Source organism: Chrysoperla carnea, chromosome 4, assembly GCF_905475395.1.
Source record: "Chrysoperla carnea chromosome 4, inChrCarn1.1, whole genome shotgun sequence".
Classification (NCBI taxonomy): domain Eukaryota; kingdom Metazoa; phylum Arthropoda; class Insecta; order Neuroptera; family Chrysopidae; genus Chrysoperla; species Chrysoperla carnea.
In genome coordinates, this window is record NC_058340.1 from 39,013,994 (window position 1) to 39,253,155 (window position 239,162).

Genomic DNA, 239,162 nt, shown 5'->3' on the forward strand with positions numbered 1-239,162 from the left:
TGTGGAAAGACAATTCATAGTTTTTACATCACGGTAATGCGCCATCCCATACTGCACTCATAATTCATGATTATTTCGCCAAGAAACAAACCCATATCGTTCCGCAACAGTATTCACCTGATCTGGCGCCGTGCGACTTTTGGCTGTTCAGCAAGCTCAAAAGAACGCTCCGGGGACACCGTTTTTATACGATAGAGGAAATTCAATCCCAGAAAGTGACTACAACCAGTGTTTCGAAGATTGGAAAATCCATTGGCATAAGTGCATTGCATCGGGAGGGAATTATTTTGAAGGGAATGAAATTGATTTGGAAGAATAAATAAAGGATTTTCAAAATAAATACAATGTCTCCTTATTTTTTGGGCATTGTATATTTCTTATAATAATTCCAAAATTTTGAGACACCTTTCTCTTATACATTATTTTGTTACGGAATACCTATTAAGCGTCTCATAAAAACTGAAATCTAAACATATGTTAATATTTGTGGAGACAATCATAAGATCGTAAAAATGTCAAGAGAAAATTGTAACTAGATAGTAGACTGTCTACAAATTTTGTAGTTATAAGATTAAAAAACGTAAAATAATCATCGTCAGCTCATTAGATCTAATATACAGGCAGCAATATAAACTCTTATCTTAAAAACTAGAAGGTCACTAATCTTTTTTTTTTTATATTAGGCAAACAATTATCATAAAATTAATTTAAATTACTGAATGGTATGTTATAACACAATATTGATAAATATTTTTTTTACATACTTAAAAAGTTTGTTTTTTAACTAATTTTGTATAAATGATCTTTTTAATAAGAATTTTTATTCGTACGGAGTTCTCTAAAAATTCCATACAGTGTTCTATTACTTATAAAAGGGCTCGATTAAAGTCGATTTAACTCGCTTAGGGGATAAAATTCTAGTTTAGTGATCACTATGGTTTTGATCGTCACCTCGGAAGCGACATACATACCACGTGATACACATAACACCGTTTCTCTAAACTTTTATATTAATTCGAAGCTCTGCACGGGTCGACTAGTTATGATTATTATTAATCCATTGTTGGTAATTAAACGTCCATATTCATTGAGAAATGGAAGTAAGAGGCTTTAAATAACATTTACATCTTAATAACATCGTCATAGACTGGCGATTTACATAAATAAACAGAATAATTCACAGAAAATTAGCCATTGTTGTGAGATCTCACAACTTGAGAAAATTTTCAGGATATTTAAGCGTTATTCTGGCGCAAATATCTGTGCATGGTAAAAAGGCAAAAAATACTGTGTGCAAATCAAATTAAATCAACTTGCAAATTGACTGTCACTAAAACAGTGTTGTCATAGATCGTTTTGGCACCACGCGTAGCCTACGCTTCATTCAAGATTCATGTCCAAAATCATTTTTTAAAATACTAGTGAGTGGGATCAGAATTCTGCACAACACAGAAGTACGTTAAAAATGCGTTATCACACAGTAATTAAAATTTAAAATTTGTCATGTGTATTTGCGAAAACTAGAACTTAAAAAAGCTGCTATAGTTACTTCTTATTAGTTTAGATTTTGACAGTAATTTGGCTAGTTTGAGTGGAAAAAGCTTGTGGTAATGAGATAATAATTTATCCCACGCAAAATGAGTGGAATAAGTAGTTCTTATCTCTCGGGCGTAATTAAAATAATATTTTCAGTGAAACCAATGCTAAGGTCAATTAACATTATTTTTATCATTTTAAAATTGTAGAGGTACCTCTAAAAACCACTCGGTATTGTTGAATATGACGATAGTGGACAGATAACCTTAAATGTTGAATAGTGTAACACATACATAGAAAATAATGTATACACTTCTGATGTGCCCTATTTTGATACAAATGTATTTTTACGAATATTTTAAAGTATATATGAAATATTTTATTTAAACTTATTGATCATTCTTTACGTGACTTTTGAGAGAGGAAAATGTGCTCGGTAAACGTTGTATGTTATGTATACACAATTCAATAAATAGGTATATACCGAAATACCACTGTTTCTCAAAGATATTACTAATCAACACATTTCAGGTAAAATGTTACCACTGTATCGGAAAACATAGAATGCGGTAAATATTAAGTGTATATATACATATACACATTCTCTACCCTTTTCTAACATTTGGCAAAACAAATTTTCTTTTTACAAATACAATTGTAAATAACAAAATGAAACGGTCAATAAATTTTACGATTGAAGATATAATACAGATAAAAATTTTTATTGAATAAATTTGACAGTTGATGTTAAATTTTATTAAACGAAACAATCGAATAAATAAAAAACAATTCTTACTTTATTACATCGAGTGACAAGCTGCAATAAAAATCACAAATTTCATTTAAAAATCGTTAGACTCAAATCACAACAAAAACACTCAAAAATTTTGGTTAACACCATACAAAAAATTTTTTTTTTATTTCAATAAATCACTAACTATGAACTACAAAAAAGTCAAATTTGGGACATTATTATTTTCGTTAAAAGTTTCTAATCTATTTTCCATTAATTGTTAATTTTTTTTAATCATTTTTGTTTGTGTCTAGAATTCTCACGATATGTTGAAACGATTTCGACTAAAACTGATTGCACTAAATATGAAATTCATGTATGTATGCTGTTTATAGAGTTAAACATATAGCGGTATTTCAGATTTTATAACGACGCTTGGGCGTCACTGTCAGCTGTGCGTCGCGGTGCTGGGGGTTTTTAACGCATGCGTATCATAATATTATTATATTGTTATTATTCAATGTAATACACCGGCCAAATTCTATACAGAGCATTGTCACGGTCGTTGAATGTTTTGTGTGCAAGCGTTTTTTTTCAATGTCTGCGTTTGTATATCAATATTTTGTAATTTTTTTAACAATAAATTATTTGTTGGCAGTCATTTTTTCATTGTTATTAATTGAATTTTGTTTTTTAAATTAAAACATTTAGAAAACTAATTTATTATCATTAATAAAACATTCAATGTTTATTAAAGTAATAATTCTTTAAAATGTCAAAACATTCCATTTTTGAGAATATTTATTGGAATTTTTTATGTTTTATAAATGAATCATTCATCGTCTTACAAAAACTTCATTGATTTATCAAACAAACAATGCCATACCATTCAAAATAATTATTACTTTCGTCTTGAAATTATGTTTGTTGATTCTATTTTATAAATTTCATGCAACAAAGCTTTATACATAGTTCTCCATCTACAAAGCGGATTTGTAATTTAAGAATTCGGAAATTTTCTATGAATGAAAATACCAGAAAAATATAGTGTCTTTACTACTATTTCAACAATTAAGTTATTTATTGTTTTCATCAAAATATGTTTACTATAAGTATGGTGGTTTGTCTCTGAACTAAATGTTATAATTCTCAATGAAAGATGGCACTACATACTTTAAAATTGTAGATCGTACATTTACTAGCTTCGAATATTATGAATTTTTTCAAAAGGAATGGATGAAGAATGATTTAATGTTTTTTGTTCTAGCTTCAGCGTCTACACTTTTATAGAAACGCAATCTAAAAACGCTTCGATAGTTTCAAAATCATTCATCCGTTTTTTATCCATTGAAGAAAATTGAAGAACAGGCGAAAATCATTCCATTGCCTAAAAGTCGGTCTGAAATATGCTTTTTGAAATATCAGCTTCGAAATATTTAAAATTTAAAATTCAATGAGCTAATAACGTGATATCTCGAAATAGGCAGATAGGAAATCCGTTCAAAAAAGCCGATTCTTGTAATTTTTGAGTCAAAATAACAAAAGTAAATGATTTCTATTAAGTTTAAAAATAAAATTTGTACACCTTAAGAAATCAGCGAAAAATTGTGTCATCCAATCTTATGATAACATAGTCTTAGGCTAATCTGAATTTGATCTCCGCGAAAACGATACCAATGATTACAATCTCTTCCGAAATAAGGTTTTCGAATTTTTAGCTTCCCAACATTTAAATTTCCATTGAAAATCAATGAACTGGCAAGAAGATATCCTTAAATAGACAGACAATTCGCTCAACTGAGAAGATTTTTGCAATTTTTGAGTCGAAATTATTACATAAATAATTATCCAAATTTGAAAACAATTTTTTTATTACTTTTTTACATTTTTTCTAAGAGGTACGATCCCTTGAAAAAAATCACAAAAATTTGATACAAAATCTTGTTTCATTTCTTCCAAATTTTGCCAAAATTTACAAGGGTTCAGGGAGATTATTAAATTTAAAATTGCCTTGGAATCTCACTGCATGGCAGATAAAACTCGTTTTATTTAATTTCGGAGCTACTATTAGTCTCTGATAACTAATAACTAACTTGATTAGGAACTCTTTAAATCTGTTGAAAATTGAACCTGAATCATTGATTATGAATTTATTAATCGACTTGCGATCTATGAAAAATGATCACGGATATATTTTTAATTGCTTATTTTCAACCAACAACAAACAATGCTAAATTAATTAACAATAAGGCGTTAAATTAAAACAATTAAATTACAATAAATATCAATAGGTTTTTCAAACGTTAGTCATCAGAAATTTTTAAACCGAAAACATGGGTGGAGGTGTTGTATTTGTGGTTTGTGTTCCAACATCAAATTACGAACATATTCTATTACATGGTACTCCGATCGATTCTTTACATCCAGGTTCACCGATCAGTAAATTTGGGCCAACAACACCACCACTTATAAGTGATGAAAATTTAAAATTAAATGTTGAATTACGTAATAAAAATGCTCCAAAACCAAAAAGTCCTAAGAAGTATGGCGCACCAATGATACCAGTGAAACGTGACGAGAATTTGGTTCATGTTCCGATGGAAAAGGTAATTTTATCTCATGTTTTTTTACGTTAGCCATAATTTACGAGGTTAATATTTTTTTGACTCCCGATTTATCTCTGTTGTCAATTACGACACATTAATTATATCTAACTCTTTTCGTTCCCGAAAAGAAGCACAATACAGGTAATCGAAATTAAAATATCAGAGCTGGCAAGCTTCGAAACCAGAAATATTACTTATTTTTGAGATATTAGCCATTCTAATTTATAATTATGAATACGCACGAAGATCAATTTCAATTATCACAGTAAGTCAGTTTTTAAAAAATCTACTGACAGCTATTCAAAAAGTTTTTGAATAAAGCCAACGGGTTCAAATAATGCAAAACTTTTTCATAACGCTCTTTTCAGGGTTCCACATAACTAATTTTAAATAAAATTTTAAATTCCTTTTTTTTTATGATCGTTGTGCGACAGAATCTCTTTTTCCCAATTATCTATATTATTTTTGCTTAGCTTTCAGTAACCATTCAATGAAAGTCACATTCCGTCTTCAAATAATTCAAACCATAATGTAAATTTTTTGAAAATCTGTGTAATTCTTGTTTTGAAATATCAATGATTTTCAGATTTTGGACGAATTGTTAACAAAATTAGAAATTGAACATGCTGTATGGTGTGCTGATAAAAATGGAAATTATTACGAGGTCATATTTCCTGTACCATCAGGAGATCCTTGCGAAAATTGTATACACTGTTTGACAGAGTTGGGTATTGGGATTAAACTAAATTCTATTGTGAGGTAGAGATGATAATTTTAATATTTTCCAATTCCTTTAATAATAAATTCATGTTTTCGTTTAAAGTGTTCTACCATGCAGTGTGACTTTCAACAGCTTAGATGAAAGAGATTCTATTGAAGAAGAAATGTAAGTAATCGCAGGAAGTCAACTCATGTTTATGTTTTTTTATCAATTATAAAAATTAATGCAATTTATAAAGTTTTTTTTTTTTTCAATTAAGTATTAATTGAATCAATGCGTAAAATAGGTTGCATAAAAAGTCATGGCATGTAACGGGATGATCAGATAAGAGTTACAAATTTACCATTATCCACAAAAATTAACAGTTTAGTGTGGTTTGTGATACGGGAGTGTAAACGAATCATCTTTTTTTGCAAAGGAAATAGCTATTTTCCATTTTGAACTTTAATTTGTGGAACTCCATAATATTAAATAAATAAAACAAATTAATTTGCAAAATTCTACTTATGTTAATAAACAATTAATATACCAATTAAATATTATTATTATCTTGGTTTATTATTATAAGTTAGCCGTTCATTTACATGAAATCATTTTTAAATAAAATTACTAATGACCCAAAATTAAAAAGAAATCTGTATTGAAATTTCATAACGTTCCGTTTTTATTTCAAATTAAAAATGTATAAGTCCAAATAATTGGTCATCCAACAGCTAAATGACTCTTCTTCAAAGTTTAAAAAATTTTATCACAATATAAATTCAAATTCGACTTACCTAGATAAAATTTTTTTTTGTAGTGAAAACGTAGAACAGAAGAAAACGTGGGACAATTTTGTGAGTTCAGTTCGTTCCAAATTAACTGTAAAACAAGTTGTCGATGGGGTACGCAGCGGAGGTGATTTAACATTCGATTATATCATGCTGGTCTTAACTGCAGAGTACGCACACTTTTTAATCGAATTCTAACATAGATTTTAACTCGAAATTTATTTTAGTTGTTTGGCTGCATTGGGTCTTGTAGAAAATAACGCTTCAAATATTGTAGCAGCCATGTTGGTATCACCATTGATGGGTCCAGTAATGTCGTTAACATTTGGTACAATTATTGCTGATCGTCAATTACAATTGGTTGGATTCAAAAGTTTATTCATAGGAATGTTATTATCGTGCATATTTGGCTTAATTTTTGGATTAATTTTGGGTACTACAGAAATGCCGTGGGGTTTTGGTGATTTTCCAACCGAGGAAATGAAAGGAAGGTAAAAGTTTTCAAAAAATAATTATATTAACTTTAAACAATTATATTGCTTTCAGAGGGAATGTCAGAGCATTATGGATGGGTGTTTTGTGGGCTTTACCGTCTGGAACCGGTGTTGCATTAGCGTTATTGCAAGGAAGTGCTGGTCCTTTAATTGGTGTGGCTATTTCTGCTTCATTATTACCACCTGTAGTTAATTGTGTAAGTTTTCTTAATAGCTAGCTAGGTTCTTAATTTAATTTTTCTTTCATTTCTGATTTTTATCGATATCTCGAAACTTCCAAGGTTTAAGAACCCTAGGGAATTTTACATACAAATACGTTCTTTAAAAAAATATACCTCGCATAACTCAAGAATTATTAGAAATGGAGCCTTGAAATTTTGAAATAAGAGATGTTGTACTTGTAATTTCTAATCCTTATCTGGTAGGTCACCTTTTTCTTAAATTGTCTTCTATATATCGATATCACAAAATATTGGATTTTTAGCTTTTGATACAAATATTCTTTCTCATGATTTCAAGGATGTCAACTGACAACCATTTCTCCCACATAAGATTTCTTATAATAAAATTTTAAACAATTATTATAGGGATTATTTTGGGCATTGGGATGTATATGGTTGCTATATCCTGGTATTAAAATTCCACATATTAATGGTGAAGCATACCATGGTAATACCTCATATCAGCCATTGTACACGGATTATATTCCAGTGGAATTTTTTATAAATGGAATTGTTAGCTGTTGTTTAACGGTGGTAAATGTTATTTGTATATTTATCACAGCAATAATTGTTCTTAAAATCAAAGAAGTTGCTGCACCTTATACTTCTACACCAGACTTACAACGATTTTGGGAACATGATATACGAGTAGTGCGTAAAACTAATCGTTCAACTTTACACAAAGCTGAGGATGATGAAAGACAAGCGTAAGACATTAATTTTTCTTGAAATTTTCACTGAAATTTTATTAAGATATACTTTTCTAGATATATGCAAAGTTTGAATAAGAAAACGCAAGAAGATGTAGATAACGCTATGGAGCAAGCGTTGAAAGAGGCAACTGATGATGATACCTATCGTAAAATTCAAAGAGTCAGTTATTCGTTACACGCTCCAGATGATGTAAGTGCTTCGAACATATGAAATATTTTTGGGCAAAAATTTCCTGAATGTTGCTTTACGCGAAGAAAATCGGAACAAAAGTATTTGACAAACAAATATTCAGGGAAACACTGATTTTGTGTTTGTTTCTTTTTTATAGCAATCTCATCGAAAAACACGCTATTCGACGCCTTGGTAAATTAATTTTTTGGCATACAATTCGTAGATAAAAATTCCTGTTTCCTATAACGCAGCATGCAATAAACCACAAAAATATCGAATTCAAATTTTATTGGCGTTTCAAGGATGTTTTTTAAATGATTTTTATTTGTAGGTACCCCGTCAACTTGGAATAGGTGAAAGAATAGAAACATCTGGTCAAAGATCAAATCGTAATTCAGCTCTAACTGATTTGGCCGCTTTAGATAAATTAATCACCTCATTACTTGGTACCCAACCACAATCTTCACCAATTTTAAATCGTTTACATCCATTATCAAGTTCTTTACGACGTAGTAAACGTGGCCGAAGCTCATCCAGTAGTTCACCAATGCCAACAATACTAGAGAGGAAATCAAACAATGATCATTTAAGAAATGGTAATAATGCCAGACCACAATCTTCATCTGGTATACGTGGATTAATTCAAAATTTACCGCATCGATTTTCAGTTGAGGCGACCGATGAGGAGAGTGTAAATTTAACTAAAAATTCAAATTGAATCGGGAGGAATTGTAAGAATAAAGATATTAAAATATTTATACAATCTTCAGATGGAAAATTGTGGAATATGGATTTAAGTTTTCCAGAAACAAAATTTTAACAATGTATATTACTAATAAGAAAAAACATTTTTTAGAAAATTGTAACAAATTATTCAAATTTAAAATATTAATTTTCGATAGGTTAATCTTACATGCAAGATATAACTTTGTCGTTATATTTTGCATATTAAATCACCTTTTCTATTCACAATTAAAATAGAAATTAGATGCAGCATTTCAAAATGCTTATGCACGCTATTCAAATGACTAGCCAGTGATTGAATTCCCAGAAATGTGTAATAATATGTACGCATTATGCTACGTGTAGGTACAAATAACTTTTGGGGATTTCATTTTACGAAAAATTGATTTACTGCTGTCTCGTATTGGTGATTAAACTGAGATGACTTTTAAAAATCCTGGAAGTCAAGTTCAAGATTATCATAATATTCACATCTTGAGAAGCCAACTTAATACAATAATTATCATTTCACGTTTTCACGTAGACCTTAAATCGGACCAATCTTATCAGGTTTGGCAATCAAATGTCAAGCATTTTACTTTTTGCGGCGAAGAGTTTTTAGCTATACATTTAATAATCGCTGCGTTTTGCCCACATATACTTTATCTATTTTCTTCTTAAAGAAAGAAAATTGGTTCTCAATATATGGGCTATTTTATAAACTGGAGGTCCCTCAGTTTGTTTACTGAACGGTTTATCAACCAAAATGTAACAAATGTGCAAGGTAAAAAAATTAAAGAAATAGGGAATTTAATAGAAAAAATCGACTTTTAAAATTTAGTTATTTATATTATCGAATTATTATAATTAATAATAACATTGTGTAAGATTATTTTTATTTAGTAAATAATAAAGTCGCAGTAGATTTTTGTTCTTTGATTTTCTTGTAGGAAAGAGAGTATAGTATTCGATAGTAACAATATAATCATCATAATTTTTTTAGTGTGCATCACAATATAGTTTTTCTTAATACTTAATTTTCTTTTTCACTTATCTAAAATATTTATAATTTCATTATATTTAATTACAAAAATGCAAGTAGTACTTTTTGAATTGCTTTATGAAATTTTTTTAAACATATTTATTGTTCGGTGCATAAAATCTGATCTAGAAAGAAAAATAATAAATTGTTTGACTTTGTGATATGTTCGGACTATCAAAATTTAAACAAAATGAAAAAATACTTATTGGTCCGTTGCATCATAAGAAATAGTCGTTTATTTTATTTTGAAATAAAATTAAAATTTTTTTATATTTTCGGTAAATAAATCTATTTGAATTGTTGGATTTTAATAGTTTGGATTTGCGTTCGTCCCAGTATCCAGTTTGGGAATATTCTCAATCAGAAGACAATGATTTTGCACAATTCGGTATAGTGATTTTGAAAATTGGAAAGAATGCCTTTAATGCCATTTCTATAATTATTGTGATTGTATCTTTCATTGACATTTTTTCTAAGCGCAATCCGGAAGCATAAACTCTTTGCTTTCAAGTTGTGAATATTCTCAGCCTGGAGGCTTTAGCGAACGCAACTTAGGTCAATCTATCATTCAACGTTTACGGAAATTCAAAACTAAATAAATTCAGATTATAAAGACTGTACATAAATATTGTTGACATCGACATTTAATAAATTTCGATGAATAGAATACGCAAGCTCACAGATTACGGTAGCTGAATATTTTAACTTATTTTTTTGTTATTACCAGTTCGTTAATTGGATTTTGGAGCATAATTTTCTTAATTTATTACATGGAGGGGGACAATTGACAAAATTTGTCAACTTAATGGTAGAAATTATTTGTACCACTAGCGTCACTAGTTTTCCTTAAAGGAGTGAAGTATGCAAGTAACCAATTTTATTTTGAAGTGAATAAATTTATGAACTTCTACATAAAGAAATAAATACGTACCTTACACTTTCTCCGCTATCTCGGTGCAAAAGAAACACTACTGACATCTTATTTGTGACAGCCATTTGTTTACATCGAGTCATAAATAAAATATAGCAGTGGAAACATGGAGTTCCTCTGCTTGGTAGGTCTCCTTGTGTAGTCTCCATGATTTATTAGTTTTTATCAGATGCTTACACTTGTTATTTGTGGAAAACGAAATAATTTTTTTATTTATAACTATGCCAAATTTTCAGATGAAATAACAACAATTATCTGCACAACGTTGCATATATTATTGCTTCTTCAGGTATTTCACAATCGATAACGAATAAATTGTAAAAGTTTTATTTTTTAGCGGACCAGAGTTTGATACGACGAATATACCTTCTTATCATTTTCTAAGCTTAATTTTACTCGGATCTATGAATAGGTAATATTTTTCAATGTCGGATCATTTTTTTCCATTTATCAATTCAATTATTTTATAAATTTTCTAAATTTCGTTGTATTCAATTACAGTAAATTCAATAAGCGTAGTAAAATATAATGAAATTATAAATTGTTGTTACTTTTTTATTTTATCTTACATTAATTAAATTGCTCAGAATATTTAGATACTGTGCTGAACACATTTATTAATAGTTAATTAATATAATTATTAGAATGCATGTATTGTACAATGTAATTTGTATAAATAATCATTTTATTATTTACAATATTTTATTTATTTTATTTATTACTAACCATATCTTTTGTTGTTTTTTTTTTTGTAAATTATTTATTCTTCATAATTTTTTTTAAGTTTATTAAGTTTTTTTATTAAATTATCCTTTTGATTCCCATGCTTATATAAATATTGCTATTATCATGATTGCATGCCGATTTTTCTATCAATAATATTTAAAAAAAAAATTACAGTTCATTATTTTTATATTTTCTTGCCAGATTTTTTTAAGTTAACATAATTTGCATTAATAAAAATAAAATTTTGAGAATTATGTTATTTGAAAGTTCTGAAAATACATTTGTTTAAGGATTCATTTCGACAAAAAAAAAAACACTTTTAAATATTAACAACTCGGAGAATATTTCGTACTTGTGTTTCCCATATAGTCTGTTTGTACTAAAAATTGATAAACTTGCAAAAAAAATATCAAAAATTTCGCATGTAGTTTGAATTTACTGAACCAAGTTATTGAAATTTTTTTCTTTATAAACAATAAAAAGTCGACCCACATTGGTGATATGAGCCAATGAAAAATGATGTACACGGTAAGTAACTGAAACTGCAGAACCCTTATTTTGAGAAAAATATCAATAATTTGCATGCATTTTAACATTGAATGTAATGTTGTACGATTTTCCCAATATTTATTACACCGTGATGTCCTCTGCGGTTTATATTTGGCTGGAATCATATATCACACAAATTTTCCTAAAATATGAAAATTAAATTTTTTTAATAATATCTATTTTTTTTTATTAAACCTGTCTTCAGCAACTGCTATGCTGCCATTAACAAAAATTGACTCATTCACGAGTTTTTTAAATTTCTGCCATTTTAAGAGTAAAACCCGTTATAAATGACACTTCGTAATTTTATGTTGATTTCAGTGCAAATTTTTCTCATATTTAATTTTTAGTAAAATTTTATCATAAATTTCAAATAACATAATTTTATAAAATATAAAATTATAACAATTTGATTGTTGAAACTTTGGCGAAAAAATATTTTCTATATTTTATTTTTGAAATTTTTTTTTTTATTTTTAAAGAGTTATAAGATACGACACATAAATTACAACAGATGAAAGTTTTTCCTTTTTTTTTTGCTTAGGAAGATAAAAATATCAAAAATATTAATTACAATACACATATTACGAAGAGAATAATGAAGTTTAAAAAATATTGCTTGGGCCTCTACAATGCACATTTTTAATGCATAAATATTTAATCTTTTGCTTGTGCATTTATCACAGATCTTTACTCAATATTTTTTTAAATATATTTTTATAATATAAATAAAAATTAAATTAGATTTTCAATATATTTATAATATATATATATGAACCCGTATTATAGATAAAATAACAATTTTTTTTCCGTTTTGCGAAGATAATATTTGCTTTTAATATTTGACGTTAGCGGATTCTACTATGTTACAAAAAGTAAGAGATATCTACAAAGATAAAAACTACATTAGTGATTTTTTTAATGAAGTAAGAATTCGTTATTTGATTGTATTTTTTTAAGAAAAATTTCATATATTGAAAAAAATTGAATTTTAGAATTTGTCTACTTAAGGCGTTTCAAAATTTAATATATGGCAAGAGTTAACAGCGCAGTCTTGTGAATGGGATAAACACTTTTTACGTTATTAAAACTTCTAATTTTATGATACTGTTCAATCAATTAATTATTAGTTTGTATAATTTTTTTCAAAGATTTACGAAATATTAATTTCTTTGACAGTTGTTCCGATGTAGCTAATTACAATTTTTGTCACAAGATTGGGTATCAACAATAACCAGATACAAATATATTCCACATAGAGTTAATATTCTCGACTAGGCAAGTGAAACAAAACCGAAAATAAGGCTTTCTTTGCATTTTGAATTCACCAAAGGTAAAAATGGATACGCTTTTCTTCAAATAAAATAAGGACGTTTAGAAATCAGCGTTAGCGGCCTACTCTAGTGCAATCTCCACGATATTTTCAATTCTTGTTGTTAGTTTTAAATAAATAACGAATTCTAACTAATATTTTTAGAATAAAATTTATTTATTTTTTGGTATTTTATAGCAATGCTAAAAACAGTACTTACAAGTGTGAATTATTGATATATTATACACTTTTGTTTTTAAGTTGGTAAAACAGTTTTTAAACTGTGTGGGTGCGAACATTTAGTAAGTGCAAACATTATTTCATTTTTCAATATTTATCATTTTTAATACTTATTATTTAAGTGCTGTGGTGCACACAGTAGAAAATCAGTCTTTTACAGGCCGTATTTTGTAGTACGAAACTATGAAATATTTATTAATAGATCAGTCATTCCTACCATTCGAAATTTTATTTGCGCATGAGTACGCAACTAAATTAAAAATTTTTTAATTCACTTAAAACGCAGTAGAACATGGCCCTGAATCAAGAAGCTGTTATTTTTCTCAATATTCGGCTTTGTACTGTGAAAACTTTCCAATGACTGTTCTATAAAAATTACTCACTTAGAATGTTTGATAAATATTTGATAGTCCGTATTAAAAAAGTTTGCATAGAAAGATTGTTTTTAAGTAATGTTTAAAAGGCCATTAATTAAAAAGTAAAATTCATAAAAAGAGTTTACAACAGTATTTTTGGCCTGTAATAAGTAGTTTAATATCTATTTTTTAAACAATTATTTATTTACTTAACAATAAAGTACTTATCAAATATTTGTTTTTTTTTTCTTTTTTATAATCGCTGTTCACAAAGTAGAATTTAAAAATTATTTTATTTTTTTTTGTTTGAGCACCTCAAAATTTTTTCAATTCTAAAAATATACATTCGCCTTTTTTCGTAAATATAACTCTAACGATATTTTATAATTGAAATATTTTCGAGACATGAAGAAAATAATTTTTCGTTGTTTTAGTAAATTTGAAAATATCGTTATTGTTCTTAAACTATGTATTTGCTATTTTTAAGTTCACGCGTAGAAATTAAGCATTAATTTTTTCCTAATATTTTTTTCTCTAATCTAATCCGATTTTTAAGGCTTTCTCATTTTTCTATAATTTACGTATAGCTAAATTTTATTTTAAAGCTTTGATTTTTGACTGTTTTTTTTTTTATTATTTTTTTTTAATTTTAATTAAAGCAGTTCTTGTCTGATTCCTTAATGTATCGCTTTTTTTCCAGAATAAGGATACATAAATTACTGTTTTTAATCAGAAAATCCGTTTCCACTTATTGGAACTTTTGACCATGTTCTATCATCTTGTGGTATCAGTAATTGGCTACCACCTCGCCTATGAGCTCGTTGCTTATATTGTCGACCTCTCGCAGATACTGATGACGTATTTGATGTATGCAGTTTACCAATACTGCTACTTTTTCTAATTTTAGGACGTGAGCCTTTTGGTGAATGTAATAATGGTGACGTCACTTGATCGTCATCATCATCATCTCCACCACTGTCAGATAAACTTACTAAGCGTTCACGACGCTTCAAACTTTGCTCTAAACGGCGAAGAAATCTAAAATTGACAAAAATATTAATTTCCATAAAAAATCCTTGTTAATTACAATGTATTTTACCTTATTTGATGGCTAATTGTACGTAAGCGACTAATTTTTCGATTACTTTTTGGAAATTCATCAGCAATTTCTTTCGTTAACATTGAACTTCGAGCATCCTAGAAAAAACTATACTTAGAACTATAGTTATAATAGAACTATAGATATAATTAAAACCGTTATTTAAAATATAAAATCTAGCATTATCTAAATTACAGCTCATATCCAAAAACCCCAAATAATAGAAACCGACGACTTATCTACGACCTAATTAAGACTAATTTCTACTAAATATGTGCTAGACTTTCGTACGATATGATACTAAAATTAATTTGGGTTCTAGATATTAAATAAGCCAATTAAATAACTCTTCTAACTAGTTTTTGTAAAATAAGGATCTTCCTAGAATTATGCATTGATTTTTGAACTTAACATTTTTGATGAAAAAATACAAAAGTTAAAGTAAAACGACTTGGTATTCTGGAAGACCCCATTTAAACAGGAAACAACAACAATCGAGAACATAGACAATAATTACAAATACTCGCGATATTGAAGTATTTCTTTTGTAAACAAATATGTTCTCCAAACATAGATGGTAGATTGGCTCAACCCCAAGCCATAACTGGCATCTAAAAATATCAAAGTATCGATTCCCATAGTGATCATTATATTATAATCAAAAGATCGAATAATTTTAATTCCTGAAAAACTATTTGAATGTAAATCTTACCTCGGCTGTTTCTTCTCCTGAAGCCTCGTTCGATACAGTCTTTTTCTCTGACGGCCATTCGCCAAGCGATGGCCAACGAATTGTGTCTGGACTCGGGCTGGATGATGAAACCTTTAATTCTCTAGCTGAATGCAAGCTCTCTGATGATGATGAAGAACTGACATGTTGCTGCGTACGAATGCGTCGTTTGGGACTCAATTTCCTTGGTGCTGGTATACGACAATGAGATGTTGACGAAGGATCTTTTCCAGGAATGTCTAATAAATGTGATAATGATGATGAGACTTGTGCACGTGTTGGAGATGGCGTTTTTAACAGCGTTGGTTTTGTTTGTTTCTTTTCTCGCCTCCGACCAGTTGATTTTCGATGTTGTTGACCTGTGGCACTTATATTTAATTTACTGTTTTGTAAGTCAGAACTGGGGAAATCATAAAGACCATCACTGTCTGTAAACGGTAACTGATAATCTTTATGTCGACAATAATTATGTGGTGAAAAACGTCCTAAACCTACAGTTTTATCACTAAGCGGACTTTCACTACGTGAACTTACTGGACTCAAGTGAGTTTTATCACCTTGAACAACAATTGATGGCAACTGTAATGATTTATTTGGAGATGAACTGATTGGAGGTATTACTAATTTATCTAGTTCGAGAGATTCTACTGTACAATTTGTTACACTTAACGAGGGGGGTGTACTTATCACAGGTAAATTTAAAATTGTTTTTCCAGTTTCATCACCAAGTTCATTACTAATAAATACTTCTAACTCTTTTGCACTTTTTAATTCACCCTCTTCAATTTTCTCATCAATGTGATCCGTTCCAATACCTTCGTCATTTGATTCTAGTAATTGATCATCTGATAATGTTTCTGAATCAGATCTTCCTCTACAACGATTTCCCTGATTATTATCTTCTCCATCTCCTGAATTAGAATTGTTAATACTCGTTGATGTTTTTAATAAAGGTGACGGTCGTCTAGGTGTTATTGAACTTAAATGTGAACCGGGGCCTGATGATCCAGGATCCTCCATCTCTGATGGGCATAAAGGATTATTTGAACCACATCGAGATGGACCGGGGCTTGCCATTGAACTATATCCAGATGAACTTAAATTTGATTCAGATGCTGTGCGATCGTTGTTTCGTGAACACATTGAAAATGGACTTAAGTAACACATGCCAACATTGCCTATACTACTCGGACCTACATTTAAATGAGTTCCAGTGGATTTTGTTGCAGGTGATATACTTTCTGCATCGGACTCAGCTTCGCTTAGGTTACAAGTTATAGTAATCATTGGAGGGGGACATGGTAAATCTAATGATGTTGGTTTATCAAACTCTTTTAATAAACCCCGTTTTTGTTGTCTACTACCGGAAAATCCAAATGTGTTTTCTTCAGTATCTATTGCGCGCTGAGGTGGTGGTGAACCTGGGAATAATAATGAAGGTGGACTTCGATGTGTAGGAGAAGGTTGTTGGATCGTTAAAGTTGGAATTATTAATGGCGGCGGAGGATTTGTTGCTTTTTGACTATTATTTGCTTCTCCTTTTGGATTGATTGTAACGGCTGTCACTCCTTGTGTAATTGGAGTAGGTCGTGCCTGCAAATCATAAAAATTATGATTATAAATAAATTTAAAGAAATAAAAAATATCGTTAATATGAAAATAAGTTATAACCTTTAATTTGGTTGTGGTTGCTTGAGAAGAAGCAGCCATCGCTGCAGCTTCTTCTTGCAGTAATCCATCTTCCGCTTGTGGATCAATGGCTATATCTTGTGGTAAATCTTCATCTTCGTCATCACTAATACTCACTGACATACCAGATATTTCTATTGAAATATGATCCTCTGAACAATCCATTCCAACATCTTCAGCGGATGAATATATTGGTGATCTTTGACGCATTGGCGTTGGAGCTGGTGAAGGCTTTGGTGTCGGTAGTGGCGTTGCAACTTCATGAATTGGCGATAAACATTTATTTATAGTACTTGGAATTTCTAGTAATATAGTTGGTGGCTGCAATAAATTATTATTTGTGGATGATCGTTGTGAGTTATGTGGATTTAAAACTGAAACCTCAATGTTATGAGAACTGTGCTTTTGCATAATAGGCGAGTCTGGTGGACCACTTGAAAATGATATTGGAGTTGGAATTGATGACGAAGATGAGTCATCATCCCCTGCCACATCATCTTGAGGGCTAGATGCTGTAGGTGTTGTTGATGGTGAAGCCAGTAACGAAGGAGGCAAATTTGCTGCAGCCGATGTAGAAGAAAAGTTTCGAAACATTGCTAGAATGGAATCAGCACTAGCTGGTTTCACACGACCTCCCATTCTTGAATTACGTCGGCTATTTAAGAAATCCGTAATACTACCTGACGTGCCTGGCATAGATACTTCTAAGCTGGAAAACGAATCACTACCCTGATTACTCGATGTACTGTGTGGAGATCGAGTATCAGCAGCTGGAGATGGTGGTGTACTCGAACATTTTGTAACCGGTTTCATTTGTGCAAGTTCAATTTCAGACCCAGAGCTCATTTCTGCAGAAACTTTACTGAGTAGTCTAGCAAAAGTTACTTTCTTTTCTAATTTCGGATCGTCAATGGTCGCAGTCAGCGTAGATTTAGGTGTTGTACTAAAATTTGTTTCAGTACATTCATCCTCATTTTCTTTACTGCCATTTTGTGCTTTCTCTTCCGCATCTTTTACTTTCCGTTCACTTAACTGTATTAATTCACCTAAACTGACTTTCCGTGATCTATTTTGACCACCTGCTGGAGAAATTAACTGTTGTAATATTTGTTTTTTCTCTGCTGCATTTTTCTTAGTTGGTGTAGAATTATTGCGTTTTTTTCTTGGCGAGGGCGTACCTAAAACCATACCAAATGTATTAACACAGTTTTAAAATTTTCCAAATTGTTGTTTTTGTATGTGTGTGGAACCTTTATTATGGCATGAAGTCATGCGAATTATTTCAATGATTCTACATTTACTAAAGTTAAAGCAGAGATTAGAGTAGAAAGTAGAGATATTAGAAGCAATAAAGAGAGAAAAATATATTACGAATAATACGGGGAAATTTCAAAATCTAAAAGGTAGGTATTAATTATTGTCGAGCCACTTCGAAAACAAAATATATATTATTAGTTCATTAAATATAAATAAGTGCAAAAGCAATATTTCAACTGTGCATAAAGCTGTTTTGATGGAGCTAATTGTTTATGGTTCTACTTTTAATAAGTGTTAATTTTTTATAGCTGAATCAATTTTTTTTAAATTTTATTATAATCAATCAAAGCGAAGTGAACATTTACCAAAATTACGATTTTTTGTAGAGATACCGATTTAATAAACTCGGTACAAATCTATTGGGAAAATCATTTTTATTGTCTTAAAATAAAACTACAATAACGGACAAAAACTGGGTTTCAGCTGAATAAATAGTTGAATATTATAAGAAACCACTGTAATTTAAAACAATACTGTTCTAAGGCATGGTACTCTTTTAAGGGTCTAATCGTTCCATAGAGCACGTTGTCTATTTTATGTTTTAAGCCTGCTTTTGACTGCTATGTTGACTGCTTGAGGTAGTGATTTTGTTATTTTCCCAATACTTATTTTGATAGGTCCATGATTAATAGCAAATGTTATAGAGTTTCAAAACGGGTATCTCTACAAAATACATAGGTGAAGAAAATAGGTAAGACAGAGAAAGGCACATAGAATAAAAGACATAAAAGTTTATAGTAGACAGATACAGAAGCTGCAAACAAGGCTGCATTCGATTCTGTGTATGTTGGTAAAAAATTTTTTTGGTGCCGTGCTCTTATCTTACGTCGCGGAAGTGGTTTTAATAAATCGTCCAAACTAAATGTTCTGGCTGTAGCTGCAGCGGAGGGATGGCCTTGACCGCCACCAGGGCAGCCATGTGGGCTCGTTAGACTCAGGAGGGAAGGTTTGCGAATACCCAAGCGGCCGAAGAGAGAACGTGGACAACCTCCTTGTTGTGGACTTGGCATCACCATTACAGCTGCTGGAGTTCCACCAGCACCAGCTGTACATGCTAGTTGTTCACGAAGTGATGATCCACGTATTGATGAACCTGTTGAAATTGACCAATCTGTAACATAGACTAACACATTCCAAAATGGGCTAAATTTTCAGGATTAACTTTTAAGAAGATAGTTTAGAAAAAATAGACCAAGATTTAAATTATCAGGGTTTTTTAAATTTCTCATTATACACGCTGTTCAAAAAGTTCGAGATCCACTCCCCCTTCGCCCTCTGAATTTTAGAAAATAATGACTGAAACAAACGACTAAGTTCGTACAATCCAACTTGGCCTTGGATTTGACTTAACGTTGACCACGAAGGTCATATCAAGGTAAAGTCGATTTTTGTCCTAACAATATCCTATAAATTTTGTATTGTTTTTGTCATTTTTTTCGAAAATTCAGGGGGTCTGAACTTTTTGAACGCAGTGTATGTTTGTTACTTCTCCTTATCAGATGAAAATATGATACGTCATTAAAAACGATTAGCTAAATGTTTCTTCAAAACATTTCTAACTTTTTCATATAAATTGTATTGAAAAACATTTTAGTTTTAAAACACGCCTTTCTTTCTTGAAATTTTTGGGAGGACAGACAACAAAACTTGATGTGATTTGCTTTGTAGCCTGTAAGATTGTCAGAACACCCCATTTCCTTGCTTCTGCTTCGAAGGGAACTGAAAAGTATTTCAGTTTTACTAAAATAGAATGAGAGGTTACCGCACGGCTATTCAATCGAAAATATTGTACGGCTATTTATTGAGAGAACCATGAAAATATTGCACGGCTATTTATTGAGAGAACCATGATTTTCTCAGCCCAGTCTTGCAAAAATGACAAAAGGACTTTTGAAGTACATGCTTTTGTAACAAACATGGCGTGATAATTACACGAATCGAAAATGTGAATATGGATATCATGATGTCAACAAAAATATTAGTATAAGAATTCGTTAATTTAGTAAGAATATGGAACCAAATTATAGAAAGTTAATTTTTCGATGATTTATTCTCGCTACTTGTGTTTGTTTTCCTCATTTTCATCAACTCTAAAATACTTTTCAGGTTTCTACGAAGAAAAAGCGAGAAAAAGAGGCACACAAATGTATCTCAATCGTATGGTCTTTTATAATGATTCGAATATACGTTGAAAATTACTGAAAACAAAATTAAATATTTTTGAACAAAAGCTGAAATTTTAAGCAAAAGCACATTCGAATAAAAAATTCTTTAAAGAATGAAATTAGAACTTTAATTATCAAGTGATAAACAATTATTTGGTGCTGCTTGCAAAAATTCATAACGAGAAATTTGAAAACATTTTTGAAAAGAAATTTGAACCAGTAAGTTAAATTAATAATAAAATACATACCACCACGATTTCGATCTGCTTCCTCAGCTAATAATTTTTCTAATTTTTCTGGAAAGTGTCTTTTCGCACACCAAACCAGTCCAATCACTCCTAATACCACGGTGACTGTTATCAAACCTAGCCAAAATGGTTCGTGAAGCATTCGCTCTGATAATGGTTTGAATGGAATGTTCATCATACGTTTATCGCAACGTGGACCTTCCCACCTAAAATTAAGGACCATAATTAAAAAAAAAACATGAAATATACATTTATTTTTTAGATTGATGATTATTTGATTTTGTATATATGGAAATATAGCTTTGCGTCATAAAAAATTTAGTGAAAATGCATTATTCTGACTACTAAGATAAATGTTAAAATAGACTTACCATGCATGACATCTACAGTGAAATGTATCACCACGATCTATACAATCACCTCGAGATTCGCAAGGATTACTTTCACATGGTCTTTGTTTTTGTTCGCATGTTTCACCAGTATAACCACTTTGGCAATGACAACGATATCCTTTCTGAGTTAATTCACATCGTCCAAATACACATGGCTCTAATTCGCATACAGTTAGTGCACAAAATAATCCTGGAATAAAAGTAACATAAGCTATAAAGAACATCTTTAAATTGAAATTTGATAAGAATTACCTGTAAAATGACCATCACATTGACAAATTTTCCGTTTTCCTTTTGATATACATTTTCCATTATGTTGGCATGGATTGGGCTTACAACTTTCCACAGTGTTTGTGTCCTCGAATCGTAACAATTTGATTTTATAATTAATGTCAGGTTGAACTCGAACAGTTCCATTCAAAATGATACCTCCAATTTCGGTGTTTATTTGTCTTATGTGTAGCGTATTTAAATACGATGTAATCGAAATAGGAGACGGTGGTAAAAGTAAATCCTCATTTGGATTCATACAAACGTACCATTTAGTACCATCTTGATCTGCATAATTATCGTAAATTTCAATAATTCCTTCATTATTTGGACAAAATCCATCATCACTAAATTTTACATGAAATAATTCAATTAATATAACATTTCCTAATGGAGCGACTAAATGCTGGGTAAAATCAATGTTGGCCGGTGTTGTCATTGGATAATTTAAATGTAATAAAGTTCCATAAGTAATATTAGAAATTTCAATGAATCGATCTTCTTTAATTGTCGATAACATTTTGTAAATGGCACGAAATCCCGATCCAATCGGTGGATTTGATGAAGTTTGTAATCGAATTTCAATTTTTTCACCCATTGAAACAAACGCTCCTTCATTTAAATGATTGCTTAACTTATAAGGTCGAAATAAGTTGTTATCACCCAAATTAATTTCTAAAGTTGCATCATTTGTTTCATTTATATCATAATTTGTAATTTCCAACCAAATTCGTCGACCACTTGGAGCTAATATTTGTAAAGAACAGTCTAGTTTTGCTAATAAAAAATATGGATAATTTGGAGATGTAATCACACCTTCTTGTGCAGTAAGCGTTTGTTTCGGGCATCCAGAAACGTCAATTGCATGCCAAGTAACTGAAAAACCATTGCCAGATATACTATAATCAGTGTGAAATCGCAGCATAGCAACATTTGTATCTGACACAAAATTAAAACGTTCCATATCTGTGTCATACGTTCCACACCATCGTACTACATCACCACTTTTTGGAATACTATGTAATTCCACATAATCGTATAAACATTGTGGTTGATATTCAACATCCAGACGAGAAAATTGTATAACTAATCGTGTACGTTCGGGACCGATTATTTTAACCCAATAATCTAAATTATTGTAATAATTGTTTGGGTAATTCGGTGATGTTAATCTTCCTTCAGATCCATTTAAGGTTTTATTAAAATTTACATTATTTATTGAAATTAAATTACGCCGTTTACATATGTATCCGCCATAATTCGAACACTTTTGTGTTTGCCAATATAAACCACTTGGTAAAATTGGCGTAGATGATGTGGTCCATTGAATTCCCAAACATATTGATGTTGAATTTAAATGGAACATTTCAGGTAGAACATTTTTTTGTCCCGGTAGCCATCCGGTGTATGTGGATTGTGAACCATCGATCCATTGATGCTTTTTACTATTTGTTAATTTAGCACCTAACCAGTAAATAGCGTTTGGATTATATTCACTTGTTTTACGTATATTTGTTGTTACAAAATGTTCTTCTTCAGGTGATAAAATCGATGCTAATTGTGCTTTCATACCTTTACATATTTGCTGAGCTGTAAACCATGTTACTTCCGGATAACTGACGAATAAATAACATGAATTGTTATATAAATGTAGACGTTCATCCGAACAAGCCATAGCTACAATAAAAAAAAGAATGTTTTGTATATTATACCAAGAGTAGGTGTATATTATTAAATGTCTTTGAATAAATAATTAACTTTTTCGTATCTTTTTTTATATACAGAGTGGCCTAAAAGTCATAATTTCTGCATATAAATCAGTTACAAAATTCGTAGAGCCGCCCGATTTAAGAAGCTACACATTCGCAACCAAAACGTGGGATCACAATGCCGTCAACAATGAGTCAATAATTTACTTCTGTAGATTCATTAACGTAGCTACAGCTATATTTGCTGAAAGTTCGAGTAAAATATTTTTGATCCGCTACAAATTACTTAAAAAAGGAATGTGTTCAGCATCCTTGTTCCCAGCAGCTTGACCGATTTTTAATCTCGTAGTTCCTAAAGTCCCTAATAATGTTTGGTGAAAATTTGCTTAGACGTTTCGAGAAACACAAGCTGTTAATTTACTTGCCTACATCTGTTTATGGCCATTACTTTTCATTGCGCAAGAAATGGGGTTGTCTTTGAAAGTTTGAATATTGCATAAGTTTTATTTCTGGCTGTTTCCATGGTAACCATAAACTAATTTATTAATATAATTGTATGAATGGACATATAAGTCTATGGTTTGTATATATGGATTACATTGAAAATTTATAATGTTATTTTGTTACAAATTTAATTCGTAAATTTATTAATTTACATTTAATAAATTTTATTTAATCAATTTCGTCTTTTTTTTCACAATTTCTAATGCAAGAAATTTAATTAATTGATATTATTTCAAAAATTTCAATTTGGCATTTACCGTAGCTATTTCATTTACATGTAAAGAATTGAAGGAAGTACATGTGAATAATTAAAAGTTAGTCATATTTTAAATAAAACGTGTGGTTGATTGAAAATTTCGTAAGAGCAACGTTGTGATCGATTCAGTTGTCCCCTCTACCTACTTTACACAACACGAATATGCAATAAACAGGTTTTTTCCTATCTGAATTCTTTCCAGGAGGGCTAAGTGATTTAGCCATCCTGTCATTAATGTGAAACCATTGGCGTTAGAGTTACATAGACTAAGTGTCAAACGATTGTAAGCGTGCTAACATCTGAGATAATTGCTTAGGTAAAATCCATTGTAGAATCGTAAGAAAAAAGTGTGAAGTGATTCGTGATAAGTATTTAATTAAAAAGCGAAAAAGTTCACTGATATCGCAATATTTTATGTAAAACATTTTGCGATATGAAAATTTAACTTTCAATGTATGTTTTTTTTGATAAATGTCCCTATACTCTTTAGATAAATGTATTTTTATAATAAATATCCCTAAGCTGACCTAAGCAATTACCTCAGATGTTGGCACGCCTCTCACTGTGTGGAAAGATAGGCGATGCTTAGTCTATGTATAATTGTAAAACTCTAAAGTCAATATGTGAAACCCTGTATACATGTATTCACAATGAAATTAAATTTGCCTCTCAATAAAAGATACTTTAAAATCATTGTTGATAATACACCACAGTTTTATCAATACAATATACCCCCATATATACTTGTCACGTATATTCGTTCAGAATAGTAGGCCTTTATTTGTAGGAAAAAGGATGGAAAACATTATAATTTTTTAGTGTATTCTTTTATAAACACAAAAAACAAGGTTTAGAGGTTTTTCTTTATTTTCTTTGAATAAAGAATATATTAAACATCAGTAGACATAGTTTAAAGGCTGTATGGTAATAATCAGAGAGAATAAAAGAGCTTGTCGTAAAAAAAGCTCTTGACAATTTAAAGAATTATCTTGTTTGTTTACATTTGGAATTAAATTAAAAAAAAATATTATTTATGTATGAAACGTCGCGTCTAGTTGACTCATTTAAATATATAACTTTAAGTCTTATTAAATAAAATATACAAAAATTTATATTTCCTGGCACTTAAAAAGTTTATTTTTCTCTAAATTATTAATAATATTTTTGTTATTTTATTAAATATAAAAAAAAAGTTTTTATTTAAATTTAAATCTACATTTAGTTTATTAATATTAATTGTTCAATATATTATAAATATTCAATACTAGCTGACCCGGCGAACTTCAAATCGCCTAACAGTCGATTCTTTTTTTTTTTAACGATACTAACGTCATTCGATTGTTTTGCTTTCCCGGAACTCCTCTACTAACACTTAAACTTTATGGTATGGTATTAAAGTTCAAATTGACTTTTAATTATTATTACGAATCTTCTGTATGGGAACATAGAAAAGTGTTGTTTTTAGTCTTTTTCAGGCCATTTTTTAAATTTTTCTCTCCGTAAGAATCATCCTCATACTTCAAGTAATATCATAAAAGAAGAATTAGCGAAATCGGTTCAACTGCTCTCGAGATTTGCGCTTAGCAACACATTCAGCGATTCATTTTTATATTATAGATATTCATTAGAAGTATCAAGCGTGGATGCAGAGGGAAGCAACCAGGGAAATTTCTACCTAAAGTAAGGATGTAATTACGTAATAATTATCTAATAAATTGCATGCCCTAGCTACAACACAAAATACAGTCCAATATTTTGTAGCTAGAATGGGATATAAAATTTTTTTTAATCGATTTTCTTGCTGTTTACAAAGGATTGTTGTATGAAAATCATATAGCCGAGATCATATTCCGTTGTAATTAATTAAGTCGATCTTTTTAAAACTAGTCGTTAAATCGCAAAATCAAGATTACTGTGCCTCACCAGATTATCGTTTTTTTAGAAGGAAAATATCTTCAGTAGCGTTGCGTGATTTTAATATAATAGTTTTTTAGTAGGAGGTATAAATTTTATTTTGGTGGCCACCAAAATATACTCCATCACGTGGTGTATACCACATGACTTGCTTATCACATTGAAAAACCGATTCACGAACGATCACTGAAATTCATTGGATTTAGTCTGAATCGGAGATTGCTTGAGAAAATTGTTTGTTGTTGCCTTTTCATTACTTATAATAGTTTTTCCATTATATATCTTATAAATAAAAATTTTGCTTCCGTATGTTTATGGCCACAAAATTCGAAAAAAGTAACACTTTTTTTTTCTTGATTGTATTGATTCTTTAATTTTTGGTAGAAAATTACAGGTCGCTTAAAAACGTAAAATAGAGAAGATGCATTTTTTTTTATTTGAGAAATGTGCTTTTTTGCTGGTACCCACACTGACTTAGGTAGTTAATTTCTCATAAACCGTACACAGAATCGATGTGAATTTTTCCCAAGGGACGTATATTAGGATGATTAATTGATAAATAAAATTTCAAATTTTTAGTATCATTTTCATTTTTACGCTATCGAAATACTTTAATTATAAAAACCTACATTTATAAATTTTATATTTTATAAATTTAATGGTTCAATTTAACGTGCATATATGGATGGTTTGCCGTTTTTGTTTTTAAAACAATGCATATGCCTTTCATTAACGTACAGTTTCAATTAAATTCAAATTTATATGCAAAAAAAAAAATATATTAATTTAAAAAATATGGAAAAAGCGAACAAACATTTATTTAAATTAAATAACCACAACAATGTGAAATTTTACATTTTTTATATAAAACAACAAATATCAATAAAAACAACACACATTTTGGTATCGAAACATATTGGATGCAAATGAAAAGCGGAATTACAAAATTTTGTTTGATAACTTCCTGGTGAGTTCACACTTCATAAATTATGCACACTTAGAAGAATTGATCTATACAAGCAAAATTTATTTTAATCTTTGTAGCGTGGATTCAGCTCACCCACTATTGTGAGGTAGGTAATAGGCTTTCATTTTTTAAAGAATTACGCCATTATGTCCGATTTAAGTAGATATTATTGACAAAAACAGTCGACTAATATTTTTTACTTGTATCAAAAGTTTGACGGTATGAGTCAACATAATGTGCAGCTCAATAAGAATGCCGGGTTTTTTTCCTACAATTAGTTATAGCCTTAATAATTCATAGAGACGTTAAAATGAATCTGTTTTCAACAGAACATAGTATTGTTGTTGCTCAAAAAGAATAAATTTGTTTTGCAAAATGAAAATTTTATAAAAATAGCCAAGGTATTCCATCACAGTTACGGGAATTTAGAAAACATTTAAAATATCAAAAATCAAATCCGGCCTTCTCGTGGACCACACTTTAGTATTTAGTACCTACTTAGGGGTTATATCCAGTTGCGAGCACAAAAAAACACGTTCTTTTATGAGCTTTTTTTTGGGAAGACCATTTATTTTACCTAAATATAAAAAACGAATACTTATAGGATATTTCTTTAATTTAGGGCCATCTCCAGGAGGTCTTCCAAAAAAGGTGTCCTGCGGTGAGCACCATATCACTGGTTTGGATTATAATACTATCAATAGCCGATAGTATTAATTATCGACGAAATAGTCAAAATTATGATTATTGACAAAATGACAACTTCCAAAAAAAAAAAAAAAAATCAAAATTCTTCAAAAAATTTCCAACTTTTAAAAGGTCTAAAATATCGAAATAATTTCCAGAAATTTTATTCCTTCGACTAATATCTGGAGAAACCGTTCAGTCGTGTAATTTCGGAGAAATCATGCTTACCTACTTTGAAAACACTGTTCCAGAAAAACGCGTTTAAGCTTTCAAAAGATGTTTACACTAAGTTAAAAAAATTATGCGTTTATCTTCGTGAATATTTGTCGGGCCAAATTTTCAGAGAATATACTTAAAAATATGAAAATTCCAAAAATGCAAAAAAAAATCCATTCTTTGTAAATTCTAACTGGATATAACCCCTTAATGCATGTTGATGAACATGCGATAGATAAGTGTCGGTTTTGGGTTTGGTGTGTCCCCGGCTTTAGGGTTTAAATTTGTAACATTGATCACAATTACATACCTGTACGCCTGATGTTTGATGTATTTGTTGTAAAAACAGCGACTGTCAGAAGAATATTGTGCACAAACAAATACAAAAACAAACAAAAAAACACAAAAAAAATTAAAATATTTACATTTATATACAACAAACATATTTCACCCTCATGAAGTTGGCAGTTTTTATTTTTGAAGTGACATATTTCAAATGTTTTTAATTACCAAGTTCTTGGAGGTGTATTTTAAATCATATACATTCCATTAAAAAAAATTTAAAAAAATCAAATGAAAATGAACAGTGTTCTAAATAAATTATGTGTGCCATATGAATTGAAACATTCTGTAGTAAAGAAAAATAAATTTGAAAATTAGAAAGCATTGTTTTTCATGTTTAGAATATAAATTTAATAATCTATGAATGTTTGGAGACGAAATCGTACGACGAGCCAAAAATATACAAAACTAGTATATAAAACTAGTAAAACCTAAGAAAATCAGAACCAGACCATTATAAATATGTCTTATTTACGAAAATTTTTCGTGAAATATATACTCTTGTAATTTGTTATTTAAAATATGACGTGAACATTTTTTTGTTCAATGAAAAGAGGTGTTTAAATATTTAAAATATATTTTAATTTGTTAATTAATAAAGTTATTTGAAATACATTCAATATTGAAATTAACGAAGCATTTTAAATTTATTATCAAAATTTATAAATACGTGTGTTCATTCACAGTTCAGTAAACTATAATGAAAAAGTAACTTTTTCGGTGACTTAAAAGGGAAATTATTAATATTAATAATTATGTTTTGTTTTATTATATCCAATTTAATATGTTAACAAATTGTATGTGCAAAAAAAAAAACAATTTATTTTAAATTTTGCTCGTACGAATGAGAGTTTTTTTGGATTGATAACGACTCCAGGTTATTTGTCATTAGTTTGTCTGGTTTTTTGTGTTTTTCTAAGGACTGAAAGGTAGACCCAATTGTTTACGGCTCAAAAATTGAAGCCAGAATGAGCCAATAAGATACTAAGCTTTATTTTTTTAAATAAAATTAAACTATAGATAATGGAATATCATTTTCTGCCTACGTCGAAGTTGCTTCATAATTTAAAATTTTATTTAAATTTATCTCGTTTATTTTGGTACGAGAACTGACAACATTTTCAAGAGTTCATTTAATGACTTTCTGACTCTTATGGCTGAGCTTCGGATATTTCCCTACTTATTGATGTAGAGGATGAAGTACGTTTTGCATCTGAGAATGGTTGTGTTAAAACAACGACATTTCTAAATAAAAATTATATTTTTTTATTATAAAACTAATATAAATATTATAACAGGCCAAAAATAGAAATATTCAAAATGTAGCCGACTTCAAATCACATTTCTTTTGAGGTTGTGAGACCTTACAGCATTTAGATTTCATCGGAAGTTAAGTTGTAAAAGAAAAATATATTTGCATCGTCCCGGAATCGAACCCGGGCCGCCCGCGTGGCAGGCGAGCATTCTACCACTGAACCAACGATGCTATTTTTAAATTAAATATCTAAAATATTTAAATAGAGTTAAAAAATTTAATTTTATAAATTTTTTGAGTTAATAATTTTATTATAGACTGATATAAGTTCATTCTGAATAAATTATTGGATTAATTATCTAATAGCATCATTATTATATTCTATAATATGATATTAGATACCTATACTTGTATAATTGCCAATAATTGCTTTAATGATTGTCAGAATCATTAATATCAATAATTATTTTAATGGCATTATAATCTATTCAATATTCTATTATATTATTATTATTATTATTATTATTATTATTATTATTATTATTATTAAATATTGATATTATCTTTGTCTTATCATATATTAGGGCCATTATAGATAAAAGTAATTGGTAATAACTATACTAAAACTCATATTGAAATATGCAATAAATATCAGCTCACATTATCAAAGATTTATTTGATCAAAGAGGATAGATAATTCAATGTAATAAAATTATTTAATTAATTTTAATAATATAATTATTAATTTTAATAATATTTTCTTGTAGGTATAGTACATACTAGCAGATATCCGCTCGTTTTACTGGGCAATTTCTTCTTTAAAAACAAAGACTATCACGTTATAACCCTTATCATTCCTTTTGTTCGCAATTGTATAAATTTTAATTTATATGTATATAATATTTTTTTGAAAATGAAGTTTTGTCCATGATACTCGCTGGCATTGTAACTTTCTATTGATCCAATCATTAAATTAAACTGAATTTTTATACTTTTTGGATCAAAATTACATTAAATTTTTTGTTGTTGCAATTTTCTCTATTTTTTCAAAAGGGTACAAAAAAATTGCAAAAAATCAAAAATTTTTTTTAATCTTCAATTTCGATAAAACTCAGAATATACGCTAAATTTGACCCAAAAAGTACAAAATCGGGTGAATTTGATGACTGGTCGAATAGGTTTCGTTAAAGAAGCCAAAATCTTACCTAATTTGTTTGTGATTGTTACAAGTTAATATCCTACATATTTTCGCGAAATAAATTTAAGCGACATTTTTATGTACAATTTTAGTCGAATAAAATACATGAAAAATTTATAATATAGTAGAAAATAACACGAACCGATTATCATGTTTACAATTACTATTAACGTAAAAAGCTTCTAAAAAAGAATACAAATATCACGTGTTTCAAGATCTTACATTGTATTAATGAATAATGAGAAAGTAATCTTTCCATAACAAGCTTTCCGTAGTCGTAAGTTAGTTTTGTGCCCAGAAATAATGTGCATTTTTTTAACCTGTCTTTCCGGAAAAACTTTTGAAAAAACATTGTTTATATGAAAACTGACAAGTTAAAATAAAATATAAAAGTGTACTGTAATTATCGCATTAGGACGGAAGAAGTAACGAAATTACGGAATGAAGTAATGAAAACTGAAAAGAATTAACTTAAAAATAAATTCAGTTTTTTGATTCGATAGTCCTCCACAGAAATGGAATGTGATCTCATAATGAGCCACCTACACTTATGGCATTATTATTTCAATTAATAGTGAACATTCTTGCAATTCACCAAAATGGATGAAATCATATTTCATTACTAGCTAAAAATACTAATAAATTTTTGCTTAATTTATTCTTGAAAGCGGTACATTATTTTCTCGTCGGCTTTTTTTACAATCCGCTGACTTTTATGCAGGCTATACATGTATTATGTATGTAAGTATTTACGTATGGACTGACAGAGTACATAAATAAATAGACGGACATAGAAAAACGAATGGTGTTAGTAGATTAAATTGCTTTTAGGCATTTCCATTTATCAAGTTTATTCATGTTATACATATACCTATATTCTTCATTCTCGTGTTAATTGCTTAATGTCGAAATATATTCTACCTCTCTGCTATGTACAGCTTACATGGATTGGGTAACAAAAAAATTTTCAGCTTTATAGTTAGAATTTTCGTAAATAATATGATTGCCGAAGTTGTGGGGATTGCCTCAGTCAAGTGATTGGTATTACGTTTTTGAAAAAAGAGCTTTGCCAGTAATTTGAAAAAAACGATTTTATGATAAAAAATTTTTCCTTTTATATTTAAAACTCTAATAGTTTACAAAATAAAAATCAGTGTTCGAGGTGAATATTTTAATAATTAGCTAAAAGAAGAAAAATGCCAATTTTTACGGATGGAAAATATATTAAAATTAAAGTGGTAGGGTAGGGTAAGAATTTTTTTATTCAACGCCTTTATGTCCAGAATCGATCATCTTTGAAACTTTGAAGACAACTAGAAGCGGAACTCATCGAAGGTAGCAAAGCTCCTTTTAGTGTTTTTGGGCTAAATCTAGTGGGATTTCAAAAAAATGTTTCTAACAAAACCTTTTAGTTTTTTTTGCTGTAATGTATATGTAATATATATCAAGGTATACTAAGTTTAGTCCCAAGTTTGTAACGCTTAAAGTTATTGATGCTACGAACAAAATTTTGGTATTGGTGTTCATAAAATCTCCTTATTTGTTCATTTCCAGTTACCCGTCTGTCCGGCTACCCGTCTTGATAGAACAGAAGAGGGATAGAGATAAAACAGAAATTTAAATGTAAAAATGTCCCTTACAAAAAAATAAACATCTTTTGTTTGAAAAATTTTTTGTAATCGTGGCTGTTTATCGCGAATTAGGACAAAATTTTGGTGTCCATTTTCTCCAAAACTATAAAAGATATAGAGTTGAAAAAAAAAAGATATAGAGCTGCAGGTAGTTTCAGCTAGCTTCTTCTTGTGGAACATTCTCTAAAAATGCTAGAAAATACTTTCGAAAATATTTCTACAATTAAGTCAATTGTTTGTTTTCACTTGTTTTCTTTAGCTTATATGGAGGAAGTTTTGCCCTATTTATAAAACTTTTTTAGAGATATCCGATTGAAAATATTATATACTCTGGATATAGAAAATTATTGGAAGCATTCACTATGTTGGGTACGCAATGGGTACAACCATTGGCTAAAGCATTCACATTTTAGTTCCAGTTGAAATGCAAACGTATGTATAGTAATAATTTATTTCTATATTGTTTAGTACGATACATAATTATTTAACATGGCCTATCTTTTTTGTTGTGTTTTTTTATAATAAAATTAATAGTACAACCATTTTGGAAAATGCAAATATGGGAAAATTAATGGAAACATATATTGTTTGATGAGTAGAATCAAGTGTGTAAATACGTGTTCCCATTTAGAATAAAAACTGGGTTGGAACATAAAATTTCGAGAATTCATATTTAAAAATATTTTGTTTTCAGTATTAAAAAAAGTTTTTATTACAAAAAAATCAAAGTTTATAATGGTAAAATAAAAATTAATAGTTTTAAATCGATAAATGTTTCTTATATATCTTATATGAAAAGGTATATTAAATTTAGTCCCAAGTATGTAACGTTTAGAAAAATGGATTCTACAATGAAAATTTTGGTATAGGTGTTCATAAAATTACCTAATTTATCCGTTCGACTGTTCGTCGCAAGTTAAAAAAAAGTATCAAGTTGAAGTTTTTAGTGTGTTCAAGACGTAAAAAGTGACGGTCGTAAGAAATTATATTACACTCAATTGGGCCATTGGTTTGTAAAGCCATCTTTTAAACCGAAACCGATAGAACAAAAATTTATGCAAAAAATGTTAATTATCTAAAAATAAACATCCGTTGCCGTTTTTCGCACTTTTGTGAAAAAATCTGTTTTAAATGACTGTATTTATAATACCTCCATCAATTCAAGAAATAAGGATGTATGTAACTGAATGAACGAATCATTATTATATTTACTTTTATATTTTATATTATTTACTATCATTTCAGTTCATATTTCATCATTAGGGAGCAACAATTGTTTTAAATAATAAACGAATCATGAAATTTCATACCATTGTTTTTGTTTTTTTTGTTTTGTTGCGATGTATAGGAATATAATTATTATATCCTTGACTAATTAAATAATACCAGGCTGGTAACGAGATTATTATCATATTTAAAGGGTGAATGAAATAGGGAACGAAATTTTTTTCATTTTTTATGGATTATTCCAATAAAAATAAAATTATACGATAATTGATCAGATTATTTATTAACACCAAAAAGCACTCTGATAGTAAAAAATTGGATACAATTTTTTACTTCAGGGTTAGAGGAGGAGGTGGAGATACATTCTAGCTGATAATATTTCCGCCAATGCATCATAAAACAAGTGAAAACAAACAATTGATTGAATTAATTGTTGAAATACCATGCATAGTTCAGTTTGATCAATTCAAGTATGGTACATACTATAAAATTTCCGCCTAATTGGCGCCCTCACGGGTAAACAGTGATGTTTACGAAAAAATGTTTCAAGCAAAAGTTGTTTATTTTTTGGTAAAGAACATTTTTTACATTTAAACTTTTGTTCTATCTCTAACGGTTTACAAGATGGATCCTACGGACCCAAGACCGAATTGACCTATGATGCCCATTTACGAACTCGACCTCACTTTTTACGTCCTGAGTACGCTGTAAAAATTTCAGCTCGATATATTTTTTCGTTTTTGAGTTATCGTGTCCACAGACGGACGGACGGACAGACGGACAACCGGAAATGGACTAATTAGGTGATTCTATGAACACCTATAGCAAAATTTTGTGCGTGGTATCAATATTTTTAAGCGTTACAAACTTAGGACTAAACTTAGTATACCTTGCATATTACATATATGCATGGTATAAAAACGGAAACTATAAATTTATTATATAAATTAACATATAAATTAAAAGTTTAAAGAAACCTGCGGCACAAAATTAGGTCTAATCGATTCGTTTGTGGCATCGTCAAGTAAGGGTAAGTGGGTGAACCTATTTTGATTATTCTTTTGTTTAAAAGAAAACTTGATCGAGGGTGTTCTTAGGTATGATTCGAAAATATCTGCTCATTCATTTGAAGATCATCATCTTTTTTCTAGTGGCCGGAGCTTTAAACTCCGTACTAATAAACTTAAAAAAAAAAAAAACTACAACAACAATTTTGGTTCATCCGTTTAGGAATTACGATCCAAGGTTCACAGATTCACACGCACACAGACATACATTGAACGATAAATTAATAACACTCTCTGTTTAACCGATGGTTAAAAACCGTACTAGTTATAAGAAAACTACTAATATGGTAGAAAGTATATATTTTCTCGATTCAATAAAATGAATCAATGATTGGCGAAATTAATAACCCTGTTATTAAGAGCATTAACAACCCTGTTATAAGAGCATTAACAAGTCTGTAAACGTGCTTACTTCAATCGAATAATTTTTTTTATCAGTTTAGTATAATAGGTAAAAATTTTTAAAACCTCCGGATGGCAAATCTGATACTTTTACCGGAAAAGTTTTTTGGAATATGTTAAAATAAAAAGTCGACATTCTGTTATAAAATCCAATTAATTTGTAAGCAATGTCAGAAATATTTCGTTGAAGAGGTAGAAGAATTTTTGTCATCGAGCAACACTACAATTTTGTTACTTCAGGATACGTGCCTGATTTTGTAATAGGTATTGTAAAATCTATCAGATTATTATTTGTTCTTATACCCACAAAAAATGGGTGGAGTAGCTACTAAAGGTTTTGGAAATATGTTGTTCTAGTGTTCTCATCAAATAAAAATAAAAATAAAATTGTAATGAATAATTTAGACGTTGTGAAGTCCTAGATTGTCACATATGTTAGCTAAAACATATATGTTGACGTCATAAGAAACCTTCAAACTTCTCAATAATTTCTCATGAAATATTCAAAATGTCACAACCATTTTTAAGAAAATGATATTTTATACATTTTAATGTTCATAACACATTTAGATTTAGAATATCTAGTTAGAATATATACAAGGAAATAAACAAATTACCATTTTATCCACCTGGATCAAAATTCTGTTATACGTCAATCCGTCGCTGTTTAAGAGACGAAAATGCCCCTTTCATCTTTTAGCTGAAAGTGACCCTTTCAGATAAATAGGGACAGAGAGAGAATTTTCGATCCAGTTGGGGTGAATATCTTATATGTGCACGGAAGGAGCATAGAACGCCATAGCCCACGTTTTTTCCACCCTCGTATTACGCTCGTGATACACTATACAATATAAGTTTATGAATTTGCAGCTTTTGTTTTGGATTCCAAATAAAAATCACTTGCCATGACTGGTGTTCTGTCTCGCCCAGGGGCGTAGTTACCGCCGTATCAATGATATGGGGGCCCCGAATTTAAGAGGCCCCTTATGTATGCAAGTAAAAATTAGTAAAATGTAATCCACAATGTCACTTAAGAGGCCATTCATTAATTACGTAAACATTTCAGAAAAACCGAAATCATCTTAAGCTATACATTATTCAATAAATCAATTTGCCGAAAAAAGGCAAGAAAAGTGTATATTTAATTTGAATTGTTTGGTTCAATTTCTAGGAGGAAGTGATAACTTAATAATCAATAAATATTTATTTTAATTTAATGCAAGCAATTTTGATTCTTTTGTGAGACATCTTCACCCTTCATTTGGGTCCCCCAAATAATTTTGATACGGGGCCCCTCCAAGGCAAGCTACGCCAGTGGTCTCGCCGCTTCACCTTGTAATCGTAAAATCGTTACATTTTATGGATTTCGTTCTAACATGCTAAAAACTTTTCCTGCACAGAAGAGAAATCATAATTTTCAGAAGTCACCTAATTTAGAAACTGGTCTTGGTCAATTTTATTTTATGGGTTTGTGTATAGAAGCTATGAATTGTTATGACATCGAAGTATATGTAAACATGTAGACATTTTGCTGCTGTGTGTAAATAATATGTAAAAACTGTACACATAATCCGCTATGTTAAGTCAATACGTCGGCTCAACAAGCTTATAGTTGTTATTTTCCACTTTTGTAAATAAGTGACGAACATGTCTCGACATACTGGATCGTGTAGTTACGGCTTTAAGATTGTAATTAGAATGGGTGAGAACAATAGATATTCTTTATAATCCCTCCCCTTTGCGCCAGCTCTTTTAAATGAATCAATGTCTCCATTAGCTTTTAAAAGGTTATGTATGTAAATTATCATTTTGTATAAATATTTTGTATTGAATCTGAAGTGTAAGAAATAAGAAAATTACACAAGAAAAAATTAAGAATTGTGAAAAAAATTCGAAAAATTTCAATGCAAATTTTTTTAAATCATTAAAATTAAATCAAATTTAAAATACAAAACATACCATTTTCCATTGAAACTCGAGCCTTAAAACCACCAAAATGATGTGAATAGTCTGATACAAAACGTAATTTGATGTGTGATCCACGACTTATGTGACGTAACAATTTTAACTTTTCACTCCAATCACCACAAAATCGCCTTGGTGTTGTCTGTTGAGATGTTAATGTTGACGCAAGTGGACGAATATTCTCCAATTCTGATGGAAACATTGGTGCTCGTGTACTTGCTGTTTGAAAATGATTGGTTGTTTGATTTAATAAATCCGGTGTTATTTCTAGTATTTCTAAGTAGTCATAGCTGCAACTAAAGTAAAAAATTAATTGTGATTAGGAAAGCCCAGCAAAATATTAGCCTTAATTAACATAGAAGTAAATAAAGCATATCTCCTATTGCGCTGTTAAAGCTGCAATTGCATTGGCTGTACTGCGTACAGTACAAAAAGTACAAAATTTAGAAGTTTTTCAAAATAAATTTTTGTATTTTTTGGTCAGTTTTTAGCAAAAAGTACTCTTCTGATTTTTTCTCAAGACACTTAATTTTCGAAATAAAAATTCCTGAAAAATTAAAAATACAATATTCGAGTTTTTAAGTATATCTAACTAGCTGTAACCCGCCAAATTCGCTGTTGGAAATTTTCATTGCACGGCAATAGATGAGAAATATCTAGTTTGATAAACTCTCGATAAAAGAGTTCACAATTTTTACACGGCTGAACTGATTTTCATGTAACTTTTCGATATATCCTGGCGAGGTGTTCATCTGTATCCATACTATATTGGGACATAGATTTAAAGAAAGTGGGTTGTAACGTTTTGACACAGTGAACGTTGATCTAAAGTCATGCTTGTCATTAATTCATCTCTGAATTTAAACATTTTCAGAGCATGAATAAAATTTTATTATTTTAATAATAAAAGCCTTAAAAAGGGATTCATTTCATTAATGTGTTTAATTTAAGAAAATACTACTATCTCATATATTAAGTTTATTTTAATGTTTAAAATATATACCGAGTGTGATTTTAAGCTGTTTAAGCCCAACAAATTAAGCAAAATTTACTGAAGTTTTGGATGCAGTAATGCCTCATATGCCAAATTTTAAGTTTTTATCTGTAGAATAAACATTTGTATGTGCGCGGTAAATTAACGATTTTCCACAATTTCCCAATTTTTTGCATTTCACACGAAAAGTATGTGTTTTAGAAAAAAAATCAGTCAAAAGTTATCAGAAATTCTCATCTGCAAGTATGTTAAAATTTTGCTTCTCTTTCATATTAAATTATTCTGAAAAATCGACATCAATGTTCAATTTTTCCTGTTTTTGAGGGTGTTTTAAATTTTCTTAAAACTGTGTATTTTAAGCATAAAATACTTTTGATAATAGTTGTTAAGCATAAAATTGCCTACCGATTAGTATATTTTGATTGTTCCCAATCTTTTTCATTTTCGGAAAAATCGATATATTAATAAATATACAATACGAGGAATACATACAAATCATTTTTGACAAATACATAATAAAAATAAATAAATAAAAATCCAGATAAATTTATAATTAGATGAATCTCTTTCAAAATTTCTACAGAATCGCATCGAAGTGAAGGCTTTTCGTACAGGATTGACGGTCATATATAAAAAATTACTAATCTAATCTTTATATGAATACGATTTTTGCATTTTTTCCAGTACTAATCCAGTACCAATACCAAGTTTTATCAAATTCTAGTTCAAAAATTTTGTTGTATTTTTCTCGGTATTCTCTAAACGAATAACATTTTCTATAAAATTTTCTAGACGAATATTGACCATAACGACTAAAATCGTATACGATGACATAACCCAGAGCAATTTTGTCAATTGAAAATTCCGAAATTTTTGTACAATTCCAAAATCAACAAGATTTTAGAGTTGCTTTCTTGTAGATCATTAAAGGTCTAGTTTTAAAGTTCAAAAAAATTAAAATGTGAGGGAGCAAAATTACAAGTGAAATTTACTTTACACAGTGATCAAACTATGTAAAGTAAACATCAATTTTTTTAATTCGGGGGTTAAAAATGTCAATAATTACGCAATAGTGCTCATATAAAATTCTTACTGGCCCCTCCAAGATAAATATTTGATCTGGTGAGATATAGATATCTTTGTTTTCAAAATATTTAAATGTTTTTAATTGAACAATATGTACACAGAATTAAGTAGATATACTTATTGTAATACATTTTGTATTTCTACAAATCTTCGTTTTTCTTATACAAGTTTATAATAATATTGTCTAGACAATTTTATACTAATGAAGTAGGCAAGTTTTAAATGTCATTTGATATAATCATTTTTTCTGAAATTGTTAAACAATAGCGGTTTTAAAGTTTGACGCCAGAAAAAATTTTTTCTAGCACCAGAAAAGTAATTTTTCCGTAACGTTTCACTACATTTGGATGTTAATTTTTATATTTATTGCAAATTATAATTATCAATGTATAGGAAAAAAATGAGCTTAGTATGAACTTTTGAACATAGAAAATTACGCAAAAAATAAACGAAATTACTTACAATGGTTCATTTTCCAATACTAATTCATCAAAATCTAATAATATTCGATATCCAGGTGGTGAAATAATATTAATTTCACAATGTGCATTATCAGGGTATTGTTTTGGAAATCCAGGACTTGTTATTGAAGTACGCGATAGCTGTCGAGATAGATTGATGGTCCGATTACATTCAAATGGCCATGCTTCTTCTACAGGTTCTGAAAACAATAAAAAAAATTATTAAATAGTGTTTTAACTACCCCTGGTGGGACTCGAACCCACAATCCTCGGCTTAGGAGGCCGATGCCTTATCCATTAGGCCACAGGGGCCGTGATAATTACCAGTAAATGTAACAAACATGATAGATTAGTTGTGTGATTCAATTTTGCATGAACTTTATTAATCCATATGAATCCAAAAAACAGATAAACTCAATAGAAGCTCAAATGATTCGAAATTATCTTTATAGAGTAAATAGAAAAGAATCAAATTTAAACCAACCATTTTTTAATTCTGTTCTAAAATTAGTTTTGTTATTGAATTGAAAATTTAATTAGAAAACCAAACTATAAAAACTTGTAAAAAATGTAAATTACGTGAAATATAAAATTGAAAAATTTATCAAGCGTGTATGGAACTTGACGGTATATGGTCTGTAAGTATATTTAATGCACGCAAAATTTTGTATCAAAAATAAAATCTTAAGTCGAATTATGAAATTAAAGAACGATACATATTAGGCTTAAAAGTGTCCATATAGTTGTTCTACAATTAAATTTTTTTTCGATGAACATATAAAAATTCTTGGAATGGTTATGGTTAAGACTGTCTTTAATTATATAATTTTTTATTTAAATCTACGAACATAGTAACTAAAGGACAAAGTTGGTTTTTATGTTCAGAGCTTGCAGCAACCAAAGTCCGAATTTAATTGATAAAACACATAAGAGTTTCACGCATCATCGTTACTTTTTGTTATTATTTGAAAAAATGCAAATAACGCTGTAGTAAATATTAAACCTACAAAAAGAGAAATGATGCCAAGTTGACTATAGTACCTAAAGTTTATTCTCTACAACTTTGCCTTCTATTGAAATTTCAATTTTACTAGTATTTAAGAAATTCTCAACATGAAAACATACTAGCTCGGTCAGTGCGGAATTCTGCAGTGCGGTATCCGTGGCTAAAAACAGACTAGAGAATTAATATATTAGCGATAAATATCAACAACAATTTACTTTCGATTTATTCATAGGCAATTTTATTACAGATATGATATACAAATTACAGAGTGAACAAAATAATCTTAATATTATTTATCTAGCCTATTTTTTCCTAATCAGAATATTTTTAGACCGTAAGTCTATTTTTCGTTATTAGCCAGCACGGTATGCTTTAAAATGAGGGGTAAATAATGGAAATTGATAAACGGATAAGGAAGATAAGGAAGTCCTGTGTAGTTAATGGTACATTAGATAAAAAAACGGCAATGTAAAGTAAGTTATTTCGTCCATTTATTACAATGTTTTTCGAATGCGATATTTTTACGAGAGACACCATATTAGCCCATGGGTAATAACTAAAAATATGGTTGCATGATGCACCTAATATATCTTAGACGTGTGGCTAAGAACTACACTGTGCTTATTAAAACCGTGCCAGGGCATCAATTTCAAGGCAAGTGAAAACTATATTTTCTCGTTATCCTTTCTCGTTATGTAATACTGACAAACGTGTGTTGCAAATAAGCATGCATTCAAATCGATATTCGTGAGTCCTTATTTCGGACTTGAGATGTAAAACGAATTACATTAATTCGGAACAACAATGTTTAGAATAGTTTTATATAAAACGAAATGGAAATATATTGTAAAGAGTTTTGGAATAGTAATATACCTCAAAATGTCTTCTTTTAATACTTTTTTTTTATTCAAATTTTATTATTAAACACGAAATAACTGGAAGTTAACAATAATATTATGATATTACGTTATATAACAATAACATTTAAGTGGACTGAGTCTCCCTTGCAGTGTACAATGTTGTTCAAAAATTACCCTCCTTACATGTAGTATGTTAAAAACTACAGTTTAAAAAAACATGCTTTATTGTATTAAAAAGTGGATAAGAAATTTAATTGTAATGTAAAATTACTATCCGATTAGTTTGTAGCGCTTAGAAATATTGATAGGGTGTAAAAACAAAATTTGGTTACAGGTGTTCATAAAATTGAATTTCATCGCCGTGTGCTTATCTACTTCCAATTCAATAATGATAAGGAATATCCTTTATGAGAAGACCTTTATTCTCATACAAGATACTACAAGCTTGAATTTAGTCGTTTCAATTAGATGACCAATATTCACTTTAATAACTCATGTCAGGTTCACTAAGCTCGTGTGGATCTTTATTGGTAGCTAAATTAGGAAAATTTATTTAAATTTACTTTTGCTCCAGGATCCTTGATAACAGCTAGGATCTTACATACTAGGATCCAGAGCTTTAATCAAGTTATTGAATTATAACTAAAATATACCGCCAAGACATCTATCTAATCTCTGCACCCACTTAGGACGTCTAAATATAGTCTGTCGGGACAACTTAAATAAAATAAATAATATCACGATAAAAAAAAAAAAAAAAAAAAACAGTCTATTTTATTATTTGAAACTGTTCAACGCATTGAAATTTTAAAGGTTTTTGCATGTAACATTTAAATATGATCAACTATGAATTACCTCAGACTAGAGAGACATTTTTTCTGTATTAAATTACAGGAGTAATTTTTTTTAAAATAGGTTCAGTGTCACGGACTGAAATTAAATGCACAAAATCCTTACAAAAGAACGTGGGGGAAGCGCCTCCATTTTAAGGGAGACCTTATAGGCTATATTTCCATGCACTTAAGACAAAAAATGGTTAGTGATAAAACATAAATTAGTTAAAAAAAAGGTAGGTAATTTAATTATCTGCAATGAAAGTTATTACCATTTTTGTCTAAAGTGCACGGTTATGGAGATATAGCCTAAAACGGTTTTTTCCTCAAAATGGAGGCACTTCCCTCGTCTATATTTGTAAGGATTTTGTGCATTTACATTCAGTAGGTGATACGGAACCTATTTAAATAATAAAATAACTCCTGTAATTTAGTGTATTATGGACAAGAGTAACTAGCTTCTACAAAACCTGTATTAAATGGCTATTTTCAGGAATCGAGTTGCATAATACCTAAATTTTTGATCAACATTATAATAGAACAAACAAAACCAGCTAGCTGTACATAATATTTAAATTACTCTTAAAACAATATCTTTGTCTTGTATATTATTACCTATACATATAGTTACAAATGAAATAAACTGGGGAAAACTTGCATGCATTTTAATTTTTGCATGTAGATATGCATTTTTAAAATTATTCCAATAAAATCATTCGGTTTATACCAGCAGTATAAAAGAATGTATAGTGAGTCTAATGGTTTGCAAGTGTTAGTAATTATTCATGAAAATTTATTGAAGAAAATTACTTTAAAAACTTTTTGTAAAGCTGATAATAATTTTGTAATGTATATACCATACATACTTTATGGAAATTTGAAAAAGTTTTTTCGTTGAATTTATATAAAACTAACTTGTATGGTGAAAAATTTGTTATCTTTATGTTATGTTATAATTTATGTTTGTTGAAATATTTTCAAATATAAGAATAACATGGGATTACTAAAGATTAGAAATTAATTTTATAGTTAGGAATAAATATTCATACATATTGTATAAAATGCTGTCTATCTATTTATTGCATATACAACGTGTTCTGTTGTTGACTGCAGAAACCTAGCTTCCGAAACTCTAGCTTCAAAAAAACCTAGCTTCAAAAAAACTATTTTCGAAATTTGGATCTAAGGCCTAGATTGGGAGGTACGGGTATGGCAAAAATTGATACATTTGTTCATTCACTGACTATCATTCGATAACCAGTAGTCAATACTCAGTCAATAGTTTGTTTTAACTTATTTTTATATGAATTTGTTCCAAAAAAATTCCTATTTCGAGAAATTTTCCACCCCAACACCGAAATTTTGTTATTACAAAATTAAATTATCCCAATTTTTATCTGGTAATTTTAGATTAGTAATAAAAGTCGAAATGTTTTTGAAAATTGGAAAGACAAGTTTTTATTTAGAACTTTTGGAACTATGTTCCTTATCGCGCGTTCGACAAATAGGGACTAGACAAAATAAAGTGTCCACACCGAACGACCGAAACCTTTTTATAGTTTACTATTTTGGAATATAATATTAATATTACATGTGAAAGATCGGCAGATCAAAACCTATCGACGGGTGGAATACATTTAAATTATTAAAAAATGAAAAATTAAAAAAAAAAAATACAAATATATAAGTTATAGCGAAAAGAACATGGCTCCTACCGGGTATCACACGTCACTACTCACTCATTTTGTTTCTACTCATACTTGTTTTATATTACCCTATAGGTCAATCCGCCTATGGTACAGGAGTTAAAATAGTGAATATTGATTGAAAAAAGTGTAGGAGGCATTTAGCGAGCAATTAAATAAAATGAACGCTTAATATTTCATTATTGAACATATACACTTGATCGTTCAATGACCAATGTGCGATGTCCCATGTTAAAGTGAAGTAATAATAAAGTCTTAGAGTGTTTTAACACAGAAAAATAATAAAACTCAAAATTTACAACTATTAGAATAAGAATTATAGTCAAAAATTTGATAGAAAATGATGCATGTGAGAAGAAACTTTATATTTTCTTAAATAGGTATATTTTCCACAGGTAGTTTGCCTTACGAGAAAATAATTGCGTAGGTATTTTCTCTTTTATTTTTTCCATAATAAATGAAAACACAGGTGTAAAATGTGTTTTAATTAATATTTTTAATTACACTTCCTTTTATATAGTTAATTAGTATTCTCTTTACGATGATAAAATTATAGAATTCAAAATTTTCTTTAATTTATCTTTATATAAGTTGCAGTATTCAGTGTCAGTGTCAGTGTGACAATAATTGTTGGTTAGAATTCATTTTCAGTGAGACCATAATTGTTGGTTAATTAAGAGATGCGAATATTCGCACCGTGCGTGAATTTTTTTGGAGGCGTTTCCATGGTAACGATACACTTCTTTAATTATATAATTTTATGGATGCATATATAATTGTATGGGTTGCATTTATGACTTACATTGAAAACTTAATATTATTGTATCACAAATTTAAATAAATAATTATGATAATTTACATTTAAAAAATTATATTTGTGCAATTCAATTTCTTATTTTCACAATTTTTAATGGATTAAGTTTAATAAATTCGTGTTTTTTAATAAATTTAATTTGACACTTTCTATAACATTAACATGTAAAGAATTGCAAATTAGTCATAACAGCCTCCTTTAACGCAAAAATTTTTCACTGGAAGCGCAGGCATCGATTTTATTGTCCCTACCATGACTACGCACACAACGAATAAGTTGTTCAATTTGCATGGTTAAAGTTATAATTCGTTCGAAAACCCTATTGTTTTCGTCAATTAATTCCTGATTAATCAATTTTAAAAGATGCAATGGATTTTGCAGTGGCTTCATATACCATAAGGAAAATGCCCAAAGAGAATTATATTTAAATGCAATTTTCAATTAAGTTTGGAACTTTATCGTGCGATCACAGAAATATCTTTCTTCTTGGATAGTGTGAAAAATATTTTCATATAAAAATAAACGTTTGTTTTGGATAAAATGTCCTGCTTGTAATTTTATTTCTATACACACATTGTAAAATGAAATCATATGGCTATAATTTCACTACATTTTCACGAATGTAGAACATGAACTTTTTTGGCATAATACATATTAATGTTTTCAAAAAATGTAAACGTTTTGATTGTTGAATACAAATGACAGTGACGGACAGGTTTTTTTTCCATACACGCGTATAGAGATTATCATTTTTCTAACATCTACAGAGTATACCAAAAAAAAAAGTAGGGCTATTATAAGATTAAAGCAATTGCCCGGTTGCGACAAGACAACGGTATCGTAGCTACCAAAAGTATAGACTTCAAGGAGGTTTAAGTGAAAACTTGTTTAAGCGAAATGGATACGGGTATTAAAATTTCTGTATGATGTTTTTTTTGTTATAATTGTACTTTCCTGCCGTTCCACAATAATAACAGTTATTTGAAAACTGTAAGAGATTTTTTACCGTTTAGGATCTAAATTGGCTATTAGCCACTATAGATTAAAATTAAAATTATTTAAAGTTACGGAAATTTTGGGTTTGGCGGCCGTCATATTGGTTATTTTGTAAATTCAACAATCCCATATCGCTTGGATTGTCACTAAAGCTCTAACAATACCAATCAGTTGTCGCCTCTTTGATTTACAGTGGAACAACTAAATGGCCACACATATATTCTCTATTTACCGGATAAGAACTGGACAAACCCAGCTTCGCCATACATTCACTATACAGAATCGTAAAAGCTTGGTTCACAATCTATTAGGTCCCATCATATATTTATGATTGTACCAACATTTTATATTCAGGAAGTAAATTAAAATTTTTTTTTTTTGCAAATTGTAGTATAATATAAATATTTATTATCTATGGATATACGTGCATTTGATAATGTAGGTGCTTTGTTGATACCTATGAGTTTAATATACCATTCACAATGAGTGACAAGGGACGATTTGCTACAATTTTGTTCAACAACGTTTAGAAATATCTATTTATCATTTAGAGTGATCTGTGACAGAATAGTTAAAAATATCTTTTAGGAAACGTTCCACACAAAGTTTTTTATGTAACGGGTATCGGAGAGAGAATATATACAAATAATAATTATCTTTTTTCTTTTTAGAAGTATGTTCCTTATCGCACGTTATGATTTGTTTGCTGGTTGGGAGGTAAAATCACAAAAAGTGCAACAGACCCCAAAATCCGACAAGTAGGTTACCTAGGAAACTAAACTTTTTTTAATCGACTCAGCTTGCCATGAATTTTGAGAATATGTAAAAACATTTTACAATCTGTCAATTTGTAATTTTTGTCCAAAATTTAAGTTTTTCCATTAACAAAAAAAAAAAAACGAGTTTTGAGTTATCTACTAAATCCGAAATATGTCTTTTTTAAACTAATATTACAATTAATTCATGAAGTACAGAGTTGTAAAGTACATAAAGTAGCTATAATATTCAATTTTTTAAACAATAAAACAAGTATTTACACAGATATGCCAACAAAAAAGAAAAAGGATAAACAAAAAAAAAATATCTGACATCAACCGATCGACCGACCGACACCTTTTTTTTAGTTTATTAACTAATAAATATTAATTGTATTCTCAATAAGGTCTGATACGAAAGTTTCTAAGGTACATAAATTATAGAGAAAAGAACATAGTTCCTACCGGGTGTCTCACGACACCTCTGGCTCTTTTTATTTTGTTTTTTTGTTCGACTACGTGCCAGGCCACTCAGAGAAACTTGTGTAACGAAGTATCGAAGGACAGCTTACAACTAATGAAACTTTTACTTGGTACTCTCCTTATGTTTAAACTTACTGTCATCCTAATTCTACAAAAAGGTCACTAAAAGAAATAATATAATCAAAATTCAAATGCCAAAATGCTATATGATATATAACATTGAACTCACCATCAGATAACAAACGTTCACAAATAAAATAATTTGGCGTTGAACAATCTCGATCATTCCAATGAAATGACGCAGCTAAGCGGGACAATGAACTGGGTAAATGATATGCTTGACGTAATTCAACACAATCTTGATCACTTAAACCATCATCGTTCGGTTGTCGATTATAATGCCCATGTTGGCTCCAACCAGGAAACCAATCTGTAAGTGAAAACAATTTGTAATTAAAGCCTTATGCGTGTGGCACTAGATAAAATAGATTTACTTTTACAGAAATTTATGGGAAATTATATCATATCACATTGAAAATCTAAACCATTCATGGAGTTACCCAAAGACACATACTCAGAAACTTGAAATTTTTACTAATTTTTTTTTTCAAAATCAAAACATTATGATTTATACAGTGAAGTTTTTCAGTCAAGATTTAACCTTACTATTCGACCTCTAATTATTATTATTCCATTAGTGATATGATAGTTTATTTTTGTCCATATTAGTTTCAACGAAAATTTTTTCTATGGAAATTATTTTCTATGAATAAAATTACATTCGATGAAAAACATTAATGTTATAAATAAATTATTTTCAAAAAAAAAAAATGAATTTAAAATTTTGTGTTAAACATACACAACATATCTATGTACAAGTGTAATGACATACTGTTATTTTAAGCAAAATTTCTTGCGTGACATTCAATATTGACAATAAATTTTGAGCTCTGTGAAATGATTGACAATCTTATTCTATGATAGTCTTCTTTGATAGACAAGGAACCTCTACTCTAACAAGTATAGTGTGTTGATGTATATATTGTCAAAAAATAATGATTAAAAAGTGTGAGATAATATATTTATTTATCATATTGAGAAAATTTTATGGAAAAAATGTATTGATCAAGATGCTATACACATTTTGTGAAAAAGTGATATTTTACGGAAAAACTGTCACATTTTCAGTAAGAAATTTTTCAAAATTGCAGAAAATTAAAATCAAAATTTTTTAATCAAAATAGAAACCAATTACGTCTTTATTTCTTGAATGGTTCTCCAGGGCCCGATCTAGCTATTTAGCCGCTCCGGAAAAAAATAATATTGCCCGCCTTTTACACATACCATATTCCAGAGGAAAATGCTTCGAAATCAAAGATATTAGTTTCAAAGGGACACTTCTCATTCTGGCACCGAATTCGATTTAAATTTTCTTAAAACCGCACTACATTTTATATTGATTAATAACTGTCAAACATTAAATGAACGATTCAAATTATAAAGATGTTCATTTTTTGTTTGAAACAGTCATTTGTAAACCGAATCGTTCAGAAAGTAATTGATAGTCTTTATAGAAAAACGAACGACATTTATTGGATTTATTGGAATTTTTTTTTTCGAAGAGCGAAGATTTAGCAAAAGCAATTAAACGAAAGAACAATTTTGATATGAAAAAATGTTTCGAACAAAAAATGTTCATTCTTTTTTTAATCAATAACAACTTGTTATTGAGTGAGCTTTTCATTTAATTTGAAAACCAAGGTCACTTTTAATGTCTGCGTAATATAAGCACCTACACACTCAATATTTTTAGCTTGAAGCATTTATATCAATAAAAGTTCTTTTTCGAGTTTCAAGCATATGTCAATTTAAAAAAGATGATTCGTATACAGGGTGTGTGTATTATTTGCACAGATTCGCTTAAATACACAGATTCCAATGGTGTTTTTTCAGTGTTTTATTTTATATATGAATTATAATGAATTTTTCTATACAATTCCAGTTTTCGGAATAACCCTGGCTTTATTTACCTACGATTATCGAGATAAGTGTAAATCATATTTTAACGATTTGCCGTCCCATATTTATGCCGCTCCGGGAGATTGTCGGGCTAGTCGTTCCTGGATCCGGCTCTGTGGTTCTCGAGTTGCAACAAATGCATTCTATTCTACCATACTCAACATACGTTTTTTCTTCTACACTCTCTGCCAACAATCTACGAACTACTCTGGCATATTTTAATTGGATACATCACATAGTCTTTAAGAGAAGTACATCGAGGAAATGAAATCCAAGTTTTAACCAGAACCACAAAAAAATCTTCATTTTCGTCAATAACGAATTTTTGACAAAAATACGTAATTTTTACTTTTCAAAAGCTTATATATCAAAAAGGATGAAGTTTTTTGAAAATTGTCAAGAGTACAAAAATGCTAAGAATAGTCCAGTATATAATATCTTATGACTTTCAAATTAAATTTTTTACCGTAACCACGAAATAATCTTTATTTTCCTCAACAACGAATTTATATCTCGAAAACGGTGACGTAAAGTAAAAAATATCTCAGATACAAAAATATTTAGAATTGTATAAAATCGAACATTCAATAGTTTTTTTTAAATGTTTAATAAATAAAGATATTATGGTGTCCGGGAGTAGGGAACTTCTGCCCCGCCGCATGTGCGTAAATCGAAAAAGCACAAGCACTCATGTATATGACATTCTTGAGTACACTCAGACAAACATTTTCCACCGGCTCCCATAAAAATATACTGACGAGGAGACAATTCCTGAGTCAAATGCTTCATTTCCTACAGTAAGAGGGCAATAACTATTGAGTTATGTTATGTATATAGAGGTAAAAATGTACATGAAAAAAAACCAATTATTGTTTTTTTTTTTCATTTTATCAAAATATTTTTTCAATATAAAGAATACATATTACAACTAATACCTACTGATACAAAAAAAATTAAATTAATATTTATCCATTGTGTTTACATTATATACAAATATTTATTATAAAATAAATTTTCATTTTCTCTCTTCCGAACAAGATTTTCATTTGATATTTTTATTCATTTTCCCCAGCTTTTTTTTTCATGAATACATGATATGGTGATATTATTACTATGATGATGGCAGAGATTGTTTGCAAATAAAAAAACAGCACAAATGTTGTTACACGGATTTGAGTATTTTTTATACCATGTATATATGAAATATACATAGTATATTAAGTGTTAGTCCCAAGTTTGTAACGCTTAAAAATAATGATCCTACGAAAAAAATTTTGGTATAGGTGTTCATAGAATCACCCAATTCGTCCATTTCCAATTGTCTGTCCGTCTGTCCGTTAGTCCATCTGTCCGTCTGTCTGTCAACACGATAACTTAAAAATAAAAAGAGATATAAAGCTGAAATTTTTATAGTGTACTCAGGACGTAAAAAGTGAGATCGAGTTCGTAAATCAGCAATATAGGTCAATTGGGTCTTGGGTGCGTAGGACCCATTTTGTAAACCGTTAGAGATAGAACAAAAGTTTAAATGTAAAAAAATGTTCCTTATTAAAAAATAAACAACTTTTGTTCAGAACATTTTTTTGTAAACCTCACTGTTTACCCACGAGGGCGCTAATTATGTACAAATTTTATAGTATGTTTTAATATGGGCATATCAGTTATGTGTGTGTGGCTATTTAAAAGTGGATATCTTTTTTTATTTACGTGACATCTATACATAGTATTTCAACAATTAACTCAGTCAATTGTTTGTTTTCACTTGTTTTATTTAACATAATACACGCGTCCAACTTCATAACACTCAAGCGGTTGACATGAAATGTGCACTTTACAAAGCTGTAATAATATGCAGAAAAATATTTTTTTATATTCAAAATTTGGCTTTTTTTATTTTAGAATTCAGGAAACAAAAGAAGGTATGATGTATTTTTGAAATTAACTATATAATTTTAGTAACTCGCTAAAAACTTGGTTATAGGTATTTGAAATGATGTAAAAAAATCAATAAAAAATACTTTTTAAGAGACAAGCTTATATTGTACTAAAAACTCGAAAATAATGTTTTCTATGAGTCACTCATACTCGACTATTTGTAAGAGCTTGAGACGCTAAATTTAAAAATGAACCGAAACTTTTACAAATAATCGTCAATTTTTTTGTTTTTTTTCGGGTACGGATCACACGCACTCGCACTTGGAACACTCTCCGTTAAATTACCTTTCAAACGCTACGATGCCACAAACACACACAGGCATATAGCGGTGAAACTCAATAATAACACCCCTTTTTAGTTCGGGGGGTTAAAAATGCATTTTTAATGCACAAACGAGTAAAATTATCTTCCCATAATTTGCAATGTTCTGCACAGAATTTATAAATATCTTGTAGAACCTAATGCAAAAAATCGCATCATGATCCATCTTATTTAAGAAATTTTCGCGGTATAATGTAAAATTTCCTCGTCTATAGGGAACAATTGTACTATTTGTTAGTATTCATTATAAACCAAGTTTGTCTATCAAAAAAACTACTGTACATAAATTTTTATCAGTATTTAAGTACGGTCAATATGGTTTAAATGGTCTATTGCGGTCGGTATTACACTTCAAACAAAAATGGACTTCATAGAAAAACAAACCACTTTTATTGGGAAATTGTTTTCGAAGAGTGCCTAGATTTGGGGTATAACTTCTCAGTCCGTGTTTGTTTAAACTGTACTGTTTGCGGAAAATGTCTTGAGCAAAAAATTTTACCTTTTTAATCGATAACAAGTTTGGTTGGGTTAGGTTAGGTTAGGTTAGGTTGTATTGGCTGTCCACGAAAGTCAAACTTAGACTATCGAGCCCATTGTATAATATATATGTTTACCACCATTTTTGCTGATATTTTCATATATCAGCTCCTCAATTATTTTGAGAGGCTGAGTGCATTTCCTTCATGCATATACCATGCCCTACACCAACCTACCAAAATTATTAATTAAATTAATTTTTGTTGTGACGATGGGAATGGAACCCGCTACCCTAGGCATATCGGGAACGGGATTGTTTACGTTTTAACCAACTGAGCTCTTCTAGGGTTTGGCTAACTTGATAGACTTTTTAAATTTATCTATGTAGCTAGTTCGGAATACCTATAGATAAATCCTATAATGTTATTATTAAATTTATACTCTATATTGTTTAATACCTTTTAGGTAAATCCTAGAAGCTATTATTATAATTAACTATTTTCATATTTCATTTGTTATTAGCTTTATTTTGTAGTGATATGGTGCATATACGCTTTTATTCATATTATTTATATCAAAACGATTCCAATAATCGAATTCAACGTTACTTTTTGAAGAGAACGTTAAGAAGAAACATGTTTTTACAACAAGTTCCCAGGATTCGACCCGCCCTAAAACCAACCTTTCTTTGCAGTCATCGTTCCATTATATATGCGATTTAACTACAAAATAATTCATTTGTAATGAATTTTCCAAGTTTCTTAAAGACTCAGGCTTATAAAGTACTTTTCCAACATGAAGGTGGGTCATATCATCCAAAAAATGTTAACATGGCATTTTAGCCGAAACGGTAATAATATGTTGTATTTTGCTTATTTCTTTCTGTATGTCAGTAATGACGTAACTATTCACATAGAAAATGAAGTGTGTTCTCGATCTTACGTGATTTACGTGCTACTTATGTGCTTTAAAGGTTAAAGGTGGCGCTAAATGCCAGGCGTTATCTAATAGTAATACACCTCTCTTTATTTGTGGGGTGCTATCCTTAGCAAAGTTGTTAAACATAATGATTATGTTCACCCAATTTATATTTTTTATTCTAGGAAAATTTACAAAAACGTTCTTGACAATAAGCTATAAAAACAAAGTAAATTAAGCACACAAATAAGAAATTTATTCTGTTGCTTGCTACCATTATTTAAGTCAACCAAGGAATCTGTCTGATAATGAAATGTGGTTTTATATATCACACACAGTCGACATTTCAGTGACAAACAATTAGATTAGATTTCGGTTACAAAATTGTTCTCTTATATTATTCTCTAAGATTTGTTGTCTTTATGTCTGCTTCTATATATGACATGCCACTATGCAATATGGATTGTCATTTGTTTCATTTCATGGTAGATAATGTACAAGAATAATTGTTTCTTAATAGTACAATAATAAGAAGATGAAGAAATGCTATTCGGTTAAAAACGAAAAAGGAATTTAAGTAGGTCAGCTTATCATTCGATTTTTATACACATTGGTTTCTAGCAATAAATTTAAGCTATCAATTTTTTATAGCAGCCGTTTTAAAATATAAGTATACTAGCTGATCCGGCGAACTTCGTATCGCCTAACAGTCCGGGTCAGTAAAGAGACGTTTACACTTCAATTGACATTTTACCACAGATAATTTACATTTTACCATAGACAATTTGTTTTTCAGTAATGACAATAGTATAAATATTGATAAATATTGACATTAATTTTTATACGATAATAACGTCACTCAATGCCCTCTACTAAAACTTAAACTTTATGGTATGGTATTAAAGCTCAAATTGACTTTTAATTATTATTACGAATCTTCTGTATGGGAATATAGAAAAGTGTTGTTTTTAGACTTGTTCAGGCAATTTTTTAATTTTTCTCTCCGTATATCCATCAGAAAAAATAGTGGTTTTGGCTAGTAAAGAAATGTTTTAGTAAAATGGTTTTTTAAAATAATTTTAACGACAATAATATTTCTATAAATTCATGCCATTTATCTTCAACTTTATATACAAAGTTGTAATAATAAATTACTGCAATGGTGCTTTTATACTAGAAAATTTCAGCTAAACCTACTGTGCAGTCAAATCATTTCGTGTTATTAGAGATATGGTTCAAAGACTGCTTGCTGTTATAGTGTTAAATGTGAGCATTACTATAATGAATATTGAAGTAAATTTTATTCATATTTGAATATAATGCGAAATTGATGTTATTTATGGGAATTTGTATTAGCATACATGATATCTAAAAACACATAAGGAGTGTTTACTGTTTATTTTACTATCCACCTTGTCAGTGATTGAAATATGAGCTTAAATGTCAGTTTTGTTAGTCTAAAAACTTTAAACTCTCTGTGAGCTAGATAGAAAGAAAAGTTTTTACGAGTTTGTGGTAAAAGGATTGAATTATAGCCTGTAAAAAATGAGAAATTCTTAGTTGATTAGTTGCAAGAGCAATTTGTTATGTCTTACAAAAGAAAAATTTCTAACAAGACTCCAAGACTCTATGAACAGAAAATTTGATGAATTAGTCATATCTGCCGTTGAAAGACGGCAGCAAAATCAGCGAGAAAACCTGAAATCAAGTCCACCTATGGAAATCTTTAATGGATAATTCTGATGCTGATTAAGTTTAGGTCAGGGTGAAAGGGTTGGGTGACAATGCCAACATTCACATGGAGGGTTGAGAGTCATTCAGTTTATATATTCTAAACCTGGTAACCTCTCTTAAATATTTCTCTTTAAGCATTTTCAGCTTTAGGCAAAACACTTTTATCTCTTTTTATCTACCTGTAGTAGATCAACGTGTAGCTGCACTACTCCTCCAAAAAATTAAAATTTCTTGAGGGTCCTTGTTGAATGAAATTTCATATCTGTGAATCCTTAGTTTTGAAAAGCTTAAGTTACCAGGTAAACTAGGAGTGTGTACAAAGGGGATCAAGAGGGAATGTAAGATACATACAATTTTTTAAATTTTTTTATTTTATTTTTCATCTTATTATATTATTCTCCAAAAGAACGATTGGCGTTGCTGCCTCTATTTAAATTCCGTAGGGGTAACTGCGGATTTCTTATCATGCACCAGGAATTTTGAATGGGTACCTGTACGTTTCAGGTACAGATATGAATGAATCAACCGATGGCGTTCCTTATCTCTGGATACTCAAATATCTCCAGAATATCTACTCTAACAATTTTCTTTATTCTTAAAAGGCTAATTTTGTATACATATAAATTTCCAGTTGCTCTAAAGCTAAACGTAATTTATATGAAACACGTAATTTTATAAATTTCCAGATTATATACAGTGTATATTTTATTTTATATTTATTTGATAATAATGGATGTTTTGTTGTTGTTTTTCAAAACTTTTCAAACAGAATTAAATATTCACAATTCGTGCTTGTTGATGGCTCACTGCATTTATTTATATAGGAGAAAGGTATCTAGGTTGAGCTATTACAATTGAGTTTTCATAAAAAAAACCAATTTGTATACCTATATGTACCTTTGTGCAGGGTCAATATTTATAAATATAAGGTTTGCTTATAAATATTGAAACTGCACTGAGGTACGTATAGCTGAGCGATCCATTTACTGCACGCTCTATATTTTAAAAATGATTCCACATTTAAAAAAAAGTTTCAGACAAAAATTGTAGAAAATTTTATCATATGTGACTTTGGATACAACATTTGTACTAAAAAAGTAAAGGTTGGTACAAATATTCAGCTTATTCGATTCCGAGGTTAACCCCTTTTCATGACTTAAATAATCGGGTTAATAAGGATCAGACCATTTGTATAGCCAAGTGGATGTGATTAAGACAATCAAGTACATTAGAAGTCACGAATAATTCGTTGAAATATCGTAGTGAGCTTTTTATTTTATCGAATTGTAGATCCGAAGAATGAAGTAAAAAATTTCAATGAATTTGGCTTTATATTTAATTTACCTAAACTTCCATATCGATCGAAAATGTTTGTAGCTATGTTTCAAGTGCGAATTTAGAATTCTGTGTCCCAAACAACTAGAAAAGATGCGATGATATTCAAACGGCTGAATAGATTCTCTGCGAACATTATCAGTCAAATTACCTTTGAAGAAATCAAAATCAATTCATTCGTAAAGGAGTTGCAATGTCACAAGCGGATCGATCAGATCTGATTTTATATCGAGGGTTTCTTGTTAATTTAATATTATTATCCAATCAATTTCTGATAGAAAAATAATTTATTTTCTAAGACTTTTGCCACAATAGGGTTGGATTTTCTAAATTTGACCTAAAGTCAAAAGATGCCGATGCCGACTTTGCTGACCTTCTCATACATGTGTGGTATTATTTGTGTACCATCTGGTCAGTGCTTTTATAATGAAATCAAAAGTTTTTAATAGTTATTTATATAGAAATTTCAATACCTTCATACAGGAAATTAAATTTAATAAAATTTTAGTTTTATGTAGAATACGAATAAAATGTTTTAAATTATGAAATTGTTTTTGAATTTGCCTGAAGTGATATTATATAACGACGAAAAACCGCAAATAGAAGCACCCACACTTTTTTGCAAAAACTTTATCCGCGTACGTCGCTGAACAATTTCAACTTTAAAAACAAAGACTACCGCGTTATAGCTATCACTTTCCTTACCAATTCTACCAATATTAAAATTAGCTAAAAAAAATTCATCAACTACTATTAGGTACCCTGTTGTCTGACTATCCATCATTAAACATTGTAATTGCCACCGATATACATAGATAACCTAAGAAGTTATTACTGAGCCTAACAGTGTCTTTTACTAAATTTTTGTCAATAGGAAGTTCTATTTCAATTAATTAATGGAAATGGAAATGACGAACTTGAAAAAATGCAAAATTAATTTTGCCTACTTCGTAAAATGGGTAGTCCTTTGCTGGACACCTTTAACATAGAAATTTTTTATTTTTCAGATATCAGTTTGAAATTATATATAAATGGAATTTTCCCTTTTATTGTTCGATTATGTTCCTGTTAAAATAACAAATCTCTCAACTTTAGTCTTGCACTCGTGACCAAATTTTTCGTAGCAAATCTTGAATGTCTTGAAGTGTTTTTTACGTATTTATTTGTGTATTTATCAATGCCAACCTATGCTTACGGGTAACTTGACTTCAATGTTTGTTTATTTTACAAAACTTGTTTTGAAAATAAATAAATATCGTTAAATCCGCTTAAAAAAATTTAGTGATTCTCTAAATTCCATGTTCAATAAAATTTTTTGTAGGGTGGGAGTTTTTGATATTACTCTGTGAAATGACACGTGACAATTGTCATTTCAAAGAGTTAAATCATCACACGCAGTTCGTCATCAAATACAATCGCATATTGTAACTGTAATATGCCTTTCAAAATCACTTCTCTTCAATATATTAAAAAAAAGCTTCCCACTTTTACTATTTCAAACATAATAAAATTTGTAGCCCTTTTTTTCTAACAATAAAAACATTTACTCTTTTTATTATGTTTTTTTTTCTTACTTTACTATTTTTCGTATAATAAATTTTGTCATAGAAAAATAAAATAAAAGATGAAATATGTAGAACAAATTTTTTATTTATTGAATTTTTTCTTTTTACGATTTATGGAAAAGGGAAATAGTTTTTTTTTCTACACATATTTGGATTTATATAGAAAAAGGTTTTTGTTCTTCCCATGAAGTGTAGAAAGAAAAACTTAATATTTTATGATTTAAGAGAAAATACTTTGTTTGTGTAAGTTTGTTTTGATTGCAGTGATTTTTCTTATAAATAATCTAAATTTATTGTTCATACATAATATATATCGTTAGACAGTAAGCTTAAAAATATGATTATACCTTTTACAATATCGTACAATCAAAGTTATAAGCACAAAGACACATTACACTTACGAGCTTGTGGCTTACGAGACACAAAAGCACATATTGAAAAAAACAAACTCTTCATGTTTCTTTCTCAGAATTGGTGGTCTCTAAGCCCAATTTTGCAAATAATTATTGAACTAAAATAGCACTGATTTGAAAAATTAGGTGTCAAAAAAGTATTTAGTTAAGTTATTAATTAAATTCTTATTACTTGCCCAATCTATTAGTGACTCTAATTCTATGGCATGAAAAGTCGACTCACGATGCGATTCAACTTTTATATGAGCGTTTTAAATCGTATGGTTATTATTTAATAATACACTGAAGAACTCCGGAAGAACATACAACGCGTAACTTCTTGCTGTTATTTCATGTTGATAAACCAAAGCGCTTATCTGTAGGTTTGAGACGCCACAAATTTTTTTCGCTGAACAAATGCAGTTTTAAGCAAGTTAACCAAGTCTACGAGGATAAGGGAAAAGTTTGAGCAGTGATTATTAAAATTTACAATTGGACTTTAAGCTACACGTGAATGTATTCAATTTGTGATGTATTAAACGAAAATGGAAAAAGGAAGACTTTTGCATCCACAAAGCCAAACCGAATAAAAAAAAAGGATGTTTTAGAGTCACATCACCTTTCGTTTAGAATTTCCGATAAAAGTATTTGCGGCAGTTTCTGTCAAAGGTATAAGATATGACGAATAAATTTTAATATAATATTTACATATGTAAAGTATGTCTGCCTGTATGATAATATTTTTAGGCTAACGGTAAACGTAACAATTATTAAGAATTCAACTAGAATTTCTAACAAACTACCAAATATTCTTTTTTTGTTACAAGTAAACATTTTGTATATAGATAAGTTGAATAATTTTTTTATGGCGATAAAATCATTTGTATATGGGTGCGAAGCAATGAGACGTGAAGTTATTGAATAATTTTGTAGTTTGAATTTTATTTTAGAAAATCATAAATCAATTTATTTTTATAAAAAATGGTAGTTTTTATGACTTGCTGTAGAAATTGGTTTGGAATAAAAATAAAACTTTCACAACTAAAAATTTAATACAATTTGCAATATGCCGTTTGTAAAAACCAAGATCCAAGTTTTTTTTTTTTTATTTTATGTGTGGAAATACAATTTTATCGAATAATTGGATCAAAATTATTATACAACTAATTTATCTTATTTGTAAAGTAGAAGAAATGATTTCGTTTGCTTCGTAAGGCAGTCAGCAGTCCCTAGAAAATATAAAGATGAGATAAGTTCCTTTAACAAATGAGGGGAATTTTTTTGCGTCCCACTTAATTTTCTCAAAATACGTAATTATATTAGCAAAAAAAGAAAAATATCTCAAGGTCAATTAAAATATTTCAAACAAAGGTTGATTAAAATGACGATTTTAATCAACCTTTTTACAAACTCAATAAATTTTTCTGCTACGGAACCCGAAACTCGTATTTGATATCTAAGAACACTCTCATTAAATTGTCTTTTTCCTTGCAGCCTTTTCCAAACTGTCGGTTTGGAAGATCATCGCCAATTTTTAGTTTTTTCGGGTACGGAACCCTAAATTAGCACTTGAAACATGGCTAAGAACACTCTCCATTAGATTATCTTCAAAAAAAACCAAAAAAATCTAAATCGGTTCAGCCAGACAGACAGACAGATAGACTCTTATTTTATGAAGTTTGTATTGGAATTTCTCTTGCTCTATAAAAATAAGTACTTTCAGTTTTATTTGGACAAATGTTTTGCTTCTCTGTAATGAAATATTTAAACAAAAGAACTTTTATTCGAAAGTGAAAATTCAACATTATTTTTTAACAAACGAACAAGGTCTAAGTAAGGCATACATTTCTTCATTTTATATGGAATTTGTTTTCATAATTTAAATGTAAGCATTAAAAAAGGACAATGTGCTTTCAAATTGAAATTTTCCTACACTCTCAAAAAAAAAAAAAGTTTTTTATTTACCAAATATTTGGGTATAAAAAATTAAAATAGAATAAATGTTAACTGAAATATGCATGTTATGAAAATCAACTTAATAAATTTACTTTTCTGACAATGTATGTTGGCATACATAAAAATAACTGTAGCGAAAAATTATTTTAAAAATATTCATTGACCGTCAACATGGTTGTACGAGGGAAAAGGTTGGTTCAATAAATTAGATTAAGATAATTTCATACAGTGTTAGATATTTATAATGTTCAAATAATTGTAAGATTTAAGATACTTACTTGTAAAAGAAAATGGCAACCCGTCTGACCACCGAAAATCTCCTTCATAAGTTCGATCAGTTGCACCAATCCAGTACGCATTAGCATCATGATAACCCGGACTGCAAAATTAAAAAAAAAATAGTTACACACAAAATTATTTAAATATGAGAAAAATAAGGAGGTGTCAATCTTTAATCATCACCGACAAAATACGAACTCTCTAATGTACTGGTTTCCAAGCTTTTTTGTCTCGTAGACCGTTTGCCAGTTTTTCATTATTTAGATAGATCCGCAGCTATGCAATGTCAGATTAAGACTGCGTGGGGTCCGAACGAAAAACAAACTATCCGTTCTTTTCCCGTTTATGGGCCGGCGTATGATGTGAATGCTCGTGGAATATTTATTCTTACAGACACCATATTATGATTTTCACTACCGTTCGCCTTTAAACGACCCCCAGGGGTTGTTATAGACTAGTTTGGGATTGAATAACTGCTCAAATGTTTCTTTTGCAATCGATTCTCTACGCCTCTCTAGCACCGAAACTTCCAAGCTGATCGATGTCTTACTAAGGATTGCAAGCTTAACTAGTTACTCTGGGATTGTCCATATCGACAGGTGCGCAGGTCATTATTTTAGAAATATATATTTTTTACAAATATTTGAATATTATTTAATTATAGTTCTTTATAAATAATATAAAATTAAATATGATTAGATGTTTAATGTTTTTATTAAACTCGAGGACTTAAAATTTTGCAAAATTTGACTGTTCTATTTAATTTATTGTTTCATTTTTGATTTATATTTGATTTTTCAACTAGCAGAAGATATAAGCTTTAACCTGGTCAAAATTTTCGCTCCCTGGTTAAGCCTTTTGTAAAGACTTACAATCAAGTTATAATATTTCGTGATGCTCACAACAACTTGAACCTTGAATACAGCCATAGAGAACATTATTTTTGCTCAAAATGCTAAATGAGCCTGCAAAAGTCAGTACAAAGAAATGAGTTGGCGTTCTATTAAAGTATGACTGAATTATATAACTTTCTTTTAATGTTATTTAATCCATAGACATAGAATATGAACTGAACGTTCCATATCTAGCTGTACAGTAAATCCAGCTGAAAATAAAATTTTGATTAAAAGTTCTTAAATTATATTAAAACTAAATAATTATTTTAAAATTTGATTAAAAGCTAACAAATACTTGTGCTCATGATTGAATTAATTCAGTTCGTAAATAGTTTAACAGGTTGTTTAAAAATAATATTGTCTTTTAATTATGTTCTTAATACAAAGTTTTAATGCATTTTAAAGTCAATATAGAGATGATTTTTTAAGATGGTCCCACTTTATATTTCGAAAATAGAATGGTGGTGTTATGGGGAAAATTTTCAAACAAAGAACCAGAAAATGTAGCAACAAATATGTAGTCCTATTGAAAAGGAAACTTGACAGCTGTTTAATCATAAAGCCATCGTTATATAAAGAAACTAAATACTGTCTTCGAAATACGAGGATAACAATTTTTTTAAAAGGTCACCTGTAGATGGAATATTCAAGAGTTATTTGTTACTATTTTTTGATTAAGAAATAAGTTTTTATAGACACATCATAGAATTATACAAATAACAACAGTAAACTAAATATTGTTGTAAACTTCTATCTCACAAAAATGTTCAATGTATTAACGAAAATAGTGTACAGATATTCATAAAATCACCTCCATTTCTGTGGGTCTAATAAAGCGTGTTTTCTTAAGTTAAAAAAAATTTTGTTATTTAATTCTTAATCTAAAAAAATTCTTACATTTTTTTAAAACGACGAAGGAATATTCATAAAATTAAATATAATTTCAAAGAATTTTGATATTCATTTTTTTTATAAAAAAAATTTACGCTTCATAAATTTATTTATAACAGTAATTTATAAAAATGAATCGTATAATTTCCTATTAAAATAATTTCATTAATATTTGAAATAAATGTCTCTTAAAAATATTTTTAGGGGTATGCATAAAGTGGCTCGTTAAAAGAAAACTATGGATTTAAGTTGAAAATTGATGTATAAATTAAAAATATAGAATTCGAAGAACACGACATAAATAGCATTTTGTAAACAAACTACCGCCCAGTTAACTTTAGAGAAATTAAATTTTGAAAGAAACTAGTTTTATTAAACAAGAATCTATTTATTACAATGAATTAGAAGGGCCTATGTTGTAACGAACTTCAAATTCGAGTGACTTATTGGGCCTATAAGGCCTTGAAAAGCTTAGCGAAATTCAAAGATAATTCACAATTTCTAATCATTTCAAGGAATGTAAAAAGAATATGTGGTCTGGTTAAAACTCAAATTCGTGAACATAAACTAAGAAAATCTTAGCATTGAGTTATTTAAAAAGTTTGATATAAATGACAAAAGTCGGCACTTGGCTATAAATTTTTGAATTCTGTTTGTTCAATCAAACCTTTTAAAACCATTTTTAATTCGGTATAAAGCAAACTCTAAATTGAAATATAATTGTCATTTTGGCTACCATGAGTAAACAAATTACGAAATTATTACAAATTAGAAGCATCTTCTATTAACAAATGGAAATCAATTGATGAGACACTCTGTAAAAAGTCTTACATATAGTATAAATATGATAAAAAAACACATTAACGAACATAAATAAATATTATCGTTTAATGTTACATTTGAACGATTCTTAAAGCGATATTCAATCATATGAACAGCATACAAGTGGCCAAAATTATCTTATTTCTTTCGATTCTTTATTTTTTTTCTGTTAGATGGTAAAGTATTGATACTCTTGAAAATGTAATGAAAGACAAATATAAGACAAATATCAATGATGGAAACCATAGTGTGATCAAATTGGGTTTATACTCTATTAATTTGAAAAAAAAGATACGATATCAAAATGATTCCTATTTAACACGCTTTTATTAGCTTCGTATGTATCCATGTAAAGGAAATTTTGAACGCGATTTCCATCCACTTCAAAACGTCGGATTGAATGGAAACTTCGCACACTTATTAAGGTCGATGACAATACAATAACTAAATAAGTTTGTGTGATTATCATGACCAGGATCTTCAGGATTAACGATTAACTAAAATAAAAAAACACTGATGGTAGAAGCGCAGATAACATTTCATAATATTTATATATAATAGTATAAAAAACTGAAGTAAAAAAAACTGAATTAATAAATAATAGCTGAACTTAAACGCAGAAAATAAATAATAGTTTAAAAAAACTAAAAAAACACGGTCTTGTAACCAGCTAAAGTGAAAAGTAGAAAATAATTTCTGTAAGTTAAAAGAAAAAATAGAGTGATTGGGAAAAGAATCATTTCACCGTAAAAAAACGTGACGTACTTTTTAAAATATTTTATAATGACTTTACTATTACCAAATTGGCAAAATAAAGTTTATAATTGAAATCTAGCACTCCACACTTTTTTACGATAAAATGATTTTTTTCTTAATCACTTAATTTTTTTTTTGAGCTCCTAGATATTATTTTCAACATTTTACTTCAGCTAGTTACAAAAGCGGGTTTTTTTAGTTTTTTATTTTGGCTATTATTTATTACACCTTTATAGGCGCTTATCTATATTTAAATACATGTGGTTATAATTTTCCTTTGAGCTATCAGTATCAATTTATCATTGCCATCGACCTTGATAGGTAATTACCTACAATGAAATTATTGATAAATACTTATTTACTTATTTCTTGTGTTTCCTTACTACAGTGCCAAAAATCTTTTGGAATTTTGCTTTTAAGATTTGTTTATTTGTTTCAATTTTTGAAAAGACTCAATAAAGGTCACTTATTTTCTAATTGAATAATAAAAAACAATGGAATTTTAACATAATTAATTAAAGAATATAAAAAAATATTCATAAACAACATAATAAAAGTTTTCTGTTTTCGCACGTTATAAGTGGAATAAGAGAGCCAATTTTTTTTCTGTCCATACATTCATGTTGAAAAGACGTCGAAGAAAATTTGATATAAGTTAAGCATTTGTTGACAGAAACAACAAATGATAAAAATAATGAAAAGCAATTTGCAAGTGTGTGATAAATTCAGTCAATAAATTTATGGTTTCGTATCACACGATATGTGTATGTGAAATTGAATTCAAAAACAAGATTTTTCTTTCAATTTGCCCTAAATTTATTAAGTTTACGAAAAACGATTACCAACGAAAGTGTTTTGTTTTTAATACAAAAGTAAAAGTATTTTTTGACCAGCAAAAACAATAGCTATGTGTTCCCACCTGCGTGTAATAGCTCAGATGGGAATTGAAAATTACCACCAATCATTATATTTTAAAACTAGATTAATACCCGCCGGCTTCACTGGGCCTAAAAGTAAAAACCACCGCTTTATAGCCTCCATCCTCTCTTGATATACACAGTTTTCAATTTTAATATATGTAAAATAATCATAATTTATTGAATATATCAAAAAGTTGGCCATGATATGTTTGACATTGACTATTTTAAATTTTTACAGAATTCTTTAATTTATGGTTCAAAATAATAATCATAGATCTCCTCCATCAATAATCATCATTTTGAACCATAAATTAAAAATTTTTGTAAAAATTTAAAAAATGGTAAATGTCAAATTAATTAAAATTTTTTATTTTCTTTTACTATATCTTTATAAATTATAGCTCATGTGTTCTGATATATCAGCTATATTGCTGTACAGTTTCATTAAAAACCATTCGCTAGTTTTAGCGTAAAGCGTAACAAACAAACAAACAAACAAACATGCTTACTTTCACATTTATAATATATAGGGATAGGAATAAATAAATGCCTGACTCAAAATATAATTAGATACTGGTTCAATTCCAACATCTCGCCGAAATGCTCTATCTCGACCTCCGTTGAATATTTTGACAGCATTTGTTCCTGGTCATGTTTTGTCTACAAACTTTCTGAATTATTAGTTTGAATTATAATATATCTGGTAACCAAATGCTATAGCACTTAAAGACATAAAATTTCCTGGTATTTTGTTACTGTGTGACAATCCGTAATTACGTCAAATAATGGAATTATTGAAAGAAGATTTTCGTTTAAATAACTTCATAATTCGAAATTTTAACAGGTCCAAAACTGTAACAAGTGAGCCAGAACTTTTGTATCAGTTTCTCTAAGTAGTAATGATAATAATATTTATGAACTACGGAATCTATAATACATCGATTTTTCATTATAAAACTTTTATATCTTACAATACTTATAAGGAATTTGTGAAGAATGTTTTTCCTTCTCATAATCCGACTTAAAGTTTGTGATGACGAAGAATCGTATAAGTGTATAATATGAAAAAAGAAATAAATATATATATAAAAGACCGTAGATTTACTTTGTAAGACATAATTGTTTTAAAAATTCTACGTGTATTTTGTGTGCTTTTTAACTTTCATTACAAAAGAAAAAAAATATTTTGTAAACAATATACTGGAAAAGATAAATATCGGGATAACATTATTAACTAAATACAAGCTTTTTTTAAGGTGCTTTGTATGAAAGTAAATATATTATTTAAAAGTAATATGTTCCAAGCCACAAAGGCATACATGCAAATGTGGAAATTGAACAAGTTGCTATGGAAGTACATTACTCGAGGATCCATTTCCCAACAACAGACGCCAGAGATATTTTTAATCACATATAAAAACTGCAGCTTTAAATAAAAAAAATTTTAACAAAAAGAAATCCGACTTGAAAAGAAAAACTTTTCTGAAACAAATTAATATGCACTAAAAAGAAAAAAAATAACGATAATATAATGTAGTTAAAATTATTGTTATTTTTGAAATTCGTGTCAGCTATGGAAACAACTCTGACAGAACAGATTGCTACATTAGCTTGGTTGATACCGACTCCAAAAATAACAATAATTGAACTACATTATATTATCGTTATTTTTTTTTACTTTTTAGTGCATATTAATTTGTTGGAAAAGTTTTTCTTTTGAAGTCGATTTTCTTTTTTTGAATTTTTTATTTTATTTTGTGATTTTTAAGTGAATCTGAAGTACACTAACTAATTTGTCACTAAAAAAAGAATCATCGCAATCGGTTGGCGTGATATTGAGTTATTTGTCCTCTTGTCGTGCATACTTAATGCAAATTTAAGACTTTTATGGTTTTCTCATGGATGCCGTTGTGAGAACCAGACCAAAAAAAAATGAAACCACATGAGAAGCATTAGCTTTCAAATAGATAAAGAATCATCAAAATCGGTTCACCGAGTCGAAAGTTCTGAGGTTTCAGACATTAAAAAAAATATATAATCGAATTGATAACCTCGATCTTTTTTGTTTGAAGTCAGTTAAAAACTATTAAAAATGGTTAACATCAAATCTACATACCCTTCTTTCATCATTCTTTTTAAATTGTAAACTTGTAAACTGCAAACTAGACTTGTAAAATTCACGTCCAGTTTGAAAAGGTCTTTCATCTATTTCATAATTTGAAAGCCAAACTACATTTATAGTGTTCAATTTTAATTTTTTTCATGTTTACTTGTACCTTTTATACTGAATGATGAAACAAAAAACGTCAATACATTTATAAAACTGCTTAAAAAGTTTGTTGTAATGCTTATAACTTGATTGTTTTATTATGTATATATAGATTGATAAAAAAAACAAATAAACAAACTTTACGAACGAAAAGGAAATTAGGTTTTAAGAAAAAAATAAAAAAATCATATAAAAAAATCATGTATTTTCTATATAATATGTTTACTCAAAGCAGTAAATTAATTATATACATTATCTTCTTCATTTTTATTTCATATAATAAGAAAGTCTGCCATTTCATAAAACACGTTAACTTTTATGATTTATATCTTTTATTATTTTTGAAGTTTATTCTTTTGGCACGTTAAACACTTTTTGGACGAACAAAAATAATGAAAATCTCATCATTGGTGTTTAAAATTGAACTTCCTCTTAATGGATGGAGCGATTTGGATTTTTGGACCGAATTTTTGTGTGTTTTCAAGTGGATGCGAGGATGTTTTTGATTCACAATTCAGTCTACTAAAAAATGTTTTTGAGGGGTCCGCACCAAAAAAATTAAAACCCATGGAATAAATGGAGGAAGCGCATATAAATTATGTATTACATTCATATATGTAATACTAAAGGTATATGGGCAGTTCCTATAAGTGGAAGGCGTTCGGACTAAGTGAAACAGATAGTGTATCGTTCTCTCACTCTTCCGATCGCATTTGTCAGCTCTGCGCATTTTTCGTGCGCACTATTTAAAATTTTTAAATGGTAACCATGGTTACCATATTTTAGAGAATTCTCAAGCATGCGCAGTATAGATAAAATGTCTCGAACGAGAGAGAAAACAAATATTGTCGGCACCGTAAAGTTTGGACATTCTTTCCCGTACCACTGCCCATATACCTTTAGTATTACATATATGATTACATTACATCTTGCTATTCAAATCTATTTTTTTGCGCTTCCACCATATTTTTCCTAAAATTGCAAACAGGTTATTTAATTAGTATTGAGGTATTATTTGTTATTTAGGTATTGTGAATAGGTATTTATTAGACCTACATGCGAGCGCAGCGAGCTTCACTGTCGAGGATCCAGCCAGCCAAAGTTTTAAGTTTTCACTTCTGTCGACAGTCCCCATGATTGACTATCTATTTTATTTTTCTAGCTTTGTTTGATGATATTTTATCCTGAAAAATTACGTGTATTGGAAAGCCAAAAAAAAAAAAAAAAACGGGATGAATAAAATTTTTGTTTTTTTCAAAGGCAAAGAAGAGTGCAGTATCTTATATATTTAAACGAGCAATTCTTGTATATATATATATATATATATATATATATATATATCAAGGATCTTGGAAATGGCTCCAACGATTTTCATGAAAATGAGTATGTAGGGGTTTTTTGGGGCGATAAGTCGATCTAGCTAGGTTTCATTAATCAGAAATGTCGTTTTATCCGTCTTTTCATGAAAAATTCATCAGACATCTATTGGTGTATAACGTAGTTAATGAAATTTATCAGAAATGTCGTTTTATACGTCTTTTTATGAAAAATTCATCAGACATCTATTGGTGTATAACGTAGTTAATGAAATACAATGCAAATTATAACATAACAAAAAGGAGGCGTTTGAGTAGTCTAAAGTGAAAAATATGACTCTTGCTGACATCTATTGGCGAATAACCGAGCGAAGCTCGGTCATCCAGATACTTAATTATTGAACACAATACTTTATTTTCAATGAAGCTAACCAGAGCTTACAAACAAGATGGTTTGAACACTGATCGCCAATAATAGTAACTGTTACAACTATGTTACAACATAATATTGTCCACAATACTCATCCATCGTGTCCCATTATTGACATAAAGCTTGCTATAGATTAATTTGTAAATAACAACAATATCTACACTCGGAACAAACATATTGAATATTTTGAACTGAAACAGTGATGTTATTTCAAACACTTCTCGGAGGGTACAATTAAAGTAGTGAAGTGGCTATGGTGTCTATTCGTCAACCCAACCTATCACGACAAAACTCATCCACGACAATATATTTTTTTTATTCTACTTTGTTACCCAAAGAGTTCAATATCTTTGACAAAGCGAGACTAAAATATAAGAAAATAAACTATAGTTTAAAAAACTAAAAAAGCTCGCATTATTGTACTAAAAAGAGTATAATAATTTAATTTTAAAGTAGAATTCAAAGTATGAGGTGGTCGGTATCTGTCAAATTAACTACTTGAAAAAATATATGTAGGGATCATCCCACGCTTTGAATTTTATATTACAATTTAATGTTTATTCAATTTTTAGAACAATAAAGCGTTCCTAGATTAAACTAGATAATTTGAATTAATTAACCATCACTAAGATATAGTAGTACATTTATTTGATTAGTTCAGATGACCAATCGTTTATTAATCAGTTAAGCTAGTCATTCAATTCACTCAACATGCATGCTTACAGGAAACATACATGAATTCATAAATGTTATACAAACACCACTATATGGATGGGTATCATCTATTTAGAAGCATGTCATAACATGATTAACAAAATGTCTATCAATCAAAATGTTAAATAATATCAATCAATATTATTACAAACAATAATATACGTTATTAATACTTTATATATCAAATGTTTTAAAACATTTTTATTGTTTAAATCAATCTATGAACAATTTTATTATTATTACCGTACGCTTTATAAAAAAAGTAGCTGTTTGCCTGGCAGCTTCATCGGTCTTATTCTTTTTATTTTTGCTCAACCTTTTCTCCGGACTCACCTTTAGCAAATCTAGGTGCATTGCTTTAATTTCCTAGTTTCGGAATTCTGAAGTAACAGAGAATCAAAATGGTTAACAGCATGCACTAGGTAAAAACATTGTTTTGATGGAAATATTATTTAAAAAATTAGAAAGTCAGTTCATCAGTTTTAATTTGCGCTTTCAAACATTCCCGTACTACCTTTTTTGATTTAGTTTTTTAAAAACTGTTCTCTTTTAGCTAAAATGCTTCTCCAGATTTTTTTCTGTTAGAAGTTTATATCATGCTTCTACGCCTAACAAAGAGCTTGTACCTGGCAATTGAAAATGCTTTGATTGTACCCTCCGAAAAGTGTTTAAAATAACATCACTGGTTCCGTTCAAAATGTTCAATTACCAGTACTGAGTAATACAAGAGCTTGCCGTGACTTAAAACACCAAATTAGTACTTAACAGTATTGACAAATTAATAATATATCACCTCCAATTGGAAGTCGGGACATAAACTAAAAAGTCGGGCGATACTAAGATTAATCTAATTATATCACCGAAATGTTAAAAAAAAAAGTAATGTTAAATTATAATCATCTGTCAACGATTTCGACTGCATAATTGGACTCGCAGGTGCACACGTTTATATATTTCGGTAAACTTTGAAATTTTGTAAAATCTGCTTTTGTTTTATAAGTTCCACGTTACGTAGGACAAAACACTTATGAAATATGAATACTTTGACCTAATTGTGCGTGAAGAAGAATTTACGAAAATAATCTGAAAATCGTCGAAAATTTGTATTGATGTCACGAAATTATTGATGTCAAGATAAGTAGTTTCTTCATTTCAATCATCAATACTTAAAGCTGTCATAAGGATTGAAAATACAAAATATACACATTCTCTGCTAACAAAACCCATTACAGATTTTATGTACTTTAATTTATCCTTGAAATTGATATTTAAATGACATCTAGATGTCAATTCTATATCAATATAAAAATAAAAATTTAAATAAACATTTATTCGTATTCAAACATTTTATTTAAAAAAAAAGAAAACAAAATTGACGTGGCCATCACATGACTTCCTTGAACTCCTATAAGTCAAAACGGATTCAGAGCTGGTTAAAAAGATATTAGAAAATCCAAAATTTTCGATATTTGTAAGACATTTTATATGAGGCCGTCTCCTAAATAATACAAGAGTCTTAAATCTAAAATTTGCATACTCTATATCTAATGCACTTTGAGTTATGCAAGCAAACGAAAGATAAAGCAGATAAAGGCTTGTAACTGTTGGGAAATATATTATTTTTTTTTTTTTTTGAATGTGATGAAAGTTTATAACGTGAGAAAATCTTAAATTTCAACATTCAATGGTTTTGAAGCTATGAGAAATACGCACGTATCTACATACGTCACACCGAAGTAAGTCAAAATGGATGTTTTCGTTGAAAATTCGACTACAAACATTTTTGTAATTACCAAAAATTTTTTTACACTATACAAGGGAGTAAAAATATTTCGAAAGGCTGAATCAATAAAATACAATTTTGTTTTTTTATAAAAAATAAATGAACATGAATTTTTCAAAATGGATGTGATAACATTTATTTGAAACGGTTTTTGTACAAAAAAATATTAAAAAAACTATTCGATCAGAAATAAGTTTATATTTGTTTTATGATGTAATCAATTGGGGTATGACTGACTGGGCACTGAAAGACATTTATATGTAAAAAATCTACCCGCTTGCTAGTTGCCTAAGTCGGTAGTTGTAATAACATAATTATTTTGTTTTTTACTTTTTATTTGGCTGGTAACTCAATTAGATGTAGAACCTTAAAATTAATTTTACTTTATTATATTGTAAATATAATAAAGTATTGTGATCGAAAAAAAAACGATATCGGTGTTCCTACGATTGGTATAAGGCCCATATCATTAAGAAAAACTTATTTTTTTGAGGTTTTCTGGGGTTTTCGAAAAACTAAAAAATTGGCGATAATAATCAAAATCGGCTAAAATTGAAAAATACTTAAAGGAAAAAGGTAATTTAAAGGAAAGTAGATAGATATGTTTCAGTAGATAGAAAGGATGATAGATATGTCGGGGGTTTTTTAAATTTTTTAAATTTCACTTGAACATTTTTTATACTTCATCAAAATAAAAAATTCAGTACTTTTCATTATGATTATTAATTTGTTGATAACATTTTCGTTGAAGCATTGGGTACATGGCTTTTGGTACGTACATACTTTGTAATATAATATATCGTGCTGTTCGAATGTGCGTTATGTGTGAAAACGTATATAACAAAATCTTCTAACTCTAACTTTTTCCCTAAACACACGTAATGCTTTATCGTAAATCAAAAGGTGTTTTTTGTGTGTGTAACAATATCACCTTTTTTTTTTTATTACTTAACAATGCCTTATTTTATTTGTGAAAATGTTATTGATGTTATACTTAAGAAGTTTGTATACCTAAAAGGATAACTATCTGATTTAATCGGGGAATTGCAATTCTTATCCTCCTATCCACACTCTCGCGGAGTATACTCGCCAAACTAAGCCAAAGTGAAGTACTTACCACCACACTGTCATCTTATTCACAAGTATCTATCTCATTACTATGACTAACGCTGAAGAACAGCTGCTGCGGTCAATCTTTGTGTAATTACAAAAACTTTGAATTAAATTGCATAAATAATTACGATAATGTAGAGATGATACTTGCCTGTATTCACGTGGATGCCTCGTGTTGTCTTTGATTTGGTTACAAAAAACTGCTTTTTGTCTCTTCTTTTTATCAACAAAGGACTTAATTGTATTTAAAAGAAACAGCAAAAATAAATACAAGTTTACCATAAATTTTCCGTAATTGAATTAAAGTTAGTGCTTCGTTTCCAAGATAAACGAAGGTTGAAGTTGTCCAATACTGGGTTTACTACGTTTTTATCCAAAAAGGTGGTGCCAGTTTAGAATCATAAACTTGTTGCTTATAAAGAAAATGTTTTTGGATCAATCTCTACATAATTAAAGTAAATAAGTTGTTTTGATAGAAGGTATGAGTTAAAGCTTTGATTAACGCTGGTGCTAACGATTCTGTAAACCGGACGCCCATAATGTTTTTTTTATTTTTATAAATACTAATAATCAATTAGTATTTCATATTATTTAGTAATTATGTGAAAATCAAACAATTCCTATTAATTATAAGTAATATTAAATATATTATTTTATCGATTGAAATATCACAATGTGAAAATGTTGCTAATTAATTAAACATTAGGGAATAATTATTCAAACATTAAACATTTATACTATGACGTCTAAAAACTAATATTTAGTTAAGTTTAATAGTTTATGAATTATTTATTTACAATATTTGAAAACCTAGTAATTACACTTTTGTACAGGTGGTTTTAAAGACTCTGCATTTCATTTCAGAAATTACACCTTGTGCTCAAAAACTTACAACAAAACTACGTTATGAAAAAAGCATAAAACTAGGAAAGTACCAATATATCTAAGCGATTTTACTCACATGTATATAGACAAAATGCATGTGTGCAAGTGCTATCCAATCATAATAAGAATCCCATTTAAATGTTCAATAGTCATCAATCTCTAGACCGAAAAATAAGTGGGAAGTCTGATATGGATCCCAGTCACATAAATTGTCAGATTCCTCTCGAAGCCAATTTTAAATGTCAATTTTATCAAGTGGGCAGTTACTTTTAAATATAAGCATAAAAAGGCTTATATTTCCGGTGATGAATATAGTATATAAGTCTTTATTTTCGGAAAAAATATTAATATAAAAGCCCAAAAAATTAAAATGATTTATTTATTAATAATTCCGCCTGTATATAATTTTAAAATCTAGGAAGTTTTCCATGGATATATTTTCTACAAATTATTAAGCCGTTTTGGCATGAAAGAAGGGTAATAAATAAACTGACCTTGATAAATAGTAATATAGAGATTATTTTTAAACTTTTAAATTGATAGATTTTTTAAATGTCAATGCAAAATTAATTTTTGTCAAATTCAAAATGATTGGTGGCCATGTTGATTTTTATGTAGTTTTAAAATATCCATTAATCTTTTATGGTGCAAATACACCACACCACAGATACTTTCCTATGACAAACAACATAAAATTTTCGAAGAAAAAAATGTATTCATAAACTAGAAACAAGTTTTCATTCTACATTTTATTTGATTTATTAAAATTTTTTCAAAAAAAATGTCTAGAAAAGAAAAAAGAAAAACATAGAAAACTTTTTATAACATCTTGATATACATAATTGGAAATGAGATAAGAAAAATATTTAAATCTAATTTTTTTTTGTTACTTTTGTTGAAAATAATAGAGTCTTACTATACGAATATAAAGGTTGGCCCATTTAACTTGAGATTGAACTGTAACTTTAAAAAAATAAGTTTTTCAAATGAAAATTGTACACAATGTACTGAGTGAACATAACTCTTGCTCATAACTGGTAAAAGATAGAGGCATTATTTATGTTCAAGTGGTACAATTTTTGTTCGAAACATTTTTTTCGAAAAACGGATACATTTGACATAAATCTAAAAAAATTGGTAATTGATTTTTTGCATTGAATGGTATTTAAGATCATTTAGGACACATTTTCTCATTTTATTCGGGATACTTTCTTATTTTTGTAAAATTTTTGAGGCGAAAACATTATCCATGGGCCAAGGCCATCTAAACCATGCCTTTGTCTATTATTAATAATGCGTCCGAGTTGTCATTTAAAAGACTATGCTAGTTCAGATCAACCTCATAGTGCTCAGTGAGCTTATTAATTATTAATAACAAATTTTTAAGCTCAATAATTTTGATTAAGAACTTATTTTAAAACCTTCTTGTTTTAGTAGCTCAGTCTCTAGCTAAATAGAGCACCCTAGGGAGATGAAAAAAAACTTCATAGAAAATGGAAATTTCGTTCCAACTCGATTATCTAACATTTGAAGTCGATTAAATTGATGAAAATGAAAGTATATACAATAATTATACAAAAATTAATTTCTTTCCCCCGCACGAGTTTCACATTCGATACTTTTTAAAGTTTTTTTAGAAATGCGAGAAAATTTTGAATTATTTGTTTAGTATTTGAAGTAAAATTTGTAAATGAACACTACAACTCCGTTTCAAAGCTATGGATTGAATCGATTAAACTTTATTTTCTGATTAACTTTTGACTTTAGGCTGAAGCTGTTTTTTTAATTCACATAATAAAATCAGTCGCTAGATACTATAGGCTTTTATTTACAAAATTTGTATGTCTCAGCCCCTGCGAGGGAGCTTCGGTAGAACAATTTTCAAAGTTAATTCCAGTGTTCACATGGAGTGAAATAACCAACGCAGCATACTAAGCAATCATTATAACTAATAACGCACACAATTAATTAGACTCACACTTTATCTTAATGCTTACTTGATTTAGTTAATTATTAATAAAAACCTAACAATTTTAATATTTGTGTCGTTTTTAGCATTTGTTTGTTTAGTATCTACTTTTTTTAAATTTTTTTAAAGAACAATCTGTATATATTATGCAGAAGGGTATCGTTGGAAATATCTAACGACAGTTGATAAACTTTTTTTTCCGGTGTATATTTTTTTTTCTAAAATCAAATGAACTTTATAACACTGAAATAAAACTTTTCCGTTGCCGGGGAATTTTTTTCTCTCTACTGTCTGTACAACAAACAAGTTTACAAAGTTTTTAAACAACTCTATATGGTTCTTTTTTTCATTGTAGGTACATATCATTTTCATTGTGTTATTGAAGTTTATATTAATAAATATATTTTAATATAATAACTTGATTGTTGTCGTAGGAATTAATTTGGTATAAATTGCATTTCAATACACGTATAGCATATCGGAGTGTTAATTATCAGAAAATTCGAAGATTGGAAACGATCAGATTCTAGTCAGACATCTAGTTATAAGATGGTTGCATTCTCAATTATAATTCAAAATCAGGCCAATAAAACTAATAAAAGTTGAAATCGGTTAAACAATTAGGAAATGACAATTAATCAAAAATTAAATTACAGTCTTGATAATTGGAACTCAATAAAAATAAAGCATTGCGAACTACAACTATTGTTAATATGAAAATCAATAAAATAAGATCGATACTTATAGGCCGCAACTACGATTATATATACCACATTAATCAGTATCTTTAAAATTATAAAAATTCCGAGAAGCACAAGAAATTCGATTTACACCAAATTTCCCTTAGAATCTGCCGGAAGTAGTCGTTTTGTTGCCTTTTATTCTAATTTCTGATTTTCGAATTATTTTTCGTTCTCAATTCACATATTGACGGATGGAAAATGAAAATGACTTCTGCTGTTTGGGTTTATTCTGTTAAGATCTATTTTTTTCGTTCCTGAAGCTATATTTTTCGAATATTATTAATCAGTTTTTTGTGTATATCTCGTTTGCCTTCAATCGTATTAACATTTTTTATAAACCGTATGATAGACTAGATCAGTCGTGAATCCCAGTCTATTTTGCGGTTTTTTTCCTTAATTATTGATTAAATACTACTTAAATATATTATATAATACCTAATATTTATATATATTGACCCAGAACTGAAGTACGTTAAGCTGAGCGCTCCATCGTTAATAAGATTGAAGGCAAACTTTGACCTTGAATATCTAAGAAAGCGCACACGTGACCATATGTGACTTTTGAGACAACATTTGTACTATGAAAACAAAGCTTATTCCGTTAGATTCCGAGGTGAAACCCTAATAAACGATCGGAGTATATAAATTTCAGTTAGTCTTATTGTTCAAATATTTTATATCACTCAATTTCAATAAATGAAATACAAGAAAAACCAAATTACTTATCTGACAATGACAATTGGTAGGAAAAACGAAAAACAGTTGCCACAATATTGGAATAGTCATTCATCAATTTATTAAACATTAATATAATTTTCATTATATTTACATAGGGTTTTCCCATCAATAGGTATAATCCATTTAAAATCAAATTTATTTAAGTGTGATCTGTCAATTATCCTTTAGTAGTGACCTACATAAACTGCTTACTGTTAAAGTATATAACTATCTACCTTTTAAATCGACCAAAAAGCTTTTTTTTTTCATATATATATACAAGATGCGACATTTTAATCGATAAATCAAAAAATCTGACACAGTAAGGACAACACGAGTGGCTACTGACGTTCTTATAACAAGTAAATATTGCTTGAGAGAACGAGCTCAATACTTAATTAAAAAAAAAAAATGTAATGTACTTGTTGAAAAAATGTAATTTTTCATTTTGTTGTAGTAAAGGAAAATAAGTGGCTATCAATGTTTAAAATCTCAGAAATATTTTATTTTTAAGTTTGATGACATTATTTTAAAGCGAAATTTCAAATTTGGACCTTATTACCATCTGGACTTTATTTGACTGCTTAAAAATAAAGAATAACAAGCCGTGGGTAGAGTCTGGTGCGCCTCTTGAGGACCACACAAATACCTCTCCAGCATAATAAAAAGTTATTAAAAAAAATAATAATAAAAATTCGACCGACTCGAGACGATTTGATCGAATGTTATGAAATTATTTTCGGGTCATATAAGCCGTTAAAATGCTTCGATCGGCACCTCAATGAAGTTGATATCAATTTTTAGTTAAAAATGTCTGCGTATAATTCAAGATTAAAATAAAATTTGTCCTTTAAACTTTAAGTTTTGTCAGTACCATACTTTTATAACTGGTGTATATTAAAAGATTTTTTTAATTATTTATTTTTAACATATCGATTAAAATAGCACACCTTGTATGTGATAGAGAATATATTTTCTAGCATCGAGATACAATTTTCTAAGTAGGTAACATTCAAACCTACACATACTCATGCACACTTATATGAATGTGTGATACACAAGAAGAACGATTATGTGAATGATTTTGCAAAGCCATAGAAGTCATAAAGTACACGAAAAACAAGTCGTACATTTGTTCATTCGGTGTGGATTCTGGAAACACAGATAACTAATAGTATTAATGGGTAATACCAAAGTGTTCCATAAAAATATTCCTATCCCTAAGATAACTATAGATAGATGTTCACAAGTTTCCCTGAAAATTTTTTAGAAAGTTCAGTTTATAGTTACAGTAGAATCACGATAATCGGAACACTTGATAATTAGAATGGTCCAGGAATCTAAGTCCAGGAAGTATGCAATCAAATAGGAAGTCCAGGCAATGTGTGGGCCAAAAATTTTTTTCTGGGTCTTTAATAGTTAGGACAGTGTATTTTTGGGTAATCGGAAAAAATAGACCCCCAAAAAATTGATCGAAAGTTTTATAGTTTCGAAGTATTGTTGTAATTACGAGTTGGGTTGAGTTTGTCGACTAGAAACGAGTTGGTTGGGTTGTAAAGTTTTTAGCCCTTGTGTTCAAAACTGGGAAACTATTACCGAAATTTTTTTCGGTCTATTTTTTTCTAGATCCGTATTTTTGAAGTGGAATATTTTGTTTGGTATACTCAGCACTAATTCATTTTATTCTAAAACTGAATAGGTTTAAACACTGAATTCACTACACTATTTCAACAAATACAAAAAAAAAAAAAAAAAAAAAAAAGAAAACTTTTTCATTTTGACAATTCGATCTATGTCATTTATATACAGTGTATAATTTATGTCTGAAATAAACGCCATTATAAATCCTGTAGAGATTTTTGTATAAATCTTAATATTATTTGGTTTTTTTGTATGAGTATAGGGAAACGAATCCATAAATAATGTTTGATAAAAAATAAAATGAAAGTTTCTTTTGTTGTTGTTAGTCCTTCGATTTATTAAAAATTTAATAAAAATTATTTTTTTTATGTAAATTGAATTAAAATTAATATTTTTTTAATTTTTTTTTTCATAAAAATGTTCCATTTTTCTTGTAGTTTTATTTTAAGCATCTATTTGCACTTATCTTATTTTCTCTCAAGAAATTGCATCCATCTGTTGTTTTTGTACTACAGAATTGAATTGAATTTTGGAAGCATTTAAGTGAATTTTTTGAATTCTTCTTGGGCCCCGTCTAACGTTTTTTTATTATCATTTCTAATTGGGGAGTAAAAATTCTAGATTGGTGGCCATCATGACACATACTACGTAACATACAAACCACGTTGAAAGGACCGGTTCACGACCGAAAGGAAAGGTTCACGACCGATAACTGAAGTTAAGCAACAATGGGTAGCTTCCGTTAGTCCCAAAATTTGAAAAGTAGTCTATGGATTGACTTTTGAAATTTTGACACAAAAATTTCAAAGTAGTGGATACAAAAATGTCAGATTTTCATACACAAACTTTGCCTTGGTTTTCACGCCCTTTAGGGTACAATTTTGGAAAATTATTTCTTATCGATTGCCTGCTTCATACAAAGAAGACATCCCCAAGTTTAATCAGGTCCCTACAATCAAAGGGTTTAGGGTGTGCGTTGATCCGTCAGTCAGTCAGTCAATCAGTTTAGGACAAAGCATTTTATATGTACCTATAATAAATAAGTTAATAATATTTTCATAAAATATCATCTTTGCGACTTTTAATGTTGACTATCTCCTGCATATGATTGTATGTGTCCTTTAAGCCAGTTCTTAGCATAATTAGAGAATAACGTCTGAAAATTTTCAGTTTGTTACCTCTCACTAAAAGGGTAGATAAATTTTTCATCAAATTTGATTGCATTACTAAATATCTGAAATTATTTTGATTAGGTAAAAATTAAAAATGGATTATTTAAGTTTGCCGAAAATTATCTTGGTACAATAATAACGGTTTAAATTATTCAATTGATTACGTTTATTATTTATTTTAAAACATTACTATATAATGTTATATATGCAAAGAAATTTATTACAAAAATTAATTTATTTATGAATATAAATTTAATATAATAATTTTATTATTATTTATATGATGTAAACGTAATTACGTTTTATAAAGATACATTGGAACGTAATATGTAGTGAAGTCGTACGGTGGTGAGAGAGGAAGCTTGATGATAATATTGTTCCGTTGATTGCATGATAGATAGAAATATATTTATTTGAAATGATAAAATTTATGATAATTTCATTATTTGATTATTTATAGTTGATTGTTTTTGTTATATTTTTAATAAAAACTTGAAAGATTCATTTTGCATCATTGTCCTCTGTTTGATGTAAGTATAAAAGGATTTTAAATTTTAAGGCTTGAAACATAAATTCACATTTTTTACACTGCAACGTTCTGACCCCGTAGGTATATTAATAGAGAGCCATCTACAGCAGTAAGTTATAAATATCTTAAAATTTCGGAATCCAGGGAATGAAGTTAAAAACAAAAATTTGTCTGATATTGCCTAGAGGTTGGGAGCTCCCCTTTTTCGGTGGTGGAAAATATTATGCTAAAAATGACAATGGAAATCGATGTAGGAATGAATTCTAAGCAAAAAGTGAGGTACTTTTTAAAGTACTATAAAAAAATTTGAAAATGAAAAAAGATTCAAGTTATTTGCATAAAAATTGACGGAGTTGTGATGAAAACAAAGTTTATCAGACCTTTCTTTTTATGTTTTATTCAGTACAAAAACTGATGAATTTATCACGGGAACTAAAATAAATGCAATTAACCATTAATATTTCCAATTAACTTTATTTAGGTACTGGCAACATGTTCAAGAAGTTCAAGCAGATTCGGATCATTTCATATTTCATTTTTATCGAAAGAAAATACAAATACATTATTGCATTAATATCGAAAGAAAATACTATTGGCGTTGACAATTTTTGGCTTAAGCATTTTTCCGTAGTTAGTTTTCTTTCGATTAAATGCAATAAATACTAGTTGAAAAATACTAGTTTTTTTATAAGGATCAACTTTCTAATATAAAGTGTTGCCGTTTAGGATATAAATTGGCTATTAAAGAAACCCGCAGAACTAGTCAAACCTGATGTCAGAACATGATATCCTTCATCAAACTCAGCAAACTTTTGTTAAGTTACTATTGATTGGTAAACAACGAAACATACTTTTAGCTTGGTAAACAATGAAAAATGATTGGTAAAATGACCCAACCTGTATATTCCTGAGAGACTTTTGTTTAACTTTCGTTTTTTTTCTATCTTCATTATTGGTTTTATCAACGGGTTTCATTCAATAATATAAAAAAAAAAATTATTGTTAAAATTATGATGATATTTATAAATTATTTAAATGACTTCGAACTCATTTACATTTATAAGTCATACGTCATGTAGATAATTCTGGGAACGAAAATTGTTAAATTTTTTTTATTTCACATACAACTGCCATGTTTATTGAACAGACATAAAGCTCATGATTGTTATCATTATGTTTTTAAATTAGATTTGTTATCACTTTTAATAGGTAGGTATTTGTTACTTCATTTTAATATTGCAAATTTGTATGATTAATTTTTCTGGGAATGATAAAATAATACTAAAAAAAAAAAAAAAAAAAAAAACAAAAACAAAAACAAAAAATGAACATTATCCTTTTAATCCTGAAATTTGTAATAATTATGATAGTGCATTTATCTTAATCTTCGATTTAGGTAATTCTTAGACTGAATAATTTTATTATTAAACTGCTTAAACTTCCATTAAATATCTGACAAAAATAATGTCATGATTTACTCTTGTAAACCTTCATTTACATCTCATGAACCTCCACTTACATCTCATGAACCTCGTATTATTTTTGCTGCTGCTAAAGATTCTTTGAGCATTCATGGGTTGATATAGACCACTCTAAGAATGGTTGTTTTAAATAAATACATTGCATATACATATAAAATACTCCGGGGTAAATCAGATACATCCGGCTTACATTTATAAAAAACCTCCGTTCGTGGAAATAATGATTTTTAATATTAGATAACGATGAAAATAACGTACTGCAATGTTGTAGAAAATATTATTTTTTAAGGAATATTTTACAAGATGGTAAGAAATTAATCTTTTAAGAAGCATACTAAAAAATATCAAATTACCGTGTATTAAAAATATATGAGATAGACTTATCTTTTGAAACTATAATAACGGGTTTTCCATTTAAAATGATATCATTTGAAATGATTTCCATTTAAAGTAAACAATTTATGTATGAGATAGCTTTGTTGTGTTTATTTGAAAGGGTTAAAGGGCAATGTGTGAATAATGATACTATGCATGTGCCCTCAAATTTGCGGAGGTGCAAATATGCGAAAAATATTGTTTGTGGATATAGTCTACGGAACAGCATCCTTTTTAATAAATGATCAATAAATACTTGAAACTTTGTGAGTGATTTCCTTTTTTTGAGTTTACTTAACTAAAAAGCTATCGGTCTCAAAGGAGGCAGCACTTTATTATGTATGTATTGAAAAACAAAAATACTTAAGCACGACATTTTTATCGTACACAAGCTCATCAGTGCAGTATTTTTGAGGGACAAAATATCTTATCGTTTAATAATTGTGAATTTTATTTAAGTTATACCATCCGATTAATTCCTACTGCGTTTTTTTTCAGCCGATAGCTTAAATATGACGTTATAATCCCCATTTGAAAACGCAGAACTTTCAAAAAAAATATCAGAAAGTTTGATTGACTCACCAAAAAAGAGCCACTCACGTAGTTTCAAGTGAGTATTAATCATTTATATAATTTCGTTCATATAATTTTTAATTATTTTAGTGAATGGATTAATTTAAATTTTTAAACAAATTATAAATAGGCAACTTATATTGGCCACACGAATTAATAAAAATCACTCCCGAATACCTCTCTAACTGAATAATCATTGAATAATTTTCATGTGTTGCTCAACATTGTATAATTTTCTCAATATTAGTTATATCGAGTTGCCAGATATAAAGTTAAGATTGCATTTATTTCACGTATTACATACCACAAGAATTGCCATAAAAGTATCTTTCAAATAAAGAAATTTATAAGTTTAAATTCTATCACGTTAAATAGAAAACTCCTTGTATGTTTGAAGCCCTAATATGAGAATGTTGGTTATAAATCGTCATGTAATAATAAACTAGATACATACTAATTTTGGCAACCAAATACCATGTTAGAATTTATATTTATTTATCATAATAAATCATCAAACACTATATGTCATTTAAAACCATTTTCATTAAAATATACATCTTTATCCAAAGATAAGCTGAGATGTGAATATACGGAAAAGCAAAAAATGGCTCAATCTAACAAAGTTAAAATGAATGTTGTAAAATCTGTTTTAACTTTATGATACCTATTTATTTTATACATCATGTGGATAGTGAGTACTTGTCGTTAACAAATTGTAAAGGAAAGTTTTAATGACCGAATGAATTATGTTGAGTGTTTTTTTTAATGATAAATAACTGAAGGTTTTATAAATTTTGAATAAGAATTTAATAGAATAACTTTACAAAAAAATTTATTTGATTATGCAAGTCAAGTTTAACAAGTGAAAACAAACAATTGACTGAGTTAATTGTTTTAATATCTTATGTAGAAAGTGTTGGATGCCAGTACCGACATTCTTTTTTATAAATTAGAATAATTCATAAAAAAACTTTTGACAAAATCGAGAATATCGCAGAAAAATCTTTGTTTTGTAATTTGATGAAACTCAGTGGATGGAGTAATTTGGATCCAAAAAGTATAAAAATAAGGTTAATTAAATGATTGGACCTATAGAAAGTTGCAATATCAGCGAGTATCATGGGCAAAACTTCATTTTCAAAAAAGTTAGAGTTCCCCACCAAAAAATTAATATCCATGAAATTGTGAACAAAAGGGAGGATAAGTGAGAGGTATAACGTGATAGTCTTTGTTTTTAAAAGACAATTTGCCCCGCAAAGTGGGCGAATATCTGCTAGTAATAAATAAGTTTAATACGTATCAACTATCATCTTTTAAAAAAAAACTCAATATAACATTTTGCTTTTTTTCGTACAATTTATAGATACCTACCTAAAAATAAAATATATCTGATTATGACTGACTATAAATCGTTTCAATCGAAATAAATATTTTTGACATTTCTTAAAGAGGTCACGTTTCATGGATTTCGGAGTCGAAAATTTATTATATAAATTAATTTTAAAGAAATTGCATTATATATACTGGAATTAAAGCTGAAGTGAGCAGAATTATATATTAGGAAAAAATAGTTTGATTTAACTTGATGATGTTATATTTAAAATCTCCGCTTGAACTTTAAAAAAGTAATAACAACTTTAAAATTATCTTTTTAGTTTTAAATTTTAGCTTTTGTGTGTGGTTCTATAAATGGATATTACTTAGTTCAAGTTTAATCTTGTTATAGGAATGCCCAAAATCATCGGAACAAATGGAATCTTTGAATTCATAACGAAATTTTAGACAAAAAATCATCTGCCTTTTTGGCATTGACTAGAAACACCGCTTCGTTCATGTTTAAAGCTACGTTAAATACGATAAATTTCAGAGATCTTTTTAAAAATTTCATTATGACTTCTTAACATGTTTAAAAACCATTTTTCAAAATTTTAAGTTTATATTGTTTTGTCCTGTGGCACCTTCTGTAATAACCTTAACTAAATAAAACTCATCGCACAATCTACGCGAAAGGGTAAAGCAACGCCTGCCGAGACACCAAGAATAAAATAATTTCGAATAAAGGAAATTTCATTAAAAGTTTTGATTAGTAAATGTTAACATTATTTTTCTTTATATACAATACTATAATATTTTTATGACAAACTTTCTGATCGAAGAAAGTTCATTTCGAAAATTCACATTAAATTTTATTTAAAACATTTTTTAACTTAGGGTATCTAAAATGCGTATCTTAAGGTGTTCATATTCTTTTTTAATCAGAAAATATGCAATATAATGAATTTGATCTTTTAGCTGATTACGAAGTGCTTTGAAATTTCGCTTTCATTAGATTTGCGGTCAAAAGAGAACTGGCTTTGAAGAGTTGAATTTGGTGAGCACAAAATTTAAGATTTCTTATTGAAATAGCCAAATAGATATAATGTATAGCTCAGTTGAATAATACGTACTTATCTAGCATTTATCATCGTATATTTTCAGAATTTATTATATTATATTTTGCATGTGCAGTTTAAGAAGAAAAAACAAAATTTAGCAATAATTCACGTAATTAGATATTTATGGATGTGATTTCTAAAGGCTGTATTCAACGCGATTTCTCATATAATAATGTTTTATTATATAATACAATTATATTATATCTTATTGTAATATTTTTATATTAAAAATTTTATTAGAAATTAAATTACGATGTTATCAAAATTTTGAAAGAAAACTTCTGTGTTATAAGCTAAAATTACAAAGTTTTTCTTCGTTATGATAAAAGTAGAATGACCTCATTAAAAACCTAACTGCTCGGCAGATTTCTGAATATTCAGTTTGGAGAAAATAAGTTATAATACATAATGATATTCAATATAGTGTATTAAAAAGTTTTCGAGGTATGCTTTTTATATTCATTTGTTCAATTACACCTTGTTAACTTTCAGGTTTCATTTATAACAAGTGAAAACAAACAATTGACTGAGTTAATTGTTGAAATACCATGTATAGACAGTGTTGATTACTCTGTCATATTACACTAAACATACATGTCACACACATACAACTGATATACCCATATAATACTACAATTTGCGCACAATATGCGCTCTCGCGGGTAAACAGTGATGTTAACGAAAAAATTTTTCAAACAAAAGTTGTTTATTTTTGTATAAGAAATATTTTTTATAAATAAACATTTGTTCTATCTCTAGCGGTTTACAAGATGGGTCCTATGGACCCAAGACCCAATTGACCTATGTTGCTCATTTACGAACTCAACCTCACTTTTTACGTCCTCAGCACGCTATAAAAATTTCAGGACGATAGACGACAGACGAATGACAGCCGGAAATGGACTAATAAGTTGATTTTATGAACACCTATATCAAAACTTTGTTCATAGCATCAATATTATTAAGCGTTACAAACTTGGGGCTAAACTTAGTATACCTTGGTATATTTTGTATAAATGGTATAAAAATACCGAATTGTTGGGTAATTCCAGTTTCATATATTGGGGCTAACATTTTAAAGTGAAAATTAATCATTAATTATCATTATTATATCTCTACAAATTTTCAACATGAAGCTTCATTTATTCTGAAGACCTTTAGCTCACTCCGTATTTTTAATTCAATTATAACGAAACATGGATATTTATATTTAAAAAGTAATTCATTAAATCGTCATTTTACTTTTGATCGTACAACTTTTCTTTTATTTTCACAAACAATGCACAAAGAAATAAACATTAGTATAATAAGCACTTATGTGTAGTTACTTTTTAATGGTTTACAAAAAAAAAAAAAAAAAAAAAAAACGTTGGTAACATTGCACAACTTTGTACAAAATACATTCTTATTTTTATTTTCAATATAAAATTGTTATTATAATTATGATTATGATTATATATGTAGGGTAAAGCTTAATACCTAGAGTTAAATGTACCTTGAAGCATTCTGTGTTTCTCGATAGATATTTATGTTAAATGAACAGTTTTTGTATTGAAATGAGGGTGTTTTATCTGAATGCAGCTAAGCTGAAGATTGGTTGACTGTGTTTTTGTTTTCGAATAAACTAAAAATAAAATTTATTGGCGAATAAAAATGTTTTTTTAACCGACTTCAAACAAAAAGAAAGAAGTTCTCAATTCGAGGGTATTTTTTTTTTAGTATGTTTGTTACTTCAGAACTTTTGGCAGGGTGAAACGATTTTGATGATTCTTTATCTATTTAAAAGCTCGTGCTTTCTGTGTGGTTCTATTTAAATTTGGTCAAGTTCTGACAATGGTATCCATGTGAAAACCATATAAGTATGTGCACGTCAAATGGACGAATAACTCAGTATCACGCCACCCGATTTCGATGATTCTTTTTTTAATGACAAATTAGTTAGTGTACTTCAGATTCACTAAAAATCATAAAATAAAAAAACTTTTAACAAAACAAAAACCGACTTCAAAAACAAATTAATATGCACTAAAAAGTAAAAAATAACGAGAATATAATGTAGTTACAATTATTGTTATTTTTGGAGTCGTTGTCAGCCAAGTTAATGTAGCAAACTGTTCTGTCTCAGTTGTTTCCTTGGCTGACATCGACTCCAAAAATAACAATAATTGTAACTACATTACATAATTTTTTACTTTTTAATGCATATTAATTTGTTTTTTAATTTTTTTTAAGCCGTTTTGTTTTTGTTAAAAGTTTTTTTATGTTTTTTTATTATTCTGATTGTCGAAATATACAAGATGACAATTTTATATTGTTTTATAAATAATAAACAACGAAAACATTGGTTATTGATGAGTAAGGTTTTATACCAAATTCGAGTTTTAAACACAATAAATTTGGGGTTAAAGGGTTAAAGTTTAAAATACTGAAAGTGATGTACCTTGAATTTAACAACATGATAAATTTTAAATGAAGTTCATCCTGACGCTGACTCTCAAAGTACCGGAAGTCAGAACTGTTCCCTAGAGTGAACTGCAACGATTGCAAGTTGAAGAGAGCGCCAAGGGTACAATTGGTAGAGGTGATGTTAGGTACATTTGGTTGCGAGTATAGTGTTATATAAACGTAACTTTTGATTCTAGATACTACATCTTCCCCTATTATTATTTTTATGATTATCATTATATAGGTAGTATGTACATAATAATAATATACAAATGAATATGGAAAACTTTTCTTCTGTTATTTTCAAGTAATTTAACTATTTTTTAATGTACCTGCAATTTATTTGCATTTTTAATAAATGTAACAAGTGATTTCTAACGATTGATAGTAAAAAACTATAAATTTCGTGGCGTATATAATTTAAAGTACCTATAGTACGAAGCGTAAGTATTGTGATTAGGTTGAAAGCTTAGAGTCTTTGCTGTCGATTAAAATAAAGCTAATACTATTAATCAAATGACTTCGTTTTTCAACTATAATCACAATCCGTTCATTTGTATTTTAAACAAATGGGAAAAATTAAGATAGATCGGAAAAACTGTGGGTATCAATATCATAAAATGTTTCTCAATCTTACAAAATCTGGACAACTATAACGTTAATGTTCGCCTTTTCATATTTTGCAGTGATTCATATCTTGCAGTGTCTTTGTTGGTTTATTGCATATACCATATCCAATGAGGAAGTGAGAAGAAAGATTTTCTTATTACTTTGTGTGTAAGACTGGCTATCTTTATTTACTTATATGACGTAAGAAAACGAGCGATTGTGTAAAAAAAACACTCTCTATACACGGTATTTCAACAATTAACTCTGTCATTTGTTTGTTTTCACTGTTCATATTACCTTCAATTATACGATCTTTTTAATATTCTCGTTGAATACAATGTAGGTAGTACATATATATTTTTATAATGTAACTATTTAAATTACCTTTTTATTACCAAAAAAAAAAAAAAATGTATATAATATTTTGTAGACAAATAATGGAAAAACGTACCTAAGCTATTACAGCTGATTATAGTAAGCTCTCCATAATAACTAATAATAAAACTTTTAAATAACTATAAAGCTGCTCACAGCTGGCTTCAGCTTTTTCGTTTGTTATCTCTTTAATCAATATTTCAACCAAAAATTATGATAATTATTAGAATTATTTATCCAAAAAAACTTGCCATGCTTTGTTACTTTGAGAGAGACATTAACAAAGAATTCAGTTGATTAAGAAGAGTTCGTGCATTATAATTAAATTGTCGCTGGAGGAATTCAGTACATAATATTTTTGTTTTCACTGTACACTATAAATCACAGGAACCGTTATCAATTTCGACATATTTTTGAAACTCCCATAATCGAGGAATAATTTTAAAATATTCTATTCATTAATTGTATATAATTTGCACATAAAGTATTCACAAAGAAAAAAGCACATTTGTTCTAAGTAATGTTTTTCCTCAAATTGTATTTAAGTATTTTACAACAAAAAAAATGAAGAAAAAGTGAAACTTTCGAACCAAAGTAATTAACATAAGTTTATGAAAAAAAAAAACTGAAAACTTTGGTGTACGCTCGATTTAACGTTTAGCAAGTAAATTTTTACTTATAATTCAGCTCTGTGAAGTAGCTTTTAGGTATAGAAATTTTATTTGAAAATTATATACCATTATTTATTGTAATTAACTTCTTTGAGTAAACAATAGAAACTCGGAAAGCAATATGCTATTCAAATGAATGTATTTAAATTATTTAATTTTGATATAAATACTTACATAATTTTGTGTGCACAGAATGTGTAAGGGTGTTTGTACTTTTGAGCGACGTCTTTGTACTTTTTCGTATTCTAATTTACAATTAAAAAATTTTAAAAACTCCGACATAAAATTTAGATTTAATTGATTCGTTTGTGGCATCGTAGCTCTTAAACAGATTAACCAATTTTGATTTTGTTTTTGTTTGACAGGTAGTCTTTTCGAGAGTGTTCTTGGCTGCGTTTCAAGAAAATCTGCTCATCGTTTATAATATTATTATATATTTTCTAGCTTTTATCGGGTGCGGAAACCTTAACTTGCCCTGTAAACAAAGCTGAGAACACTCTCGATGAAATTACCTTTGATACACAGATACGAAGACATGCTAAGCTTATAACACCCTTATTTTCCTGGAAAAAATACGGTTACCAAGCAGCATAGCATCTTCGGGGGGATAATTAAATTCATAAACATTCATCATTAATCAATTTGAAGTGATTATTTAGTATGGCATGACATACTGCCATGTATTACTTTACTTATTACTGCCATGAATTATAGTAGAGGTCATGGATTGAAGAAAATAACGTACGTAAAAAAGCAGATTACTAATTTTTTGTAAGCGATCTTAAATAGCAATCTACTAGATTGACATGAATAAATTCACTTAAGATTCCATTAAAAATTATACTCATTCACTGTACTTGTGATCACAGATTATAATTTAGTACATAATAAAACTATTATCTGTGCTTGTGATCAATTATTTGAATTTCAGAAAAAATAATCTATTTCTTCTTTCTTTCTTCTACTCTCACCCAATGAGATACTTACGGGGATGGTAATTAATAAATTTATAAAAATGGGGAATTTTATTAACTTATTAAGATTCATTTCAAAAAACTTTAATCGTACCTACCATTTTAGTGGTAGAGAGATCCTACTTAACCTTTTGTTCGATTTATTATGATTTATGTCCAAAATTCTGGAAAAGTTGCAAAAGAGAATTAAAAACCATGACCAGTTCAGTTTTCAACGTGTTGTAAAATATTAACAATCCCAGTTAGTTAAATTGCAAGCGCCAACTCTTTTTAAAGGAGAACACAAATATGATATACTTATAAGTATACATAATAATGTAATTTATTTAAATGATTCATTATTTACATTTATGCTAGAGATCTTATTCGTGGAATTGTGTAACTTATAGGTATAATGTTTTTGTTTACAAAATTCATTAAAGCATATACGTTTTGAAATATAGTAAAAACAAAGACTAACATAAGAAAATATGTAAAACTTTATCTGGCATCATTTTGTTCCAAGTACTCATAACCGTTCAATTACGTCGTTACATCGAAAATATGAAAATGATAATTTTAAAGCAAAATAGGAATATGATAAAACTAGTAAATTAATAAAATAATCTGTAAAGTAAAAATATATTTCTGAAATATAAATTATTTATTCTACAAAAGAAGAGCAAAAAAGTCCATCGAGATAAAATGAAACCCATTTGTTTTCAGTGAGATAAAAGTGCTCTCTTTTATGCTTAGCGAAAAATATTCCGCACATGATACGATCACTCATTAGTTGGCTAATACTTATACTTTACTATATTTTGGTTCACATCGTTTTTATAAGCTCGCTTTATTATCTTTTATAATAATTTGAGGAACCCGGTAAGGAATTAAAATACCGCCTAACGTATTTTTAATATACGCTTTTTAATCGCCAATTAAAATTTTTTTGTAAAATATACTCTGCTTTGACGTTTTATGACTTATTTCTTACGGCTACGGGAGTTTGGATTATTTGTTATTTATAATATTATATATTTTATAATATTCTATATATTATTTATTCATATGAAAATATGTACATAATAATTTAACTTCCTTTAAAAAAAAAGTTTTGAATAACATATTTCTTGATATTTACGAAATTTTAAGAAGGTTATAAGTAACTTTTTCAAAACATTAATTCATGAATGGATTTGACGAAAGAAATTCTTGTAAAGAATTATAAAATTTTATGACGCTGAATTATAATGATGAATTATATTCATGATTATTCTGTACTGTGTTATAAATAAGAGTCAGCCAAATTTTTGTGAAACTCTGTTCTGAAAACAAAATTTTTAGTTTCAAAAAAACTTTTCTCCGTCGTTTGACAATAAACTTTCCATCTAATACTTACTTACAGGCGAATATTTAAAATGGGTTTTTCTATAATCAAGGAATATTAAAATACAAATATTAAGCAAATAAGATGGACCTTATCCTGCAACCATAAACACTATTTGTTGGAATGACTTGAAAATACATTTCTAAGTTACTTCGATGATTCTGCTCTATACTTACTTCGAAAAAGAGATTTTACATTAACGTTGTTGTCTTGCTATGGGCATATCAACAGAAAATTCTTAATTTGTGTATACTTATTAGAAATATAATGATACACTAACCAAAAAAATTTGAAGTCGATTGACCGTCTCTTACTCGAGTTAAATACAATGAAAGTTACGGATAGTTAACATGGAGAGCATACGAAAGGTTGCGTTTTGTTGTGTTTTTAACAAGTTTTTTAATTCCAGAAAAAAACTAGATTTAAGATATTTTCAAAAAACTAACTGAACATTCATGAATTTGTGCATGTGAGTTTAAAAAAAAACCCAAAACTATTGACAGTTTCATTCTTGAGATATAATTACTCAAAGTTTTGAAAAGTTTTGTTGACCGAAAAAATTATATTTAGAGTATAAGTAGTGTTAGAGAGATTATATTACATGCTATTATCATACGTAATACGTGATAAATGGACAGTTGAATTTAAAGCATGTTAAAATTAATACTTATTTGAGTGTGCTAAGCATATATATACGTACATACCACTGCTGTATGATATAGTACACTATTTTTACAATATTGTGCAAAAGACAACCAACTTAACATTCGTAAAAAATTAGATTCGATTTTTCGTTTGGAAAATATTTGATTTATATGAATATGTGTGTCGGGGTGAAAACTATAGGAAATGCATGGAATGAATCATCTTTTACATTTCGACATTTTCTATTCATTACACGTATAAAACCGTTTCCCAACAACTCACAATAATTATTGATTGTTTTAACTAACTAGCCTAACAAAAACATTCAAGGTCAATGAGTACACAACCATATACACCTACATAAACATATTTTATATATCGGGTGTGCCAAAATAAATGGTCAATAATATAGAGGGCGATAAATATGTAAAATGCTCTCCTACGTGTCGAATTTCTGCCTAATCCGTTGGGTTTTAGAAAAATTGTTTTACACATAAGTTATTGGTATTTGTAATGGTTTGATAAATTCAAAACTTTTTCTTCATTGTGACATTGTTGTGAATGTGACATTTCTCACAAAGTGTTAAATATATACTAAATTTTTAAATAGCAAAATGTTTCTAATGAACACGGTATGCAAAATTTCTTGTTTGTAGCTCCAAAGTGGCGCGTTTGTGAACACCTGTTCCACATAGCAAAATGCTTGTTATGGTGTTCCATATCATTCCCTTGATTATCGATCATTTTTCTGATACACCCGGTATATAACTTATATTATATTCCACACACTTGTTCCGGTACCAAGAAGCACCAGGAAAATTACAAATTCTACCCACAAACAAGAATAATATAGATATTGGAACTCAAAATGCTTTAAACATGTTATCGCCTCTATGTTCTTTATTTTTGAGTTTATATATACAGGATAATTTTTATATAATATCCCGTTCTCCAAAATACTTATTTTTAACAGAAACATCTATTTTATTATTACAGAATCTTATTTTTATTTCTATATTTAAATAATTTTTTTTTTTTGTACAACTAATAACTTTTTGAAATTTTTTGTCTTTTTATTTTTCATTCTGTTTTCAAAATGTTATGGTGAAAGCTTCCTAAAAAATCGGCCTGTGTATAAACTTTGAAAAAGTTTTTAACTGTATCAATGGGATTTAAAGCCTGCCTGTTAGTTCGTCAACTATTAGCATCATTTTGTAAAATTAACTTTTAACGAAGAATATTAATTTTAGTGTTTAGTTTGAATTTCGTTATTCAACTTATGGTTTACTGTGTTTCTTAAATTATTATACTCAAACGTTTCTTATCGATTATACTCAAACGAAATACAATTCTGCACAGCCATTAAGACAGAGACGGACTTAGTCCCTGCGCCAAGCATGACATTTTCCGAACTTTCTTTTCTGCTTCGGTATTTTTTAATGAAATAAAAGCTGGTAACATCACGAACAGTAGATCTCAAGACAGCTAGATTTTGTATATTTTAACCCTTTTTGAAAGAAATATCCGATATTCAAAACTTGAAACAAAATTCTCAAAAACGTTACCAGCTCTTGTAATATTACCCACGATATTTATGGTTTACCATCGCTTAGAATCCTGCTTGTACGTGTGAACAGACTGTAACAGTGTTTTAAAAGACTATCTATATAAAATACTTATTTTGCATACAAAAACTGACATGCTCATGCTCATTTAACAAACTTTTTTGCATTAATTAAAAATGTAAAGTGCAATTTTAGGATGAGTTTTTTTTTAATAATATTAAAAAAACATTAAAAATTTTTAATCTTACACAGTTTAATCTTTAAAGCATGGTTCTATATAATTTGAATACACTCAGAAGCAAAAAAAAAAAAAAAAAAAAAAAAAAAAAAAAAATGAAATGGTTTTGTTTTTAGTAATCTTTTGAGTAAATATTGAATCAACACAAATTCAGTGAGAGCCCGATTATTACCGCACTTTTAGAGATTGATCCGAATTGGACACAAAAATAAATTTTTTAAATAATTGTATCAATGAATATTCACGCTGAAATCTCCATTTTGAGATTACAAAAGAAATGTATAGTACTTCGACTATGCCCGAATTAATTAGGCTAGTTTATAAGCGCCCAAAGAGAAAGAACTACCAGATCTCTTGGTTCAAAGGTACATCCCTGTCTCTAGCGCTTTGAACACCATATAATTTGATCGACTAAACGTCAAATGATCTATTTTTTTATTTTTGGGTAAAAGTTCCTCTATATACCAAGTTGTATCAAATTCCAAAAATATGCTAGTTGTTTATGATTTTTTTGATTTGCTGGTATGTATGTAAAGTGGCTGAAAAATCTGAAGTGGACCCAAAAAAATGTCCTATCGTAAAAAGTACCCGTAAAACCTTATGAAGTGACTATTATCAAATTTCAGTGGAAACACTATTTATAAAGAAACATTGACCTGGTTTATTTGACGATTAAATGTATAGTTTCTGAGATATCGTTTAAAATCACATACGAGAATTGCGATTTCAGGCAATTCTAAGGAAATACTAGTCTAGTAGACCAATAATCCAAGTTTTGATTAGTTTGTGGTTCTTATGACCAAAAAAAAATCCATAGAATGACGCAAAAACTTTTTTAAATTTTATTTTAGTTTAGTTTATTCTAAGGTACGAATTATCTATAAAAAGCGGGTGAAATTTTTATCGTAAAAATCACAAAACATATTTTCATTTAATTAATTAATAATTTCAGTGATGATATTAATAGATAACATTTTGTTTGTTTAAAAAAATTTTAAATAAAAATGTGAATCTATCACATCTGCTTCTTATTATATGTTATGCCCATTTTTGTTATCCATGACAATATTATTATGTTGATCATAATAGTAGCATGTTAATGGGCAGCTTCGGCAAATTGTGGATGATGTTTTGGTGACGTTGATACCACAAAGTATAGAAATTCATGGTTCTGGTATATAGTAAACGGTATTGTATAACAAGCCAAATGATTATTATCGTACTGCAATTTGGTTGAACAAAACCAATAGATTATGCACATATGTTTGTATCTTATGCCAATATGAATTCTACATACTAAAATGTATAGGTTGGTAATAGAAAAAAAATGCAATTTTAACCCTGAATAAACTTTAGAAACATTTATTTCATTTTTAACCCCCGAACTAAACAAAAGGGGTGTCATAAGTTTGACCACTATGTGTGTGGGTATCCGTGTTTTTGTCTGTCTGTGGCATCGTAGCGCCTAAGCAGATGAAATGATTTTAATTTTTTTGGTTGGTCGTTTGAAAGGTAATTTAACGGAGAGTGTTCTTAGCCTTGTTTCAAGTGCAAGCTTAGGGTTCCGTAACAAAAAAAAAAATTAGCGACGATCTTCAAAATGTTTCAAGGAAAAAGGTAATTTAATGGACAGTGTACTTATATATATTTCAAGTGCAAGTTTAGGGTTTGATATCAGAAAAATTATCGGGGGTTTTTTAAATTTTGTTTTCACTTGTAGTTTGAAATGTAATCAAAATACATTTAAACAAGTTTGTATTTTTCAGACAAGATGTTCATGTGTTTTTCGTCAGTAACATTTTAAGGATTTAGTCGGATGAACGTCTACATAAAAAACTGACCTTTAGAAGATCAAAAAGAAAAGAAAAAATTTGAGTGAATCCAACATAAGAGTGTTGGCTATTTGAAAGGACTTTACGCCAGTACTATATAAGAAATTGAAATTTATATGTATACTAGCTGGAAACTACCCGCTTTGCTGGGCAACATCCCCACTTGCACCCCTCCCTCCACATTTCCTTGCGTTGGATAACAGTTTTGTAATGTACACGTCATGCTCTTTTATTTGATACCCCACTCAGGTATATTTGTAAATATTCGATATTTCCTTCCCACTTTCTCGCTACACCTTTCTACCCTCCGAAGGTTAAAAAAATTTCTAAATGTAATTTAAAACATTCTGACCAAGTTTTGAACTATTAAAAGCCATAATTGAAAAATATGAATTTTTTATTCATGAACACACCCGCAACCCCACCTTGTGGGTGCAATTTCGTAAAATCCGTTCTTAGCTGACCTCTACTTGGCAAAAGGAATATTCCTGCCAAATTTCAAGTCTCTAGGTCTTATAGTTCCAGAGATATCGTGATGAGTGACTATCTATCTATATCTATAGAAAGTCTCCTATATATATAAGATTATGAAATACCATACTACCAATTTTAGATGTGATTGTTGACTGAATATTTGAGATTTTCGATTGAGGTTCAACCGAGAATATTGGTTAGAACTTTCACAGTTTTGAACTTTTAGAAAATGATTCTTATGGTATAACTGTTATGGTGTAACTGCAACTACTAATTATATTGCATAAATTCTTTGTAAGCCATATTTATCTTACAATATTGGAATTAATAAAATCTTAGAAATTTTTTAAATAATTAAAATATTAAATATTTTTGGTATGATTTAGCAAGCAACGTATTTTACTCGAAATATTAAGCACATAACTTTATTTGAATGAAATTTTACATTACTTTGAAAAGTCATTAAACATCATTCCAAAATCCATCGATTAAAAAAACTGTCTCTATGGGAGGTTATACATGGTGGGCCATTTTAATCTATAATGGTTAATAGCTCTATTTTTATAGTTAATAAATAAATAAATAACTTAAACAAAGTTTGCAGAGCTTGATAGAGAACATCATGTTTTGACATCAATTTAAATTCTAAACGATAAGAGATAGAATAACACTTTAAATTAGAGAGTTGATACTTTCCATCTAAACCATTTTTTCGAAAATCGTCAACAATTATTCGAAAGAAAACACGCTAACTACAGTAAAATGTTTAAACTAAAAGTTGGCAAGGGTAATAAAGGACATTTGCCCATGCCAAAGACTTTTCCTACAATTCCTCTGAAAGCTAACGTTTATCGAAAAAATGTTTGAAACAAAAATTGTTAGGTTTTTATGAGGATCCACTTTCTTATTTAAAGTGTATCTCTTACCGTTTAGAATCTACATTGCCTATTAAAGCAACCCGAAGAACTAGGTCCAGTCTGATGTCAGAACATGATGTCCCCCATCAAACTCAAAATTTTTTGTTGAGTTATTTTTTGATTGATTCACTACAAAACGATTTATTAGCCTTTATAGATTAAAATGACCCACCTTGTATATTTTTCATTCTGATTGTCTCACATCTCAAAGTTTCAGATTTTGTATTTTAAAAGAGTAGAATGAATTGAGTAACGTCGATCAACCAGTATAATCGTCTAGATTCCAGCCATTTCAGAAATTCGAATTTAAACTACGTATAGGGTTGTTTAAAATGGTGTGCTGTGCTCTTGTAAATGATCTAGACGGTTCATTAGTTAAACGGTTTTATGAAAGAAGCAATTTTCAAAATATTTTTCGGGAAACATTCTATATAAATTTTATTTTAATTTCACAAGAATTTCACCAAGTTTTTAGAAATAGAGAGAAAACAAAGAGTATAATAAATTATTCATAGGGCTTTAACCAATGTTACGAATAAAATGGTAGCCATTGTCCGTTAAATTATTCTAGCCACTGCTTTATAACTATATAACTCTGTCATGTGTATGTTTGCTGTTTAAAAAAAAATTAGGTTGAGCGTCAAGGGACAATAGGAGTTAGGTATGTTTTATATGCTTAATCAAAGCATCCTTGCATTGTATCCTCGGACAGAGGATTCTTGAATTTCCATTGCCAACTTTATACATTTATACATAGATACAGCCAAACGTATATGCTTCGGAATGGGCGGTTGCAAGTTTGGTACCGTAAATTTTGTCAAAACGAATATCGGTCTTCGATTCAGATTATCTATGTCTAATATTCAAGAAGTGTTATTAATTAAACGTAATCATTAGAATTAAGTGACTACTTGTATTCGTATGGACCAAAAAAGAACATTTTCGATACAAAAAATTCATTTTTGCCATTTTCTTCGTTGAGACTTGTTTGATTGTGAAATGATCAACAGATTTGCTGACAATAGAGGAGACAATGTGAGTAGAAAAATATTTAAAAATTTCTATTCAAGAAAATAATTTACTCTTCCATACAAATAAAATTAAGGTGATCAGTCAACTCGTTTTTAACTACACATTTCAATGGTAACCGTTTCTGTATATAACAAAAGTATTTCTAGAAATTCGAACGATCCATTCATTCAAATACACCCACATCTTCATTATTCTTTTGTAATGTTTTTATCTTATATAATTTTTTTTCCCGAAAAACTCTTTCGTATTAAATTCTCATATTACTTTCAGATATGTCTCAAGTTTCATTTCATTCAAGAAAAATATATAACGTGCAGACATGTATGAAAATAATTTGTATGAAGTTTTTTTAATTTGTTTTGTGTGCTACGGAAGGAGTGAGTAAAATTAAAATGAAAGTACTATTTATTATTTTCTTATATAATATAATCAATATTATAAAGGTCAATAACCAAACGTGTAAGTGATAATGATGAGGTTACATGTAACTCGAGTAAGTAACCGTGTGTTCTTAACTTATTTGCACACTTATCACGGAACGGATTTTTAGGATTAACGATTTTATAGTATTAATAACTCATGCAATTCTGGCGGAAGCGCAGACAACACTCCATAACAATAATAAATAATATTTAAAAAAAAAAAACTAAAAAACATGCTTTTGTAGATAGCTTAACTAAAAAGTAGAAAATAAATGGTAAGTGAAAATAAATGGTGAGTGATTAGGAAAAAATACTTAATAATTGAAATCTTGCACCCGACCCTTTTTTACGATACAATGATTTTTTTCTTACTCTATTTTTTTTCTCCCGAACAAAAAAAAGAGGTGTTATAAGTTTGCCGCTATGTATATGTGTCTGTCCGTCTGTGGTATCGAAAATCCAAACGGATGAAATGATTTCAATTTTTTTTTGTTTCGTTTGAAAGGTAATTTAATGGAGATTGTTTTTAGCTACGTTTCAAATGCGAGTTTAGGGTTTCGGGTGCGAAACAACTAAAAAATATTCAATGATCGATCAAAATCGATTCAATTTGGAGGAGGCTCTAAAGAAAAAGGTAATTTAATGGAGAGCGGTCAAAGATATGTTTCAAGAACGAGTTAAGACTTCCGTACTCGAAAAATTTGTCGGGGGTTTTTTTAATTTTATTAATTTCACATGTGATTTATTTTCTACTTTTAAATTCAATTAGTTACAAAAGCGTCTTTCTTTAGTTTGTAAAATTATTATTTATTTTAAATTTATATTACGCAATTTTAGAAAGTTATTTGGAACTGCTGTTAAAGTATGGCAATCGTGAATCTCAGAAAGGAAATGATTAGCTAATGGAAAATGAGCGTTGTGACCAATATTTTATTTTCAAAAATTCGACTTATTTATGGTTCGTCAATTAAAATCGACTGTACACAATAATTATGATTGGCTGAATATTAAGGACACGAAACAGTTTACTATTTATTTATTTATAATTTTACAATCATCTCAAAAGCATCTTTTTGGGTACAATTACAATGTCAAAATACACGAAAATGGTCAATATTTTTGTTTTTTAAGAAATTTATTTAAGTTACAGATATTTCTATTTGAGGAAAATTTTTACTGAACAAGAAAAACTTTCTGAATTTGAAAGATATAAGCGATAATTTCAAAAATATTTTTACACCTAAAATCGTCTAATGATAATTTTTTCGTACTAGCTTTGCTGCGACATTTAGCATATGAAAGTAACAAATGCTTAAATAAACATAGCTTTGAATTTTTTACCACTTTTGTCTTGTTTTTTGTTATAAGCACCAAAATAGCAGAATATTAGCATTTCGACGCTTCGATCTCGTCATCAAACAACATTTTCAAGTACTATATCTACCACAATATTTAACCGATATATACTATCAACAAATAACTATCTACAACAGACTATTACCTACTACTCATTCAACTACCTCTTTATCATCTCTCTATAGAAGAACTTGTTTTATCGTTATTATCACCATCAGGTTTTTAGCAGAAGTGTAGTAGATAATAATGTCGTGTTGATACGACCGACGTACATTAAGTATTGTGACAATACATATAGACTGTATTTTTGAATAATACTTTTTACCCAAACACAATAATTTTTTTTGAGGGTAAAAGTGATTTTCACGATGATAAGTTTTTCTCCATCGTTTTTATTTCTGTATAAAACTCTATCATTACTAATTAATAATAAAATTCGTAGTGCAGTAGCTGCGTTAGCTAAGCGAATTCCATCAGAGATTGAAAAAAAATAAAATAATTTTCTAAAAATCGAAAATTGCATTTTTATTTTTCAATAATTTTTTTATTTCAAAAACTAGACGTTTAAAGAGAAAGTCACAAAAGTACTTTTTTGCTCAAAACTGATAAAAAAATACAAAAATATTTTTTTTTTTTTTTGAAAAAAATATTTTTGTTATCTTCAATAATATTTTGAAGTGCGCTTATTATAAAAAAAATTAATTTTCTTTTAACTAAGAATATCGTACATTATTGCAAAAAAATTAGATATCTTTGATAGAAATATCAACAGGTGTGTATAAAGTTTACATTGAAACAACATAATATTCCTGATATCTGATAGTCTAAGAGACAGTATAACGTCATAATAGCGATTATAACATACCAATAGCGATTGGTTAACAGATCGGTGTAGTTACCTATATTGACTATATTGACTATATTGACTATATTGACTATATTGACTATATTGATCTGCCCATAAGGCATGGACAGATCTACACCGATCTGGAATAATGGTATAGACTTGCCTGCAAAAAACCATTATGGAAAAAACATTGATTAAAATTAATTGAATTAAAAATAATCATGAACACTTTTCGAATGACAAATTGTGTTTATCAATCCATAAAATTTCGTAAAAAATATGTCTCATCCAGTTATTTCATGGGTGAAGTTCGATCATTTACGGTCTCCTGTACTATAGAAAAATATGAAAAAATTGGCCAATAAAATCAATTTGACTTAGTATATCAAGTATTCTAATGAAACGAATTTGCTTTAATAATCATTATTTCCTATTAAATTTTTTTAATATAATTTCTCACTTCGAGCTCAAAATCTCAATGATATACTGCCATAAAAGACAAGTTATGATTATTATATTTTTCAGACGAATCGAAACGATAATTATTCTTTCTTATTTGCTTGGCTCCTTTTTGAAATCAAAAAATATAATAAAGTGCATAAATCTCCATTGGGGGTAAAAAACAAAAAAAAATTATAAAAAAAAAATTTGAATAATTAATGAGGTCAAAATAACCACATGCCAACTTATAAAATTGTAGCTACAGTAAAACCACAGAACACAGAAATACATATAGGTACAATTGTCGTGTGCTTTTAATGATATTGGGTGCCATAGTATAGAAGAAAGGCACAAGTTTCAAATACCATACCAACCCAAATCCTCAACCCCTTCAAATACACCAAAGATACATTATATGTTCATATTTTGTTTTCGGTATAATCTACATTTAGTATTAAAAGAAAATACAAACTATAATTTATTCAAGAGGTAGGATAACATAAAGAAAAGTTCATATACCCGCTGCTTTACTGCTTTTCTCCCTGTCAGTCCGCATTGTGTTAAAAAGTGGTGGGTATGAGTGCACTCATTTTTGTACATACAATAATAAAACTGAGAGAAGTTAGCACACTTATCCGAACGTGAAATTTACATAGACTTTCGAATTACCACATTTCCACTACTCAATTCTTAATTTGGTTAGCTCTTGCTATGATAAATCCGTTTGAGTAGGTAATATATTTTCCTATAATACGCCTGTTATCACAATCGTTATTTTATAAAAAAAATCTTCATTTCGACGAAAACTCGAGCATAATTTTTTGATGACAGCACTTTCTTATCTAACAAAAATCATTGTGTATCGATAACTACTATGTTAAAGCGGAGATAATTCTGGGGGTTTTCTTTGACCCCGGTGCTTCTAAATGGTCGCAACACATTTCGCACGTTATTTTTCCCTAGCTACTTAAGTTATAATATTGTAGCATGCTTCTTCTCGTATGTTTGATACAATAACACACCACTTGGTGAATTCTTTGAAAACTTTGGGATATTTTAATGTTTAATATATTTACAGTATATTTAACAATTGTTCAACAACTACTTTTACCACTGCACTGTAACAGAATTCACAATGGCTGCCTTTTTTATTCATATAGTCTGTTCATACTCAATTCTCCCTACTGGCTGGCTTTTTTACAGTCCTAGTAGCTAAATTTTTACATAAAAACCGTTTCCATGAAACCATAAACTGTTTTTGTTGTCACACAGCCATCTTAGAGTTAACACTTAACTGTATTCTTCTAGAAACGAGTTTTACAGATACATTTACGATACCAAACTTGTTACAATATTTAATTTCCGGAAAAGTCGTAAAAGGAAGGAGTAACTTCTCACAGTATAATAATAATAATATACTCTTGGTCTATGGCATGTTCATAATAGAGGTAAGCACTGAACTAAAACGCCAACATTCTTGACATTCTGTTTACGATTTTTTTTTTTAAACATCTTATTCCTTATTTATATACAAAACGGGAAAAAAATATGTCTTTCTTTTATTTTCAAATACAGATATCGTGTGAATACAATACAACAGTGAAAAATAAATGGAGAGGTTTTTATTCATTTACAGACACCTTCTTTTGCCAAAATAATAAAGAAAAAATACTCTTTCAAAGAAAGATTATTTTTTGAAAATATCTTAACGTGTATGAGAAATTTAACTGCGATTGTTTTTGTAAATGAAATTTTCAAGAATTTAAACACTTTCTTTTTACTTAAGTTTTAAATCAAGGTAAAAAATTATTCAAGAGGTAAAGTTTTTGACTTATATGAGATACTTTATTTTATTATTTGACTTATATAATATTTTAAGATTGTTAATGTATTTTTTTCATCTGCTCATATAGAAAATAGAATAATCGGTTCAATATTGATCCCAGCTTGACTGGAAATTGTTCACCATTGAGTCAAGCTTGGAAAACTAACCTTTTTCAAAATTGTATCAGCATCGAATGCTCATACGAGATCAACATTGGGGGGCTATAATTACGACTATAATATTATTAGCTAATAATTATATTAGCTTTGGCTATGACTATAATATCAAGGCTTAAGAGAGGACTAGCATATCAAGATTTGGTAAGCCAATCCAGGCCAAACCATAGGCAAAGGCTGGCGAGCCAAGTGTTCATTTATTAGCTTTCGTCAAGGGTTAGCAAACCAAGCAAATGCTGGCCTAGTATCAATTCAATCGGCAGATACAATATGGGTGCTTGTAATTATATTTTCCTATCTTTCCAAAAAGTTATTTGAATGATTTTAAAGATTGAATAATAAAGACTAAACTTTATTCTCACAATCCATTATCAAAATTTCACTTAATTATACATACACCTTCTCGCAATATTGCAATTCTTTTCACCTTGTCTCTACTTGGCAAAGCCATCTGCGGTGACATTATGGAAATATTCTATCATTTTTATTTAAATAATTTTTTTCTTAAGGTATTTCGATACCAAAAAAATGAAAATGATCCAAAAAATTTGAAATTTTTTAATCAATAAATCCTTTCATGCCTCTTTTGTGAAAAATTCATATCGATTCTCTGAACGAATTAGGAGAATTTAACTAACAAAGTCAGTTTTTATAACAAAAAAAGGGCACATTTCTCATAAACTGTATGGAGAATCGATATGGATTGTTCACAAAAGACCTATACAAGTGTGATTAATTGATAAAAAAAATTTTGATTTTTTTTTTTTTTTTGTAAATGGTAAAACATTTTTACATTTCATATACCACAAACTTCTTCATATACCACTTCGTAAAAAGATCTGTTTTAATAATTAATTTATCGTATAGGATAAATATAACTGTACAGAGAATCGATCTGAAATTTAAACAGAAGGTGTATTAAATACCCTTTAATTGACACCCAATGTTTTTTGTTTGTAGTTACACTTTAGTTTTGGTATCGATCAAGACCTTAAAAAGGTTGATTATTAATTTTGGTTTAACGCATTCAATTTAGCATGTAATAATCTTCTAAGAAATTTTATTGTGCCCAATTTTATAAATTTATTTTTCTGCATTTTGATTAATTATTTTTGGTACTTAAGAATACTATTAAGAATACTTTCGACCAAGTAGTTATATTTGGGATGCGAAATATAAAACCTCGTTTTTGCAAATATTTACCACTTGCAACATTTTAAAAATTAAATAATTTTGAGTATTTTTAAAATAAATTGTACTTCTTTCTTTTGCTAAACACATCTTAAAAATTGTAAGAAAAGCTCTTGAAATTTTTCTCAAATTCATACAACACATCCATGCTTGAAGTGTTGCCGCTATAAGTGAATAGCCCCTCGTTAGTAAGACATTAAATTATTATTATACTTTTTACAGCAAGAGTTTTTGTATGTTCTTAACATAAATAACATTTTAGAATGCTGTTTCATGAAACTTATTAAGCTACGAACACATAATTTTAAGTTTATGTGGTTGTTCTAATTTATATCTGTTCCCAAAAAAATACAGTGCTTTTCAGCGAGTGAAAAGCCAGTCATATTCTACATTAAAATCGCAAAACGCAATGTCAAGCTAATTTTTTGGTATGTTATTTGGACCCCTTAGAAAGTGTGAAACTGCATTACTTACCCTTTAGAAAAAATCGGGAAAAAATTTTTGTTTCCGATTTCAGTTAAACTATATACGTAAGGTAATTTTGACCCAAAAATACAAAAATCGGATTAATGTATCGAAAAGCCACGCATCCAATCATTAAATAAAATTCTCCATTTTTTGCAATTTTCTTAAGGGATACGAAAGTAAAAGTCAGGTTTATAAATTGATTAGATGTATAGTTTCTAAAAAGATCGCTGTTCGTGTCTAGTTTTTGGACTATATCTAAAAAACCTGGATTGCTTATAAAAAAATAAACAACTTTCGTTTGAAACATTTTTTCGTAAACATCACTGTTTATGCTTGTGGGCGAAAATCAGAATCAGCAAATTATATAGTATATATTATATGGGAATATCAGTGCTATGTGGCTATCTACTTACATGGCGTAAAAAATTTAACGATTTCATAATCAACACTGTCTTTACATGGTATTTCAGCAATTAACTCAGTCCATTGTTTGATTTCATTTGTTTATTTTAAATTATATTAGTTAAATTTGTTAGTTTCTGATATGAAAAGCTTAAAAGAAATAAATAAATATTAAAACGAATTATTTTACCTGATAAACAAAGTATCTAATTACGAATGATATTTTTAAATTCTTCTAAATTCAAGGTTATAATATCGAAAGTAGTAAAAAAATAGTGTAGCGGCTTAAAAAGGGCACTTAATACAAGTTTCGTGGGAATACTTGTTACAGCACCGTGTCTTACTAAAGATTCAAGTTTATACGTATTACCTAAGTTACATGTATTATTTCAAACTTAACTACTTTTTTCTAATGAGTTCTTTTTTTAACACTCTTGTGACATACAGAAGCACATACTAAAAATTTCTAGTTCTCTGTACCGTGTTCAACACATTATGTGTTTCACCATTATGTGTACATACAGGTTCAATAAATTGAGCTGGTTTCTCAAACTATATTTGAAACAAGTTAGGCACAATCTTAGTGGTATAGTTAGTTAAAGCGTAACCAAATCTGTATGCAGTATGTCTTGGGTAATGGGTTAGATTTCCGCCGTCACAACGATAAAATTAATTATATTAATAGTTGTGTGAGTCTACTAAGTGCGCTATGGCCTAAGTGAGTAATTTCTTAAAACTGAAGTTTTAGGGTTCTAAGGTAACATTTCTCGACATAAATGCTCTATTTCAGAATCCAAAAGACGTATTAATTCATAATCTTTAAAATATGAGTGTAAGCGTTTAGAATGAACTTCTTCCAAAATGTTTTAGCATCTATAATTCTAAATCCGAACGGTATAAAACACTAACGAGAGTACTAAAAATAGTGTTCGACAATATATGGTTTGTTCTTATATTATTCAGAATTTTTCTCTATCAGTTTCCTTTTCTTGATCATGACTGTACACCCTTTTCTCCAATTTCTTTTTCGTTTCTCTTATGTCTTCTATTTTATAATCACCATCAAGGAACCAACGAACCAACACCAACGATTTCTGTTCTATCTCTCTTATGTCTCGTTAAAAAACTTTCTTGAATAATCATAATAATCATAATCATAAAATAATCATAATGTAATACCATGTTGCTGCATACAAGGAAAATGCTGATATGCCTGAGAAAATGATTAAAAGTTTCATTCACAATTTTTCTTGAAAATCGAAATCAGTAATTTTATAATATCAACATATTTTGAAATGCTACAAAGCTATTTATGTGCATCGAAGTCTCTGTGTCGGCATCAAATATTTGTCAAGTGATATCTCCCAAAAATCTTATTGGACAAATTTTAAATTTTACCAGCTGATGTAGGGTGGTATGAGTTTTATCATGGAACTTACATAAACAAGATTCTTGTAAGTATAATATTTATATTTAGAAACTCCTACCTTCTGTTTCATTCCAATCAAATTTGCAAGAAACAAATCATTAGGGCCATTACGGTGAATACCTTCCAAATGGAAATTGAATCCCATATACACCGTGGGGCAGAAAGAGTGCTTTGTGAAATGATTAATATATACTTTAAATTTCGTGAGTTACTTCCTTTTGCTTTTGCTAGTCTACCAAACTTCTCTTTTTTCGAAAGTGCTGCAACTGAACGTCATATTTAAGTTATGGAACTGAAAAAACACAGCTAGGAATTCGTCGGACACCATGACCACTTGACAACATTAATAATAATTATTAAACAATAAAATATATTGTTCGTCAAAAATACTGCCGCGATGAACTTGTCTACGGACTCGAACACGTCATACTTAAGTATTTTTGCCTTTCAGTACATACCTAGTTAATTTTTGCTGAATTCATAAATTATTATCAATGTTAACATAGTGTCCAAAAAATTGCTGCGTTTTTTAGACCGATAGCTAAAATAGGGCGTCATTTGAGCACGCAGCGCTTTTTTCGAAAAAAGTCGTTAAGAGAAGTTTGGTAGACTCGCCAAAAGAAAGCAACTCACGAAATTTAAATTATGTATCAATCGTTTGACAAATCACCCTGTCTTATATTCTTCTTTAACATTTAAAATTAAAAATTTTGAAGGACCAAGCTAAACTTTTTTAAGTCTTGGTCTTGCTCATCACAACTAATTGCAGAATAAAGTAGTGATGAAATTCACGGAAGCTATGTTCAATCATATTCTCAGTTTTTAATAACATTATTTAATGTATTATTATAATAATGATAAAACATACAAATTTTTATCCAAGATTTTACTCACTATAAATATTATAATCATATTTTGTGTTATGTTTATTTTATATTCAAACAAGAAAAAAAAACGGATTATTACGTACTTGGTTTGTTTTTGTATTATGATGTATTTTTGTATTGTTCTACATTACTATATTTACTATATGTATATAATATCTACAATATCTACTTTGTGATTGTCATTTGTTATTTTATTACATGACATTTTTTAAATTTTTTAATAAAATATAATGAGTACTTTGAGTTTTGATCTTTTAAAACTTTTTTTTATAAAATTTTAATACAATAATATAGTGCTTTCTCATGTTTATAGAATAGAAGAAGAATAGAAGCCCCCTTCATATACTGATGAGGTGGACTCGTGCATAATTGGATTTTGCATGTATATATACCTGGATCATTAAAATATGGAATGATTTAATAAAATATGGGTCAATATGACATAATGTTATTATGCTACATATACATATATGTAGATTATTATATACGAAGTATTCTATAATTGACTGTAGTATCTTCACTTCCTGAATAAGCCGAACGAAAAAGCTTATTACTAAATTTCAATCTAATTCTTGAGATAATTAACCAAATTAATTATCAAAAAATAAGTACATTTTTTGCAATGAAGAAGCACTAAGAAATAGATGGTGCTGTTGAATAAAAGTTTAAAAAAGTGAGATAGGTAACATGATAATTAAATGCAACTATTCTAAGTACTCTGTCATTGGATAAATTAATAAATATTTTATTTACTGATTTGGTTAATTATCTCGAAAATTAGGCTTCAGATCAAAATTTGGTAGAGAGCTTTTTCGGTCGTCTCTATAAGATTATTCAGGCAGTGAAGAGTTCTGCAGTCAATTATGGAACACCTTGTATATAAAAAACAGAGAACCTTTTTTATGCACATTTAGCATTATTTTCAGTCCTTCTGAGCTCAGTAGGATGCATTTTCAACATAAAAAGTGAACTTAATATGGAAAATATTCTTTTGGGCAAGAAGTGTCTGAAAAGCGAACTATCGAAGTCTAAAATCATTATAGTATTATCAGAAAGGACTATTGTATTTAATGGCGAATCAAACGTTTTAGGCTCGATAATTGAAAACTGTTGTATGTTTTGGGAAGCTCTATTTTCTTCCTGTAATTTGATGTAATTCTAATCCCATCAATGGCATTTGGGGGAGGGGAGGGAGGTGAGCCTATTTAAGTAATAGCCATACAATTTAAGTAAAAGTATACATAAGAAAAAAAAACATATAAACTTTAATTCCATTTTATTCAGTTACTGTAAACAATTTCCTAAAATTTAAAAAACAATCATTTTTGCAGAGAATGTTACGTTCTTAAATTTAATTTTAGGAGATATTTCAAGATATTCAAATTAGAGAAAATAATCTGTTAATACACAAATCTAGAAAGTCCGCATTCAATTTGATGCTTTTGGTTTCCAGTGGCTGATAAAATTAGTCAATTAATAAAAGAAAACGAATTTTTTTTTTTTTTCGTGTCGTTTCTAAATTAAAAATTATTACGACAATTATTTTTTTATTGGACACGATTATATTTGAAGTCACGCATAAACATGAAAAGCAAAAATTTCGTAAATTTAGTTAAAATATAAACTATTATTAAATGTTATGAACGCACAAAAATATGCTTCGTGTAGAGGTGTATCTATATGTGTTATCAAAACCGTAATTTAAAACTATATTCACCTCAGTAAACTGTTCAAAATGCGATATTACATGTTCGTATTTCGACACTTCTCTGCCATAACTTCGTGGTGAATGGTAAGTGTTTAAATATTTTCACGTTAGAGAAAATATTTGCGACCTTATATTCTCATACGTTATGCTATTCACTAGTGTAAATACTAGCTTTTTACTCTCAGAAACAGAAATGCCCTGTAAAAGACATTAAATTATAATAAAACAACGCAGTATTCAATTAAAAATCATAATTTCATATAGAAGTTCATAGGCCATTTTGTATCCCAGCCTTTAATACTGTCTTGTATAAAACTCTTGTATTTAATTTAAATTTCCACATTTTTAAAATGAAGCTACAAGGAAATTATTATTGTTTTTATTTTCGTAATTCAAAATCGATTCTCTGGATGAAAAATGAAAATCCAGGCTGGTTACAATATTAACTTAAATCAATCGGACTGAAAATGTATTCTTACATTTCTGTTTCAAAGAAAACTAGAAACCAGCCAATTTTTTATACATACCATATATGTAAAGCAAACAATACAAATTATCTAAATGTAAAAATGCGACCGACCTTAAATAAAGTAATAAAATTTAATAAAATTATGTAAAAATAGATTTTTGGATAACACAGACCATATTTGAAGGACTGAGAAAACTATGAAATCCTCAGAGTGTTTAAGAACGTCTTGAAAATTATGATGTTATCATAAATCATTTTTCCACTGATTTATAATATGCGTCTGGTATTTAGAAAAAAAAGTTATATAGCATCATAAATTCTAAATAATTTACAGAACAAAACAGTGATTTAATCTACTATTTTATAAAAACAAATTACTCAAGTGGTTTTTAGTATGCAAGCGTAATAAAGATAAATGACTTTTTTTTTGTGAATAAAATATTCTAAATTGTGATAGTTTGTAATAAGTAATTATAATTTATGTATGATTATCATACTTTAAAAACATTTTACTCTAATACCGTGTGTTTATTTTTATTTTCATGTAATTTTGACACGTTTCGCAAATTAATTTTTCTTTAGAAACCTCTATACAAATGTATGTAATTGGACCATTTGTTACCCATGTAAATATATATAATTTGACCAGGTGAAGCATCTATTAAAAGCGGTGGGAACAAAAGAACACGTTTCCAACTGGTTAAATGTGCCTTTTAATACTTCTCTATAGCAGTAAGTAAAAAAATAAGTTTTCTGCGAAAATAAATTCGAAAAAATTTACAAAAATATTAATTCTAAATAAGTAAAAGATTTCATTGCAATTACAAGACTTTTCGAAATATATTTTATGTTTATTTATTTAGTGTCTATGGGCATTATAGACGTGATTCTATTATGATACTGTGATTCAGTCGCGTTATGTTCGTTAGTTTTTGAATCGAATTTTACTTTATTATATGACCCTTGCTTCAGATATTTCAGGTTTTTATTTGTATTAAATATTTTTCCATTTAACAACCCGTAACCATTTAACATTTTTCAAAACAGAAGCAAGAAAATCTGCCTCTTAGCTTGACTTACGATCATCTTACCTTATAATCTTTGGTATATGACCCGATTCAACATTATTATTAATTGACACACTGTATATATATCATAAATTTTAATTAAAGTTATGAAAATTATTATTATTATAATACACAAACGCTGTTGTTTATAATATACGTATCATAGTAATATGTACTACTAGACCGGGAGACGATGACAGAAAACGTTCTACCATTTTCTATTGCATGCCTTTTAAAGAATTAATAATTAACCATAAAACGTGAAAGACAGAGAAGTTATTGGCAGCTGCACGCTTGCACGTCATAAGGAAAATGGCTTTTCTTTTGGCAAGAAATTTAGTGGTTTTCGTGATATTATATTGCCTGCCTTTGTAACATAAAGTAGTGCAAACAAAGTCAAGCTATAATAATTAATAGCATGCAATTTACAACAGCCAGGTGGGATTTTGGTGTTAACAAATAACACACTTATACAGTACAATATTATAAACAAATGTAATCCAGACAATTCCAAAAAGAAACAAACAATATCGTTTTATAGTTAAATATATGCAATAGAACATACGTGAAAGTTATAGCATTTGCTAGACTGTTCAATTATGCATATAATTATGTGTATAATTATTTGAGTATAGACGAGATTGATTACGTTAAGCCCGCTATAGATTCAAAGGGTTACCTAAAAATGAGGAAAAAAAATAGGACATTTTCGTGTTTTCAAGAGGCATGCAGATGTAAAACATTAAAGTTTCCATCATAAAAACACATCAAAATTGGCATGCACTCCGTCTCGTATGACTAAGGGTGGAAAATTTTGGGTAAATGTTGAATTATCACAAAAAGGCCTTATGACGTGCTGGCATGCAGCTGCCAATAACCCTTCTATTTTTCATATTTTAGGGTTAATTATTAATTCTTAAAAGGCATACAGTAGAAAATGGGAGAACGTTTTCTGTCATTTTCTCCCGGTCTATATATAATATTGTAAATAGTTACATATTTAGTACATATATTAATAAGCATATGTACGTAATACAACAACAAATATTGTACCATTTAAATAAGTATAGAAAAAAGCACACAGTTGCGCGCAATTTTCAATTTGAAATATATTTAAAAAAATATTATTTAAGCAAAAAAAAATTACTAAAATAAAAACGTTTACAGGATGTCGTTATAGATTAGTAGTAACTTTATATGTAGAAGTATGAATTTCACGATCAAAAACAACTTGACAAAGCTTAAAAAAATTAGGCGAATGTGAGCGACACTATTTAAATCGTACCACTTTTCTTTTTATTATATTTAATAATGGGGTTTAACCTCCGTTTCTCAGACCACGTATATAACAGAGGCCACCACATCATTATTTCTAATCTTTATTTCTTAAACTACATCCGAATATGCAATTGATTTTATGATGTGGGTGGAGTCGGATACTTCGAGCTTATCCAATCAACGACAGTGTAACCAATTTGCCTTCCCTTTAACTTTGTTGTTCGCAACCTCCCTTTTTTATATAATAATCCCACTGAACAATGCTTCCAGTGCCAAAATTCCTTATTGCTACCTTAGTCGAAAAAAATTCAATCGATGATATCACAAGAGAGAGTTGTAAAGCTTCCGTAGAGAAAAATGTTCTCACAGATATAATGAGAGAGAAAGAGGTGATCTTAAGTACATGGGTTTATGCTCCAAGATAAAATATAACCTCGTCTCATTATATTTTGTTTAATTCAAGCTAGAAGTTATTCTTAGAATGCAACTAGTTTAACCTGGTGTATCTGCATAGCTCTCAAAAGTTCAAAGGAGCTATTTAGTAGAATACAAGCATATCCATTTAACTATTTTGCCTGCATGCAGTTTTTCATCTATTCCCAAATGTTAAGGCACCCACAAAATAATGATTAATATATTTTTATAATGGATCACACATCAATAAAATCTGAAGCTTTGCATCAAACTAATGACAATTTACAGCACTATACAGCACTATATATGTTAAAAAATATTAATAAAAATTATGAATCAATGTATAGATAGTAAATATGCAGCTTTAACTCCCACTTATGAAAAGCTTGCCGGAGGCAATAAGATTAAATAAATTACCAATAATTTTTCTGAATTTGCTAAAATAAATATATTTATTGTCAATAAAAAAAGTATTATATACTACAATTTATTTGACGCCCATACGATTTATCCCAAACTTGACGTTCATACGTATTAATATCATCGGATGCATATGGATTTGGAATATGATGTTCATCGCAAAATATTAATTTATCCCATAAATTCACATAATAATCGATTGCCTCTAAAAATGGAAAATGCTGCTTATTTAACACCGAAGATCTGTCTTTTGATATATCAAGGTCACGAACAACTTTTCTAATTGGTTCTTCATATGGTCCAAGTAAAAATTGATCATCTTTATAATAAAATTTTTGTGAAAATTTCCACGGTGTGCTTTTTTGTGTTTGTAAAAAATTACATTTACGATCTACGTTGTATGTAATTTTTGATTCATTAGATGATGTATATTCATTTTTTAAACTCCAATATTCTTCAAAATGTTTTAAACGGCTACCTAAGATTAATTTTCGCGGTTGCTGATTTAGTTTTAATGAAATATATTGTTTACGGGTTTCTTTCATATAGCTGGAATATTTTAATGATCTTATCATTGCTTCAATGGCATTGAATTGTTTTTGATATTTGACGACTTTTCGGTTTTTTGAGTACACACCTTAAAAAAAATTTATTCTAAGATTCATTTTAATCCTTACTCCGCATAACCCCTTTCAATAGACAAAAATTTTATTAATTTTGCGTTTGAAAGGTTTTAGAAGTATCGACTTCAGAAATGGTTCTAGAATATTACCTCTCGTATGTGATTTAAGTCGATATCTCGGCAATTTTCATGATAAAATTCGCATTTTTAATTTTTCATATGGGCATAAAAAATATTCTAAGCAACTTTTTCTGATAATTTTTTTTCGATATCTCTAACCATCATGGGCGCTAGACAAAATTTTAAGATTTTGTCCTACTGGTCAATTTTTAGTAGACTGAGTTTAAGGTTCAGGTTTTGGTTATATATTTTAAAAAATTTGACCCATTCCTCTGTATGACTGTGCAGATTTCCAAATCGATATTCCTATGAGTGACGACATAGTGAGGGTGTCTTCATCTTAAATGCGACACACTGTATAATATTAAAATAAATACATACCATCAATATGACTTGTACTCAATAAATGATGAAGCTTAAAGAGAATGAACATAACCCATTGTTGAGACTTCTCATACAATTTATACAATTTGTCATAACCTAAATTAACACAATAATCAATTGCTTTATATGATAATTCTCTACTTTTCACTTCTACCGATATCATCCAATTCTTTAACTTCGTATAGTTAAATATTCGTGTACGTATATAATAACCACGCCATGTTTTCTGTATAACAATTGCCATACCATTGTAATATTCAGCGCACATTTCACGACAACGAGATTTTAATTGTCGATTAAATCTTAGCTTTGCAAGAAATGCTCGAATCATTTTTTGTGTTATTATTACTTTACGATTGATTTGTGCCAAATGTTTTCGTTGAAGATAACCACGAAACAATGATTGTATACGTACGGCATGTTTATAATGAATAAAATTTTCTTCTTCGGCAATAATTTGATTCTGTTTAATTTCATTTAAAAATTGTTCAGCATCGATAACATATTGATTAACAGATGCCATAATCTATTTATAGATAAATAATTAATTTTAACAATAAATTAAGCGCTAAATAGTTTTTTTTTATTAAAGTAGTTTAAGGTGTTTATACACATGTCAAATTATTTTTCGAAAAAAAAAATTACGAGCACACTTGATCAAAATAACCTCAAATAAGAAGTGCGCAATACAATATGTCCCAAAAGCTACCCTTAAATGATAAATATATTGTTGAATAAATTAGGAACAGTCTTTCAAATAGTGGTCAAAGGTTGAATTCAAGCTAGAGTAAAGCCGAAAACCAAGGTCAAGTTTGAATGCAGATACCATTTTACCAAATAATATAGCTTTATAGGTGTAAATTCCATATTGTGAGCTCTGCTAAATCTCCAAACAGGCCAAAGATCTTCATGATTTCTTCTACCCTTTATTTACCTCCCTTCTAAGGTATAATGCCAAATGTCTATTTCATAAGCCATATTGCAAGGATATTTAATGTCTTACGAAAGAGGCACAAAAACACACTTTGCAAGATGTGCCATTTAACTTGAGACTGAACTGAAAATTAGATATAAAAATTTAAACGAAATTCTTGTAGCATAAAAAATTGTACTCATATTAAGTCAGCATGAATTTGACCTGCACTTAATAGATATTTTAAAAATCAACAGTTGCTCAATACTTGTAATACAAAGAAGTATCGTTTAGATTGGAAAGTTTTTCGTCTTAACAAGCTCTACCATTTTGTTTAAACTAATTTTTTCGAAAAAATGAAGAAAAATTAATTTTTTTATTAAAGGATGGTTAAGAATTTTCGGATATAAGTATATTTTGTGTAAATTATTCTACACAAACGAAAACCTAAATGTTCGCGAAATTTAATTTGACATTTTTAAGTTTTATATGAAAATAAAAGTTTACAAAAGTTAATGTTATTTTCATAAATAAAAATGATTAACTCAAGCAGCAGTAACAGAACCCATCCTTTTTTCAACTAATGAATTTCCTCCACTACCTTGAGCTATTTATAATTTTCATTATGTAATATGAAAGTTTTGCTAATATGTCAGCACGTCAAACAAGTTTTGTGCTATTTATAATTACTGTCGACTCATTGAATACTATGAATTTTATAGTTATCCTGTAAACATATTACTACATATGGGTGGTACCTTATGTAAAACTTGGCTTCATAAATTATGGTATTTTTCAAATAAAATGAATAATATGAGTTTTATTTTTTTCTAATTTCTATTTTTCAAATATTGAGTTTATTTCGAAAAGAACAAATAAAAAGAGAAACTAAACAATTAACTAAGTGAATTGTTGAAATAACTATAAAGACAATGTTTACAAACTTGGGACTAAAACTAGTATAGTAGGTACTTCATATACAAAGGGAATAAAAACGGTAAATAGCAAAGCTATCTCGTTAATGGTTGCAAAAACTTCTTAAGAATGTTTTGATTGGATTTGATTTGGCGAATTTGTTTTCTAAAGAGCAATAAGGCATTAATTATGAGCTAGCTACACATTTTTAGGGAAAAAAATGAGTGATAATCGACGAAAATCTTTATTTAAATTTACTCAATTAATAGTTCATTCATAATTGTTTTCAGTCACATTTAAAAAAAATATACGAACTTCTATCTTTTGAGTAGTTTCGAAAATGGTCCCAACCGTTTTTGTTCTCATAACATAAACTTTTTACAGTTTTTGATATCAAGAATATTCCGGGAGGCTTTCTTAATATGCCGATCATTTATTCGAATACACACTGGAGTATTAGTTAAATGGTGACACATTTGTATGTACTTTTTTCTGGCTTCAACCTGTAAGACTCCTCCGAGTGCGAGATAAGTTATATGGTCTAATGTATAAACCCATAATTTTTGTTTCCTAAGATGAAAATTTAAACCGTAACCTCCAACCTATTATTATAGTTTTAACAATAGTTTTAATGTATTAAATTTATAACAGCCATATGTTTATTTAATGATTATTGTTATTATAATTGTCACAAAGCTAACATTTTAGATAACAAATGGGCACTTGACTTCAAATAATAATTAATGTAGTTTTATAATACATGTAATATAAACATTTAAACAAACTTATATTATCGTCAAACACTATAAGTTCCATATCATATTTTAACTTCAACTAAACTATAACCATTTAGTTTAGTGAATATTAATAATAATTACGAAACCCAAAAACAGGAGTAGCTAGCTGGTTGCATTTACAATAATCATGCCATTTATCATCATCGATTTATTTACAATAATAAATAACTTCCCATAGGGAAGTTCGAACAAGATATGTTGAAAAAATTGACAGAAGCGGCGCATAAAACACGTGGCGTTGGGTGATGTGAAAATTTTAATAATTTTATCCTTTGACCATAATAATTATAGAAATATCTACGAATATTCAATTTTATGAATTTATATAATTTTATCAAAAAATATTTTTGCAGAATTTCTTGTATACAAAGCGCATATTTAACCTCTAAGCTCCTTATCTTTGTTATAAAAAATTAGTAATTAAGTCTCCAGAAATTTGATGATGTGAACCATAAGGGTCATATTTAAAGTTTCCTTTACTAGTTCTAGGCTCACTTTAATCTTAACTTTTCATGATTCGCAAATTTTCAAACTGAAATTTAGTACTCTATTAAATCTATAAATTGTTTAGCCGTTAGTTTTAAAAACACCAATTCTTCGTTTTGATTTAGTGATTAATACGATGAAATTTGTTCAAAATTAGCTTTTCTAAAAGTAAAAAACAATATTACTGACTAAAACTACAGTTACCTGGCTAAAATCCATCATAATTTTCGTAATATTTAGATAAAATCATCCTACTTTATGATTTTCATAAAAAAAACAAAATATTTTTCCAACCAACTCAAATTTTTCCGCAGGGGCTTCATTTCATTCCAAGTTAATAAAATAGTAAAAAATATGTGGAAAAATTGCTTACAATTTTCACAAAATATCTTTTTTTAGACCAATCTGAACTTACTTCGTAATCTGCAGTTACTTTTTTCTCTTAAGACTAATTCAAACGTTTCCCCTAGGTAATATACGTTCGGAATCTTATCAACAGTCTTAATACGAGGAAGATAAAATGAAATGGTGGAATTGAAGAAAAGTCATATAGTTTATGGTTTTTGTGAATTGGTGAACATTTTTTCTTCCTCATTATTTCTTAGTTCATGCATTTGCTTCATTAATTAAAACTCACAAAAACATAGTTTTTTATTGAATGAACTAGATAATCCGGTGAACTTCGTTTCACCTACAATTTATTTGATTATAACTTTTGATCAGCGATTATTAAATAGCCGGCAGCTCCAATTAATTAATAGCTAAACTATGCTTAGCCTACTCGCTTAGTCCGGTTATCCCACAAAATTTAAAGCATAAACCGGAACTAATCACATATCAGAAAAACATTAATGAGAAGATTTTTTTCTTTCGGGCTGTTCTTTTGAGTTTTCCCTAACATTATGATTTTTATACCTTTCTGTTACTATTACGAACATATAAAATAAAAATTATTCGAATCGGCCAATCCGTTTTTGCTCCAAAGGCATTATACTGTTACCTGTTGAATATATATGGTGGGAGCGCAAATAAATAAATGTTATGTGTTTTATATTAATATACTCCGCTATTTAACACCGCTTCCACCATTTATTCATTTTATTTTAAATTCAAATAAACGTTGGCCCCTATGAAAGTATCAAATACATAAAATATAAAAATTAATATGATATTAATTTTATTTTTTCGATGTTCCCCCATCGAAAAGTAACGAAAGAAGTCAACAAAGAATAAAATATAAATTTTTACACTTAAAACTCACCTATTTAACAACAACTTATTAACAATTTGTTGTATATAATCATTTCGCACACTAATTAAATGACCACCACGTCTCACACATTCCATTTCCGCTTGTGCCCATGGCATTTTTATATTTTCCACAACACTAACACAAAATTGTGGTATCGCAATCCAGCCATACGCGGTACACTGTTGTATAATATCATGTATTGGTTCCGCATGATAACGTACACTTAATTTAAAATCACCTTTTGTTAATATTATTGATTTTAACACATTGATTTTAATTTCAATTTGATTACTATGCGTAAGAATTTGTTGCTGATGACGTAATAACATCTCTTCATCACTATTATTACTTATAATAACACAATGTTGCCATGTTTGAAAATTATCATTTAGCGTAACAAATAAATTGATATTTGATTGATTTGAACAATAATTTGAATTATCATTAATTTGAATTGCATTGTTTGAAGATGTTGTTGTTGTTGTTGTTGGTCCCGTTTCTAAATTTAATGATATTCGATAACCGTATGCAATATGTATTTTAAATGTACATTCTAACTGTTTGGTTGTATTTATTTCGAATGTACCATTCGATTGATTTAAGGTTATGTTATAACAATAATCAACTAAACGATAGTGTATAGTAAATTTTGGATCACCATGTAAATGTAATAATGGTAAATCAGTTGATGGGAAATAGATTTTACGTTCTGTTTCTGTTAATTCTTCTAATTTACCACATAAACGATTTTTGTAAGGTCTATAAACACTAGCTACCTTTGGTTGTGATCCTCCTGAATATGTTAGTAATTGTTGTATTGTATTATTATTATTATTATTTATATTATTTATATTATTATTATTAGTGGCTGAAAATACTTTTGTAGAGAATTGTAAGTAGCCACCATTCAAACAAGGCACATTCAAACGTTTTAATTCAATAACAAGTCCAAAATTTGTTGTCTGTTTTGTAAAATGTATGTAACAATCATAATATCGAGCTGGTAAATCGGTCCAGGATAATGTATTTGTGTCCTCGGGACGTAGAAATAAATCACAATCTGAAAATAAAGAAAATTTAAAAGGAGTATTAATTTAAGAAGATATAATTCTTCGAAGATATCAATTCGGAAGCTTATTTATTTGGGATGCGATGAGAAAGGTGATTGATATCAATATTATTTGGTCCGACTGTTATAAGAGTCTTGCAGACAGAAAACAATCCCCAAATGTGCATTCATGGCTTTTTGTATTTTAAAAAGAAATAGGTTGGTAAAATAAAAGTAATGTCACAATTTTAAGATATTCTCCCCGAAAATAAACTTAAATAAAACAAAATTCAGTCAGTTAAGGATGTAGACGCGCCGGTGCAATTTTGGATAAAAGGCTTGTTATTGTTTTTATTTGAAGTTGGTTGTATTTTAAAAAGAAATGGGTTGGTAAACACCACCCTCCTTCTTCAACATGCTGCAAGACATTTTTTTAAACCCCTCTGTTATTTTAATGTCACAATTTTAAGATCTTCTCCCAAAAAAAAAACAAAAATAAAAAAAAAACAGTTAAAGATATAGACGCGCCGGTGCAATTTTGGATAAAAGGCTTGTTATTGTTTTTATATGAAGTTGGACAAAAATTTGACTCTTATTTTTCATCTACATTAAGTTATAATAAATTCATAGTGATCAAAAAATTCATCATCAAAGTTGAAAATAAGGTGCCTACAAATAATTTCAAGCACAAGTCTAAACTTGCCTCGGCGTTCGGTTCGCACTAACTTAAGACAAAAATTTAAATACAATTTTAAAAGAACTGCAAGCATCACCCAACTTTTGGAAGTACTAAAAAGAGGGGAAAAAACGTTATTTCGATTGAAATAAAATTTAACCACCTTCTTGTATTTAATCGACAGTTAAATCCTTAAGCAATTTATCAATTTGGATAAGAAAAAGCAAGTGTTTAATCAATATTTTCGACGTAAACGTGAAGGAACTTTCGGAGTAGGCTGGAAATGTTTTTGAAGGAATTCAAGCAATTGACGTGAGTATTCAGATCAGACTCTCCGCCTTTTTTCGAGCTAGAGACTGTTCTATAATCTAATACCCCCGAGCATACAATGTAACTTGAATAATATTTCAAGTTTTAATTAATTACACTTATATTAATAATTCAAAAATATAACTCTTATGAAAATAAATTAAAATTAAAAAATATAATTTATTTAAATGTCAAGTATAATATTTACGAAATAAAATGAAATAATATATTTTATAAATATAAATTTATTTATTAACACTTACCTCGTCTTACTCTAAAATGGTATAGCACTTCAAATGTTGATGTAATACCCTCTTTACGATACCATAATCTGTAAAAGAAAAATATGAATGCAATAAATCATACTATGTAAGTTAATTTGAACTTTATATAATTATATAAGATAAATATTATTTTAACATGTAATTATAAACTAAAAGCATTAAGTATATACATCGTCTATGTTAAGATCAAGCATTTGCTTGAAGTTTCAAACCGAGTTTACATCATTATATAAGCTGATACGATATTGATGCTCAAATACTATTTTTTATTTTTTTTCAAACGAAAATTTTTAACCGGTTTATTAATACGCTTCTTGAGCAAAGTAAGCCAGATACTATTGTAAGTTCTTCGAATATTCACTGGTCTTATTATGTAATAAGATATTGATATACTAGTATGACTTTCTACGTAATAATTGTAAAACTTTTTCGACGAAATTCGCATAAATAATGCATCTCTGTTGAAGAAAGTTGTGAAAGTTCTTCCAACGTTATAAAAACTGGTAGATTGGAATGTGTTAGCCCTGGCTACGAGTTTTCTATTTATTCCTTTACATGCGCATTCTAATTACATCTGTTACTCTAAATTTTGAGTCAAGAATGCACAATATAGTACTTCAGTTGCACATAAAGTACAAATTGAGAAAATATAAATAAAAGACAAGCGAAAAAATATTTTCTTTTTCAAAATATTGCTTGAAAGAAAAACGATTTTTTTATTGCGGAAAACTAATAATCAAAAATAATAATCAAAAATCAATATGGCTGTCATAAACATACTTAACTAACAAATAAAGCAATGTCAAAACTTGAAGCACTTGAAGCATATTAAAGAACACTTTCAATTAAATTACCTTTTTTCTTAAAGCCTATTTTTAGTTTTTTTGGGTGCGGAACTCTAAATTCGCACTTGAAACATAGCTAAGGACACTCTCCATTAAACTTCCTTTCAATCGAAACAAAAAAATCAAAATCGGTTATTCCCCTTAGGCGCTACGATGCCACAGACAGACAGACAGATAGACAGAGACACACATACACACATAGCGTTCAAACTTTTAACACCCCTTTTTTTTTAATTCGTGGGTTAAAAATTGTGGTTAAACATTTAACCAGTATGGTTAGAAGTTTCATATAATTTATCAATAATTCAATGATATTCATCATGGTTTATCAATAATATTTAATTATTCAACGGATAACCAGGTTTAGCGTGCTGTCGTAGGTATCTTTCAAATTACCGGTTGCCTTCTTTTAGTGTGCCTTCTATCAAGTAAATATCTAAAAGCTAGTACTATCAGTTATTCGACCATAGGGTAGAGAGTTTTAGTGAACAGCTTTTTTATAGTTCAAAAGTAATGAACATTTAATAAAAAAAGGCGGACATTTCTACACACATTGTAAATATTGTTTTTTGAATAATGACTATAATCAAAATGAAAATAATATGGCCTTCGTTCTTGTTGCTGGTGATATAATAAATATGTATTAGAAGTTCGAAAGTATGTATTTATATTTATGTAATTTAATAAAAAGAAAATTTAATGATATGTTTGTATAATAACCATATAATACTATTAACTACTCAGTTTGTGTATTATTGAATATAATATTAGGTATATCTTCTATTTTCTGCCTGATATACATGATAATTGTATAATAACTGCTTTATCATGTACATAAATATGGAAATTATAGTATTATTAATTAATAAAATATATAAAACCTATTGAAAAATCAATTGTAAAATCACATTCTATTTTTAAACCCCGAACAAAAATAAAGTGCCTAAACGGAATAACCGATTTTGATTTTTTTGTGGCGTTTGAAAGACAATTTAATGGAGAGTGTTTTTAGCTATACTACGTGACAGTTTAGGGTTTCTTACTCGAAAAAACTAAAAAATTAGTGATGATCATCAAAATCGGTTTAGTTTGGAAAAGGCATTAAGGAAAAAGGTAATTTAGTGGAGAGTGTTTTTAGATATGTATCAAGTGCAAGTTTATGGTTCCTACCAAAAAATTAAGAGATAGAATAGCTCATCCTTTTTTGATTAGAAACTCATCCTCATAAAATAATAGTAACATTTTTTATTAAATTTTTTTTTTTTTTTGAAAATTGTTAGCTTTTGGAGGAAATGCGACTTAAAAGTATATCATTATTCCTCAATGATTCTTTTTTATAGAGAAAAATTCCGTTCAAATCTTGAAAACGAAAAAACAAATTGAACGGGAATGAAGTATAATCCAAATTCAAAGAGAAAATCAATGCTTTCTATTGATAATAATTTATTTACGAGCAAAATCATTAACTTCTTGCTGCAAAAAAATTTACTTTTCGTGTTACCGAATTGTATTTTACTATGCATAAGCTATGCATATGAATTGCATAAACTATGATTTGTGCACAAAGAAAACTGTTTTTAATGTTGAAGAGAAAAACAATTTAATATTAATTTTTATAATTTTATAATTCAATTTACGTTATAAAAAAAAAATCGATATTTTTTATATAGTATAAAAAAGAATGACGTCCATTACATTTAAAATAAAAATTAATTTTTAAAGTAAAAATTATATTTCTCTCTTTACTCTCTGTATACCAATAATAAATAACAACAATTTTATCAAGAGTAAAAAATTTCATTTCTAAACAAAACTAAGTGGCACATCTTTCATTGTACGCCGTATGCGTTAAAAGGTTAAAAGAGAGTCATTACCAAAACAATAGCGAATCCTTATAAAAAAAAATTGGAAAAACTGCAGCCGATCAAAGGGTTGAAAATGGTTGTTTCAGGCTTTTACTTGACATATTTTCGACAACTAGGTTCTTAGTGTAATAAATATCAGGCTTTAAACCAGCATGCACATTCAACATGTAAGACATATTCCGTAAATTAAGAAACATAGTAGATAATACACTAAAGGTCATACATATAATACAGAATATGAAGATTGAACATTATTATTGTGAGATCATATTATAAGAGTACTTATAAGATGATAATTATCACAGCTTGATAAGTATAATTTAATTCTATGATTGATATAACGGAAATTCAATAATGAAATTATTGTACAAGGTATACATCAACCAACCGAGAAGCTTTATTTTATAAATTTATAAATAGACGGAAGGATTTGTATCAAATATTAATTATATACCGGAGGACCATTTTTAAATACGAATTTTTGGGAAAAATGTCACAAGTTTGTTCTATACAGTTATACAGTGTAAAAACGCTATAGCACATAGTGTTAGCAAGTGGCATCCCATTCAAGTACTGATTGGACCATATATTGCATTGCTTCAGTGATCGAACGTGAACTAGTGTTTTCATGTATTGATGTCGGTAACGATGACGTCAAAAGCAAAAGTTTTTAGCCTACATCAGAAATTTTTATAATGAAAATCGTCCAACGTAGCTAAAAAGGTTTTTACTTCAAAGCCTTTCTCAAATAATTTTTGTATGAATGCAACTTTTATATGATTACTAGCGCGAATTTAGTGTAAGTTATTATTATCATCTTACTAGCATGTGAAGAGACAAGCTGTATATTGAATGAATGGTATTATATTGTCTATGTTCGTGCTATAACGTCTAATTATAATGATTACTCTATATAATTAATAGAACAGGTAGATATTAATTAATGTAGGTATGACAAAATAAATGCGATGCGATTTGAATAAATCCTTTGAATACTTCAAAACAAATTAAGTACCTAGGTACGTACCTCTTAAATAATTACAAATAGTATCATAAAATCCTAATTAAAATTTATTTTATATAGACTTGGCAGCCTTGACATAAATTTCATCGACGAGGCGTAATTGTAGAATGTTTAAACAAAATTGCTACCGGCTTCATTATTACATATGTTTATTTAACAACCAATTTTGGTATGCATGATTATTCGATATCTGGGTATGGTTAAATGTTACAACTTCATTTAGTTTTAAAGCAGTTATCTTCAACCGACTGAGCTGAAATTTTGTAAGTGATGCCATTTTACGTCTAAAGACAAATTTCTGAGGATCATAGGCTCTTACTGAATTAAGGGAGATCATATAATATTGACATCTACCATAAAAAAATTCATAGTGACATCTACCATCAAAACATTTTTTGACCTTTTTTTTAAAACTCTTTCATCTCAAATAAATAAAGTAAATTAATTTTTTGATGTAACTCTTATCTGTACTTTTTTCCGTTTTCTTCAGCAAAAAACCGATTATGAGATAACTTAATTTACTGATGAACTCGTAAAGGGTTAATGGACTTACTAACATCTTATCTTATTCCATTTGGCTTCATTCGACAAAATGTTTCCCAACATTTATAAAACCACTTAAAACAATCCCAAAAGATATATAATCATCAATCTAAATTTTCAAGTTTTACAATTATTTCATATTTCCCACTCCAAGTAACAATGTTGTATGTATGGTTTGTTAATTACTTACAAAAAGAAGATACCATCTATAAATGGGTGCAGCATTGTTATAATGTTGTTGTAGACAATATTTATTTAACTAATGTAAACAATTTAAGTTTTATGATTGCAATGCAAACGAGCTTTCGAGCTTTAAAGAGACATATACAATGTTATGTATTGTGTGTTGATGTTTTATAAATACAATATAGAAGATCGTTATAACTAATAATAACGACAGTTCAATTAATTTAATAGAATAGACATTAAATGTTTTTTTTTTTTTTTGTAATACATTTTATGTTTGTATGTTGGTCATAAAATATTGCAAATTATTCCACAGAAATTTTCACTCTCACCTTTTTTACATTATTGGATGAGATTCGTTTTAATTTAGAATCAATATACCTATGTTTTAAAGCTACCTCAAATCTATCAACCACCTGTTATTATTTCTTAAAAATCCTCCAAAAAATCAACTCGGAAATTCACCCCTTTATATTGTCAAGTAAAACTCTATAAAACAAAATATTTTGAAGCTTTTTATCAAAATAATAATAAATGTTTTATGATTTCGGAGAAAACCTCTGGAAACTAGATTATACGTAATGGAACCAGTGATTCCATTAATTGAATCATTGAAATTAAGTATTCAATGACTATTTAATTTTATATTTCTTTGGTTTGTAGACAAAAGTATTGTAGACAAAAATGCAACCCAACCTGTACACAAATACGACGCTATTTTCATGTTAGATTTTAGTTATCAGTGACATAGCTAATTGAATGCATATTTTATTACTTGTGAATGTGAAATAATTTTAAAAAAAAATAGCTAAAATAGCTAAAGCTCTGGAAGCATTTTTTCATACGCCGTACTTCAAACAGATTGTTATTTGCGTTTTTGAAAAATTTGAGATGTGTGGGGTTATAATATTTTCTTTGGCCAAATTACAAGATTTTCTATTTATTCACTTTTTGAAAAAAAGAATACAAGTTAAAACAATAGAGATGCTAGAGCTAGCTAATTCGTGTTTATATGTTTGTGTAGACAGATCATAGACATGTCAAAGTATTAATTAATATGTACACATTTATTTATAAAATATTGTTCCAACCTAGTAACGTGAATGCCAATTTGCACACAAATACCCTACTATAACCGGGTACTAAACTAGGGTGTTTCAAAGTCAGTGAGCAATATCATCTTAGATAGTTTCCCCAGGTATTATTATTATTCATCTATCGACTTATGAAACTAGATTTTCTTACTTTAGATTATTTAAACCAAAGAAATAGTGGTCACCGCCGGATATCTTTTTTGAAGAAGCTCCTTGAAACAATGAAAAATTTAAGAACAGCCTAAGTAAAACTAGACTTGGAGAGAGTACCTTATAATTTATCCTAATGCAAGAAGTCTTGTGATACATGCTTGACACTTTGCATAGTAATGATTTGACATAATTTAATTATATAAAAATCCACTTAGTATTTTCCACATTACATGTATACAAAATCCGATCTTTTTAAATTTTGCATTGCATGCAAAAGTTTTTATTTTTTCTAAAAAAATATTCAATTTATTGAAGTGTAAAAATTTTACTTAATGATTCTCATGCACTAAATTCAAACGTATCGAATGAAATTACGTATGCAATGAGCAACGTTGCTTGTTAGATGATTTTAAACTATTATTTACGATATAACTCGTCCGTATAGGAACTAAGGTAATGTGTTGTTCCACAGAAAAAGATTATCTTGATCCCGTTATTTGAAAAGCTTTGCCATATCTTTGAGAAGCAACTATACAAAGATAAAATTTACTTATCAGAAGAGTAACAACCGAGAATCAACAAGTTCCAAGCTCTTAACAAAGTCAGCTTTATTACCTATACAGCCTGAAAATTCTGTTGTGTGATTTCAATTTTTTCTGATCTAAATTATTGCTCATTGTTAAGCATTTGTTATTTAATTTTTCGGTTTTAAATAAAGCAATCCAACCCAACATGTGACTTAGACCAGAAATCAATGAAGTATATGATCAGGTATCTTTGTCACAGATGAGTATTTTATTTAAGTACAAGTAGAGAAACGAAACAATAGTGTTGTTTACTTCGTTTTGGTGTTTTTTGATCGTTTTAACCACATACCTCAAATAACCATCAATGTGATTCAAAGTACATCAAGGTGTGATCGATGATGCATTATAGTTTTATACCATGAATCACATCTTAAATAAATGTAATTGTAGTTTTATCGAAAGCTTTTATTTAAATTCTCAAAAAAACTTCAGTGTGTGGGAATTTTGAATTTGTTTGTTGTTAAAGATGACTTTGAAAACATATCACTATAAATTTTGATCCAAGGCATAACACTTTACCCTGAGTAGTAAGTGCATGATGTTATGGCTTTAACTAGTTAGAAACACCATATCCATTTTCTTAACATGCTCTTTACATATAAATTTACAAGTCTGGTTGACTGCGCTTTCACTGCTAATCGAGGAAATAAGGCATTTAACAACGGAATTGAATTCTATAGAAGCGTTTGGACAAACCAATTTTCAGGCTAAAATTTTGTCAACAACAACGACGATTTTCGTATGATTGAGATCGAATGTTTGATTTAAGAACCATTCAAATTTACTAAAACCATTAAAATTAATTAATTTATTTTGAACTATTCTTACCACTTTTTGTGTTTTGACATTTTTCACCATGTATCTTAATGTTTTCAAAATTTAAGCTTTCGTGATCGATGCGCTTTATGGTTTTTTACCCTTTTTATTTTACACACGTCTCTGTGAAGAAGGTGAAAAATAACAAGGCACAATTTTCAAGAGTAAAATAGTGCTTAGAATCGTTTCAAGTATAGTTTAAATTTAACTAATTTTTGAACGGAACCACAAAATACTCTTTATATCTTTAATAAGGAGTTTTCAGTGAAAATAGTTTCTTTCAAATGTCCCACTTTATGTAAATGGAAAAAACTTTAGTTGACATGATTTTGTTAAGTAAACCCAGACAAACATTTTCCGGCGACTCTTATAAAAATCTACTGTCGCGAAGGTAGCCATGAAGTCATGCGCGAAGTCGGATTCCCGAGTCAGACTTTTTTTTCGGGTTTATTCCCTCGATTAACTGTGCGTGGTCTTTGTCTTAGTTTATCTTCTCTATGAAAAACTTAACAAGTATATAAACTATTAAATAAAGGTTATGAAATATATTTTAAAATAGGTCACTTAAAATTTTTTCTCTATACCATGTACTTACAATACAAGTAACTGCAATATACAATTTCCTATATTTTATATATTTTTTTTTATTCTTTTAAATATTTTTTGATTTAATTGTGTTAAATTTTATATGAACTGAACTTTATTATACAGTTTTAACTAGCTGCGAATTTGTTCAACAGTCTAAGTCACATTCGCGCGAAGCAAGCCTGCAGTATACTCACTTAGACTGTATGCAAGCGGGCAACAAATCAAGATGGGAAAATTTTCTGCTGCGTTTTTCAGCCTGATAACTCAAATAAAAATATGACACATTTACATGAAAACAAGTATTGTGTAATATATATTTCTTCACGTTGAAAATGTGAGCAATTTAAAATGAATTAAGAAGATTCATGTTCACAACTTTGCTTTTAACATTTTCAAAAAAAAAGATACTATTTTATTCTTACACTTAAAATGATTTGTTTGAAAAGTTTTAAGTGAACGAACTAATTTATGTCTTATAGTACGCCTTAGAAAATTGGCGTCGAGCATAATTTTCTAAAATTATTTTGATAACCATACAGTAATCTAAATAATATGACTCATGGATAAACGCAAGGAATAATTTAACAAGAAATTGAGTAGATTTCTTTAGTGGCAATGAAATCATGACAAGGGCAAAAGAGTCAAAGAGACAGTCGTATTTCAATAGTACAACAAGTTTACAATGCGCTCGTTACACAAACAAGATGATTGATGTTCGCTTCCGGTGTTTATGTAGTTTGTTCATTTCCTTCTTAAAATCAGCAAAATTGTATTGGAATACTAAAATTAATGGGTAATTTTTACGAAAACCATTTTGTACAATGTATGTTATACAGAGTGTTTCAAAACTACTCGGCACTAGATTGCGATTTATCTAGCTGCAAATAAGGGAAAAAAAAATATATATCGAAGTCATTGTATCAAATAACCGCCATTTTGTTACATAAAGCAATTATTACGACGATTTCATGCTTCTTTGAAACTTACAGCTGAAACAAAAGTACATCTGAAGACGATTGTTAGGTAGTACTTGTTGCGCCTTACACAATGGTATTGTTCAAATTTTTTCGTTTTCTTCGAATATCCGCACTATTTTATGGGTTTTTTGATACCCTCATAGTTAAACTTTTTTCTTTTTTGGCCCTGTAAAAGTGAAAAAGTTTAGTATTCTACGATTATAAAATATTGAACACTCAAGCGGTGTTTACAATGACTTCGAATATTGTACTGTAGTTAAACAATTGTCTTTTTATTCCAATACCTGAGTAATAAATTATGTTGGGCCAAATTTTTATAAGCACTTTTTACATGTTTTTTGAGGTCACACACCAAAAATGGTGCAGTGTAATTTTGAAACATCTTGTATAAATACTGTATTAAACAAAATGCATAATGTATGTTATTTAAACTTCACTAGAGAATTGGGTGGACTATTGACTATACAATAGATCTATTGTAAATGCATAGCCACTACCCATAATTTAATGTGGAGCAGATATACGTACACTATCAATAAATTTGGTAAATAATAGCAAGTCCCTTAACGGTTTCATTCATCTATATTAAAAAAATTTACCAGTTAAGCCATTTCATTTTACATACATAAATCCTTAGTGGGAGATTGAAAAAAAAAAACGGTTTTACACCGAGGGATTTTAAAATTTTACAAATTTCAGTTTATTTACTATAGTTAATTTGCTTTCAAAAGAAAAAAAATATTTATGTAAATAGACTTTACACTTTATGTTCTACAAATACCTTAAAAGTGTGGAATTTTGTTTGCACAGGTAAGATTAAAATTGGTGGATAGTCATTTATAGGCAAATGACTATCCACAAATTTTACAAATTGAAAAAATCTTGCCAGTCGATAATAAGAAATGTTCATCGTTCCTCAGTTACAAACACTCTGAAAACAAATTTTCGAGGAAGCAGACACACAATTTTACGGAGAATTATCTATACTATTTTTTTGAATTAAAATATTACCTTTACAACAAATTGAAAATTAAAATTGTTTTATTCAGAACTTTTCTGTATTGTAACATTTTCTATATAATACAAAATCTATTAAAATTAATTAATGATCATTTTTAATAAATTGAAAAATCATTTTCAGTTCAGAACAAAAAACAATATTCCAATTAAAATGGACATGTATTTGAAAATTATTTTTATTATATTAAAAATATAAGCTCTTATTGGTTGTCTAGTCAACAAGTTCAAATTAGTGAACTATAGAAATAATGGCCGTAAAATACGTGCGATAGCTCGTTGGATTCGGAATGATGCCTAGAAAAAATGTGCAGGAAGCGTTTTTCAGAACATAAAAACTGTAAAAGTTATAAACAATTAAAGATGAAAAAAAAGGTATTTCTCTTTTCGCCAATATTTTATTTTTATTTTATGAAATATCAGCTCCTCAATTATTTTTAGAGGCTGATATACCATGCACGACACCAGCCCATCATAACTATTGATTGTGAGTTCGTTTGATTGTGATCGAAAAAAAGTTTAGTAATACGCATAATAAAGATAAAAAAAACAAGCTCTCGAATACATTTATTGTAATTCTTGCAAAATTATTTGACCATTCCATATAGCTTCTCAAAATTTTGAATTTTTAGGAGTAAGAAAAAATATGCTTTTTTAATGTAAGTGATTTAGATTCGGTCAATTTTTCTCAAAAAATAGCTGTTTGAAATTACTTTTAGATGTTTTGTGGTTTTTTTTTTTTTGCAGATCCATATTCGTAATTCATATTATACCATGAATATGAAATATACATGGTATAATAAGTTTAGTTATACCATGTATATGAAATATACCATAATGTATACTAAGTTTAATCGCAAATTTGTAAGGCTTTAAAATATTAATGCTATTAACAAAATTTTGGTATAGATGGTCATAAAATCACCTAATTAGTGCATTTCCGGTTGTCTGTCTGTCTGTCTGTCTTCTGTCCGCCAGTCATCACGATAACTCAAAAACATAACATAATTAGTAATAACTACTTACAACTATTTATATGATTTATATTAATTAAACAATTTAAATTAAACATATTAATTAAATAAAATACTATATATAAAAACATTTCTAATTACGTGCATAAAATCAAACGTTAATTATAAAATATGAAAATCAAGCATTACCTATTCATTTTCATATTTAAATATTTAATTGAATACACATAAATTAAACCCTGCAGTTTTTTAATAAAAAGAAAAAAGTGAAAACAAACAATTGGCTGAGTTAATTGTTGAAATACCATGTATAGCCAGTGTTGATTACGGAATAGTTTGTTTTTTCAGGTCAGGTTAGGTTTTTTCATGTATGTAAAAAGAGATAACCAGCACACACACACACATTACTGATATTCCCATATAATACATACTATGCAATATTCGAATCTAATTTGCGCCCCACGGGTAGACATTGATGTTTTCGTAAAAACGTTTCAAATAAAAGTTGGTTATATTTTTATACCTGAGTTACACTTGCATTAGAAACAAGACTTGTTAATTTTAGAATGATGTAAACTGTAAAGTAATTATATTGTGAAATTGGTTTAAAGCATAAAGTTTATGTTAAAATGATAACATTTAATTATAAAATAATACATTGGTCGTGCATATTAAACATGAACTTTGTCATCGAATTTTATTATCTATCGAACAATACCATCTTTAATATACTATCTATCAGGAAACTGCATTACTATTGAACTAAGAGCCAGTGAAGTATGGGGTTTGAAATTCCTATCTATTATAAATGTGAAAGTAAGGATATTTGTTAGTTTGTTTGTTACGCTTTCACGCAAAAACTTGCAAATGGATTTGAATGAAACTGTACAACAATATAGCTCGTACATCAGAATAACATATGGACCTTAACTTATAACTGTATATTTAAAAAAAAAATTAAAATTATTCTGAAATTTAACTGCTTTAAGAGTTTTATCGAAATCGGAAACAAAAACTTTTTCCCGATTTTTTCTAAGTGGTACCCCTTAAGAAAATTGCAAAAAATCGAAAATTTTTTTTTTGCCTTCGATATCGATAAAATTTATTATATAGGGTAATTTTGAGCCAAAAAATTCAAAAAACCGGGTTTATTTAATGATTGAATGCGTGGATTTTGAGATATAATCCAAACTTAGACCCAAAGAGCGATTTTCTAAGAAACTATGCATTCAACCGATGCATTAACCCGATTTTTGTATTTTTTGGTTCAAAATTACCTTATATACAGAGTTTTATCGAAATTATATTATTATAGTATTACTTATATTGTATTAGACCCAAAGAGTCTAAGTTTGGATTATAAACCCAGAGTTTTATCGAAATCCCGAACTAACATTTTTTCCCGATTACCCCTTAAAAAATTGCAAAAAATCGAGACCCAGTTGACCTACTTTGCTCATTTTTTACGTCCTGAGCACGTTGTGAAAATTTCAGCTTTATATTTATAATGTGAATCTTGGAAATAAATGACAGTTTTTGAATAAACACTTGTGTTGCTCTGAAAATAGAGTTTATTTTTATAAATCAATTACATGAATAATCTTAATACTAATTACATAAAGGAATTAATTATTTAATTACCTGAAAATAGAGAAACGACAATAATGTCAATTCTCACAATGACATTTATTCCCTCTCGAGTTATCAAACTATATCTAGTTTTTATTATGATTTATACAAAAGCTATTTATACAAAATCTATAGTAACAACAATTAACATACGAACATACCAACCCGCGGTCAAGTGAGCGCTGGGGTAATTAATTAAAGAAATGCATTTCTTTACATCTCCCCCCTTTGGGTAAAATTTTATGTATTTAGTAAAATTTTAAGATATTTCAATATGTAATACTATCTTCTATTGATTCTTAATTTTTCTTTTCATCTTCTTCAGATTCTACATCTTTTGGTATTAGTTTAGTTATGTGAAAAAAATTAGATTCTAATTTTCCACGCCCTGTGTTTATTTTGTAAATAGAATCAGATATTTTTTCCAGTATTTGGAATGGTCCTATTTTCAGTTCATCTAATTTTTTTCTGTTTAGTTTGTTTCCATTTTCTATGTAGACCAAATCTCCTTTTTCAAATACATGTTGCTTTCTATGTTTATCAAATTGTTGTTTGTTATATTTATGTGACCGAATTGTATTTTTTAATGCTATCAATCTATCTGATATCCACTCTTGTTTTGATTTATTATGTTTAAGTTCATCTGGTAATATCGATACATCTGTGCCATTCAACAGGTATTTGGGGGCAAATCCTGTAACTGTATGCTCTGTTTCATTGTACCTTTTTACGCATTCATGTGCGATTGATGTCCATGCTAATTTTTTTCCTTTCTCATTTATTTTACATCTTATTTTGTTTACTAATGTTTGATTTAATCTTTCGTTTAATCCGTTTGAAAATGGTGAGTTTACTGCCGTAAATATTATAGTTGTATTGTTTTCTTTTAAGAATTTCTTAAATTCTTTTGAATTTATTCCTGGATATTGATCCGTAAGGAGTGTTTCTATTTTTTCGGTTTCATTAGTATTTTTAATTAGTTTTATAAAGTCATTTGACATTTGGGTTTTTGATGTCACTATAAATGCATACCTTGTAAAGTGATCCACTAAAAGATGCAAGTATTTCTTTGTTGATCTAGATCCACCAAAACCCCCTATTGTATCAATTGATACTATTTCAAAAGGTCTGGTTGCCGGTCCCAGATGTGACATTAAACCATACTTTTTTGCGCCTCTTGACTTATTTTTTATACAGATCTCGCAGTTGTTTATTATTTTTTTAATATTTGTTGTCAAATTCCTTGCTGTATATGTTGTACCAATTTTTCTTTGGGTTTGTTTAATGCCTATGTGACACATCTCTTCATGGATCTGTTTTATTAATTTCTTACTAAAGTCTTCCGATATTATTATTTTTTCTGATTTGCTATTTATCTTGTAATATACATTATTTCTTAATATTAATTTTTCTTTTTTTTGTTGTAGATCGCCATTTCGTTCTTGATCTATTATTATTTCATTTAATGTTATTAAATTTACAACTTTAAGTTGTTCATCTTCATTCGCATTAGCTTCTAATACTGGGTTTCTGCTAAGGCAATCAGCTTCTACGTTACTTTTTCCAGGTGCATATTTTATTTTGAAATCATACTGTGATAAATAGTACGTCATATCTCCCAGTTCTTCGTCTGGTCTTGATCTTATGTTTAGATCCTCTAGAGGTTTATGGTCTGTGATTACCAAAAACTGTTTTCCGATCAACCAGTATTGCCAGTAACGCAAAGCTTCTTTTATGGCTAAACATTCCAAATAGATAGCTTTTTTTTTCTTTTGAGCTTCATTTAATTTCTTTGAGAAGTAGGCTACAGGCTTTTCTTCACCATTCTGTTGTATCTGTTTAAGTGTTGCTCCAACACCAAGTAGACTTGCATCTGTGTAGATTTTTATTGGCAGTTCATTATCAAAGATTTCCACAATTGGTTGCGAGCATAACATTTCCTTTACCTTATCAAATGTTTCTTGACATTTATCTGACCAGATAAATTTTATGTTTTTCCTGAATAAATTATGCAATGGATCCAGAAGAATTGCGCTCTTCGGTATGTATTTGTTGTAGAAATTTATTTTCCCCAAAAATTGTCTTACATTTTTTTGCGTTTTTGGTATTGGAAAATTCTTTATCGCTATTAGGTTATCTTTTAATGGTCTTACTGTATTATTTTCTATTATGTGACCAAGATATTTTGCCCAGCTTGCTGCAAAATGGCATTTTACGAATTTTAGTCTAAACCCTTCTATTTTAATTGCATTAAACAATTTCTCTAAATGTTGCTTATGGTCATTAAAGGATTTTGAAAACACCAAAATATCATCTATATAGTTAACTGCAAATTCTGTCAGCTTGTATTTCCTTAAAATATTACTTAGTATCCTTTGGAAGATAGCTGGAGAAGTCTTTAGACCGAATGGCATCACTGTCCATTGATAATGTCCTTCTTGAGTCACAAATCCCGTTTTTTTTTTATCCCCAACTCGTAATGGTATAGACCAAAAAGCAGAGTTTATGTCTAAACTTGAGAAATATTTGCAATTTCTTGTCTTTACCATAAGATCTTCTATTATCGGAAACGGTTGTGCTTGAGGAACAATTATTTTATTTAAATCCCTGAAATCTATGCACATTCTTGTTTTACCTTCACCTTTTTTTTCTGCTAGTGTTACCGGAGCCGCAAATGGACTGTACGATTCTTCTATTAGTCCTCTCTCTAGCAATCTTGATATCTGTGTTTCAATTTCTTTTCTATCTTCAATCGAACATCTGTAGGGTCTTTTGCTGCAATATTTTTCTACCGTTAGGTCAATTCTGGCTTCGTATTCTTTTACTGTGCCTATATCATATTTATCTTTTGCAAACAAACTTTTATTTTTATCGATTAGAAGTTTTATTTCTCTTTCTTCATCTTCTGATAAATTTTTGTCAATATTATATTCTGTATTTTCTATGTGCTCGTTAAAGTTCACTGAACTTTTTTTAAAACACTCTTTTTCTATTTTCTCAAAATTTGATGTAATATCTTTATTATCAATTTTCTTTACATCATCTTTTTCTCTTCCTTGTTTTATTTCAAGGTTTTCATCTTGAGTTAAATGAAACTCTTTTATTAAATCTAATCCGATTAAAAAATCGTATTTGAAATCTTCATTATCAATAATATGACAACAAACTAATTTTTCTATGTTAAATATTTTAATTTTTAATTTAGTCAAACCACAAGTTTTTTGATTACCATTAATTGTCTTTAAATTAATCTGATTATTATTATTTTTATTTTCTTTTATTTTTAATAATTTTGAATTAATTAATGAAATATTGGCACCTGAATCATATACTCCTAGCACCTCTGTTATATCATTAATTAGTAGTTTGACTGCAATTAATGGCATTATTCGTTTTTTTGTTCTTCTTCAATTAATTCTGCATCAATAGCATTGTTTACTGTTTGAACTCTTTTTGTATAATCATTTTCTTTGTAGTAACATTTATTCTCTGGGTGATAACGTACTCCTTTTTTTAATCTATTGCATACAGAGCACGGAGTTCTCTGACCTGGTTCTTTATAATCTGATTTTGTTGTTTTTTGTTTCTCTGTTTCTTTCTTCCTTGCTAAGAACTCATACTGGCTAATCTCTTTAAATAAATCTGTGGTTGTCTTTAGTGATTCTTTTTTTATTTTATTCATAATATTGTCCGGTAATCCCATTACTATTAAGTATATCATTGTAGAATCATCTATGTTTCTATTCACTTCAAGAATCAACCTCTCCTTCTTTGTTGCATATTCTAATATTGGGCCCGTCTGGTATCTAAAATTAAAGGTATATTTAACTTGTGACCAACCTTTAATTTCATAAGTTTCAAGAAATTTTGCAGTCCATGTGTTCCAATTGGACTCTACGGTATATTTTATTAGCATGCTGCTATACCAATCGTGACATTGTTTTTCTAATAAGAACTTCAAGATTTCTATTTTTTTTTCTTCTTGATTTATACCAAACCTTGTGCATTCTTGTTCAAACTCCTTCAACCACTGTGAGGCGTTTGATGTTCTGTTAGAAAATTTATTAATTGTGAATCTCTCAGCTACTTTAGCTAAATTTTTTAATTTGCTTTCATTATCACCACCATTATTGGTTGAAATGTTTTGCACTGAATTTTCTATGATTGTCTCTTCCAAGTAGGTATTTCCAAATTGAATATTTTCTTCATCATCTAAATAGGTACTCCTTAAATTTTCATCTAATGCAATCCATACCTTTCTGTATTGATTTCTTCTTTTTAAAGAGTTTTTGACTTTCTCAAAAGTATTTGTTGCATTAACATAAGTGTGATTTTTTGCTGGTTTTAAGTCATCAGGCACTTCGAAATTCCGCCCATCTGGAGTCGCAATTGAAGTTACACATATAATATTTGACTTATTATCTGAGCTCGGTAAAAGCTTGAAAGTGAATTGTAATTTTTCCATTGTTTTAATGTATATATATAAATATATTTCTTTCTTCTTGTTTATCTATTTTTTTCTTGACGAAATTGTCGTTTTATAATGTGAATCTTGGAAATAAATGACAGTTTTTGAATAAACACTTGTGTTGCTCTGAAAATAGAGTTTATTTTTATAAATCAATTACATGAATAATCTTAATACTAATTACATAAAGGAATTAATTATTTAATTACCTGAAAATAGAGAAACGACAATAATGTCAATTCTCACAATGACATTTATTCCCTCTCGAGTTATCAAACTATATCTAGTTTTTATTATGATTTATACAAAAGCTATTTATACAAAATCTATAGTAACAACAATTAACATACGAACATACCAACCCGCGGTCAAGTGAGCGCTGGGGTAATTAATTAAAGAAATGCATTTCTTTACATATTTTTTTTCGTTTTTGAGTTATCGTGTTAACAGACAGACGGATTTTGTTCGTAGCATCAATATTTTTAAACGTTACAAACATGGGACTAAACCTAGTGTACCTTGATTTATTTCATATATACATGATGTAAAAATTGAAAACTGCATATATTTTAGCTGTGTAAAACAATCCCTTCGAGTGTTATGGATGGGGGATAAGTGAGATGAAGAGATGTTGAATCTATAGAGCTGTAGTTTTTACTTTTAAGCTCAGTGAAACGGGCTGTTATCAAGCTAAAGTAAAATTTCCCGCACATTTCTTATGAGTTTTACATTCCGGACAAGTTTGTTGAAACTTGATATAAATGTTCTATATGATGTCCTGCTTAAAATTTTTTCAAGGACTCTAGAATAGTTCAGAAAATGTATTTATGTATTTGTCAAGTTTTTCCAATCATCGTTATGGTCACCTGAGGATGATTCTATTTTCGGCCTTTAAAAATTATAAAGCTCCAAAGTTCACTGGGTCTCAGGCTATACAATCATTATTATTAGTATCAACATGGTTCGAGTTACTTATTAACAATGTGATGTGATGATAGTGGTCGTGCATATGTCATGCTCACGGTCTTGTGTGCTTACACGCTTCCATTCACTGATAATAATGTAGACCATATACATACAAGTGATTCAAATAAGCTGAGGTTGCTATCGAAAAGTTTTGAAATAGTATACGACTATACTCTATGTTACAGACCACCCGCATCACTCATTTCAAAGGTGGAGAAATGATTATTTAAATAAAACTAAAAAACCCGCTTTTGTAACTTTCTGAACTAAAAGGTAGAAAATAGTTTCTTTAAATTCAAAAAAATCATTTTATTGCGTGAAGTGTGTGACTGGACAGATGCAATAAATCGTGGTCACTTAAAACATCCTAGTGAAGCAGAATACCAACTTCTGAAAAAAGCAGAAGTTTTCAGTAGCTATGGAAAATCATTATTGCATCTGCAGAATGTTCATGAGCTTTTAACAAGAAGTATTCAGGAAGCTGTTAAACACTCACTTATCTTTCCTGAATGCCACCAAATACGTGATAAAGTTTTGGAAATTTCATTTCCTTTCGGCTTCACATTCTTGTTAAAGATAATATAACGGTCCAACAGGAGTACCAAAATCTTGTTGTTTTTAGTTCTCGAAGAGCATATATGCTTGCTTCTACAAAGACTGTTCGCAAATAAATTGTTTATATTATTGCAATAATATTATAACAACCTGTTTTATAAATGATATTACTAATTTACTTGTTCTCAGTATTAAGAGTACTTTCGATACTTATAAATTATTAGAGTTAGCGTGAAAGTACTTCAGTTGACAGTTAATATGTCAAACGCTGGACACATTTATCATCATGTATTGCAGGATTAAAATAACTCCTTTTATATTACTTTAACCACCATGAGCACCTATACCGAAATTTAATTTTTACGGCCAATAATTTTAACTATCTTTAAATGCACAATTAGATGTTTATCATTTAATCCAATGGACCCAATGCAGTCATCCTATTACTTCAGTTGGTTAATAAGTAACCAATTCCGTCCGCGGTATACTTAGGGTAGCGGGTTCGATTCCCGCCGTCGCAACAAAATTTATTTAGTTAATAGTTGTGATGGGCTGGTGTAGTGCATGAAGGAGGTGCACTCAGCTTCTGAAATTGAGGAGCTGATAAATGAAATTATCAGCGGAAAGGTGTTAAAACACATATATGGTATCACAATGGGCTCTATAGCCTAAGTGCGTCCTTTGTGGACAGCCAATATAACCCAACCTAACCAAACCCAATGGACGATACAATTTTTTAGAAAAATCCTTTACATAAACGGAATATGTAACATATTATATTCCTTTGGTGATATTTTACAATGCATGTTCAGTTTTAATACCTAATAATTATAATAATACTATAGTTTTTGAAATTATATTTATAATATTATTATAGAGCCTTACGTTTTGTACATACATACAAACATACATACATGCATACATATGTACATACCAACAACCAATACATATGGGAATATTCTTGTTGAATATGGGTTTTCAAATGTGTCATAGGTAGTGTAAACCATATGTACAATGTATCTTGTCCATGTATTTTAGATTACCTACATTTTAGAGCAGCACATAAGTTCAAATTCACCGGAAATAATATTGGTGTCAATTTTTTTGCTTATTCATATTCGGAGAATGTCCCTGAATAAAGCCCGTTTTCCACTAACCGGATAAACAAAAAAAAAAAAAAAAAAAAAACTGAAACTCGAGTCGAAAAAAATAAAACTGCAACTTTTTACAAGCTTATTGGAAACTGGAGATGTATAAGCTAATGGCTTTTGCCTGTTAAAAACCAGCATAAGAATCAATAGTATGTAGATGTAGGGAGAAAACGTGGTCCAAATTATTCTAAATTATTTTCTTTTTTTAATATCTGCCAAATAAAATCTGCCTCTATTATAAATTAGGCAGAAGTAAATATTTCTGTTTGTTTGAGCAATTGTCCATAAAAAAGTTAATTTTTTCGTAAAACTTCCTGTTTAAAAGTTATTTCATATTTATTTTACATAGCGTACGAGGTAATAAAGTTTTTTAGCATAAACCAATACTTAACCAACCAAATGAAAGGAAGTTCTGGTTCAAGAGAGAGAGGGAAATTCAAATCTTGACATCCCACTTCAGTAATTCGATGATGTTTAATTTTTGGAAGGATTCAAAAATACCTACTCAATTTTAAAGCTAAAAACATTGCTTTAATAAAATGCCAAAAAGTTTCAGATTTATTTATTTTAAAACCTAATCTTTTAGTTTTTAAAATCCATCAATTATTAATAAATTCCATATTTACGTTAAAGGGTAACGTTTTAAAATGAAGCAATCTGTAATTGGCAATTATTTAAGGATATTGGTAAATTAAAAATTATGTTTTTATCCCCCAAACTAAAAAAGGGGTGTTATAAGTTTGACCGCTATGTATGTGTGTCTGTCTGTGGCATCGCAGCGCCTAAACGGATGAACCGACTAAATTTTTTGTTTTCGTATGAAAGGCAATTTAACGGAGAGTGTTCTTAGCTATGTTTCAAGCTATGTACGAGTTTAGGGTTCCGTACCCGAATACGAAAAAGTGGCTATGATTTTAAAAATACTTAAAGGAAGTAAGTAATTTATTGTAGATTGTTCTTATATATGTTTCAAGTGCGAGTTTAGGGCTCCGTAACCGAAAAATTTGTCGGGGGTTTTTTTAAATTTTGTAAATTTCACTTGTAAAGCATTATTTTCAGTCTTGCAAATATTGTCATTTGAGTTTTTGCAAACAGAAAACAATGTATAGCAAGAAAACTCAACTTGATTATTTGTAAAATTTTTCTCGACGTGTGTGAACTAATGTACTTCTCTATTGGGATTTACCTACTATCTATCGTATTATGTATATATAAAACAGTTATTAATTTTGTTGAGGTTAAGCATGTTTATGTGCAATATGAATTCGTACCAGACACCATGTTATAAATACATATATACACATTTAATTAAAAGATGCCAGCCAACAATAGTTTATAGAACTAGATGCGTTTACCATAAAACAAGCAATATAATTTATAGTGTGGTTGTTACAAACTGTCTCTAAAATTTAATATTCACATATTTGGTCGATTTCAGAGTCCATATCGAACTTAATAAACAGTTTGAGTATTATGGTAGTACCGTTTTACCATTATTTCAATAAAGTATTGCCGGATACCCGGTAGACACGAAGTTCTTTTTACATATATTATGCCTTTAAAAGTAGACAGAGATTTAGCAAATAAATTTTATAATTGTAATTCTATTTTAAAAGTTATGAAAAATAGAATAAAAACTGGTTAATTTTGGATTACAACGCAGTGGATGTAAACTCAGTGGATTTACGAGTAGTGTAAAACTACGTTTTGCAAACAAACAAAAACTGTGCTCCAAATTTCCGGACTTTTTCTAGTCTTTCACTTATATAGCAGGTAGAACAACTTGTTTTATTTGAAAAACGTAGCTACACACTACCCTAAGGGGTCCAAATAACATACTAAAAAGGCAACTTTACCTCACCTTCCGGTCATTATTTGTACTAGTTTTCAAAAATTTTCGATGTATTTTCTTGAAAACTTTTTTAACGTTTTTTTTTTTTTTTTCAAAAAATATTTATAAGACTTTCTACATATTTTCATTTCTGTATTTTTTATATTTTTGGAGAAATGATATTTAAAAAAAAATTTTCTTAAACAAAACTTTATTTTTTTATAACGAACACTTTTTACCTTTAAACTTTTGTTCTATCTCTAACGGTTTAACATAAACAAAACTCAAAAGTTTAACATTTCTGAAAACCGAACTATTTGAGTATTTTTTTATGTAAGAATATACTGGCGTAATTCAAATTCGTATTCAGATTAACTAATATTAAAATTTTAAATAAAAATAATAAATTTTTTTTAAATCGTTTAAAAGTTACATTTTTTTCAATCGAGCCCTCTTTCTTTGTGTGTACTAACGATATAGAACTTAGTTCCAAAGAAATAAATAGCAGAGTTTTGATTTAAAGAAGAAAATAATAGAGCTATTATTAGAAAAAAAGATAATTTGCATTTAAAACATATATTATTTTTTACTATATAATCTGTTTACTTACTTAATCTGTATGAAAAGGCAGTAAATTTTGAATAAATCATGCTTCACAATTTTTAATACTTAGCCCAAATAGCATTGTTTGTACTTTTTCTTGAAAAATTCCGTTATAACTCAAATTGACATTATATGTACCAAAATGTAATATTATTTAAGTTTGTGAGAATGCAAAATATATAATATTATAATAATGAAAATTTTTAATATAATAAAACCACAATGTTATTATTCATATAATACGTATTATTAGTATGTATTATATCATATAATATCGTTTAATCATAGCCATAATTCTAACTGAAACCGTTCATTTACAGTTACATATGTAAATTTTAAAAATTCATACAAGTGGGTTTTTTAATCAGTTTGTGTGACTAGTGACCAGACATAAGAAGACAAGACTCATTTACTGGCCACTCATAGTGGCGTTATGGAAAAACATAAAATTTGGTACAAATGTTTTTTAGAAGGTATAGAAGTCGTTATTTTATCCGGGTTTACTCAAGGAAAACAATGTATTTCCTGAGCCTTTCTCTTAGATCCGATGATTTTATAAGTAGAACAGAAGTAAATTTTTGTGAAAATTTTGTTTCTCCCACAGCAAGTTTGATTACAAATTTATTGTAATCATGGATTGTTTCATGTAGCCTTTTAATTTTTAATGTTTAGTTTAAAATAATATGTGAAGAAAGTATAATAAAGTTTAATAAAATAATCTTATTTTGGAATTTTCATTTTCATATCAATTTCATTTGGAATTTCGGATTCGTTCTTTATTGAACTAAAGTAGAGACTGAGAAAACCTTGAACCTGACCGCGGGTCACTAATACTGGATGCGCGCTCTTAAAGAATCTGAATTTCTGGATGGAAAATTAAAATAACTTAAAATTAAAACTAAATCTTATTAAAATTGTAGCCAAAATAAAATGATTTGAAAACGTAATTTATTTTTTAACACGCTTATATTAGCTACATTTGTATATATGTATGAATGTTTATATGTAACCCTTTATAATCATACCCATTCATAGGACATCATCAGTTATATACATTTATTATACTACCGATAACCATACCATACATATATACTTAGAACATGCAACAAGCGTGTCTTTTAGTTTTTTAAACTATATTCTTTTTATAATTAGATTAATATCTGGTGCGGTTTTATCAAAGTAAGGACTGGCTAATATAGTTTATATAGTCTTATCTATAAATATATAGGAGACTTTCTATAGATATAGATAGATAGATAGATAGATAGTCACTCATCACGATATCTCTGGAACTATAAGACCTAGAGACTTGAAATTTGGGAGGAATATTCCTTTTGCCAAGTAGAGGTCAGCTAAGAACGGATTTTACGAACCTCCACCCACAAGGGGGGTTGCGGGGGTGTTCATGAATAAAAAATTCATATTTTTCAATTATGGCTTTTAATAGTTCAAAACTTGGTCAGAATGTTTTAAATTACATTTAGAAATTTTTTTAACCTTCGGAGGGTAGAAAGGTGTAGCGAGAAAGTGGGAAGGAAATATCGAATATTCACAAATATACCTAAGTGGGGTATCAAATAAAAGAGCATGACGTGTACATTACAAAAATGTTATCCAACGCAAGGAAATGTGGAGGGAGGGGTGCAAGTGGGGATATAGCCCAGCAAAGCGGGCGGGTAACAGCTAGTAGTTTATAAGACAACATGAAGAATGATTTATAAAAATCACCTTAGTATCAATGTTTTCGTGACATTGATACTAAGGTGATTGATACCATCTTGATACATTGATACCATCTCGAAAAATAAAAAACAATTAGTAAAATTCCTTAATTTTGTCAATTTTTTAAACTATTTTGGTATGAACTTTACAATATGCTTGCAAAATTTATTTATATGCTTCACCAGGCATAACGTTAATATTTATAATACGTATAAAAATTTTGTGTTTTTTCTCATTTTTACAACCTTTTTTTTTCTAAAGTTAGAGCTAACTTTATATTTATTTATTTATAATTTGTAGTATATATTCAGGATTTTTTTTTTTGGTAAATTATACGTCAGAGAAAATTGTAAAAAATTGTACAAATAAAATAAAAATAAATTGTCAAGCATTACATATATGTAAAATTTACTGAGTAAAATATTCATTGGGTAAAGTGTACGGTACAAACGACGACGATACATAAATCACACTCATAAATAGCAATTTTATTATGGCATTAAAAATTTTTTTACCTTATTTTTTTAATGATTATTTAAAAAATTAATTCGTATATAAAAAATTAATTTTTCTAATAAAAAATAAGCTTCTTTTTAAATGTTATGACTCAAAGATTTAGTCATTAAAATATTGCCAGTCAAAAAAAAATGATACAGACTATTTTATTGATATTATGTAACGTTCTACTCCACGTAGGCTCGATACCAACACCAATTGGTGAATTCTTAGAAAATTTATCTATAATGTTCAACACAACCAATATATTTAACAATAATTTAATAACTACTTTTCGTATCGCACTTTAATATCACCCTATCACAATAACTGTTGATAGAGGATGGCACTTTCATTATCGAAGCATCCATAATTACACATTTTCGCATGTGGTTTCCATGGAATCCACATTCTACTTTTGCTAGTCGCACAGCTACCATAAATGTTGGACTTAATTGCAATCTACTAGAAATGACCCTCACGATTATCCACGATATAATTTTTCGTTATAATATATTTTGTAAAATTATCTGAGATTTTATTTCAAACGTAAGCTATATACATTCATTTTAATGGTTTATGTCTACGAATGAAACTCATACCACGTATGGAATTGAATACGCCTTAACCAACTGAGCAACTAGGGTCGACCACCAATTGATATGATTTAACATTACTCAGCCAGAAAAATATCTGCTGGTCTTGAAGAGGTTTTCAGTTTTTCCTTTATTTCATTATTTGATCTACAACATAGCTTTTTTCTTGCCATATTTTTTAACGCCATATATCACTTAGGAAAATATTGATTTAAAAAGTCAGGCGTGAAAATCAAATACAAAAAATTATTTTATTTGCAAGCAAAAAAGTGAAGTGTTAAACAAGTTAGCGCTTGCTTACAAATCCTTGTAACGACTTTTTTGAGGATTCTCTATAGATATTCTGTATACAAGATTCCAAAATGATATCAACTATATTTTTCATATATAGTTGGATATAAAATATTTTTTTACAATTCCGTTTCTTTGAATTTTTATGGCAAAAAAAAACTGTTTTTTGTTTTTTGAGGGTATTTTTATATCATCAGATACTCATCTCTCATAGAGGATCATAAACAACGAACTCTCGTAGAGGTTATATGAGGTTACGCTACGACCAATAACTTAACAGAAGATATTTTTTATTGAAGATTTTTAGAAACAAAATTAGTAATAACGTTAAATCTGGAATAACAAATGAAGATAAAATCAATTTTATTCATTCTTTCTAAATATTTCATTAGTTAATTCAACTCAATATTATTCGTTTTGTTATTCCAAAACATCATAAAAACATATATACATACATAGCTACTTTTGTACATAAGTGAGCATTATCTAGATCATGGTAGAATAAGACAAGATATGCTCTTGCACAGATGGGGGTAGGGTGAGGGCATTATCTCGGTCATCTCTCGCACACGGTACCTAGTCACCGCCATATTAATTATTTGTTTTCATTCGATCTGTCATGTTATCTTTTACATGTCTTATGCCAAAAAAACGAAAATCATTATTAGGAACGATTTTTTCATTACTAAAATCAAGGATTAATCACACAAACGTATTAATGTTATTTACAACATATGAATCAAGAAGCGGGAACACGCTAAGGTGGCATCGACTGAGTACGTGCGCGAACTAAATCAAAACTCGCTCTCCGTCAAACATATCTTGTCTAATTCTACCATGATCTATACAGCGGTCACCAGTCACATCTCAATCATGATGATGAAAATACACTAGTTTCAAGTGAATACTGGATTTTATTTTGAAAATTGGACAACAAGGATGGCGCAAGGAGACAAAATTACATAAAATAATTTGGAAAAAAATTAACATTTATTCGTATATCCTATTTTAAAGTCATACCACTTTTCAAAAATAAATTTTCCAAGCCAGATATTTTGCAGATTTATTTATCTATGTGATATAACAGAATTGGAAAAAACGCTATGAAATAGAAATTGGAAGTGCAGAAAACACATATTTTTGGCTGGCATAAGCTGTGGTGTAAAATAGTTTTACAAACTCATAAAACATGCTTTATTAATGACCTTGTGGATTCAAAACTAAAATTGAATACTAAAAATTGAGGGGTGCTTGATAGCTTGATATCTGTTATAGATTGGTTATAAGAATATAGAAAAGTTCTTCTGGCTTTTTAACATTGATTTTTAGACTATTATAAAATTTATTTTATACCTTTTACTTCACTTGCTGAAATTGCTTGCTTATAATTATTATATTATAGCATTGTTAAATTTAAAACAATGCTTGTAGAAAATGAATATCGGTAACTAAGTTGTTTGTGGAATGGCTAAATGAAAAGAAGAACCCAACGATTTTAAACAAGTTTTTATCTTATTATTGATATATTTTGAAAATAAATATGACATTTGACATTTAAAAAGAGAAGACACATCTTTTGAAGTTTATTTTTGGTATTAAAATATTATTGAAGATGTAACTTTTTATTTACGTAAAACCTTCAGTGTACGAACAAAAGAAAAATTTAAAATCCTCTACGGTATATAAAATAGAGATGATTATTTTTTTCATATTTAAAAAAAAAATAATAATAATAGAAATACCAATTTTTGATATAGGAATATTTCCTGATTTAAAATACAACAGTATAACAAAGATTTTAAAAAAAAAATAAGGAATTTCAATTTTCTTGCCAATTTACGTGAAATTACGTAATTTAAGTTTTCAGAAAAGAAAAACACTAATGGATAATAATCGGAATCTGAATGAATTTTCTAAAAATACATGAAGTTTGTCAGGTAAAACTCATTGGCTGTTTTGCATGGAAAATTTAAACGTAACTTTTTAATCTAAAACAATATATTTTCAAGCTAAAACCATTTTTTTTAAAACCAAACCAAAGTAATTAGGGAATTACTTCATCATAGTAATGAAGTCTATTTGGCAAAATGAATACATATTTTGCAAATATATATATATATATATATATATCTATATACTACAGAGTAAAAATTATTAATTAAAAAAAATTTTACCAATCCGCGAACTAACAAAGGTTGCGAAACACTGCTATATGTCCAAATAAATTTCCACCCAAAATAGTGCTTACAGTCATAAAATATTCTCGTAAAGTAGAAATAGAAATTATCAGATAGTAAATTTCAATTTATGTGCGACTTGTTATAGATCCAAAGTGTAAAGCTGGAAAGCATGCACCGACCGCATCATCTGTTTACCCATGATGCTAATGTATACATATACATACATACATATGTGTGTACAGGAATTTGGAATGGTGTGAATAATTGTATCATTTATACAGTTTACCTGTATGTTTTATATATGTATCGGGTGTCATAAAAGTAACGATACGGCTCAATTAAACTATACATATTATGATTTCTTTTTTAAATCGTTTGAAATTAAAGTTTCAAGTTTCAATAAAACCCATTTACTGGGTATGTATATCCATTTAAAGTATCATCTATATATCCTGTGAAATCGTGTAAAAAAAGTATTTTGATTTAAAATTATTTAATTCGACAATTAAGTCGATAATAGTCAGATTTAGAACAAAACTATAAAACAGAACAAAACACTTCTTCCTAAACGACTAAATTACACAGAATTTCAATGTTAAAAATCGTCCCTTAATATTTCGATCTTTAACAGGTCGTGTGGACAAAGTTGGAAATGAGAGAAAAAAGTTACTTTTGCTTGAATTGTTTTTGCGAGAGAATTAGTAGCAAAATTCGCAAAATGAACTCTTAAAGAGTTAAGGATGTACGAGCACCAAGACAATTTTAAATAAAAAGCTTGATTTGTTTATATGAAGTTCTAAGAAGGAGGGAGGGACTAAGTCTCAATCGATTCTTAATATTTTAGGGGGGGGGGGTTTCCCGATTATTTAAATAAATAAATATCTTCAAAATTAGGCATATTTAACATTGGTTTTATGGTAAAACGGTAGATGGATGATATGTTTTCATAGATTTCTCCAAAAATAGACGATGTAAAATAAAAATAAAACTATTTAACCCGTTGTATCCGACTAATTAAGGATGTATGAGCACGGTAGTAGGGATACGAATTTTAAAAAAAATGCATATTTTCAATTTTGATGGTGAATTATGTTATAACTTGACAATATAAGACGAAAAGTAAGAATAAAACTTGTCGATATCAAGAGCAATAGTCAAAATATCGAAGGTTGAAAATTTTGTTTAATTATTTAGCAATCGATATTTCGAAAATCAAGGTAGATATCGAAAAATCGTATGCTTATTTTCTGTCTATATGCATAAAGTTATAACAAAATTCATCGCCAAAGTTGAAAATAAGGTAAAAATAATTTCAACCCTAAATCACACAAATAAAATAATTTTTTGATCCTCCTCCTTTCTTTTGCTTCTCTCTGTACAATCTTTAAGCTGAAATGTTACTTCTGTGTCACCTGTGGATGTAAATACATAAATAATCCGGTATTTACCCATATGATGTCATATGTGTAAATGACAAACCTACATATTTATGCATCACTGAATCTTGACTACAATCTATATATTTTGTTTGTTTATAAACGTATATAATATTTCTACACTCATACAGTTCAATTGTTATGCAAAATAGAAGTTATTTGTTTGGGTAATTTCGAATAACATTTATCAAACAGTATTGATATTTAAAGTACTATATCATTCATTGATCGTTCAAACTCAAAACAGTTGTATAGATATGTTAAAAGAGTATTGATAGTAGATATTGATCTTAAAACAATCATATTACTGATCATTCCGTAGTTATTTCTTTGCAAAAATGGTGATGCGGAATGTGAATTCACGTATTAGATTAAGAACTGTGCCCAAAAAATGGCCTTTATAAAATGATTAGCCAAATGAAAATTTGATTTTAGGCAGTTTTTAGTGTGTAGAATTTCATTCTTAAACTTCCTCGGTATATTTAATTAATTTTTCTGCTAATATATTTTTAAATACTGGCTATTCGGTTTTTAGTGCCATTTAAAAAACATAGTTGATGAAATTTTTTAGAAACTTATTTCTTACAAATTTTGTGTGGGATCAACGTTTTTACTCCAAATTACGAAATTGTGTTTAGTACTTATTTGATTTACTCACAAAACTGAAAAACGCTACCGTCTCGAACATTTTGTTAGTTTGTTTATCAGTTTTTTTTTAATAATTCTTTGCCACCAAAATTCTGTTTTCACAACAAAAAAAATTACTTTTAGGTTATTCATGAGCAATTCCACAATGAAAATGTGTCTTCACCCTTCACTCGTAAAAATATTCTCATTTCAACACAAATGCTATCAACTAATTAGCCAAGAAACTACATAATGATTCAAGGTACATTGTAATCCAGTTAAGACATCTTACCCCACCAAATTAAACATATTTTGCATTAATTTATACATGATATTTGATACAAATATAATATAATTTAACAAATTGGTGTTAGAACTTTCTAATTATTATTTAGTTTCTCGAAACATTTACATAGGGTATCCCAAAACTACCGCATTTGAAGAGCAGAATGATGCAAACGTAAAATCTTGAAAAGAAAGTTCGTTTGTATTTTAAGTCCAATGTAATCCAAGTCCAATTTAAGTCCAATATGTATTCGTTTTTCATCGTTTGTTATTTTAACAAGTGAAATTTACAAAATTTAAAAAACCCCCAACAAATGCGATTTATTCCTTGTAAACCGATTTTTGGAAACTTAGCTATAAAATATTCTCAAACGTTGCCACTGAGAAGCACACAGAAGCACAGACAAACACTTTAAACTTACGACACTCCTTCTTAAATCAATATCAAAGTGATGGTCAAGGACATCAGATGAGATGAAAAGGATCCTTGGAGAGCATTCATTTTTTGGGACAAATTTTGGAAACATTTTTATTGAAATTAAAATATTGGAGTTGAGTTTGTTCTTTTGAATTATTGTTTTGAATTAAATAATTATCTTACCATTTCACTTTTCAAAACGACTTGCGCCAGGTTTATTTGACCATTCAATTCCATAGTAATTATTTATATGTTAAAGTTATACGTCATGCCTTTTCCAAACTGAATCAATTTTAAAGATCATCACCAATTTTTTAGTTTTTTCGTTTACTAAACTCTAAGCTCGCACTTGAAACATAGCTAAGAACACTCTCCGTTAAATTACATTTCAAATGAAACCAAAAAAAATTAAAATCAGTTTATCCGTTTAGGCGCTACCATGCCACAGACAGACCACCACACAGACACACTCACACATAGCGGTCAAACTTATAATACCCCATTTTTTTAGTTTGGGGGTTAAAGGTAAAAAAGAACGCTTGATTACACTTAGAAGTCGATAATAACTTTAGTTGTAATGTAAAATTCAAAGCGTGGCGTGGGGAGCTTGATATTTGTCAAATCAGCTTATTTATAGAATTGTATCTTCTCTACATCACTCTGCTCTTGTAATACGGTAGTTTTGGAACACCCCAAAGTTACATAGGTACTCATAGCCTTAAAACATACTTCTCCAATTATTTCACATTATGAGTAAGTAGATTGGATATGATTATTCATGTAATTCCATAAATACATTTTCCAACAAATAGGTCATAATATTGCTTCTATATCCAAACAATATAATAGCAATTACCTTTGGTATACAAGGCCTTTTAGTTCGTATATACATGAAATTGGAAACAATACAATTAGAACAAGAATTATAGATTAAATGGAGATTATATTATAATTAAAAGCATTATTATTGACGAGACAAATTTTGGACTGATTACGAAATAGTAGAAGAAGCCTTTTCTAACATATGACGTCAAAGTTTCAGATTGGCATAATAATACCGTACGCACATTGTACAAGATTCTAATTACCGGGAAAGGTGTAGAATTGAAATAGGTTTTCGAGTTATTGACGAAGAACTGTTCAAATTTAGAGTTTCACGATAATTATGATCAATTTTAAAAGTTAATTGTTGAAATACCATGTAAAGACTGTGTTGATTGTGTTGCACTGTCATATTAGATACATGTCACAGATACATAACTGATATTTCCATATAATACATACTATATAATTTGCGCCTCTCACGGGTAAACAGTGATGTTAACGAAAAAATGTTCCAAAGAAAAGTTGTTTATTTTTTTAATAAGGAACATTTTTTATATTTAAACTTTTGTTCTATCTCTAACGGCTTACAAGATGAGTCCTAAAGACCCAAGACCCAATGGACCTATGTTGCCCATTTACGAACTCGATCTCACTTTTTATGTACTGAGTAAAAAAAATTTCAGTTTGATATCATTTTTCGTTTTTGAGTTATCGTGTTGACAGATAGACGGACAGACAACCGAAAATGGACTAATTAGGTGATTTTAAGAAGACCTATACCAAAACTTTGTAGGTAGCATCAATATTTTTAAGCGTTACAAACTTAGGACTAAAGTTAGTATACCTTGTATATTACATATATACATGGTATAAAAATGTGCCTATCGGAAAAAGTAGCATATTTCAGCATATGTTTATAGCTAAAAATTGGTAAAAAGTCAAAATATACGTAAAACGACAGATACAACTTTTCAATTTTTTTTTTTCAGTTAATGTATTTTGAAAGAAAAAAAAAGTGTTTTCTTCAATCTCCACGTGACATAAATGTTGACATGTTATATAACAATCTTTCAACTACCTATAACAAAATTTAGTGGGTTGCTAAAACTTTTGAGATAATATAGTTAATTAATTTCTCTATTGCTTGTGCTAATAAATATAAAACAAAAATAAAACCATAATTAAAAAATACATTAAAAATGAATAAATTAATCATTGTTCCTTTATGTTAAAAAAAGAATTTTGTTTATTATTTTTTAATTTTAAATGGATATTCTTTGTATTTTTATTTTCATTTTTTTTCCTACATTACCATATTTCGACACTTTAATAACAAAATTTGAATAGAAAAAATAAAATTGAGAGAAATTGTGTTGTTAGGATTAAAGGATTTATGACATGTACCACCTATACATTAAAACAAAAAAAATTAAATTAACGGCTGTCATTTTTCATTAAAATATACTCTGACTGAATAATTATCATTTATTATTTAATTAATTTTATCGATTCGACTTTTTACAAGACTTTTCGTTATATGTCTGTTGCAGCTAACTACTTGAATAAGCCGTTCAGTTAGCAGCCTCGCCTTTTTACAAAACGGTGCCGTGCATTAGCGGCATGAATGATACTCAGGCGTGGCACCTAATACCACAGTCGTTATCTCAGAGATTCCGCGCTTGAATAATTGAGTTGTCGAACAAAATTTTGTTATCAAAAATGTAAAGATAGCTTATAAGTTTTAAAATAAAATTGTTTTTCTTTTTTCGTTATAATTTCAAAGTGTCATACAGTTTTAAAAAAATTTGCGAAAGAGTAACGAAAGCACACGAAGAAAAAAGTTTCGTAACACATCGTTTACGTGTTTAAAAAATTTAAGGTTAAGCTTTGTTAAGCTTTAAAGCTTTGTCCATTCAGTTAAAATAAACAGTTCAATTAATTATTCAGCAGATGGAGTTACAGTAAAATGGTGATTTTTTATACCAGAAACATTTCTATTTTTGAATAAAAATAAGTATTATCAGTGTTATTAATTCTTTTTTAATATATTGTCGAACATAATACCTAAAGCAAAATCGATGGGAAAAATTTTTCAAGTTATATGTATTTAAATATAAATCAGCAAAAACTAATACAAAGAAAGAGTTACAGTAACTCTTTAGGAATATCAATTAACAAACATGTGCATATATTTTTATTGGCTTTTATATTTTAACATTCAGTACGTCACGAACATAATAACTGATCGCAAAGAACGTTTTAATTCTGTGAATTCAAGTTTTTAATTTGTGAAGTTCAATTTTATTTTATTGAAATAAAATTAAAAAACTTATTATATTTTTCAACAACCCAATAGTAATGTTGATTTTTAGAGTGTCAACAATTTTTTTTATATAGTGGACCATTTTAAATTCAATTCGAGGTGAACAAACTTCTATCCGTGTATTCTTTTATTCTTTACTATAAATTGTTTTTATTTTCAATGCTGAGAAAAATGGGTGTGTTATAAAATAAGAAAAATAGGAAACCATTTTAAGTGTTTTCTACAAAAAACTAATGCATTTTAGTCAAACATAAATCAAAAAAAGACACTTAGTGTGTATTATAAAAAAAAGCAATTCATATGTTGGAAATTTACAGAAAGAATTTATCTCGCGTTTACAATTGACTGGTATTATACACGAAATAACAGACAATAAATGTGTACCTATAATTGTACATTGATGATTTATTGCTAATAAATAATATTATCAAAAACTATTGATACCTTTTGCTTAGATTTTCGACAGTTTCATAGCCTAAAAAATAGCTGGGAACTCTGATCTGGATGCCATTCGAACCAATTACTAGAATCCTTCTTAAAAACATTTCTACGCTGTTAATAAACTAATCTAAAATTTTTTTCTTCCTACTAAAAACTATTATAATAAAATCACTCAACGTACTTGAAAAGTTTCAAAAATCCTTAAATTTTTAAGTAACCGTGACAGAGAAACTAAAAACGTACATTTTTTTATGAAGTTCTTTGAGCTATGTTCATTTTGATTGGTTGCTAAGCAGTTTGCAATCGTAGATCATTTTTTATCTTTTTCAGGCTACAGCGGTGGCTTATTATGATAGCTTCACCTTTCAAGCAACACTTTCTCTTGAGTCCCAATGAGAAAATATTTATCCATTCAGAATCTTATTTTTGAATTAATTTGTTGTGGTGTTTTTTCTTACGTCATCATGTTGAATTAGATTCAAAAATAAGATGATATCAGTTCAATTAAATTAAGGAAATAAATTTTATTGTTTTTAATTAAACTTTCTGAACGTTAATTATGTAGTGGAAATAAATTTTTCTATTTTTATTAGTTTCAAAATAATAAATTTACTGAATGACGCCAGATCATCGCGTCATAGTAAAAATAAAAATAAAAATAAGGAAACATAAGATATATGTCCTTTTAACAATAAATTGTTTCGTAAACAAAAAGATAATTAAAAAAACGAGGTAGAAAAATTTTTTTCGCCTCAAAATACTAATGTAATAAATATAAAATATTTTATGTGGTATTTTTTGCGTGCAGAATCAAATTCAGCGTCGCTAGCGGAAATAATGAATAGTGATATATAATTCATATGTGCTTCTTGTATTCAGAATAATACCTTCTAGTTTTCAAAATTATTAAATAACAACCGACAAAATAATTGTTATTTTTATTATTTTTGTTCATCGATCACAGATAACGGACATTTTTTTTATTCAAGGTAAATGACGATATGTCTTTTCAAATTTTTACCTCCTAAACACTCTCTTTGGGTATTGTTTTAAACTGGAATAAGACACATGAACTTATATTTTATTCGAAAACAAAAAGAATAATGATTTTTGTCCTTATTCTTGGTTTTCTCTCGGTTACCTGCCTTTTGATAAATTTTGCCTCCATATGTCGACCAACTGCCTTATGAAGCTACAATATTCAAGCTACATTTCTTTCCATCCATCTCTTTCAAACAAAGAACAAATGTATATATCTCCAGAAGAAAATACTGAATCTTTTCGTGAAAATCTTTTCGAAAATGGACTAAACAATTTCGAAATAATCATTAAACAAAATCCAGACACACTCAGTTTATACTATTATCTCTTTCAAATGCTATATAAAGTGAATTAAAACAAATACTTGGTCTTCTTTATTATATTATAAGATACTATTAGAGACAACAGATAACTTTTCTTGTTAAAAGATGATATTTTTATGAAATATTAATTTTCTAAAGTGTAGAAAAATATAAAACTGGAAAGTTTTATTCAATTTTTTAAACAATAAACCACAATGGATGGAATACATTAACAAAACCATATTATTCTTATAAAAGGAAAAAATGTAAAAATTGCATGCACTTTTTTACTAAAAAAATTATATCGACATTAAGTTTTTATTATTTAAATTATATTCAATTTTTAGGATTAAAAATTTAATAATGGATGTGCAACTCAAATCTAAACACATTGCTAAAAATATTTCAAAAAAACCTTAGCATAATACTAAATATTGAACATTTTTATTTAAATGTAGTTGACATAAAAAAACTTTGGACGTAAGTAAGAAGTGAGATCTCTTAAAAAGCTTTTCTATAAATTTTTTCTATATCTATTTCTGTTTCTATATTTATTTTGCTGGATTATTTCTTCACGATATTTTTTTAACAAAGTTTCTTTTTGAGTTTTTTTTTTACGTACATTTTTGGTTATCTTTTTGTTGAAAAGTAAGGGAAAGAGTCCACCTAATGAAAACAATATTCAAAATTTTTTTTAAATCATAGTGATGTCTCTTATACCTTTTTGTTTTTATCCCAATTTAAAACTGTATAGCCCTTACCTAATCAGCTTTACATAGATTAATTTCACAAGTGAAATTTACAAAATTTAAAGAAACCCCCGACAAATTCGATTAAACCGGTTTTTGGAAACTTAGCTATAAAATGTTCTCAATCAAGGTGGTTCGACCGTGTAGGGGCTACGATGCCACTGAGAAAGACACAGACGCACAGATAAACAATCTAAACTTATAATACTCCTCTTTAAATCATTATCAAAGTGATGGTCAAGGACATTAGATGAGATGAAAAGTATACTCAGAGAGCTGCCATTTTTTGGGACAAATTTTTGGAAATATTTTAATTCAAATTGAATGATTTGAGCTGAGTTTTTGAATTATTGTTTTGAATTACCTAAATAATTATTTTACCATTTCACTTTTCAAAATGAATTGAGCCAGGTTTATTTTACCATTCATTTCCATAGTAATTATTTATATGTTAAAATTATACGTCATGCTTTTTCCAAACTGAATCGATTTTAAAGTTCATCGTCAATTTTTTAGTTTTTTCGAGAACGGAACTCTAAGCTCGCACTTGAAATGTAGGTAAGAACACTCTCCGTTAAATTATCATTCAAATGAAACAAAAAAATCAAATCGATTCATCCGTTTAGCCGCTACGATGCCACAGACAGACAAACACACAGACACACACATAGAGGTCAAACTTATAACACCCTTTTTTTAATTCGAGGGTAAAAAAATAAAGTTAGACATATAATATTAAAATGGAAAATTTTATTAATAATTTTTATACCAAAAATCGCATGAATATTTCAAGAAGCAATTTACAAGTGAACACAACAAGCAAAAATTTTTTATATATTATACAGACAATGAAAATAAAGATGAAAATATATCTACTACATTCAATTGTTTTGTAAAAAAAAAAAAACAATCAACAAAAACTCAAAGTAAATACAAAGTATCTATCTTTTACATGAAATTCTCTCTAACTTTTTCTCGTCTTTTTTTTCAAAACAAATGAAAATTACATGTCACTTGAAGATATATTATTATATATACATTTTTGTTTTATTTGTTGTGGCCAGAATCACACCTTTCGTTCTTTTGATGAAACTGGAAACATTTTCATTATTATTTTCAGAGTGAGTAGAATACAACATGTGTCACACCAGTGTGGTATACACTTTTGTTGTCATTTAGAATATACAGTAGAATCTCGATAACTTAAACCTCTGTAACATAAAAACCTCTGTTACTTCAAAAAATACTATGTTCCCTTCCCATCAGAGCCCAAAACCTCTATATCTTAAAAGACGCAACCTCTATAACTTAAATAAATAATCTCTGTATAGGCCCTCAGTAACTACATAGAAACATGTACATACCTCTATATTAACTAGGGTACATAGAAACATGTACATACCTCTATATTAACCTTTACCTAACATAGACACTTGATAACTTAAAACCTCTATAACTTAAAATATTTTGTGTTTCCCTTGGACTTTAACTTATCGAGATTCTACTGTAATATAATATTGTGAAACAAACCAATTATTTTATTTCTTCATTGTAATTATTGTTGTTTGTTTGTATAATATTATGGGTTGTAATTGCGTTCCCGAAAGTGCACGGCAGTGCTAAACACATGGTCATGCACAGCTATTGCTGTTATTCCAACTTAACATGGACTATTTTGAGGATTTAAATATTCAACAACTTACGAAAAGAAAACGAAGTTCACAACCCAATATTCTGTGGATCATCACTACCGAATCTGGAAACGCTCTGTTCAATATATCTTTACAGTTCACTATAGAGTACCTACAGCATCAGTAGGAGCGTGCAAGTGTGATTAATACATTGCAAATTCTACAACTTTTATCGAATATCCGAAGGAAATGGAGCTATTGCTTTTGTACTGATGATGGAATTTTGAAAAACTTTCTTCAAATGTTCAACGTTTATGTGTCTGTAATCTCTCTAGGCAATTTCAGTCCTATTTGAATAAAATTTGGTATCAAGAAGGTTAATGGTACTTGAAAGGTCAAGTTTGCTAATTCAAAGTTCCAAATTTTGAAATTTTTCAAAATTAAAAATATTTTTGTATTTATTGATCAGTCTTAAGCGAAAAAAAACACAAGACGCTTAGTTTTCGAAATAAAAATTCTTAAAAAATTCAAAATATACAACATTCGATTTTAAGAAAAATGTGATATTTTTTTTAATCTCTGAGGGAATTCCCTCAGCTAAGCGTGGCTTCTGCGCTACGAATTTTTATTTATTGTGAGTATGTTCTTCTCTAAGCGTCTAGTAACAGCTTGATCTTCTTTTGTAACACACAGAGAGTGAATAAATGGCTATTTTTCTGCTTGTACTTTTCTAGTATGTACATAGAATAGAAAAAAGTGTTTCATTAAGTATCTATCTAATATCATTGATCAGCCGTACAAGACGTTGTATTGATATATGATACATGATGCTGCGTCTTTTCTTCTATATAGTTTACGTTATGTTTGTAACTGAAAAACAGCGACAAATTACTCACCAATAAGCAATAATTTATACAGTGCTTCGCTCATAAAGTATTGTACGTTGTCTCCAAAATTACAAAACTTTTTCCGAATAATCAAGAACTTGAACCTTTTTTTTATTAACATGATGTTTTTAATTCGATAAAGAAGTATAACCCAGTGCCGCCTACCTTATATAGTGAAAATTACTATAAAGCTTGGATTTAATTCAAAAAACGATAATGTTGGTTATTTAATTATAAACCAAAGTTTGATTCGTTCATGACATTTTGGATATAAAATTTCTTTGTTTATTTTTAACCTGTTAGTATTATAACTAATTAAATAAAACAATAGCAAAGAAAATTATTATTTGATTAAACCTTGTATAAACTTTGAATAAATTATTACAAAAATAAATATTTCAGATCGATTACTAGAATGAATAAGATCAATATATCACCTAAAAATAAATGGCATTTACTGAAGTTACTGAAAAAATATTTGAGAATTGGTTTTAGTCTATCTAAAATGAAATGATTCGACCTTAAACGAAGTGAACATTTATACGAAGGAAGTGCAATTTATTAGATTTTTTTTATATACCACTGCCTCTTTAACCTTTATGAGAGATGTAATTTTTTTTTTTTTTTTTGAAGCTTGTATTTTAGTCATTGCTGTTTTTGAATTGTATATAATCAGCCGATAAAAAATCGCTAAAATCGATAGCATTTTTTATTATAAATACACAAATTACTACATAAATTACACGTACACAATTTTATTTAATTAAATTTGAAAACAATAGTAAAATTCCTCTATAAAATGACATCATTTTAACATTTATAGGCGTGTAATATTAATTGTGTAAAATAAATATATTTGTTAAAACAGACAAATCAATTTTTCAATTTCATTCCCGTTTTGTCATTATCATTAACATAGTTTTTTTGTTTTGTTAAAAAATATAATTATTTTAAACATTTTAATAAAACATTTTGTATGCTTATAGTATACAATAAAACATTAAAATTGAAACATAAAACAATTTTTATATTATTTTAACGTCTACTAACAACCAGAGCTGCTTATTTCCATCGTATTTTGATATTGCACGATCTCAACCCGGAGCTCTTGTAACACGTGTAGAAATAAAACTGTCATGGCTGTCAGTAGTGGATCAATGTTTATAATATCAATATTAACTTAAAAAATTAGACACATATTAAGGTTCGATGACAACAATAGTTTAACGTATCCTAGTATCCTGACCAGAACCTCCAGAATCGATAATCTTATCATCTTCATTTCTTTAATAATTTCATCTTGAAATATTGAAAATAACTCTAATGGTCTGTTTGGTTGGTTTATTCTCTACAGTATCCGCTACGCATGCGGAAGGCTGTCGGATTTATTATATTTTCCTACCCAAAGGGTATCAATTGGTTAAGGCGAAACCAATTCCGTTCGCGGTATGACTAGGGTAGCGAGTTCAATTCCCGCCGTCACAACAAAAATTAATTTAATTAATAGTTGTGATGGGCTGGTGTAGAAAATAATTGAGGAGCTGATAAATGAAATTATTAGCGGAATGGTGGTAAAACACATATATAATATAACATTGTGCTCTATAGCCTACGTGTGTCCTTCGTAGGCAGCCAATATAACTTACCCTTACCTAACCTACCCAAAGAGTAAGCAATTTGTAACTTAACGAGACTAGAAAATAAGAAAATAAATTATAATTTAAAAAATATATAAAACTTTCCTAAAAACACTTTTTAGAACAATAAAGCGAGATTTTTTTGTTTTTTAAACTATAATTTATTAACTGTAATAAAATTTCAATGATAGATAAATGAAAATAATTAATTTGGTGTAAATTTGCTTAACTACTACTTTTTAATAATGAATTTAAAAAAAAAAGGAAGCGGTGTAGGAGTTTTTCAGTGCATATTTTATAATTTTAGCAAAGACTTGCATAAATCATTTTCCATTTTCTATGTCAACAGTTTACTTTTAAATAATATATACAAACCATTTTGAATAAAATTTATCTCTTAAAAACAATTTCAACAGTACATGAAACTGTACACATATGGTTAATATTAAATTTGAATATTTGGAATGAGACTAATTCGGTTGATTTAACTGCTTCGGTTCGATATTTTAATACAATTAAACATGAACGTCACAATTTTAAACAAATCGTTTATAATTTGAAATAATTCAAATATTTATTGACACATTTAAAACAATTACTTATTGAAAGCTGGCACCAAAGTGTTAAATAAAGTGTTAAAAAATGGCGAAAAGTTTAATTTGTGTCTGAAGAAACTATTAAAGGTTTCCAACCGGAAATTCTAATCACGGATAAGTCTTGTTAAAGTATCTAAGCTTAGGATTCATGGCCTTTATGCATATTTACTACTAATTTTAATAGTAAATAATTCGATTTAATGTCGCAAAAATAGAATTCGTAAGCTTCTCAAAAATTCCTACATATGTACAAATGTGATAAAAAAACTACTCAAAATTGATTCAGGGATGTCAAAAATTTATAATTCCATTGACAAATAGTTATGGAATGTTTTTATGAATACAAATATTCCGTACTTTAAACAAAAGCTGGATCGCTGTATCCCTGTCCCAAGTATCCCAAAACTTAAATTTTGATAAATATATAGTTCATTGTCGTCGCTGGCAATGTAGTATCTTTCTTTATCTTAAAATAAAGAACCATTTAATCAAAACTTTAAATCTAAATGAAAGTGTAAGATAAATTTAACAAAAACTCATTCTGTAAACGAAACACAACAATAAAAAGTCATTCCATTTAAAAAGAAAAAGCATTTTTCTTATTTTCGTTTACAACTAAACTTGTTTGTTACCAAAAGGAATCCTTGAAATAAATGTTTCATAAATAATTTTAAGTGAAAAGGAAAAAAGTAGGAATAAAAAAATATATTTCCCTATATGATGCCTATACATTATTCCTATTTTCATTTATGTTCAAAATCTAACAATTTATTCGAAATTTTTTTTGCAATAATGGATACAAATAAAACTTATCATGATTATGTCAAGGTTATCCATTATTGAAACTGACATGGTTAAGACGTAAAGCTTTCATTCGATGTTCGTTTCGATGATTATTGTGATTTGTTCTTTGGTTTACTGTTTATTTGCTATTTTTATGACTACTATGCACTAAGCAAAATGGATAAAATTTCTTCTATTGTGGAAATTATCCATTAACTGTACAAATTTTTCTCGCACGAGAGGTACACTGTATAAGTGATGGAAAACAAAAATTTGCAAGACATCACAACATTAGATTTTTCCTTTCTTTTTCATCACCTAAAGGAACATGCTGCTTCTCAGTTACTGTCATAAAAAAATGCTTTCCCCTTTCACCATGATGAGTAGAAAAAAAATAGCTTTGAGTTTAAATTTAAAGAAATATGTCTTTCTTTTTTATTATTATAAATATATTTTTAAGATTAAAAAAAAAAAAGAATATTTAACCGATTTTGTCGTCATATTTTCCCTGTAAAGGTCGCCAAAAAAAAATTGGTTTTTTCAACTGTTAGGATTCTTTACATTTTTAACCCCCAAACCAAAGGGGGTGTTATAAGTTTGGCCGCTGTGTGTGTGTGTTTATCGTTTCTACTATTCCCGTAAAAATATTTTTACCACCCAGTCCCAACCACCTACATAAAGTGCTTCTAAACTCTTTTATGTGATATCGCATTAATAAAAAAAAACCTTGAAGTGTAATGCCTTTGTCCATTTGAAAATTTTTGTCCAATACTTTTTTTCAAGTAGCTCTACGTTGAAAATTTCTTTCATTGACTTTGATCGGGAAATTTCAAAATTTAATAATGGAGAATTTCGTTCTATCCGAAAAAAATTTCTGAGTTATAGGAAAAAATCTTGACAAATTTAATATGCTTAATTATTATTATTTAATAATATTTTGAACAACCAAAGGAGTGAATTAATACCATGTGTGATCCAGACATTTGTTTGTAGTTAAAATCGTCGTCAGTAAGTCCAAAATGATCATTATTTCATCTTATTCGTTAGACGATCACAAGCAAACAGACAGACAAACAGTCAAGATAGAAGCAGATAGACAACACAACGAAAAAGCATTTATCACATTATGTTTAACTGTATATGGTTATACTTGGTGATGTTATTTAACGCTTTCCTTTGTTAGTGGTTATCTTCTTTTCATTCCTTTATTTCAGAGGTGGTTTTTCTTTGCCAAAGGAGTAGTAATGGATAATATTATATATTGAAAATCAATTTATTTATTGACTTTAGATACTATTGAGTTAAGAAAAGATTCAAAGAATGTATTATAGTTCAATCATATTGGGTATTAACCTCTCAAAAGTACATAAAAAAATTTTGGAAACAAGGAGTGTTTATTGCGATAAATTCAATATAAATAGAAGGAATTCAAGTACCAAATTATAAGCGATTGAAGAGCTGCATTTACATAATTTTGTGTGTATAAGACTTTCATGTTGAAGTTAAATAAACAATAATGCTTTCACCCGGTAGGAACTATTTTTCTTTCTTGAAAATAATTGTATTAGTAATTAATTATATATATCAGTTTTGTGGTACGCTACCTTGCAGGTTTAGTGTAATTAATTTGATTTATTGGTTTTTTGTTTTTTTATCTCCCACGATACTATTTGCCTATCTATGTATTGGTAATTCTGAAAATTTAAAGTATTAATTTAGGAAATCAAAAACTTGTTTTACGGTTGAAATAATTTAATATTATAGCTACTTTAACTATATTCCTTATGAATTAATTGTAATACAAGTTTAAAAAAGACCTACTTCTGATTTAATAGTCAACTCAATAGGTGAGTACATTACCCACAATTTAATATGACCGAACATAAAATTTCCTTGTTTTTACTTTAAGTTATCTCTATTATGTTTAACTTCTGATAACTCACAACTCATTTTTTTGAATGAAAATACATAAATTTTGGACAAAAAATACAAATTGACAAATTGTAAAATGTTTTTGCATATTCTCAAAATTCATGGCAAACTGAATCGATTTAAAAAAATTATAGTTTTCTAGGTAACCTATACTCAGTGTTACAAAAATGCAAAGGATCACATAAAGTATTTTATGTAATCCGTGCATTTTTTGAGACACTGAGATACATATCGGGTTTTAGGGTCCGTTGCATGGTTTTATTTTGGTGGTTTTACCTCTCAACCAGCAAACAGATCATAACCTGCGATAAGGAACATAATTCCAATAGTTATCGATAAATTTTATTGATTATAATTGAAAACATGTCCATGATTTTTTGAAAATGAAAATAGTTTTTGAAACTGAAGACAAATGACATGTTAATTTTATTAATTTTTTTTTATTTGTGATTCAATGTTTTCAAAACCTTATCATGCTTGTATTTTTTCAGAGATTTGTTAAATAATCCTATTTAAATTACTGTAGTATATTAGCCTTTTTGTATTCTCTTTTTGTGTGTATATTTATTGAATTTATTCGATATAGTAGGTATAAAAGTTTGTTTTTTTTTTTATATCACTTTTATATACTTATGTTGAAAAAAGTTTTTTATTTACAGTATAAATTATTGTGGTATTTAAGTATTGTATCGATAGACCCCAGGATATTTATATTGATTTCACGCAGGTATCCACACAGCTATTTATGTTTATACATGAATGTGGCTATCATTAAATTTATTCTTACACAAATTCTTCGAATAATTTTCGAATAGTAAGCAATTTGGTAGAAAACCAGAAAAAACATTTGTTTCTTGCAGTGAACCAAACCTCTGCAATCGTATTCGACATAAATATTATTATATTGAATCGAAAAACGTAAAAATCCAACTTAATTGACGATTAAATTAGCATTTTTCGAAATACAAGATGGTTTGTCTTTACACCGAAATAAAAATTTTTCATACAGTCTTAGGGATATCACAACTAATCGCCTGGTTATTATTTGAATCGATTTTTTTTTTGTCAAAATTACCTGATATATATCAAATTTTTTTAAAATTCCCGTTAAGAAAATTTTAGGAAATCGAAAAAAAGGAGTAATTTATGAGTAGTTGTGGCCAAAAAAAAAAAAAAAATTGGATCCTTTTGACGATTTGTTTCTGCGAGAATCCACTAAAATTTTATGTGACATTTTTCATTTTAACCCTCGGACAAGAAAAGGATATTATAAGTTTGGCCGCTATTTGTGCGTGTGTGTGGGTGTGTTTGTCTGTCTGTTTTAGGTATCGTAGCGCCTTAACGGATGAACCGATTTTAATTTTTATTGTTTCGTTTGAAAAATAATTGAATGGAAAGTGTTTTAGCTATGTTTCAAGTATGAGTTTAGGGTTCCGCATCCGAAACAACTTAAAAATAGGCCATCCTCCTCCAAATAGGTTCAGTTTAGAGAAGGCTCTAAAGAAAAAGGTAGCTTAATGGAGAGTGTTCTTCGATAAGTTTCAAGTGCGAGTTTAGGGTTCCGTATTCGAAAAATTAGTAATGAAATATTACGAATATTTGAAATAATCTTAAAAATTCGATGAATTTATATACACATTTTTGGGCTTTAATATTTAGAGGTTTTATATAACCACATATATTATTTTTAGTTAATTTTGAAAGTTTATTGTTAAATAATAATGTTATAATAGAATTGAAAATAAATGGAACCAAATGAATAAAATATATAAAACAAAGTTAGTTTTACCTAATTTATGAATAATTTATAAATATGCAAATTATACAGATAAAATTCATAATAAAACCAATAACATTAAACAAATAATTAAAATATTTGATATAAACTACCATCTAATCCAATTTATTCATGGATGTAGATATCGTATGTATCCGTTGTCTGATATCGAACACACATATTTCGGACTAGTCGAAGACGTCAAAACTTTCTATTTACTGTATGGAACAATATAAAATATAATTTCTATACCATTATCACACACGAAACATTTAATTTTTGACCCCCAAACCAAAAAAAGAGGTGTTCTGAGTGTGATCGCTATGAGCGTCTGCCTGTGTGTATGTGTGTTTTTTTTTTTACCAATTTCGATTTTTTTTGTTTCTTTTGGAAAGTAATTTAATGGGAAGTGTTTTAAGCTATGTTTCAAGTGCGAATTTAGGATTCCCTACCCGTATTCGGTACTGACGGTCTCACACATGCACTCAAACTGAAATGGAGTTGGGCTGGACAAATCGCACGTTAAACTGATAATAGATGGATCATAGAAAAAACGCGCCGGAAAGACTTGTAAGACGGTGGGCTGATGATATTATCCAGATGTCAGAGAACGACTGGACGAATATAGACAAGGACAGAGATTTGTGGAAAAAGCTGGAGGAGGCTTTTACCCAAAAAGGGATCCATATTCCCACAAAAAATAGTTAATTTCATAATTACATTTGAAATGTTACTTGTAAATATGAAATAAATCTTCTTATTGATTTACTTTGTTTTATTTTATTTCCAATTGATTGATTCTTTGTCCTTTATTTATATTGAAAAACTTATAAATTGAAATTTTGAAACTTCTCGTTTTCATGTCGATCACGTTGTTCGTGTCTTCTAACAATATAGAAAACAAAAAATTTTCCACAACAAATATTTTTCAAATATTCATAAAGCAAGGGAAGTGATTTTTTTAACGAGTTTCATAAACTGATATAGATATTTAGGCAATTTTCACAAAAGGTAGGTATAATTATATAACAATTATATAGCTCGAAGCTAATAAACTCTTTGTGCAGTATATTGTAGGTACCTATATGGTTATTAATAGCCGCATGCATTACATATACCCCAACTATAATTACATTAAATTGTCAAGGCTTTAACTACAATCTATACTAGGTATATGAATATCCTCCCATATAGTGTTAGAATAGTACTTTGTGTTGAATTATTTAAAACTGGTAATAATGTTTCTCCATATATATTGGAATTTCATGGTATTGGTCACAAAGTGACAACTATAACTTTGTGCAATCGTTGACAACATAAATTTGTAGTTTTTTGTAAAATTATTCTCTAAATAGCTTTTACCCGCGGCATCACCCGCGTTTTAAAAAAACGTTTTTTTTTGTATTATGTAAAAATTATTATAAATGTACTAGCGGCCCCGACGGACGTTGTCCCGTAAAAACGTAACTCCAATTCATGAATACCTATACTACGTTTAGCCTGTCCGCTATACCCATCCCGCTAAACCCCAATTTAACTCCTATTTATTGGACTGGCCTGACCTTCGACCTTTGGCCTGACCTTTGATAGTAGAGCTCGCTGCGCTCGCATATGGCTCTAATAAATGCCTATTGACAATACCTGAATACTATTAAAAATACATAGTACACATAGTATACATAATGTGATATGATTTATATGCGCTCCCACCATTTAATGAAATTTCATTTTTTTGGTACGGAGCCCTCAAAAACAGTTGTAGTGGACCGAATGGTAAATCTAAACCATTCTCCAATCCCCTTGAACTCACACAAAAAATTTCATCGAAATCGGTCCAGCCGTCTAGGAGGAGTTCAGTCACATACACACACACACAAGAAATATATATATTAAGATTACCCTAGATGAACGTTATGACTGGGCGAACGTTCATATCGATATTACCATAAATAACGAAAATAAGGGGGAAACCCTTTTTATGTAACGTTTCAAATTATTTTGATAGGAAAAAATTTAAATATTCAAAAAAAAACAAAAAAAAACAAAAACAAAAACAAAAACAACTATAAAAATCAGTCATCTATCGAAAGTATTCACAAAAATTACAAATTAATCATTTTTACTTGAAAAATAAAACAAAATGAATAAAATATCCAAAAATATTTTTGGTATATAAAAAAAGGAGAAGGTTTTAGTACATGTATTATAATCGGCTTCCAAAAGGTACCTAATCTCTTAAGTAATCAATTCGTTGCTTAAGTATATGTATATAACAGGCAACAAAATTCATAATTCTAATATAATCACGCTAGAATTATTGTTAAATTAAATATAACGAAATAGTTTCGAATATATCGTATACTAGCTAAATATTGACATTAATATTTATACGATACTAACGTCACTCAATTGTTTTGCTGGAACCCCTCTACTAACACTTAAACTTAATGGTATGGTATTAAAGTTCAAATTGACTTTTAATTAATATTACGAATTTTCTGTATGGGAATATACAAAAGTGTTGTTTTTAGACTTTTCCCATCCTCGTACTTCAAGGAATATTTTTAAAAAAGAGTTAGCGAAATTGGATCAGCTGCTCTCGATATTATATATCTTAATATATATATTTCTTGTGTGCGTGTGTATGTGACTGAACTCCTCCTAGACGGCTGGACCGATTTCGATGAAATTTTTTGTGTGAGTTCAAGGGGATTGAAGAATGGTTTAGATTTACCATTCGGTCCCGTACAACTGTTTTTGAGGGCTCCGTACCAAAAAAATGAAATTTCATTAAATGGTGGGAGCGCATATAAATCATATCACATTATGTATACTATGTGTACTATGTATTTTTAATAGTATTCAGGTATTGTCAATAGGCATTTATTAGAGCCATATGCGAGCGCAGCGAGCTCTACTATCAAAGGTCAGGCCAAAGGTCGAAGGTCAGGCCACTCCAATAAATAGGAGTTAAATTGGGGTTTAGCGGGATGGGTTTAGCGGACAGGCTAAACGTAGTATAGGTATTCATGAATTGGAGTTACGTTTTTACGGGACAACGTCCGTCGGGGCCGCTAGTTAATATATATATTTTATATTAAAGATAAGAGAATAAATAATTCTTATTGGAAAGTATTTTCTACATATAAATGTGCAGTACCTACACTAATGAAAAGTAGATAATAATTAATATTGATAAATATTTAAATATAAATACATTAAAAATGAATTACTTGACCTGGTTTTATTTCCCAGGTATATAATAATATTGTAGGTATTGTTACTATTCATAAATAGGAACCACAAACATAGGTATATTTATTTCATTGTATGTGACGCTACAATATTAAGTTAACTTCCCTTATCTAAGTTCTAAGTTAAACAATACATGGAATAAACAAACGATTTTATAAATTGTACATCGTTAACGCACCGCACAGAATGAGCAAGAAAAAGTGATATTGATTTTGTTCACATAAGTATTTTGGCATCTTGTTTACGTCCAATGTACAATAAATAACGCAGAGAAATAATTTTTGGAGAGACTGTATCGAGCTACTCTATTGTCGTAATCAGCTGAAAGAGAGAGAACGCTTATTTCTCAAATCACATTGCTTACTTGAAACTAGCACGATACTGATTTTTAACAAAGTAACCAGTATGAATTTCTTCCTACAAGCAATCTCATCCTTATCTGCTTCGCCTTCTCACGAGCTTCAGAAAAATATCGACAAAGTTTTTCAAAAAAAAAAAGTAAGGTTAAACTAAAAATGTTTCCGATTCCTTTTTATAATTCCATTTCCTTCACCCAAATAAAAGAAAATGTTAGGTTGGGTTGTTAAAGTTAATGTAAAGAAAAAATTTACAATTAAGGATGTGATCTTTTTTAATGTTACAAAAATCGAAAACGAAGATAAAACTCAATTATTTTAATGTATGAATAATATCTTTTTCAAACTAAAGTAAATCCAAGAAGATTTCTTTGAATCGACTTTACTTTAAACGAAGATTCTAGTAAATTAATGTAATATAATATGATGTGACGGCTTTTCATGTTATGAATTCTTTGAAAGCTAAAATACCAGATTTTATATCATTGATTTCATGCCTTCTTCCAAGAAGACATATCCAACGAAAACATAATTTATTTTCAATGATTAAACTTTAATGCAAAGAGTTCTGGAGTCGCGCCAATTTCTATTTTTATATTCTCAAATGAATTACTGCAAATCGTCTCGTTTTAACGCGACAGCGAATGTAATACGACGCTTGTAGTAAATACTAGTAATCTAAGCAAACGCGATGGGTTGTAAACATAGATTAAACAAAAAATATATAAATAAACACACAGAAAGTATCTTTAGTGTTTTGTTTAGATAGAAGAAAATTGATTTCAGAAAATAAATCTTGTAATAACAGGGATAATAAATTCCTATTTTGTTTTGTTTTGGTTTTTTTTTCTATCTATTGTCTTATGCTATACATAGAGTGTAATATTCTTGTTTATGTATGTATTTATGTATGTTTATGTATATGTATGGAAAGATTTATTTAAATATCCATATAATACATGCATTGAAGTTGATGGTATTGGGTGAAATTTTTGTGCAAAGTATTTTAGGTTTCAAGTAATGAATATGAAAATACTCCCCCGCAAGAGACAAAGCGACCATGCGACCAGTCTCTAACTACAGAAACCCTAACTGTTTGTTCGATTTGGCTACCTTACACGTATCTATCTCAATATACTAAATATGCCTATAGTTATTTTCGACGTAACGAGTTAAATCATGATATATTTGCAAATTTGTTTTTGTGGTTGATTTTTTCCTTAAAGCCTTATTTAAAATCGTTAAATCTTTTAAGTCGGCTTTTCAAGCGACTGCTGCTTTACTCTAAACAATTGTCCGCAAAGTATAATATAGTGTTAATGTGTGTATTGATTCGTAGGATCATCTAGAAAATTACGAAAACGGCAAACTTTCTAGACATGATATTTTTTGTACAAAGAAAGCTATTCGATATAACAAACCCGATGCACTATTTACGTCTAGCAAGTTATCCTAAGAAACATCGCAGATCCGTGGGAACTGGAACGTATTTTGATGCTTAGACTTTGAAAGAGAGACGTCAAAGTAGCAACCTTTCCTCCTAGCCTTTCTTCCCGGTATTGCCAAAGAGCGAGTATGCGGATTCATAGAACATTTTTCTTCCTCACAATGGCAGCTCCTACGACTACTGTACGAATTGTCCCTGTTTAATCCAGGAACATTTGGATCGCCTCTTTTTTCAAACTGCTGTTTTTTTACAGCTTCAAAATTTTAAATGAGTAGTAGCTCCTTACTATTATTTGAGAATTTAAAAAAATTTTTGTTTGGATATTATATATTTATTTGAATACACGAAATTTTTAAAACACTCAATAGGTACGTTTAGTTCTATTTTTTACTATTCTTCTAAAAGTAATAAAGATGTCACATTTTAGACCAATATTTGTAACCAACAACATATTGAACTTCAACAAGCAGTAAATTTATTGCTTAAACATCAATCAATTTCATGACAAGGGCAACATTTTATTTGTTATTCTTATGTGTCTCCATAGTTAGATCAAAACTATATACAAAAAAAATTATACTTTGCATGTTTTCTATTTCGATGTCGACAGTTTCATAAAGTGTGTTTAATTGGATTTATATACAAAAAAAGTCACAGACGGCGAAACCATTTAGAAAAAAGCATGTCACTAATGTTAACTGTTATTACCAAATCACAAGGTTCATTCAACTAGTATAAATTTAAATTTATCTACTTTATCTATTTATTTATCTTTATGAAATACTGAAAAATGAGAATATCGGTTTTAAACAAACATTTTTTATAAAACATAAATAAATGGTGCAATCACAAGCTTTATAGCAAAATAAGTTCTCTACGATCTCGCGATGTTCTCTGCTAAAGAAAGAATCAGAAACATCGATATGGAGTGGTTACTGTCCAGAGAGGATAACGTCACTTCTAGAAAAGAGTACGATATTGAGTACAATGCCCAAATTTATTTATAAGATTTCTTTCAAATTCAAGAAACACTAACTTATGTTTCATTAATCAAGAACATTTAATATTGATTTGACTTGACGAAAATCAATTTTATATGAAAAATAAAAACCAAATTTTGCTAGTTAAAAAATGCATATGGTTGTCGAACATAATTTGAATTCAAATCGTTATATTTTGAAGCAAACGGAAATTGAAATTTTTGGAGATAGAAATCTTGTTCGAAAAAATTCCAATATTCAAAACGATTGTAGTCAAAATCATAGTTTCAGAGATAATATTGTTTAAAACCTTTGTAAAGAGTTTTGTGTCATAGCTAGCAGATACCCGCCCTCTTTATTCGGGAATTTGTCCTTTAAAACAATACTATCACGTTACAGCCCTCACTTATCCTCCCTTTTGTTCACAATTTTAATATTTTGGTGGGAACTTTAACTTTTCTGAAAATAAAGTTTTGTAGTATATAAGGTAATTTTGACTCAAAAAGTACAAAAATTGGGTGTATTTGCTGACTGGTTGAATAGTTTTTGAAATACGGACTAAAATCGATCCAAATATTGCGTTCGTTAATCATTAAATTAATTAGATTTTTGTACTTTTTGGGTCAAAATTACCCTATCCATTGAATTTCATCAAATTCCAAAACAAAATTTTTTTGCGTTTTTTACTTTAGTAGATATTTTAAAGAAACGTAACTCAATTAGTAGTATTCTGCATTAAATATTGTTTCTAATATACTTTATTTTGTAAGAAAATCTTTTATACTGTTTTTCCTTTAGAAATCAAATCTTTAAGAATAATTCAAATTTCTATCTTCAACGATTTTGCCCTCGACTTTTTCTGCCAGTTAAAACTTTAAATATACATCTGCATAATCATTGTTTCAAATATTTCGATACAACGATAAAATACTGTGCAAAAGAAAAATATAATAATAAAAATTAATTATACATAGTTTGTTACATTTTACATTTACTGTACCTATTGACGATAAAATATAGTTTCATACTTTCAATTTATAAATAAGCCTACCACATACCGCTTGTGAGAAGAATAAGGTAATTAAAGAATATCTCTCTCTCTGTAAATATTATTATAAACCACATGAATTTAAAAAAAAATCTGTAGTTACATGACAAACATGCAAACGTTGATCTATATTTGTCTATAAAATTACCAACATGAATTTTCCATATACAAAATTCACATCTCTTTCATTCGAGAAGAAAGTACTTTCTTCTCGAATGCCTACGTCATACTAAGAACACACTCTAGGCTGTCCAATGATCCGTCAGTCATTCAGAACAAAGCATATTATATATATAGATTTGATTATGTGTTACTATTTAATGTTTTAAAAGTTAAAAGATATAGTTATAATAAGTGAACTAAAATAAAATCAAATTACACTCATCAAGTGTTTAAAATAATTTGTAATATTTATATTTGAATGTGTTCATAACATTTTGTATTTGATTGAATATGTGAGTAAACCATTAAAAAAAAATTTGTTATGAAAAAGCATAAAATATTTCTAGCTTTTATTTTATTTGATAACAGCATTTGAACGTGTTACTGTTTACATATTTAAGAACCTACCTACAGGAATACGTGAAGGATAAAAAAATTGTAGAAAGCATATGTATAATACGCACACAGAAATATGTAAAAAAACGAAATCTAATAAATCATGTTTAGTAAAAATGTAAATATTTTTTAAGCTTTTTCACACTGATCAAACAGTTTATAACAGTTAACAAAAATTTATACAGCATGTGCCATAATAATATTTCGAAACAACTTTCAGCGTTATAAAATTATTTGTTTTTGACAACCTTAATGATAATAATGATAAATTATTTTGACAGCTTTAATGAGCTTGAACCGTTTATGAAAATGTTCGTGAGCAGTAAGTGAACTAAGCGTAAATAAACCATTTATTTATAAATGAAATTTTTGGGATGTCCCGATTTGATTCTGGTGCTTTTTATTTTATTCCATCTCAAACAGAACAAATTTTATTTAACAAAAATGTTAATAACATGCAAGTAAAAATATTATGAACGAATTTTCTTGTAAAGAATGAAAGCAGTACATATAAATTTTTTAAATCTCATAGTCAGCATAAACTAACGATATTACGTATGGTATGGTATTTTTTTTAAAACCAAATATTTTTTTATTATTAAATTTTAAATATTTTAAGCAAATATCGTTTTAACAATTTCTCATGTAGCGTTTTCAGTGTAATAAATAATTTTCATACATTTTTTTTCAATTAAAATATTATTGACTTAATAATTTTCAAATAATTCTACAGTGCATAATTTTATTTACTAACACGCTTTTATTAGCTTGGTTTGTATCTATGTATCTATGTAACGATTGCTACACTTTTTAAGATCAATATCAACGATTTTATCCATATCTGAAAACACGGTAGCTAGCTGAACTAAAAAAGTAAATAATTAACAGTATAAAAAAACTAAAAAGTTATTTATAAATGCTTTAAGCTAAAATAGGGGATAATCCTGTTGTCAAATTGGCCATATTACCTATCTTAATATATATATTTCTTGTGTGCGTGTGTACGTGACTGAACTCCTCCTAGACGGCTGGACCGATTTTGATGAAATTTTTTGTGTGAGTTCAAGGGGATTCGAGGATGGTTAAGATTTACAATTTGGTCCAGTACAACTGTCTTTGAGGGCTCCGTACCAAAAAAAGGAAATTTCATTAAATGGTGGGAGCGCATATAAATCATATCACATTATGTATACTATGTGTACTATGTATTTTTAATAGTATTCAGGTATTGTCAATAGGCATTTATTAGAGCCATATGCGAGCGCAGCGAGCTCTACTATCAAAGGTCAGGCCAAAGGTCGAAGGTCAGGCCACTCCAATAAATAGGAGTTAAATTGGGGTTTAGCGGGATGGGTTTAGCGGACAGGCTAAACGTAGTATAGGTATTCATGAATTGGAGTTACGTTTTTACGGGACAACGTCCTTCGGGGCCGCTAGTAAAAATGTAAAACTTGAATTGATACCATGATCAAATTTGAAAGTGAAATTAAAATCGATTAAAAAACGTAGAAGTTATAAGCAATCAAAGATTGCATTCAAAGGATGCCTATCTCCTTTTTGTAAAACAAAGTTTTATATGTAAACTCTATGACGATATCCACGTATGGCGTCACTAGTAAAGATTTTGAAAAACTAACTTCTTTTTGTTTGCACGTCTAGTGAGAGTTATTCACCTGAAGGGACAACAAAATTTAGGCCGATACCCTATTACACTTAAATTAAGCAGCAGTTAATTATCACAGACTTAGAACCACTTAAAAGGAAAATCAGATAGATACGATTCCTAAAGAAATAATAATTCTTATACTTCTTAAAGTATTACAGAGGCTTACTGTTTGTTAAAAATTCATATTGATCCCACTGATCGCATAAATGAAATTGCAAAATATGGTACACTCTGAACGCTCAGATTATTTATCAAAAAACATTGCTATTTTAAGTAGGAATAACGAATGACTCTACAGAGCAATCAGAATTACTACGATGAACGATAGTATCTAAAATTTAACTTAAAAAGAAGAATATGCTAATAAGTAAAATTAAAATATTTTTAATTAAAATATTAAATTTGTAACAACTCTTTACAAAACAAAATGGTACTTTTGGGGGTAAATATATTTTTATTTATATGTACCTACCTTTATAAATTTTGTAGGACATGCTATATTCTTTGTTTTCACTTATTTTGTCCACTTTTGTTTTTAACAAATAAATATTCCTCTAGGAGTAGAACCATTTTTCTTTGAATTTTAACATTCTATTCGAAATAAAAGAGATAAAAACAAAGTAAAATCTCAAAAAGAGATAATAACAAAGTAAGGGGTGCATAAAAAATATTTCTCTTTTAAATGAATTTTTTTAACTTACTTTCCGCAATTGTTTGTCTTCTATTTTTTGTCAAAAGCTGTGAATGTGACGTTTGTTTTTCAACTAATTTCATTTTATAGAAACATGGAAATACAAGGCCAACGTATGTGGTACGATGTTGTACCTTGGAAGCAATTATCTTGGAACACACTGTATTTTCGTGTATATATTAGGACACCAGAACTATCTATGAAACACCAGAAGTTTAGCTTTTGGTGTCCATCTATTATCTAAGTTGGCTTTTGTGATTTATTTAAACGTTGTTTTACCTCAGTCAGTGCTTTTTATCAATTATGTTAAATAAAAATCAGTGCGTCTGTGTCACATTTTATTCTAGTTTGAAACTGAAAAATTTTAAGCAAATGGAGTTTGACTAAAGCTTGGTCATGTACCTTCGATTAAAGAAAATGGATCCGCTTAAAGCTGTTTCTGGACGCTCATAGAACAGGATGCAATGGAACGATAGATACGATACAAGAGAAACTTGTATCATATATAGGTTTTTTAACGTTTCAATGAAACGTTCTATGAGGTTATTTCTTTATCTTTGTAAATATTATTAAATATCCAAGGTACGTTAGGGCGTGATCACTGTAAAAAATCCCTTTGAAAAAGTCGAGAAAAACTCAAAAAAAATTTTGTTTTATAATTTGATGAAACTCATTGGATGGGATAATTTTGATCTAAAAAGTATAAAAATCAGGTTAATTTAATGATTTTACCTATAGAGATTTACAATGTCAGCGAGTATCATGGGCAAAAATTCATTTTCAAAAAACTTTAGAGTTCCCCACCGAAAAATTAAAATCCATAAAATTATGAACAAAGGGAAGGATAAGTGTTTAAAGAGTTTAAAAACGAGAAATTGCCCAGCAAAGCGGGTGAGTATCTGGTAGTTACTTGTATTTTAATAAGTGTGTTTAATAAAACATCTGTAAATTATCATCAATGGTACAGCCCTCTCACATTTATAATATTCATTTTAAAAATATGTCGTGCATCAAATCAGGTAAGTGTCCCCAAAAGTTACATTAAATTTTTTTTTAAATAAAAATACTTTAAACAAAAAATTAACAACCAAATGTTATATATACTCTTTATATTTTAATAAAAATGTAGGTTTCCTGTAGGAATATACATACAACAGTAGGTCAGTTAGCATGCATATATTTATAAAACTGTTGCAGTTTTTGTATTAAAATATTACTCAAATTATTTTAAACATAATGTCATTGACGTCATTCAAGTGGTGTATATGGAACAGAGTAATTATGTCATAAATTAAATAAAAATTGTATGGGTTTCTATGCAATAAAACTGTTACTGAAATATTTATTTCACTTGACGGAAGAACAAAGTATTTGCAAAAAAGGATAGAAGGGCCTTAAAGTTAACACATTAAATAGGATTTTCCAATTATAGCTCTGGAACTTTGACAACGAAAAACATTTGTTGGTGAAACTGATGCTATTAAATTTTTTGTTTTCTACTGCTGCAATGACGTCGCAACCTTTTAAAAATTTGGGATCATGTTTGGATTTTTTTAACATTTTCTGAAGGCATTCTCGGTTTAATATTCTGGTTCAAAAGCACGATAAATTCACCACCTTTTTTCTGTTTTTTGTTTTAATCACTGAGATTGGCTTTATTCTAATTTTTGGGACAGAGATCTCGATTCGAGATCTCGGATACGCTTCACCAATCAAGGTCACACAATACTCTTTCAAATATCAAATATTTCATGCACAGCTAGTATTTTTTAACCAAAAATTCCAACGACGTGATGGAAAATCTATTTTTCCAATATAAAAATATAACATAATATTTGATAATCAAACGAAATAGTTTTTAAATTAAAAATTGTTTTTTATCGAAGAATTGTATGTGAATATCACATAACTCCCGTGTACACTCATAAACTAGTCAAACCGAATTCCAAAGTTTCGACATTCTACGACTGAAAGGTTTCAATTTATGAGCAATCAATACCGCAAATATTCCAAACAGTTACAACAGTCAATAGCAGTTTCGTTACAACAGTCTTTTAAATTCAAAATTTTTATATTTTATCAGACATACCTACAGAAGTCATATCGTAGTTTGGCAAAATGGATTCAAGAATCTTCAAAATGTATATTTCCAATGAAAACTCAAAATCCAATTTTGTTCACGATTGCAATACTTCCATTACTTTATTCAAAAATTCTGGGGCATTTTGAAATCGATATGTTTTCGATTTAAAAATTCGATTTTAATCGATTTTTAGACATCCTAAGAGATGAACTACATAAATGAGCAGTAGAACGTATTTATGGTAATAATAGAGGAAGGAATTTGTGGTAATGAGCAGATATCTGCCTAGATATCTTTAGAGTACAATCGGAGAATGCTATTAAAGAGAGAACTAATTATTTCATATCTAAAGACTCGATTAGCAATATCGTTGCAGCTATTGCTTTGAACTGACTAGCAGACTGCAAACACGTGAGCATTGGGATTTCAGTGCATCCCGACTATCGCAAGAGGAGAGAAGGAGAGGAGAAAGTATGAAGAGGAGAGGAGACAATAACTCAATCTTCTATATCAATGCTGAGCTCTTTTCATGAGAAGTTTGGCTCAAGTGATAAAAGGCACTTGTGGTTCTACTCGCTTTTATTAAGGTATTTGTCCGAAACATCCATTATAGCTTAGCCTTAGCTTGCACAAAGAAATATAAAAAAAACACAAATTTCCCATTGACGTGATATGTCTTGTGAATATATGAAAAATAATAATTTTTTATGATATTTCCCAAAAGTACAACAACACGTACTCACATAATACCAAAACATCATTTTTTATTGTTTATGCATTAAATGGGATATATCGGTGGTGTAGGTATGTATGTTTCATTTCAATATTTACGAATGCTATACAAGAACTATTAAGATAAAAACAAAGTTAAATAAAAAAATGACACACATTTTTCTCTCGGTATAGTTATAGTTTGTTATGCTCCAGCTCCAGGATAGTAGGTATATGGAACACCGCATCAGTAAGTGTTATAGCAATGGATGTTTCTGGTTTGATGTACATATATACATTATCTCCTCTATGTTTATAACAAATAAACTAGCGTATGTATGATTTTTATAAAAATTCCAGTTACATTTAAATTTTATAAAATTTAATCACTTGGAGAGATAAGAAATCATTTTTATGAGTTGAATTTTTATGAATCAGAATCTCAGTCAAGATTAAGAGATAGTTCACATCAGACTTTAGCAAACTTTAGTTGAATACCTTGGCAATTGGTTTTATATTTAAGACCCTCACTCGGTTTAGACCAGCATTATTACAATAATTAGTATTAAAAGAAAAATCCCAATATAAATCCTCCCCCCCCCCTCTACAAAAATAATAACCAACTCCCCCACCTAATCCTTCTCCCGCAAAACCATTTACAATTTCTTACCTTTATTATCTTTCTAAAAAAGTTTTTTACGATTTTAGGTACTGCCATTTTCATCCCCACACAAATGGAGCTATCAAATAACCAATAACAGACGAGTTTTATTTATACACAAAAACATAAGGTGGGATTTTGGATATTTACAAAATAAAGCCGGGGTATACGTACATATAATTGACTTCCCTTCTATATCTATTTATATTTTTATAAAATTGAAGTGTCAGTCTGTATGTCTACTATGCGTGCCCATATTATCTAGTGAAAGGCTAATCCGATTTCGAATGGACTTAATGGAATATTAAGTTTATTTTTTGGGTTCATTTGATGCAACAGGTTTGCATAAACTGGGTAAAAAAGGAAAAAATGTGTGAAAAATATTTAATGTAAATAAAAATGTTGTTAATTTTTACGTTGTAGTACGAATAAATTATGTTGTAGTATAGTTAGCTCTACCAAACCAAAGTGGCACTGAGCAAGAGAGAGTGTGGATATGAGTGTACATACTCATATATCTCTTATTCAGTGCCACTTTGGTTTGATAGAACTCTACGTTGTAGTAAGAATTTTGTATCCGCTCTTAATTCACGTGTTAATCAAGTGATTTTTCTTCTCTTGATAGTTTTTTTCAAAGTACACTAGCATAATGAAAATACATTATTAAAAAAGTTTGAAAACTCGACTACCATGCCATAAAACGAACTTAAATATAAATATAAAAAAGTTTTATTAGTTAGTCTGTATGCATGAAACGTCAGTAAATGAGTAAGTATAGAAAGTAAGAAACCTCATACATCCAAGACTGTTCAGACATTTAGAAGTTATTGTAGAACAAAGAAAGTCACTTGCATATATATGCTCTGAATTTATTACACTTCTTACGTTGGTCAGTTGTGTAAAAACTGGTGCGCTTGTAGATGGAGGTTAAGTGACTGTTCACATTAGATGTTTTTTTTTTTATATAATTAAGTATGTATAGTGTAGAATGTTGTATATTTTTACGTGACATGCATTATTTTATTTAACCAGACTATATTTTTACTCCGAAGTTATAGTTGAGTTATATAAGGTAACTCAAAAAAGTTGTTAGTGCTGAGCTTTTAAATAGGATAAAAACCTTCTACAAACATGTTTACAAATACGAATATTTAGCGCTGATTTAATTTGGATTTATTATTAAAAAATTTTCGGAGTCTTAAGGTCAGGTTTTCTTAAAAAGAGGTGATGCCGTTAACAATCTTTATGTACCATATACGTTTTATAAGCGAAATTCGGCAGTATCAGTAGTGACGGAAATAGAACCCGCTAGCCCAAGAATACCGCGTACAAGATAGGTTTCGTTTAAATGTTACCTTGATAATTTTGGGTTGTTTCGATTGCACAGGTTCTTGATAAAAATATAAAAAACACTGAACTTATCTTTTAAGTTATTTTGTTGCCGTAGGAAATTTGAACAAGGATAGATTATTAAAGATTGTAAGATAAAATAAGATATTTAACTATGCCTTAGGTATGAGCCCCTTAACTTTTTTCCAATTTTGACTAAAGTTGACTTTCTGTTTAGGCCTAAATACCTAACGAATCATATCTCTATTAAGTGACATAACTTTTCCGAAGCCGGAATATTCTGTGGATATTTTTTGATATATTTGTAAATATATGGTTTTTATAAAAAATATTAAATTGAAAATAGTGGCTCAGAAAATTATCCTTCTTTGCCGTTGTACATTGCACGAGGAAAACTAGCTCAAGTATAAATGGGAAAAAATTTGGAAATCCTTAAGTTGATTTTAAACGATTAAAGATAAAGGATTGAATTATAAATCGAGATAAGGGATTGAGGTGACTGTTATATTCATTATTAAGCGATAAGAACGCTCACGCATAATAATCCCCTCTTTTGAAAAGCAAGTGGTGGTGGCCTATGTTTGTATCAGCCCTGTTTCTTGAACCGATGAAAAGCAATTTGGAAGTTGCACAAACTTTTTCCAATCAGGGTATTTATTAATTGAATATTTACAATTGAATTTTCTATTTCGTATTATACATTGCAACTCATATACAATGTATATTTTTGTATTGGGCAGTATTCGAGAGTATTAAAGAGGTTTAACATTATACATTTTAAAACTTTCACAGAAATATTCAATTATATTTTATTCATTTCACTAAATTAATAAACATACTTTTCTCTTATTAAAATGTTTTTAATACGTATATAAAATATTATAGAACTTATAAGGGTTATTGTAAACTTTACCCTAGATTCATTTGTGATGATAACCTTATTATTATCTTGTATGTATTGTTGCGCCCTAATAATGATTGGAAATTTGGGTAAATGACGACAAAAATCCATATTTGGTCTAAATAAACACATAAATTTAATTCAATCCTCGCTTTGCTGGGCAATTTCTTCTTTAAAAACTAAGACTATCACGTTATATCATACGCCCTCACGCCTTATCGCCTTGATGGCTGGTCAAATAGTTTTTGAGATACGGACTAAAATCGACCCAAATTTTGCGATATCTTAGAAACTCTGCATCCAATCATTAAATTAACCTGATCTTCATACTTTTTAGATTAGAATTACCCCATCTACCAAGTTTCATCAAATTCCAAAACAAAATTTTTTTTGTGTTTTTTTCGATTTTTACCGCTCAAAAAATTGCAATAATTCGAGAAATGTTTTAAATGTTTTATGTCAGTTGTTAAATGAATTAAATCCCTTGTTTTAAATGAATTTATAGTATAATATACGAACAATGACAAAAAAAAATTATTCTTTAATTACCTAGCCATTCACATATAATGGCTGGTTTAATGCAGCCAATTTCATAAATGACGAATAATTAAACGCTCAGTATAATAATTTTTGTTACTTATGTGTGATTTTCCAAATGATTAGATTCACCAAATTGCAGTCATTAATATAAATGACTGATTGTTCTTATTCGTATACTCCAACATACCAACACAATACATATACCTTTCAAAATCAATTCCATAATATTATTAAACGATTGGGTTCATTTTGTACCACTCTAGTTTACTATATCGGTTCGGTGTTCAGGGTATTCATAAATTTATTCATAGTATTATGAGGCTCTTGTTATTGAGTATAGTCGGTACATTAATATTAATACTATATTATTACTCCCTATCTATTATTACATTAATAGGTACAATATAGATTGTGAATTTACGTGTTTTCTACCTGAAGGCTGAGAAAATATAGAATGAACCACAAGCTGAATATCTTGGATAATTGGAATAATGTTCCTTATCGCGAGTTGGGTTATTAATTATAGTTTTATCTTCATATATTATCAGCATTCTCAATAAGACAAGGATATTATGGTCACCGTAACGGTTCCTCAAGCAATGGTTTGTAAAGTCGAAACCCATACACGTCAAGAGTTTTTTTTTTTTTTTTAATTATTCAAAAAACAAAAATAAAATCAAATCAAATAACCAGGCCCTTGATTCTAAGTGTATTCAATTCGGTAAACTAACCTGACCTTCAAGAATTTGTTCGAATGGATAATAAATTATCATTAAACAAACTATAAAAACTTTGAAGTACTCTACATTTACTCTTTTTATTGCTCCAAAACGTGGGCAATAACTTTAATTGTGATGTCAAATTCGAAGCGTGATGTGATCGACTTCTGTCAAATCACCTAATTTATACAATGAATGTAGATAGTAAAGTTAATCGGACAATTAGAGGTACACAGGTATAAGGAAGTAACGTGTGGCGTTTACTACAATGCTGGTTTGGTATAGAGACAGATACAATAATATCTATGTTAGTATTAGCTATGTTATATTACAGTATTGAATATGGCAATCCACTAGAAGTATTGTGTAATCGCCAACCAGTATGGCCCTGACGACCATACTGCATTGACTCGTCCGCCATAACTACTCCTAATGTTACTGTTTCCTCAACGGTCAAATTAGTATAGCGTCCACACCGATACTGACATAGTCATACCCATAAAAATTTTCTAATTCTAAAATAACTTCTTAAGATTTTATTATTATTGTAAAAAAGACATTTTGTCACGGGTTAAATCAGTCAAAAAGTGATTTTTCAGCTATTGATTTGGGAATGATTACTGTATATAAATCGGATATTCGAAAATTAACAATGGATTCGTATAATATTGAACTGCTTTTAAGGATTTTGATTTCAATATAATTGGAATTTTTGGGACTCGTTGTAATTTATCTCATCAACACCCCATGCAAAATATAAAAATATTCACCTTTATTCTACATTAGTAGGTTAAATAACGTTACATACACTGTTGGAAATTAATAAAAGTTCAAGCCCTGAAAGAAATCAGGAAAATATTCACCAAGACTGGAGAAAAATTATGTTTCATTGATTTGGGCCAAAACATCATCTTAAATTAATTTTGGTATGGCAAAAACGATGTGTCCAGTGAAAATGCTATCTGATAGTAGATACTCAAGCTATCAGTATTATAGTAGGTTTTAGTTTTACTAAGCGATTTTGAATTTCGAACTAATTCAAGAATAAAAAGTATACTTTTTATTGCAATCCAGCTCTTTTATACCATTTATTGTACGCAATTACGACTTTAAAAAAGAAGAATAACGTATGCTCCTTTGATTTAGTGGTATATTTAAGGATAATAAGTAAAAAACTATAAAGCAAATCATTGAATATACAAACAAATATACATACATACATACATATTACATGATAGTGCGGAAAACATACAACTCCTTCACAGGTATTTCGGGTAAAAAATTTTGGGCGTAGCCATTAAATTCGCTGGTAAGTTTTTTTATTTATTAAAAGAATATCAATAAATTTAAAAATTGCCAACAGTGTAAATAAATGCTCAACCCACGCTATATGATGGTATAATATGAAAAAAATAGTTCCAGTATATCCATCGGTTTACTTTTGTTTATTGGAAGATTAACTATGTATTGTGTCCCAACTATGTGCATAGGCTTACATATTTAAATACCGTTTAGGTTTGCTCATAATGTTCCGATATGACCCGACCAATAATACAGTCAATCTATTTGATGATTTAGGTATATAAATACAATTATTTTATGACTGCTTCACATATTGTATTGTGAATTATAAATAATTATTTTTATATATAATTACAATTATTGGACTGGCATTTGTAAAAGAAAATTTTTTATTTCATTTACTTGAAATAGTCGTTTAGCAATACAATCATATTATCACCGAATATCGATATCTTAGTATGACTGTGAGTGAGATTGATATTCTCATTAAGAGAAGGAAATTGTGCTGTCTATAACAAATTTCGAATAACTATAATTCAAATTCAAAACTATTTAGAAATTGAGAAATAAGCATAAAAAACTTAATTAGAACGATGTAATGGGATCCTAGAATATTTGTATTTAAGAAGTGCAAGAATTTATTTCTAACATTAACATTGAAATATTTCACCCTGTAAAAAATCTTCTCAAAATTGAGTCAAAATTGGGAAAGTAGAGTGCTCTGTAACTTAGATTATAATTTACATTTATTGGTTTTTAGCCCTTGAACTAAAAAAAGGGGTGTTATAAGTTTGATCACTATGTGTGTGTGTTTGTCTGTGCCATCGTAAAGCCTAAACGGATAGAGAGTAGTTATTGAAAAATAACAATTGATATAGTCTCTGTTGAATCTATTATTATTCCTACTATGAAAGACTTGTGTTTCTTTTTTATTTTAATATTATGGGTATTATTTTTCTATTTTATTACTACTAATGAACCTTAGGATAAATTGTACTTCAACGAGTAACGTTTATTTGCTCTAGGAATCTCAGGAAAGATCTTATCTTTATTTCGAAGTATGAAATGTGATATTTTATTATCAGCAAATGTAACATTGATAACCATAATTTCAGTTCCTTGCCTTCTAGTAATCATTTTTGTTTTCAAATAGTTAGTACCTCGAAGCGAAACATCACGTATCCGTCGACGTTTCGACGTCTCGTTAAGTGTGGCTTAGACATACGTCCACATATATACATTCAACCAACTATATCTACTTTTCGTTGAAAATGTCGTTTAAATGAAAATATATGGAAACTAACCTTTATGTACATGTATTTATCTATCTATGGTATAGGTTTATTTGCAAAAAAGATATCATGATGACGCGATTTCATATTTGAATAAATATTTACTTTAGATGAATTATTTTTGGAAAAAGGGATTAGCTAATTAAAGATATTGGTATAGATAAACTGACTTTCTGTATTAAAAGATGAGCTTATGAAATCCTTTGAAGAAAAATAAAGTAGATATTATATATAAGTTTGACGTTGAATACTGCTATAAACCACAGGAATTTTGTTTGATCAACATTATCATATTCTGTATATCTGGAATATCCTACGTATTAAATTTATATTTTTATTTAGAGAGATATGTCTCACGTCTATAGAATGTATGAAATACTTTAAAATATGGGATATATTCTGAAACATTATGAGCTTTTATGAGCGTAAAATCAACTCCAGAAAGAAATGTCTGCGAAATGTATAAACTGTTAATGATGAAGTCCGTATACCAAATACGTCGCAAAGGGGGTTGAAAAAAAGAAGCAGCTTTTTCTTCCTAAAAATTCCAGAAAAAATGCCAGTAATTAATTGCCGGAATTTTATAAACATTCGATATTCTCCATCACTTTTTATAAATTTGAAATATATATAAATTTTAACCGTCCGCTATCCGACCCTACTCCTCTTGTCTGCCGATGTTCATGCTGTGTAATTATAATATAAAATTTAAAAAGAAAGTGTGGTATCTTACCACTTCCGAAATTTTAATAAATAGATGTTCACGCGTGCCTCTGCCATTTATGGTCCATGAAGGCATTAGTACGTAAGTTACAATGCCTAGTTATTCTCTGTGCTTTTTATAATGAATATGCTTATTACAAAAAGATTACACTACTTGTATGGTTAATGTGTCATTTTTCAACAGGTATTCACATAAATTTGTTTAAAGTTGTTGAAATAACTTAAATAGTCTACATTATAGTCTGAACGATAAAATTTTAGAGGGCACATGTAATTGCTCCGAGGTAAATAGGTAAGAATTTTAACACTTATTACTTATTAAAGAATCATTGGATGTTATGAATATTAAATATAATAATGTCCAAGGAATGTACTTTCAAGAATTTCATCACTTGTTTTGGTTTAATATAACAACATCTATAGAAAGTTTACTTGCTATGAGTTTATGATATGAACTATCCTTAATATTAAGAAAATGAATAAATGTGGTTAGTGAAAATAAGACATCGAATACTTAATAGTTTAGATATGGGTGTTTAAATTTTCGCAAATATTAATACATCAAAGTTGGTAATCATCTTTCACATTTTTCTAAATGATAGTGTTGAGCGCTACCAAGACCAAGACTAAGACATGAAGCTTTTGACTTTGATCAATATTTTCCTTGTTGTCCTTGTTCATTTAGTCTTGGTCTTGTAGGAACACTTTCGCAAGAGTCTTCTTTTAAACCCCCGAACTAAACAAAAGAGGGATTATAAGTTTGATCGCTATGTGTGTATATCTGTCTGTATGTGGCATCGTAGCGCCTAAGCGGATGAACCGATTTTAATTTTTTTGGTTTCCTTTGAATGGTAATTTAACGGAGAGTGGTTCTAGTGAGAGTAATGGTTCCACTCCCGAAAAAAAAAAACGAAATTGGCGACGATGTTCAAAATACTTGAACGAAAAATAAATAATTTAATGGACAGTGTTCTTATATATGTTTCAAATGCGATGTTAGGGTTCCGTACCCGAAAAATTTGTTGTTTTTAAATTTTGTAAATTTGACTTGTTTACGTAATCAAATATGTCATGTTTACGAAGTTCAAATAATTATAATTATTCTTTCGACAGAACTTCCTGATGTTCTGATCACTTTCACAAAATATGTTAATGTTAATAATGGCAAAATTTGTGAAAATATAACGAGGCCGAGATCTTAGTCTTGGCCTCGGTCTTGCAATACTCGATTAAACTTACTTTGCTCATTAGTAGTAAGTAAAACCTTTAATTTACGAACAATAGAGAGAACAAGTAAGGTAAACATAGCCATTAAATATGGAAAATTTTTTATATATCTTATGGCTGTTTTTAGCAAATTTATATTGAACACGAATACTCTAAAAAATATGTTTCATACAACATACAATCAACTACAAATAAAAAATATTACTAATTTTAGTGGTGATCTATTTGCTTGTTGAAGATTTGAAATAAAAAATTTAATAGTAAAAATCCATCAAACATACTCTATTTATGTTTATATAAGCGCTACGAGCGATAGAATGAATATCAAAAATAATTTATGAGATTGCCTTAACAAAACGGAAAAACGAAAATTATATTTTAAAATGTATGGAAAAACTGATATACTGTTTGCCAAATAAATTTACTTTGAAAAAAAAACGATGATGAATTTTGAAAACAATTCTTCAAAAATTCGTCACATGAAAATTCGTGACACTGAAAAAACTAGAAGTAGGAATAAAATGGAGAAAAGTAAAGAAGAGAGTAATACAAATTTCTACTTTGCTCGATACCAAACGCTAATATACCAAAAAAGATTTCCATTAAAAATTCAAAAAATTCATTTTTGAATATCTTGTTGTTGCTCATACAAAACAGAGAGAATAAGGTTTTACATCAGAAATTAATATTCATTTTCTTTTTGTGGGAGAGCAAGGAACAACCCACCTGTTTCTGATATCAGAAAGAGTCAAAGTGAGAGTCAAAACGATTGAGTTCCTTTGCCTTGAACTATTTTAAAAAATATGTACGTTTTCAGCTTATAATATTTGACAGAAATCGTTACTAAAAATTCTTTGAGATTATATTTGATTTCGGTTGAATAAAAAACGAATACGAATAAGGAACAATTATTTTGGTGTTCGTTATAAATAAAATAATTGGGGTTCTTTTTCCTATTATATCTAAACGAATTTGCCGCTTCCTGTATTAACCGTTAGCTGAAAATATTTCCAATTGAACCGCTATGACCAATTGACTAATCAGAAATTTCAAGATTTACATTCAACGAAATATCTTCGATTGTCGAGGATATTTCCCTATAATTTCTCCACTATAATTTTATTACACGAATACTAACTACATTTATAGATATAACACACAGTAGGGATTCTGATTGATCTGGCATGCACAGGAAATGAGATTTGACATTAAATATCCATGTAACATTTTATTGCGTAACATCATTCTATGCTCACATATACAAAGCAAAGTATTGACTTTTCAACTTCGAAAGCCTGCATGAAGAAAAAAATATTCTTGTTTATAAAATAACACAACACATTTGGAAATAAAAATTATCCTCTACCCTCAAATATAAGAAATATACATGAAACGTGCGTTTTAACTTAAATAAATAAATCTTATACGAATAAAATATTTATATTGAAAAAAAAATGAGACCTACTGTCTGTTACAGTTTTGTTGCTTGTTATATGTTTATATAATCAATTTGAAAAAACAAATATTGATTCGAAATTTTTTTCGAATGATAATCTCTGTAAGTACAAATAGTTATATTGTAGTAACAAACATGGTGGGTTAGTCATTGGAATTATCGTGAATTAAAAATATTCCTTATGTACAGGGTTCTTTGATCAAATAAGAACTCTTTTCCTATTACTTTAACTGTACAACTGCGCCGGGGGAATGTTTTGGTGAGATTCAAGTTGACCTTGAGTTTCATGGTCATTCATTCAATTCAATGCTATTAGGTAGATAAGGATAACCAGTATGGTTATCCTTGGCCAACTCGAATGAACCAAGCCCTGATAAGCCACCTATTGTCCAAGTCTAATAAAGCAAGCCTTGGTTTGTCAAAGGGGTAATAAACTAATGATTGGTATTCAGTCCTTTCTCTAAACCTTGGCCAAATGTAACAAATCTAGTCTTGATTTAGCGCTAAAAAACAAGGCTCTCGGCAAAGAATATTTCTTGTGCCTTTTATTTTTAAGAAAAAGGCAGACATTCTTAGTAGGTTACTAGGTTGGCGTGTGTAGAAGTGTAAATCGAATTGGACAATGTACAATTGTAGTTCGACAAATGATACCCTCAGGTAAAGTTCACTACAAACTAGGTACATTGATGTGTATATCATACATACTATTCATGTGAATTATTGAAATAGAACATGTAATGTCAACTTTTTTCCTTGAATTATTCGAAAAATCGATAGAACCAAGAATTTTTTTATGGTGTATGCCCAAAGAATTCTTCATATAATTCGAAAATATGTATATAATTACCATTATGGTATATTACCTGGGAACTGCTTGACGTATGTATTCATAATTTTATATGAAATTCGATGTAAAAATAATTTCTATAGCCCTAGAAGATTTTTAGCATCGTTTGAATTTTGAATTTAATCCGATGTTGGTCAGGATGATTTGTGATATATAAAAGTATAAATATTATAACTTTTGTATTTTTGGATTTGTAACTGTCCTTTTTTGACGATAAATTTTTGTCAAATAATTGAATAAAGAACGACAATGGATAAGAAAATTGAATAGAAAAACTTTTGTAAACTGTTAAAAAAGTTTTCGAAAAACCATCACCATTATGTTTAGTGGTAGTCGTAATTCATTTTACACGGATATAAAATTAAATTTCATTACGTACTTCAATTGAACACTAATTTTTATAAAATTCAATTACTTTTGAAATTATATGAAATTTTTTATAAATAATATAATTTGATTTATTATCCTTGATTACGAGATATAACTTTAACAAAATTAACTAACTACAGTAATAACTACCCTGTGTAGTGTCAGCCGGTATAGAATTTCAAATAAACAACATTATAAATTTCCTGACACGAAACGATTGTCTTCATCACGTAAATTGCGATCAAAGTTTGTTACGCGAGTAGACGTGAATTTTGGGTGCGGAGGGTTTAATTGATTTCACGACTTTATGCTTGAGCAGTGAACACCATCAGCCATTTTGAAATCTCATAAATATTAAATATTTATATATATATGAAATTTTCAAGTTAATATTATTAAAGTATTATTAGTATTATTAATATTACGCTGATGATCTTGGTCTGGATACTAGGATAAAATTATTAAACTAGTGTACTGTTATCGAATCTTGATAAGATTGCAAATTCTCAAGTCAATCGAAAGTCTACAAGCTGGGAAAGATACGCCGAAAAATTCCGATACATTTATACGCGCATAAAGGTCAAACTAATAAAAGGGTGATAAAGAATACAAAGCTGATCAAAATGGAAACATGGCGGTTGAATTTTATATATTAGGACGAGGCGAGTTATTAAACAAAAATAGATTATTTACCATTTTCACTATTATTAACCCTCGAATAGCAAAAAAAGGGGTGTTATAAGTTTGACCGCTATGTGCATCTGTATGTGCGTCTGTGGCATCGTAGCGCCTAAACGGATGAACTGATTTTGGTTTGTTTGTTTCGTTTGAAAAGAAATTTTATGGGGAGTATTCTTAGCTTTGTTTCAAGTGCAAGTTTAGGGTTCCGTACCGAAATAAATTTCAAAAATTTCTTAACTTTGCCGTGTTAAAAAAAAGTAAACCATTAGAAACAACACCGTTTATTATCGACTCACCACATTCCAAAAATTAGTCTTTGAGGGTTTTACCCACCACGCTTCATTGGATATATATACAATTTATATATTTTACAAAATATATAACTACAGCAGATATAGGTAGCATAGAGCTAATCCCCTAAAGTAAAGTTGTATTATATATTTGAAAAGGAAACACGTTCTTACAAAATTAAATAATTCAATATTGTATTTGTTTTAAAAATAAATAAATACTTCGTTTAAAAACTTACACATTGTATTCAAAGAGTGTCCCAAAAGAATGTACTAACTCTTTTTATGTCAGTAACTCTTATAATAACTGTGGAAAAATATATCAAAATCAAAATAATGCCAGATATTCATCAGGCATTCCTCCAAAGTTCTCTGATCTACGAAACTCAATATAATCTTTACATTCGATATTTATGCACATTTGTTTCTATACCAATACCCTGCATCAATGAAATATATATCAAGGTATATTAATTTTAGTCTCAATATTAACAATATTGATGATATGAACAGCATTTCGCTAAAAATCAACTAATTAGTCCCTTCCCGACTGTCCACCCGCCCATTTGTCTGTCAGTACAGTAAGACAAAAACAAAATGTGAGTTTCAGTTCGCAAATAAGCAACATAAGTCAATTGGGTCTTGACGCCGTATGATCCATCTTGTAATAAGCCGTAAGGGATTGAACAAAAGTTTAAATAAATAATAATTTTTAGATAAAATTAAACAATTTTTGTTTGAAACAATTTTTCGTTGAGAACTTGATTGTTTCCCGTAAGGGCGCAAATTAGAACAAAACTTTACCTATTTTGCCGAAAACTATAAAAGATAGAGAGTTGATAATTTGTAGGTAGCTTCAACTATCTTCAAAGTGGGGTAAAATATTTCTAGTAACGAAAATCAAAATTTCTAGAAAACACTTTCAAAAACACATATTTATCAATGTCTACACAGGCTATTTCAACAATTAACTCAGTCAATAGTTTATTTTCACTTGTTAAGGACTACTTTCAATCCATTGACTGTAGCTCATTTTGTTCTATAACGTTGTACTTGACATGGCTCCCAAGAAAAAATCAACGTACCAGGAAAATTTTTAATTTGAATGCTGAAACTATTCGATGACTTCTCTTTCTCTTGTGGGATCGATGGGTGAGTTTTATTTTTCGCTATGGATCTTCTTTATCTTAAATTAATCTCGCAAAAGAGAAATTGCGGTTCATCTTGTGGAAAATTGATAAGTACATAAGTTTTTTTTGCACTCTGTATATGCTTTTGGAACTCAAGTGTAAATAAATAGAAAAGTAATTTTATTTTTCTTCAGTTGGGTTTTCGTATGCAGTAATAATGATACAGATGTTCTATACTACATGTGTGTTATAAAAATATTCTCACAGTTGCCAACTTAAAATTATTGCTGATAATATTGCCGATACAATTTCTTTGTTTAATATTTCGCAGAGTATAAATTTTGTAATGTAAGTCATGCTCAAACTTTTAATAAATGTTGTAAGATGGAGATCCTTCATTCGGATTTAAAATTAATATTTGTTTATTATAACCATAAGCCCTTCAAACATTCAAAAGCATGACTTAGAATATTAATTGTCAGCATTATTTCCCTTACAACCAGTCAAGACAATTCATATAGATAGTGCTTTCTCAACTAGTGCTTTATTTTGTTTCTTGCAAAGAATTTCGAAAACAAAGTCAGCTGCCGCGGCATTTGTACCATTTTATATTAAATATTCAGCGTTTCTTGTTGTCGAATGAAATGTGTATACCGCAATAAAATTACCTAATTTTTTATTCATAAAAAGCACTCTCTTATATACGTACACTATTTGACATAACCGTGTACAATACTAAGACATTGCATTTAAACATATACTCAATGCACACATACAACTGCTTTATAAGTTTTTTTTTAACTTATTTTTTTTATTAATCAAGGAAGCACCGTTTTTTGGTACCAAAAAATTCGTCATAAATTAATGTTTCAATTCGTTGGCTTTGAAAAAGAAAATAGTAAGAACCGTTTTCAAGATATATAGAAAAGTATCAATTTTTTATACTGGGTATACCTCCAGAATGTTAATTATGCACATATTGATTGATAATATTTCATTCTACAGACAGGGAAATTTTTTTTTTTTTTGAATAGAAAATACTTTTTTTAATCTTATATTTCAATTTTATTAAATTTAAAAACTTCTATTTTTACATGTTGTTATACTGCAAGTATACAATTTGGTTATACAGTAATAAACTTTTTGATATTTTGACATTTTGACACAAAAATATGAAATTGTGAATGTAAGTACATTATACGTACATAAACTGCACTTTTACAGGACGATTATTTATAAGTTTCCAGCTAAGTATTTCAAACGAGGATTGGGATATCAAAAACTATGGCTTTCGTGTTAAAAGATAGAGAAGATTATTAAGTGGAAACTTAATAATTTGTACTTTTTAATATACTTCAGACTGAAGAGAATATTTTACTGTTTTAAATTACAGGAGTTATTTTTTTATTAAGGTTCAGTATCACGTACTGAATGTAATTGCACAAAACCCTTAGAAAAAAGAGGGGACTTTTAGGGATGACGTTTTAATATATATCTCCGTAAACGTGTACTAAAGTCTAGGAAAAAATATTTTTTAAAAAATTTTTGGTTTTTTTTGACAAAGAAGTATTTATGGTACAGCAGTATATAGTTTCAAAAGTATAGTCTCAGAAGTACATAGTATACAAAAATGAAGTTGATCCCTATTTGAATCAAAAGGTCCGCTCGAAAGAAAACTAGTAATATTTTTCATTCCCCTTGCAAAAAGAAGACCCGTAGTTTTTTAAAATTTACCCTGTAATGTGTTCTGAATACAAAATTAGTTTTATATGACACATTCATTGTATTTTCAATATTCAAATCATTCGAGAATATTCATTTTACATTGTAGATTGTTATTATAGTCTTCAGTTCTCGAATTGTATGTATACAACAATAATATTTAGAAAATGTAATAAATCATTGTATATATTTTAAAACTGTATTAAAAAGCTTCAACTTTATTTCTAAAAACGTTGGAAATGAATAATAACTTAACTTAACTTTATAGAGTTTCGAACTATAAACATTACACTTTTCATTTATAGTCCCTTAAGTGCTCAGCAAAATGAATTATCAATTAATAATTTCATTATATACTTTTTATTTATTATACTTGTTAAAAATACGAGTATAATTCTTTTCCATAGTTTATAAAGCAGGTTTTCAAAGAATGCGAAAGATGGGGAACGATATTTATTAACTGATTTATATCACTGAGACATTCAAAAAACGAAGATAGTAAGTTTCCAGATTGAAAATGAATTCCCACTTCTTTTTTGCGTGTATCAAAATATATTTTTTTTAATCGATTTTAAATTTGTTATAAGTTATTCAAACTTGAAATATTGCACAACAAAGTTTAAAAATTCTTAGTGCAGGAGCTGCGTTAGTCAAGCGAATTTCCTCAGATATTGAAAAAATAACACATTTTTCTTAAAATTGAATATTCCATTTTTTATTTGTCGAGAATTTTTATTTTAAAAATTAAACCTTTAGAGAAAAATCACAATAGTACTGTTTTGCTTGAAACTTATCAAAAAATACAAAAAAAGAATCTTTATTTTGAAAAAATTCAAAATTTTTAACTTAAAGAAGCGATTTTCTACTTCAAAAGGTAAGCCATCCATATTGAAAGCCAAAATTTACACACAACAAAATGGGCAAATTTTCTACCCAATTTGAATGGATTGAATTACTTGTGTATTTGTCGAAGATTCGATAAATAAAGTAAAGCAATCATTGCCAAAAATCTTTCTGGAAACTCAGTGCCCTCCCTTAAAAGTGATCTACACTAATTGTGTATAGGGAAAAGATTTGATTTTTGTTTTATTGTTTGTTCGTTTTTTGTTATGGATAAACTCAAAAACAACTGGACCAAATTTAAAAATCATTTCACCTATAGAAACATTATCAGCGTGTGATATGGGTCGTATTTTATTTGCAAAATATTAGCGTTTTGCACTTTTTTTAACAAAATAAGTGTTCAGTTTGAAATATTAACCTTGTAAGGGTTAAGTTATTGTAAAATCAATATTGGTTCAGTAGTTAGATAATACTCGAAGATCCGAGTCCCCTTAAAACTATTATATCCACCGAAGAATTGAATTTTTCCCACAAGCGCTACATAGCTTCTGCCATTTGAATTTGAATTGCCATTCGGAAAGACCAACTTTAGTAATTGTAGATGGATTTTGTATAAATGTCTCACACCATAATTTCTAAATTCAATTTAAACACTTATATATAAATTGTAAACCAATTTCAAATGTAATAAATTTATAATATAGCATCATCACTTACCTGAATGTTAGATTAGATCTATCAATATTCGTTGCTGGCAATGACCAATTTGCATTTAGATTAATGTGACCTTTAACGGCCGACATTGATGATGGGGGACATAATTGACCATTATCATTCTCACGTACATTTCCTTCATCATCTGTATATTTACTATTGGTATCGATTTGAAAATGACCTCTAGGTGTGCCATTCACCAATGATGTTAACACATATTCAATCACATTATTATTATTGTTATTATTAGCATTGTTGGTATTCGTATGCTCTTCTGGTGTCGAATCATCGAGACTATCGAACAATTTTGATAAATGAACTGCAACAATACAAATACAAAAATTAATATTATTTACTTTTGCTCAAAATTGTTTAGTAATAAAAAAGATTTATTGAATATTATTAAGACAGTCAAATCATACAAAAAAAAGGACTCCCAAGGGCGGTAGGCTTCCACGTATTACGTAGATAGTTCTTTATTTACTATTTTGGCTTGCAAAACGTATTGTCACACTTCCCACAGGGATCCAAATAACATACCAAAAAACACCTTTACATCGTGTTTTGCTGGAGTAGGTATATTAAGCATTGGATATTTTAAATCTGTGTTGGAACCTTGTAAAATTGAAACACCTTTTAAAAATTATTGATAGATATTATATTAATTTGGCTAGAAACAGGCAGATAGTATGCAAAATAAATACGGTTAACATAATTTTTGCGTCAAAATTACATTACTTATAATATATTTTCCTTTATATTGAAAAAAAAAAACTTCATTTTTCTTAGAATCCGTAAAAACATTTACGATCCCGTTTTCATTAAAATATCTAGACTCTGTTCCGAATTTTGGTTTCCGAAATATTAGTTGGCAGTGTCATATCTAAAATAAACATAAAATACGTTCGAACAAATCCAATTTTCGCAATTTTTTATGTCAAAATTACTTTAGAAAATCTTAATAAAATCACAGAACAAAATTTGTCTGTTTGTTTTTTTTTTTTTTTTTTTTTGAAATATTTACTAACAAAGTCGGAAAGATTCAGTAAATTACTACCCCTGCGGTTTTTTTCTCTTCGATGAAAATGCCGCGAAAGTCTAACTTTAATCAGTCAGATTCAAGGGACTAAAATTCTAATTTTATTGGTGGACACAACGTCATTTCTTGAAAAATGCGCTCCAATAAATCTCATTTTGCAATTTTAAGACAAAAATTATCGGGATAAACTATTTTCATTTCCATTTAAAACATCATCAAAACAACTATCATTTTTAGTGCGACAAAACGTTTTATTAACGCTTCATCAATGCGTATCAAGCTTAAGAAACCTAACTACAAATTAAATGTAAAAGAAAGTAATACCTTTGTGAAAATCTACAACATTAAAAACAAACAGAAAATTTGATATGCTTTAGGTAATGATCATTTTAATTTTAATTTTGAATTTAATTTACTTTGAAGCTACGAAGAGGCAGGTAATTAAGTGTAAAATGACATTAATTAATGTAAATTAGAATGTGAATACGTGGTATGTATACTAAAGATAATTCACATCATTCTACTAAATTCATGTCATTAAATTTTTATCTTTTATTTTGTAGGAAAATTTGTAAAAAAAAATTGACACAAAAGGAGATAAAAAAGGTTTTTTTTTACAAGTAAATTAAAACCGGAAATTTGAGTAAATAACATTTCCTTTTGCAATAGATATGTTTATAAAGTTTTAACGTATCGAATTCTTTTAAATTGAAAAATAAAAACGTTCAGCTGGTAATAAAAGTCTTATTTAATAAATATTTTTGAATATTGCTGCATGAAACTTAACAAAAAACAAAATTAACATATCTACTTTTAAAGCCTTAATTTTGAAATATACATTGGGTCTTTAAAACTCCAAACAATTACCTTTTGTACAGGAATTTATCAAAACCGTTCTGCTTCCCTTACAAAGGCTGACAATTTAGATAATTAAAATATGATTAAGAATATTTTATACATAATATTAAAATAAATTATTAAATTACAGCTTTGATTGAGAAAATCTTCAAATTTTTAGGAAAAAATAGGAAAGAAACTCTATTAAAAATCATTGGATAAACAAGTGGAAAACTAGAAGGTAGATTAACAATCAGATTAAACCCAATGAACTGTGAAAAATACGACGAAGAAAGCGAATATGGAATCATTTCGATTAAATAAAATTGCCTAAGTCTGAGTTACGGTTATCGGAAGCACTATCATTGCGACCTGAGATAGATAAAAACAAATTTTTATACCTGTTGCAATAAAAGGAAGATCTTTTATTCATAAACCACTGATCTCAATTCCAGGAAACTATGCTGTCACGTTATAATCGAACGTTACAAAATTTAAAAAGGCAAAAATAATTGAAAACTTTCTATATAACACTTCAACTAGCGTAAGAAATAAAACGCCTCATCACAGTTTGAAAAGCGACGTAGAGTATTCCACAAAATTCAGGACAAAAGTACCTATATTAAATTGATTAAACGAAGTCTGAAATGCTTTAAGAAATTCCAAGACGTTATGAATTTGAAATAGAGTAGCACAATGCTCCATAGTACCATAAGCCATAAGAACGTATTTGATGAATTAAGTATATATTACTTCAGTCTTACATTCATCGAAAACTGAACACTGGACTAAATTACTGCAAGAGAAATCGTTCACCCTAAAGAATTACTTACTCTCAGAAAATACAAATGAACATGTCACAATTTTAAACTTGCCATTTTTTTTTGTACAAACATTACCAATTCATGTTAATCCCATAGCTGTTATAAATAACGTAAAATAGTAAATATAATCCGGTACTCTTTAAACTAATGTACAAATGGTGTACATAAATATCAGAGAAAAAAATGTATAATATCCATTAGCGATAATTTTTGTGTACTGTAAGGTGGGTGTTAGGTTCAGTTCACGATCGTTTTTAAGTATTATATTTCACTACATAAGACAGAAGTAGGCATTACTTAAAAAAAATATTTTATTACATCCAAAAGGTATTAGAAAGCGTACAAGTATATTATAGAATTTTTAAACGCAAGAGGTTCTGTAAACATTAGTACTAACTAATAGTAATTTATTAACCAAGAATATGTTCATGAACAGAATAGTAGAATTGTTTTTCTTAATTACTTATAAACACCAAATATTGGAAATAATTTTAAAATAAAGGTTTTTTCGAAGCTGTAAGGCCCTTCTATAAAACTTACGGTTTCATATAACCTAAGTTACATTTAGGAGAATTCATTCTCTTAAACTTGCGTATAATCCCATCGTTAAATTTACTATCTAAGTGCTAGTCGATTATTGGAAGTCATAGTAGCCTATACGGCGGTTCGTATAAACTCACTTATGCTTAGGAAAAAGGTGTCAGAGGTGTCGTGGGACACTCAGTAGAAACTATGTTCCCTTCAATAATAAATAAGTAGCCAAAAATATTAAGTTCAATGTGAAAATGCCTGTGAAAAAAATTTAAAATTTTGATTTAACGGAGCTTAACCAACCATTATGAAAATCTCCTCTCTACGGAAGAAGCAGAGACAACATATCGTTCTTCAATATTTATTTTATTTATTTATGTTTGTACGAACCAATAAAAAATGTAAAAAATATTGAAATATGATATAGATTGAAAAAAATATTCTTCCCTAGTACAAAAAAAAACAAAAAAACATAACGAACATTAAAAAAATAATAAAAATAACAGTAATTATAAGTTATTTATTCGTACGGAATGATAATAATAATAATAATAATAATAACAATAATATGTAATACATATTTATTTAATGTTGTGTAAACTTGAAAATTGATACGTTTTCCAACAATATGGCGGCAGTTTGGGGCGTTCTATTAGCGTGTGTGTAGGTTTATATAAAGAAAATACTTTTAACCTTGACATGAATTACATAGGTAAGGTATATCTTAGTACGACTTTACAACATACAACTTTTAGTAGTTAGCTATAGGTGTTATAAAAATGTTATATGTGACGGCGATAAAGATAGAATTCGGTCAAATTGTGCGAGGTTGGAAGAATAATGCAATTGTCTATAAGAAAATGCTGTATGATTCTTGAAGAAGAAGTAAACCAAACAAATAAGGAAGCGAAATATTTAAGGCGGTTCTTCACTCATTTTTCAAGGGTGTGAAATCATTATTTGATTGGCGTGAAGCTATAATTTTTTTAGGACTCGCCTTAAATAATGATTGGTGGAAAAAAATATTTATAAAGAAAAGCGATTTTCCAGAAAAGAATGGTTAAAGTTGCATTTGAATTTCAAGCACTACGATTATACCCTTTACCCTATCGATTTAAAATGTGGATATTTTATAGGTACTCATATTCTATCTGTCCTGGTTACTTTTATTTTTCGAAAATCCTGTTAATTTTCACAATAATAATGGTAAATGGAACTCCTTGATCTTTAATGATTCGTCATTTGATTTTGATTCAAATTTTCTTTTGTTGACTAATGAATAAAGAAAACGGTGAATTTCTAACTTTGATATGAACTTATAATGATATTGTCTGTATATTAAACCTTCATACGTGCTATTCAAAATATAAATGCAGTTATGGTTTGTTATTATGTACACTTTCAACATATAATATTAGCAACAAAATCCAATTATCATTGAAAATTTTCTACCTATATTAAATACATTTAATAGTTATTACTTTAAATAATAGTTTTTCTTGTAAGGTAAAATAATAAACAGTTATTTTCTCCTTCAAAAAACATTTAACTGCATTTTATGGCTATATAATTAAAAGTTTATTTGTAAAAAGGTCAATAGATACATAATGAAACTGGAAAAAAATTCACACCAACAAACTAGTAAAGCATTAAGCAATTATGTGAATATATTCATATATCATCAGGTCTATAATAGCTAAAACCTTGTAAAAAGGTTAATTAATCTTAAATATTATATTTTTTTTGGTTTTAAATCCTTTCCAACGTAGCAACCCGAACTGTACACTGTCTTAAATTATTTAAGTTAGGTAACCCGGGTTGAGTATAAGCAAGTAGTGTAAACTATATTTTGATAATATATTTAAAGAGGACATACAATAACCGGAAATGAATAGGTCTGGAAGCTAATAAGTAAGATAACTCATATAGCTGAGTCTGACGAAAAACTACTTTGCCCTTTAAGGATCAGTGGCTTTCTTCTAGTTATTTTGTATTGTCATCCTAAAAAAAATTATTTACCAATATTTATTCCTAGTTTAAGTGTTGGATACTAGTAGTTTTGAATATTTTTGTGACTTAAAGACAAAAATATATCAATTATTACCTATCAATTCTAAACAAATAAAGAAAATATGATTAAGAAAAGAAACATTCAGGATATAAACTACTATACACTAATCATTTTTTGTAAATTAATTACAATAAGATTTAAGGTTTAAAAAATTTGGGAAAAATAAATTATTTAGTGGAAAATCTGGAAATCTGGAAAGTGTGCCGTTTAAATGGGGATGTTATGCAAGTTTCAAACAAATCAGTCAAGTTGAGATTTAAATAGAATAATTTGTTCGAAAAATTTTTCAATTTTTAACTGTACTAGAAAGATAAGAAATAAAAAAAATAAATTAAAAATAATGCGGTTAACGGTATTTTATGTTGTGCATTCGCGGTATAATTTCATGATTCATATTTAAATTTTCTCAAGAAAGTCATAAAACACGTACTTTATACATTTAATTACAGAAACTATACAGTCTTTCAATGAGAATATACTATTTAAAATTTAAATAAAAACCACTCAATGCATCAAAATAAATTATTTTGATTTTGAAGTTTTGTTGTGAATATAATACCTTGAAATGTCACTTCTTTAAGAAGGTTCCCAAAAAATTATTATATGAAAATATTTGAGACTAATGTTTCAAATTTTGAGGGTGGATTCTGTTAGAACTCGGGGAAATTAGATCAAAATTTAGAGTAAAATCTTTAGATATATACCATAGTTTTTGAAATCTCATGGCAAAAAATTTTAAGAAAAAAAAAACTTTTACGACAATTTTCTTTATCAGTTTAATATCTTGAAATATTAATATTAATCTCAATGATCATGGTTTGGTGATGACAGTTCCCGCTTCTTGATTCGTCAGAATTAAAAACAATTTTAAATTTAGAATACATTAATTATAGCGAAAGAACATAGTTCCTATCGGGTGCCCACGATACCTCTCGCTCTTTATTTGCATAAGAATATATTATTTGAATTTATTTTAAAAGTGAATATGATGTGAATAATTAACCAAATAAAACCTAATTCATCCTCATAGAATTGGTGTAGTTGAAAATCTTCAAAACACCGGTCTAAAAAAAAGCTCCAGTATACATTTGAATGATATTTTACGTACAACTTAACTTAACTGTCTAAGCTACATTTTTTTACTCCAATTTAAAAAATATATCACTCTTATTGAAAAACTCTATCAATTTACAAAATCTAGATAGTTAGAGCACAGTCAGTAGTATCATACAGAATGTAATAACACTCTATTTATTAATTCTTAAGAAAATAAAATTATGTAATTTATATTTGATTTCGTAGAATAAATATTTTTATGTTATTAAACAAATAAAAAACATTTATTTGTTTAATGTTCTTTTTTTCTACTCTACAATAATTAACCTAATATTTGTTTTGTTCTAAAAAATTTTCTCCTAAATATTTTGTTGTAATATGTTGTTTATTTGCAAATAAACCCAGAGCTATATCTAAAACTGGCTAAATACATTTCGAATATTGTTTCTTTAGTTATCAACTTCATTGGGATGAAATAACATTTTTCTTAATTTTTTGATAAAAATTATCTTAATTACACTTATTATTTTCATTAAAATCGAATACGAAAGAATAAAAAAATTGTAAAATCACGAGAACAGCATTTTTTTTTTAAAGAAAATTACATGTTTTTACATTTTCCAAAGGATTTTCATAAGAAAATTGTAAAAATTCGATTAAAGTATGTGTGTCTTATTTTAACGGAAGTTATGAATAAGGCTATTTTCACCTAACGAAGATGTTTAGCATAAGAATTTAAAATTGTGTTTATACTATGTCATTTGAAATAGGCATGTACATCGCTTAAATAAAAGTACGTAAAATGTCCCTGTCTTTTGCAAAAATTGTTGTTTTTCCATTATGAAAGCTTATTGAGTCTTATAAAAATATCCTGAAAAAGAATTATACTGATGAAATGTTAACGAACCACTCTGTTTGTTAAAACGAGTTTCTATGGTAAGATAACTGAGCGGAATCTTTGAAACATATGTCTTATTCCCCTTTTATTTTCTACACTAATTAATAAATATCTAAATGTATCTATCTTAATAGCTATATACCTGCTATTTTATTATTTTTCATACAAAAATAACAAACTTTATTTCATAAGCTGCCTCGGTATAAACAAGTGAAACCAAGTATATAAAACGTAAAAGAATTGGAAAATTTTCATTTAATGCATTTTGCAGCTGTGACAAGGATGTATTTTATTTTCTTATTGTAGGCTCCCAGACAGGTGTACTATTTGTTTGACATATAATGTCTTGCTTTACAAATGTTTCGACGAAAATGTTCATAGCTGGAAACTTCTCTTACAGGGTACTGGGAAACTTTTAATTATTCGTCAATTTGAAATTTAGGAAAAATTCATTGAGAACGACTACCAAACAAGCATTAGAATTAAATAAAAATGTAAAAACACATTTTGTCCTACACTTGAAAGAACTATTTTGTAAGGTTTAAGGTATAGAGCGTCGAAGACAAGATATTGGAATCAAATGAAAGGTTTTCTGATAAAAATACTAATAAAACATGTCCATCGGATTGGACACATGTCCAATGCAGTTGTATGCTAAGCTTGACCTGATTTTTCCATCGCGACGATCATATTTGATATACATACCATTTTTAGTTTTAAATAAAAAATACTTTTAAATGACAAGCCTTTATTGTGCTTTTATGTGGAAATTAATGATTGCTTTCATTAAGTCATGACTTTAAAATGTTTGAGACGCTCCGAAATATCCTGGATATTTAAAATTGAGACAGCTTTTACAAATAGCAATAATTATTTTCTACTTTTAAGTTCAATAACAGCTTATCCTAAAACGAAGTATTTTTATTGAAATTTTTATTACATTTTGTAATTCATTTATCTTCACAATTCGTCTTCTTTGAATATTTATTAATTTTTAGATTGATCCGGTATTAAAATTATTCTCCTAAAAGAGAAGTCCTCGGCTATACAAATTTTCGGTAAATAAGTTTTTTGAAACGTTTTTCAGACAACTGCCTGTTAAATTTTCAGTCGTTTTGAAATAACAGCCAAGTAGTATCCCTAGGTCTATAAGAGACGGCTCAGTACAATCGTGCAATCGAAATCGTTTCCAAAACGTTCAGCTACTAACTGGGAGGTTGTGCATTTGAATCCATGCAGCGGCAGTGTGAGCAATTATAAATAATGGGGCGATAAAATAGATCACACTGCCGTCGCTAGGATAAGAAGGATACTCCGACTCCATTCACATGAAAAATATTCAATTGTATATTGGATGTTGTTTAAAATAAATAAAAATTAAAAAATAATGATGTGGGTGGCCTCTGTTATAGATAGATTTCTGAATCATTTTCTATCTGATTTTAAGCGTTTAAAATACCTTTTCAGCAAAGCCCATTTAATATATTATAAGAGACATTCGATGAAGGAGAATCATCAACATCCACTTATTTTAGTTGATTATGATATTTTATTACAAACCCTCAATGTTTATACATCGAAAACCGTTGGCTCATTAATTTTACATGTATTGCTTCTATTTACGTTCTCGATAACGATAATAAAAATGAATATTATCGTTATCATCAATTTTGATAGTTACTAACATTAGTTATATTCAGGACATACATTAAATTCTAATCGTAAGTGCATTTTACACCCAACCACCACAATTTTGTATTGACATGCTATTGAATAGTTGATTGGTGTATAGATAAGTGGGTGCTTAAAAGCATACAGGATCCATCAAGATTATACTTGAAACATAAATGGAAAAATATTTAGTTGAAGCAATATATTATTTATATCGAAAAATACTTGTTGAAGAAAAAACGCGGATAAAACTTGCCAGAACTTATTCTTAGAAATTTCTCAAAATTTCGTTCATTATGTGACAGTAGTACTGAAGTGAATAGAATTGTAGAAACAAAAATCAAATCTCGTATACTTGTATAGTTTAACTATATAGTTTAACAGAAAAAATCTGTGAAATTTAAATAATTTTAAAATAAACCTGCGAAGTATTTGAAGAATATATTTAAGTCATAAAATAAAAAATACAATTTTGATTAATAATAGCTTGTGCCTGAATCTTAAATTATCCCGTAGCTGGGAGCTTAGAATAGTTAAAATGGAAACCTATCATCATAATACATTAAATTGATGATAAAAATTTGAATCGAATAAGAATTCTATGAAATCATAAATTAATGTTTGTTGAATGTCCAATGATCTTCCTTTTTTATTCCATCAACCTACCACTTTCAAAATAAAATCGAAACTTTGCTTCGTCACTTATATAATGTTTTTCAAAAGAAAATATTATGTGCAATGATTTTACTTATTCAAAACTTTATTGACTGTACCCAATTTTCTATGAGATAACAAATAGCGAATTGACTACGAGTTCTGTTAGTTTAATGCATGCTGTCACGCGCAGAAAAGAAAATGCTACTCATCCTGCGAAAGTTAAAATTTTTTATTTAATATTTTTTAGTAATTGTACCGTTGATTTTCAACAAGTTTCATTTAAAAATAAACTAATAATTTCATATTGATTTTTTTCTTTTGTATAATACATTGTAATACGATTTAAAAATATTCTTATTGCGGAAGTAATGAAAGTCAATTTGGGAATTATTTATTTTTGTAATTTAACAATTCTTGGAAATCGTCCATTTCTTGATATCAAAGTACGCAATTGAATACAACAAATGGGAAAATTTTAATAACGATTGTAAAATATATACTTTCTCCTTTTTTGATAAGAAAATACTAAGACGATCAATGATTTTGCAATAGTTTTATATCAAAAAGAAAATTATTTAGTACTATTCGAGTGTTTTTATTAGTTTTGTGGCTCAAAATAAACTCAAAATATTGCTTAAAATTTTCGAATATATGATTATTATCCATCTTCTCAACATATTAAATTCCTAAAACCTTGCTAAAAGTTAGAAAGACTTCTTTAGTTTGTACATAAAACTAGCTTTCGACTACAAAAGCGTTTTCAGACTTTTAGAAGTTTTAGAGCGTATGAAACAGAAAATATTGCCCGCATGCCTTTTTCCCTGTATCATCTTCTTTTTACTCTCAGCATTTTATGTAGAAATCTCAATCTTTTATCTCTAGTTTGTCGTCAAAGTGTCATTATAAATACAGTTTAAAATAATAATGAATGTATAGGATAAATAAATGGATACACAAAACTGTTCGATGTATAAACTTGGCCGATTGCTGTTGACATTTTACTTCAATATACAGAATGTTTGATTTACATCTAGGCATATAAATATCACGAGTATGATTGAATACAAGCGTTAAGCAATACCTCTAAGTGAGAGGTATTATATACATGTGTTGAAGCTTCGATATGCGTTGTGATAGTTGTAAGACGCTTGTAGAGTGGGAGTTTCTTAGTTGAAGATAGATGAAGTACAACAGATAAACCACGGTACAAGTGACTTTTGCAATTTCGTATAACATCTATAATACATCTTACTCAGATGCATTGCTTAACGCATGTACTCTGTCATACTCGTGGTATTTATATGCCTAGATGTAAATCGAACATTCTGTATAACATGCAAAATCAGACTTAAGTGACACTGAGTATGGATACAACTGCATGTATCTACTTACATTATGAAATTTGATAAACAAGATTCCCTTGTGCGACTCTGATCAAAAAGTTTATACAAATTTAAATGAATTTTGAATGAAAAGGACCCCATAATATTAGATAGGAAAATGGCTTTCTGTGAATTTTTTTTAAATCCATCCTAAAATATTCTTTGTATCATTCTGATCAAAAGCTCTAGTTTTCGAGCTACAAAGTTGAAAATAAGGTACAAATAATTTCAACCCTTAGTCTAAAATTGCCTTAACGCTCGCACTACGCTAACATAGGGAAGTTGTTAAATTTAAACCTGATTTATTCAAACAAAATTTAAAAAAATCTAGTCTGACAGCTTTTTTCGTTTTCCAGTGATCACTGTACATGTTTATAGAAACATGCTTCTTCTTTATAAATCAATACATCAAGTAAAAAAATATCCTGATAACTTAAAGATCAGATTAAAAATATCTGATAGAAACCGCATAAAACGTACACGTAAATAAAATGTATCGTGTTTAATTTATCAAAAAATATTAACAGACAATTCTCAATGGTCCTGTGTATCTTATACATCAGAATTATATTTATAAGATAAAAATTTATATATTTTCTATAAAATGAAATGAATGTAGGTACTCTCTATGGTTTATATGTAATTCATTTTCGTTATTCACTTTGACTCACACATCTATTCATATATATGTTATCTTGTCACACCTATTGTGGATAAAACATTAAAGTATATTTTGTAATCAATTATGAAAATGTCAATATCAAATAAACTACTGACTCAAAATATATACAAATTGATTTTAAACATTGTGACAGGTAAAGAAATAAACGGAATGATATTTTAATATGTTTTTGTGGAAAATCAAAATCACTAGCTCTTAAGTCAAAGACGTTAACATGGATATCCTTAATTTTATTGCTATTCACTTTCTGTGAATAAAAATTAAGATAGTTTAATGTTAAAAAAGATCTTTGAAGATTGTATATTCAATTGACAGTGCAAATTGATATATATGGTACCTATTACTGACGCCATAGATCGCAATATCGCAAGTGTAGAAAATATTTTATCAAAATATATAATAATTTGGTCAAATTTGAGTCCGATTTGCACATAAAAGGTTCCGTAGTATCATACAAGATATTTACACTATGTACTCTTTTACTGATTAAACCCAATTGATAATGCTAATATAAAAAAAAAACCAATTGATTTAAAAACTGATTAAAAAAAACCAATGATAATACTAAAATAAAAAAAGTACGAATCCCTTCGGGTTGGCAGCCATAAACTTGCACTTGACTAGTTTTCTATTATTTGCTGTTAACGGACGGCATAACTAAAACACATTCTGTGAAAATTTCAGCTCTTGAACTATTAATTACCCTTTGGGTACGAAACCCTAATACGCAAAACGCATACAAAAACATATCTATATATTCAATTACATTTTCCTCAATTTTCTTTAAAAAATACGAAAAAACTCTTACCGTGTACGCACACATCCACGAACCTTGGATCAAAACCTCTTTGATCGAAAAACAGGATCCAATGAGTATCTATTACAAATTTCGTACTAAATCTGTATGAAAATTCTACATTTGAAAAGTGAAAAGTCTATATTTTCGTTTTGGAAGGAGCGCAGATCAGTGCATTAAACACATATTTTGAATTTTTAATTTTTGAAGCAAAATTAAAAATAAAATATAACCAGCGCTTCCGATAAGAATAATATTTAATAAGGGATTTTCATGTCGTTCCAATAAAGTTAGTTCACTGGAAAAAAGTAAGTTAAATATGTTTTTAACATGCAAATGTAGAGTTAATCTCTTTTCCACTTTTTCTTTGGAAAGGAATTTGATTTCTTTGAATGTTTCTTTTAGTATTTCTAGCAATGGATAGTTCTAAAATTGATGCAATAAACACAGAGAGGCTTATCATATTTACTAAAGCGAATTTTCCAAACTTAATGGAGTATAGTGACGCTAAAACAAACAAGTTTATGGCCTTTTTATAGCATTATATCCGGCATCAGTAATTAAAAGAATAATATTATTAGAAATAGTCGAACAAATCATTTACCAACACACACAAAAAATTCAAAAGAGCTGTGCTCTCTGTCCATTACCAGTGTTGTGTGTTTTCTATTTTCGATATTACCTAAATATTAATAATAATGTACGTATACTTTTCGTATTTAACTTTCCTGTTAAAACTAAGCTTGACGAGAAAATCAATTGACATTCACACGCACACCATGTCAGAAATATTATTTGAGTATTTAATTATAAATTGAAGGTAAAATTAATTATTGCGTGCGAAATGCATTTATTTAGTAGTGTTTAAAAAAAAAAAAAAAAAAACAGTAAAAAATGAAAACACTATTTAAATTTTCTTATGGATAGGGTGTCTCACATTTTGATTACGTTAAACTGAATAGGCTCTCCCAAAACAAAGACAAATTTTTAAACCCTATAAATTTGATTAATTTTCAAGATTAATTATCGAAATATAGGTTGTTAAAGTTAATAAAAATTGAAAAACATAATTTAATTAACCCCCAAACTAAAAAAAAATGGATGTTATAAGTTTGACCTCTATGTGTCTGTGTCTGTCTGTGAAATCGTACCGCCTAAACTAAGATTTTTTTGATATTGTTTGAAAGGTAATTTAATGGAGAGTGTTGTTAGCTATGTTTAAAATGCGAGTTTTGGGTTCCGTTGCCGAAAAATTTGTCAGGGTATTTTTAAATTTTGTAAATTACACTTGGTTTTTCCCCCTTGCCTTTGATGTCGTATCTTGCGTACCTACTTGTTAAAATTGTATTCACAAAATTAAATTCACTTTTCCAAAAGCTTTTTATTTGAATCTGGAATGAATTTTAAAAGAGACATAGATTCATATTATAAACTTTTATTCTTATCTATAGGTTTAATTTCCTTAGAGTTTCCCGCGGTACGATCCTGTATAACATAGTATAATATTTAGGTCAAACACAATACATGTTTAATTTTATATAAACTTAATTATTATTCTTAAAATATTTTTAAAACGTATTTAAATATATCTTGTAATTTATTTATTTAACGATTCCATTTATCTTAAATAAATCAAAAATTAGGTTTTATATTTTTACCTCTATAAAAAATAATATTTAAGGTAAGTACCTATTGCATTAGAAGTAAACTGTATCAGCTTTTCATCATTTATTAAAGAATGATAAAGGACCCCGTAATATTAACTAGGAAAATGGCTTTCAGTGAAAATCTTCCTAACCCACCCATCAATGTTCTTTGGAAAATTCTGATCTAAAACTCTTTGGCCACAACAATTTTCAACGAATAGTTTTCGAGCTACGGGTGTTCAAAGCTACGATTGTAGTATATTATTAGTACATGACTAGGAAAATGGCTCTCAGTGAAACCTTTCCAAACCGCCTCCAAAATGTTTTTCAGATCGTTCTGATAAAAACTTGGACACAAAACTATTTTAAACGGGTATTTTTCGAGCCATGGGAGATCAAAGCTACACATACATTATAGTTATATAGCCCGTAGCTCGAGAACTACTCGAAAAATAGTTTTGTGGCCGTGGGAGTTTTTGATCAGATCGATTCGAAAAACATTTTGGGCGTGGTTTGAAAAAGTTTCTCAGAAAGCCATTTTTTTGAATATCAACAGACTCATGGTCTGACTGATTACAATTTTTGACTGTAATTTGACTAACCAGCGTATAAGATATTCAAAAATTCGACGTATACTTTAAGTTTTTTGTATCAAAATAAAAGTTATTACTCCAAATAAAGATATTATTTTAGAAAAAAAGCTTACAATTGAACACTACAAAACAAAAAAATTACAAAACAAGCCATCAACATCCACATTTAAAAAAAGTTTAGGTCTCTGGAATAAACCGGTGTATAATGGAAGTCTTCTAGACAATAATAAATATTGGTTTCCTGTTCCATGTTGAATTTGAATTTTAAATATTTTTAACAACTATTTTTTTAAATTTAATGTTATTCTTATCACCACCTTCTCAAATGGTTTTTTTTTTTTTATTAAATAAAATGAATCGTGAACGGTTTCTACCACATACTATTTAAGTTACCTCGATAACATATATATTATTTTCTTATCATGTTGTAAAAAAAGGTAATCTTTGGCATGGAAGGAAATGAAGGGCATTGCTAATTTTTAGATACATGTTAAACTAGTGAATTTTCAGCTGATGGAGAGTTAATCGAGTTGATAACACAGCCAGATGAATACAGCGATTAAGAAAGTGATGAAATAATTTTTCATTGAATTTTAATACAAAAGATTACAGTTTTCCTAACCTTTATAGAAAGTGTTGAAAAGAAAGAAAGTATTCGTAGAAAGAATGTTATCGAGAGAAAGTCGTTTCTAATGGAAGAAGTATTATCCAATGGGATTGCTATTGATACGAGCATTTATGAAATTAGTTAAGCCTGTATATGACCACGCATTTCATATTCAATTACTCTTTCTCAAACCTTAATGGATTTAATTTAATTCAAGATAAAAATTCAACAAGAATTCCAGAAAAAAATTACGAACGACTCAGAACGATTATGAGTATTCGTTTTAATCTTAAAATTATTCATGCCTAAAATTCCAATTGATAACTAGATTCGAATTTTTTGTTTTTCTTTTCTAACAGGTTTTGAGGATGTGTGAGATTTTTTTTGTGAACATCCCTTCCCTAAAATTTACATTTATTCGTTATTAAGGTGATAGGTTTTGGGGTTCAGACAAATTGGCGCTTTGTTTGTAAATGAAATAGAAATAACAAATTGTATATGAACTAAAATTCGTTGTTCTTCAGGAATTTTCAGAAAAGTGTGGCATCTACAGCCGTAAGAAGAAGGAAACTGAATCCTTGAAATTTAATATAAAATAAAGAACTGTTTCTGGGTATAGAAAAAAAAATTTCCCTTGCGTGTTACTCATATGGAAATACGATTTCTTAATGCACAACACTATACATAATGTTGCAGTCAAGTTACATAAGCTCATATCAGTTGTAGAAATCTTTTTGAAATAATTTTCTTCAATATTACCACGAAGAATGTATTAAGTTTTATTTTTTTTTCTAACTGACAAAAAACTCGAGGAAGAGATTACAAATTTGGTTTTATTTTTAACCCCCTAACTAAAAAAAAGGGTGTAATAAATTTAACCTCTATGAGAGGGTGTCTGCCTGTGTGTCTGTCTGTCTACGGTATCAAAGCGTGTGTTTTAAAGGTAATTTAATGGAGAGTGTTCTTAGAAATGTTTCAAATGCGAGTTTAGGGTTCTGTATCCAAAAAATTTGTTGGAGGTTTTTAAATTTTGTAAATTTCACTTGTTTATAAATTTGTGTGTGTGTGTTTGGGTGTGTGTGTATGCGTGGGTGTATATCATACTATATCTTCGCTGATTGTGTCTTCGGGGTAGTCCCATTTAACTTAACTAAAGCGAAAATTACACCCTTCAGAGAAATAGGAAATAACCTTTAAATTTTAAGATGAATTTTTTGCAACATTTCCTTTTTCGGATAATGTTATAATTATTACTTTTTAAATTTTGAAGAATTCCATTCTTAAAGGGGAGGGGGTAACAAAATTAAAGGATGCAGTTTCAAATTTGTATCGACTTTGATATTTCATACGTCCGTACATATGTCTATGATTTTTGTTACAAAAAAAAGAATCTACATTACATAGAACTTACAAAAAAACTCATAAAAGTATAATTTAATATTCAAATAATTACTTTTTGTAGAAAATTTTTGGTAGAATTATTTATTTCCAAATTATTTTTACTCTCTTGTACATTTTTTTTTTTGTTTGGTCCAATTTTTTGTAACACAGATTGTTTTTATATATTAATTATTTGAAAAAATTTGTTTTTTTCAAATACTTTACTTAACATACAAAATAATGACATGTCAAAAATAACAAATCTTTTAATACGTTGCAATATTATTAGTATTTTCATTTTCATAAATTATTCATAAAGTACTTGGTATTTTATGACTCAATATTGAAAAATAACTGAGTGACTTATAAAACAATTTTAATTGTATAGTTTGTTGGTTCTTGGTTGGTTTACGGATCAATACTCCGGCATCTAACAAAACAAAATTACTGTGCTAAAATAAAAGGTAGAATTACTGCAGGAATTCCAATTTACCAATTGCATTAGAATCCGTGTAGGGAAAGATATCTTAAACCAGATATTAAAAATACAATGCATATATTTATATACCTCGTTAATATAAAATTATAGTAATGAGTATAATATTTCAAGAAAAAATACATTTTTCACTTTGTAAAAACAAGAAATAAAAATAAATAAAATTAATATTATATGATACCATATTCCGCATAATCCATTTTTGTGCTTAATCCATTTTGGTAGTGTCTTTTCCATGTTATTTTTCTCTGTTATTTTCCCTTCATACTTTGTCATCTAATTAATAACACCAATAATACATTAAATAAATTTTTTACATTAAATAAATTCATAAACATTTATCTTTATGTCTATGTAAGTTATTTGTCAAATTTCATTTATTTAATATTATAAACTTCACTAGAACATATTTCCAATCTTTCGCATTTTCTTAAAGTTCATTAATTTAAAAAACACCCACAAGATTTTTCAAGTATAATAAATACCGTGTTACTTTAGGCGCAAGCAAGGGTACTGTGATCATGAAGGACTTGACAAGAAACTTAGAACATTGCCTATCTTTTTTGGCCCTTAATATCGATTTTTGATGGTTTCAAACCCATCAACATAATCCATTTTCTTCCATTTCTCTCTTTTAGGAGTTCCAGAACGTTTTTTATGTAGTGGAACCATTTTCATGAAATCGCCTCTTAAATTAAAAAAAAAGATGATTGTTTTTTTGTTAATTCTAAGCAATACACACTTTTGAACCTGGTGACACTTCCTAGGTAGCATCAACCAAACCAAACCATAAAGTTCACAAACTTTTACTATACGAGTTTTTCGAGTTAAGGAACTTTTGAAGCGAGTGAGTTCGAAATTACCAAAAATTGATTAATTTCTATTATTTACGCTCTCAGGGTGAGCAAAGTCTCCAGTTAAGCTTAGAGAAACACATAATTCGAAAGCTCGATTAGAAAGCGCACTCCCAAGTTTGTAGTGCGTAGAATTAAGTAGAAGTAAATTTTTTTTTCAGTCTTTGAGTGCGATGTCTTGGAAACTGTTCAATTTAGGAATGAACTATCGACTAGACAATGTCGGTTTAAAGTAAAAGTAACATAATTAATAAATTATGAAATAAAAATTATTAATAGTTTTGGTAACTAAACCACGGACCTTTTACATTATTTGTTCTCTAAATACAGTCGGTATTTCATACTAAACTGTGAACCATGAATTTACAATTTTTTTCTGCAAAAGAACAAAAGAAAAACACTTGCAAGTAATTTATACAAATTATGAATTCAAATAAAATATTTATAAAAAAAAATTAACTTCGACTTTTATTATTTACTTTTGTAATATTTAGTTATTGAATTTTAAATGTACCGTAATTTGAGTGTTTCATAATGATAAATCAATAAGTTTTCAACATAACACTGAAAAAATACTGTTTTTAAAATACATTCATAATGACTGTCTTTTAACATCAGGAAAAAACATTAAGTAGATTTTTTGCTGAAAGTTATTTCAAATTTTAATTCACTGAACATACTGTGGTTATTCAAAAGGGACTTATTTTCTATATAATACAAGTGCAAATCCAATAATGAGACTTTTAAAAAGTAAAGAAAAATAAACATTATTTGTATACAAGAAAACGTACACGTTTACACTTTAATCTTTATAAAAGTTTGTATTGTTCAAGTTTCAAAATAGTTTAACAATTTTTAACTCTCCAACTATAAATGCGTCAAACTGTAGAAAGAACACGACATACGTTTTACAGAGTGTTCTAACAAAACAAAACAAAAAAACTGGTCACGTAGGCATTGCATTTTTTTAAACGAACGTGGGTTACGAATTAGAACACAGGATATTATATACCTACATTTAAAAAAAAAAACAAACCAAATTATAAATATTGTTTATTCAACATAGCTCCTTTTTAAAATACACAGCGTATAGAAATATGGATGAAGCGTGCCAATTAATGTGAACAAAATGTGAAAACGTAGTATGTATCAGTTATTAACTAGAAAAATTTAAAACATTCCTAGAATCCCTACATATTTCCAGATTTGGTATTTTTTTAAATCTGAATTATTCCTTAAGTTGTAATTGATTCAACTATTATCTAGCAAAAGGTACAGAAAATAGTTGAAAAACTTTGAACGAAGAGCGTGTTAATTTTGCCAGAATATAATTTTTTGTGGCTTTTTATTAGGAAAATCAACATTTTGAAGAACTTTTTCAAACATTGTAGAATACCCTATTATAAAATAAATATATGACTCCAAAAGTAGGCATATTTAACATTAGATTTATGAAAAAAACAGTGTAAGCCTAAATATATTCTTGTTATTAAAGCAAAAAAAAACTTTGTGCCAGACTAATTAAGGATGTATGAGCACGGTAGTGTTGACATAAATTTAAACAAATAAATATTTTCAATTTTGATGGTGAATTGTGTTATAACTTGACAATATAAAACGAAAAGTAAGAATAAAATTTTTCGATATCTGAAGTAATTTTCAAAATATCGAAAATTGCAAATTCTTTTTAATTATTCGGCTTTTGATATTTAGAAAACTAAGGCAGATATCGAAAAATTGTATTATTATTTTCGTCTACATTCATGAATTTATAACAAAATTAATCATCAAATTTGAAAATAAGGTACAAAGCCAAACTTGCCATGGCGCTCATACTACTTTAATTATAGGAAATACATTTTCACTTCACGGTATTCAGTTTCCAACGGAAACAACCATGTTTTACGTACCTACCCCTGAATCTTTTTGACTTGTTTATTGATGTCTTTACGTACGTATGTATTTCTCTTAACTGAAAAATCATTAGCAGTACAATATTGAAACTTTGCATGTTAAATATCTAAATTAACGATCCAAATAAATTAAAATATCCAAATTAACGATCTTGGAATCAATTTTAACCATTTTAAGCCCCCGAATTAAAATAGAGTGTTATAAATTTGACGTTATGTGTGTCTGTCTGTGGCATCGTAGCGCCTAAACGGATGAGTCGATTTGGATTTTTTGTGTTGCGTTTGAAAGATAATTTATGGGGAGTGTCTTTAGCTATGTATCAAGGGCGAGTTTTGAGTTCTGTACCCGGAACAAATAAAAAATAGGCGATGTACCTCAAAATTGGTTCAGTTTGGAAAAGGCTTTAAGGATAAAGGTAACTTAACAGAGAGTGTTCTTGCATACGATTCAAGTGCAAGTATAGAGTTCCGTACCCGAAAAATTTGTCGCAGGTTTTTAAATTTAGTAAATTTCACTTGTATAGGTGCACAAGCAACAAGTCATAACAATATAGCTGTAAATAAAAGAATGATTCACAACGAACATTTAGTCCTTCGAACCTTCCCAGGAAAGTAATTACACCTAATATAAATAGGATGTTTCAAAGGTGCACTTGCAATTGCACTTGAAATAATGAAAAGATCATATTGCGTTATAATGAAATTCTTCCTCGAAATTATTATATGAAAATGGTTCCATTACTATTTTATCCGTATTAAATCCTCCTATTCATCTAAAGGATGAATGTAATATATTGTATTATTTATATCTGTCTTGAATTGTCTATAATATGTATAAAAGTATAATATGAAAGAAGTGAATTCAGAATGTTTGAAACGTGTTCAATATGTTTAATACTTCAATATATTATATCATACAGGATGGTTCTTTTAAGTTGACATATGCTTGAAACTTGAAAATTAACTTTTATTGATAAAAATGCTTAAGGTAGTTGTCTTGCTATGGGCATATCGACAGAAATTCTAAATTTGTGTATACTTATTAGGAATCTAATAATAAATTAACCAAAAAAAATTTATGTCGATTGACCATCTCTAACTCGAGTTAAATACAATTAAAGTTCGGATAATTAACATGGAGAGCATACGAAAGTTGCGTTTTGTTGTGTTTTTAACAAGTTTTTTAATTCTAGAGAGAGGTTTTAATTGAACCAGAATATTTCGATTGCGATGTCGGTACCTATGAGTGCTTTTGAAACGAATTTTATTTATCGAATTTCAACCATATTCAAGCATATGTCATCTTAAAAAAACACCCTGTATATATTATTAAACTTGTATATTCATACACACAAGATGTGTTGTATTTTCTGAATATCATCAGCGTCATCATCATCTCCGTGGGATCATCTTCGTCATTATTATTTATCATTACTATTGTTGTATTCTCGATGTTGAATTAGAATGCAAGTTGGAGTATTCACTCCGTAAATAAAAATTGCATGGTAAAATTAGAAGTAATTGAAGAGACGCAGATATCAAATCAGAACAAATAGACAGAAATACTTAGACTTAATAAAAACAAGTGAAAATAAACAATTGACTGAGGTAATTGTTGAAATACACAGTATAGACAATGTTAAATATCAGTGCTTACATTATTTTTAATAAATTAGAAAAGTTAAAACAACCAACACATTTTTCATTTGCGGCATTTCGGCTTCTATTTGTTCTAGTTTAGGAAATTTCTACATTTTTTTCACAAGAAGCACTAATTGAAGTATCTATAAATTTTGAACTCTCTACCTTTTATAGTTTTGGATAAATGGGCACCAAAATTTAGCCCAGATTTGCTCCACGGGAAAATAATGATATTTACGATAAAATATTCCAGGCATAATTTGATTTTTTTTTTTTTGTATGAAAACTTTTAATCTATCTCTAACGGTTTACGAAATTTGTCCTATGGACCTAAGGCCTAAATGGGCTATGTTCCTGAGTACACTTTAAAAATTTCAGCTCGATATCTTTTTTCGTTTTTGAGTTTTCGTATAGACGAACAGACGGGTGGACAAATTGAAATGAACTAAATAGATAATTTTATGAATACGTGTATCAAAATTTTGTTCGTATCATCAATATTTCTAAGCGTTACAAACTTGAGACTAAAATAAGTATATCTGGATATATATTTCATATATGACAGGCTATAAAAATTGATTACTTTCTTCCAAGGGCCTTATCCACGACTTATTCGTTCGTATACTGACTGCTCCTTGCTGTTCAATAGTATAATAAAAATCATTGTAGAAACTACTCTAATAACAGCAGAGAACAAAAACTGACTGAATGTCTGCTGTCGTCTTTTTAGAATATTATAATAGGTATCATCAATTTAATCGTATACACGTATAATATTGTAATTTAAGAATAACGTCATACATAAATTAAATCAATTTAAGTATTTGTGAACAATAAAAAAGAAGGAAAGACGATCAAGAATAGGGACCTATATTCATTATTGATATAGATAAAATTTATAATATTGTAGGTGAACTATGTAACATTGAAGCAGTAAAATATTCGGCTAATGTTTCTTTTTTTTTCTTTTGAAATTTATGACAATTTGATATTAAAGTATATGAAAAATTCCTTTAAATGTCTATAAAATTATTAAAAATGTACAGGTTAAATGTTAAAACACTTTAGAAAATAAATAATAAAAATGCACTCAATTGTTTCGTGTCCATTGTTGGCTAGCTTCAACGATGTGAACCAGTGTTTTCATCTTGGTATGTATGTCATGTTTGTCGCTTCCGAGGTGACGATCCAAACCACGGTATCCATCCACCAAACAAGAATTTTTACCTCCTAGTAAAAAAGAGTCGTTGGAACCCGGTAGAAACTATGTCCCTTTTGTACAAATAACTGTATTAGTATTTATAAATAGCAGTCTTGTGGTACGCTACCTTGCAGGTTTTTTTATTTTTTCTCCCTCGATACTTTTTGTATTTCTGTACGTTGGAAATTTTAGATTTATTCTACTTTAACTATATACTTTATGAATTAACTGTAATATTAGTTTAAAAAAGACATATTTCTGATTTAGTAGTTAGCCCAATATGTGGGTACATTAGCCACAATTTAATTGATCAGGATATTTATTATGACATAATATAAAATTTCCTTACTCCACTTATTTTAAATTATCTCTATTATGTTTAACTTCTCACAACTCATTTTTTTGAATGAAAAAACATAAAGTTTGATTAAAAAAACAAATTGACAGATTGTAAAATGTTTTTGCATATTATCAAAATTCATGGCAAGCTGAATAAATTAAAAAAGTTTTAGTTTCCTAGGTAACCTACATGTCGGATTATGGTGACTGGTGTCACTTTTTGTGGTTTTACCTACAAACCAGCCAAGAAATCATAACATGCAATAAGGAACATAGTTCCAACTATTACAATAAAAGCGCACAAAGCGGATACAGATGTTTTCACTTCAAAAAGTTCACTCTTTGTTGCTTTTTGAGAGATGCTTACATGCATTGAGAGCCATTCAAATCAACGTTTTCGAACAAAAAAGGGATCAGTATATAGATATATCCAAATTGAGAATTACCAATTGGTGTAATTTACAGTTGGTATTTCGAACAGCAAAATATCTGTAACTTTCAACTGACTACTAAAAGACAAAAAAATTCAAATTAAGGTTTAGGATATTAGGAAGACAAACTAAAAAACTTGACAAACTCCTTGACTACTTGACAGTCGGGTAAATATAGACAGCTATAAAACTAAATATGATTACAATATAAGTTCTAAAATGGTTTACCTTTAAAGTATAAACAATAGTAGTTGCCATAAAATTTAGACGTGTTTGATTTTGAAGAATTTTCCAACACTGTTTAAATACTACAAATCATTCAGTATAGGGTATGTATCTATATCTTACTTACAATAAAAATGTCGCATTTCTTTGAGACAAAACGTAGAAGTAATAAATAAAATATAAATTCATTATTTCATATAAAAGTTTATACAGTACTGTCTTTTCTTTTGACATTAATAAGTTAATGTCTTTTTTCATAACATTTTTTTTCTGTATTTCGTAAGATGTGAAATGACATTATAAAAATATATTCGACATATGACAACGTTCTGTAACACACTTGCATTATTGTAAAGCAAACAACAATTGAGAAGCTGGATGGAATAAGAAGATAGTTTGAGATAAAAAAGTTAGTTTAAAAAATCAAAAACCCGACTTCGACTGAAAAGAAAAAAATAAGTCGTTCTGATGCTATCGGGCTTTTGTATTTGTTTTTTTTTTTCAGTCTCAGTCTGGTTTTTTGAATTTTTTTCTTATCCATCACCAATTCAATGGTATCCCACTTAATATAGTTTGTCAATTTTTACGTATTAATCAACTTGTACGATTGTGCGAACAAGTTTTTCTGAGAAAGACTCCCATACGACAAAAGAGTCGCTAGTAGATTAACGAAGTGTACAAATAAAAGAAAAGCAGAAAGAAGTAGACAAATTTTTGGTCAGTCCATAGATAGATTTACGAAGACTAAATATTAGAGCATCAGTGTCAACCGTGGTGTAAGGGCAGGCAGAAAAATTGTACATCCGCCTTTGCAAACCAGGTCCTTATATTGAAATATTATTTAGTTTTAAACAAATAGAACCAACTGAATAACATTTTATATATAAAATCACTTCCAATAACAATAAGAGACCCGGTTAACAATAGCCATTTTCGCTGGAATAGCCGACCATTTTAATGTAATGAGTTTTCTTACACAGAATCTACGAGGAAGAAAAGCATCTACCCACGTACATATTTTTATGCAGAGCCAGCAGTTTTGGTCGAATCATAATGAAATTTGTATGGTAGGTAAATATCACTACTTAGAAGGATCTTAGTTACACTACCTAAAAGTGTTTAGAAGAATCTTAAACACTAATAAAAGGACATATTCGTACTGACTTTACCCAGCTCCTCAATTTTCTGAATAGAAATAAGAATAAATAAAATAAATTTTACTTTTTTATGCATTTCTTTCTTCGTAGAAAATTATTATATTCTTCACTTATTCACGATTATTCAGAGTGGTTTCGCATGGCTTCAATTTACAAACTTTCATTTCATACCATAATAGTATTACATAGTGTTTATTTTGCCTTTCAACGAGAATTTTCTGTAAAATTGACTGAAATTGCTCGTTGATATCGCCCTTCGTAAAAGTTTCAAAATTTACACGTTCAATCGTCAAAATGAACCGATTATTGCATCTTTGGGGAATTAATCATTCCCGATAATTTTTTTTTTTACTTTCTTAAAGGTTACTTTAAAAAGGGGTCCCTTATATCAAAACAATTAACATTAATTGAAATTTCGTGATATTAACAAAAAAACTGCGAAAGACAATTGTTATCGAGAGAGTTGTTTTAATAGTTAAACATTTAATGCGAACAGCTACGATTTCTAAGCCATACGGGAGATACGAAAGTTTCCGAAAAATTTGGTTGAATAATTAACCAAAATATCACTCTTAGCTTTGTACGATTTGTCTGAAACTTATAATGGCTAAAGAGATCGGATTTTGTATTTTCTTGATCAAAATTAATATAGAAAATAATTTTTTTTTAAATTTCGATCAATTAGTTTTTATTCAAAAAAAAGAAAGTTTACCAAGTGATCGATTTAGGTATAAACATGTCTCATAGAAAATGGTACCAGTAGTTGAAACGAAAAATTATTTCCTTTATTCTCAGACTAGAGCAAAAGCCTTATAATAATAATATAATAATAGTGGGGTTTAACCTCCATTTTTCTGACATACGCCTTATCACAGAGGCCACCTTCATCATTTTTTTCATCTTTATTCATTAAATTATCTTTACAATAACATTTATGATGTGGGTGGAATCGGTTACTTCGTTCTTATAACAAAAGCCTTATATCGTGGTTTGAGTAAGACTTAAATGATTTACAAACTGGGTCTATTACAAACGAATACTCTCCCATGCTTGAACCCATATTGGCCCATTTGTTTCCCTATATAGATGGAAACATTTTCCTAAACCCCTCAGTATAACCATGAATAATATAAAAAATCCAACAAATTTTATATTCAACTTTTTTTCTGTCATACATTGTATATATTTTTTCTTAACACCATTTTTTATATATTTTTTTATTGCTTTCCAATTTTCTCGCATATACGTACATTATATGATTGTGATGTTCAATTTTCTAAGATATATGATGTGAATTTCGTTTTTTATTAAAAATAATAATACAAAAACAAGTATGGAAAATGTTAAGTGTTTTGTGTCTAATGTGTATAGATATATGTATGTGAAAAACCATGTTGGTTTTTATTATACCATGTATATATGAAATCAAGGTACATTAAGTTTAGTAACAAGTTTGTAACGCTTAAATATATTGATGTTTCTAACAAAATTTTGGTAAAGGTGTTCATAAAATCATCTAATTAGTCCACTTTGTTTGTGGTCCGTCTGTCTGTCTGTCCTTAAACGCGATAAAACAAAAACCAAAAACGAAAAGAGATATCAAGCTGAAATTTTAAGCGTGCTCAGTACGTAACAAATGAGTTCCTAAATGAGCAACATAGGCCAATTGAGTCTTGGGCCAGCAGGACCCATTTAGCAAAGCATTAGAGATAGTACAAAAGTTTAACTATAAAAAATATTCCTTATAAAAAAATAAACAACTTTTGTTCGAAACATTTTTTTGTAACCATCACTGTTTACCCACGAGGACGCAAATTAGGTGCCAATTTTATGGTATGTATGGTTGCGTCATCAACTCTGTCTATAAATGGTATTTCAACAATTAACTCAGTCAAATGTGTGTTTTCACTTGTTTTTGTTATATTTTTTAAGAGTTTTTCGTTGAGCTATTTTGAAAATGTTTACTTTAAATGGTGTGAAAAACATTTTCGTTTTTTTTATTAATCTTATTTATTGATTTTATTCAATACAATTTTGTATTTTATTTTGTTTTAAAACAAAACATTTTTTTTCTTATTTCATTGACGTTATCTGTCTGTGAGTAAATAATAAATATTTTCTTTATATTAGCTTTTTGAAATAAATTATAACGAGTGGCAATACGTTTTCAAAAAATGTTTCGTTATCACTTCATCGTATAAAACAAAGTCGCTTCCCGCTGTCTGTCTGTCTCTATGTATGTTTCGATCTTCCGAAACTACGCAACGGAATTGATTTTGTTTTTAATAGATAGAGTTCAAGAAGAAAGTTTATATGAATACATAATATAGTAAAGAAACACTGATAATTTTCAAAAATAATTTCTGCTATGATATATATATGCATCTAGGTATTAAAATCCTTAAATGGCCCACCCTGTATATAAAGAAAAGAAATTAAAATAAATTTTTGAACTTTGATACAAATGAGACATAGCTTTTAAATTAATAAAATTCCTTATTGTATATGTTATACGGAGTAAAGTGTTTGTACCTTGGGAAAAATGTACATTCGATCACCGATCGATACGAAAAATACTACCTCGTGAGACATCAACTAAATGATGACCAAATTTAACCACCTTACCAGAAAACCAGGCACAATTGAGAGAACGGTTGCCCTTCAACTGAAAAAATTGGTTTCAAGTGCTGTGTTTCAAGTAGAGTAGTTTAACTATACTCAAGGTGAGAGTAGTTTAACTATGGCTTAAAAAGAAACGTGCTACGATTTTTTCAATGTTTCAAGGACAAATATCATCTATGATGCTGTTTCCTAGACTTAACTGTCAATCAAAAAGTATCTAAGGAAAATTAGAGTAGGATCCACATTATACAATTGTCTTGCATCATAGATCACTCGTATTTATAAAATATAAAGACAGTTTTCGCCATCTATTTAATACTTGAATTTTATTTTAAATAGTGCGTTGGAATAATGGTAGGTACTATCAGAAAAAACTGTTTTCATGGTTTAATCTAAAAAATGAGATACTCAAACGAATATTTTGATCCAAGGTATAACACTCTCCCAAATTGTTTTTATCTATACAATCGGGTATGATTAATTTGAAGGGTGTTGTTAAAGTTCGTACCGCTAAACATTTCAGTATATTTATGTATTTTATGTATACCTATAATAAGGTTCCGTATATAGGTATAATAATATTATCCAGCCCAGTAACCCAATAACCTAGTTCTTGAACTACTTTCATTTCTTGTTTGTTGACTTGTGATAGTGTTTTTTTATTTTATTTTCATTTTTTTAGATAGGGGAACATAAAAAAATTAAATTTCTGTGGCTACAGAACGCAAGCTGGTGCTGTTGTAAAATCATTATTTTAGTATAAGACCGTGAACACATAATCAAGCGCAATTTCCATGATTCTTTTTTTCGGCTTTTATGAGGTTTAATAATAGTAATTTCAAGATACTCAAAAAATTTAAATCGTGGTTTGACTGTCAAATCTATGAAAATCAAGTTTTTCGATTGTCTTGTTTTACGATGAGTTATTTTGTTTGACATAGATATAAGACAAGAACAGGATACAGTTCTTCTTGTCATTTCCCCCACGTACCTTGTAATCAGTAACTTTCTTTTAACTATAAAAGTAGGCATCCAAAAAAAATCATGTAAGTTTCGCCACATTATGGACTCGCGGTCTAACAGAAAAAAATTAATAACAGAGCAATTAAAAAAATAATTAAAATCTTTTTATTTTATATGAATATAAAATATTTTTCAGAATGCTTTTATAAAATACATTCTTATCATCATCTATTCTGTTTCATTTCGAAAATAAAAAATTCTAATTAATATTTTTACGATGGATAACAGGTAGGCTTAGAACGCACAAAATTCGCACTGCCATACAGAAATGTAGTTTTATTGTAACTGGGTTTTATTAACTATAACAACAATCAAGTTTTTTCACTAAAATGTGTAATTTGAAAACTTATTCTCATTTTTGATTGATTGTTTTGTTTTTATGTTTTTGCTTCTCAGTTATATACTTACAGATACATACCAATTAACTCATTAATTTTCTGGCTTATGACTCTGAGAATACAAAAAACAAAATACGGCAGTATAATCAGGTATATGTAATTAATTGAATTTTAAAATTTAAAAAAAAAAAAGATCTAGAAGTAAATAAAAGGCATAAAAGAAGTGAAAAAGTTTGCATCTTTACAACTATTCTCTCGGTGACTTTTAAAATAATTGCCGCGAATATTACTACTTTTTACTTATCTTTCAGAATTATTGAAGGTATAAGCAAAAAATCAGGTACCAGAAAAGATTGTTGAGTGTTATCTATCATAGTCCCCGTTTGATGAAAAATTCATTTTCATCTTTTGAGAACTTCCCAAAAAATTTCTCGTGATTTTTTTTGTCTACACAGTGATATAGACTATACGATGATACCTAAAAAAGGAAATCCACTGAGTTTCCGATAAATTGAAACCACTCAGTTTCTGATAAATTTGTTATTCAATAAAGCTATATTTGATATGGATTGAAGTAAATAATTTTTGCTTGAATACGGGAGTTATTTCACATATTTTTTAATTTTTTTTTTTTTTTTTTTTGGTTTGAAATATTCAATTTTAAAACAAAAGAAAAATGAAAATTTTCTTATGATAGGTAATATCAATGAAAGGAAAAAAACATAAAAATGAGAATACCTCATTTTTTTATCTTTTGAATAAACATTCTAATAAATAATATAATTTTTTTTATACACCGTGTTACTCTCAGTAGTGCTACTCTTGGTTTTCATTTAATTATTAAAATTTTTATGTTCATTTTTAAGCTCGTGGCTAGCATAAGAGAATTTTTAATATTTACGTCACCGACAATGAGAGTTCTGAAATGTTTGATCTTTTACGATATATAATACTATTCAAAATGTTTGTAATAATTTAAGTTCACTTTCTCTTAAATTTATTTGAAATGAAAGACACAATTCAAGAGTGCCTGACTTTATGAGATAAAATTATTTAAAATCCTCGAAACTTTAATTCATTGCCACAAAAGCACAAAGACTTCAAATTTATCTCAAACTTTGCGTATTACTGTCACTATTAAGTAGCCCAAAACCTCTTATGTGCCATTTACACCTTGCATTGGGAAAATCAATTCATGAATATTAAACAGTTTCTCCATGGCGTGCATGCTTTAATTATTTTATTATTCATTTGTTTTCGTGTTTAAGTATTAATTTAGAATTATGTAACAATTATTTGAATACGAAAAGAGAAATATATTTTGTGTGTGAATAAATTAAAGAAAAAAATTAATAAGAATGCTTAATTTTATAAGGAAACATTTAGACCGTGGGTCACCATGGTTTTTTTTTTAAGTGATGAGACATACCTTAAGCTTCGTGAGTGACTTCCTTTTGACGAGTCTACCACATTTTTCTGTACGATTTTTTTTTTTTTTTTTTTTGAAAAGGCTGCGTTTTCAAATGAACATGATGACATCATATTTGAGTTATCGTTTCTGACAAATAGGCAGCAGGAACTTTGTTTGACCACTTGATAACATTAATAATTATTAATCAGCAAAAGTGAACCATGTATGTTCAGCTAATTCCTTGCTGCATTTTTTCAAAACGATTACTCAAATATGGCGTCATTATGTTCATTTGAAAACACTGCGTTTTCGAAAAAAAATCGTAGAAGAAAGTTTTGTAGACTCGTCAAAAAGAAGCCACTTACGAAGTTTCAAGTATGTATTTATCATTTAAAAAAATTCGTGGTGTCCCATGGTCTAACTATTGTATAAAAGGCTTGTTAAATTTATTTAACTAAATTTTGAATGAAGAAAAATCGATTTATGAATATTTAGTAGTTTGAAGCTATAAAAAAAATACTAATGAGTTTATATTGTTTTAAAAACATAGACTTAACAGTTTTATATTAGATCTGGGTTACTAACAAGGTTGCCAAAACGCATGCTTCTAAAACACATCCTATCATTTCTATATTAGTACTACGGGAATATTTCGAAACGACCGTTCGAAAACTTCAAAAGAGTTTTCTTTTTATAGTATTTCAACCGATACCAAAGAGGATACATGAACGATCGCTAGATCAATTGTGTTTTTGTAATTTTTTAATTTTCCCGAGATTTGCACAGATTTTTAAAGGCTTAAGATTGCAAAAAATATAAATAGATTTATTTTCATTCCACCACGAGCCCTGAAGATAAACTGCATGACGCTGAAGCGAGCTCTGAGGACAAAGTATTTAGAGGTCAAGCAACGTTAAGAGAAATACAAATTTTACAATATTTCTATTTTATATCATTTAAAAATAAAAAAGGCAATTAGGAATGAATATCGTTATTTCGAAACTAATTAATATAATGGTGACGTCATTAGGTATCTATTAAGTATAACATAAAAACTTGACAAAAAAAAAAAACTGTGTAATTATCTATTCATTAGTACCTACACAATAATAAAAGAATTTCATACTATCAAAAGGAAAACGATAATTAATTTTAGAATAATACGGCTATTGTATATTCTTTTACTATATTCTTTAAGAAAATTGCTAACCCAATAGAGACGGAAATTCTTTATACATGTATTCAATTTTTCGGTTTTTGACAAATTTTTTAATGTGCTATGCGATATGTAAAGTAAACCCTTCACATCTTAAAAATTGACGCTTTGTTTAAACATCAATGTTGAAGAAGATACTATTAATTTTTGCAACCTGCAGCTGTTGTCTGGGACCTCACATTCCAGGTTTATTATTACCATGATAACCATGTGCAAAAATAGGAGAAACAAAAAGTACCGAAAAAAAAATACTTAAATCTCTTATGAAAGTTTCACTGAAATCCTGAGTGCAAATTCCGTTTAAGTCTTGTCTCAAGTAAAAATTAAATCAGAAAATGTCAATAAGATACCTTCGAAAAAAGGCGTTGTTTCGGGAAAAAGTCAATTGTTATTACTGCATAAAGTATTGTTGTACTTGAACCTGAGTGTGTCAAGGAATGATGTGAATGCTTTTGAAATCTTACCACAATGAAATTTTCATAGGACTCTTCAAAACAATTCTTGAATACCGTTATAACAGATAATCAAACTGTAATTAATTTCACACAAATAATCTCTGGGGGTTGTTTCATGTGTGGGTCAGACGAGTGACGTTTTGACCAGTTTGCTCATGATACCTGTAGATTATCTAGATTAGAAAGTACAAAGAACAAACCATCATCGTCAGGTAAAATTTAATTTTTTATTTAAAATAGAAATCAAAGCTACCTCCATAAATAGACAATAATTTGAATATTAAATTTTAAAAGTGCCATAGGAAGGAAGTAAATCAATTATCAATTAAATCAGAAAATGAAATTTTTATACTTCTCTCAAAACTACGATTCTTCTACGATCTCGGATTTACGGATTTGAGCAAAAGCGGCACGTATAAGTTGGGGCGCCGAGGGAGGTAAAAATAAAACTTTCTTCTGTAAATATTAAGAAACTGGAAATTTTGATAACAATTCGATGGAATCACTTAAAGAATAGTTTCTTCCCTGCTAATTTGGTCTGTATAATTAATATTTACGATATATTTACGATAAATGATTTTATAAACTAATATCAGATTAAAAAATAGTTTTCTAAGGACCAGGTTTTGATCTTAGCACATCTGGTATAGAAATTGAAATATTCTATCTCTAGTTTAAGGCAGTTATAGAAGGTATTTTCATCATCTGGGAAGTTGGATGTGTGGACTACATGAGTCCTTTTCTCATGAACAGCTTTTTTTATAATGATTTTGAGCAAGGTGGGAATATTTGTATTATAAAATAACTGAATATAAACTTAATATGGAGGAAAAGCCATAAATAAATAAATTACATAAAGATATATATAGATATAATCTATCTCTGTCATTTATAATGAACAAATGAGATACAAATGAAAGATAAAAGGTCACTTTATATTACACGTTATTCGTATAGGTCTCTGAAGTGAAAAAAAGCTTTCTACTTTGAATGTCAAGGTCGTTCAATCTATATGATGATGATAGTAATTCTTTTCGATTTTCAATTTGAGACTTTATTTTATATCTTGTACATGTTAAGTAAATATGTTGGATAGTTAAAGTATAGTAAAACATATACATTTTAGTGATGGGACGAACATTTGCATTCGCATTCGCGAATATACGCATATTTTTTACATTCGCATTCGAAAAAAAACGATGCGACCCCAAACCGCCACAAATTTCCAAATGTATTTTACTCATATTTTTATATCACTTTTTTATCACTGTTAAATTTGAATGATGGAAAAATGCAATTATAGTAAACTAACGCAAAATAAAATAAAAATAAAAAAAACTGAATTTTGCATTTCATCCGGCTTATATGGTTTGTTTTTAATGGACTTACACGACGGACTCTTTTACTTTAATGCAGAATTATATATACTAGCTGGACCCATGTGGAGTTCCGCTACCCTAGCCCATGGCTACCCTGTACTCGTGACTAAAAAACAATAACAAATTTCGTAAAGAAGTGGGGGAAAAAACAAAAGTTTTAAAATTAATATTAGGAGAACATGTTTTAAAAATAGTTTCATTTGAAATATCTTTACAGTTGCTAATTCATTTCTGAATGATATCTTCAGTATTGGAAAAACATCTATAAAAATTTTTCGAATTATGTTTGCCTGATACACTTATTATTTAACTTATTTAAAGGGTAGATAGTATATTTTTTCGTTAAAATTTATTTATTATTCGTCTAGGTTGTTTTTTCCTAAGTGGTACAATTTTAGCCCGTGCGTATATTTTTTGCCAACATGATTAGTTTGAAAATGAGGGGTGAATCATGTAATTTGATATAAGAATAAGTAAGATAAGGTATGAACGCGAATGTACAAAATTCAACATTCGTCCCATCACTAATCATCCCATCATTTATTTGTATATTGAAATATATTGGTTACAACTACAAAACGAAACACAATGAATGTATGCTTTTACAGCATTGAAATTGATACTATAAAATTAGAGTATTTGGTACATGGTATTTACCAATAAGAAGGTAGCTTTTCTCTAAATTTATAAAAGAGCGAGAAATATCGTCACACATGCGATAGAAAATATTTTCTTTACGTTTTAATTTATATATTTTTTATTTTATTTTATTTTTTTTTTACTTCAAAATTTTAAAAGAAATCTATTAACGTGGATGGGTTTTGACTTGACGGCTTTCCATATGTGGAGCTGGCACCGTAAATTCAAGACAACGGCCTCATTGAGAATACTATTAAATGTCGGGCAGCCTACCTCCACCCCTAGGGGATTCTATCCCCCCTCCACCAAACATAGTTTCGAAAATCAAATTTTGATAATACCCATATACACATGGTTATTGTCAGTAAACAATATTTTGCGATTTTTTTTGAAAATACAAATTGTTTTTAAGGTTTCTGGATATGAAGTCGAATCTTTTAAGAAGAAATCAGAATCAACCCAATGTATCGAAGTGCTGTTAATTGATCTGATTGCGATGGTAAGAAATTGAGTGCTCAATATATAATATATTCGCTAGCGATAACTGTTGAAATCAAAACGGCTTTCATTTAAGTCATCGTTTGACATGGGCCAAATTTTTGCTATACGCACTGTAAAATAGCAATGTATAGACAAACTAATTTTATTTAAAACATGCTTTACGTTACCACTTTGGTACTCATATACGAAATTGGTTGTATAGCAAAAAAAGACATATATCAAACGAACGACGTAATACAACACCTCAATTGTGCACAAAAACCTTTTGTATGCATGAAGAAAACTATCATCGTATAAAAAGAGAAAACTTGTCCCATATAAGATATAAAAGATATATTCGATATACAATAGAATATATATTTGAAGACGATAGATGAAATAAATATTCAAAAGGATTCAAATGTTTGTGAAAAAATGTATATCTATACATCTGACACATCTGGAATTGAAATATGGGAACATACATACCATCAGCAAAATATTACCAAACCTATTAAAAGTAAATAAAAATTTATCTGCTCTAGGTGAGGCTCGAACTCACAACCCCGGCATTGCTCACATCATACTGTCTTATAAGTACCGTGCGCTAACCAATTGCGCCACTAGAGCTATAAATAATTATTAAAAAATATACAATCATTTTGTATATACAACATATAAGTTATCAAATTATTAATTAACATTGTTATGTATTAGGTAATATTAGAAATGATAACATAATTACTGATTAAATATCAAGGATGTATACAAATGAATTTTTTTATTTTCAAAATGGAAACAAAAGTATAGAATCACCAAGAACAATGAACTAACTGTTGGAAATGTATCAATAATAAAACTCCACAAAATTTTCTTCAAATTTCCACCGAAAAAAATATACAATCATTTTGTATATACAACATATAAGTTATCAAATTATTAATTGACATTGTTATGTATTAGGTAATATTAGAAATGATAACATAATTACTGATTAAATATCAAGGATGTATACAAATGAATTTTTTTATTTTCAAAATGGAAACAAAAGTATAGAATCACCAAGAACAATGAACTAACTGTTGGAAATGTATCAATAATAAAATTCCACAAAATTTTCTTCAAATTTCCACCGATTGGTCTACAATAGCATCAAAAATTGACCTTCTTTGAGATGGGTACACTGAAGCGTATAGGACAGTTGTGCGATTGATATAAAATTTGATATCTAAACATACTTTGATATGGCAAAGGCTGAGTTCGATCTCGAGTTAAATTGTACCAATGTAGCATTAAAAAAGACGGGTGGATATGAATATGTGGTGGTGAAAAAATACCATCATGGATACTGAGATTTCTCATTTAAAACGAATATGGGATGAATCATGAACTATACAGGAACTTAACTGATTCGAAGTAACACTTCATTGCTTAATTTTATTTTTGTTTTTGATCTTTAATTTTTTAATGGGTACGTGTGTGTATGATAAATTTGAGTGCAGCCCCACTATAAATTAACATCCATGAAAACAAAGCGTTTTAAGAGTCATAAAATTAATTTAATGACTTTGCATTTCACCTGCCAGTAGGCATTACAATATTACAACCCACACCGAAATATTTTACGAGTCCAAGTAAAAATAGTATAATACTTCAATGATTGCATTTTTTATAATTACGGCCAGTTTGAATTATTTGAATTATCATAGATGTTTGGCGTTAAGAAAGTTCTGTCCTGGATTGGTTAATCTTCACATCTGCTTGAAATTTCAGTGTTTGTACGTAAGAAAAAATTTGTGGTATTGAGAAATTTTTTAATCAACAGTTAAATGCGTGAAAAGTGTTACTACACGCAAGTAAAATTAATTAATTTTACATAAGAACCATACGATCTTTTGATGTTCCGAATTCTTTTAATGTATATAGATCAATTCTTTGAAAGTCCAATGTGAGTCTTCTCTTGAATTTTACGAACTAGAAAGTGATTCGCAATGAAAATCATTATTTTGACATTTTGTTTGTTGGCTTTGGGAGCTTTGGCACAGTCAAGACCAGGTACGTAAACTTTCTTTTTTTATAGAATAAATATAGAACAATCTTACTGTGTCTCGATTTCATTGTAAAGTATTTTTTTATCTCTTAGATAACATGGATGATGGATCTTCTTCCAATACTATGTCTCTTTTACAGGTTTTCAAACAAAGAAGATTTGTTTCTGACTTATTTAGTAGAATGCTTAAGAATCTTAGAGCTAAAAGATATTCTCTTTTAAAATTGTTTGGGTCAAAGGGTAGAGGCACTGATCCGATTTCTTCTAATCAATATTCAGCTATACCACAATATGCAATTAATAATAATGAGTCACCGTACAATGCCAGACCACAATATGCGATTAATGATAGTAAGTCATTAGGTATACCTAATCTGCTACAGCAGTTATTGAAGGGAAGAAAATCGTTAGGATCTAGAAACCTAATTGGCCAAATTTCAAATAGTTTGGGTAACCAAATTTTGGATAATTTCCCACCAGTAGCCACCGAATCCAATTTTTTATTAGATAAGGTTGGTCTTGGAATGGATGACGTAAACAAAAGTGCAGATGATACAATTGATAAGAACGATGAAAAAATAGGACTCGAAAACGATGAAAATGAAGAAGTTGAAGAAGCATTGGCTTTGATTAGAAATTTAATTATTAAGTACCTTCTGGCCGACAATAAATATCAAATCAAATCAGATCAAATCTATCAGATGTGATATTTGAAAACGGAACTTTTTAATTACGGATAAAATGGAAATGATTAAACATTTATTTTTCGAATTCTCTTTTGAATTAATTATGTACTTATAAAATAATATAATAAAGAGTAAATATACTGCAGACAGACTTGAAAACTTTAAACTAAGAAATAAAAGTGATTTTGCCTCTCATTTTATAGTTTTTGATTATTATAATATCTACTAAAATATAAAAATTTCATCAAGTTAAATCTATCAGCATTACTGGCAACAATTATCTATAGTTTTTCGATGGTTGATATTTAGTAATATCATTTGAGTCAATACATTTGTGTCGGACTATCATGTAAAAGACACACGTTTGAGTTTGAGTGCGATTTAATTTTAATCAATCTTAAAAAGCGTTACCTACTCTCTTCATGCATTCTCATAATTGACTTATCTATTAGAAGTACCTACGCTTTTTCACATTAAAATTTATATTTAAATTAAAATCTTATTTGGTTTTGGGAGCTACGGGATAATCAGGATAAAGTAAGTAAAGGCTTTATTCACTTTTTTCGTACCAAATAATATAGGTACTAGTGTAGTAAATTTTATAAATGATTCTGCTTTTAAAGATCAATTTATTGTAGAGGCTTTGTTTTGCTGTGCAAATGTGATTTTCTCTAAGTAAAAAAATTTAATAATAATTTTTTTTAACTTCCCGCTAAGAAAAGTTATTGTTTTCACCCCGTTTTGCCAAAATCGAGTTTTCATCAGATCTCGACGTTTTAAGGTGTCAGGAAGCTTCCCTGACTACCGCGAGTGTGTGTGTGTGTGTGTGTGTATGTGTGTGTGTGTGTGTGTGTGTGTGTGTGTGTGCCATTCGAAAGAGCTTGACCAAACTTTTATTTGGACCGATTCGAACCGGTAGATTTCGAGAAATCTCAAAAAAACTGCAAAAAAAAATTTTTTTTAAGTGGTTTTTTTTTTAATTACTTTTAAACGGCTATATCGATCAATTCCAAAAACTAATCAGCTCTCAACATCAAAAAACCACGTCGATCATCACCAGTCCGGTCAAAATCGGTTGATTCGTTCGTGAGTTATCGTTGACGAAAGAAAACCCAAAAAAGCGTTTTTTCGAAATAACCTAAAAATTTTTTGTTCTATCAATTGAAACTTAAAGATTCTTCATGAATCTTCAAAAACTGCATCGAATGTCACGAATCGCGTGAAAATCGGTTTATTCATTATAAAGTTATCGCGATTTGAAAATTTAAAAAATAGTGTTTTATCAAACGTCTATGAAATTTTTGAGCTAGAAGCTCAAAAGCATCGAACATCTTCATTTTTGAGCTCAGAGAACTACCGATCGATTTCAAAAACTAATCAGCTCTCAACGTGTAAAAACTACATCGATCGCCACCAAGTCGGTCGTAATCGGTTTGTTTGTTCGTATTATATCGGTTTGTTTGTTCGAGTATGATTGTAAAAATTTAATCAGATTTTAGTCTAAGATCACATCTAATTACAATAAAATCCGAGTGGATATAACATTAGAATAGATAAATTTTTTACACGTTATGAGTCAATACTTAGCGGGAAGTTACAGGGATGACCTGCAGGGTCAACCGTTTTCCAAATTTTTTAATTTGAAAGCACTGCATTTTTGGTGCTGTAGTTTACTCAATCTTAACCTAAATTTGCTGTTTTGTGCAGATAAGTACAAACAAAAACCAGTAAAATTTGTGGTTGTTTTGTATTGAAATAAAAATAATTAAAATTCTTTAACATGCTAAAATATGATACAATCTCTGATAGTATATTAAGAATATTGTATACCAGCCACCAACTTTTGAATAATGTTGAATTGCTTCCATAAGAGATAAGCATAGGTATACAGATAAAAATTTTAAAACTGTGAACTTATAGAAAAAAAAGAGTTTTTCTCAAAATTAGCTTAGTTTCTATGCAAGAAAATCGACTAGTATCTTCTGTCTTAAGGTTCACTTTTCAAAAACTTTGTATTCTTCTAAACATTATTTTCCAGAAGCTTATTTTATTCTGCAGCTTTATTGAACTTTATAAATAATCACCATATTATACTACTTTCGTTGATTCAATTCAGTAGTGTATGGTTCTGTGCCATCAATATGTAGAAATGTATATACATATAGTATGTATTTTATAATCTAAATCGATCGAATATAATAAAAACTTTTTTTGACGTTTTTCTAAGTAGAAAATTGATTGATTTATATACATTGTACAGTAACTTTGTTTAAGTAGTTTGATATAAATTAACTTTTCAACTTTTTAATTGGAAATTTTTCTGATGTAACTAAATGTAAAAATCTTTTCTATAAGCTGTTTCTTTTTTTGGTTAAGAATCCTTAACTTTATTTTATGAGAGGTGGCGGTTACAACTTCTTTGATATTATATCTGAGTATCACTATCAATTTTCTAATCTCCTTGAACAAGTATCAAATATATTTTAAATCATATAAATTTTATTATTTTTAATAACTGGATAATAGATTCCCGAAAAATAAAAACATTATAAGGTGAAATTGCCAAAATTAGTGCTGAAATTTAACACGTAATAAGGGTACAAATTTTGTTTATTATCCAATATATGCCCCAACTAAACTCTCTTATAAGACTTGATGCAGCAAAATTTGTTTAAAATTCATTAATTGATAAAAACAAGAACTGCTTTCCAAGTTTTAATGCTCAATGGATTGTATAAAATGGTGATTGTCAGGAATATCAGTCTGATGCTTGTTAAAGCCTGGACATGAAATTTGTTATTAGGACACAGTGGATACCACCCAGCATAATTTTTTATCTGCCTGTGAACCAGACTTATATCTCAAACTGCTCTAATATTTGTGACTTAATCATGATAAATATTCTTGTCTTTGCACTTAATGCAAAATCGTTTATTTCTAACATTATCTTCCTTGAAAGTACCACCGATGTACTTGCAAAACGAAAGTACGATGTAAGATAAAAGGCATATTACAATAAGTGTTATAATCCATTCAAATCCTTTACAATGTGGTCTTATAATCTAAAATTTACTTGACTAGTAGATTACTTTCTCATTTTCTAAAGTAAAATCGACAGTAAAAATGAAAACTTTCTACTTTCAAATTATATCAACTTTTCTTAATTCAATTTTTATTATTGGGATTGTAAAACTTGTTTAGAAAACTTATTTAAGAAAATAACTAAATTTTTTTCAAATAAATTCATTTTCAATCTTATAATTAATTTAATTTTTCAATGGGCATGTGTTTGTATGCTAGTTTATTGTAATCTCGCTACAAGTTTTTTTCGATTAGAATTAATCAATACTAATTTATTATTTTAAAAAGTTCAACTTCATTTTTGACATATGTAATTAAAATTTACATGTATATGAAAACAAAGAGTTTTAAGTGTATTTATTTGTTTAAATTAAATGACTTTGCATTTCGCCTGGCAGTAGGTATTAAAATTTTTAATATAATGCCGACTCCAATTAATTTTTTCCAAAAATTAAATACTTACACTATTAAATTTTAATGATAACAACTTTTAACTATGCAAAGTTTGTATCATTTGTAATTTGGACTCAAGACAATGCTTCTGTTTACCTAGCTCAAACTAACTCCGCCACGGCTTTGTGCAGATAAGTACACCAGAAATCAGTAGAGTTTATGGTTTCTTTTTGTATTCAAATAAATATTCTTAAATTTATGCTAAAATATGATAAAATCACTCTTAATTTATTAAGAATATTTTATGGCAACCACCAACTTTTGAATAATTTTGAATAACTACACTTTGAAATTATTATTTTCAACTATCTATCTACAAGAGTAAAGTAGCTAAGGCACTTAAGTAATATAATCTACTTGAATATCCATTTTAATCAAGAACTACAAACATAAGAGGTAAGAAGTGTTTGTTGTCTTGTCTATTGTATGTATGTCCCATATCGCTTTAAAATTTATCCAAAATACCACAACTACGTTATATACGATGATGATGTGTAAGTATATACTGAATATTCAAAAATTATTCGAACCGGACCTTTTATGAAACTCAATTTTAAGGACTTAAAGCAAATGATAGCCGATCTACTACACCATTTCCCAATAGTTGACGAGTTAAACCGACGAGTTGACGAATTGCTTGGTTATTTCATATTTTTTAAGATTATAGATAATATATATAAAAAAAAGAGAAAATTTCCTAGTTATAAGCAACCTTTTCTAAGAAATAAGTTGAATTCAATTTATTTTGAATAACAAGTGATTAAAATGAGTTTTTTTTAAGCAAATGGATTTCCAAATAATAAACTTAAAATTTATTATACACATTCATTAGCTAATAATTTGAGTTGACATTTAAATGAATTTGTAGATTAACATTAAATTCAAGAACATCATCAGAATTTTCCATATAAACCAAACAAGTATCGTCATATATTTCATCATAAATCCTTAGTTTCGAAATGAAAGAGGATCGACTACTTTTTAAAAACCCAGTGTACTTAAACTTAAAGTATTTTCTATATGTCACCATGAATAATAATAGAGATTAATTTTAATAGCTTTGTAAACCATATTTAAGTGCATGTTCTTGTCATATTTATATTATTATAAATTTATACCATGAATTATACATTTAAATTTATTGTTACGTCATAGAATAGTGGAAATTGGGGAATACGATGTTCGTTTCACTATTTAAAGAGAATAAAACAAGAAAATTGTAAAAAATGGCAAAATTTGATAATCAAAAACGATGAAAGATGGTAGATTTTTATTGTCCTCTGTGTGAATTAAAATGAAAAACAAACATGTAGTGACCACATAAATATTACTGTATCTAATGTATGGAAGGCACTTCCCTTAACTAGTTTCTTTAGTCAATTTGCAGCCAAATTAGTCATCACTCTCATCTTATTCCCCTAAACAATATCGGCGAGCAATATTGATTAAGTAAGACATACTTACTTACTTCAATATATTAACGGCTCTACCGTATCTGTGATAAACAACAATAAATCATCGGTGTTATCAATTTGTAGCTAATATTCGATATAAAACTTTGGTCTAATGAAAATAAATAGATTGAGTGAATTAGAATTGGCCATCAGAAATATTAGGATTCGTTGTTGTGCTTTCAACTGGAGTTTAGACTTGTCATGTCATGGAAAATTAAAAAATAATTTTCGTGTCAACTATCAAGTCAAAATATTATTTATCTGTACATACTCTAAAAATTAAATATAATGTATACAGCAAAACAATAAAAATAATGATGCCTATATTACCTACTCGTTTTTAGTTGTATACGAGCATTACATAGTTTCTTTTACTAATTTTTAGACTTCCAAAATGAAAATGTTTTTTGACATTTTGCGGGAAAAAAGTGCAAAGCAATATTTACCATATTGATTTTGTTGTTGCATCAATAAGCTTATCTTATCCAGACTTTCTTTACAATTTCAGATGGTTCCTCATTTTTGAAATAAGTACATCATGCTCTCTCAGTGAATGCATTTCAGAAGCCTGTGTGCACATTAGGGAAAATCTCCCACGACCAAGCTACCACAATGTAGTAACAAATTACTATGGTTTATTTATATAACGCCTACTGAAACTCAGTTTAAGCCAATTATCGTAATTCTAGAAATATATTCAAAGAAACATGCTCATATATACGTGGACTATTTGTGGCAACAGTCAAGTTACTGAACAAATATTTAGAATACCTACAATTGCATATTTATAAGATTTATTTACCTTTTCATCGAATCGATAAATAAAAATGATTGTCATTTATAAATTTTCTAAAGTCTTTTTTTATTAAATATTAATTTTTTGGAAAATACACAAAATTATGTCTATTTTTATATTTTATCAGCTTAAAATTTGTTATTTATGAGCACTTTAGTCATAAATATCTCGCTTCAAAATCTATTAAAAAATTACATGAATTTAACAAATAAAAAAGACCTGGATTGAGTGTTTTTTATTTTTAAAAGTGACATAGTATTTCTTGTGGATAATCTATGGCAAATGACTAGCAAAAGGGACAATTGAAAAAATAGGAGTCTTATATCGCTACAACGATGCTTACATGAAGATATTAAAAGAAGAACTACATACTCTGCATTTCTCTTTATTTAGAATAACACAATAGTTTAATTTCATCAAATTCTTAAGATAAGAGATTTTACGGCCGAAGTATAGTATACATAAAACTTTGTAAGTTAATTAAGAAAATTTTCACATAAAGTATAAACTTTATTCATAATCATATTCATAATTGATAATCTATAATGATATTTATATACAACGATAAAATTTGACACATTATACAATTTATTGAATACAAAGCTAAATTTATTATTATAAAACTAAGTATATTCCCTTTATAAAGCTTACGACAAAATATAGAAAGTATTTACATAAACAGGAAACTTTGAGTAAATAATATTACTATCTAATCAATCAAAAATAGATTTGCTAGTATCTGACTACAAATTACTAATTGTGATGCTTTTGGAAAAAAGCTGTAAAGTTTTACTTAAATCAAAAAAACATCCCTTTTGTGGCTTTATTTTAATACATTGTTTTCAATAGTAACGCTTCTACACCAGTAAGGACAAGCACATTCTCAATTTTGAATATTTTGAACCAGAAAATGATTAAATTCATGGAGTTTATTTCTTCGTGTTATGTAGTTTTAAAGACTATGATAAAAACGGTAGCATGATGATGTTCTGCCCTTAGTCATTGATGAATGTATGCGACTCCATTACCCCTTTAATTTTTCAGTAGTTTACTACATTTTCTTTTTCCACATAATTGGATGATTTCGTCATATATATCAGCTCCTGAATGATCTTGTTCTGCACCATTGCGCGTATTTTATCCGGAATTATTTATATTTGAAAAAGTAAATGTCAATTCTGTAAGTTCCACTTTAACACAAATTAAAATTCTTGCAGTACAATGGAGTCGCGGTAATCCCAATATCCGATAATACAAAATGTCCTGTAATCCAAACACACAAGTCCAGTAATACGAAAATTATTGGTTTTTATTGAATCCGGGTTATCAAGACTCTACGGTACTTAACGCCATTAATATTGATACAAAAATGTGTATTTATGTTTATGGAAAACATACATTTATTTAAAACTTTCCTATCTATGTATTTGAAGCTACTATATGCCGCCAGATACGAAAATAAAGTGAAGTTAAACATGATCGTAAATAAGTGTGGGTGTATTGGTAACTCACTTGTAAACCTCTATGTTAAGGTTTTATAGTTG

The 239,162-nt window shown here is 28.6% G+C and overlaps 3 protein-coding genes and 2 non-coding genes across 5 annotated transcripts; 2 read left to right on the top strand and 3 right to left on the bottom strand.

The window, feature by feature from the left end:
- Positions 1-4,602: 4,602 nt before the first annotated feature.
- LOC123298713 lies at positions 4,603-8,684 on the top strand. Its single transcript, XM_044880805.1, is given in 8 exon segments — positions 4,603-4,875; positions 5,462-5,634; positions 5,699-5,761; positions 6,396-6,536; positions 6,594-6,857; positions 6,913-7,057; positions 7,448-7,984; positions 8,298-8,684. Coding segments are annotated over 8 exon segments (1,983 nt in total).
- Positions 8,685-14,509: 5,825 nt separating this feature from the next.
- Positions 14,510-120,426, bottom strand: LOC123298714. Its single transcript, XM_044880807.1, has 17 exons — positions 120,422-120,426; positions 120,180-120,247; positions 118,812-118,943; positions 118,414-118,676; positions 117,893-118,137; positions 60,021-60,121; positions 47,319-47,519; positions 39,638-39,836; positions 37,090-37,391; positions 21,738-23,432; positions 21,465-21,675; positions 21,094-21,299; positions 19,507-19,773; positions 17,346-18,541; positions 15,657-17,267; positions 14,945-15,042; positions 14,510-14,883 (listed from the first exon to the last, which is right to left on the bottom strand). Exons 1-17 carry the CDS (start codon positions 120,424-120,426, stop codon positions 14,571-14,573), a joined length of 7,113 nt encoding a protein of 2,370 aa, XP_044736742.1. The 3' UTR covers positions 14,510-14,570.
- On the bottom strand, positions 39,876-39,948 carry Trnar-ccu. Its single transcript has one exon. It is a non-coding gene; the product is annotated as a tRNA-Arg (tRNA).
- Positions 120,427-229,635: 109,209 nt separating the features above from the next.
- Positions 229,636-229,728, bottom strand: Trnai-uau. The gene is given in 2 exon segments: positions 229,636-229,671; positions 229,691-229,728. It is a non-coding gene; the product is annotated as a tRNA-Ile (tRNA).
- Positions 229,729-231,020: 1,292 nt separating this feature from the next.
- On the top strand, positions 231,021-231,978 carry LOC123297410. Its single transcript, XM_044879058.1, has 2 exons — positions 231,021-231,153; positions 231,242-231,978. Exons 1-2 carry the CDS (start codon positions 231,090-231,092, stop codon positions 231,853-231,855), a joined length of 678 nt encoding a protein of 225 aa, XP_044734993.1. The 5' UTR covers positions 231,021-231,089; the 3' UTR covers positions 231,856-231,978.
- The last annotated feature ends 7,184 nt before the right edge of the window (positions 231,979-239,162 follow it).

Excerpts from the sequence above, each read along its gene's own strand:
- LOC123297410 (XM_044879058.1), top strand. The coding sequence starts at position 231,090 with ATGAAAATCATTATTTTGACATTTTGTTTGTTGGCTTTGGGAGCTTTG. Across the intron at positions 231,154-231,241 it reads TTTGGCACAGTCAAGACCAG|ATAACATGGATGATGGATCT; the intron begins GTACGTAAACTT and ends TTTATCTCTTAG.
- LOC123298714 (XM_044880807.1), bottom strand. Across the intron at positions 37,392-39,637 it reads GTATTGGAAAATGAACCATT|TTGCAGCTATGACTACTTAG; the intron begins GTAAGTAATTTC and ends TTTTTACTTTAG. Across the intron at positions 17,268-17,345 it reads CAACCACAACCAAATTAAAG|GCACGACCTACTCCAATTAC; the intron begins GTTATAACTTAT and ends TATGATTTGCAG.